This window comes from Bos mutus, chromosome 21, assembly GCF_027580195.1.
Source record: "Bos mutus isolate GX-2022 chromosome 21, NWIPB_WYAK_1.1, whole genome shotgun sequence".
In the NCBI taxonomy this organism is placed as follows: Eukaryota; Metazoa; Chordata; class Mammalia; order Artiodactyla; family Bovidae; genus Bos; species Bos mutus.
In genome coordinates, this window is record NC_091637.1 from 62,692,302 (window position 1) to 62,980,659 (window position 288,358).

The following is a 288,358-nucleotide window of genomic DNA, read 5'->3' on the forward strand; positions in this document are numbered from 1 at the left end:
TCGCTTTCATGCATTGGAGGAGGAAATGGCAACCCACTCTGGTGTTCTTGCCTGGAGAATCCCAGGGACGGGGGAGCCTGGTTGGCTGCCATCTATGGGGTCGCACAGAGTCGGACACAACCGAAGCGACTTGGCAACAGCAGCATGAATGTTTAACACACACAATTTTGAGATTATAAGTACTTTTTCTTAACTTGCTAAGCTAAAAGTCTAGCAATATTTTTATAATCAATGTACATTTGAAGAGCTGATGCTCCTTAGTTGTATTTTGAGGCACCTTCACCAACTGCAATGTGATCTGAAACTGGGGTGTCCATTTTGCAACAAAGCCGCAGCACCACCAAAACTACTAGGTTTTGTTGTCTACATTCAAAAAGGAAGTGCTAAATTTCGGGTAAATGTCGGTAAAAATGAAACTTAACTTTTTTTCTCTTTCAAGTCCAAGACCTCTAAATTCAATAATGCCACCCTTCAGAAACTCTCCCCAACATGTTTCCAAGAAAATATAGTCAAGGATGTGTATTCCAGCACAGTTTGTGACAGTCAAAAATCAAAAATAAGCTGGCCATTAGTTATTGGGGAAAAAAATGTGTTTCTTAAGGATTTATATTCAATAGTGGCACCCTACTCCAGTACTCTTGCCTGGGGAGTCCCATGGACCGAGGAGCCTGGTGGGCTGCAGTCCATGGGGTCGCTGGGAGTCGGTCACGACTGAGTGACTTCACTTTCACTTTTCACTTTCATGCTTTGGAGAAGGAAATGGCAACCCACTCCAGTGTTCTTGCCTGGCGAATCCCAGGGATGGGGGGGCCTGGTGGGCTGATGTCTATGGGGTCACACAGAGTCGGACACGACTGAAGTGACTTAGCAGCAGCAGCATATTAAAGCATGAACTAAAAGATTCACAGAAAATACTGGATGATGGTTCTCTTTGGAGAAGGAGAGGAAAATGGGGTAATGGTGGAAAAAAAGTGAGCTCAACTTGTACTCATATGTATTCCAGACAGAAAGGCAGATAGAGTGAAGGAGGGAGGGAGGAGAGGGAAGGGATACATAGAATTCTAGATGTTTGGTGTATTTTACCATTTTCAAAATATGAAATATATGCAGTATGGGTACATATGTATATGTAAAGATATGCACATACATATATGTGTGTGTGCATATCTTTACATGTATATTAATAGATAGATGTACAGATATTCCTGTTCATCAAGAGGTCCACGGAGATCGTCTTTCTTTATGGCAATAATGTTAAGACTGCATTTAAATGATAACCTTTAAGTTTCAAAGTCATGAAGGAAGAAAAGAAAATGAAAACTAAAAGCGCAGAATTCTTTGTTCACCATCCAGTTTCTCGATAAGACTGACATCATTTTTGGAAGAACATTAAAAGCCAAAATTATCAGCACCAATATTTAGTAAGCTTCATTTTTCTAACTCTACGATTGTTGCACCTTTCATAAAAAATGTTGCTTGATGTCAGAATGTGAATATTTAAGTTGCTGCTGCTGCTGCTAAGTCGATTCAGTCGTGTCCGACTCTGTGCGACCGATCCCATAGACAGCAGCCCACCAGGCTCCTCCGTCCCTGGGATTCTCCAGGCAAGAACACTGGAGTTGGTTGCCATTTCCTTCTCCAATGCATGAGAGTGAAAAGTGAAAGTGAAGTCGATCAGTCATGTCCGACTCTTCTCGACCCCATGGACTGCAGCCTACCAGGCTCCTTCATCCATGGGATTTTCCAGGCAAGAGTACTGGAGTGGGGTGCCATCGCCTTCTCCAATATTCAAGTTAGGAAGAAAATAAAAGACTTCCATATACAGTGATGCCTCAGAAAAGGGCAGGTTCAACTTTTATTAAGAATATACTTGTCACTTTGTAAATGGCATCATCCCTGGGAAATGACGCAGTGAGCCCCCTGGTCCATCTCAGCCGCCGCCGTGCAAGGCAGTGCCTCTCTGTGAACTGTTCTCATTACTTTGTTTCGAAGCAGAATTTGGCGCCTGCTGTTGCAAAGGTTGATCACCAATGTCTCAGAAAGCACACAAGATAACGCAGGTGAGGGAGAAAGCTTCCGAATGAAACAACGTGGGGAGATTATGTAAAAGCTATTTCCAGTCATGAAAATAAAATCAGTCTGAATAGGGAGCCGGCTCTGGATGGAGCGTTTCATGCAGTGCACATGTGCTGGTTTTAATGTTCACTAGGCTCTAAAATCGTTACAGTAACCAGCTGGGCCAGCCTTTTGCAAAGTGCGGGTTCACAAAACCCCCTTGTTGGAGGAGAGCTCAACTGTCATAGGCTCCTCATATGCCTCTAACCCTTGAATTAAGTCAATGATGATGAGAACAGCAACAACTAAAGATTGCAATGGACCAGGCACCATGTAAACGTCTTCCATTTTTCCTGTGAACTTTATCTCTACTTGCATATCTGCACTGACAGGGAGCTCACCACCTACTGAAAGTGAAAGTGAAGTCGCTCAGTCATGTCCAACTCTTTGCAACCCCATGGACTATGGCCTACCAGGCTTCTCTGACCATGGGATTTTCCAGGCAAGAGTACTGGAGTGGGTTGCCATTTCCTTCCGCAGGGGATCTTCCTGATCCAGGGATGGAACCCAGGTCTCCCAAATTGCAGGCAGACACTTTACCCTCCAAGCCACCAGGGAAGCCCTAATTACCTCCTAAAGAAGTCCATTCATTTTTGCAGAGCCTTGATTGGACAGTTTTCTATCAAGCTGACAACAGTACTCCTTGGATTCTACCCACTGGCCCCAATTCTATCCCTAAGAATGGAAGCCCTCCCTTTCTGATCCTTCCTCTTATATTTGAAGGCAGTTCTCATGTCTTTTGTAAGCCTCCCTTCTACACTAACTGTCCCAAGGAACCATCCTATGGTTTGCACCAACTCCCATGTAAGTCCTATTACTATCTCCATGATTCTTCAGTAAATGTCAATGGCCAACACATCATTTAAAATACTCACAGTGGGGAATTCCCTGGTGGTCCAGTGGCTAAGACTGTGCTTCCCATGCAGGGGGCACTGGTTCAGTCTCTAGCTGGGGAACTAAACCCCACATGACTCGTGCCATGACCAAAAAATAAAATAAAATGTCCACAGTGCAATAATATTGATGTGTTCTGGTCAGCAGGACAATCCCTATTTAAGAAAACCTCAGTTTTGTATTCTTGCAAACTCTGGAATTTTCCACAAAGAAGTGGAGGGCATGTGAAAGAAAATGATGGGGAGGGACACTGGAGCACGCTCTTAGAGCCTGAAGGATGCCCGCTGACTTGTCTGAACACTGTCCTAGAGGAACGGGCTCCGTTGACTTCTATAACTCGAGTGTAACAATATTATTGAATCTTGAAAAGGGCGCAAAGGTGGCCTGGAGAAATTCAGAATGGGGAGCAAAGAGACCAGGTGAGCCATTAGTCAATCAAATAGTGCTCTGTTACTCAGTCATGTCTGACGCTGTGACCCCATGACTGCAGCCCGCCAGGCTCCTCTGGCCTTGGGATTTTCTGTGCAAGAACACTAAAGTGGGTTGCCATTTCCTTCTCCAGGGGATCTTCCTGACCCAGAGGGATCCTGCATCTCCTGCATTGCAGGAGGATTTTCTTACCTCCTGAGCCACTGGGGCAGCCTGGACCATTATGAAAATCAGTTTAAAACAAAGTGTGCAGAGACTGGGCTCATGAGAGGAGGACTAGAAACTTCTTACAATCCAGGGTGCATCCAAATGACCTGCGGAGTGTGCTTGCAATATCCATCACCAGACTCTCTAAACGGGGCCAGAGCATCTGTATCTTGAGAACCTAGGATCCTGAGACACAGGGAGGAAAACCTGAGAAGAAGCCATGGTGAAAGAAGCTCATTGGTGAAGGAGGGGCAGCTTGCAAATGAATTCAGTACATCTATCCCTGGAAACTGGACAGGAAATGTTGTTAACACAAGAAATAAGGGGCCACAGGAGGAAAAATAGAATCGGAGGGGAAAGAAAATTATTTTTCTTTTTCCATGCTGAGTTTGCATGGTTTGTGAGATTCCCATGTAGAGATACTCAGCAGATGCTTAGAAAACAAAGCTAGGATTCAGGTACGTGAGATCTACTGGGAGGCAAATTTCTTTCAAATCTATAGAATCCAGCCTCTTATTTATTTATTTTTTGTATTTAAATTCAAAACAGCTTCTTTGAACTATTTAAAACCAAATGCTCAATTGGGATGAAGGTTAAAAAAAAAAAAAAAAGCACCTGTTTAAGCCAGATGCTAAAAGGACAAATATAAACTCACTTTTGATTTTAAACTTTTAAATAACTTTCTAAAAAAAAAAAATTGCCTTCAAGGATTGCAAGTCCTCTCACCCAACAGGCAGTCTGTGAGAGTGGGTATTGAAATATCAATGTGTTTTTTCACAGGTGCTGAAAAATAAATACAAGTCATGAAAAAAGTAATGAATCAACTTGAAAACCCAGTGGGATGGTAACCTCCTGGAGTAATAATAGCACACTCTCTGTCAGGGCGGACGGCAAGTTAGAAAGGTATTTGCTCCCAACTTTGTTTCCGTGAAAAGCCTAGAAGTACTCCATAATAAGGGCTGCTGGCAGGATCCTGACAATCTTTAAAAATATCTACCCTCTGAAAGAGCTTGTCACACCAGAGTTATCTCCTATACAGACAGCGGTTGAGAGCACGGATGGGCGCAGACTGTATGGAGAAAACGCCCAGAGTAATTCAGAGGGAAGTGGTGTCAGGTGGGAGCAGACTCTCAGCACGGCTGAGGCCAACCTCCCCACCAAGGGGCTAATGAGGCCAACCCTGGAATTTCTATGATTTAGAGACAGGAGAGATTTGGGCTTTACACTCTCGTGCATTTTGAGGAAAGACGCCAGGGGATGTCTCTAGATGGGACTAGTGACATCCTTGTTTTGGAAGTTGCGTGAAATTTGTCACTTCCCTTTTCAAGGAGGCACCTTAGTGACCTTGAGTTTCTGTGAGCTTTGCTGGCCCAGAGGCTGCATCCGGTCTATGGGATTATAGGGGGTTGAGATAGCGGGATTGTGCCTTGTTAGCCTTCGTATCTGGAAAAGGCAATGGCACCCCACTCCAGTACTCTTGCCTGGAAAGTCCCATGGATGGAGGAGCCTGGTGGGCTGCAGTCCATGGGGTCGCTAAGAGTAGGACATGACTGAGCGACTTCACTTTCATTTTTCACTTTCATGCATTGGAGGAGGAAATGGCAACCCACTCCAGTATTCTTGCCTGGAAAATCCCAGGGATGGGGTAGCCTGGTGGGCTGCTGTCTATGGGGTCGCACAGAGTCGGACACGACTGAAGCGACTTAGCAGCAGCAGCAGTAGCAACAGCCTTCATATCCATAGCAGTCAGGGCCAAGCCTGGCACACAGGAGCTGCTCAGTAATTGTCTGTGGCGTGAATGAATGAGAAGAATGAATGAATGAATGAGCTGCCTCAGGAAATATGCCTAGTATGTAAAAGGGTTACGATCTCAGAAAGGATTGAGCTTGGATGAGGCACATTCTGAGGCAAATGAAATGAGCTGGACCATCACTGGTTCCAGGGACCAGCTAAGGAAGGAAGTTAGGAAAGAGGACCTGGGAACTGAGACTGCCCGAGACCTTGACGTTGCCCAAGGCTGCTATTTTGCACCCTTGTCTGATTCCCTTTGTTGACAAGCACTAATTTACAATCAACGTGAACATACACTTACAAATAGTTTTAAATCAGCCTGTGTTGGTTCGGCTTTTAAAAGGGCATCAAACTGGCAGCTTTGGGTATAATTTCCTGCAGTTTCTTACTACAGTAATTCTGAACACAGAAAAATAATGGTAAACATGATAAACATGTTAGAGCCTCGAAATTTTTGACCCAGATGGTGTGATAAGGGCTTGACACAGTTTTTTTTTTACTTAGTACTCGCCACCACCCTCTAAAGGCAGGACTGTCAGAGTTACTAGTTTACCTGATGAGAAATCAGAGGCTCAGAAAGATGGAGAACAAAAGCTCACTGAATCATCACTTAAAAGGGGGCTTGATAATCAGCCCTGTGCAAACCTCTGGCAAGAGCAAGCCTGGGTGTGTAACTCAGAGGACAAGACTAAAGACTGACATTCCTGGTCTGCCCTGTTTTACCACTGCTGAGAAATCAAACCCTCCTTCCCGGAAATAAGGGGAAAGACCCTGTGCCCACCTTCAGTGGTCCTCTGACATTGACAGACATGGAAGATGCAGCCAAAGCAAGGAGCTACGAGCTCACTCTCATTTTATTATCAGGACCTCACTGCTGCCTCCCCTCCCCCTCCAACAACCGCATAAGAGGGAGAGGCATCAGGACTGCCATGACTCAGTACTTTTAGCTGTAAAATGGGAATGCTTGCTAACAGCATCTCTTTCCCTGGGATTCTGTGAGTAATCATGGGATTAATACAGATAAAGTACTTCACATGGTACAGAGCAGATTATAGACCCTGGAGAGGCCAGCTAGTCCCAATCTTACCACTCATCTCACTGTTTTCTAGTTTTCAAGAGACTGCAACACTCAGAAAAGAAGTGGATCCAAAGTCGTGGGCACACAGTGGTGGCATGACAGGCTTTGGAAGTTGTGGCCTCTGTATCTGAGGCACATCAAGCAGAATCAGAGATGGAAGGTCCTGAAAGTGGCTCATCTCGGAAATGATAGTTTTGCACATGTCCTGTGTGCTGACTCTGACCCTGAGACTAAGAAAAGGGGCATCCTGGGTGCACAGACCCCCTTTCTATGAACCCACCAGACCCATCCCTTAATATGGGGTGAGCTAAAAACCAGATTTTGCAGTCTTGGCTGGATGGACATCCTCCATTAAGGTGTACACTTTTCCAGTTCCCAGTGTTCTCAGCTGTGAAATTTACTGTGATAGATAACGCAGGGTCACTGGGAGAATAAATGAGCTCAGGTATGTATAGAGCTCATTATATTGACTGTATTAATGTGCTAATCCGTAATCAGAAACAGGTCGTGTCACCAATTCCACTGTGTTTATTCTTACCATTAGTATAGAAGATGTTTGGCACTGAGGAGCTCAAAATGTGTATAATCTGCAAATGAGAGAGGGCACACTTGGGGACATTGTGTACGCGTGTCAGCTTTGGTCAGCATGGGGTCTGGAAAGCTCTCTCCTTGCTTGAGGATAAGTCAACAGTGAACGGGGCTTATTAGAAAGAACAACACCGCAGAACAAAAGGAGGGGAAAGACAACATGAGCTTGAACAGTCCATGAGAAAACAGGACACAGAGAATCATTTAGTGCTGATTGATTTTAAAAGGAAAATGGTCTGCATGCTTGAGTATCGTCAGTGGGGCCCAGCTGAAAGTCATGAAAAGGAACAGTGCCAGAGCAAAGAACTCTGCAAGAAGAAAAAGGAGACAAGTGAGATGAGAAAGGGTTGGACCAGCACTAAGATGCTCCAGGTCTGCAAAGATGAGAAGTGGCACCGGTGAAAAATTTAAATCAGTGACCAAATGTAAAGGGGAATAGATCTTTTAGAATTTAGAACAACAACAACGTTTTTTTTCTTTTTTGTAAAACAAAGAATTTAAAACAACTTAGTAGAGGATGAGAAAAGAAACAAGAATAAGAAAAAATGTTGACTCTCTGAGTTAAAGGAGATTATGAGTAAAAAGTTAGGACAATCAGAACAGAAGTAGCATGAAGATTGAAAGGAGGCCAGGGTATTTTAAGCAGAAAGGCTGATCTTGTTTAGGGAGGGAAAAAAAAATCAAAGAGAAGCAAATGCAAGGAGAAAGAAAAAAAAAATCCTACAATACCCAACATATAATATATATGACTTAAGAAGGAATAAAATGCAGGATAGATTCTACCTTCTTCAAGATTAAATGATAGAAAATTATGAATAAACATCTATAGAGATTTGAGGAGCAGAATTTGCACTCCAGGTGAATTAGACCCAACAAAATAATCTTTCATGAGTGAATACAAAAGAAAGTCATTTACTCTTTGCCAGACAAGAGGTCAGAACATTTATCTGTCCTCAAAAACCTGTCTCCAAAAATTTAGTTGAATATGTATGCAAACCCACTGAAATTGATCAATAGGAACTGAATGATGGTATTTAAGAACTGGCAATGAGCATAAAAGCCTGGAAAACCTGAGGTTGAACCCAAACCACTACTGAATTTTGGTCTCAGATCTAAGACATTGTAAAATGAACATGCTCACCCGCAAAAAATTTTTGTAGATTGAGATAATTTTGCAGAAAAACAATTTGGTAATTGATTTAACAAACCTTAAATAAGTATTTGTGGTCTTGGAGTAAACTCTTGAGAGTCCTTTGGATCACTGACTCAGTGGTCATGAATTTGAGCAAACTCAGGAGATAGTGAAGGACAGGGGAACTTGGCGTGCTGCAGTCCACAGGGTTGCAAAGAGTCGAACACAACTTAGCAGCTAAACAACAACATCAAAATAAGTAAGCACATTGTTTTAATTAATCTAAATCTGAAATTTTAAAGAAATAACCAAAATGGCTCTCAAAAATTTAGATTGCATTATATTTTCCTCTTTGTTAATAATATTCAAAATATGAATGTCACCTAAAAATGCCCAATGAAATAAAAATGGCTTAATGAATTATACAGCCATACAATGAAATGTTAATTTGCTTTTTAAAAAAAATATTAACAGAGAAATATGCTCAGGATATGATGCTGTCAAAAAATATTAAACAAAACTGTATAAATGTTCCGAGTTCATTTTTTAATATGCTGATAGATATATTATTGACTCCTGTGCAACTATTCAGATAAATGCAGGGGGAATATTGAAAGCAATATCAAAATGTTAACTATTTTAATCCCCTACGTAATAGGAATAGGAGTAATTTTTTTCTACACATGTCCATTTAAAAAAATCCTAATGTATTAGGGTGTGTAGAAATTTTCTACATATCACGGAAACCAAAAGAAAAATAAAGAATATAAAGAAAATACATTTTTTAAGGTAAGAGAACATAGAACATAGATCTTACCTTTGAAATCTATAGGAAAAAATAGCTAGGAAGGATCAATTATACCTTTTACCTATACTCATCCAGTCTGCCGTTCTTCCACTCACACATTCACCCACACAGAGCAATGGACTCCTAACTCCCAACAGGTTCTAAGCTGGGCTCGGGGAACACAGAGGAGAAGACTCCAGATAAGACCTTGGTTTTCACAGGGTTTACAAACAGCTCTAAACAGGGTTTAGCCAGCTCTAAAGCAGTTGTGTGGAAAGTAAACACAAATGAGACCGGTGGTACCCTGGGAGGGTGAAGGACTGAGTCCATGGGTTTATGGAAAAAAGATGAAGGCACCATCCTCATGTGGACCTGAAATGGTACCCTGAGGGCACCGAAGAGGAAGTCTCACCAGACCTCAGGCACATGGGCAGCGCGATGAACTTTTTGAAGTCTTTTCAACTCTAATACGGCATCAGCATCTCTTTCTAACATAAAGTGGTAGAGTTCGAAGATAGGGAAAATATTCCCCCTAGATGTTTAACTTTGAGTTTTAACTTTACTCTCTGCGGTGGCTTCCCTGGTGGCTCAGTTGGTAAAGAATCTGCCCAAAATGCAGGAGACCTGGGTTTGATCCCCGGGTCAGGAAGATCCCCTGGAGAAGGAAATGGCAACCCATTCCAGTATTCTTCCTGGAGAATTCCATGGACAGAGGAGCCTGGTGATCTACAGTCCATGGGGTCACAAAGAGTCGGACATGACTAAGTGACTTTTCCCCCCAATATGTTCCATATAAATCTACAGGGCAGATGGAGCTAGAAACCAGGCCTGGAATCTCATGACCCTGACCATGCTCCACCAAAATACCCTGCTCCCACTCCTCTCCTTCAAGACCCAACTCAAATGTCCCTTCCACTCTGAAATCTTCCCCATCGCCCCATACATGTGGTCATTACCCCTCTAGACTCTCTGAGAACTGACTTCTAATTGTACATTCTTGATATCAAACTGTTTTATCTTTCATTTAACAAATAAATGAGGAGGAAACTTTGATGACTGTCTCCCAGCTGCAGTGGACGATCCTTAGGACAGGCATTGGATCTTTTCCTATTTGTTTGTCTTTTGTTGATTCTCATTGCCGCATTTCCAGATCATCATAAAGACCCTGATACACAGGTCTGAGTTCTGGTGAATTCTCTGGAGTTATTGGTGAAAGTAACTGCAGCCATGAAATTAAAAGACACTCCTTGGAAGGAAAGTTATGACCAACCTAGATAGCATATTCAAAAGCAGGGACATTACTTTGCCAACAAAGGCCCATCTAGTCAAGGCTATGGTTTTTCCAGTAGTCATGTATGGATGTGAAAGTTGGACTGTGAAGAAGGCTGAGCACCGAAGAATTGATGCTTTTGAACTGTGGTGTTGGAGAAGACTCTTGAGAGTCCCTTGGACTGCAAGGAGATCCAACCAGTCAATTCTGAAGGAGATCAGCCCTGGGATTTCTTTGGAAGGAATGATGCTAAAGCTGAAACTCCAGTACTTTGGCCACCTCATGCGAAGAGTTGACTCATTGGAAAAGACTCTGATGCTGGGAGGGATTGGGGGCAGGAGGAGAAGGGGACGCCAGAGGATGAGATGGCTAGATGGCATCACTGACTCAATGGACGTGAGTCTGAGTGAACTCCAGGAGTTGGTGATGGACAGGAAGGCCTGGTGTGCTGCAATTCATGGGGTTGCAAATAGTCAGACATGACTGAGTCACTGAACTGAACTGAACTGAACTGAACATCTCTTTGACTCTATGCAGCTTTTACACGAATTATTCACAATTATACACAGTAACATGCAAAATATATTCTAGGTGTCTTATTTGGAAACTAGCAGAAGACTCACATACAAATCACCTCCCCTGAGACAGATGACCAGAGAGACGTGTGGGTGCATGCTAAGTCACTTCAGTCGTGTCTGACTCTTTGAGACTCTATGGACTGTAGCCAGCCAGGCTCCTCTGTCCATGGGCTTCTCCAGGCAAGAATACTGGAGTGCGAGTGGGTTGCCATTTCCTTCTCCAGAATATCTTCCTAACCCAGGGATTGAACCAGCATCTCTTGCAGCTCCTGCATTGCAGGTGGATTCTTTGCCACTAAGCCACCGGGGAAGCCCAACCAGAGAGAGAGCAGATCTCAGACAGCCAAGAGTCTCCATCCTTCTGTATATCACCTGACTCAGGCTCTGCCTGCCTACATTAGTCACCGATCTGCCCTTGGGCGCATAGTCATCTGTCAGCAGCCTCTACTCCTTTTGTGTAACTGGGACACTCCACTGGGGACCACAAGACATGACCTAACAACACACTATGGGGCAGCGGGAGGGCCATCAGTGATTTCCTGTCTTCATATGAAAGAGAGACCCACCCACCATCCTGCCCTTCTGCCATCATGCACTGAGCCCTCGGAGACTGCCCACCCTGCCTCAACGGGGAGTCTCCCACCCATCTGTACGCTTCCCACTCCTGTGCATGGCTTCCTTACTCACTTTTTTTTAAAATTGAAGTATAGTTGATTTACAATGTTGTGTCCATTTCTGATGTACAGCAAAGTAATTCAATTATATACTGGACCGGCCTAAAAGTTCTTTTGGATTTTTCCATAAGATGTAATGGAAAACCCACGGGAGTTCCACGGTGGTCCAATGGCTAAGACTCTGCCCTCCCAGTGCAGGGGGCATGGGAGCAATCCCTGGCCAGGCTACTAGATCCCACATGCCACAGCAAACGACCAGCACATCCAAATAAACAACAAAAAAATAACCAAGTATTAAAATAAAAAAATAAAATTTAAAAATCGGTATAGAAAAACTTGCACGAACTTTTTGGCCAACCCAATATATATATTATACATATATAATACATATATATTCTTTTTCAGATTCTTTTCCATTCTGGTTTATTACAAGATATCAAGTCACTTTTTGGTGCCTCTTCCACACAAATAAGCTGGGCTCAAAGTTATATCCAGTCTCCCTTTCTGAAGGTTCTCTTCCTAATCCTCCTTCCAGAACCTTCTTGGATCCCTAGATTGGAAAATACTTCCCAGGAGATATGCAGATGAGAATGAATGTTTACTAAATGCCTCCCAAATGCTGGGCATTTCCTTACAGCCATGCAATGATGGAAAAAAGAATTGTCCTTTGTTTAAGACCAACAACCACACAAAGGATAAGAGACTTGGAATAACTCACTTTATGTTACACAATAATAAGAACAAGCAAACCTGGGCTGAAAAACCAGAATTGCCTATTTCCAAGCTTATGTTCTTTCTATTACGTGAGGGCTTGATGAAGAAAAGGCAACTCTAGCTCCACAATGCATCCCTTGCTGTGTTGTTGTTCAGTCGCTAAGTCGTGCCTGACTCTTTGTGACCCCATGGACTACAGCACACTGGGCTTCCCTGTCCTTCACCATCTCCCAGAGCTTGCTCAAACTCATATCCATTGAGTCGATGATGCCATCCAACCATCTCATCCTCTGTTGTCCCCTTCTCCTCCCACCTTCAATCTTTCCCAGCATCAGGGTCTTTTCAAATGAGTCAGTTTTTTGCATCAGATGGCCAACGGCTTGGAGCCTCCACTTCAGCATTGGTCCTTCCAGCGAATATTCAGGATCAGTCTCCTTTAGGATGGACTGGTTGGATCTCTTTGCAGTCCAAGGGACTCTCAAGAGTCTTCTTCAGCCCCACAGTTCAAAAGCATCAATTCTTCAGTGCTCAGCCTTCTTTATGGTCCAACTCCTGCTGTGTGTGTTAATACAAAAGGAAGGGGAAAGTGAGAGGAGAGGAAAGAAAGAAGCTCTGTAGCTCACTGACTCCTCCCACCAGAGCAACCCCCACTCCGACCCCACCAGAAACCAGGCAGCCAGGATGGTTGGGCCCTGACCCCTCTCGGACCCAGGGAAGGGCCCAGCTCCTCACCCTCTTAATTTTCTCATTTCTGTCGCATTTCTCCTGCCAGGGCCCTCCCTGATGGTGGGGTGGGTGGGGGTGCTGAGAAAGGCAGGGTGCGGCACCTCACAGTGCCTGAGGGAGTCCTTCCCACCACACACCTGTGAGCCCTTCAGCTTCCTCCCCCTGACAGCCTCTCAGACCTTCGGCTCTCACTGAAGCCTGTTTTTGCTGAACTTGCGTTAAACAAAGACCTGGAAACACGGGTCAGCAAAATCGAAACATTTACCTCCTTCAAGAAGTCATCTGAGAAGCCCCAACCCTTCTGTGAGACGCTATTAGCAAACACTTCAAAGGGAGCCATGTCCCGTTTTGGGTAGCGCCATGCAATGAGCCCCCAACCTCAGATCAAGTCGGAATCCTTACCTTGATTTGCCAGGCTCTGTGACACCTCACCCTTGCAGCTCTCCTGCCTCATTGCCACTCGACTCTGTTAAGCTTTTAGTTAATTTTCTTCCCTTCCTTTCCTCCTTCTCCTTCCTTCCATCCCTCCTTTTTTTCTTTTTTCTCCTTTCTTCTCTCTTTCAAATCTCTTCTTCCTCCTTCCCCCTCTCTCTCTCCTTCCTTCCTTCTGTCCATTCTTCCCACTAAATACTGAGCATCTATTTACTCCTGGGTGCTGAGTCAGGTGCTTCAGACAGTTTTCAGGACAATGGCCTCGGAGTTCTTTCTCCATCTCACATCCGCATGCTTGTGGTTCCCTTCACACAGAATGCCCACACCTACTCTACTGGATGAAACCTGCTGCTGCTGTGCTAAGTCACTTCAGTCGTGTCCGACTCTGTGCGACCCTAGAGACAGTAGCCCACCAGGCTCCGCCGTCCCTGGGATTCTCCAGGCAAGAACACTGGAGTGGGTTGCCATTTCCTTCTCCAATGCATGAAAGTGAAAAGTGAAAGTGAACTCGCTCAGTCGTGTCCGACTCTCAGCGACCCCATGGACTGCAGCCCACCAGGCTCATCCATCCATGGGATTTTCCAGGCAAGAGTACTGGAGTGGGGTGCCATTGCCTTCTCCGGGATGAAACCTACTCACCCTTTAAATTTCAAATGAAATCACAGATGCGTTCTGTTTTCTAACTAACCCTTCCCTATTTTCCCACCGCCCATTGTCCAGGTGGAGCTGGGTGCCCCTTGGAAGCCTTCTTTCTCTACCCTTGCTTGCATGCATCATCGTTGATACCATCCTCTGCTCACCTGCCTGCATCTTCAACTAGACTGAGAGCGCCTTACACTGTTCAGTCTTTCATCTCTTAATCTTCTGGAGCCAGCTCTCACCACACACCTTTGTGCCATCCAAGATTCCAGCAGTAGGTAACTTACTCCTCTCAGAGAAAATGCAAACCGTAAGACAAAAATACCTTCAACTTCCAGCTTCCAAATCTACATTCACCTGTATACACTCCCATTTTTACCTCTGGAGACCCAGATCACTGCCCCCGGCAGTTTACTTAGAGTCTCAGCTGGGATAGACGGAAGTCACTTCCAACTCAGATTATCTAAGACAAACTCATCTTTCTAAGCAGAAGGAAGCCCCTTTTCTGTAGGTTCCCCAAAATACAGGCACTCAAGCTAGCACTCAGAATCAACTCTAAGGCTTTCTTCTTCCTCATCCCCTGATACACAGAGCCACTGAATAATGTGGATTCTAGAACCTAAATAGAATCCATCTACTGCTCTGCTGCTCTGTTCCACATTTCCACCATCTATCCCCAAGATTTCTGAACCCATCTCCTAACGTGTCTTTCTGCAACAGCCTTGCCTCCTGCCAGTCCATTTTCTACAATGAAGCGAGAGTAATCTTCTTAAGATATAACCAGATGATGTCACTCAGTAGCTTAAAACCCATCGGGCCCTTCCCATGGCCTCGAGGACAGCGTCCAAAGTCAGTCACGGAGCTTACGAGGCCATAGCAACCCAACCTCTACCTTCTGATTTTGCTTACCTCCAGTCACCCCACCCAGACCCAACACACATTCTCCAGTGAGACTGAGCCTTCAGTTAATGAAAACCCCATTGCTCTCCAGGGCCTCCAGGCTGTTATGATCATGGCTTTCTCCACCTGGAATATTTCTCCCCTTCTGATTGCTGGGCTGGGTGTGAATGTCACCTCATCATCCCTCACCAGTCAAACTTGCCGGGCAACCCAGGGACAGAGTCACCTCCTCACAGTCCCTGTGGCCCCACGGATGCCTTGAGGGTCATGAGGTGGCCTCCCTGGGCCTGCTATAGCCCGAGTGTTCCCGAGATCCCCAGCGGGAGCTCCTGCTGCACCTCATTAACATCGTCCCTGTAAATAACAGCAACCCCGACACCAGTCTGCAAAACCAACACATGCATATTTGATCTGTATAAACAGTGCATATAATATGACATTTCCTTTCAAAACTCCCTCACCACTCGGAAATTCAAATGAGAGCCTGTATTACCCTTGGACTAGAGACTAATGAGGGCATCATAAATATTTGATGAAAACCAGGCCAAATTCTCGGGGTTTGCCACACAACATTTTTCAGGAGCAACTGCTGAAAGATGTCTCGAATAGCCTAAGTACTTTTGGTGGGCAGCAAAGGGTGGCATCCTTCTGAAGGAATATTCCACCTGCTTCCATTCTTGCACAGGTGCTGGCTGCTATTTCCTTTGAATTTTGTCTTTGCTTTAAAACCACCATCCGCTATCAGACTGCCAGTCAGTGAGTTTGTGTTCATCATGAAGAAACAGTGACAAGAGAAAGGAATATTGGGCTACATTTCAGAAAACCTGATTCTCACCCCGGCCAGGCCAGGGTCTAAGCTTAAGCACAAAAGATAAACTATTAAAATTCTTTAAAACATTGTGGTATAAAATTTTCAAAATTCTAAAGTAAACATATCATAAGTAAAATTTAAGAAAAATAGCATTATAAAATGGTTCTGTCAGTGTGGGGAGAAGTGCTGAATATCCCTTAGCCTCAATCTTTTCCTCTATAGCTGCTAAGAAAATAAATGGTTGCCAAGATGAGTGGGAAAGAACCCGCCCACCAAAGTAGGAGACATAAGAGATGCAGGTTCGAGCCCTGGGTTGGAAGCGTCCCTGGAGGAGGGCAGAACAACCCACTCCAGTTTTCTTGCCTGGAGAACCCCATGGACAGAGGAACCTGGCGGGCTATAGGCCATAGGGTTGTAAAGACCCAGACATAACACTGAAGTGACTTAACACACAGCATGTGAAATAAAGCAAAAAAAAAAAAAAAAACAAAGATGAGAATAGCTTTTGCATACTACAAATTGTTGAAGAAAATATAATAGATTGCTAGTTAATAAGCTAGGTTAAGTTGTTCAGTCATCATTTTCCTTGTTGAGATTCTCCAAACAATATGAAATATGACTTAGATGACAAACTAGGAGAACCCATTTGGAGAGCCATTTGTATCAGGAGATTAATAATATTCACAATTTTGGACCTATTGATCATACTTTTTGTGGGAATAAACCAATGAAAAATGTGACAAAGTACCCTACTTGGAAGAGGTTTTTTTAATTATTATTACCAAAAGGTACCCTAAAATACTCATAGTAAAAGCCTTGAAAGCATTCTAAACAGCCAGTACTTGTTGCTATTGTTAAGTTGCTAAGTTGTGTCCAACTCTTTTCCACCCCATGGACTGTAGCCCACCAGGCTCCTCTGTCCATGGAATTTTCTAGGCAAGAGTACTGGAGTGGGTTGCCATTTCTTTTCCACCCCATGGACTGTAGCCCACCAGGCTCCTCTGTCCATGGGATTTTTCAGGCAAGAATACTAGAGTGAATTGCCATTTCCTCCTCCAGGGTGTTTTCCCAACCCAGGGATTGAACCTGGGTCCCTGCATTGGCAGGCTGATTCTTTACCACTGAGCCACCAGGGAAGCCCCAAAACAGCCAATAATCAGGTCAAATAAGTTATGATACATCCCCCAAACAGGTTATTGTGTAGAAAAATCATTATTACAACATCTTTAAAAATAAGATTATATTTATGATTAATATAATGTTGAGTATGTAGAGTACAAAATCAAACAGATAATGCAAGTCCATATGAAGTAAAGAAGAAATTTTTTAAAAAACCAAACTCTCAAAAATCTAAAAGAAATCATTGAATATTATCTATCCTCCAAATAAGAAAAAGAGTTTAAGATTAAAAACAAAGGATAAATTATTAATTCTTTAACATTTAAAATTTTTTTAATTTTTTTAAATTTTACTATATAAAAATTTCAAAATTCTAAAGTAAATATATCATAAATAAGATTTAAGAAAAATAGCATTATAAAAAATGGCAAGAATACCACTCTGCTTATTAAAAGACTCATACAAATTGATAAGAGTGTAATCATTCTGACAGATAATAAGATGAAGAATATGAACAGATAATTAAAGCACACAAAAGAAAAAAATTATTTTATTTTTAAATAAATAAATTAAATTTACTATGCATTTGGTCAAATGATCAAGAGCTTTTAAAATACTAGTCAATGTAGCAGAGGGAGTTTATGAAGAGAGGGATTTCTGCTGCATTCTGACACATTGTTGGAAGACATGTAGAAAAAAATTTATAAACAACAATTTTAAACATAAATCAAAGGCCCTAACAGTGTTCACATCTTTACCTAATAATTTTATTTCTAAGTGTCAGCCCCTAAAGAAACAACCACATAAGCAGATAAAACCTTATATACCTAAGACTATCAGAGGATTAGTTAAAGCACAAAAATTAAAACCATGTAAATAGTTATAAGACTAATTAACATTGGAAGGAGAATATCAACCGGAAGGAGAATATCAATTTTAAAAGTACATAGTCAGTGTGTAGTAGATGAATCCGTACTCTTCTAGTCACACTATTTCTAAGACAAACACAAAATGAAGAAAATTAAAATTTTCAAAATAAAATTTTTTTCATAAAACCAGGAGATATATTCTGAAGTGAAAATTAAACTCGCATTAAGTGAATATGTTGAAATGGGATACCCAGTATGGCAAAGTCAGAACACCATGGATTCTTTAAAAAACAGGGGTAGCAGAGAGTCTCTGTGGACAACAGAACAACACTCAGACTTTCTCCCTGACATACGTTGCCTCCTAGCCCACCACCCTTTCCTGGCCTTTCTCTTTCACATAGTTCAGCAGCACAAAGCTCATTTGGATGGGACTCCCTGCTTTACAGATGAAGGAAAACTAAAAACTAAGAAATGGCCATCACCAAAATCTTAGTTTGAGAGTAGCAGAAACACTTTAATGCAAAAGGAGATAATAAGCACACCTCAGAAAAAGCTTGGCATTCAGTAAAGCAATAGTATGACCTCCCATGACTCATTAAAACAAATAATAACCTCTGCAAAGCAAAGCATCAAAGTAGAAATATAAGAAGCCAGTTTTTAAAAAGACAACAGAATAAAAACAAAACTGGCGAAGAGCTAGAAAAAATAGAAGAGAAAAACAAAATCATCAAATAAGTAAAGATCATTTTGTCCACAATAAATAGGAAATAGATTCTGCCATAATAATGACCTGGGGCATGGAAGACAGACTTGTAAACTGAATGGGATAAAATAGAAAAAAATAACCAAAAGTTTAAAATTATAGAAGAAAATGCAATAGTTGTGAAAGGTATCAAAGGAGATCCAAAGTATGCAAAATTGGTGACTGAAATTAACAAACAAAACAGAAAGAACACACAAACTGTCCAAAAGAGTAATATTTTTTTTAAGTATTTTTGAAATAAGCACTTGAATCTACTCTTTCAAATGGTCAATGGTTCCCAAATAAGTTGAGGCAGAGAGGCACATTTTATTAGAGTTACTAAACCTCAAAAATAAAGCAGCTATGGGTACCTTATTTTCAACAAAACAGGCGAGAATATACAATAGGGCAGAGACAGCCTCTTCAATAAGTGGTGCTGGGGAAACCAGACAGCTACACGTAGAAGAATGAAATTAGAACACTTCATAACACAATACTCAAAGATAAACTAAAAATGGATTAAAGACCTAAATGTAAGACCAGAAACTATAAAACTCTTAGAGGAGAACATAGGCGGAACACTCGATGACATAAATCAAAGCAAGATCCTCTATGACCCACCTCCTTGAGTAATGGAAATAAAAACAAAAGTAAACAAGTGGGACCTGATTAAACTTAAAAGCTTTTGCACAGCAAAGGAAACTATAAGCAAGGTGAAAAGACAACCCTCAGAATGGGAGAAAATAATAGCAAATGAAACAATTGACAAAGGATTAATTTCCAAAATATACAAGCAGATCATACAACTCAATACCAGAAAAACCAACAACCCAATCAAAAAGTGAGAAAAAGACCTAAACATACATTTCTCTAAAGAAGACATACAGATGGCTAACAAACGCATGAAAAGATGCTCAACATCGCTCATTATTAGAGAAATGCAAATCAAAACTACAATGAGATGTCACCTCACACCGGTCAGAATGGCCATCATCAAAAGTCTACAAACAATAAATTCTGGAGAGGGTGTGGAGAAAAGGGAACTCTCTTGCACTGTTGGTGGGAATGTAAATTGATACAGTCACTATGGAAGACGGTATAGAGATTCCTTAAAAAACTAGGAAGAAAACCACCATATGACCTAGCAATCCCACTTATAGGCATGTACCCTGAAATGAAAGTCACTTAGTAATATCCAGCTCTTTGCAACCCCAAGGACTATAGCCAGCCAGGCTCCCCTGTCTATGGAATTTTCCAGGCAAGAGTACTGGAGTGGATTCCCATGCCCTCCTCCAGGGGATCTTTCCAACCCAGGGATCGAACCCAGGTCTCCCACATTGCAGGCGGATTCTTTACCAACTGAGCCACCAGGGAAACCCAAGAATACTGGAGTGGGTAGCTATCACTTCTCCAGGGATCTTCCTGACCCAGGAATTGAACCGAGGTCTCCTGCATTGCAGACAGATTCTTTACCAACTGAACTATCATGGAAGCCAACCTTTCAAAATCTCAGTTATCTCCAGTTTCACTTGCAATTCTTAGCCCCTTTCAGTGTTTTTCAGATGGCTACCACTGTTTCAGCATCAAATCTAAGCTGAAAATATCCAGGTACAGCATTATCCGATATAACTTTCTGCCATAATGGAAATACTCTGTGTCTGCACTGTCCCATATGGCAGACACTGCTGCTGCTACTGCTAAGTCGCTTCAGTCGTGTCTGACTCTGTGCGACCCCATAGACGGCAGCCCACCAGGCTCCCCCGTCCCTGGGATTCTCCAGGCAAGAACACTGGAGTGGGTTGCCATTTCCTTCTCCAATGCAGGAAAGTGAAAAGTGAAAGTGAAGTCGTTCAGTCATGTCCGACTCTTAACAACCCCATCGACTACAGTCTACCAGGCTCCTCCATCCATGGGATTTTCCAGGCAAGAGTACTGGAGTGGGGTGCCATTGCCTTCTCCGATGGTAGACACTAGCCCTGGGTAAACACTGAGTGTCTGACATGTACCTAGTGTGACTGAGGAGTTGAATTTTTAATTTCACTTAATTTTAATTAATTTAATTTTAAATAGCCACCTGTGCCTGGTGGCTATCATATTAAAGAGTGCATGTCTAGAGGAAGAAGAGAAACCTTGAGTGTCAAGGGTAGGGAAGTTTTTCCTAGAAGTCTCCTAGTGGATTTTCCCAGGTTTCTCTTTGGTCAAAACAGGTCACATGCCTACTCCTAAATCAAATATTGGCAAGGAAAATGATTTCCACAGGTAGCTTAAAATAAAATAGGCATGTACCCTAAGAAATTTAAAGTTGAAAAAGATACATGTATCTCATCGTTCATTGCAGCACTATTTACAATAGCCAGAACATGAAAGCAACCTAGATGTCCATCAATGAATGAATAAAGAACTTGTGGTGTATATACACAATGAAATATGACTCAGCCAGTAAAAGGAACACATCTGAGTCAGTTCTAATGAGGTGGATGAACCTAAAGCCTAATATGCAGAGTGAAGTAAGTCAGAAAAAGAAAGATAAATATCATATAGTAGTGCATATATATGGAATCTAGAAAGAGGACCAACGAATTTATCTGCAGGAAAGCAATGGAGAAATAGACATAGAGAAGAGGCTTATGGATGTGAGGAGAGGGGAGAAGAAGGTGAGATATATGGAGAGAGTAACCTGAAAACTTACATTCAGTTCAGTTCAGTTCATTTCAGTCACTCAGTCGTCTCCGACTCTTTGCGACCCCATGAATTGCAGCACGCCAGGCCTCCCTGTCCATCACCATCTCCCAGAGTTCACTCTACCATATGTAAAATAGATAGCCAATGGTAATTTGCTATATGTCTCAGGAAACACAAACAAGGGCTCTGTATCAACCTAGAGGCAAGGGATGGGGAGGGAGATGGGAAGGAGGTTCAAGAGGGAAGGGATATATGTATACCTATGGCTGATTCGTGTTGAGGTTGGAGAGAAAACAACAAAATTCTGTAAAGCAATTACCCTTCAATTAGAAACTAAATAAATTAAAATAATAATAAATCCTCAAAAATAAATAAATAAAGAAGAAATCCTGTAGCCAGGGAAAGAAAGTCAACTCATCTACAAAAGTAAAAAGTCAACCTACCTTTAGGCTTCTCTCTGAGACAGTCACTGCTACAATAAAGTGGAAGCATATCTTTAGAGTCCTCAGGGAAAGGTCAGAAAATAATTTTATACCCAGCCAAATTTCCATTTAGAGTAAAGAACAAATGATAATTTTTAGACCTTCACAGCTCTATAAAGAGAACTTCCATTATCTCTTCTTAAAGGAACTATTAAAAATTGCTCTGTTGCCAATCCAGGAATAAAGAAGATACTATAAAAAATGGTGATCTCTAGTATATTTAATTTAAGTGAACTAATTTAAACAAATATACCAGAGCTGCAGGAAAATGTTGCTATCAAGTAAAGTGTATATTCTATCAGCTACTACATTGAAACTACAAAAATATCAGAAGTGAAAGAAAGGGAAAATTATGGTATGAATGCCAACCTCCTCTTTTTGTGTAATGAGGGCTGAAAAATCAATACAATAATATTTAAAGCTGATGAATAAAGAAAACATGTAAGCATATTGTTTAAATGTGTGAAGCATTCACTTGAATAAATAAAAATAATAATGTAACAAACCAAAATTAGATGGTATGGAGAATAAGGAGAGAGGGCACATGGGAGGAAATCAAGAACCTTACCATGCATGCATTTCAGTAAATACTGTCTGAAAAAGTAAGAACAATGTATAGTCTATACATTTATAGCAATAAATGCAATTATTAGAAGTGAAAGAAAACCCACAATAGACCTTCTAAAGTATTAGAAGAAAACTGGACCATACAAGCACATACATACAAACATACACACACACCCTTCAAAGTACATTTTGACATTAAAATGTCAGACAAGGATAAATTCAAGGCACAGAGATTTAAAGGAGATCGGACCATTTTTAATGAGTAAACAAGCCACAGTGAAGATGACGTAGTCTTGAGTCTTTATACAACAATGAAAATAACAGCAAAATTAATGAACAAAAATGTAGTAAATGCAAGAAAAAACAGAAAAAGAACCACAAAATAATGTTAGAATATTTAATGTACCTCTCTCAGCCCATGAGAATAAAAATTTAAATGAGATAAAGTAAAATAAAACATGAATCTACATGAATTAAAAGGCTTTAGAAACCTAAGGCAAGTAAAGTCAGGATACAGACAACTCAAATAGTGTAAGAAGAACTAATTTATGGATACTTGATATATATAATTACACAATATATAGAATTGATTTTTATGCTTATGAAACATTCAGGATTTGAAGTTTCAACAACAGCTGTCTCTGGCTGATTAAGCACAAAAACGGAATTCATCAAAGCTAATCAGTGGTTCACAGAATTTGGACCATGTCCGTGGAGCCATGCTAATGGACACACCCTCAGGAAGGGTCCCCAAATGTTGATCATAAAGTGGGCTGGTGGGGACATTTTCTTCACTGCCAGTTCAAAGCCCCTTCTGTCCTAGGACTCAACCCTGCTCCACCTACTGGTCTTAAATCCTTCCACTTGCTAAAATCTGGTTTGACACTTGTATACGTTTCTCAAGATGCTCACTTCCCAACAGAAGTGCCACCATGCTGATCGGTCTTAGTGGGGTTTGAGCCGGGTGCCTGAGTTTAGCCACAAAAGCAGTTGGGGGAGAGGAGTAATTTTATGAGTCCAACCATGGGGAGGCTTTGAGTAAGCCTTGGGTTTAACACACTCCAACCATAGCAAAGGTGTCCTAGAAAGTCTTGGCGGCCTCAACACCTAGCAGACACCTGCCCCAGGTCACTGCAAAAGTGATCGGTGGGAGGAGGCATTATGTGTTCTTTTCAAAGTCCTATGGAGTATTTACCAAAAATGCGTAATCAAGAGGTCACAAAGAAAACCTCGCCAAATGTTCACAAACAGCTATAGCTCAGATATTTTCTAAACACAACGTAATAGAATAAAGATGGCAGAGTGGTGAGGACTGTATGCCACCTGGAAATTAATAAAATAAGACACACATGCTCACAAACTCCATCTTAAAAGGAATTCTCCCTAATGGTAGAACATCTCCCTAACTTAAAGTTACAATTATATGAACACTAATCCCCTAACCAGTTTTGTTAAAACCACATTCAAAACAAAATGTTTAAATTTTTGAAATTTTATTTTACTAGGAAAAATCAATTAAAATATAGGAAGCATTTAACAAAAGAAACAAGGAAAAGATCAGAGCAAGAAATATGAGATAAACAGAAACAATCAAAATGAGTGCAAATGATAAAAAATAGAAAACAAAACAAAAAAAAATTGGTAGAAAAAATAAATGTAGAACTTGTTTAACAACGAGTCATTTTTTATTTTTTTCAAAAATTTATTTTTTTATCCAATTTTATTTTATTTTTAAACTTTACATAATTGTATTAGTTTTAGAAAAAAACAGGTATAAGAACATTGTTTAGCATCCAGCATCATGCATCGAACCTGGACTGGCAACTCGTTTTTTGATATTTTAGAAAGATGGTAAGCTTAGAAAATAGAATTTTTAAAAGCTTAGATAAGCTAGTCAAGAAAATAAATCTTTGAAAGTACGAATAACTAAATAAAAATGTGAGAATTAAAAAATAACAGAGAAATGGAAAATAAAGGAAAGAGGACAATGTGCTTAGGACGGTACAAATAAAACTCTTAATGAAACTGATGAATTTTTTTCTAAAACATCATAAATGAACAAATTGATCACAGATGGATAGATTATTCAATCAAAAATACTGTCATAGAAGAAACTGAAGACTTTTTTTAAAAAACTGTTCTTCCAAAAAGCCCCCAATTGAGATGGTTCTGTGGGTGAACTCCTTCAAATCTCTAAAGAATGGGTTATTTCTATGTCCTTTCATTACTGGGCAGCATAGGGAAAGGAGGGAGGCTTCTAAATCCTTTTTGTGAAGCCACCCTAACATTGATTTTTAAACCTGACAGAAAGCATAAAATAAAACTACAGACCAATCTTGCATATGAATATTGATGAAAAATCCTAAATAAAATATTAGCAAATAGAATCTGGCAGTGCATTAAACCGGTTTGAAGATGGCAATCTAAGCACAAGCTGAGCTCCCCGCTCCCTGTACCCAGTCCATAGAAATGATAGTAAAGCTATTTTTAAAAACAAATAAATTCACACACTCAAAAATAGAATGGAGGCCCTCTCAGAATGCCAGAGCAGTAAGAAACCCCTGAGAGAAAGCAAAAGAGGAAAAATGCTGCTGAAACATGGTGGCTTGAACATGTTCCTTCCTGAAACGCCACTCACTCAGATGACAGTGAAGAAATATTTTTAAAGGCATAAGCTCACAAGAACAAGGGAGACGTGTATTAGTTTTATTGCTGTACAGCTAAGCCTCCAAGTCTCATGAGTCAACCCAAAAGAAGTTTATTTCTCAATAGCAAAAAAAATGCTGCCCGTGACAGTGTGATAGAGAGGGACTCCACTCCCAGAAATTCAGGGATCAAGTCTCAGCCACTTTCCACCTGTGACTCCCCAGGTGGCCCCAGCGGGCAGTGGACGTCCAGCTGACAGCTGAAGGAAGAGAGAAGAGAGGCTCATTGTGGGGAGTTTCGTGAGCCAGTCGTGGAAGTGGCATGTATCTCCTCTGCTCACATTCTACTGACCATTACTCATCTCCAAGGTCTCAGCTACCTGCAGGGAAAGTTGAAAACATATATGCCCATGGGGAAAGTGCAGTGAACACCTGCTGAGTCCCAGAACACATCATCTTTCCAGTTAGCAAACACCTATTTCACTTCTTTGCAAAAAATAAAATATATTCAACCAGACATACTCTTAGGAAAACAGCTCCAAATCCAGTAAACTCAATCCAGCCTCTTCATTCAGCCCAGAGTCCAGGCTGTATGTTTCCCCCATCACCAGGGTCAGATGTGGGGAAACTAGAGAAAGTCAAGCCCCAGAAAGATGGGGAGGTCGTCTTGAAGCAATGACTTAGAGAAGGATAAGAGCAGAAATTAGAAATCCCCGCTCAAGAAGAATTTACAGATGACAATTTCAAGCCACACAGGAAAGCTGACATGATACAAGTTATCTAAATACAACCAAGCGAAAGTGGATTTCCCCCTAAGGAAATGGAAATAATTATGCAATTGGGAAAAGACTCCAAAAACAAGAATAAATTTCTCAAAGTGATATAAGAATGAATAGTAAATATACAGCAAGATAGGAGATACTGTGTTGTTGTATGTGACTATTAAAAAAAATAGGCATGTATCAAGTACTAACATATAGATTTTAAGCTAATAGATTTAAACAAGAAAACATATCATTGTAAAATACGGAATGGTGGCTAAAATTCTCAATATTTAAACCATACATGGGACACACTCAGACTAAACTTATGAAATAGAACATAAGACTGAGAAACTTAACGAGACTGTAGTATAGAGAGATGAAGAGATAGGAAATGCTCATGAGAAATTAAAATACTTGAAAGAAAGCTGGAAGTGTCCAAAGCTGTGACCAACAGGAGGTTGGAGGAAGAGAAGGCAAGATGGGGGAAAATATTTAAAGAGATGATAGCTAAGAATTTTTCAAACATAAAGAAATATGCGAGTCCCAAGGTAGTGTATACTGAGTGCAGAGCAACATAGACAAAAGGCTACATTTGGATATGTTGTAGAGAAATAGCAGAATATCATGAATAAAAAGATCTAAAAGGCAAATGGAGAGTAAAGACAGACAACCTTCAAATAATGAAATTCTCAGGAGGAATGACAGAAGGTAGCAAGTTGAGGTAATTTGTTAATCACAGGTAAGAAGACTGGTTATATCGTGGCATCTAGGTAAATTGAATTCCACTTAGCTATTTAAAGAGTTAAATAAATCTGAGTGTGCCATCAGCATGATATCCAATATTGAAGGGAAAGAAAGAAAAGTAACAGTCTAAAGCATACCCAAATGTGTATAAACAAGCAATCGAAAAAGAGCAACATGTGTATGGAATATACAGGAAACACATTTGCACACTCAGTTGTTCTGTTGCTAAGTCGTGTCCAACTCTTTACCACCCCATGAACTTCAGGCTGTTCAGCTTCCCTGTCTTTCACCATCTCCCTGAGTTTGCTCAGACTCATGTCCATTGAGTCAGTGATGCCATCCAACCATCTCATCCTCAGTCGTCCCCTTCTCCTCTCACCCTCAGTATTTCCCAGCATTAGGGTCTTTTCCAATGAGTCAGCTCTTTGCATCAGGTGGCCAAAGAATTGGAGTTTTAGCTTCAGCATAAGTCCTTCCAATGAATATTCAGTGTTGATTTCCTTTAGGATCGACTGGTATCTCCTTGTAGTCCAAGGGACTCTCAAGAGTCTTCTCCAGCACCACACTTTGAAAGCATCAATTCTCCAGTGCTCAGTTTTCTTTATGGTCCAATTCTCACATTCATTCATACATGACTACTGGAAAAACCATAGCTTTAACTATGCAGACCTTTGTCATAGAGGCTCTTGGAAATTTTTAGAAAAGCTTGTAAAAAAGGTCACATTTGGGCAGCTGAAAAAGCTGGAGCTTAGAGGAAGAGAGATTTCTTTTTCACCATATATGCCATACACTTTGTTTGAAATTTTAAAATGTGTTTATACAATGCTTTCTCAGAAATAATTTCAAAACATTTCCAAATTGCATTGCAGACATCAGTGAAATAGAATGACATCATAATATTGAGGGATTATGGGTGTTATTTCTTTCCCCTTGCACTTTGCATTCTAAATTTTCTGCAAAGATTAGATAATGATGTTATAATCAGGGAAAATAAACTAAAATAGAAACAACTTTAATGTAAGTGGAAGTGCAATTTTCAGTTAAGTGCCCTTTCATGTAAATATAGGAAACTAAGAACTTCAGCCTTGAGAGGCAGAAAATGGTGGTAGATCTACACTCGATCCGGGCCACATGGAGAAATGCTTGTGATATAACATTGAGAGGAAAGGAAGAGAAGTGTGTAAAATGAGGACTATACGCTACTTCTTTAGAATTATTTAGTCTTTGTTTTCTCTCTGGACAACCAGTGGTTGTTTTTTTCTCTTTTATAAATACATAGAGACTTTATTTTCTTGGGCTCCAAAATCATTGCAGATGGTGACTACAGCCATGAAATAAAAGGATGCTTGTTCCTTGGAAGAAAAGCTATGACCAACCTAGACAGCATATTTAAAAGCATTACTTTTAATGAGACATTAAAAGTAGAGATATTACTTTGCTGACAAAGGTCCATCTAGTCAAGCTACAGTTTTTCCAGTAGTTATGTGTGGATGTGAGAGTTGGACCATAAAGAAAGCTGAGCACCAAAGAATTTATGCTTTTGAACCGTGGTGTTAGGGAAGACTTTTGAGAGTCCCTTGGACTGCAAGAAGCTCAAACCAAGTCAATCCTAAAGGAAATCAGTCCTGAATATTCATTGGAAGAACTGATGCTGAAGCTAAAGCTCCAATCCTTTGGCCACCTGATGCAAAGAACTGGCTCATTGGAAAATACTCTGATGTTGGGAAAGATTGAAGTCAGGAGGAGAAGGGGATGACAGAGGATGAGATGGTTGGATGACATCACCGACTTGATGGACATGAGTTTGAGCAAGCTCCAGGAGTTGGTGATGGACAGGGAGGCCTGGTGTGCTGCAGACCATGGGATCACAAGGAGTTACACACGACTGAGTGACTGAACTGAACTGAGAGACCTTTACACAGAGAACATCTCAGAAAACTCCTTGGCCATACACGCTATAGGTGGAAATGTTCAGATGGCTAGACAGCATCTTGCATGCAGTAAATCCTCAGAATCTATTTCTTGCATATTTGTCCTCTCCCAGTTTGTCCCATGAAGCTTTAGAAGGAGCCAGGATACAGCAAAGCAAAGAGGCAAAATAGACCTGTAGAAACTACCCTATCTAGTTTTCCCACATTGGTGAACAGTAGTACCAGGTGTTCCAACCAAAATCCCCCATTTCTCCCTTTTCCTAACTACTCGCATAGTATCCATAAGCAAGTTCAGTTGATTCCATCCCCAAGTGTATCTGGAATAATGCCATTCTCTTCCACCTCCGTGGCTGCCACCCTGATTTGTGCAACCTCTCCACCTGCTCCTGCTTCAACAATCCACATTGTAAGTCAGCATTTCCTGCTTGGAAACCTTCTGAACAATGTTTCATGGAAGCCTCTTCATCACTGCTTCTCAGCATCAATCTTGCCTTGACTGAGTCCTCAGTCTCTATCCCATTCCCCATCTTTAAGGTTTGTTCTGTTACACGTCACTCTTCTTGATTGACTGATGGATCATTGATAGGCTGTCTGCCATCCCTGTTAGAATGTAACACAATAAGAGTGGGGTCCTTGGCTGCCACATTCACCAAAAAATCCCAAAGACAAGAGAGAGCTAACACATGAAAGGTCTATAGTAAATTCTTGATGAATAAATGAACAAGCCGAAACATCCAGCGTGTATTCTCTGCCAGACTGTGAGCATCTGGAGAATAGAACCAGTGTTGCACATGCTTGCATCCCTAACTTCTGGGCACACAGTGTTCTTTAGTCACTCAGTCCTGTCTGACTCTTTGTGACCCCATGAGGGTCAGCCATGACCCTCCGCCCACGAGGTTCCTCTGTCCATGGGATTTCCCAGGCAAGAATACTGGAGTGGGTTGCCATTTCCTTCTCTGGGGATCTTCCTGACCCAAGGATCAAACCCACATCCCCTGCATTGGCAGGTGGATTCTTAACTGCTGAGCCACTGGGGAAGCCCCAGTACACACAGTAGGGCATCAATAAAGCATGTTGGGTTAGTGAAAATTATGGCATACATCCCTTGAGACTTTACTACATACAGAGGTAGAGTTGATAAACAGAGAGGCCACTCTCAAGCCTCCTCCCTCCATAAATAATTACCCTATATATTCATAGAAGGCATTTACAAGGAGTTGACCATGTGTCAGGTGTGTCTCACATGCTTTACCCAAACTAACTCATCTATTTTTTTTTAATTTCTTTGTTTTACCGAGTGAGGTAAGCACATACTTTTGGTCTTCCCTGATAGCTCAGCTGGTAAAGAATCTGCCTGCATGCAAGAGACCCAGTTCAATTCCTGGGTCAGGAACATCTGCTGGAGAAGGGATAGGCTAGTCACTCCAGTACCGTTGGGCTTCACTGGTGGCTCAGCTGGTAAAGAATCTGCTGCAATGCAGGAGACCTGGGTTCGACCACTGGGTTGGGAAGATCCCCTGGAGAAGGGAACGACTACCCACTCCAGGATTCTGGCCTGGAGAATTTCATGGACTGTAAAGTCTGTGGGTCACAAAGAGTCAGACATGACTGAGCAACTTTCACTTTCACTTCACTTTCAAGCATATACTTTACATGGAATGTATCCTTAACAGGTTTTTAATGTAGCCTTCAATACTGTTATCTACAAGCACACAGTTATACAGCAGGTCACTTAATTATTTTAACAACCCCATACATAGATCAGGAGCTAACTTCATGCCCACTTTACAGATAAGAACACTAAGGCACAGACAGGAAGAGTGTTCAAGCCAAGTCCGAATTTAGACTCCTCATCACCAGGACTCTAGGGAGCTCATCTGCTTTGCCCTCCTGTCCCAACCACAATCTTTCTTTCTAAGCTCTGCTTACCTTAGGATGACTATCCAAAGCCACTAGCCCCAAGTGACACTCATGTAAATCAATTACAGTTATATACATATGAAAGTCCAGTTCCTTGGTGGCACTAGCCAAGATGTCTGTCAATAGCCACTTGCAACTTGCTGCTACCTTATCAGAGAGCACAAAGAATCTCTTTTTTGTGGCCAAATGTTCTCAAACACACTGCCTGGAACATGGATCCTTCAAGGGCAAAGATCATATCATACATTTATCATAATTTTTGGTAAGATGAAAGGGTCAGCCCCAATAATTACCATAGTAGAAACCCGTTAATAAATATTCAACATTCATTACTGAGGCATATCTTTACCTCCTGGTGGCAAACTGGGATACCTCGTCACTAATAAGCAAGTGTTCGTATAAGTCGTACTCTCCACTCCTCGTAAGGGGGACGGTTTAAGTCCTTCCATTCCCACTGTTGCTCCCTGCACCCCCATACAAGAGCCGGCTTCCTTTATCTGCTTATTCTCCTCCTAACTGGGGATGTTTATTGTAATCTTTGTTTGTATGCCTTTTTCTCAACAAATATATCTGACTGTTTAGCAGTTCTGAACTTTCAAAACCCAGGCAAGAAAGCTTAAAGTCAGGATCTACAAAAAATGTCTGCAACACTCAAAGCAAAGTCTTCCAAGACTGTGATTCTGTTTTTTTGTTGTTGTTAAATTTTCTTCAGTAGCTGTCTTCAAATCCCATAGCATTCTAATGGATTTCCAGAAATATGTTAATCAAGACCTGCTGCTTCATAGGCAAGAGCCAGAGTTATTTGCAACGTATTGGCAACTGCTCAGGAAAAGTAGCATATGTGAAGGTCCTACTATGTGCCTGCCTTCTGTTAGGTGTTGGGACTTTGGAAAGTTCCTACCATGTCTCTGGTCTGATGCTAGGTACTGGGTATTTGGAGGTGGCCTCTGGACATCCAAAGGCTCCCCAACTTATGGAAAAATGGGACATATAAATTTCCATTCATTCCTTCACTCATTCAATCAGTATTTATCAAGTACCTACTGTATGCTGGGCATTGTGCATAGCAGTGATATATAGGAGTATGCAAAGCAGCATGAATTCCTCCCTTTTCAGAAATTGTAGCGGGGAAGACAGTCCATAAGCAAGTAATATACAAATATGCAATCTACCACATGCTGATAAGCAATGTTAAGAAAATTAGGCCGAGAGCAGAGGCTGTAAGGGAGGTTTTAGGCCCGGGGCAGGAGAGGCTCTCTGATTAGGTGATATGAGTAGAGAGAGGGAGCCACGAGGGCAGATGGTAGAGGGAGTCACAGCCTTGCCCCGGGAGGTGTTCAGCCTTCCGGAGGAGGAAGTAGGGTCAACAGGGGAGGAGGGCATCTCTGCAAAGGGACAGAATGCCTCACAGGCTCTGGAAGGACTTTGGATTTGATTCTGAGCGTTCTGAGCAGGGTTGTGACTTCACAGACTCACATGTCAGAGAAAGCACTGTACAGAGAACAGAGGCAGCGGACGAGGATGGGGACAAGGACTCAGCTGGGCGAGAACGACAATAATAACCCTGGGGAGAGGCCACTGGGTCTCAGGCTGGGCTGGTGGAGCCAGCAGGGTCTGCTGATGGGAGGAAGGGGAGGAAGAGAAAGGATGAGAGGAGGACCACACAGTCAATCAGGATGGTGTGAGAGTTCGCCTTGGGGATGTGCATAGGCCCTGGGGACGCACAGAGGATGACACCCGGCCAGGAGGGCCCGAGGTTCCTCAAGAAGTTTGACTTTCTGATAAACAATCTTTTTCTTAATGTTTTTCTTGTTGTTCAGCTACTAAGTTGTGTCTGACTCTTTGTGACCCCATGGACTGCAGCAAACCAAGCCTCCCTGTCCCTCCCCATCTCCTGGAGTTCTCCCAAGTTCATGTCCATTGAACTGGTGATGCCATCCAACCAACTCTTCCTCTGCTGCCCTCTTCTCCTTTTGCCTGAATCTTTCTAATGAGTCAGCTGTAGGTATGCCCTGTTTGATACTTAGCACATACTCATACTTTCCAGGTGGTACAGTGGTAACGAATCCACCTGCCAGTGCCAGAGTGTTCAATCTCTGGGTTGGGATCCCCTAGAGAAGGAAATGGCAATCCATTCCAGTATTCTTGCCTATAGAATCCCATGGACAGAGGATCCTGGTGTGCTACAGTCCATGGGGTTGCAAAGAATCAGAAACGACTAAGCACACACACACACAGTTTTACACTAACAAGGGCATTTATTGTTCATCTGAAATTCAAACTGAACAGGCTGTTCTGTGTTTTATCTGGCAATTGGACCAAACAAGGGCTAAGTGAGGTATTGAAGACTGGTAGGTCTGGGTCATGTGAGTAAAGAAGAAACGAGTCCCAGGGGGAGGAACTCACTCCCATCCATTCTCTGAATTTCTGTGGGGCTTCCAGAGAGCAGGACTCACACATCTGGTGGGTTGTGTGTACGGAGTAGGGAGTGTGGTTACACATAACCCACTTGCAGTGTCTCCAGAAGTCGGAAATCACATCAAGGATCAGAGTCCTGGGGAAGCTCCCTTTAACTTAGGTTTAAGAAGAGTTTTCCCTTAAAGCCTGGAGGGTACAAGCCTCATGCTCATTGTTCACGGAAGAGAAACCAAGATGCCCATCATTGGTTCCTTCCATTCTAAAGGTCTGCCTTGTGTAAGTTGAGCTGGAGCTGGAATGGACAAGATTTAGAGATGGGCTGATCATCAGAACCACCCATGCACAAAACATTCAGGAGTGTCCACCGTGTCCTAAGGCCTGCATTCAGTGCTCTGTACAAGTCCACACAGGCCTGACTGGCTTCAGGCACTGTTTTCTTTTTCTACACTATTTACCCCCATTCCCACTCCACCCCCAAAAAAGTGGTATCAACAAAGTGAGAAGGGCAGAGCTTGTTGAGCTGGACAGACTGCTTGAGCGTGGAAGGGTAGCTATGTGCGCTGTGATCAGGGCACAATGAAGAAATCAGCCTGATCTGAAAGGGCTCAGGAGAGAACAGAAGCTTTGTGTGAACCTTGAGTGCTGGCCACCCACCTGTCTGTCCACTCTCATGCAAAGTTTGGAAGACCTTGGTGATGGAAAGAAAGAGATGGCACAGCAGAAGGAAAACCAGAGAGACAGGCTGCTTTCCAGAGCCTACTCGCAGAAATAGCCGAGGGTGAGGGTGAGAAAACACCCTGCTTTCATGAGATTTTTATTAAGAAGCAGAATAAGACGTTAAGTAACGGCGTCTTTGAGTGCATATCCTTGGCCAGGAAACAGCCAATGATTTCGGAGAACTGTATTATTACTTTGTGTTTGCTTATCTTTTTCTCTCCTTACCTGATAATCATCTGTAGTTCTATCTGTCTTTTTAAGGACATGTGAGAAAATAGAAAAGGTTACAGAGGACAGTCAAAGAATTGCATATTATTACCTGGCTTTCCAGAGCTGACTGTGCAATTGTTTGTTTTTGATGAGATAACAATGAAGATAGAATTGTTCAAAGCAAAGGCTGTTCAAATTCCGTGCAGCCATGTGACTCACTGCCCCAGTCACATGGATGGCTGCTCCCTCCCAACACTGAGGATCTCCAGCCCCCATAGTCACTGCCAATGGAACAAACGGTAGGAGGTAAAAGACCTTTCTCTTTGACCTCATATACACAATGGGACCAATGATATTCCTGTGGTATTGGGATGGTGCTAATTTCTGGGTACCAGGTTCTTACATAAAGTCCCAAACAAGCTCTTTTTGCTGAACATTTTATACCTTGCATTTGTTAACTCTTCCTGATTACACACCCTCCTGCTTTTCCCGATCCACCTGCATTCCTCAAAAGCGCCGTTTTCCTCTGTAACACATTCCCCCACCACCCCAGCATATTTCCTCACAGTGCCCTTTGTTCCATGGAGGCCACATGTTTCACACTTTAAGGAGGCGTCCTCTCTTCTTTATTCCCAGGTCTACCTTCCCATGGGTCCGTGAGCTCCCCAGGGCGGGGACCATGTCTCTGCATTTCTGGAACACTGTGCCTGGCACAGAGTTACCTCGCCTCGGATTTTTGTCCAGTGCATGAATACATAACAAAATGTGTGAGTTTACTAGGAGTAGAAAGAGAGTATTATTTCAGGAGCCTTCTAGATCTTATTCCTATAATGCTACTGGATGATTTTGCATTTTAAAAAAGAATCATGTTGACTAATTTTTTTTTAATTTTTATTAGAATATAGTTGCTTTACAATGTTGGGTTAGTTTCTACTGTATAGCAATGTGAGTCAGCTTTGTGTACATATTTGTCTCTTTCTTCTTGGATTTCCTTCCCATTTACATCAGCACAGAACACTGAGTATGGTTCCCTCAGCTGTACAGCAGGTTGTCATCAGTTGTCTATTTTATACATGGTATCAATAGTATGTACGTGTCCATCCCAATCTCCCAGTCCACCCCACTCCCCACATTCCCCTGTTGGTCCTCGTATGTTTGTTCTCTGTGTCTCTGTCTCTATTTCTGTTTTACCAATAAAAGAATCACACTGACTCTTCATGAGTCAGATCGCAGATGTGGAGCCCAGACCATTGATATAATGAAGGGAGCAGAGACCAGCCCATCCCATTGGCGCCCATACCATTGATATAATGAAGGCTGCCTGAGATCAGCCCTCTATACTGTCTTTAATCTCACCTAGAAAGTAGCACAGGCTCATGTGAAAGACTCTGGGCTCCGGGGTCCAACCACTCCGAAAGCACACTCAGGCACTGTTGCCTCCATTCTTCACAGCCTTGGGGAAATAACCTTTCACTACTCTCAGCCTTAGTTTCCACAAAAAAAGAGGAAAACAAAAGTATCAACCACATAAGGACGTGGTAAGAATAAGATGAGCTAACACAGGCAGGGCTTAGCACAACTCCTGTACAGCAGTACTAAAATGCTAGGCATTATTGCTGGTGCCATCTTTTGTTTTCATTCACTCATGCAGCTATTTATTCCTTCATCCCTTCAGCAGAGATACCTGTAGGTCTAGCTTCATACTACACTGCTGACACCACATACAGAATAGTTTCCACGAACCAATGAAAAGTTCTTGAGCCCAGTCCAGAGCTTCTTGTCCTTCTCTCTCCTGCACTCCACTGCCCAGACCAAACTTTCTGTCTTCTAGGATCCCGATCTAATCATGCATCTTCCATGGACGGCTCCACCCTTCCCACATCTGATGACTTAGCCATGGAATGGCATTGGCTTTCTGTATGCAAGCTTGGTGTCAACATTGGTTCAGCTGCTACCTCCACCTACTTGAAAGCTGCCACATATCATATCTGCACTGGTCCAGGCCCTGAGATTTCACACCGGGAGAAGAATTTAAATTAGATGTTTGATGCAGTTCCTTTCAGATAATGAGGTAGTGCTGAAATGGAAAATTTCACAGCTTCTCAGTTCTCTGTAAGTAAAATTGAATATAGATAATCTTTTGGAAGGGATCTGCCAGGGTTTATTTATAGCTGGGTTAATGAGAGTGGGAGGAGGTGGAGTGTGGTGTGTACCCGACTCTGGCTAGACACTCACTGTTCTAGTTACTCATGGCTGTGTAACAAACAACTCCAAAACTCAGTGGATTAAAACAACAATGTAATCTTTTTTATTGCTCATGATTCAATGGGTCAAGAATTTGGAGTATATAAAGAATATATTCAACATGATATTATATATAATCTTCCGTGGTGGCGTAGTGGTAAAGAATCCACCTGCAAAGCAGAAGATGCAGGTCCAATCCCTGGGTCAGAAAGATCCCCTGGAGAAGGAAACGGCAACCCACTCCAGTATTCTTGCCTGGAAATGTCCGTGGACAGAGGAGCCTTGCAGGCTATGATCCATGTGGCTGCAAACAGTCCGACACGACTGAGTGACTGAGCATACACACACACATAACACTGTTATAAAACCTCTTTAAGTTTACTAAAGCCCCACCTACAAAAGATATAATTAAATTAGAGAGCAAAAAGTCTTAACTTGGGTTATATTAACTAATATGTAGAAATGGATTCTGTGCAGTGATACACATTACCAGTTAACATGCATTAATATGTTGGTAACCAAATTGGTACATCCGAATATGTAGAGTTCCAGAAACCAACGTTGTATTGTTCAAGAAATCCAGAAAGAATAGGCAATGGAATTATGCTGATTTTTAGATATAATTTTCCAGCAGTTTAAAAGGAATAAGTTTTTCATTTAAAAAGCCAGCAGGATCAGCAGGCAACTAAGTTCTGTTTTAGTTGGAAATCAGTGGGTGGGAATAGAAAGTCACATTTTTTTTTTCCTAAATGGAACTAGAGAAGCAGCAGATCTAACAAGTTGTAATCAGCCAAATTTCTTTTTTTATAAATACATGAGTAGAAACTTGGGGTTTTTCTTTTTTCCATGGTATTTTTTAATCCAGCAGAGCAGTAGCGAATCACCTTTGCAAATCTCCTTGCAAATTTTTGCTGCACAAAAGTCTTTCTTTGGAGGAGGTCAAAGAAGCTCATCTGAAATCTCACAAATCTGTGGGAAATTGGGGGATTTAAGAGGTCAAACTAGCCCAGGGCCATTTGCATGTGAAAGTAAAAGGCGTGTGATTGTCTTTCAGGCCCTCACTTGTCCTTACTCCAAAGGGATGTAAATATAGCAGCCCAGGGGCACCAATTCCCTGGGACAAGATTGGGGAAACCTGTTCAGCCAGGGATGGGTGAGAAGGGTAAGTTATCTTAAATGGCTGAGAGTGCATTGAGCCAGGGGTGAGGTACAACCAGGGATCTGAGAAAGGCTTCTAGGGCTCAGGGCCAGAGGAGGAGGGCCACCAGATGGCTGCAGATGAGGACCGAGATGGGTCGTATTAGCCCGTGCCCCTTACAAGCCACCATCCCCAAGCCAGTTTCTTCATCTACATAGTAGGGTTTATGATGCGTATGAACTAGTTTTAGTGTGTGGTTTTGTTTTTGTTTTTGTTTTTGTTTGGCCAATCAAGTGACAAAAAAATGCACATGAAGGGCTCAGTTCAACTCCTGGCATGTAGGAATACCCAATAAAGGGTCCAAGAGGCAACAGCAGATCTAAAATTGGTCAATGAACCAACAGCTCATGATCCAGCTAGGTACCCAGGGCAGAACAGGAAGTAGGAAGATGTCCGCCAGGGAACATCTTTGGGGGATCCTTAACACACTGTTAGGTAGGGGTGATTGGGCACTGATTTAGGCTGGTTGCTGTCACACCCAACATAACAATGGCATTAAACACTAATGTAACTTCTTTTATTGAGACTGCTTCCTCAGTGGCTTGTGGGCAGATGCGTTTTGTGTGTGTGTGTGTGTGTGAGGGAAACTATTTAACAAATCTTATCCCATGTTCACTAACATTCTGTTTGCAACATAAACCCTGAAGTGAATCCCTTTGTAAAGGAAAGAATCTTCTAGCCAGGCAATTACACAAAGCACACTTTTTCTGTGGCCCATCTCTGATTAGTGTGTTCATTTTTACTGCAAAGCAATATCAAGGGTGTGACACCCATGCTGGAATACCAGGGTGAAAATTCTGTCTCTTCAATGTACTTAGGCAAGTGACTTAATCACCCTCTCTGCCTCCATTTTCTTATTTTTACATGAAGATAATGTCAATTCCCATCTTACCATGTTGTTAGCTGAAGTAGTTGTATATGGATGTGAGCATTGGACCATAAAGAAGGCTGAGTACCAAAGAATGGATGCTTAGGAATTATGGTGCTGGAGAAGACTCTTGGGAGTCCCGTGGACAGCAAGGAGATCCAATCAGTCAATCCTAAAAGAAATCAGCCTTGAATATTCATTGGAAGAACTTTATGCTGAAGCGGAAGCTCAAATACTTTGGCCACCTGATGCAGTGAGCTGACTCATGGGAAAAGACCCTGATGCTGGCAAAGATTGAAGGCAAAGGAGAAGGGGATGACAGAGGATGAGATGGTTAGATAGCATCACCAACTCAGTGGACATGAATCTGAGCAAACTCCAGAAGATAATGGGGGATGGGGGAGCCTGGCCTCTACAGTCCGTGGGTTGCAAAGAGTCCAATATGACTTAGCAACTGAACAACAGCAAGACTGAAGTGCACGATAAACGTGAGCTACTTTATCCTCTTCCATCTCACGTCGTTGCTCCAAGATTTCCATTACCCACTTCCTTGGCCCAGAAGTCTTGTAGGAACTTTGATAGCCTCCTTTCTACCACGCTTCCTAAAATGCATCACCAACACTGTAAGATTCTACAGCCATCATGTGTTGGAGGCACTGTCCCTCCTGTGGTTCAGGTCATCACTAATCAATGCTGTGTTTTCAGTGATAACATCCACAAAATTTCCATACATCGTTGTTCATACTCCAACTCTAGCCTCTCCCAAAGCCACCCACATCCGGTATAAAGCCTTTTGCAGCTCCTCAAGGCCAATCCTGACCTGGACCCATTTTGCCTGTTTCCTCATGTCCGTGTCCCTCCCAGGGCCCCCAGAGCCATCTACACTGGCCTTCTCTACTCACTTCGGAGAGTGCTCACTCTTTCTGGTCACTCACACTTTTCTCTTTGCATTTTAAAAGAAGAGCTATTTACTTCTCTGATACGAACCATACTGTGCTGTCAGGGTCTGACCTCTTTTCTAGTTCTGTATTTCAATGTGCCTAGCTAAGCTTGATCCTTAGTGGGTGCATCATAAATATACATGAAGTGGTAAAGAAGAAAACCCAGGTCACTCGAAAGGACAAACATTTTGGTGTGAATTTCAGAAAATGCCCTAGGTTGAAAAGTTACTCATCCAAGAATCTCTCACGAAGAGATAAGCCAGCTCTACTCGTTGAGTCGTCTATAATTAGACCATGACAAATAGGTTCCGAGCGTGTCATAAAGAGTAATCTTTTCGTGAGCAGAAGCTCTCTTGTCCTTGAGATACTTTCAGTGTCGCTCTAATCTTGTATTCTGAAGTCTTGGTTATATTTCTGTCAGAGGCAACTCCTGATTTCCTTTTCTGTGGGTGGACAGTAGAGATATGAGGAGTTTCAGACAGTAGCTGCTGCTGCTGCTGCTGCTAAGTCGCTTCAGTCATGTCCGACTCTGTGCGACCCCAGAGACGGCAGCCCATCAGGCTCCCCCATCCCTGGGATTCTCTAGGCAAGAACACTGGAGTGGGTTGCCATTTCCTTCTCCAATGCATGAAAGTGAAAAGTGAAAGTGAAGTCGCTCAGTCGTGTCCGACTCCTGGCAACCCCATGGACTGCAGCCCACCAGGCTCCTCCGTCCATGGGATTTTCCAGGCAAGAATACTGGAGTGGGTTGCCATTGCCTTCTCTACTCAGACAGTAGAGAAGTCCACAATTATATATGTTCAGCTATTTGACAGTTCAGTGGCATTCAACATGATCAGTATACCCTTACTGAGTGCCTAAGACAGGCAAAATGTGAAGCTATAAAAAGAGAGGGAAGTTGGGCAAAGACAAATGCAATAATTATTCAGTTTGACCAGAATATAAGGTGCTAATAGGTACATATAGAAAATGCCACTGGAGAGATAAATTAAAAGTCATAGAAAGACATGAAATCCTAACCTAACAATGGTAGATTGCTGCAGAATGTGCATGGGTCCCATCTCTTAGCGGACAGATGTAGACATCATGCCTTTGCAGTGTGACCTCTGCCTTGTTATACCAAGACTCATACCTTAAAATAAATAGGGTTCATGTTTCCACTTCATCTTTGTTGTGAGGTGGAAGGTTCTCAGGTCAGGTTGCTTCTCTAGGTCCATGGTCTGAAGAAAGTGCTGAGGGTTGAGGGAACGGATCCGGAATCCTCAGTTCAGAGGAAGCAGCTCAAGTCTTCCAGGAGGGAGAGACCAGGGTCTTCCTGGGAAGAGATGTGAGACGTATCAGGGAGCTGCTGATACCTGGAGCAGTCAGCGAGACAGGGTGCCCTGGAAAGACACCTTGATCTCCAGCAACAGATGGGTTCAAACTGTGGTTGGTCATTTATTTGTTTTGTGGCTTTGGATGCCATTAACTTTCTGTACCTCTAATCATTTATCTGTCCAAGGGAGAAGACAAACTTGAATGGACATCTTTTTTTTTCTTTTCTAAAATTGTGTCCATTTCCCTAATGGTCAATTGTTCAAAATTTTAAAAAAGAAGCTAAATCTGGACTTGGGATCTACAAATACAGTCTAATGAGATGAGCAACTCCAGGACAAGGCAGCATCCTCAAGGGCACAGTCAGGGCAACATTAGACACAGATTGACTGTGCATCAGGAGGACAACTTTTTGACTTAACCCTTTCCTTTTCACCTTACAGAACAAATGGAGGGTGCTACCTGTGGGCTTACTACTTTATTTTGGGGGGCTCCAAAATCACTTCCCTGGTGGCTCAGATGGTAAAGCGTCTGCCTACAATGCGGGAGACCCAGTTTTGATCCCTGGGTTGGGAAGATCCTCTGGAGAAGAAAATGGCAATTCACTCCAGTACTCTTGCCTTGAAAATCCCATGGACGGAGGAGCGTGGTAGGCTACAGTCCATGGGATCGCAAAGAGTCAGACACAACTGAGCGACTTCACTTCACTTCAAAATCACTGCAGATGGTGACTGCCGCCATGAAATTAAATATGCCTGCTCCCTGGAAGAAAAGCTATGACCAATCTAGACAGCATATTAAAAAGCAGAGACATTACTTTGTCAACAAAGGTCCATCTTAGTCAAAGCTATGATTTTCCCAGTAGTCTTGTGTGGATATGAGAGTTGAACCATAAAGAAGGCTGAGCACTGAAGAATTGATGCTTTTGAACTGTGGTGTTGGAGAAGACTCCTGAGAGTTCCTTGGACTGCAGGGAGATCAAACCAGTCAATCCTAAAGGAAATTAGTCCTGAATATTCATTGGAAGGGCTGATGCTGAAGCTGAAACCTCAATCCTTTGGCCACCTGATGTGAAGAACTGACTCATTAGAAGAGACCCTGATGCTAGGAAAGATTGAAGGCAGGAGGAAAAGGGTTCAACAGAGGATGAGATGGTTGGATGGCATCACCAGCTCGATGCACATGAGTTTGAGTAAACTCCGGGAGTTGGTGATGGACAGGGAAGCCTAGTGTGCTGCAGTCCATGAGGTTGCAAAGAATTGGACACGACTGAGCGACTGAACTGAACTGAACCTGTGGGTAACACCAAAGCGTTCTGTGAGATTTAAAACTGCATCACAGGAGAGACACATGCACAATCATTTTGTAATCTGTAAAGTCCCGTAGTGCTGTTGCTGGTCATGGTGGTGGTGATGGTGAGAATGATAATGATGGTGATCATGCTGATGATAATCATGATGACTATGGCAATGATTCTGAAGGGTTCAGTCCCTGGGGGAGCATACAACCTGGGCCTGTTTTGGGTTTTTTTCCCCAAACCTTCTTACATACATATTTATATGTATACTCTTTTACCTATACCCTATGTTATTGATAGAAAGGATTTAAGGGAGTTTCACAAAAACATAGTAATTGCATGTTCTGAAAATAAAATGAAATTGAAAATAGAAACAAGAAACAGGGTAATGCCATTATTTGGGGGAGTAGGAAAGTCAGTATAATCTCTGGTCCCTCAGCTCCTGGTCACCAAGGCAAAGAAGAGAGCCTGAACCATCCAATGCTTTCACTACCAGAGCAGAACAAACTGGCCAGTTCTTCAGGAGAAGTGACTGATACCCTGATACTAAGCTCCAATAAGAATATTTCTAGGGGGTCTATGGTCAGAAATAAAGTCCAGAGGAGCAGCTGACCCCGGCTAGGTTGGGGTCCAGGGGAAGCAAAGGCTTTGGGTAAAGGAGAGCTCAGGTAAGTCTTGAAGAGGACCAAAATCACATCAGGAAGAATGGGCATTCTAGGCAGGAAAGCAGCGTGTGCAGACACGGTCAAGGCAGCCACTGCATTCCACGGCCACAGGCAGGTGTGCCATAAGTATTTGTCCAGAGGAGAATATGAATAAACCAGTCAGAAAACAAAACTGAAGGACTCGTTAGCTCAGAAATTCAGCCAAGCAAACACTCCAGCCACTTCAATGTGTCTGTATGTTGTCGAATATTATGATAGTCACAAGTTTATGGAGCTAGTGGTAAAGAACCGCCTGCCAGTGTAGGAGACATAAGAGATGCAGATTCAATCCATGGGTCGGGAAGATCCCCTGGAGGAGGAAATGGCTACCCACTCCAGTATTCTTGCCTGGAAAATTCCATGGGCACAGGAGCCTAGTGGGCTACAGTTCATAGGGTGGCAAAGAGTCGGACACGACTAAGGAGACAGCATATACACATATAAACTTAAACTGAAGCCTTCTTTGTCTTTCTCTTGATACAATCTTTGCCTAAGTAGTGCCTAGCAATAAGGCTCTTTCTAGAATATTCTAGCACCATAATGCTTCCCCAGCAGGCATGGATATTGGCAGACTTCCAGAGGCAAGGTAACACAGGCTTCCTCCCCAGTGACAAATCCAGGCTGACGTTTGGAATAAGAAAAACCGAAAAACTCCCAAAGCACCGTGTTGATTAGCTGACCTAGTCATACTGAGTTTGGTCAGTGTATTTTCTGCAACACGATGATGCAGAGGTTGGCCTTGGGGTCGCAGAGCTAAACAAGTAACGATGGCTAACAGTTCAGAACCCAAACTGGGAAACCTGGCTTCCACCGCATGCCAGATCAGGAGGGCACCAGAGATCCAGGCAAGCAATCCATGGCCCCATCCTTCGTTTCTGGGCTCTCAGCCCCCTCTGCTCTTTGATCCCACCTCTTTGCTCTCTCCCTCCCCAAACCTCTCTTCCTTCATCTCTTTCTTTTCCTCTTTCTTTTCCTCTTCCTCTCTCTCGCCTTCCTCTTCCCTTCAACTCTCTCTCTCAAAACATTTAGGAAAGTGCTTTATTCTGTGTCTCCACTATCACACTGACATGTCTAGAAATGGGTCATTTTCCCCTCATTCTGCCCCTTCCTAAGAGAGTTTCTTCTCCAATTACTCATCTAGCCTTTCAGCTCTTAGGGGATAAAAAAATCTCCTATTGTGTCTTTGCTAATTTCTTACCCATCTACTTTCCTTTCCTCTCCATAGATTGTGTGTTGGGTTTGGCAGGCAGAACAATGGTCCCCCAAAGATGCTCATGCTTGGGCTCCGTATCCAAGTCACGTCAGATGCTTTGTGAACCCATGGACCATCGTCCTCCAGGCTCTTCTATCCAAGGGATTTCCCAAGCAAGAATACTGGAGAGGGTTACCATTTCCTCCTCCAGGGGATCTTCCCCACACAGAGATGGAACCCGTGTCTCCTGCATTACAGGCAAAGTCTTTACCACTGAGCCGCCAAAGATGCTCTTGTCTAGTTCTCAGAATCTGTGAACTTCAGTGGCCAGAACAAGAAGGGGGCTCAAGAATACCCACCTTCAGTCCTGCAGACGAGTTCTCTGAAGAAGGAAAAGGCCAAGGGGACAAGGATTTCATGAGCAGCTACTTGCTCCTGTGCAAACCTTTCAGACTGCATTCTCTGCCTGCGCAGCACATGGCGACAGATTGTTGAATCTCTAGGAGCCAGAACTCTGAATTTCATTTAGCATTTAATTAACTGGAATAGACTAAGAACTCTGTGGCAGCCCTCTGATTGCAATCTGTGGATGGATGGGCGTTTTTATCTGAAAATGATGACCAGCTTATCTTCTGTCGAGCAGCTATCACACATGATATGTATCTCTCGTTATCCCAGCCAATCAAACACAGAAAGTTTATTAAGATTCTATCATTCGAAGTTATCACCAATGATAGAATTTTTCATCTGAATGTGCTTGTGTGCAATACCGTATTTTGTCTAAGAGACCCTCAGGAAAAAACGAGACAGGGGAGGTTATCATTAAGGAGCACGCAGTGAATCTACAGTCAGCGACCAAGTCATTGAAGGAGTGTGGCCACCCAGATGACTCTAATAACCTGATCATTTAAAAAGAAGTTTCTAGCTCCTCTTATAAAAAAGAAAAAAGTTGACATGGCTACAGAAGGAGGAATCAGAGTGATCTTACAGTAAGAAAAAAAAAAAAAAAAAGAATTGCTTAGGTAAGTAACTGGAAAGGCAAGTCTTATGATTCTGTATTTTGCTAAAAGTGGTCTCTGAGCATCCTAGAAGCCATAGAAATGAAGAAATGTGATTGACTCTGAGATTTTGGGGTCTTATGAAATGAATCCATGATTTATGAGAAGCCAGCTTTCATTTGGATCATCTATGAACAGGAAATTTGGAGAAGAACCCAATTCCTCAAACACTCAAGTATTAATCCATGCAATCAACACATCTCTCTTGATACATGATTGCCCTACTGGTGCTGGATTTTCAGTGCTACATAATACTTACCTGTGGACAAGGCATTCTGTGTGACAAGCAGGCGGTGAGACAATTGTAGTAGAATGTGAGAATGCTTCCATGGAGGTGTGCAAAGCATCCACTGAGGACCTAGGACCTTGGCTGGTCTCTTGAGCTCTGTGAAACTAGGGATATTTTTAGGGACAAGGCAGAGATGTAAAAGAGAGACTTTCATCTTGGAAAAGAGGAAGGAGACATAAGTGAAACCAGGCATGGAGACGAGGCAATAATCATGCATTGTGATTGATTTCCATGTGAGAGGTTATTGATAAGTGTTAGCCACTAGGAAATTATGACACTTGCTCCTTGGAAGAAAAGTTATAACAAACCTAGACAGCATATTAAAAAGCAGAGCCATCACTTAGCTGACAAAGGGCCAAATAGTCAAAGTTATGGTTTTTCCAGTAGTCATGTACAGATGTGAGAATTGGACCATAAAGAAGGCAGAACACTGAAGATGATTTCAAACTGTGGTACTGGAGAAGACTCTTGAGAGTCCCTTGGACAGCAAGGAGATCAAACCAGTCAATCCTAAAGGAAATCAACCCTGAATATTCATTGGAAGGACTGCTGCTGAAGCTAAAGCTCCAATACTTTGGCTACCTGATGTGAAGAGCCGAGTCACTGGAAAAGACCCTGAAGCTGGGAAAGATTGAGGGTAGGAGGAGAAGGGGCAGCAGGGGATGAGATGGTTGGATGGCAACATCAACTCAATGGACATGAGTTTGAGCAAACTCCGAGAGACAGTGAGTGAATCACAGGGAAGCCTAGTGTGCAGCAGTTCATGGGGTTGCAAACAGTGAGACACGACTTAGCGACTGAACAACAATCTCCTTTCCCAGGCTGAAAGCTCTGCTGGACCACTCTGGCTTCCCTTTCCAGTGTCACATTCCCTGCACAAGGTCGGACAGGTTCCTAAGGAAACAAGAAAGTACTGAGCAGAACTTTGGTAACCCAGAGTTGTGGCAGATGCTCTTGGTAATTCAGCAACCAGAATTATCTGTTTAAGACTTCACCTAAGTAATTTGGTCAGCATTGTTTGTCTAACACTGTTCAGACGTCTGCATAGAGGATTTACCAATTTTCCAAAGACCTCTGGAGTTTACAAGACGGCTTGACATCAGTCTAAGGTGATGCCCACAAACATCCGATAAGGGAAAAATATCAGCCTGGTGGTGTATGAGGCTGGGGGTAAGTCTAAGGGCAACAATTTCTCTCGAATTTTTTCCCATTACATTGTTGGTGGTGTATAAGCATCTGCTTCCCCCACTTACACCACAAACTCTGCATTTCCACGTGTTGCTGTTGTTTCATCACCAAGTCTTGTCTGACTCTTTGCAACCCCAAGGACTATAGCTCACCAGGCTCCTTTGTCCATGGGATTTTCCAGGCAAGAATACTGAAGAGAGTTGCCATTTCCTTCTCCTGACCCACGAATTGAACCCACATCTTCTGCACTGCAGGCAGATTCTTTACCACTGAGCCACCTGGGAAGCACTGCATTTCCACAGCAAATTCCAAAATCTTTGGGTGAAATCAGAGTTGCACCACCTGGGAACCAAGCAAGTCTTAGGCACATAAATAATTAAACCTCTCTGAATTTTAAATCCCTCTTCAGGCAAATGTAGAGCGAACAAAATTCATCCATACACAACTCACAAGAGTTGCTAATCATCTGGTGCCTCCAAGCCCAACACGGTCAACCTCAAAAGTCTTCAACCTCCACGCCATCACTCTCCTCTTTCAAGCCTTCCCTACTAACTCCAGAGCAGGTCTGAAAAACTTTCTTCTCTCCACTTCCTTTCAGTTCTCCCAATTTTTTTTAGAAAAATGAGGCACTGGCAGGCTCACAGTGGGTTCTCCATCTTCAGCCTTTCATGTATCTCTGGGACCTCAGGACTCCCATCTTTCCCCCCCATCCTTCTTGTTTTCCTGTGTTTTTACCTAGTCTGGGGACCTACCCCCCTCACATTCTGACTCTCCTTTCCTAGAGCCGTGGGGGCTACTTGAAATGCCTCTGACTCTGCCTCCTGGCACCATAACTCTTCACGATTACCTCGGAAACTCTGACAACAACCCTTCCTCGGAACTCATTAACTCGGCTTCCCTGTTAATTCATTAGCACTCAGGAGCCCCGGCGAAGATCTTTCTCTTCCTCCCGCAGTCTCTGCCCTTACAAATTTCATTTCTGAGGTTTTCTCTCACATTTCGCTTATTGTGACATCATTTATGAAGTTCCCCCTCGACAGGAAAGGAGTCAAAAATAACTACATATCATTTTAAATTGCTCTGGTTGGTAAGTCTGCGTTTTAAGAATATCAAGGGGGGAAATGTGTCTAATGACAGGGCTACAAGTGGATAAAGAGCTGACAGGGTAATTGCGTTACCAGATGCTTCTCTACACCAGTTAGCTGCTTCCCGGGCCTATTTGAAGCAACGGGTGTCAGGTCAGTAATTAGGCTCTCACAGACAAACTGCAACTACCATCTGATCACTTCTGAACACCCCCATCACTCCCATTTATGCCAAGTTCAATGTGAGACACGCCGTCAACATCCTTTTCCCGCAAGGCTGCCAAAAGTTCCCAGGGACATCTCCCTCCCACCCCTCGCTCCCACATGAGTTAATAAAGTCAGTGCTTCCCCCGCATGTCAGAGAACTTGCTCCCAGGATGGCAGTCCTTTGGTGCCCTTTGGCAACAAAACCACCCCATGGCAACTTAGATACTGCTTTTTTGATTCTTCTGCTCTGGATGTAGGCTGGCTGACATTCACACTCAGGGCTTCTCTGTGTAAATTTCTTCGCTTGATTTCCTAATGTGGTCATGACCTTGGAAGAGTGTGAAGGCCACAGGAGATGAGAGAACTGGCTTTATGTCCCATGTGCCATTAACTTGCTGTGGGGCACTGGATGGGATCTGGCTCTGGGATCCAGCTAGACGTATCCCCATTTATTGACCTAGGGTGTGTTCTACAGGCAAGGAATGGAAATGAGACCAGACTGGATTCTGGGACCGTGGTGTCCTGAGAGGTGTCCTGCCCACTGTTCTGAATGAAGAGTCATAAAGGTATGGCTACAGCAGGCGATGGCCTAAGGGAGACATCTCTGTTAGAATGAGGGTGCTAACCTCTAATCTGAAGGCAGCAAAAGGGAACAACCCATCTCTGAAAGTGGATGAGAGCAGTCATCTTTGAAGCGGCCCATGAGTAGACTTCAGGGAGGGCTGCCAGGCCAAGGGAAGTCAGGAGCAGGTGGTCAAACCAGGATGACCCAGAAGCAGGATGGTTTTCTGCAACACGTGCTCATTTTACCCACCCTAACTAGACTATCTTTTTTGTTTGTTTGTTTTCTTTTGATAACAAACATTTTCGTTTCCTTTAGAGAAATGTCTTCTCTTACTGTCAATCCACATGGTCAAGTGAGGTTGATTATTGTATTCCTAATACAAGGGATGAATGTAATCCCCACTTTCTCATCAGAGAAAGCCCTGGAATTGGCGGGGAAAGGATGCTTTCTTTCTTATGAGGATGGTGAGCTCATGAGATTGAGGGGGGCGCCTTAAGGAAAGAGATGACCTAAAACTAAAGCCAACATGGAGGAGAGAGACCAACCTGAGTGTCGTCAAGCTGCTCCTGCCTGCAGGAAGAGCTATTGGACTTGCCGGTTATGAGATGCAGTAAATCTCCTTTTATTTGGTTTAAGCCAGGTGCAGTTTGGGGTTTCATTTCCTGATGATGGAAAAATCCTAACCAATAGACTTGGATAGAGCTCAGGCCTAGAGGAACTGGGTACTGGTCAGCTCTATAACAAAGGTTCCCTTGACATGGGGAACATTCAGCTCTGAAAGAACTAAAAATGGATGTAGGTACTAGAAAAGAACAGAAACACAGTTATCCAAACTAGAACAAAACTCATGTGGCCCAGGGAGTCAATACTGAGTCCCAGAGTGTCAGGGTCTTTAAATGTCTCCAGCTCAGGCCAAGGCAGGATGGGTCTCCTGGTTGGGGCTAGGAGTTCAGCTGTGAGGAGCAGATGCTGGTCCCCCTATTCATACTAGCCCAGGGACTGTGGACAGGTCATTTCTTTCCCTGGGTCCTTGGTTTCCTCAAGTGTACAAGGAGAAGGTCAGATCATTTTCTTTTCAGATGACTCTCCAGCCCCTGAAACTATATAATCACCTTCTCCCTTCTAATCCTAGTATGCAACAGCATTGAAACCAAAAAATAAAATGCCCAGGGAGGCTGTGAGAGTCTCAGAATGATGGTTCCTTGGACTGAAAGAGGATTTTTGAGAGAAAGGAGTCTGGCTTCTACCCTCATTACAAGAAACCTTCCATTTTCTATCACTTTTCAACCAGTCTTTCACACAGCTGTCTGGAAAGACTCCCAAAACACCAATGAGATCTTATTGTTTCTCTGGCTAAAATTTTTACTGGCTACAGAACACACTGAGTCTCTGTGAAGACTACACGTGGCCAAAAATAACAGTTAGAGGATATGAAGCTGGAAAACCTTTTTCGCTGAAAATTTGAAATTTTATGTAATTCTCATTACAGTGCCTTTTACATTCTTTAAAACAAAGGCATAAGTGGCATCTATAAATGTTACATGGCACGATTTTATATGGTATGAATTTTATTATCCTATTTTTGTTTAATGCTTCTATAAAATCAGTAGAGAAGTTGAAAATATGGAAAGATAGAATGTGTGCTAGGAGTACGTGTCAAGACAGGGGTATAAATATACAAAGACCTGTGAATTTTATAACAGAGTTGTCATTGCCTCAGTTCAGTCCTGTCCTGAATATGCTGTGTTGGCTCAAGTTTTTAACAGTTTGAGAGGTTCCTTGGCTTCCTGATCGTTGAAAAGTCGAGTCAGACTTCAGATGTGACAAAGCAGCATCTTGACATCAGATAACAAATTCCCTCTTCCATCACCCTTTCATGACAAAGCCATTTTTCAAACAATGTTCTATAAAAATTAGCTTTTCATGCTGCCCTGTGGGAAGTGTTCTCTAGACAGTTAAGTTTTTGCCAGTCTCTGAGCTGGATTCTGAACAAGCGAAGAAAAGTTTTTAGAGAAGATGAAACTCAAGGAATACCTTAGGAAAACAGAACCCCAGATGGATCATGTCAACATGTGGCAGATGCAGTGACAGAGATACCCACAGAGTACCAGGGGAGGCCAAGTTGAATGTACAGCTTCGGGATGGGGCACAAGTGTTTCTGGTGGGTGAAGAAGGGAGCCAAGTTTCTGAAAATGGCCTCATGCAATCACTGCACTGAATTTAAGCAGAAGATTTTCTAACTATGGTCTGACTAGTTTTCATGATCAAGGCTGCTAGTCACTGGTGGGGATGGTTCTGGTGATAATGTGGGTCACTTCTGCTCTCATTAAAAAATAATAATAAAAATTTAGAACACTTTTATTTTTAAGCAAATACAAAAAATTAAAGAATGGTAACAGCAACACTCACCACCATGACTGGGAGTGTGACAACTAGCAGTCCTCAACCATTTTGGCACCAGGAACTGATTTCATGGAAAACAGTTTTTTCACAGATGAGGAGGTAGGGGTTGGTTTCGGGATGATTCAAGAGTGATAGATTGATTGTGCATTTTATTTCCAATCAAATGTTGCTGCTGATCTGACAAGAGGTACCTGTCCAGGGCCACAGGTTGGGGACCTCTGGCATAGACCACCTTAAACAGAGAAGGATCCCACTGAAGGATGGAGATTAACATAGAGAGGGAGGCAGTTTGTTTGTTTCTCCTAACCAGGTGATTTCCTAAAGGAAATCAATCCTGATATTCATTGGAAGGGCTGACGCTAAAGCTGAAACTCCAATACTTTGACCACCTTATACGAAGAACTGACTCATCTGAAAAGACCTTGATGCTGGGAAAGATTGAAGGCAGGAGGAGAAGGGGATGACAGAGGATGAGATGGTTGGATGGCATCATCAACTCAGTGGACACGAGTTTGAGCAAACTCCTGGAGATGGTGATGCACAGGAAAGCCTGGTATGCTGCAGTCCATGGGGTCACAAAGAGTCAGACACAACTGAGTGACTGAACTGAACTGAATTGAGCCAGGTGATGATTCATCCCCTCAGTCAAAGCTGGGCACAGCAAGAGGAGAGAGACTGGGAAATGTATAATGGGGGCTTCCCAGGTGGCGCTAGTGGTAAAGAGCCTGCCTGCCAATGCAGGAGACTTTAGAGACACAGGTTCAATCCCTGGGTCGGGAAGATCTCATAGAGTCGCACAGAATAGGACACGACTGAAGTAACTTAACAAGCACAGGGCAGCACATTGTGAGAGAATTGGAGGGCTTCCCAGGGGCTCAGTGGTAAAGAATCCTCCTGTCAATGCAGGAGATGTGTGTTCGATCCCTCAGTCGGGAAGATTCCAGGGAGAAGGAAATGGCAACTCACTCCAATATTCTTGCCAGAGAATTCCATGGACAGAGGAGCCTGGAGGGCTACAGTCCATGGGGTCCCAGAGAGTCAGACACGACTTGGCAACTAAACAAACAAGAGAATTGGAAGATTAAGACAGCATATATTTCCAATGTATTTTTCTCTCATTATTTTATTTGCATTGCCTGAATGAGTTAAAGGATGCCACGGTCAAGTTTACAAACTTTTTATGTTGGTTCTCTTCAGGCTGGTGCAAAACATACCAGTTGGAGATAGACTGAATTCTTGAGTCAGTTAATAGCAGCTGTAGAAGTACCAATAAGAGACCCTTCTTATCCAAGCACCTCTTAATAATTCTCATTAGAAACTAGTTAATGAACAGATGTTGATAATAAGTAAGTCAGGGCAAGAGTAGCCAGGAGAGGGGGCCTGATGTCAAAGCAGCCACAAGAGGTTATTAACATAGCCGCTGAAAATTAAACTCAATGGAAAGAGAGCAGAGGAAAAAAAAAAAAGAATTATTAGGTTCCCTGCAGTTTCAACTATCTTAAAATTTTATTTTAAGATCTAACATGTAACATATAGGGGAAAAAAAAACAAGAGTGGGGCTTGAAGTTGGTGTACTTGATCTTGAATGTAAGATCAGTGGTGTATCATTCAGTCAGATGATCTTTTATTCCTGGGTTCCTCTTTCCTCTCCAGTAGGGTGGGGTAAACAAGCCTCACCTCACAGGGATTGTTGTTTGGATTAGAGGTGAAATCAACAAAGAACCTGGCCGAGTGCCTGGACCCGAGTGAGCATTCAACCTGCTGTAGTCAATATTATCATTGTCATGCTCAAGTTCCATTTAGCAAACGTGGCCACAATGTAAATATTGACCTGCAACCCCTTGGCTTTTTAGCCCAAATTCTCAAACTAGATTGTCTTCTGTTTACGGAGATGTATAGGCCTTGGATTCTCATCTCTTTTATTTTTGTTTTAACTTTTATTTTATTTTTAAACTTTACAATATTGTATTAGTTTTGCCAAATATCGAAATGAATCCGCCACAGGTATACCCGCATTCCTGTGTTCCCCATCCTGAACCCTCCTCCCTCCTCCCTCCCCTACCCTCCCTCTGGGTCGTCCCAGTGCACCAGCCCCAAGCATCCAGTACCGTGCATCGAACCTGGACTGGCGACTCATTTCACACATGATATTATACATGTTTCAATGCTATTCTCCCAAATCTCCCCACCCTCTCCCTCTCCCACAGAGTCCATAAGACTGATCTATACATCGGTGTCTCTTTTGCTGTCTCGTACTCTGAGAGTCACAGCAATTGTTCTCTTGAAGATGGTGGAGAAAATGATATTTTTTTCTCTACTCTCAACTCTTAAACAGTACCAAAAATAGTAGTTTTTAAAAAATGAATGAGACGATCATATCTTCAAATGATGCAAGGGTATTACCACCACTTTAAACCGTAAACTATGGAACATACCTGCCAAATACCACCTGGTCTGAACCTACGTGGTGGAGGATGTCCAGCAATGACACACTCAAGCTTTGAGCTCAGGAATAATGTACTGGCCCTAAGATGCCAAATGTTTGAGCAATGTAACCAGCGGATATTTGATTAAAGATCTAGGGTTGTGTGTTAAATGCAGGAGAGGTAGAAAATGCCTTTTTAGAGATCCTGTCCAAGAACACCGGATTGTCTAAAGAAGAGTGAGCTCCATAATGGTCATGTCCTTACCTCTTAGCTGATGAATATGGGTAGATATCAAGTGGATCTCCAGGAATGAAAGGTGGCAGCAAGTTCATGATTGTAGCACAGAGAATTTGTGGCCATGCTGGTAGCCATAGCAAAATCCTGAATGTTGAAAATTCAGGCAAGACCTCTCCAGGGCATGAGAGAAATAGTAAGCCTTGTGAATAGGATGAAAGATCTGATTGTCCCAGAGTTGTGACTTCAATTTCTTTAGCTCAGTTTACCCCCATCCTTCATGTCATTTGTCTACAGGTAACCTGAAAAAATTTTAGCTATGAAAAGATGTTTGCTTTTGTTGTTCAGTTACTCAGTTGTGCCTGACTCTTTGTGACCCCAGGGACTGCAGTATGTCAGGCTTCCAGGTCCTTCATCATCTTCCAGAGTTTACTCACACTCATGTCCATTGAGTCCGTGATGCCACCCAACCATCTCGTCCTCTGTCGTCCCCTTCTCCTGCCTTCAGTCTTTCCCAGAATAAAGGTCTTTTCCAATGAGTTGGCTCTTTGCATCAAGTGGCCAAAGTAATACCAAAAAAAAATTGTTAGTAATACCAAAAGAAATATTAACAAAAGATATGCATGTATATTGCAGGGGGAGTTTTTCAAGTTGATGGAAAAGGAGCTTAGAAAAACAATTCTGCATAGTTTTGAGGTAATTTTTCCTTTCTATAAATGAATTAAAGGAAGGCATACACTGGTTCAAAGAAAAGATTATCAGATAGTAAAAGAATTGATAATCCAGAAAATAATTTTTAAAACAGTATTAGAGATGGAAATCATTTTAGAAGTAAGAAAAACAGATAAACACAATTGATTTTTTTGTAAAAGTTGGAGAATAGGGATTTCCCCGGCAGTCCAGTGGTTAAGAGTTCACCTCCCAGTGTAGACGGCATGGCTTTGGTCCCCGGTCAGAGAGCTAAGATCACGACCAAAAAGATTAAAAAGAAGAAGCAGCAGTACTGCAACAAATTCAGAGAAGACTTTAAAAATGGTCCACATTAAAAAAAAATCCTAAGAAAACTGGAGTGTAAACTTGAAGAAATAACACAAAATACAATGGAAAAGGAAAGCAACAAAAAGCATTACAGGAAGCTTATAAATTTGAAAAGCTAAATAAGAGTCAGTGTACTTATAATTCATGCTTCTGAAGAAAGGACTCAAGAAACTATTCAATGATAGCTTGAAAGAAAGTTTTCTTAATTGAAGATCAAAGTTTACAGAGCAAGTAATACATTATACTTCAAGAAAAAATAACAATGTAACTAACTTAAATCAAGGGCTAGAGAGAAGTGAGAAAGGAAATACTGACTCTTTCATAGTAAAAATCAATAGATGCTCTTTAACCTTCAGATATTTTTCTAAAAAAAATCTCAAGTTTTTCCAAAACTTTTCTCTCATTTTTAATGAAGAAATATTTATCTAAAGATTGAGTTATTCTTTATAAATAAAATGAAAAATACATTTGATTTTTATTGAATTCATAATTACTCTTTTCTATAAATATTCTTTCTAGCTGTACTGTAATGTTTCCTATTAATATTATATGCATTAAAGTGCCTGAATAATAATTACCAAGTTTTGACAATTGTTACTCCTGAGTGATTTGAAATTAGACTTTTTTAACTTTTTCATTTCTTTTAATTGCTTGCATTTTTTAATAATTACCAGAATTTTTAATAAAAGAACAATTATTTCCCTTTTCATGTAAATAATTTTTAAAGTCTGTATTGAATGTGTTACAATACTGCTTCTGTTGTTTTCATTTGCATTTTTGACCCTGAGGCAAATGGGATATTAGTTCCCTGACCAGGGATCAAAGCTCCACTCCCTGCATTGGAAGTGCAGAGTCTTTTTTCTTTAAACTTTTTATTTTATTTTGGTGTATAACCAGTTAACAATATTGTGATAGTTTCAAGTGGACAGTGAAGGGACCCAGCCATATATATACACGCATCCATTCTCCCCTAAACTCTCCTTTCATCCAGGCTGCCACATAGCATTGAGTAGGGTTCCATATGCTATACAGTAGATCCTTGTTGTTTATCCATTTTAAATACAGCAGTGTGTACATGCTGCTGCTAAGTCACTTCAGTCGTGTCTGACTCTCTGCGACCCCATGGACTGCAGCCCACCAGGCTCCCCTGACCCTGGGATTCTCCAGGCAAGAACACTGGAGTGGGCTGCCATTTCCTTCTCCAATGCATGAAAGGGAAAAGGGAAAGTGAAGTCGCCCAGTCGTATCCAACTCCTAGCCACCCCATGGACTGCAGCCCACCAGGCTCCTCCGCCCGTGGGATTCTCCAGGCAAGAGCACCGGAGTGGGGTGCCATCGCCTTCTCCAAGTGTGTACATATCCATCCCCAAATCCCTAACTATCCTTTCCCCCACCCCCAGCCCAGCAAACATTAAATTTGGTCTCTAAGTCCATTAGTTTCTTTCTTTTTTTGTAATAAGTTCATTTGTATCATTTCTTTTTAGATTCCACATATAAGGGATGTCATAGGACATTTCTCCTTCTCTGTGGAATTGGGAGTCTTAACCACCGGATTGCCAGGGAAGTCTAACAATTATTTACTTTTGTCACCAAGCTTAGCATCAGAGAAGAGCCGGAGGGACAAGTGATTAAGGCCCCTGGGCACACAGTCATCCATCCCCATTTTCTCATGGTTTCGTGGGCCCAGGTTACAGGACAGCTACATATGTGGTTGTCTACTGCTCTCCTAAAGTTTGTGGGTCAGAAACAACCCTCCCCCGGTCACTATTGGATGAGTCATACTGCCAACTAGAATCCCCTGAGCCCCTGGAGCTCAGACCACTGAGAAGAGAGGTTGGTGATGCGCCATCTTGGAACAGAGGCCTCTCGGCTTCAGTCCACCCCTCCTGGATACTGTCCAGTGCCTCCTACTGCTTTTAGAGCAAAACCTAGCGTCTTTATGAGTCCCACAGAAACTGGGCATCTGGCTGCAGTCACCTCCCTGCCCTGACAGCCACACCAGCACAGTGTCTACTTCCAAACGCTCCAAGCTTCTTCCTACTTCACTGCTGTTGTTGCTTAGTCTCTTCAGTCCTGCCCAGCTCTCTGCGATCCCATGGACTATAGCCCACCAAGCTCCTCTGTCCATGGGATTTCCCATGCAAGAGTACTGGAGTGGGCTGCCATTTCCTTCTCCAGGGGATCTTCCTGGACCAGAGCTTGAACTAGCACATCCTGCATTGCAGGCAGATTCTTTACCACTGAGACCTTTGCTTTTCCTTTGCCTAAAAGTGCTTCTCCCCCAAATCTTTACAGAATCTCTCCATCCAGACATCAGCTCATCACCTCAGCAAGGCCTTTGTGATGACCTTTCCACTCCACCCCTGAAACTCTTTGTCTCCTTCTTGACTCTTACCATTATCTGAAACTGACTGGTTCATTCATTCCTTTACTTGTCTATTGTGTCTCTCCCCCTCTAGACTCTAGGAAACAAAGCACCACCTCTGGTTGTTCTCTACCATGCCCCCAGTGCCTGGAACTGCCCCTGGCATATAGTAATCACCCAATTAATATCTGTGGCACCAAGACTGACCTCATGGGCCTGGGACTTGTGCAGATATACATGGCCCCAAGTTCAGATGGGCCCTTCACTTGAATTAAGCTCTGCTTGGGTCACAAAGAGTTGGACACAACTGAAGTGACCGGCACACACATGCACACATGCACACATATGTGCACACACACACATGCACACAGCTATTGTGGGACACTTCCCAGATACCACTAGTGGTAAAGAACCCACCTACCAATGCAGGAGACATAAGAGATGCGGGTTCAGTCCCTGCGTTGAGAAAATCTCCTGGAGGAGGTCATGGCAACCAACTCCAATATTCTTGCCTGGAGAATTCCTATAGACAGAGGAGCCTGGCAGGCTACAGTCCACAGAGTCACAAAGAGTCAGCCACAACGGAAGCAACTTAGCACATTGCTATTGTGAGATTATTAGTTTGGTGGAGAAATGTTTCTCATTTTCAGTGTTCATTGGCCTCTACAAATTAGGCACTTGGCTCTCTGTGGAATAAACGAATGAATAAATGCTACCATTAAACCAATTGCTTCAGCACCCAAACCTCAGTTTCCTGCAAGATAGGATAATCCCTACCCTGTCTGACAAACAGTGCCTCATGGGATCCTAACAGGGAGTGTGCAGAAGGCACAGCCAGTGGGAATTCTTCAAGACATGCCCGCTCCCAACACACAGCTCACCTGCCCAGCTAACCAGGCCCAGGTTACAGGTGGCACTGGTAGATTTCTGTCTGACTTCAAAGACCATCTGCACGTGCTGCTTTCAGTTGTATTGCCCCACCCTGTTGTCTGCGTGGCTAGCTCCTCATCACCGTCAAGACAAAAAGAGGATATTCCTGCTCTAGAAAGCCTTCCCATCCTGAGGACACATGGACCCTACCCCAAATTTCCTCAAAATGTTTTGCTTGTATTTTTCATCACACTGCTCACCCTGTGAGGCAGAAATTATCATTTCTTCATTTCAGAAACCTCTCCTGCCCCTCAGTCCTAAAGGAAATCAAACCTGAATATTCAGTGGAAGGACTGATGCTGAAGCTGAAGCTCCAAAACTTTGGCCACCAGATGTGAAGAGGCGACTCATTAGAAAAGACCCTGATACTGGGAAAGATGGAAGGCAGGAGGGGAAGGGACGACAGAGGATGAGATGGTTGGATGGCATCACCGACATGAGTTTGAGCAAACTCGGGGAGATAGTGAAGGACAGGGAAGCCTGGTGTGCTGCAGTCCATGGGGTTGCAAAGAGTCAGACACAACAGAACAATGAACAACTTCTGCTCCTACACTTTGTACCAGGTTCTGTGATTAACACCTGGGATCCAGAGGTGTCTGAGGCTCCACCTGGCAGGGTAACAGAAAGTCTCCCATCTCTTCTTCCAGCTCTGCTGAGGCCACAGAAGGTGCTCAGGAATCATTTATAGGATGAATTAATAACTCAAAGTTAAGGTTAGGACTTGGGGGACCTCCTGGTTTCTTACCAAGATGGCCGCACATTTGCGGAACCACCTTGGGCAAGTCACTGACCCTTTCAGGTGAAAAGTTTCCCCTTCTGCACAAAAGCAGAGAGGAGAGAGCCAGACTAGATATTCTTTACCTTGTTTCCCTCTTGTCTTGTGCCAAAAGTCTATAAGAAATCAATCAAAATAGCATTGGAAGTTGACATTTATTAAGTATGTCTTAGGTCCTGGACCTTGGAAGAGCTTCTCTTCTGGTCAAAAACGTCACACGGTAGATGATTATTTTATCCCAGTTTTTCAGAGGAGGAATGCATGACCTGGAAATCTCATACATTTTGTCCAAGGGCTTCCCAGGTGGTGCAGTGGTAAAGAATTCACCTGCCAATGCAGGAGATACAGGAGACATGGGTTTGAGCCCTGGGTCAGGAAGATATTCTGGAGGAGGAAATAGCAGCCCACTCCAGTATTCTTTCCTGGAGAATCCCATGGACAGAGGAGCCTGGAGGGCTACAGTTCACGGGTTCGCAAAGAGCTGGACACAACTGAGCACCTGAGCGTGTATACATCTAACCCAAAGTCTCTGCTTCAAACTATTACACAGTGCTGCCTCACACCTCCTGGCGCCAACCCGGACTGAAAACAGAGAGCCAAGCTCAGTTAAGAGTAGGGAGTAGAAGATTCCACATATTCCACGTGTTTTTTCCCACTAGCCACCCTCCACTTAGCCAAGGCTCAAAAGCTGGGCACCCACCTCTCCTGGCTGGCCCAAAGCCCCCCTCAAACCCATGAAAGTTAGTCTCCAAGGGGCTTCTGAAATTCATACCCACAGCCTGTCACTCACATTTATCCGAGTCGCTCAGAAGAGATGGTCTTGCCCCCAAGAAGCTGGATCCTGTGTTCCCCTTCAGTCCACCCAAAGTCAAGATTCAAGTGCTTGATTTGGTGACACAAGAGCCCCCTCCATGTGACTGCCAGGAAGTCGATCTGCTGATGGATCCTCCCGTGTGATAGATCCTCCCGCATAAAAGCACCAGCCCATTCACCAGGCTCACCCTCTGACAATTATTACTGCTGCAATAAATTCTCCAGTAAAACAAACAGGCACGCTGTAAATTTATTAGTCTGGGCACTCAGTGTTACTTAACGTAACGGCTAGTCTTTAACAGGTAACTACTGCAGTAAATAAACCAGTTTATTTAGGCACTGTCAGCCCTAAGTGTTCACAGGGGCCTGGTGAAATGGCATTGGCCTTTCTAAGGCGTGATATATGCCTGCATAAATTACCTTTGCCCACTCAGAGATTTGAAGGCCGCAGACCACCTGGGAAGAGCGTGGCATCTCAGAACATCTCCGTGAACCTCAGGCGGGATATGAATGGGACACACGGAACTCAATAGGTAAGCACATATGTCGGTGGAATGTGTATATGTAGTCTCCTCGCGAAATAAACCAATGCCCTAAATTTTCATAGTATGAAAATGCATGTGAAGTAGATTGGTTTTCTGTTTGTTTGGTTGGTTTGGTTTGTGCTGAGCTGTTTGCAGAGAACTAAATGGAGAAGAGAATATAGTAGAGGAGAGGGGATAATTAGCTTTTGATGAACTGGGTCCTTGGAGGTCAGGGAGCCTGACTCATCATTTTTACATCCTCCAAGGCTTGGTGCCTCTCCAGGCACCAAGTGTAGGCAGATGATAAATGCAGACTTTCTGTGCCAGATTCTGAAGTAGGCTCTTTATACAAATATTTACTGGGGCAGGTATTAGACTCCCAGAGCTGCTGTAACACAGTCACCACAAGCTGGGTGGTTTAAAACACAGAGATTTATTCTCTCATGGTTTTGGAGGCTGGAAGTCTGAAATCAAGGTGTCAACAGGGCCACATTGACCCCTCTGGGGCTCTTAGGAGATCTTGCCTTTCTCCTCCTAACTTGTTGTGTGTGATGGCCATCAGTCCTTAGTATTCCTTGACTTGCAACTATATCACTCCAGTCTCCGCCTCCATCATCACATGCCCTTCATCTCTGAATCTGTGTCTTCTCTTCTTATAAGGACACTAGTCATATTGGATCAAAGGCCCATGCAACTTGAGTGTGATCCCACACTTATTAAAATTCCATTTGCACCAACCATGTTGCCAAATAAGTGCATGTTCTGAGGTCCTAGGATGGACATGACTTTGGCAGACACTATCCAACCAGTATAGACATCTTCCATGTATCAAGGTGCTTCAAAGAGCATCATCTCATTTTGCCTTGGAGTGCTTTTTTGAGTAAGAACTCTTATGCCCATTTTACAGATGAGGTCATTAAGATTAGAAGTCAGATCTTAAACAGTGTTCTAGAACTAGTAATTGATGAACCCAGTGTTCCAACTCAGCTCTGACCCCAAAGTCCTCCTTTAACCCAAAATTCTGAGAGTCAATTATCTGTTCAGTGCTCAAACCACATGAAGATTCCTTAGAGCTTTGTCTTTTTTTTTTTAGGATTTTTGTTAGAGTTTAGTTGGCTTACAAAGTTGTCTTAGTTTCAGGTATACAGTAAAGTGAATCACTTATACACACACACATATATAATGGTTTTTCCAGTAGTCGTGTACAGAAGTGAGGATTGGACCATAAAGAAGTCTGAGCATCAAAGACTGACGCTCTGAAAATGTGATGCTGGGGAAGACTCTTGAGAGTCTCTTAGACAGAAAGGAGATCATTCCAAAGGAAATCTACCCTGAATATTCATCAAAAAGACTGATGTTGAAGTTGAAACTCCAATGCTTTGGCCACCTGATGCAAAGAGCTGACTCATTGGAAAAGACCCTGATGCTGGGAAAGATTGAGGGCAAGAGGAGAATAGGTGACAGAGGATGAGAAGGTTGAATAGTATCATTGACTCAATGGACTTGAATTTGAGCAAATTCTGAAAGATAGTGAAGGAAAAGGAAGACTGGTGTGCTTCAGGTCATGGGGTCACAGAGTTGGGCATGACTTAGTGATTGAACAACAAAATATATGTACTGGAGAAGGAGGGCTTCCCTGGTGGCTCAGCCATAAAGAATCTGCCTGCAATGCAGGAGATGTAGGTTCCATCCCTTGGTCAGGAAGATCCTCTGGAGAAGAAAACGGCAACCCACTCAGCACTCTTGCCTGGGAAATCCCATGGAAAGAGGAACTTGGCAGGTTACAGTCCATGGGGCCACAAAGAATTGGTCATGAGTGAGCAACTGAGCATGTCCATTCTTTTCCAGATTATTTTACCACATCCATTATTACAGAATAATTTGTAGAGTTCCTTAGGCTACACAATAGGTCCTTACTAATTATCTCTTTTATATAAAGTAGTGTGTATATAGCATATTCAAAAGCAAGCAGAGACATTACTTTGCCAACAAAGGTCCGTCTAGTCAAGGCTATGGTTTTTCCTGTGGCCATGTATGGATGTGAGAGTTGGACTGTGAAGAAGGCTGAGCTCCGAAGAATTGATGCTTTTGAACTGTGGTGTTGGAGAAGACTCTTGAGAGTCTCTTGGACTGCAAGGAGATCCAAACAATCCATTCTGAAGGAGATCAGCCCTGGGATTTCTTTGGAAGGAATGATGCTGAAGCTGAAACTCCAGTACTTTGGCCACCTCATGCAAAGAGTTGACTCATTGAAAAAGACTCTGATGCTGGGAGGGATTGGGGGCCGGAGGAGAAGGGGACGACAGAAGATGAGATGGCTGGATGGCATCACTGACTCAATGGACGTGAGTCTGAGTGAACTCTGGGAGTTGGTGATGGACAGGGAGGCCTGGCATGCTGCAATTCATGGGGTTGCAAAGAGTCGAACACGACTGAGTGACTGATCTGATCTGAGTGTGTATATGGACTGACTTAGCATAGTGCAGCATGGTGTGTATATATTAATCCCAATCTCCTAATTTTAGAGCCCTCTTTTTAAAAAGCTGTGTGTGCAAGCGGACATGTGTGTCTATGTGTTTAATGACATTCATCACATTGGAAGACATAGTTTGAATTGTTTAAAGGCCAACTGTCAAAGCTCAAAAAGCCAGGGCCAGGAGAAGACAGTATATAATGGGACCAAAGCTTTCTTCAGACCATATTTGGATTCATGGCCTGTTACCCAGAGCCCTGAAAATAAATGGACCGATAAATAATTATTTCCTGCCCCACATCTTACCAAATATGACTGTGCCTGGCCTGGTGGTCAAGGAGCCAACCCATTGTTCAAATGCCGAGCCTCACCACCTACTTGGCTGTAAAAAACAAATGTGGTTTCACTTTCCTGTGAATCCCAACTCAAAAAATAGAATGGCATACAGTCAGCAGATGCCTTGTGTTGGCTCCCCACTGTCAGGCCCTGGGATCAATTAGACAAACACCAAGCAATGGGCTCCCTCCGAATATGGTCAGGAAAACAGTGTCCTTGGGATCTGGGGATTCCAGCACCACTGCTTGAGAGATGTGCTCAATTCTTAGACAGCATCCCTTCTCCGAAGGTGGGAACACATGGAAATCCATTGCACTTGGTCTCAGGGCAAGTTCGAAGTGAGAATGAAGACAGTGAATATCATGTATTCCCACCCAGGGAGGCAAGTAGCAACTAAAACAAAACCCATGTGGTTTGGACACACAAATAGACCTAGATTTGAAACTACTCCTCTACCACTGGCCAAGCTATTTCATCTCCTTGGTCTCTTTATGGGAAGTGAAAGCTATTTCATCTCCTTGGTCTCTTTATGCCTACTTATGTATAGATCTGTGGAGAAGGCAATGGCACCCCACTCCAGTACTCTTGCCTGGAAAATCCCATGGATGGAGGAGCCTGGTAGGCTGCAGTCCATGGGGTCGCTAAGAGTCAGACATGACTGAGCAACTTCACTTTGACTTTTCACTTTCATGCATCGGATGAGGAAATGGCAACCCACTCCATTGTTCTTGCCTGGAGAATCCCATGGACAGAGGAGCCTGGTGGGCTGCAGTCCATGGGGTCGCACAGAGTCGGACATGACTGAAGCAACTTAGCAGCAGCAGCAGCATGTATAGCTCTGAGAAGGCAATGGCAACCCACTCCAGTACTCTTGCCTGGAAAATTCCATGAACGGAGGAGCCTGGTGGGCTGCAGTCCATTCAGTCACTAAGAGTTGGACACTGAGCAACTTCACTTTCACTTTTCATTTTCATGCATTGGAGAAGGAAATGGCAACCCACTCCAGTGTTCTTGCCTGGAGAATCCCAGGGATGGGGGAGCCTGGTGGGCTACCATCCATGGGGTCGCACAGAGTTGGACATGACTGAAGCCACTTAGCAGCAGCAGCAGCAGCAGCATGTATAGATCTATGGACTTCCCTTATGGCTCAAATGATAAAGAATCTTTGAGCAATGCAGGAGAACCAGGCTCAATCCCTGGGTTGGGAAGATCCACTGGAGAAGGGAATGTCTACCCACTCCAGTATTCTTGCCTGGAGAATTGCTTGCACAGGGGTGCCTGGCAGGCTACAGTCTATGGGGTTGCAAAGAGTCACACAACTTAGCAACTGAACAACAACAATGTATAGACCTAACAGGTCAGCACAGATAAAATTCCAAACCAGACGTGGGCTGAATCCTTAGAATTCCTCAGCCTATTTGCCACAAATGGCAAACCAAGGTGAACGTTGACCATTATAATCTCAACTAGTAGAGTCAAGATTTGGAGGGCACTGTGCTAAGTGAAATGTCAAACAGAGAAAGGCAGACACTGTACGATATCGCTTACATGTGGAATCTAAAGGGTACGACAGAGTTTCTTGTTCAGTCACTTAGTTGTGTCTGACTCTGCGACCCCATGGACTGCAGCTCACCAGCCTTCCCTGTCCCTCAGTACATGCTCAAACTCATGTCCATTGAGTCAGTGATGCCATCCAACCATCTCATCCTGTCGCCCCCTTCTCCTCCTTCCCTCAATCTTTCCCAGAAGTAGGGTCTTTTCCAATTAGTTGGGTTTTCCCACCAGGTGACCAAAGTATTGGAGCTTCTGCTTCAGCATCAGTCTTTCCAATGAGTATTCAGAGTTGATTTCCTTTAGAAATGACTGGTTTGATCTCCTTGTAGTCCTAGAGACTCTCAAGAGTCTTCTCCATCACCACTGTTCGAAAGCATCAGTTCTTCAGTTCTCAGCCTTCTCTTATCCATACATGATGAGTGTGGTCCAGCTCTCACATCCATACGTGACTACTGGAAAAACTATAGCTTTGACCATATTTGTCATATTTGTCTCAGCTTTTTTACACACTGTATAGACTTGTCATAGCTTTTCTTCCAAGAAGCAAGCATTGTTTGACTTTATGGCTGCAGTCACCATCCACAGTGATTTTGGAGCCCAAGAAAAAAAAATCTGTCACTGTTCCCATTTTTCTCCCAACTATTTGCCATGAAATGATGGGACCAAATGCCATAATCTTGGTTTTTTTGATGTTGAGTTTTAAGGCAGCTTTTTCACTCTCGTCTTTCACCCTCATCAAGAGGCTCTTTAGTTCGCTTTCTGCCATTAGGGTGGTGTCATCTGCCTATCTGAGGTTGTTGATATTTCTCCTGGCAATCTTGATTCCAGTTTGTGATTCATCCAGCCTGGCATTTCACATGATATACTCTGCATATAAGTTAAATAAGCAGGGTGACAATATACAACCTTGATGTACTCTTTTCCAAATTTTGAACCAGTCCATTGTTCCATGTCTGGTTCTAACTGTTGCTTCTTGATCAGCATACAGGTTTCTCAGGAGGCAGGGTAAAGTGGTCTGGTATTCCCATCTCTTTAAAAATTTTCCACAAAGTAGTACACACAACAAAAGAAGCAATCTCACTGATACTATGAACTAGTGGCAACTGTTGGGGAGGAGGGGGAGAGGCAAATACAGGGCTGGGAAGTGGGAGGTACAATCTATCGGGTGTAAGATGAGTTGCTGTTGTTCAGTTGCTAAGTCATGTCTGACTCTTTGGGACCCCATAGACTGTAGCATGCCAAGCTGCTCTGTCCTCCACTATCTCCCAGAGTTTGCTCAAATTCATTCCACTGAGTCAGTGATGCTATCTAATTATCTCATCCTCTGCTGTCCCCTTCTCCTCCTGCCTTCCATCTTTCCCAGCATCAGGGTCTTTTCCAATGAGTCAACCCTTTGCATCAAGTGGCCAAAGTATGGAGCTTCAGCATCAGTCCTTCCAGTGAAAATTCATGGTTGCTTTTCTTTGGGGTTGATTGGTTTGATCTTCTTGCAGTCCAAGGGTCTCTCAAGAGAGTTCTTGAGTACCACGATTCAAAAGCATTGAGATGGGCTATAAGATGTATTGTACAACATGGGGAAGATAGCCTATATTTTCTAATAACTGTAGATGGAGTGTAACTCTTAATTGTATTAAAAAATAAAAATTTTAAAGAAAGAAAGCCAAGAAATTATTTACACCCAGATCTTCATCAGAGTCAAGGGTATGCTGTTCAGGGTAAAAGTGGTAGAAGACTCCTTATGAGGTAATGCCTTCAGAGGTGTATTTCTGCCCCAGTGTCTCACCAGTGGGGTCTCCATCTAAAACACAGAAACTGTCTGTTCACATGTGCAAAATGGGCTGTCGTCGATGGAGCACAAAAATGGCCCCGATGACTGCCTTCCCCGTATCCATGACCTTTGCCTTGTGACTTCGCAATTCCTTCCGGTGGGACCCCGGCAGAAGGAAGTGTGTCTTAGCTCCTAGTGAAGGCCTTGAAAGGTCCTGACTGCTTTGGCTTTTACAGGGAATGCTGCCAGGTCAGCATTTTACAGGTGTTTTACAGAACACCTGCCTGGGATAGCTGGCTGGAGAAGAGAGAGGACGCATGGAGGAGAGTTTGCCCCACCCCACACAGTCTCCTCTAATTATATATTAGCATGCAACCAACCATCCCAAGTTTTGCAGCCTAAAACAGCAATTTGTTCCTGCCTCTGTCAGGCCCATGTGTTTCCCATAAGCTTATAAACAGAAGACAGCTGGGCTTGAAATCATCTGAAGGCTCAACTGGGTTGACTGTCCACCATGGCTTCTCTATTTTTGGCTGAGCCTTTTTGACTTTTTAGGCAAATTGAAGAATTGATGCTTTTGAACCATGGGCCTGGAGAAGACTCCTGAGAGTCCCTTGGACAGCAAGGAGAGAAAACCAGTCAATCTTAAAAAAATTAAACCCTGAATACTCACTGGAAGGGCTGGTGATGATGCTGAAGCTCCAATACTTTGGCCATCTGATTCGAAGAGCTGACTCATTGCAAAAGACCCTGATGCTGGGCAAGATTGAGGGCAGAAGGAGAAGAGGGCAACAGAGGATAAGACGACTGGATGGCATCACCGACTCCATGGACATGAACTTGGGCACACTCTGGAAGATGGTGAGGGACAGAGAAGCCTGGTGTGCTGCTGTCCATGGGGTCACAAAGAGTCAGACACGACTTGGGGACTGAACAACCACGAAGTGCTGGGTCTTCATTGCTGCAGAAGGTTTTATCTCATTGTGGCAAGCAGGGGCTGCCCTCTCACTGTGGAGCACAGGCTTGTCTCTGCAGCGGCTTCTCTTGCTGCTGCATGCAGGCTCTAGGTGCACGGGCTGCAGCAGTTGCAGTTCCAGGGCTCTAGAGCACAGGCTCAGTAGTTATGGCACCTGGGCTTAGCTGCTCCACAGCACGTGGGATCTTCCCAGATCAGGGACCAAACTCACATCCCCTGCTTTGGCAGGCAGATTCTTTACCACTGAGCCACCAGGGAAGCCCCCACCATGGCTTCTTGGTTTGTGTGTCTGGAGTGTCACCAGGATGGCTTGAACAGCTAGGGACTGGTTAGACATCTCTGTCTTCTTTCTCCCTCTCCCTCTCTGTTTTCCATCTTCCTCCTCTCCATGTGGCCAGTTCAGGATTCCTCACAGCATGTTTTATCTCCTAGAATAAGGACGGTGGCTCCTTCACCTCTGTCTGCCCCACCCGAGCCCAGCTCAGGCCAGATGCTGCATATTTACCAGGCTATCACGTGGCTCTGACGTTGGGCTTTGCTTCCAGACTAGCCTCAGTGGTGCTCCTTGGATCCTTCCTCTGGCCTCTGGGGTGACTCACAAGAGGGAGAAGATGATTTGGGCTTCATCTGAAGAGCTCCTCAAACTGTCCTTACACAGAGGACCTGCAGTCTCATCACCAGGCTGGCTTCTCACTGCCCTCCTGGAGGTCTAGTGACTTCTCCTAAAATGAGGCACCTGGAGCTGAGTGCACCTCTCAGGAGACGTCAGACTTAACTCGTTACTGCCCTCATTCAAACAATCATGCTTCTGTTCATCAGACTTAACCCATCGCCTTCCTCACTCATAGAATCATACTTCTGTTCATGCAGCAAAACTGCATTGGTGCAAAAGCTGCCTTGTCCTTCTGGACCTCTATACCAGTCAACACTATTCCGCATTCAACACCACCAGGGTCCAAGAAAATGCTGCTTATTGTACTTCTGCCCTTCCCTTATCTTCCCCCGCCCCCCAGAAGTCTTTTATTCCTAGACCTGATGTCGGAAACTTGCCTCCATCCTTGTTAAAGAGACAATAGCAGCATTTCACAGGATAAGCACCAACTCAGAAGGGTGTCAAGACTCCCACCGTCCTCAGTGCCTGTGCTGCAAGGGATGGGAGGGTACCTTCTTATCCCCACTGAGCCTCTATCTTACAATCTAGAAAGTAAGGTCAACTGTGCCCACTCTCGTAGCAGGTCCAGGGAAGCTTTTAGTGCCTTGCGCAGTGTCTGACACACAGGGCTCTGAATGAACTGAAGATGCTATTACCAGTTATGAAAATGATACCAATTCCATCACAGCATAGCTCATGGTCTCAGAATTCAGATGAATGGGGACCCATTAGATGCTCATCACACCAGCCAATGTATTTGTAACCCAGCTTCTCATCCTTCACAGATGTGGTAACACTGTCGATGTTTTTAACTGGCTTATTAAGGGAACCTTGGAATCAGACAGGGAAGATGATGAAGCTGTCAGGCCTCTATTGCTTCTACTAACCAGCATCTGTCATGAATAGTTTTTTAAATCATTTTTTTTTAAATCTCCCTAATGTTACCATCACCGTGCCCATATTTCTCTATCACAGCTGCATAATTAAAAATCAAAGTAAAATATTTTGCTCTTAAATTCTTTTAAGGCTGACATTTTATTTTCTTCTCCCTCTATCCCTGGAGCATCCTTCATCTTCATTTCCAGCTCCCCCACCAGCAACTTCAAAAGCGTGCAATCTTTCCATTACCTCCTCCTCCCCAAATCGCAACTTGACACCCTCTGCTTGGCCTGCCCTCTTTGTTGGAATATGTTCAAGTCCCATGGTCTAGAAGATAGGGTATTTTTTAAAAAGTTGCTTTGTTAATAATAAGCCTCAGTTTAAAAAGTTTGCTCAGCAGCGTGTGTCTCTTAATATGTGTCAACTTCTGTTTGGATCAGTTGACGTGGGATGCTATATTAATTATTCATTTTTACAGAATGGAAATTAATTATTGTGCATGAGATTCTAAACACATATGGCAACAGTGCCAGCTGGACTGGCCCCCCTGCCAGGATTTCGGAGACTCAGATTCAGAGGTAATATGTTGTTTTGTAAAGCCAAGACCTCCTAAGGGTTCCAAGATAGAAGAATTGAAAAGCTGACATGTTTCTGTATGTGGGCCAACTCCTGGTCCTCCTTGAATGCCCCCTTGACTTCTCTGCTATCTCTTCCAGAAACCGTGCTGGTAAGGGGGTCTATCTGAGTCTATCACTTCGGCTGCAACCACCTAAAACCTTGAGCCTTTGTCCTCGTCTCCAAATCTGTCTTTCTGCAGCAGGTGGTACCACTAACCTCCCTCCCCAAATCCTTCAGAAGGAGTCCTCCTGGAGGGAGTGACAGGTCTGGAGTGCTCCCTTGGCACTCCATCTTACCTTTGTCCTCTTGTTTATCACATTACGTGAGATCATTTGTCTGTGCAACCATCACAGCCACAATTTGGTGTGTTTTTATGGGTAAAAACAACGTCTCATTCTTTCCCGTATCCCTTCACTCCCACTGAAGGTGGATGGCTTGTTAAACTGAGTTGACCTGTTAGTTTCTTGGAGAGAAGTAGCTCACAGAAGTGTCTATTCCCTTTGAAGAACATGAAAAAGGAAGTCAATTGTTGGTAGAAGAGAAGGCGTGGTACACATCTTTATTTAGAAAGAAGTTACTGGGCATTCTGAATTCCCAGGAGACATGGGTCCAGACCTTTGGCATTGAAGGGGCGAACTATTTCAAGAAAAGCAATGTAGCCAATGTCTAATATCCCAGCTCTTTTATCTTCATTTCTCACTTTTTTTTCACTTTTTTTATTTTTAATTGAACTATAGATGATTTACAATGTCATATTAGAGAGGTTCATAACAGCAATTCAGTATTTTTCCAGACTATACTCCATTAAAAATTATTACCAGATAATGGCTCTAATTTCCTGTGCTATACAATATATCTTTTTTTATTTTTTAATTGGAGTATAATTGCTTTACAATGTTGTTGGTTTCTGCTGTACAACAACACGGATCAGCTATATGTATACACATATCCCCTCCCTCTTGGAAATCCCTCCCACCCACCCCTCATTCCACCCCTCTGGGTCATCCCAGAGCATGGAGCTGAGCTCCCTGTGCCATACAGCAGCTTCCCACTAGCAATCTGTCTTACACATGGGAGTGTATATGTGTCAGTCCTAATCTCTCAATTTGCTCCACCCTCTCCTTCCCCTGCTGTGTCTAGAAGTCCATCCTCTACATCTGCATCTCTGTTCCTTCCTGTCTCCTCATCCCTCATTAGATGTAGCCGAATGCTCAGCTGAAAATAGCAGCTCAATAAACACTTGCTAAATGAATCAAGACTTGAAAGAATGAACAAAATTAGGATGGTTTTGATTGCAAGTGGCCACAAAACTTTTAAATAAAATAAAATAAAATAAAAACCACCCTAAATAGCCAATGCTGAAAAGAAACACCTTGGTCCCTGTCATTGAAGAGCACAGGTGGATGGCTGATATAAATGCAGGTACTAAGTGACATCACTAGGAACCAGATTCACCCCTCAATCCTGCTTCCCATAAATTAGATCTATTCTCAGGAAGAATCTCACCTCTCAGTAGAAAGTTGGCTCCAGCAGCTCCATAGTTTACTTCTTCTCAAGTTCAGGTTTACACAGGAAAGAAAGAGAACCAACTGCTCTTGTCATGATTAGAACTGAGCTGATTAGACTAGGCACAAAAAAGATGGGGGCAACCTAGAGACAGCAGCAGGTGAAGCACCTTAGTCAGTATTAGTCACTCAGTCCTGTCTGACTCTTTGCGATCACATGGACTGTAGCCTGCCAGGCTTCTCTGTCCATGGAATTCTCCAGGCAAGAATACCTGGAGTGGATAGTCATCCCCTTCTTCAGGTTATCTTCCCAACCCAGGGAACCCAAGTCTCCTGCATTGCAGGCAGATTTTTTACTGTCTGAGCCACCAGGGAAGCCTGGTGGACATCTCATAAATAAATCTGCAACAAGTATAAATCTACTCAGGGCTCAGGGCTCTTCCCTCTCCTACAAAAAATGTCCTACATCTCCCCATGGATCCCAGACATCTTCCTGTGTCCTGTTCCCCGACTTCACCCTTCAGGATCCTGAGATGACCAGTCTAACCTGGTCTTCTAGTCCTTACAGGTATTTTTCTAAACAGGTATTTTCTTAATACCTTAAAGGTATTTCCACAAAAGCCACCTTTCCATCCTTCTCAATGCCCCTTGTCATTTCTTCATTTTCCTAAAATTTCCACAGTAACACAGGGTAAAATGATATCTTTCCATCTGAAGGGATACATGCATCCATGTTGCTGCAAACGGCATTATTTCATTCTTCAAAAGGTGTTTTTAAATGAGTTCTTTTATTTTGGACTACTTTTAAACGTATAGCAATTTTTCAAAGATAGTACAGAGAATCCCCATGTACACGTCACCCAGTTTCTGCCATTATGAACATCTTACCCTGTCTTGGTATATATGTCAAAACTAAGAAACCAACATCAGTATGTTAATAGTTACTAAGCTCCACACTTTACCTGGATTTCACCAGTTTTTCCATTAAATTTCTCCAGGGAATTCAAGGGGCTTGCATTGCATTGACTTTCCCTCTGCCCCAGTCTCCTCTGGGCTGCTACAGTTTCTCCGTTTTTCCCTGTTTTGATGACCCTGACATTCTTGAAGAGTAATAACCAGGCACCCTGTAGGATGTTCCCTAATCTGGCTTTGCCTAGTGTTTTTCTCATGACTGGATTAGGATGTTGGGCTTTTGGAAATAATGCCACAGAACTAGAGTGACTGGCTTTCTTATCATGTCTTATCAGGGGCTCACAATACCCGTATGAAATGATGTTATTACAAAAGCGGAGACAGTTTATCATTCATTTTATGCTTTTAGTTTTTAAATGAATGTCCAATGGCCTATGGAAGTTGATGTATTTTTTAAAATTATAAAAACATGGATTTAAGGATCAATGCCTAGCAGCTTATCATGGTAACATTACTAACAGTAAGGCCTTTTTACTAAAGTTTAAGGGCACTCTTTGTCCAGAAAACTAAATCTCTGGGTTTTAGCTCATTTAGAGTCTGCTTTTTAGGATGTTATGCATGCTTATTTTTGTTGATGATAAGATTGGGTGTATGTAGACTTCTGTTGCAGTACTTGACTGTATCAGCCTACAACCAGGATTGAAGGTGAAATTCCTAAACATACAGGTTGTCCTCTTATTGTTGTATAAAGTAAAAGCTGAAGAATCCCCAAAGTTGTTGATTACATTGTCACTGAAGCTAATGAAACACCTTAGGCCAAGGAAGTTGAGTATCTCTGAAAGCACTGTGACTCGTAGCTTTAGAATTTCATTTATTAATGGTTGCTCTACTGTTCCTAAAGATAGAAGATGAAGTTTTTGTTAGTAAAGGCTAAACTTTTGCAAACTTTGTTAATAAGAAATATATGCCCTGTTACTGGAGAGATAGGTTAGATCTCTCCTTACCAGAAACAAACAAGCAAAAACAAAAATTATCCACTACCATGACAGCCTACCTTTCCAGCTGCAAAAAGGCTTCAATTGCATCTTGAGAATAAGCAAAAAATGACCAATAGTTACTTACTGCCAGATTCTGGGGGAAAAGAAGGTTGGAGGTATTTAAAGTTCTCAGGCTTGATTTCTGTCCCTGTCCCATCTTTACACAATTGTGTTGTTGGCAAGTAACAGAAACATCCTTGAAAATACTCTCAAAATTACCCAGCCAAAAATGATTCACTACCATGATCAATTTAGGTATATCATTGTGGGTAAAACAATGAAGCATTTTTTCTAAACTCCAGAAGATCCTTTTGTGTGACCAGATGACAGCTTTATGAACATCACAATTATCTTCAAGCCGTGTCCATTTTGACCTGTCTTGATGTTTCTTCTCTAAATCAAAGACTTATTTTGGCAATCATTGATAGCCTGTTTGAATCTATGTGGGCTTCCCTGGTAGCTCAGTTGTTAAAGAATTCGCCTGCAATGCAGGAGACCCCATTCGATTCCTGGGCTGGCAAGATCTGCTGGAGAAGGGATAGGCTACCCACTCCAATATTCTTGGGCTTCCCTGATAGTTCAGCTGGTAAAGAATTCATCTGCAATACGGGAGACCTGGATTCAATCCCTGGGTTGAGGAGATTCCCTGGAGAAGGAAAAGGCTACCCACTCCAGTATTCTGGCCTGGAGAATTCCATGGACTGTACAGTTCATGGAGTCACAAAGAGTCGGACACAACTAAGTGACTTTCCCTTTCTCTTTTGAATCTCTCCAAGGCATTTCCTCTTTGAGTAGTGTGAGAAAACAATTTATGCTTTTATTAAATGCAAGTTTCTCTTTAAATAATCAAAATTCACTTTTTGCTTTATTTCTGTTTTATCAGATGTGTCCCAAAATTGAATCTGATCAATCTTTGACAGCCAACTAATAATCCTTCAGACTTTCTCTTATTAATTCTATTAAACCACAACACCCTCATCCAATCTTTTTGTCCCTATTTGGGGGATTTGCTCTGTTCATTTTTAATATATACAGAAATGTATCTCTGGTTAGTTAATTTTCACCTTGTTGAGTCCACCAGAATGCTCTAGTTTATATCTTTCTGGATTTCATCAGCTAGCATTTTAATATTCTCACCAAGCCCAGTACCCTACCCGAATTATGCCCTGTTCTTATTCACATAGGTGAGAAATTACTGTACAAGGCAAAGATGAGGGCTGAGTCCCAGACTCACATCTTTGATCTTTGACTGCAGCACACCAGGCCTCCCTGTCCAGCATCAACTCCTGGAGTTTACTCAAACTCATATCCATTGAGTAGGTGATGTTATCTAACCATCTCATCCTCTGCTGTTCCCATCTCCTCCTGCCCTCAATCTTTCCCAGCGTCAGGGACTTTTCCAATGAGTCAGTTCTTTGCATCAGGTGGCCAAAGTATTAGAGCTTCAGCTTCACCAGCAGTCCTTCCAATGAATTTTCAGTTATGAAGTAAAATATAGAAAAAGGGTTGCATTGAGCCTGGCATTGACTTGTATCCTGAGTGTTACAGTGTCATTGGTCGGAGTGTGGAATGATTCCATTGGGGAATCACTGAGAAAATGTTAAGTTCCTGGAAATAGCTATGTCTTGACAGGTTTAGAGCAATGGGCTTGCAGAGCTTAAAGACCATGGTCAAGGCTATTAGTCAGTTGACTGGACTCAGAGGTTCTCACTGGGGAGAGGTGGAGAGAAAGACAGTGGAGGGAAACACAAGGGATTCTGACAGTATCACCTGGGGGAAATTTTTTCAAATGCTGGCAAACATAACTTTTTGAAAGGAAGATGATGGATACACAGAAGATTAATAATAGCTGTGATTGATATAGAGGGGCTTCAGCCTGCTGACATTGAGCTCACTGTTTCGGAGACATTCTCTCCTCTCTCCATAAAAACATTATACGCTATTTTCCCTCATTTAAAGATGCAAGGACAGAAACTTAGAGAGATTAAATAACTTTCCCAAGGTCACACAGTTAATAAACAGTGTTAAAATTACAATTGGATACAAGCCTATGAAATTTCTGCTGACCATTGTGAGTTAGCCAGCTACCCACCCCCCGCCAAGTGATATGAAAAGTGTCCTGGTTCACAGGAAACATGTGTACACACACACTTTAAACTTCCAAGATGTTTATGATTGAAAATGTAGTAATACCATCAAAATTATTTCTTAAAAATAAGGGTGAGAGCTTACCACCAAGGTACCAAAGAAATTTATAAGTGTGTGCCTGCCCAGTCACGTCCAATTCTTTGCTACCCTATGGACCAGGGTCCTCTGTCCATGGGATTTCCCAGTCAAGAATACTGGAGTGAGTTGCCATGACCTCCTCCAGGGGATCTTTCTGACCCCGGGATTGAACCTGCATCTCCTGTGTGTCCTGCATTTGCAGGCAGATTCTTTACCACTGAGCCACCTGGGAAGCCAGAAGAAATGTACACGTGAGGTACCTAACTGGGAGGGAGAAGAGGCAGCAGCAAGGTCCAAGATGCAAGAAGGCATAGGGAACAAGACTGAGAAACAGAAAGACAACTCTAATGAAACATCGATTGCTTTCAACCCAATAATGAGGCTAATTTATATAACTAAAAATACAGGACTAAATTCCTGGGAAACAGCAGAGTAGAGTAGCCCTTCCTCATGTGACAATGTTACCTTCCCGAATAGCCTCCTGGTAGACTCAAAGTTGAGATTTTGAAGATTTTATAGGAAATCAACAGTCAGCAGGCTCAAAAACCAGCCATGAGCTGTGGAAAACCATATATGTAATTTTATGTGTCCTGAAATAAAATGCATTTTACAAGTGATGAAGACAATACATCCAATAGAGGAAATAGCAATGAATTTTTCATCACTGAAAGTGGTAACAATTAATACTTTCTTTGTCATTTTGATACCATGGTGCCCATGAAGGCAGCAGGGAGTTGGTCTTGTCCACACCTGTGTTCCAGATCCTGTGTCCAAAGTCAGTGCTGAAGACATATTTGTGAATTAATTGGAAGGATTGATAATGAAACTGAAACTTCAATAGTTTAGCCATCTGATGTGAAGAGCAGATTCATTGGAAAAGACTCTGATGCTGGAAAGATTGACAGCAGGAGGAGAAGGGGGTGATAGAGGATGAAATGGTTAAATAGCATCACTGACTCAATGGACATGAATTTGAGCAAACTCTGGAAGACAGCGGAGGATGGGGGATCCTGGCGTGCTGCAGTCCATGGGGTTGCAAAGAGTCAGACATGACTGAGCAATTGAACGACAATAATACATATAGTATGTATTAACTTCAAATTCTCCCAAGGAGACACATGGATGTCCTAGAGCTAGTGAATGTGTGGGCACCGGCATTGACTCACTAACTCAAATAAATTAGTAATTCCATTTAAATTGATTCATCGGGCAAGAAAAGTCATTCAGGTGCCAAGGCAGGAGCTGACTCATATAGTTTCTCCATTGAAGAACAGAAGAATATTTCTGTGTTTTCTGTCTGACACACACTGAAGAGCCATCCATCTTTCTTCTGCTGCTTTTTTCTACATGAATACCTGTTGACGTCTGGGCGATCAGAACAGTGTCCACATGCAAAACAGAAAGGCCTGAGGACCAGCCGGGTGGATGCTTTAATCTGTGAATCTGTCTCAACGCGTTGCCTGATGCTTTCACCAAACATGCCCTGGCCGTCCTGCCCAGGACACTGGGTACCTCCAATGGGGCAGGTCAGGAGCAGCTTCATAGGGCTGTGTGTCACACGTGAGGCTAAACAGAGCCCTGTGCTTAAAAGGGATTAAGGGCCCTCCATGCTTGATTAACCTTCTTACTTTCTGAACAAGAGGTCCCAGATTTTCATATAGGGCTGAGCCTTGCAAATCGTGGATCAGGCCATGTGCCCATCACTGTCCTTAAGGTTCTTTCCGAAAAGATAGAGCAAGCACAGTGTCTTCCCTCCAAGACCACACAGTCCAGTTGACAGCTCAGACGGGTGAAGAATGAGTGCAGAGGCTAGCATAAATCTCTCACCTCCTCTGTTCCCTTCCATCCGTCCTGCAGAAACCCTACTTCTTGGGGTCTGCACTCAGCCCCTCCTGCGGCCACCACCTCAGGTCAGACCCTCCCCATGGCCAGAAGGCCTTGCTTCGCTTTCTAAGCTGGTGATCTCTTATCCTCACAGCCCAGCCCACCCGTTTACAGTTTCTCCCATCATGCCCATAGTCCTGTCTTTCCTGGCCTCACACATGCTGTGCCTTCTGCTCAGATTAACCTTCCACCCCCTATAGTCACACACTCTCACTCTCTCCAACCAGCTGCCCTTTTAGACCTTTAGGAGCTACTTCAAGGGCCACCTCTTCCAGGATATCTTCCCTGACTCCCACAGTCAGGTGAAACCATCCTTTTCTGTTCTCCCAACATCCCTCTGTGTTGCAGCCCCATCACGTCCGGCACTCAAGCTCAGCACACATGCCTGTTTTTCCTAATGGATTCTGAACTCTTTGCTTCCAGCAACTGTGGCTTTTCTCGTTTGAACCGTAGCGTGTGATAGGAGCACTGGCATAAGGCATATGGTGAGAGCATTGGTTGTGGGTTAAGGAGTGAGCCAGACTCTTTGGCAGGACTGACATATGTGCCCCAACAGGAGAAACAACCACCCAGGGATGCACTCTGCTTTGATGCCCAAGTTGAGATCTGGTCCCGAGCTGCCCTCTACTTGCCCCAGAAGGGAAGCCATCTTCGCACCTCCTGCGTCCCCAGCACCGGTGACTTCCTGGCCAGGACCCCATTCTGGATTCCCGTGTCTCACCACCCTTCCCACTTCTGGATACAAGCCCCAACTCCTCACAGCCATCTCGGCCACACACAGGCTCTTTTGCCTTGTTTTTCCCCAAGAGAAAGCTGACTCCCAAAACAGGGATCTCCTCTATCTTCCGTCTAACCCAATGTACACTTTGAAAGCTCTCAGAAATGCCATTAATTATAATAATAGTGACACTTTGTACTTTTATAGCCTCTTTCATCAGAAGATCTCTGAGTACTTAAAAAATATTATCTCATTAATCCTCACAACACCCTCGTGAGACAGCTGGCAGGTAAACCTATCCCAGTTTATCAGGAGAGGGAATAAGGGCAGAGCGATGACGTCTAGAGAGGGCCCTGTGTGCGCGTGCATGCTAAGTCACTTCAGTCGTGTCCAACTCTTTGTGACCCCATGGACTGTAGCTCACCAGGGTCCTCTGTCCATAGGGATTCTCCAGACGAGAATACTGGAGTGGGTTGCCATGCCCTCCTCCAGATGATCTTCCTGACCCGGGGATAAAAGCCTCTTAATGTCTTCTGCATTGGCAGGTGGTCTTTACCACTAGCACCACCTGGAAGCAAACAGAGAGATGGAAGGACTCTGTATCAAGATTCTGAGCCAGCAGGTTGGGAAGACCAATCAGTGGACAAGTCCCAAGCATATATTCTATAAAAACAATTCTGTTTCAGATTTCGTCACCCATGTAGGCTATTAGAGGATATTGAGTAGAATTCCCTGTACTCTACAATAGGTCCTTGTTGGTTTTCTATTTTATGTATAGTAGTGTATATAGCTCCTAATTTATTAATGTGTATAACTGACTCACTTTGCTGTACATCTGAAACTAACACAACACTATAAACCAACTATACACCAGTAAGAAAAATTAAAAACTAAATTAAATAAATTTAGGTGTCTTAATAGGTTAAAACCTGTAGTTCCTAATCTTTTAAACCTCAGTTTTGCAAGCCTTAAATAAGGTTCCCTCCCTCTCCCCAAAAAAACCTATCTGGACCTCATAGGTGAATGAATAATAGATATGCGTGATATTTAATTGGTGTTTAGAAAATGATACCAAATCATTGACCTTTCCGAAGAGTCACCTTCTTATTTTTTGGCAAATACTTTCTGAGCATCTGCTCATGACCTGCTCTCACTGATGACACAGCTGAACTCAGCTTATCAATAAATGCTGGTGAATCCTCCCCACCCGCCAGCCCGAGAGCTAACGAAGCTCCCAACAAAGAGGAAAGAGTATAATCATTTATGAATCCCAAGGCCCTTCCAACATCAGTGACACAGAACAGCACCTGAGAAAAAGTATTAATTATGTCTTTTACCGAGGCATTGGCACTCTCATCTCCCTGAGCCATGGTTGACATTCCTAACATGGAGCCGAGCAGGATTTTGAAAGTGTCTGGTTCCACATCTCATTTTGCCAATGGAGAGAAGTAGCCCCGCAGAGAGACTGGGGTGGGGGGTGGGGTCTCTATAGGGTCGAAGGATGTGCGGAGGCTGGGGGAACGTATATGGGCTTTGCTTGGCTCCGGTTTTTCCAGAGCACTCCTCTTTCTCAACACCGAACACCTGAATCATATGTTTGGGAACATTAGAGAAAGTTCTGGTAAACACCAGCCCTTTCATTTTTACTTCCAAAGAGAGCTGTGGGTGTTGGATGGGGGAGGCGTGGGTGGGGAGCAGGGCAGCAGGGCAGGGGAGGAGGCTTCATGTCAGGACAAGCCCTAGGGCTCAGCGAGGGGTGGCAGCCTTGCACCCAGACGGGCTCCCCCGCTGGAGTGAAACAAGCCCTTGAGCCTCTAATGTGTGCAGGATAGAAAATAGATACCTGTCTGATATAATTAATTGTATTTTTCCTAAATTTAACATTGCCCGAAGGGGAAAATCATTTTGCTTCGTAAAATCCCTCCTGCCACACAGCGTCTACCAGCCGGCCAGATTTAATTGCTGCGATGAAAACCACAAGAAAGACCAGGTTCCCACTCAATCTATAACCACATCTACTGAAGAATAGCTTTAATCACCTTTGAAAGGGTGACCACAGGATAATTAAAGAGGAAGGGCGCTCATTGGGAATTATCCAGAAATATCAAATCTCAGCTTATCATGGAGTCCGACTTAAAATGTCTTGGCACTGGCTCCACTCCGACAGCCCCCGCTCCATTTGAAGCTAAGCCCTCGGATTTCCATTACCTCGAGATAGAGAAAACAGGCCTGTTTCACAAGTCAGCATCCACCCGTGGGTTGAGAGGTTGAAGGGGACAGTTGTAGTTGACACGAGAAAAACATAGGGTCGGATCAGACTCGAATCCTCTCTCCTCTATCACCTGCCTGTGACCTTGGCAGGTGACCTAACCTCTCTGAGTCCTCCTGCCCACAGTGAGGGTTAAGAGAGTCACTATGCAGGATTATTCAGGCCAAAGGCTCCATTCACCTGCCTTTCTTTCCTTCTGCAGAGCACCCACCCCTTTCCAGAAAGCAGACAAAAATGAATCAGGGCTTGAGATTCGTGGAGGGGACTTGGAGTCACCAGGAAGGAGCGGAGATTCAGAGTTGGAGGCCAGGCTGTGACCGCGGGGGGGGGGCTGTCTCGAGCTTGTTTATTTTCTCCCTTTATTGATACTCTTCCACTTTGCCCAGGGCAGGGCGCTGAGGGGCAGCGGGGAACCAGTGGAGCGACATTCTTGGCAGCCTGTTCGCACCCAGAGCAGGCAGGCTTTGTTCCAGACCCACATTCCCAGGCCTCTCGCTGTCTGGCCTCCACTCTCTGGGGAGGTTGCCTAGGATGTGACTGTCTCCCTGCTCCCTCCCCTCCATCCAGAGACCTCTCCCATCAGCTCCAAGCACAGGCTCAGGGTCCTTTTTGAAGATCCAAGGAACAGAAGCATCACCAACCCCTCAAATCCTAGGCTCTCCTCACTGAGAGGTGGAGAGGGGAACAGGGGCCAGCTTGCACATCCTCGCAGCTGGAAAGAAGGATGAGTCTGGAGGGATTCATTCATTTCTCCATCCATCATAATTAGGTGTCCACTGGGCGTCTCCCCCAACACCTTCACTTAAAGTCCTGGTGGTCAAACTTGACCCAGGCTTTCAACAGCCACAGCCCCGGACCTGTGAACTCTTCTTGCTTCTGCGTCTCACTCCCTGCCTCCCTCTGGCTGTGAGCTCTGACATCCAAACACCATACCTCACCTCCGCCCTGACCCTCAGACCCAACAGCCAGAGGAGAAGTCCAGCTGCCCCCTAACCCTCAAATAATCCACTCATGTCTCCTGTGGCAGGCTGAATAATGTCCTTCCCGAAGATAATCCATATCTTAACCCCTAGAACCTGGGTACATCACCTTATGTGCAAAAGAGATTTTTGCAGATATGGTCAAAGGTCATGCAATTCAGAGGTGATCCTGATTTATCTGGTTGGACTCAATGTCATCATAAAGGTCCTTGTCTGTTGTGTGTGGGAGGAATCAGTCTTACTGTAGGAGGTGGGATCACAAGACAGGAGGAGGGGGCAATGTGAGGTGGAGGGGAATGCAGGCAGTTTCTAGAAGGTGGAAAAAACAAGGGAAAGCTTTCTCCCCTGAAGCCTCCAGAAAGGATTTGCCCTGCAGACATCTTGATGTTAGACCTGTTCCCTGAACTGTGAGATAAGAGTTGTGTCTAAGCCACTAAGTCCATGGTAATTTGTTATTATGGCAGTGGGACACTAACTCACATCCAGATCTCGGGAGCTATATGAAGTGCCACATCCTGGTGTACGTGACCTTCTACAAACAGCTCAACAGGATTTTTCCCAAGGGCATGACTCAAAAGTGTTTTCAGTGGCAGGTAATGCAGTATCTGACAGGTGATACCTTGTCTTGCCCAGAGTGTGGCGGTCAGTGCATTGTGGAATTCTTGACTCTTCCTTCAAGGTGCCAGGAAGGCTGCTTTGACTCTACAAATCGTCGTCACATCCACTCCTAGAAGAAGGGATGGATGTGATGCCAGATGAGTTAGTGCTTTTATCATAAAGTGAGCTTTTTTCCCAGAAGCTGCCAAAGCTGTCTTACCTTTTGGTCTCATTGTCCAGAACATGGGGGTCCCATGACCACCTTTCATCTTCCCAGGAGGCTGAAAACCAATGGGACAGGATTGCAGGAGTTCACTTAACCCAAATATGATCCATTGCCTTGACACCCTGCTGTTGCAAACAAAACCAGGCTGCATTAACCAGGAGCAAAAGGGTTGGATGGGCTAGTGCCCCTGTAGAAGCCACTCTGTCCTCAGCAACCATCAGCCTAAGTTCTACCCATCAGAACTCGTACTCCTTTGCCCGAGGAGGGAGAGGAGCTGGAGGAACTTCGGACTACCACCCATCCCCCGCAGTACCCCACCAATGATGGATGAAAGATGGTGGGAAACCCCCCAGCTTCTTCATCACCCAGATGAGAAAACCCTGTGAGTGCTGGACACTGTCTCCCACAGCCGCCTCCGCAGTCAGGCTCCAATTGCAGTGTTAATCTGCTCAGTAGTGAGCTCTGTGTTGGCCATCTCCACAGCCTGCTTCATCTCCCTGCTCCTCCAGCATATTTGCCTGGATCACTTTCCGAATAATTCACTTGCACACAATTCCCTGTCTCAGGGTCTGCTTCCGAGGCACCCCAGATGACAACAGCCAGGGAAAGGAATGTCGTCTCCCGTTGCATTTTCATTCAGGAACAGGAAGCATCAGTGCCCACTCCAAAATGTCCTTTCCAAAGCACTCCTGCTAAGTCGCTTCAGTCATGTCCGACCCTTTGCAACCCCATGGACTGTAACCATCCAGGCTCCTCTGTCCATGGGATTCTCCAGGCAAGGATACTGAAGTGATTGCCATTTCCTCCTTCAAGGGATCTTCCTGACCCAGGAATTGAACCCAGGTCTCCTGCACTGCAGACAGATTCTTTACCATCTGAGCCGCAACTTCTCAGCAAAAGCTGAATGTTGTTCCTCGGACTCTTCCACGAAGTGCTTGAAAGTTGGAGCTTTCTCTGGACCATCACACGTGCATCCATTTATCCAGGAACTGCTGCAGCTGGACTCTGGCTTGTCTGCTGGGTTTCCTAAGGTGAATTAGAATCACCAATCAGCAATCCCTGACTACCAGGAGCAGCCAAAGCAGAAGGAGGAGAGATGAAAAGGCCAGGCAGCCCAAGAAAGGAAGGCATCAATCTTACCAGGAGGGAGGTCTCACATGGGAACTGATCTGAAAAGATGAGAAGAAAGGGTTATTTAAGCCAGGGGTGCAGCACAAGAAGAAGGAACAGAGTTATAGCAGAGAGACCGCATCTGGGGGCTCGTGGGTCCCGTGTAAGTCTGGGTGGTGGGGAGGGATGTTTGGGGAAACAGAAGATGAGCTGGAGAAGTAGGCAGAACTGGAGAAAGAATGCCTGTTTGGAGACATAGCACCCACCTCTTAGGTGTCTTCTCTGCTGAGTTCTCAGTCCTAGTGTTTGTGAAACCGGCCCACCTCTCCCTCCAAGGTGGCTATTACTAAACTCTTTCCTTTACACAACCATTTATGAGGTGTTGTAACATAGATTCACATTAAATCTTCACCACAAATGTTTCCTCCCATTTCTCAATTAGAAGGTCAGTTTCCACGATATAGGGTCTTTTCTAAAGCCACACAGATAACAGGGGGAACATCCAAGATTTGAATTGAAGTCATCCTCTTCCAAAGGGATTCTAACCACCCTCTTTTCAACTAAGAAAATAGACAAGGAGTCCATTTGCCTAATACACCTGGTTTCATTAATGGAAAGGCGCCATCATTATGAAAAATTATCTTCTTGTCAGATGCATCAAATTCTGCTGTCTGATAAAAATATAAGGCAAGCCTTTCACATTTCCTAATATCTAATATTTCTATTTAAATTTTCTAGTATCACACTTTTAAAAGACTCAAAGGAAGCAAGTACAATTAATGTTAATGACATAATTTATCTAACCCAGTACATCCCAAATATTATCCTGTCAACATGTAATCAACGTTTAAAAATCACTCATTATTATGAGACATTTACATTCTTTGGTTTGTACCAAGTCTTCACAATGTGGGTATACTTATGCTTACAGCACATACAGTTTGAATCAGCCACGTTTCAAGTGCTCAAAAGTCTCATACAGTAGTAACATCACACTGTCCAGGACAGCTCTAAATTTACATGGCACAGGGCTTAGAGCCCTGACTTGGAGTAGTCTCGGATTTTTCTCTCCATCTCCATTTCAAGTTGCATTGCCAGCCTTTACCAATTCTGATCAGTAGGGGAAAAAAGGGGACCATTGAGCAAAGCCGAGCCATGTGAACTCATGGACCGACCGGTAGGCAAGAAGCCAGGGGTGTGGCACAAGTGTCGGCAACCGCAAGCCTCTCACAGGCCAAAATCAGCCCCAGTGGGTTTTAATGTAGCAGGTGAACTATGAATGGTCTTTCCATTTGCAAAGTGTGGTGTAAATAAATAAGCAAACAAATAAATAAGAATATGAAACAGCAGTGCTACATGGCTAGAACAGCCTAAAATATTTACTATCTGACCCTTCACAGAAAACATACTGACCTCTGGTCTAGTTAGTTCTATATGTATTTTTTTCTTTACATCAATAGGATTTATAGCATTTAAATTCTATTCTGTCACCATAATTCTGTACTTTTTTTCCTATTAATTCAATATTTCTCTAATTTCAATAGTCAACAATTTTTTTCCGTAGTATTTTCATTCTTAAGTTCTTCATTTGACTCAGTGCTTAATTAGCTGAATTTGCAGTCAATGATTTATTTTGTTTTCAAGAAAATCACTTCTGTGGTCTGTTATCTGGGATGCTACTATTTGACCAATGGTCCAGGTTTTGTTTGGTCGTGTCCTTATACTTAAGGAGGAAAATTCAGCTCAGCCCCTGCCCTTATGGGAGTCGTATTCCTTTCCCTGGACTTTATATGTCACCACTTTGTCTTTGGACATTGGAGGCTGCACAAGTGTTCTCACCATCATCTTCCACTCATCTTTTGATCAGCTCGACCTTGAAACAGAGGGCCATTTTTCATCAAGGTTTCCCAGAACTACACTGCCTAACTTCTTTCATATTTCAGAACACAAGGCTATTGCATTTATACCTGAAATACAACTTTCCTGGGTGTAAGATTCTTGATTCATACCTCGTATCATTTAGAATGCCATAACCATGGCTCCTTCTTGGAGTGAAAAATCTAAAGCTTGATTCTTCTTTGTTCCAGGAGACTTGTATTTTCTGCTCGTATGTCTGCAGAAGTCCATTTACCTTTGATGGTCAGTAAATTAAACAGGATATGTCTTGGTATCAGATATTCTTTATCTACTTATTTTCTAAAACGCAGTGTGGCCTTTTAACTTGGATAAGCTTCCTCTTTCTTTGGCGGGAAATTTTCCTTCAGTTATGTCAATGGTTTGTTGGCTTTGGTGTTTCAGGCCACAGATTAATCTCATCAGATACTATCTATCAGACTGCACACTAATACCTTTCCTCTAATTGATGTAATCTCTTTACTTCCTCCTCTGCATTCATCTCAAGCACTTCCTTAATATCAGTAATTCAGCACTGCAACCATATCATCCTGTTCTTTGTTTTGTGATTTATGTAGTGATTCAGGCATGCCGTTGCTTCAGTTTTCAGGTTGTTTACTTAAGCCCATAACATCGCTTGTCTTCTTATCACATGATTTTCATCTCTAAGTTTCTCTTTTGCTAAACTCATGGCCATATTATATTCTTCTATGAAAGTGAAAGTGCTAGACACTCAGTTATGCCTGATTCTTTGTGACGCCGTGGACTGTAGCCTTCCAGGCTCCTCTGTCCATAGAATTCTCTAGGCAAGAATACTGGAGTGTGTTGCCATTCCCTTCTCCCGGGGTTCTTCCCAATCCAGGGATTGAACCTGTGTCTCCAGCAATCACAGGCAAATTCTTTATCATCTGAGCCACCAGGGAAGCCCATATTCTTCTGTAGCACAAAGCAGTTGCTAGGAATCCTCTTTAGTTCCTTGGGTTATATTTTCTCCAGGACTAGGTTCTTCATTTGTGCTTTATACACAGTGTTCTTTGTTATTTTTTTACACTTAGCCTTTGACATATTTGCATAGTGGCCAAATTATATCTTTTCATCCAACTCATCTTAAACAAGGGCATTTCTGTCCAGACCTTCTATTTTCTCTGATTAAAAAGAAAAAAACCTTTCTGTAAAAATTGGAATCAGATCCCTCCTCCTGGACAAATGTCCTGGACCACTGGTCACTCCCCCTGCAGCAGCTGCTTTCCTTTCCAGGAGCAAGGCCATCAGGCAACCACATGTCTTATAATTCCATAAAGAAATAACTTCTGCTCCAACCCTATCCTATTTCTATCTTGACTGATTAAGGCTGATGCTGTATAAGGATGACTCAGTGAATTTTCCTTGGCTTTTCCCAAGGGTTCCTATTCATCCCCTTGGTCTGCCTTTTTCAAAATTAGGAAAGGGGACAATTGACCAAAAAAATATATTTGAGAATTTGGTCAACTCACTTTCTCATTCCTGTAGTACTTGGGAGTATGGCCTTCCCTGGTGGCTCAGTGGTAAAGAACCTACCTGCCAATGCAGGAGATGCAGGTTCCCTCCATGGGTTGGGAAGACCCCCTGGAGAAGAAAATGACAACCCACTCCAATATTCTTGCCTGGAGAAGTCCGTGTACGGAGAAGCTTGGAGGGCTGTAGTCCATGGGGTCACCAAAGAGTCGGACGTGACTGAGAGTCTATAAACAACAATTACCTGGGAGTATTAAGATGATAGCAATGGCACCCACTCCAGTGCTCTTGCCTGGAAAAATCCATGGACAGAGGAGCCTGGTAGGCTGCAGTCCATGGGGTTGCTAGGAGTCGGACACAACTGAACGACTTCACTTTCACTTTTCTCTTTCATGCATTGGAGAAGGAAATGGCAACCCACTCCAGTGCTCTTGCCTGGAGAATCCCAGGGACAGCGGAGCCTGGTGGGCTGCCGTCTCTGGGGTCGCACAGAGTCGGACATGACTGAAGCGACTTAGCATTAGCATGCAGATGATATGCAAACAGTCATTTCAGAATCTTTTATTTCTCCTTTTAATGCTCCTACAATTGCATGTGAATAGCATGAGATGGTGTTTTATTCATTACTTTACTGAATCTTTTTATTGTTGACTTGTTCTTATCTATTTTTATCCATTTTATTAGGTGTTACAGAAGGAAGATTCTGTGGACCATCTTTATCTCAACACATGTGTTCAGAAGTCCCCTCCCTTTCGTAATCCCAAACTTCAGTAAACTGGCATCTATGCCTTCCTCCTCTCTACACATTTTCCCTTGGAAGTCCTCTTGTCAGCAATCCCCTTCCTCCTTATTTTCAAACACCCAAGTCCTAATCATCCTTTAACACCCAGATCAAATGACACTCCTCCGTGAAGTCTTCCTTATCCACTCCTCAAAACATGACCTCTTCATTCCCTTGACCCTCCCACTCACCTTTCCATTCTCACGCTGTCCACCACTTCCCACTTGGCTCTAAATGTTCTTGTGACTGTGGCGGTCCCTCTGGCTGCGTGGTGGTGTCCATGATGGAAAGGTCTGTATGCCCTTTATGCCTGTGTCCTTTATATGTAGTGAGATAAAGAACCGAGTACAAGCTCAGTTAACATTTCAGTTAACTGTCGAGCCTGTACTCTTAACACCTAGGAGCTACAACTCCTGAAGTTCGTGAGCCCTAGAGCCTGTGTTCCAGAACAAGGGGAACCAGCACAGCGAGAATACCAAGCACAGGAACTAGAGAGTGGCCCTGTTTGCCGAAACTAGAGAAAAAGTCCGCACAGCAGTGACGACTCAGCACAGCCAAAAATAAATAGACAAAATTTTTTTTTAAGCATTATTTACAATCTTTTTAATGCATACATAGAATCATGTCTCTTTTCTTGTCTGGTTCTCAAAGTGCCTTTCCACCCGGCTCAGAGTCATGGCCAAGATTCTTGAACCGTAGCGCGTACCATCGCGAGGGCAGAACCGCTACTGCTGCCCTGACACACCCGCCCCCAGCTCCCTGTGCCTTCTTTGCACCACGGGGCCCGTGCCAGACTCCTCGCTTTGCCTCGGACTCTCCAAATGTCTCAGGTCTCTGCTCTTACCTTTCCACCCGCCTGGAATGCCCTCCCCTGAGATGCTCGGGAGACGAGCTTCCTGGGGCCCAGCTCTTGCATCCCTTCATAGCGGGCCTGAACATTGAATGAGGAAAGATAAGAGTGGCAAGGTGCCTGGCACTTGGCCCTGCCTAGGACTGCTGCTGTCATAAGGATCGTTAAGCCGTGGGACGTGAGGAACGGTGAGGGGCTGGTGGTCCCAACCTCCTCCTTCTTTCCCTCTGGAGCAGTGGAAGACGTAGAGTTTGGGGTGTGATATGCTGGCAAGAGGTCAGGGGAGAACCAAGGCAGCATCTGAACCCCTTTTGTGCTGCTTGGAGCCCACCAGCCCTTCCTCACTTGTAGCCTCATAAAAAGATAGCCTTCTGGGTAGATTTCCTTTATTCTGCATTGGCTGTCCCATCTCCTCCGCTTCTATAGGGTTTTCTTTTCTTCTCTCTATTTGACCATTCCTAACTTCTCAAAAAGATGTTTGTGGCCAGGCCCCCCTGTCCCATCAAGATGTGAACCTCTGTGGCTGAGATCCCATCTTTACCTTCTGAACTGTGGGACCCTGTACAGGACCTGGCACGAAAGAGACAGAGAAAGTAAGTGTTTGCTAATGCATGCCTGAATGACTGCATGAATGAATAAGGCAGTGTTTATTCTTCCAGCAGAGTGGTGCTATGGCTTGAAAGAGCAGATATATTTCCCCAGATTGTCAAACTAAGATCTGAAAGAGTAGAAACATTTCCCCAGATTGTTAAACTGAGGCCAAGGAAGCAGATTCCTTTTCTGTTAAAAATTGAGATTCATCCCAGCCCTGTGGACACCATCCCTCTTATTCCTTTATTGCCCTTTCCCTCTCCAAGACTCCCACTCTTTATTCTTAAACCCTCTCCCAACCCCTCCCTCAATTACCCCTTCCCACGGGTGTCTCAGGAAGCCTAACAGCTTCTCTGCAACTCAGTTTCATAAATTCTTCTTCTCTGTCCCATGTCCCAAGCAATGCAGCTCACTCAGTATCTCCTGCTGACCTGGGTGTCCTAATGGCTGGATCCACATATTCATAGCATTTTTAGAAAAGTCATGCACATCTAATTACGTGGAGACACTAGCACATTCATTTCCTGGTTTTCACTCACACAGATGGTAGGAAAAAATTTGAGAAATTTAACCCTAAAAGACTATACAACACATTGCCCACATCTGGAGCTGGATCAGATATGGGACCAGCGGAAAGGAAAAATGTTTCTTTTTTTTCCTTTAATTTCTCTGGGGCCAAGGAAGACCACACTCCTTCTCCTTGACTTCACAATGATTCTGGACTCCTCATGGAAATTTCTGTTCAAATTCCACCACTAGGAGGGCCAAGGAGTATCAGAAATCCCTCATATTTCTCAGAATTGTGTCTGTTTTGGAATTTGCTTACAGAAACTGGACAAAGTCATTTACAAAATTGAGCTTTGAACTTGGGGACATGTTTTTCTAACAAATGAGTTATAAATGCCTACTGTGCGCTAGGCACAGAGTAGGTATTTGGGAAAGGAGAACTTAGGAAAACATGATGCCTGCCATTAGCTCCCCCACCAGACTTCCTATGAACTAAAAGAGGAAGAGAGAGCTTCTTCTAAGTAGATGTGGCCTTGCACCAGGACACACTGCTTGGTAAGAGGAGCATGGGCTGGATTTCCCTTCTCACTCGGCCTCTTACCTGGGTGCTCTAGTGTAGTCAGCAGCCAATGTACATACCCAATGTACAGAGCAGCCCTGCCTGTCACCAATGAGCCCTGGTAGGTATCGATTACAGAGCATCTCAGATGTCGCAGGACAGGCAGACAGACTTGATCTGCTGTTGGCTCTGCTGTGGCTCAGATGGTCAAGAATCTGCCTGCCAATGCGGAGACCCAGGTTCAAGCCCTGGCTTGGGAAGATCCCCTAGAGAAGGAAATGGCACCCTACTCCAGTATTCTTGCCTGGGAAACCCCATGGACAGAGGAGCCTGGTGGGCTACCATCAGTGGGGTTGCAAAGAGTTGAACACAACTGAGCGACTAACAGACACACTTGGCTGTGCTGCTCACAAACTGTGTGAGCTGGGATTAGGTTCTCAGCATCTCTACTCCTCGTTTTCCTCATCTGTAACTTTGGACGAAGACTGACTTCCCCAGATTGTCCTGAGGATGAGATGGCAGGGGAAGTATGATAACCAAGGAATGATTGTAAATATGGTCATCAATCCATAGTACTGTTATCACCTGTGTTATCATGGAGATCATGTTATGAGCAAATGGCTATCTGGTGCAGCTAGAAGTCTGTCACTTAAAGCACTTCGCTTTGACATCATTCATCACAACAGGATCCATTGTGGATCTTAAATCTTCTATTTGAGCTCTACTTCACATCCCTTTATGCTTGCTCTGTATACACATCTACATAAGGCAAGTTACAGGTGGATTCTTTACCACTGAGCTACCAGTTTTTACACTTAAAAACTGTCTTAAAGGGCTATTTTGACGGCTGTGTTGCTAATAAACTTGGGACAGGGAAGTAAGAATGAGGCAGTAGCAGAGAACAGCTAGAGGTATTGGCAAAGTAGCAGTATCACCATGCAGAGCAGAGTAGGTAACCTTAGAGCAGGACGATGTTATATTAATAACAGCCCCTGCTTAGCACCCTGGGTCTCCATCTTCTGCAGCATGGTCTCATTTTGATTCATGTGTGTTGACTGAATAAATGAATCACTACTCACATATTTCCAGGCCTAACTGGGAGACCAGCAAGGCAACAACTGAGATGCTGTGAGGCAGGTATTACAGTAAAGAGTTACATCCCGTGTCCCAGAGGAAAGGGAAGCTGACTTTTTCTGGGGCAGTAAGTGGGATGTGAGGAAAGTCCTCACAAGAGCAGTGATGTTGAAATGGGCATTAAAGGGTACAGAGGAGTTTTCCAGTCATATGGGGAGAACAGAAACACACAATGGAAAGGTCAACATTAACAAGTGCTCAGAGATAACAAGTATGTAGAATGTTCATAAACCCACGGGAATGTCTGCACCTGGAACATAGTAGGTGTTCAGTAAATCTTCGCTGCATGAATGAATGATTGCTGTAGGAGTGGTTGAATCCAAGTCTGGGGTTCAAGTGGGCTTTTCCAGTGAGGAGGTACTGAAATAGTTACTGGTGTGAATATTCTGTGACCTTTAAATAAATCCCTGGAGGATAAGAATTGTGTGATTATCATCTCTGAATTCAAAATGCAGAGCCAGGGCTTGAGACCAAGTTAGATATATTGACTAATAACTGTACTTTTCTATACCAGCCTCTCTCCCTGAGTCCAGGCTCCTTTATTCTAGTTCACTGACACCCTTGAACACTTAGGATCTAGCGTGTATAAGACAAAACTTGACACCTCCTGTCCCAGCCATGCTTCTCCGCATGCAGCAGTGGACACTGTTAGGATTCACGTCTATCTTGGCCACCTCCCTTTCTTATCACCCAGTTTGTCTCCCCTTTTCAGGCCTATGCAGTGAGGCAGGTCTACACTGAGGGCAGAAGCGTTGTGTGCACTTCTTGCTTGGGACCTCTGAACCCTGCCTTGCTCTGATCAGGAGACCACAAGCTTCACAAGGTACAGCTATAAGTGGCTTTGTGCCCACCTGCACTGGATACCTATCATGAACAAAAATAAACTTTAACATACTGAGATTTGGTATGTGGGTGGTATTTGTTACCAAGCATAACTCATCTCACACTGACTAATACACCCAATCTCTCCAATCTTAATAATACTGCTCATTTACCCAGGACAAAAACACACAACATCTTTCTTTTTCTCACACCCTGATAACATCTAACCCACTTCTAAGTCCTGTCAGATCCATATCTAAAATATTTCTGCAATTGATGGTTTATTACCATTTCCATTCTGTCCACTCTGTTTTAAATTTCCCTGGGAGGTTGTAGCAGCTGTCTAATTGATCTCTCTAGTTCCATTCTTGTCTTCTCCCCACAGAAGTGAGAGGGACAATTTAAAACATTTTCCATTTCTATTATTTCTTTGCTTACATAGACCCGCTGTCTGGAGATTAAGTCCAAATTCCATGTTGTGGTTTACAAAGTCCTGAGGGATTGGCTTCATGTTATTTCTCCAGACTCTTCTGAGACAGTCAATTCCACCCTTCTCCAGTTCTACCCCAGGCACCCTGGATTCCCAAAGGGCCCCCACCCCAGAGCCTTTGCACCAGATGCTCTTGTTATCTGCAGTGATCTTTCCCCCTGCTCTTCCCAAATGTGGCAATTACTCATTATCTTTTCTCAGATAATCCGTCACCTCCTCAAAGAAGCCTTCCCTGATTCCCCTCTTTTAAGCCAACCCTCCTCTCTTCAGTGACCCTATATCACATCGCTTCATTTTGCTACCGTCACAAAACTTAACTCCAAATTAAAGTCTTTTTGTGTGTTTGCTTATTTTTTTAGCTATCTTCTCCCACCAGAATGTTGTGTCCATTGGATTTCTAACATCTAGAAAAAGTCTCAGCATGGAGCAATCCTTCCATATACGGTCATGACTGACTGAATGGATGAATGAGTCACCAGCATCATTGTTACCCTTGATAGAATCAAATGAGATCACAGCCCACAACTTTGAGGATGATGACGTCTTGGGCCCAGCAGTGTGTTACAATTCTTTCTTAATCCAAAATAAAGAAGGAAAAGGAAATTGCAAAAGGAGACAGAACAGGAGAGACTGGAAAAGCATTGTTCACTACCCAGCTCAGGGGGCCTCTCATGCCTGACAAATAATGAATTAGAGAGAGATCAGAACATCCAAGACCAAAATAGTCATTAACCGCCACTCTCCCCAGACCCCCTCCCTCAACACGCCGGCTGCCAGAAGCCAGCCCAGACAGTCCAGTCAGGAAACAAAAAGATGGAACAGAAAGGCCCCTTTGAGCAGCCCGGTTATTAAGAGCTCTAGACGGTGGGGGGAGAGAGTGTGCACAGCTTAACTCAAACATTCGTGCAGAAATGTAAAAAACAATTATGACATTCAATTATTCCATTAAGTGAAATTAACCATTCTTCTCGTTCTTTGAAAAGACCAAAGAAAGCAGAGATCTGAATAATTAGGTCAGTGAAGAATTGTGAAGAAAGGATGTCTAGACTTTTATTTTCATTAAAAGTAGGAGGGGGTTTTGCATTTGCTGTGCTGTGTGTGTGTGTGTGTGTGTGTGTCCGCTTGCTCTAAGAGCGCCTTTGAATTCCCGGGGTGGTCACATCCGAGGCTCTGCCCTGGCAGGTACGGCCAAGTCCGGATCAAGGAGTGGCATTCCCACTTTGATGTTGGCTGTCATGCTCTGTTGCTTGACGATCTCTTTGGCTGCCTGCAAGTCTGTTGTCCTGGGCGACCAGGTAAACCCAGCCAGGAGCACAGACCCTGTCTCCCATCCTCCCTGGCACCACGAGCAGAGGAGAAAGGGAGAGATGTGCAGGTAGAGATGTCCCCCAGCACTCCTTGAGTTCCCAGGAGGGGTTTGGCTCTTGATCATCATCTACTGAAGCTGTTACCTGGTGATGGCTCAGTGGACGACACACGTGCATATACCTGCATGATTACACGTGTGAATAAACACACTCACCCACACGGCTCAACTGTGACATAAGAGAGAGAAGGGGAAGTGGAAAAACAGGGTCACTCCCTGAGCCCTTGGGTGTATTGTTTATTCTCTCACGCCCATGTGTGTCACTACAAATGAGAATAAAGACAAGAAAAGACCCTGATGCTGGGAAAGATTCAAGGCAAAAGGAGAAGGGGGTGGCAGAGGATGAGATGGTTAGTTAGCATCACCAACTCAATGGACGTGAATTGGCTCGAAATCTGGGAGATGATGGAGGACAGGGGAGCCTGGCATGCTGCAGTTCACGATGTCACAAACTCTCAGACATGACTTAGTGACTGGACAACAACAGCTGCCACCACCTGAGCAGGAAGCTGTGGGTAGCAAGCATGCTGCCATGTCTTCGCATCTCAACTCAGTGTCGGACTTCCCTTGTCCAACATGACACAACTTTGCCAACAAACTATTCCTGTATGTGATTCAGTAGTCTGAAAATATGAAGTATCAATACTACCTGGGTTTTTGTTGTTGTTTTGGTTTTTTGTTTTGCTTTATATACATATATTTTAAATTATCTGTCAAGTGGTCCATTTCTCCAAGGATGCTTGGAACATCAAACACGCTTCTTTGTGATAAGGGTCTCTGCTGTTTAAAAGTTTATCCTATGACAAGTCCAAAAGCATATAACATTAAACTACGGCCTGGACATTGCTTTAAAATGGCTTTCTAAATTTTGTAAACTTTTAAACTTGATGAAATACATATAACATAATATTCACGTCTTAACCATTTTTAAGTGTACAGTTTGTTGGCATTAAATGCATTCACCCTGTTTGGCAACCACCACCATCCATGTACACAGGACTGTTTTCATCCTGCAAAACTAAAACTCTGCCCCTGTTAAATACTAACTCCACAGTCCCCCCTCCACTCCACCCCTGGAAGTCATCATGCAACTGTCTGTCTCTATAAATTTGGCTCCTCCAAATACCTCATAAAAGCAGAATCATACAGTAGGTCTTTTGGGGTCTAGTTTATTTCTCTTAGCATAAATATCCTCAAGGTTCATTCATGTTGCATGTGTCAGAATTGCCATCCTTTTTATGTGACAGAGTAATATTCCATTGTATGTATAGACTACATTTTGTTTTCCCATTGATCCTTTAATGGATAACTGGGTTGCTTCCACCTTGGGGCTATTGTAAATTATGCTGCTATGAAAATGGGTGTACAAATGTCCCTCCTAGTTACTGCTTTCAATTCTTTTGGGTTTTGAGGTTAAGTATTAAAGGAGAAAAAAAATAAAATATCATTTTCTATTCCTGGAAAGGGAGATTCTGTTCTATGTATTGAGTTATCATAACATTATAGAAAGTATACAATACATTCTTGGCATTCAAGTAGAATTAAAATTTTGGTTGTAACACTTAAAAGCATCATCAATTTTTAAAAGTAAAAAATTTAAAGAGCATAGTCAATTTAGATAAACTAACTTCTCCAAGATTCACTTTATTGACAAGAAAAAAAAAAAATAGTTCTTTCCAATCTAGAAAGGTGACTGTGAGAATTGAATTGATGAAGATCAGTCCCAGGAAGGCAGGGAAGAAATCAGCCTCACTCACACCACGTCCCAAAGTCTTCTATGACACCTGGCCCAGAGAGCGCTTAGCAAAAAGCAGTCCATGGGTCAAGTGTAAATGACTATGTACGGTTCACCTTACACATTGTGGGGTACATAGGAGGCACCTGGTAACTGGGGAGTGGTGTTACTCTCACGGTCATCTTGGTGATCTCAACATATTCAGTTGGAATCACCACTGTTCAGAGGCTTGGCCCCTCCCTTAACAAGGAAGACTGGTAAGCACAGTATGGAAGGAACTTGGCAAGGTCAAGCAGATTAGAGCAGAATCAGAGTTAAACTCTGCCTCCTAAGTCCCAGTCTAGGGCTCCATCTCATCCATTTCTTGTTCCAACAAAATAGATTAGTCAAAGCTCAACAAAAGCCTGATACACAGTCTCCCATATGTCACCAGGAACATTCCTTTACAAACCTCCATCTCCTGGGTGTGTCACATTCTAGCAGTCATCTCAACTCAGAGCTCTGGACTACTTTCCAAAAGCTGCTGCAACAAATCAGAGGCTGCCTGCAGTCCTTGGCTCATGACCCCATCCATACATCATTCCAGCCTTGTGCTTCAGTCATCACCTCTCCTCCTCCTTCCTCTATGGCCAAATCTCCTTGTCCCCCTCTGTAAGGACACTCCTGATTATATTTGTGGTCCACACAGACAATCCAGGATCATGTCTTCATCTCAAGGGTCTTGACTTAATCACATCATCAGCAAAGTATGATTTGCCATGTAAGGTAACATTCACAGGTTTAGGGAAGTAAGACTTGGATACCTTTGAAGGGTCATTATTTATCCACCACATACCTCCAAGGGGATGCAAGACTGATGATATATTCTCAATCTAGTCTCACTTATGTTCTCAATAAGTGAGTCCAAGAAATACGAAAAGTAATGACAGCTGAAGAGCTGATAGCATCTTGATCAAGGATCTGCTTCCAGCTTGCCTCGTTCTTCTTTCTTCTCCTGCAGCCTGGCACTGACCCCACCTTCACAAGGTATACTCATGGGACCTCTCTTTCTCCTCCTACACCTGCTCCAGGCCAAGCTCTCACACTCCTCTGCAATCAATATTCTTCTTACCTTCCATCTCAGCAGCCAGGAGCTAAAGGCCCACTGGGGTATCCACTCCAACTTGGGATAATCCCAATCACTGTCCAAAGTCCTTTTAGTTGATCAGAACCCTGAGTGCCTGTAGCTTCTACCCATTTGTGATCCGAAGCTCTACATCTTGAGGTCCCAGAGATGAAGTCCATTGTCCCTCCAGTGTAGACAAAGAACCAAAGGAGAGGGACTGGGGAGGTCCTTAGAGGGTAAATGGTCAGAATCCAAAGCTAGCGAAGGAGTGTCTGCAAGGACCTTCTAAGTTTGATGAGGAAATAGAATCTGAGTCCCTGTGTGTTGACTGGGCAGGATTAAAGCAAAGAAGAAATTGGTAGGAAGCAGAAGAAGCACAAGCTGGAATCAAGATTGCCAGGAGAAATATCAATAACCTCAGATATGCAGATGACACCACCCTTATGGCAGAAAGTGAAGAGGAACTAAAAAGCCTCTTGATGAAAGTGAAAGTGGAGAGTGAAAAAGTTGGCTTAAAGCTCAACATTCAGAAAACGAAGATCATGGCATCTGGTCCCATCACTTCATGGGAAATAGATGGGGAAACAGTGTCAGACTTTATTTTTCTGGGCTCCAAAATCACTGCAGATGGTGACTGCAGCCATGAAATTAAAAGACGCTTACTCCTTGGAAGAAAAGTTATGACCAACCTAGATAGTATATTCAAAAGCAGAGACATTACTTTGCCAACAAAGGTCCGTCTAGTCAAGGCTATGGTTTTTCCAATGGTCATGTATGGATGTGAGAGTTGGACTGTGAAGAAAGCTGAGTGCTGAAGAATTGATGCTTTTGAACTGTGGTGTTGGAGAAGACTCTTGAGAGTCCCTTGACTGCAAGGAGATCCAACCAGTCCATTCTGAAGGATATCAGCCCTGGGATTTCTTTGGAAGGAATGATGCTAAAGCTGAAACTCCAGTACTTTGGCCACCTCATGTGAAGAGTTGACTCATTGGAAAAGACTCTGATGCTGGGAGGGATTGGGGGCAGGAGGAGAAGGGGATGACAGAGGATGAGATGGCTGGATGGCATCACTGACTCGATGGATGTGAGTCTGGGTGAGCTCCGGGAGTTGGTGATGGACAGGGAGGCCTGGCATGCTGTGATTCATGGGGTCGCAAAGAGTCAGACACGACTGAGCAACTGAACTGAACTGAACTGATTGTGTTCTCTATTTAATATTTAACTGTGACTCAGCTGAGTGTCCAGACTATTAGAGAAAATGTCCCAAATACTCAACACAGAGAAGATATACACCCAGGTAATCAGAAGAGACATAGGCTATAGGGCTGAAGCAAGGTGCCAGAGATACCCTGGAGGGCTAGCCCCTGACCGTTTGTTACCTAGATGGTAGGTCCCAGGGAGGAAGCTGAGATGGACCAGACAGCACTCAGGAACCTCAGAGAGAGGCTGTTTACCAATTTGTTTTATTGAGAAGTACTTTTGTATTTCAGCATCCAGTAAAGAGGTGGCTTTGCCCAAGCACCAAGTATCAGCTCTATTTTTATGGGATAGGTGTCAGGTGTATCCTTGGGTGACAATGGTGAAAAAGCAGTGAAATCCCCTGAGACCTTCTGCTTCCTCCCTTATGGGGATTGCCTTGACCAGATAATTGGGGGCATCCCCATAATTCAGGGTCAGCAGTAAACCAAGGTAGCCTCAGAGCCTTCACTTGGCCCCCAAACCCAACCAGGCTCTAAGCTAGCCCAGAAGCTTCCAGGAAGCCCCATGTTGAGCTTCTGGAGCCCAGCTGTCCTTGTGGCATCAAATCTTGAAGTTCAAAACTATAGGGAGGTAGCCCAAGCCAGCACAGTCTAGCAAGCTCTGAGATGGAAAGGCAACATCAGTCCACTTCCTGGGCCAGAGTCCATCCAGGGAAAAGTCAGTAGATGTCAGAGGATCCCCAAGGACTGCACAGCCATAAACGATCTCTTAGTATGCAGCATTGTGATGACTAGAGCATAGATGAATCAGACACATACCACCCACACCCCCCCTAGAAGACGCATGAGCACAAGCAGACACACGTGCGCACACACACACACATTCATTCATACACACTCCACACATATCCTCACACTCACACATACTCGCTCACTCACATATAGGTGATTTTCCCCCTATTGCTGTTGTAACAAATTGCCACAAACTTGGTGACTTAAACCAGCACAGATTTATTTTCTGGAAGTTCTGGAGGACAGAAGTCCCCAGGCGTCTCACTAGGCCAGCATCACACCTGGAAACTTTGTGGAAACTCCTCCTTTGTGGAAACTTTGTGGAAACTCCAGAAGACTCTTTTCTTGTCTTTTTCAGCTTCTGGAGGTGCCCACGGTCCTTCTTCCATCTTCACACCTGCAATGGCAGGACAGGGGCTTCCTCATCACAGCACCCTGCCCTCCGCCCCCGCCGCCTGCTCTTACTGGTGAGGACCCTCGGGATGACATCGGGCCACCAGGGGAACCTCTGATGGCAAGGTCAGCTCTTAAAAACCTCTACCCCACCTGCAGTCCTAAATCCTGCTCACCACATAACATTTAACATATTTGTGAGTTCTGGGGATTAGGACATGGACATCTTTGAGGGGCCGTTATTCAGCCTACAACACACACACACACACACACACACACACACACACTTTCTCTTTTTATTTTGCTTTGTCTTTTTTTTAATCAAAACATACATATTTTATTGGAGGACAGTTGCTTCACAATGTTGTGTTAGTTTCTGTTGCACAACAAAGTGAATCAGCTATATGCATACATATATCCCCTCTTTTGGGGATTTCCTTCCCACTTAGGTCACCACAGAGTATTGAGTAGAGTTCCTTGTGCTAAACAGTAGGTTCTCATTAGCTATCTATTTTGTACACAGTAGTGCATATATGGGAGAAGGCAATGGCACCCCACTCCAGTACTCTTGCCTGCAAAATCCCATGGACAGAGGAGCCTGGTAGGCTGCAGTCCGTGGGGTCGCTAGAGTTGGACACGACTGAGTGACTTCACTTTCACTTTTCACTTTCATGTATTGGAGAAGAAAATGGCAGCCCACTCCAGTGTTCTTGCCTGGAGAACCCCAGGGACTGGGGAGCCTGGTGGGCTGCCGTCTATGGTTGCACAGAGTCGGACATGACTGAAGTGACTCAGCAGCAGCAGCAGTGCATATATCGGCTTCCCTGATAGTTCAGTTGGTAAAGAATCCACCTGCAATGCAGGAGAGCCCGGTTTGATTCCTGGCTCAGGAAGATCTGCTGGAGAAGGGATAGGCTACCCATTCGAGTATTCTTGGGCTTCCGCTGTGGCTTAGCTGGTAAAGAATCCACCTGCAATGCAGGAGGCTTGGGTTCGATCCCTGGGTTAGGAAGATCCCCTGGAGAAGGGAAAGGCTACCCACTCCAGTGTTCTGTACAGTCCACGGGATTGCAAAGAGTTGGACAAGACTGAGCAACTTTCACTTTCAGTGCATATGTGTCATGTTGCTGCAAATGGCATTATTTCATTCTTTTTTATGGCTGAGTATTATTCCATTGTTTTAATATCTATATACCACACCTTCATTATCCATTCATCTGTCAATGAATATCTAGGCTGTTTCCATTCTCAGCTATTGTAAATAGTGTTGCAATGAACACTGGGGTGCAGACACTGCCCTTTCTCTTCTTCAACAGAGCCACCGCTCCAGATACTGCCCGGGATTCCGAGTTAGCTAAGCCGCACCCATCCCTCCCATCATGCCTGTTCTCCTCCCCATCAGTTCACTCACCACACCATATTAGAGGCAGACATTTCCTCATCAGGACCATCTACAAAAACAAGAGTTTCTTAAGGTTGGGACTCCATGGCACTTATGCATAGGCTCAGCACCACATGTTCCCTGGAATGCAGGATATTCACTTATGATTTGTGAGCACATAAATGAATGGATGAGAGTGAATGCATGTATTACTCTAGCAATCAGTTCAGCTCAGTCACTCAGTCGTGTCTGACTCTTTGCAACCCCGTGAATCACAGCACGCCAGGCCTCCCTTTCCATCACCAACTCTCGGAGTTCACCCAGACTCACGTCCATCGAGTCGGTGACGCCATCCAGCCATCTCATCCTCTGTCGTCCCCTTCTCCTCCTGCCCCCAATCCCTCCCAGCATCAGAGTCCTTTCCAATGAGTCAACTCTTCACATGAGGTGGCCAGAGTACTGGAGTTTCAGCTTTAGCATCATTCCTTCCAAAGAAATCCCAGGGCTGATCCCCTTCAGAATGGACTGGTTGGATCTCCTTGCAGTCAAGGGACTCTCAAGAGTCTTCTCCAACACCACAGTTCAAAAGCATCAATTCTTCAGCACTCAGCTTTCTTCACAGTCCAACTCTCACATCCATACATGACCACAGGAAAAACCATAGCCTTGACTAGACGAACCTTTGTTGGCAAAGTAATGTCTCTACTTTTGAATATGCTATCTAGGTTGGTCATAACTTTCCTTCCAAAGAGTAAGTGTCTTTTAATTTCATGGCTGCAGTCACCATCTGCAGTGATTTTGGAGCCCAGAAAAATAAAGTCTGACACTGTTTCCACTGTTTCCCCATCTATTTCCCATGAAGTGATGGGACCAGATGCCATGATCTTCGTTTTCTGAATGTTGAGCTTTAAGCCAACTTTTTCACTCTCCTCTTTCACCTTCATCAAGAGGCTTTTTAGTTCCTCTTCACTTTCTGCCATAAGGGTGGTGTCATCTGCATATCTGAGGTTATTGATATTTCTCCCAGCAATCTTGATTCCAGCTTGTGTTTCTTCCGGTCCAGCATTTCTCATCATGTACTCTGCATAGAAGTTCAATAAGCAGGGTGACAATATACAGCCTTGACGAACTCCTTTTCCTATTTGGAACCAGTGCGTTGTTCCATGTCCAGTTCTAACTGTTGCTTCCTGACCTGTATACAGATTTCTCAATAGGCACATCAGGTGTTCTGGTATTCCCATGTCTTTCAGAATTTTCCACAGTTTATTGTGATCCACACAGTCAAAGGCTTTGGCATAGTCAATAAAGCAGAAATAGATGTTTTTCTGGAACTCTCTTGCTTTTTCCATGATCCAGCGGATGTTGGCAATTTGATCTCTGGTTCCTCTGCCTTTTCTAAAACCAGCTTGAACATCTGGAAGTTCACGGTTCACATATTGCTGAAGCCTGGCTTGGAGAATTTTGAGCATTACTTTACTAGCATGTGAGATGAGTGCAATTGTGCAGTAGTTTGAGCATTCTTTGGCATTGCCTTTCTTTGGGATTGGAATGAAAACTGACCTTTTCCAGTCCTGTGGCCACTGCTGAGTTTTCCAAATTTGCTGGCATATTGAGTGCAGCACTTTCACAGCATCATCTTTCAGGATTTGGAACAGCTCAACTGGAATTCTATCACCTCCACTAGCTTTGTTCATAGTGATGCTTTCTAAGGCCCACTTGACTTCACATTCCAGGATGTCTGGCTCTAGGTGAGTGATCACACCATCGTGATTATCTGGGTTGTGAAGATCTTTTTTGTACAGTTCTTCTGTGTATTCTTGCCATCTCTTCTTAATATCTTCTGCTTCTGTTAGGTCCATGCATTTCTGTCCTTTATCGAGCCCATCTTTGCATGAAATATTCCCTTGGTATCTCTAATTTTCTTGACGAGATCTCTAGTCTTTCCCAGTCTGTTGTTTTCCTCTATTTCTTTGCATTGATCGCTGAAGAAGGCTTTCTTATCTCTTCTTGCTATTCTTTGGAACTGTGCATTCAGATGCTTATATCTTTCCTTTGCTCCTTTGCTTTTCGCTTCTCTTCTTTTCACATTTTTTTTGTAAGGCCTCCCCAGACAGCCATTTTGCTTTTTTGCATTTCTTTTCCAGGGGGATGGTCTTGATCCCTGTCTCCTGTACAATGTCTCATTGGAAAGCAGGATGCAGTGCTCTGGGCTTCACATCTATCTGGCCATTTAGCTCTCAGGACAATTCAATGAGAGGAGCTCTGCTGTTATTGTCCATTTACAAAAGAAAATAGAAAAGATGATATATCAAGAAAGTTAATCAGCTCACTCACTCAAAGATGGAGTCACAATTTGAATGGATTAAAGGAATCATGAGTGCCCACTCACTGGTCCTGCTTTATTCTCCAGCTTTGATTCTGAGTTTTAGAGACACCATGTGCCCCAAGCCCTGAGCTCCCCATGTGGGGCTCCCACAAGAAATTACCTTTTTTTTTATTCAATCCAAAATGGTGCTTAAGAATGTGAGATTTGGAGTGACACAGATCTAAACGATCAACCTGGTCCTTCCACTTGCTGGGGAAAATCAGCCTTTTGAGGAGTCAGTCTCCTCCTCTGTCAAATGGTGATGAGTGTGGATTAGAAGCCAATACACACACAAAGCCCTTAGCACATGGACATAGGCAACACGTGGTCAAGTTAACCATCAGCGGACATGGGCTTGGGGCTCTCAGGAGCTTGTGCATTGGCCGGTCATTCCCACGAGTCGAATCAAGAAGACAGGGCCAACAGAGACATGTGGTGGGAAGGAGAGGACCGAGATCAGGCAGGAGGACTGATCCCCAATGGTTTTCGAGCCTGGGATGCAAGACACAAGAATCCACTTCCAAGGTTTGGTGTAGACAGGGCTGGAGAGAAAGTCAGATGGGAGAGCCTGAGCAGAGAAGACACCATGGATTCCAGAGACAAGAGGTCATGCCCAAGGCTGGGCTTTTTCCTTTTCTTTCTTTTGCTATTTCTTTTTCTTTTCTGAGCTCCAACACATGAGTGCATGGGTGGGCTGGTCCCACTTAGAGAGGCCTGTGACAGAAAGGACCATTTTCCCACAGCTGGAGACTCTTGGCATGCTGGAATTCAATCCTGCCTTGAATGGGTGGTCTGCCGGGCCCTCTACCCCCTCCCCACCTCTCTCCCTATTCTGGAATATGTCTTTGCAACTCTGGATCTAGCCAACACACAACATTTTCCTTGCTGCTTAAATTAGCACATGAGAAATAACTCAAGATAGAAATCACAGTTCACTTAACACTAATTATTTCCCTGGAAATGAAGATTAATATTGAACTTGTTACTTGCAGGGAGAAGAGTAAACACACACAGGCACACACCCTCCAAGTAAATGTGCAGATCTAATCCTTCAATTACTTCAGATCCACACACCAAGCAGCCCTGGTGGCCAAGTGTTTCCTACTTGGTTGCTATGATCAAATCCAGGAATTGGGGAAAGTTCATAGCTGGCCCGAGGGGTAGAAACACACCACAGAGCAGATAGGAGTTTCAGGGTAACTGGGCAAGTTCTGGGGTTCTAATGCTCCCCAAAGAGATGACAGGTGTCCAGCCTTGCCTGCCCTGTGTCCCCAGCAACTGCATAAGAGGCTCTGGTTATAGACGTTCAGAACACAGAGCAGTGAGTGGATGGGTGAATGGGTGAGTGACCTCATGGGTAATGAGTGTCAATGAAGCAGCTTACCCAGGATGAAGAGTCAGAGATCCTGATGCCTAATCCAAATCTTGGTCCATCCCTTTGTGAACAGCAGCAACCCAGGCAGGCGTCACAGAGGAAGCAGCCTTGGAAACTAAGCAGCAGGCTTCCCCGGCAGCTCAGCAGTAAAGAACCCGCCTGAAAATGCAGGCGACACCAGTTCGATCCCTTGTCCAAGAAGACCCCACATGCCGTGGAGCAACTAAGCCCGTGTGTCACAGCTACTAAGGCCGGTGCTCCCCAAAGCCCGTGCTCCCCAACAAGAGAAACCATGACGATGAGAAGACCATGCAGCGCAACTAGAGTGGGCCGCCACACTCTGCAACCAGGGAAAAACCCACACAGGAATGAGATCCAGCACAGCCAAAATCAAATAATTAAAAAAAAAAAAAAAAGAAAGCTAAGTAGCATTTAAGGAGTGAATGTTATTCCAGGAGAAGAGTCGGTAGGAACCAAAATCTGAAACCAGGAAAGCTGGAGGCGTAAAGGTGAAACAATGAGAGGTGTGTGTGTGTATGTGCATGTGTGTGTGTGTGTGTGTGTATTTTCTCTCTGGTGTGTGTATGTGTGTATTTTCTCTCTGGCAGGAGCAAAAAGGACTGATAAGTATAATACTAACCACATTTGTGTGGTAAGCTCAGGTTTACAAAGCACTTTATAGTCATCGTGGGGAGTTCTCATGGCGGTTCTATGTGGTGGGTATTTGCCCCATCAAGGAATCTGACAAGCAGGAGGTGATATAAATTGCCCAGAGCCACAGAGATGGAGAGTCACCAAGCAGGAATGTGAACTTCAGCCTCCTGGGTCCAAACCGAGAGCTCTCCCTACGCCCAGGTGCCTTAGAGAGGGGAGAGGCTTTAAGCGCCTGTCCAAGAAGTGAGCAGTCCAGACTGGCGGCCTCTCCATCATCAGCAAGTCCCATCAAGACCCCAGGGATAACAAGGAAAACTCAGCTGCTGGGCACTGCTCAGCTTGCAGAAACATCTCCAGCCATTCAGCGTCCAGGGTAGGAAGACAGGAGACAGAGACCGGATGTTTAATCATCAATTGCACATTTAGCATCTCAACCTCAGAGCAGCCGTGCCATGCTTCCCAAACTTTGTACATCTGTGTGCCCCAAAGTTATTATTCCCAACTGCCAAACTATGGTGTCCCTGGGACACTGATTCAAGTCTAGGTGCAGACTGAAGGTGGTCAGCCACCTTACCTTTCTTCCCCTGCCCAACGAAGCCACCGCAGCCCCAAACGTACTCCTCCTAACTCCTCCCTGCCCCGTGACTTGGGTTGGTCTCCTGACGTTACTGATCCAAGAAAAGTTGAAGAAAAAATAAGGCTACTCCTCATCACCTCCATGTGAGCCCAGTGGGGTGTATGCAGAAAATTTGGAGCAAGGGACTCACTTCTGCTAGTTCAGTCCTGCCAGCCCAGAGATGACAGGACAGAATTCAGAGCTACACAGCGGCGGGTTTAAATCTCAGCTCCACCGGGATGCACTGGGGTGGCTCTGGACCAATTCCTTAACCTGTCAGCCTCAGCCATTTCATCTGTCATAGGGTGGTCATTCCATCAAGCAGAGGTGTCTTGAGGATGGGTAAGTCACTTGTAAAATGTCTGGACGCTGCACATCCCTGGTAAACATAAATTTCCTCTTTGGTGTGTGTGTGTGTGCTCGTGTTAAGCGTTTTCAGTTGTGTCCGACTCTGCAATTCTGTGGACTATAGTCTGCCAGGCTCCTTTGTCCATGGGATTCTCCAGGCAAGAGTACTAGAGTGGGTTGCCATGCCTTCCTCCAGGGGATCTTCCCAACACAGGAATCGAGCCTGAGTCTCCTATATTGCAAGCGGATGCTTTATCATCTGAGCCACCAGGCAAGCCCCTCCTTCTCTGGTGGTGGTGGTTTAATTCCTAAGTTGTCTCTGACTCTTGACAACTCCATGGACTATAGCCAGTCTGGCCTCTCTGTCCAGGGGAGTTTCCAGGCAAGAATACTGGAGTGGGTTGCCATGCCCTTCTCTAGGGGACCTTCCCCACCCAGGGACTGAACCTGGGTCTCCTGCATTGTAGGTAGATTCTTTATCATCTGAGCCACCAGGGAATACTTCCTTATTTGGAGAGACTGTTTACTAGTCTTAGAGACACTGAGTAACTTAGGTAGGGCTTCCACTTGGTAGGAATGCAACTTACATAAGTGCTTCTGGTTTGGAGGACTGGGTTCAACGTGCCCTGTTCTAAAGGATGGCCATCTATAAATTACATTGGGGGACTTTCATTTCTTTCCAGGCTCTGCCTGTGGCATCCTTGGCATATAGGAGAATGAATGTGATTTCCTCCTTGGGGAGGTGGGGCAAGACTGCAAGCGTGCAGCCTCAGTGCGAGTTTCTCGAGGAGGGGATGGTGGCTAAGGCTTCATGAGCCCCGAGGAACGCAGTGGCCAGCAGGGCACAGACCAAGACCTGCCCCAACCCTCCATCTGCTCCTAGAGGTAGCTTGATGTTCCTGTCCAGGAGTCACGTATCCTCCATGTACACACTCGGTTGTTAAGTTCTCCCTGTCCATCAGGGGGTCCAATCCACCCTTGGACAGTGGTTATTAGAAAGCTGGCACTTAGTTAGGAAAAACAGGAGTAAATGCTTGAGACTGAATGGTAAGCAAATAAAAATGGTCCATTAAAAGTAATGTTCATTAGTATACATATAGCATACATACACAGCAAAGTGACTACAATGATATACTAAAATGGTAAGCTTTTAATCAATGGGTGGCAGGATGAGAGGTGATTGTAAGCTTCTCAATCTTTGCCGTATTTTCCATAATGAATATCTATTTACTCTTCTAATCAAGAAAAAATTAGGCATTAATCAAAGGAAGTGATTCCTTACATCAAGCATATATATATATACATACATACATATATATATAAATCCAGGTTTCTTGATTGCCAGCCCCACATCTTATCAATAAAAGGAATAATGCAGATGGAAATATTTGTGAGCTACTTATGTTCTACTAGGATGACTCATAATGTAATTAGCAAGTAAGCTCCAGCACATAATGGAAGGGTGACCCTTTGCAAAATAAAGGGATTCTTTACTTTGGATAAGGAATTGCTAGAGGTACTTTAAGCTGACACTCGCACGCAATTAGTCACAGATCGACTGTAAGAGAGACCTAGGGCTCAGTGGCCCTGGAACAGTGTTAACGTGGGTGGGATTCATGGCCGGTCACTTCATAGATCTTTCAGGGCCTCAGTTACCCTGGATAAAGACAAGTTGGACTAGACTATTTTTAAAGGAACTGCGAGCTCTTCAGGAGTGATCAGAGAAAACAAACCAATTTAATTAGTAACCGGACATTGAAACAGTGAAAGCTGTTGATGATTGGAACCCAAGTCCTAAAAATCTCCATCTCTAGAGATTCAAAAGAAGGCTTCCCTGGTGGTTCAGAGGTAAAGAAGCTGCTTGCCAGAAAAGGAGACGTGGGTTCGATCCCTGGGTCAGGAAAATCCCTGGAGAAGGAAATGGCAACCCACTCCAGTGTTCTTGTCGGGGAAATCCCATGGACAGAGGAGCCTGGCGGGCTGCATACAATCCATGGGGTTGCAAAAGAGTCTGACAGGACTTAGCGACTAAACAACAAGGAGACTCAAAAGATCCTGGCTCCATATAACTGAAACAAACAAAAAAACTAATAGAGGTGAAAATTGAAACTCGTAAACATAATACCAGCATTTAAGAACCATTGCCCCTAGAAGATCAGATAAGAATAAAGACAAAACAGCTCTGAGATGCTAATATGAGCCAGCAGAAAAGCAGACTTTAGCTGTAAAAACCACACACACACACATGCACTCAGATGTGACACAGGAAGCTTCACCTATTGATGCAAACCATCTAATTATTTTTAAATAGAGAATCATAGAAGGGTCTTCAGAGATTATCCAGCCACCACTTTTCTGTGTTTCTTTTAATCCACAAAAACCTTTCTTCAGATGAAATCTTACATGGAACAGGTACAAGCAGAGCCGCTCTGATTGAAGGTGTGCAGAGATACCTGCAGACACAGAGGACACCCACATCCCGCCACAGGATTCTGGGGGCTCACCAGAGCACAGGTGAAAAGCCACTGGTCTCATGGGGGCCCAGAGAGGACACGTGACTTGCTGAATGTCACACAGCAAGCTGGTATCAGATTGAAAGTGAAAGTGTTAGTCACTCAGGCATGTCAGATTGAGGACTGGCCAAGCTTCTCTAATAGCTCAGTTGGTAAAGAATGAGCCAGGAGACCCTGGTTCAATCCCTGGGTCGGGAAGGGAAGTTCAGCTGGAGAAGGGATAGGCTACCCACTCCGGTATTCTTGGGCTTCCCATGGGGCTCAGCTGGTAAAGAATCCACCTGAAATATGGGGGACCTGGGTTTGATCCCTGGGTTGGGAGGAGCCCCTGGAGAAGGGAAAGGCTACCCACTCCAGGATTCTGGCCTATACAGTCCATGGGGTCGCAAAGAGTCGGACATGGCTGAGCAATTTTCACTTTCAATCTGGTATCAAACTGAAGACTGGCCAAGGATCCGGCATCACTGTCTCCAAACCCAGGGGCAGGCAACCAGCTCACCAGCCTGTTCCACATCAAACACCCTGCTTATCTCTCACCCTAGCAGAGATGTCCCTGGACCAGGTACGCTTGGACGTCATCCTGTTCCCTGCTCTCTCCCTATACCTCACGTCTCATTGTTCAACTTGTCCTTCTGATTCTACCTCCTTAATATTATCTCTACAGTGAAGCCAAGATTTAAGCTCAGACCTCAAGACTGCTCAGCTTCTGGTCTGTCTACCCCCAGGGCTGATCCAAGATCACCTCATAAAAAGCATCAGAGACCCTTGGTGGCCTTCAAAAGACCCAGCCATGTGACCGCCCATGAGTTTCGGACAAACACAGATCCTTCTCCAAAATCCTCAGCAGAGTCGGTTCCTCTGTGAAGTACTCACAGTGGCCATAACTTGCTTGAAAATAACGTCATTTCTTTTTTAATACTTTTTTTAAAAAAATTGTCATGATGTTTTGTTTTTTGTTAAAGGATGAACGATAGCTCTTGGTGAAACTGGTAACCCCGGGACTTGTCTCCGTATCTTAGCAATCTGTTCCGAAGTCCATCAAAGAGATGGTGAGGCAGTAATGATGCTTTTATTAGCAACCTTTACACTTCGTCAAAATTAAAATGAAAATGCAACATTCATATGTAAATCCAGTTACCTTCGAGGTTCCCTGTATCCTTTATCCCTTTCATGAAATTACAGATTATTAAGAAATGTTTGAAGAGTGGGGAGACAGGCTTCAGGGGAGTGTGAAAGAGGCAGAGAGAGACAAAGGGGTAGCGAGCACGAGGTGCTTTGACCTTGACCTTCTCTTTCATGCTCACAAGCATTTTGGTCTGTAGTTTCAGAGCTCATCCATTGTCCAAGACAGACTACCCCGCTGCCAAGCCTGACTTACACATCCAGTTTCATAGAGACCCAAAATCTGAGAAAGGAGAATAGGAAGGCTTGGCAGGGTCAGGAACCCCTGTTTACAAATATATCTCCTTGATAATGAACTATTTATGGCAGATAACCACAAACACTGATTGACAAAGGACTTTATTTAAAATTGCGCAGACAAATGTGAGATATGAGAATTGAAAAAAAAGTAATCCAAAGGGGGAAAACTCTCCAAACTGTTTCCAAGTGTCTTCTTCAGATGCGAGCTGAGACTGGACAATTCACAATGCCTTGTGAAACCCGGAAGGTTCACATTGTCATGTGAAACACATTGCCATGGAAACCTGGAAGAGTGGACAGCTAGGCCTTCCCAGGATCATCTGGGAAGGCTTCAGGGAGGAGGTGACTTTTTAGCAGGATTGTAGCAAACAGACTCTTAAAGTGGCCCATACAGTGCCTACCTACTGCTGCCCACACACTGTATATGATCTCCTCCCCTGGGTGTTTCTGGGACCATGGCTGCTTCTGGTCAATAGAATATGGCAAAGCTTATGAGAAGTAAGGATGCTGTGATTTCCTGATTAAGTTATGTAAGACTACAGCAGTCTCTTTGCTGGAGTCTCTCTCCCTCTCCGGCTGACTGTAAGGAAGAAAACAGCCATGCTGGGAAACCCCATGGACAAAGAACTACAGGCAGACTCTGAAAACCAAAGACAGACTTCATCGGATGCTCAGCAAGGAACTGAAGCTCCCAGTCCCCCAGTGGTGAGGAACTAGGTGCTGCATTAACACAGGAATGGAAAAACATCCTCCCCAGTTCAGCCTGCAGATAAGCCCCCAGCCCTGAGTGACATCTTGATAGAAGCCTTCAGGGACCCTCAGCAGATGACCAGCTAAGCCATACCCAGTCCCTTGACTCACAAAACCAGTACAGTGTCTTGTAACCAGCTGCGTATCTCCAGCTGTTTTTTCTTTCAGAGTGATAGAAAACTCATACAGGTAAGCTGAGGAAAGAGTAAGAATTTGCAAACTGTAGGATGTAAAGGAAATTCCAGACCAAGGGAACAGCAGGTACAAAAGCATAGTAACAAGAAAGTGTCTATCTTGCTCCAAGAAAGGTATGAATTTAAACAGCCCTAGGGTAAGAAAGTGGGTAGGAGGTAGAAGATAAAAGATGAACTCAAAAGAGTTAAAAGATTAACCTCAGGGCCAGCGTCTCTTTGACGTGGCCTCACTTCTGATCCTCCTGGAGAACTTTGTGTTCATCCAAGGCCCTGCTGCCACCCACAGAGATTCTTCTCCACAGTGCGTGGACTGGGGCTGAGAAATGACGGGTCTAGTAAATGCCCCCAGGTAATCCTGATGCCGCCGGTCCGGAGAACAGGATCGGGGCCCATGTCTGCACCAAAAGGCATCCAGTGAGAGACATCTCTCAATACTGGAGAGACATAAAATGTTAACTTTCAGGAGGTATAACCCAGAAGTAGTCCGGAGGATGGTCTGGTGGGGAAGACGGGCTGGAGACTATGGTCCAGGGTCCCCTAGGAGGTCACAGCAACAATGGCAATCTGAACCAGGGAATGGCCAGGCATTGGAGAGAACTGGGCACAAGGAGAGGTATGGATGGCCCTCGGCAGGATCTGGTATGTAGTCAGATGTAAGCAGTGGGGGAAATCTGACAGAGAAAGACGGGAGGAGGAGAGGTGGAGGAGGTCTGGGTGGATGATAAGGAGCTCTGTTTTCAAGAGCTGCATCTTGCAGGCTCCATATTCACTGACCCACGGACCTGCTAACTGGGCCTCGGGAGCTTTTGCGTGTTGATTTTGGCTCTGTCTCTACTGGAATTGTCCAGACTCCAAATTTCCAGGCAGTGCAATCCTCTCCACACGGAGGCCATTTACACAGAAAACTGCTAAACCCCGATAATCCCTGCTGGTGGGACAGTGGCTGTTTGGCCATTTCATTCCTGTGATTGCCTCCAAGTTCAACTGCAGAGGTGGTGGAGCCAGGAATGCTTCAAGGAATGCTGCGTGGGGTGGCCCTACTCCCATGAGCCCTGAGTCTAAATGACTAATTCCTGGATCCAGCCTCAGTGGGCTGATGCCACTGCAAAGCTTGGAGTTCAGAAGTGTGTTCATTCGGTCAGCATTTGCTGAGAGTGCCCAACACGGCTCCAGGCTTGGGGGGAACTGTCCTGAACAAGACAGGGGTGCCCGCACTTGATGGCACACCCTACCTTTTTCCTCCTGTGAGAACCCTCAGGGATCACAAGGTTTAGAGTCTCCAGGGGCAGCAGAGGCTCTAGGAGGTGGCACCTTCCTCATCCTCACACATGAATACTCATCCTCACCTCAAGAATCCTCGGTTCTTCCCACACTGACTTTCCTGCCAGGGCTGTGTTTTGCTGGGGGTTCTGTGGAACCCTGTTTCTTGGGGGCAGTATGGATAAACATTAGCCTTCAGGAAGAAGGTTCGGTGACAATAGATAACATATATGTAGCCTTCACTGCCTGCCAAGCATGTTCTAAGCACATTGTGATATTAACTCACAGGATCCCACCAACCAGCAAGATTCTTGTTTTGTTTTGTTTTTCTTCTGGGGAGGCTGAAGCATGGAGGGTTAAGTTGCTGTTAAAGCTCACAGGGCTTTCAGTGATGGAGCTATTACTCACACCCAGGGATCAGGACCAAGAATCTGAGCCTTCACCCTACACAACACCAGTGATGTAATGGTTAAACAAGCCAGGAATACCCTGGTTTTAAAAAATAAAGAGTCACATATATCCCTGATAAACTTTTTTTATGAGCTTTTGGCCATTCAATAATTTTTCATGAAATACTGGTTCAAGTATTTTGGACATTTTATTGAGTTAGTTGTCTTTTTCTTATTGATTTCTGGAGGATCTTTATATAGGGTGGCAACCAGTTCTTTGCAGATATTATATTAATATGTTTTTCAAGTATTTTTTCCCAGTTGGCAGCTTGCCTGTTCATTTTCTTGACAAGCAGAGGTGTTTCATTTTGAGGAAGATTAGTTTGTCAGTGTTTCCTTTTATATTTAACTTTTGGGCTATGTCCTGTTAAAAAATATGTTTCCCTGACCCAAGATCATATCTTTGACATTTAATCCTATCTTGAGTTAATTTCCCAAATGGTGTAAGGTGAGGGTCAAGCAACTTTGTTTTCCATGCGGATATCCAGTTGCTTCCACGCCTTTTTTGAAAGGACTTTTCTCTGTTGAGTTGTTTTGTCATCCATGGCACATCAATTGACCATGTAAGAGTTCATCTACATCTAGGTTCCCTATTCTGTTCCAACAGTGTAGGTGTCTATCTTTACACCAACATTGCTTTGACTACAGTGGCTTTTATTATGCATCAAGGAAATGAAAATGAAAATTATAATGAGATACAAACATGGAAGGGCTAAAGTTAAAGGACTGACAGGAACAAAAGCTAGAAAGGATTTCAAGTAACCAAAACTCGTATTTGTTGCTGGTGGGAATGTAAAATGGCCCAACCACTTTGGAAAACCATTTGGCAGTTTCCTCTGAGATTGAAGCTACAGTCACACCATGGTTCTGAAATGCTGCTCTTAGACGTAGAAATTAAAATGTCAGTTTGCATATAAACACTCACATGTGAATGGTCATAGCTGCTTTACTTGTAATAGTCAAATCTGGAGACAATCCAAGTGTCCCTGAACAGGTGAATGGATAAACAAACTCTGGGATGTCCATACAACAGAAATCCAGCAACAAAAAAGAGTAAACTGGATAAATGCAACAACATGTAAAACGCAAAGACATTACACTCGGTGAAAATAACAGGCTCAAAAGCATACTTACTACATAATTCCAATCAGAAGAAGTTTCAGAATGGGCCAAGGTAATCTACAATAAAGGAAACTTTACCAGCTCTGGTTGTTTCCTAGGAGAAATGACTGGGAGGAGACACAAAGATCTCTATGAGACGATGAAATTTCTCCATCTTTGTGAAATATGGATCATGCAGGTTTTTGCATACCTGTAAAAAAAATTACCACACTCTGCATTTTATCTCAGTAAAAAAATTAGAATTAAATGAAAAATAATTTAAATGTAAGGGAAAATGTATAAAACAGGCTTCTTCTTACATGGCATTTAGGTAAGCTAAAAGAAGCTGGAAATCTCTAAAAGAGGACTAAAGTTTGCAGGGACTTTTTTTTTAATTGATGGATAATTGCTTTACAATGTTGTGTTGGTTTCTGCCGTACAAAAATGCAAATCAACCATAACTATATAAATATATATGTAATATATAGTATATATGTATATATTACATATATATATGTATACACCTACCTACCCTCTTGAGACTCCCACCCCTCTGGGTCATTACAGAGCACCAGGATGGGCTCCCTGTGTTATATAGCAACTTCCCATTAGCTATTTCACACATGGTCGTGTATATATGTCAATGTCCCTGTCTCAGTTCATCCCACCCTCCCGTTCCCCTACTATGGCCACAAGTCCATTCTCTATGTCTGTCTCTAGTCCTGCCCTAGAAACAGGTTCATCAGCACCATTTTTCTAGATTCTGCATATATGCATTCATACACAATATTTGCTTTTCTCTTTCTGACTTACTTCACTCTGTATAAGAGGCTCTAGGTACATTCACCTCACTACAACTGATTCATATTCATTCCTTGTTAGGGCTGTGTAGCATTCCATCGTATGTACGTGCCACAACTTCTCTATCCATTCCTCTGTTCATGGACATCTAGATTGCTTAGTTTTATTTTGTTCATTGAGAAGGGTTGAATTGTGTTATATATTGAAATTGTAACCCCCTAGAACCTCAAAATGTGACCTTGTATGAAAATAAGTGAAAGTGAAGTCGTTCAGTCGTGTCTGACTCTTTGCGACCCCATGGACTGTAGCCTACCAGGATCCTCAGTCCATGGGATTTTCCAGGCAAGAATACTGGAGTGGATTGTCATTTCCTTCTCCAGGGGATCTTCCTGACCCAGGGATTGAAACCGGATGTTCCGCATCTTAGGCAGATGCTTTACCATCTGAGCCACCAGGGAAGCCTGTATGAAAATAAGGTCATTGCAAATGTAATCAGTTAAGATGAGGTTGTCCTAGAGTAGAATGAACCCCTTCTCCAATGTGACTGATGTTCTTATAACAGGGGAAATTTGGACACAGACTCAAGCATGGGAGAAGGCCATGCAAAGAGAGGAGTTATGTCACCACAAGCCAAGAACCTGCCAGAAGCTGGGAGAGGCCTTAAGCAGGTCCTTGCTGAGAACCTTCAGAGGGAACACAGCCCTGCCAACAGTGTGATCTCAGGTTCTGGCCTCCAGATTGTGAGGCAATAAATTTCTGTTGTTTAAGCTACTTCAGTTCAGTTCAATTCAGTTCAGTTGCTCAGTCATGTCCAACTCTCTGCAACTCCATGAACTGCAGCACACCAGGCCTCCCTGTCCATCACCAACTCCCGGAGTTCACTCAAACTCACGTCCATCAAGACGGTGATGCCATCCAGCCATCTCATCCTCTGTCACCCCCTTCTCCTCCTGCCCCCAATCCCTCCCAGCATCAGAGCCTTTTCCAATGAGTCAACTCTGCACATGAGGTGGCCAAAGTACTGGAGTTTTAGCTTTAGTGACATTCGTTTCAAAGAACACCCAGGACTGACCTCCTTTATAATGGACTGGTTGGATCTTCTTGCACTCCAAGGGACTCTCAAGAGTCTTCTCCAACACCACAGTTCAAAAGCATCAATTCTTCAGCACTCAGCCTTCTTCACAGTCCAACTCTCACATCCATACATGACTACTGGAAAAACCATAACCTTGACTAGACGGACCTTTGTTGGCAAAGTAATGTCTCTGCTTTTCAACGTGCTATCTAGGTTGGTCATAACTTTCCTTCCAAGGAGTAAGTGTCTTTTAATTTCATGGCTGCAGTCACCATCTGCAGTGATTTTGGAGCCCAGAAAAATAAAGTCTGACACTGTTTCCACTGTTTCCCCATCTATTTGCCATGAAGTGATGGGACCAGATGCCATGATCTTTGTTTTCTGAATGTTGAGCTTTAAGCCAACTTTTTCACTCTCCTCTTTCACTTTCATCAAGAGGCTTTTGAGTTCCTCTTCACTTTCTGCCATAAGGGTGGTGTCATCTGCATATCTGAGGTTATTGATATTTCTCCCAGCAATTTTGATTCCAGCTTGTGCTTTTTCCAGCCCAGCGTTTCTCATGATGTACTCTGCATAGAAGTTAAATAAGCAGGGTGACAATATACAGCCTTGACCTACTCCTTTTCCTATTTGGAACCAGTCTGTTGTTCCATGTCCAGTTCTAACTGTTGCTTCCTGACCTGCATATAGGTTTCTCAAGAGGCAGATCAGGTGGTCTGGTATTCCCATCTCTTTCAGAATTTTCCACAGTTTATTGTGATCCACACAGTCAAAGGCTTTGGCATAGTCAATAAAGCAGAAATAGATGTTTTTTTTCTGGAATTCTTTTCAGCCCAAGCCAAATATACAGCCATAGATTCCTTTTTTTTTTTTTTTGCCCCTTGGTGTGTCTTTGTTAACAGACTCTAGATAATGTCCCTTGTTCTAAGAAGTAGCTCACTTACTTAAGTTTTCTGTTTTCCCCAAAGAAATAAGAGCATCTATTGTGACCAGGGCTATTGCATCCACATAAATGAAGAATTTTAAAAAAATAATAATGTCCAATGACCCATCTTCATCATTTGCAAACCGTGTTCCAAAGAGCTTTCTCATTTTGTCTCCAAAGTCTAGAAGGAGAAATCATTGCTTCCATTTTGCAGATGAGGTGAATAAGGTTCCCATCAGACAGCAGTTTGTTGTTTGGTGTCTCTCAGTCATGTCCAACTCTTTAAGACTCTATGGACTTAAAGACACCAGGCTTCCCTGTCCTTCACTGTCTCCATTGAGTCAGTAATGCCATCCAACCATCCTCTGTCACCCCCTTCTCTTCCTGCCTTCAGTCTTTCCCAGCATCAAGATCTTTTCCAATGAGTCAGCTTTTCACATCAGGTGGCCAAAGTATTGAAGCTTCTGCTTCAGCACTGGTCCTTCCAATGAGTACTTAAAGTTGATTTCCTTTAGGATTGGCTGGTTTGATCTCCTTGCTCCCCACTCAAGAGTCTTCTCCAGCACCACAGTTCAGAAGCATTTGTGGCGCTAGTGGTAAACAATCTGTCTGCCTGCCAGACAGCAGTTACTCTGAACAAAAGCAGCTTTTGCTCCATACCCAGATGTTAGAGCATCTCCCTCTAGGTTTCCCCAAGGCCACTGCTGGCTGCAAGGTGGGCTTCCTCTAGACGGGAAGGAGCAAGGATGGAGAGCATCCTGAGCACCTGGCTGGCCCCCTTCCCTGTTCCAGGAGCCAGCAGGAGGCAGGCACCACATGGGAATTCTACTCACTATCACTGGCGACCACAGACACATCTCCTCTCCCTGACCCTCCATTTCTTTCCCTGCAAATCAACATATGCTAGTAGCTACTAGCTCCAGTAAAGCCCAGGTAACAAGACCTTCCGTTGTGGCTTGGGACAAACTATAGCAGCTGCTCTTCACTCTTTACAACAGCCTGGGCATAGAAACAACCTATATATCCAATGACAGATGAGTGGATACAGAAGATGTAATACACACATACAATGAAATAGCACACAGCCACCGAAAGGAACAAAATAAGATCATTTATAGAGACGTGGATGGACCTAAAGTCTGTCATCACACAGAATGAAGTAAGTCAGAAAGCAAAAAAGTAAATGTTGTCTATTAACGCATCTATGTGGGATCTAGGAAAGTGGTACGGATGAACCTGTTTCCAGAGCAGGAATCAAGATGCAGATGAAGAGAAGGAACATGCGGACATGGTAGGGGGTGCAGAGGAGGACGGGACCAGCTGGGAGAACAGGACTGATGTATATGCACGACCACATGGCAAATAGATAGCTGGCAGGAAGCTGCTGCAGAGCACCGGGAGTTCAGCTTGGTGCTGCGTAATGACGTGGATGGGTGGGATGGGAGGTGGGTAGGAGGGAGGTCCAAGGGGAAGGGGATATATGTGTACATATAGGGATTCACTTTGTACAGCAGAAGCTGACACAACATTGTAAAGTAATTATACTCCAATTTTTAAAAAGCAAATATGGCTGCTACTGCTTCAGTTCTGGCTCCTGAAGTCTCCCCCCAACACCCTGTCCAGTCTCCCCACAGGTTCACCCAGCTGATCATACTGGAGTGGCCTGGAGCCGGATTTGGAAAATGAAAGTCCATTTCATAATCTTTTCCAAAATGGGTTAAACAGGGGGATCTCTCCTTGCCCACTGATGGAAATGGGAAACACAGAATAATGGGCAATGACTAGTTTCGGCCAATTCTGATGTTTTGTATGGCTCCTTTTTAACCGAAATAATAACAGAGAAGTACGCCTTCGTGAGGTTTAGTAAAGCTGCCCAGATTGATACCATAGCGAGATGACTTTTGAAGCAGAGCTTCTATTCAAGTCGCTGCCAAAAGTCACTTTATCTTCCCTCCGATGCATCTCAGATTTTATCTACCCTTTTATTCTTTTTGTCCTTAATTTTAAATCCTTTTTATTATTATCTTTTCCCATGTAAGCACCAAGGGGGTTGTTTGGTACTCATTCTTTTGGAAGCAATTATCCACAAGAGAGGCGTTCACTTCATTTGGGTTGCATTTTATATCCAAACCAGGATAAAAATGCACAAAATTGACTTTGCCTATGCAGCTCAGACCCCGAAAAGTTCTTCCGTGTGGATTTGAATTCAGCTGCCTGTGGACCGAGCCCTCTTTGGAAGACCAGGTGAGTGGTGATCATTTCTTGTAGCCCCAACATTATCTCCTTGTTGCCTAATCAGGCAAATAAAAAATTTCATTTAATTGACCACTACACTAATTCAGACCCTTTAGACCCCAAGCTTTCTGTGAATTTGGAAAGACAGTATTCTCACTTGATCTAAAAAAGAATGTCTCTCACCTAGATGGTTGCAAAATCCTCTTAATTCAAAGTCTTTGTGGTTTTTCATAAATGAATTCCTTGTATCTAGGAAACAAGTGGGGCAGGGGTGGTTTGGTGCCCAGCCCCACATAATCCATTACAAGCATAAAATTTCTGTGTGAAGTCTCACAGATCTTAAAATGTTGCATGAATATTGCATTCTACTCTGTAACATGTCTGCATTTCATTTTAATATACTAACGATGTTTTAAATTAATTACTATCAGTAACCAAAAAAATAATAAGTTTCCTATCTGTCTTATAGTTATTAAGCAAGAGAGAATTGACTCAATGTTCATCAATTTTACAAAACATGGCTGACCAAAAGGGAATTTACATCAAACAGAGCATCACTATTGGCATGGAGGCCACTTCTCTTTTCTCTGCTTCCATCTCACAACTGTTAAAAGCCACGACCAGGCACAGAGGTGAACAGAACACCATCACCTCTTTTTCTGCTTCATGAACTCTTTCCAGGCACTGGTCAAGGGGCGTGAAAGGAATATGTCCCCAAAGTGGCAGGGCTCATTCTGCAGGTGATGTAGTGATGGTCATGCTAGTTTCATGCTGGCTAGTTAAGGTACCCGTATCCGATCCCCTGATCCACCAAGCAAAATGTTTACTGCCGCACAAAGATGTTTGCTGAGTGCTCAGTCCTTCAGTCAGGTCCGCCTCTTTGGAAACCCACGGACTATAGCTCGCCAGGCTCCTTCCTCCCAGGAAGTCCATGGGATTTCCCAAGCAAGAATACTGAAGCAGGTTACCATTTGCTCCTCCAGGGGATCTTCCCAACCCAGGAAAGGAACCCAGGTCTCCTGCATCTCCTGCATTGGCAGACGTATTCTTTACCATTGCACCACCTGTCCCCAACCGCCCCCCGCCCCCCGCCACTGCCGCCACCGGGAAACCCCAAACACTTCTGACTTATTTTCCCATTCCTGCTATAATTTCATCCCATGTAAATGAGCTCATCTGGGCAACTCAACTGCACCCCTTTCTCTCTCTCCACTGGCCCTGGAATGTCAGCTGTGAGACCCTTTCAATGTGAAAGGAAATGGATCCTCATGATGAGGGCTAAGAATCTTCAGACAGGGTGAAAAGCTAGCTTCTAAACAAATGAACTCCTCTGGCTTTATCTGCCACTGGTGGAAACAACTCCTTGCTCACTTTATTTGAGTTTTACCTTTTGCCCTGTAGGCTTTGCTTTTTTCGTGCTCCAGGAATTAAAAATCATCATGCATCCCCCTGACCACACCTTCTGTACTGGAAGGCAGCCCGAACTGGGGGAGGCAGCAAGTCTGGGGAGGTGTTTTCCATCTTATCCTAAGCAGAAAAATGAATACTCAGGGGGGACTTCCCTGGTGGTTCAGTGTCTCTGCACTTCCACTACAGAGGGCACTGGTCCAATCCCTGGTCAGGGAACTAAAACCCTGAATGGAATAGAGTGTGGCCAAATAAACAAATAAAAAGTTTTTAAAAAGAAAAGAAAAATAGGTACTCAGGTCTTCATGGTTCACTAAAGAGTATTGTGCCTACCTCCATGGCCGCCTCTTCGGGGGGTGACTGTGAAGGGGTCTTGGCCTCTAGAGAGGAATGGGTAGAGACCGATGCCCTGGACTTCATGCCAGGCTGGAATCTGACCCCTCTGCCTTCTAAACTGACATTGCTTGGGGACCTCCACCCTGTTTCTCCCTTCCTCCAGAATACCCTTCAACACCCACCCCTACTGAGCCAAAAGTATCCGCCCACTAGGCCAAAAAAGAGCCAATCAGTCCATCCTAAAGGAGATCAGTCCTGATTATTCATTGGAAGGACTGATGTTGAAGCTGAAACTCCAAAACTATGGCCACCTGATGTGAAGAACTGACTCATTTGAAAAGACCCTGATGCTGGAAAAGATTGAAGGCAGGAGGAGAAGGGGACAACAGAGGATGAGATGGTTGGATGGCGTCAGCGACTCGATGGACATGAGTTTGAGCAAGCTCCGGGAGTTGGTGATGGATGGGATGCCTGGCATGCTGCGGTCCATGGGGTCACAAAGAGTCGGACACGACTGAGCGACTGAACTGAACTGAACTGAGGCCAAAAAATGGGGAGGGGGGTCCTGATCCCCTCCCACCTTAAATCATCTTAAATTACCACCAATAGACAGTGACCCCCATGAGGCCAGGCTTGTGACCTTCTGTTCTGTGCAAGTGGGTGTGTGTACATGCATGCCTGTGGGCTCACCCTCAGCCCAAGTCTGGCTTATGCCCATCAAATGGAGAGGTGGACAGAGGCACAGGTGTTCAACCACCAGTTATTCCACTGCAGTCCTGGACTCATCTCTGGGCACTAGCATTTCCACTTTTACACAGCCTGTACCTTTCTTCTCTGTGAAGAATCATGCTACTTGAACACGTGGCTGGATTTCTAAACCTTTGCTAAATAAGCTCCACCCTTGTCCTAAACCCAGGGCCTCCTCAGTGCATCCCTAGGGCATGTCGGGGGGTTCCCACTATATCCCAGTGTTGGTCAGTTGTTCCTATTTATTTCCTTGCATCACACTACTCCATCTGGGGAGGCAGGGCTAGGATGCTGTCCTGGGTCCCCTGCCTGCTTCTCAGCTAAGGAAAAGGGTGCATGTAATTGTCAGACCCTCTGATAATTCCCTAGTAGCTCAGCTGGTAAATAAACCACCTGCAATGTGGGAGACCTGGGTTTGATCCCTGGGTTGGGAAGAGTCCCGGAGAAGGGAACAGCTACCCACTCCAATATTCTGGCCTGGAGAATTTCATAGACAGTGTACTTGATGGGGTCAACTATACTGTCAGACAGGACTGAGTGACTTTTCACTGATAACACACACAGCAGTGTCTTCCCTCTAGAAGCCAGCAGGCTGGCACCCAAAGAAACTGGAGATTAGTGACAAATTTCCTGGACAAGAGGGTGAGGCAAAGCCTCAGAGTCATGGGCATTTGAGCTGTGTTTACAATTCCGACCTTCCCTCACTGTTGAGAGGAAGTTGCCTTCTCCTCTATCCGTACAACCTTCCCATCAAAAACAAGATCATCTCTCGCTGTGAAATATTGCAGGTGAACAGATGCTGTTTCCTTAAATCAGGACATGTGTCAAAGAGTTTTGACAAGTCCTTGTCAATAAAGACAAAAAACTCAAAGTGTGTGGCCATCCTGTGTTAGGGGGGAAAAAAGTGGCATGTGTTGTTCTTTCCACTCAACATTTCGCCCTTGAAGTGAAATATTTTTTCCTTAATACTCAAAATGTATGTGGTTCCCCAGTGTTTAATCTTCTCTTTCAACCTTGATCTAGAACCAAGCTTCCTTTAAGCAATATACCCAAGTCAGAAAGGATCCAAAGCAAAAGCACAAACCATTAGATTCCTTTTTAAAAAAATATTTGCTTATGTATCTGGTTGTGCTGGGCCTTAGTCAAGGCAAGCAGGATCTTCATTGTCATTGCAGCAAGCGGGATCTTTTGGTGTGACATGTGGGGGTCTATTTCCCTAACCAGGGATCGAACCTGGCCCCCTGCCTTGGGAGCATGGAGTTTTAGCCATTGACCCACCAGGGAAGTCCCAAAACATTGCATTCTTAATGTGGTGGAAAAGCTTTGCTGCCAGATGTCACTGGTTTCCAAACCCAGTTCCATTGTTTACTACTGGATGGACCACGCTGGGCAATCAGTGTAAGCCTCAGTTTCCTTATCTGTAAAGCGGGAGTGAGAAGAGCATTTGTATTACCGGGAGTATTGTGAAGATTCAATGCGGTGATGCTTAACCATCATTATTCATCATCCCTGCCTCCAAGGCACTGAATAAACTGCCATTAATTGAGTGAATGCTGCATATCAGGAACTTTGTATATAATGTGTGAATGCTCAGTGGCTCAGTCATGTCTGACTCTCTATGACCTCATGGACTGTATCCTGCCAGGCTCCTCTGTCCATGGAATTTTCCAGGCAAGAATATTGGAGTGGGTTGCCATTTCCTTCTTCAGGGGATCTTCCTGACCCAGAGATCACCCCACGTCTCTTTCGTCTTCTGCTTTGGCAGGCAGATTATTTAGTGCTGCGCCATCCTGGAAGCCCTTTGTATATATTTCTGTGCTTTATAAGGACTTCAAAAGCATGTGTAATCCCCATTGTATGGATGAGCAAACTGAGGTTCAGAGAAATAATGTCACTTTTCAAAGTTTCTGAAGCTGGCGAGCTTTTCCAGGACCGCTGGCTTCCTGCGCAACTGAAAGTCACATCAGTTACTGTGAGGTTCCCAGGGATGCACCACCTATGTGCCCCAGGAGTCGGAGGTATAGCTTCCCACAGCCAGGTAGGGCCTGGAGGGGTGGATCCCAGGTTGGTCACCGATGTGCCATGAAACGGTTAACACAATCATTTTCTCCATGTGTGAAGACATTTTAACGATTGGAAAGCATGGAGTCTCAGAGCTGAGAAAATCCCAAAAGGTGAAACGGGGCTGAATTATTTAGAGGCTCCAGCTCATTGAGTCATCAACATCCTTCCCCTCTCCTCCCAGCTCATCGGCGGCTTCTTGGAGACAATCCCCCACCCAGCCTCACCTTTTCAAAGAAGCAAAGGTCCAGGCAACCCATGCCTGTTTGCCCGGCGACCTGCTCCCTCGGAGATTAGAGTACTCATAGCTCAACTTGGGAAATGAAAGAGACCAGGCGAAGGGAGAAGGTTATCCGGGTGGGAGAAGGCGAAAAAATTTCAATATCACTGTCTCGTTCCTTATTCGGGAAAAATGAAAAGTCCTCATTATTAAATCACAAAGCAATTAAAAAATTAAAAATTTCATAAGACCCTACATAAAAGAAATACAAGTGTTTAATGATGGATTAGAAAGTGAAAGTAGGGGGAGAGAAAAAGTAAAAGCCCGCTGGTCTCAGGGGTTTCCCTCTCCACCGCGGCAAGAGTGGTTTCTGCCCGCGCCCTCGTGCCAGCCGCAAGAACTAATAAATTCCGGGCTCCCCTGCCTAGAAGCCAAGGCCGATTAATATCTGCCTACCTTGTTACCTAATTCATTATGGAATAGCAGTTAATTTGATTTGATATTATTTTAATAAAATTCTGTAATATATTAGATTGTTTCAGGCTATCAAAATAATTTTCCAATTATTACGGTTACTCAAGCAAGTCTTTTTTTTTTCCCCCTTCACGAGCGGCAGTTGGTCTGACTCAGAATATATTAGCTCCTACAGCTTCATCCTGGCCAGGGGAACAGGGGAGCCATGCATGGTTACCCAGAAGGGCTCCTGCCAAGAACAGGTGCCCGCGATTCACAGCACAATGGCCCCGGCCACAGTCCAATGCGGGGTTCTGGCCACAAGTTCCCAGCCCCATGACTCTCTGACCACAAGGCTGGCCCCTCTACAACCACTGCTAAGTTTTAAGAAATAAAATTTCTATTCAGTAAAGACCCACGGACACACAGTGACTGGAAGCGTGCATGCTAAGTCACTTAAGTTTTGTCTGACTCTTTGTAACCCCATGGACTGCAGCCTGCCAAGCTCCTCTGTCCATGGGATTCTCCAGGCAAGAATACTGGAGTGGGTGGCTCTGCCCTCCTCCAGGAGATCTTCCGGAACCAGGGATCAAACCCACATCTCCTGTGTCTCCTGCATTGGCAGGCAGGCTCTTTATCACTATAGACACCTGGGAAGCCCTGGGTGGAAGATTGATAATTCCTGGTAGAGACAGCATGTGTTTTAAAAGTTCAAGTTCAAGTGCTCTCTCTATTGGCACCTGACCTCCCTGAACCTCCAGCTCTTGGGGGACAGAACAAAGACTCACCTGATTGGAAGCACGGCATGAGATTTCAAAGGTGATCACTTTTGCAAGAGTGGTGAATACTGATGTATAACTGACATCAAGAAATCTATTTCACTTTGGACAGTGATGAATATTAACTAGACTTGTGGTGATCATTTCAAAATATATACAGATAAAGACTCAGTGTGCTGTACACCCAAAACCAATAGAATTCATCTCAATTACATCTCAAAAAAATAAATAAAAATAAATCAATTCCCAAAAATAAATAAAAAGAAATCAATTCCCTCTCTCCCTTGTCAATCCCCTTGGGAGGTGAGGGTGGAAGCAGACCAAAACTTTGGGGGAAGATGTGGGGGAAAGATGCTGGGCTTGGGGCAAGAAACCTGGTTTGGGTTCTTGAAGTGTGTAGCTCCCTGAGTGATGGTAGGTGATACCAGCCTGCAGTGTCTGGACCAGGATTGGAGACTCGGGTCTCCATCAGTGGGCCTCTGATGGGGCCTCCCCAGCATGCTGAGACAGTTGAGGAGCTCAGTCATTCATTTAGTCATTCAGCAAACATTTACTGAGCTCCGAGGTTGTGCCTGGCACTATGGTGAGCAAGGCCAGCAGAGTCCTCGCCCACATGAGCTTGCAGGGCCCCTCTGTGCAGCCTCTGCAGCCAGCATCTTCACCAGCACTGAGTAGGCATCCAATAAACGTGGATGGATATTCAGTTGGTCATGGGGGCACCAGATGCTAACCCAATAATCACGGAAGCAAATTACCAGCAAAAAAAAAAAAAAAAAAAAATTCCAAGGACTTTAATTAGGATCTACAAAGGACAAGCACAGAGGACTGTGAGAGCTGAATACAAGGGGACGTTCATATTTAGGGACCCAGTGGGTAAGTGGAGATTCGCCATGAGAAGGGGAAGGGAAGGGTGCTCCCAGCAGGGCAGACGGCATAAGCAAAGGCCCAGAGGCAGGATTGGCTATGGGTTTCCAGAGACAGAAAGAAGGCCATCCTCAGGGAGTGGAGGGTGGGTGGTGGGTGGAGGCTGTATCGCAGAGACTGGAGGCCCATGGACACGATAAGGCAGATGGTCTTGCCCTGTGGATGGAAAGCAGTGAGCTCATAGGCCAGCGAGCAGCGTGCTCAGGTCTTGTGATTTTCCAAGCTTGCTCCGTGCAGTGTGGAGAATGGCCGTGAAGAGGAAGTGGCAGGTGCCCCAGGAGAGGTGACATCGGCCTGGAACTGGGCTGGTCTCAGAGTCAGACCCTGCAAGCCCCAGGGGTCACTCACATGGTGTGTCAGGCTGCAAGCAATTCTCCAAATGAGACCGCTCAATCTGAAGACCAGCCGCCTAGTGTCATGGCCATGCCCAGCCCTCCTCCACTTCACCCTGGAATGCTGGGCATGTGCAGCCCCTGGCTTCTGACCCTGTGGATAACTCTGCATGCCAGGCTGCCCTCCACCCTGCCCATCACTCAGTTCACAGCTGGCCAGCCCTAGTCTGAGCTGATGCTGCACCATCAAGACCCAGACGCCACCTTGCAGTTACTAACTCTGTTCTACCCAGCCAGGCACAGGAGAAATTCCAACTTCCCTCCCAAGGACCCCACTGTGTATGGGCTCAGGGGCTGTGTCTCCAGCTGCTTCACTGTCTGTCCATCTCCATCTCTCTGCCTTTGAGTATGGCTCCCAATTACGATGAAAGAATTATAACCAAGTCTCAATGGTCCATTATGGGAAATTAGGGTGACTTTTGGAGGTGGAAAGAGGGATACTAAAAGGGGAAGTTGGTGAATAGACCCAGTCACCAAGGATTGGGGATGGGAGTGGGGGTGGGGATGAGGAAGGCCGAAGCCCACATGGAACAGCCTGGCAGGTGGGTGGGCTTCACGACCCTTGGGATCCTGCCTTTCAGTCCAGATCTGGGAGACATGGCCAAGACTGGAATCACCAGGGTACCACTGTTCACTAAGCAGGGCAGGGGGCAGGGAGGGGGAGGTGCAGGGAGCCAGAAATATACAGAGACTCTGAGGGGCTGCAGGCTGCAGTGTCCCTGAGACCCTGTGCAAACGTCCATCCACTTTCCTTCAGCCTTTGTAAATCCATCTGGAAACCGAGGAGCTGTGCTGAAGATCAGATGGGTGTCCTTGGCTACATCTGGGCCTGAGTGTTGGGGGAACCTGAAGAGGAATGGGGATCTGCAGGTTCAGCCCTGTTCCAGGGTCCACAAGGAGGCTCTTGTATTCACCGAGTGAACACTAGCTGGACAACTGCTATGCACCAAGTCCCAGCCACAAGAGGGGCTGGAATGAGCCACATAAGACCTCAGATCACAGGAGGCTCACTCCTGGCTTTCTGGGAGTGGAGCAGTCTGTTATCCAAAAGGGGCTGCCGTGGGGTCTGGCAGGACCCCAAGAAAGCTTCCCAGGAGACGGGTCTGAATGGTAGATACCAAAGGATGGGGACACTGCAGCTCTGAAGGGGCAGCTCCAAGTTCAGCTGGGAGGTGATGGGGTGGGGATGGAGCCACGGGGAACAGAAGTAGGGACACAGCAACAGACAGGACGTGGAAAGATCACAGGCACTCCTAGAGAGACTAGATCACAGGGAATTACAGGACGGGTCAGAGAGGGAGGCTGGAACCATGGGGACTTTCAGGGAAAGCCTGGCCCAGGGCCCTGATATGTGGCTAAGCAGAAGCACATTAGAAGCCAAGCGAGGAGTCTGGTGAGCCAGGCACCGTGAGCAATACAGATGGGCTGGAAGCTCTGGGATTCTGGATGAAGGAAAGGGTACCACCCAACCCCACCTGATGGAGACCAAGGGAGGACCAAGATCGGAAAGCCATGAGGAGGTCTGGAGCATTCATCGAGTGAACACTCGCTGGACAACTGCTATGCACCAAGTCCCAGCCACAAGAGGGGCTGGAATGAGCCCCTGCCCAGTGGGACCCGGGCAGGGGTACCCAAGTCGCTTTAAATATGTGAGCAACTTGTTGGAAAAGACTGATGCTGGAGAAGATTGAAGGCAAAAGGAGAAGGGCACAGCAGAGGGTGAGATGGTGGGATGGCATCACCAACTCAATGGACATGAGTTTGAGCAAACTCCAGGAGACAGTGAAGGACAGGGAAGCCTGACGTGCTGCAGTCCCCAGGGTCACAAAGAGTCTGAGAGACTGAACAACAACAAGAATGTGTCACCTTCAGAAAAGCAGCTGTGCCATTTTGTGTAAGCACTAGGTTTGGAGAGCCTCACGTGTGCCCAACACGGCAACCGTGCCAAACAGGCTGCTCCCTCATGGACCTGCAGGAACAAGAGGGTGACAGGCTCCAGATTTCCAACCCCACCTCTGTCCTGCATCCCAGGATCCTGGGGTCCCCCAACCCCAGGTTGCTAGCCCATGAGCTTCAGCTGCCTGGCTTCTTCAAGAAACCCCAGCAGAGACCAAGATGGCTCAGAACATATGTCTTCAGTCTCAGAGCCACGAGCCAGGCTTGATTTCCACACTGGTGCCTTGCTTTGTTCTTTTCTCCACTCGACTGGGAATCGGGTAAAGGTCTGAGAGCCCCAGAGAGCCAGGCTGCTCCTGTTCCAAGGTGATGAGAAGAAGGAAAGAAAGTGCTTTCAGAGCAACACGATGCTATCAAACTCTGGAGGAGGGGGCAATTTTGTCTGGGCATTAATATAACTTTTGTTAAATTCCCACCCTGGTGGGCGTCCTGCCTAACAGAAAGCTCTGCAGTGAGACAAACAAAAAGCAAGATGAGTGCCTCCTGCCAGCATGTGTCCCCTCGAAGTAACATAACAGGTCGGCTCAGAAGGCCAGCCTGCAGAGGGAAGCCACCTAAGCTCATGACCAAAGAGAGGTCTCCACCTTCACCTTCCACAGGCACCTAGTGTAGTGGTGGAATGCTGGCTCCTCGGGAGATGTATCCACAGGGAACCTGTGAACGTGGTCTAATTTGAACAAAGAGACTTTTGCAATGATGTGAAATTAAGGATCTTGATATCCATCAGACATCCTTGATTATATGGAGTCAATTCACTGACAAGTGTCTTTAAAGGAGGAAGGCAGAGGGCTCCTTGAGATGCTATGAAAATGGAGACAGATCAGAGTTGTGCTGCCACAAGCCAAGGAACACCTGGAGCTCCCCAAAACCGGGAGAAGCCAGGAACTGAGGCTCCCTGAGAGCCTTTGGTGGGACCACAACCCTGTACCTTGACATTGGACTTCTGGCCTCTAAACTGCAAAGGAGTATAGTTCCGTTGATACAAGCTTCTTAGTTTGTTGTCATATGTGTGGCAGCCTAGGAACTAACCCACCTGGGTGGTATGAAATGTCATTTTTAGATCAGAGAGCAGAACAAAATGAGGGTGTTTTTGTTTGTTTGTTTGTTTTTGCTTTTAACACAAAACATATTTTGTATTGGGGTAGAGCCGGTTAACAATGCTGTGATAGGTTCAGGTGGATGGTGAGGGACTCATTCTGGATGGGAGGGGGGTGGGGGAGAATGGATATATGTATATGTATGGCTGAGTCCCTTCAAAATGAGGGTTTTTAATAAAATTATCCAACAAGCTCAACATCAACCTCACCAAGGCTCTGCAGTTCATCAATTTTTAATGCAGTTCACACTAACATTAAAACTATTATTCAAAAACCAGAACTTGTGACTCTTATTGGTAGATGTGATATTCTCACAAAGAACAGATTTAGAGAGAGATTTCTGGGAAATTGGCAATGACCATGTGATTTTTAATAATCTTGAATGTTATCAGATAACACTATTTCCTTACCCTCAAGACAAATAAAACCATGCAAATGCAAAAAAACAAAAGCAAAGAAACCAGTTACTAACCTAAATAGACCCATTCCCAGGAGAAAAGCTTGAGCATTATATACAACTGATATGTGATGACTTTATTGAACAATATTAAATGAAGCTAACATTAACAAAATTCCTCTGTCCATAGAATTCTCCAGGCAAGAGTAATGGAGTAGCCATTCCCTTCTCCAGGGGATCTTCCCAAGCCAGGGACTGAACCCAGGTCTACTAAATTACAGACAGATTCTCTACCATCTGAGCCACCAGGGAAGCTGAATGCTAACAAAAAATCTGAGTCAGCCTATGTAATGGAGTTATGACATCCAGCCACTACTTAGAACAATGTTGTCCACTTTTAACCTGTGGAAGCTGATTCCCAGAAAGTCACATTGACGTTTCTAAACCCCATAGCTCAGGAGCAGCAAATTCACAGTCGAATCCCAAACCTTCAACAGCTTCGGACCATGGTATCAGAGCATCTCCCCATCAGCATGATTTTACAGTGGTTGTAAATAGCTTACATTTCTATTCTGAATTTCTAAAAGATATTGTGTCTGAGAGAAGGAATGTCTATTCTAAGGAATTTGATCTAGTCAACCAATGTAAACGTGCCCCACTCCTGAGAAAATCCAGTTTCCAAGCCCAGTCTTGAAACCCAGAAGCTCTGCGGTCGCCTTTCTGTCTTGTCCATATGAGACCAAAGGTTAGCGCTTCTTTCCAAGATTTCATTCTTGCAGAATCAGCTAAAATGACAGCAGAGCTTCAGAATTGCTCCAAGATGGTTCTGAAGGTTCTGGGTGGACAACTTTTCCATTCCGTGGTGAAACTGGAAGGCTTTATCACTCTTTTATAACTTTCCATATAATTTTTTTGAAACCAAGCAGCCGGCATCAAAGCCTGTGGGCTGAAACCGTGCCTGTGATCGCAACCAAGGGGCAGAATCCAGTCCTGAGGATGGGATGGCTCACATCTGGCTTGTTAATGGCCTCTCCAGATGACCTGGCCAGAGAACACAGCCCAGGCACAGGCAGACGCAGCAGGAGGTTCAGACTTAACGATCACACTCGCTTACCGCACACAGCCATGAAGACGGAGCAACTGAGATGGGCACTCTGCGTTCTTGCTCACTTCACAGCTGTGGACCAGGAGGTATCATGTGAGAGAAACAAAACCTGGAGACAGATCGACACCAAGCATCACCCAGGAGGTCCACCACCTCATTGAGCAGCTACAGGTGCTGAGTCCCTGATGGACTCCCAGTGCTCTGTACATACTACCTCAAGATTGCAGGAAAGAGTGCAATATGAAGATGGATCAGGCAAGGTCCAAACCCACCCTTGGCCTCTTATCAGCTGTGGGACCATGGGTGAGACATTTCCCCTTTTCAGCTTCAGTGACCAACTGCACAAGGGTGAAGTTACCACCACCATACAGGGTTGACTCTAAGGTTAGGAAAGAGGTGTGTCAATTACCAGATACCATAAATGGTGGCTATTATTATTGGGAACATGAAATTAGGGAAATACCTATTTGTTTGATAAGTAAAGAACATGGGTTTTGAGGTCAGAGTCATTGGATTGAGTTCTGGCTCTATCACTGTTAAGTCGAGGACAATTTATTTTGCTTTTCTCAGTCTCAGGCAACTCATCTGCCAAGTGGAGTCTCAGGCAACTCATCTGCCAAGTGGGAGTGTGTATCAGTACTTACCTATAGTGAGATGAACAGCACCTTGTTCCCAGAAGATAGTCTGTGAGTTGAACTTATTGGAAGAAAATATCTTTGCAGATGCTCTCAAGTGAAGGATCTCGAAATGAGATCCTCCTGGCTTATCTGGGGTGGGTCGGGGTGGGACAAGTCCAGTGACAAGCATCCTTGTCAGAGAAAAGGTAGAGGGGGTTACACACCAACACAGAGGGCCATCCCGTGTGCAGATGGGGCAGAACCCGGAGCGGTGAGTCTGCCATCCAAGGAACAAGGGTGGTCCGCAGCCATAAGAAGCTGGAAGGCAGGCATGGACCAGACCCACAGCACTGACCTTTCTGCACCCCTTCTTGTCCCTGGGAGGGTGCAGGCAGCCTCTCCTGTCTCTGTAATGACCCAGCAGGAGAGGCGAGCACCGCATTGCCCCACACAGAGCTCATCATCTATGGGAATGAGAGCTGAGAGTGAGACCCAGGCGGCCTGGGGTGCCCATGGCTGGCTGGGTAAAGTGGGCTTGTCACTATCATCCCAGCCATTGTGGTTAAGATGCCACGCACCTCCAGGGCATCTGGTCCCTTCTGCTGTGCACCGTGGGGAGCTTTGGCCCAGCAACTCTGGGCACCAGGTAGGTTCTGATCCAAGGCCCCCTGTGCCACTCCTCTTTCTCATTTGCTGAATGATGAAGATAAGGACCCTGGGCTGGCCTCCTCTGTCCTTCTTACCCCACCGCCACCTGTCATTCCCATCAGGAATCTGGCGGAGCATCCTGGCCTGCCTGCTGTGTGATTTTTAGCCCAGACCCAACCCCCGGCTGAGTTTCCTGATCCACGGAGCTTTCATTTCTTTCATCCTCTTCCAGAAAGTTCCTTCCTCCTCCACCTTCTCCTCCCAAACACCACCTCCTCCCCTCCCTGGAGGGGATTTGGGACCAGTTATTGCACAATGAATTTCTGCAAAGAAAGGCAGAGCCCAGTCTGCTCTGGGGGCCAGTGCCTGCCGCTGTGGGAGCAGGTACCACCCATAAAGGCCGGAGGGCTGAAGACCAGCAAGTTTTCCAGGAAAACATGGAAGCCCAGGGGCGCCCAAGCAGAGCAATGAGGATGTCAAACCATGGCACATCCGCTTACCACACCTGTTTTGGTGACCGCTGGCCTCCTGTGCCCTGAAGACCCATCTGGGTGCCCGCAGGCCTGGGCAGGCTCAACCCAGCAGTGTGTCAGGTGTGCAGCAACACACACCAATGGGTACCCCCCATCCACCTGCCCCTGGCTCCTCCCGCCTTGCCCAGAGTCTCCATGGGATGTCCCTGCTGCAGCTGGCTGGCTCACACAGGACTCGCAGAGGGAGAATGTCCTTCCTTGGTCTCAAAAGCACTTCGCTCCGGCTGCTTTATAAACTTCTGGTGTCCCAGCCCCTGGCTCTTTCACTTCTGTACTCTCTTAGTCACCTCCGACTGCTTTAACAAAATAGCATCGCCTGAGTGCTTACACTACAGGCATTTAGTTCTCATGGTTCTGGAGACTGGCAGTCCAAGATCCAAGTACCAGCAGCTCGAGTCTAGCAAGCTCTCCTCCTGGTTTGCAGACAGCAGTCTGAGTAGTAAGGAAAAGGGGAAAGCTCTCAGCTCTCTCCTGATTGCAGCACTAATCCCCTCATGAGGACTCCACCCGGTGACCTCATCTAATCCTAGTTACCTCCCAAAGGCCCAGCTCCACACATCCCCACACTGGGGATTAGGGTTCAACCTAGGACCTTTGCAAGGATGCAAGCGTTCACCTCCATAGAACTCACTCACCTTGACTGTGTCCTGCCTCTGCCTGGGTACTTTCACTCTTTGCCCCTTTGGTGGTGGTGGTGGTGGGTTAGTCGCTCAGTCATATCTGACTCTTTGCTACCCCATGGACTACAGCCCACCAGGCTCCTCTGTCTGTGGAATTTTCCAGGCAAAAATATTGGAGTGGGTTGCCCTTTCCTTCTCCAGGGGATCTTCCAGACCCAGGGATCAAACCCAGGTCTCTTCCATTGCAGGTGGACTCTTTACCACTGAGCCTTTGTCCCTTTACTTCAGCCTTTTTTAAAGAACCATCTTGCATATTGTCACCAGGAAAGACATATGTCCTCTAAGAGTCTCTTGTTGGAAGAAATTCCAGACACCATGTTATCCAGGGTTAGAGGGAACCAGTGAAAGCAGACAGAAATCACATCAAGACCTCACTGGGTTTATGTCTCAGCGATTATTTTCTCCTCCTCAAACACTGCCCGAGGGCTGAGCGGGTTCAAGGCCCTGTGTGGGTCCCCAGGACCCAGAGGTGAACAAGGTGAATGAGACCCAGGCCTTGACCACAGGGAGCTCAGATGTGGTGGGACAAACCCAGCAACCAAGCACAATGGCCCAGGGCGAGAGATGGTGGGATGGAAACTTGGCCAGGTATCCCCTAGGCCTGGGCAGCAGGCCCTGCTCCAGGAGTACACCTGATCTAGTCTTTGATGGTGGAGGATGTTTACCCACGAGACACAGCATTTCAATCAGACCCAGACGGCAGATATACTGCATTCTGCCCAGAGTGTAAAAATTTTCAGATGTCATAGAAGGCAAACTTAAGGTTATCAAGCATGGGAGACATAAGGTAGGACTTTGGGATTAACAAATGCTGCTGCTGCTGCTAAGTCACTACAGTTGTGTCCAACTCTGTGCAACCCCATAGACGGCAGCCCACCAGGCTCCTCTGTCCACAGGATTCTCTAGGCAAGAATCCTGGAGTGGGTTGCCATTTCCTTCTCCCCAGCAAATACTACTATAAAAATAGATAAATAACAAGGACCTACTGTATAGCTGTTATTGTTCACTCATTCAGTCGTGTTAGACTCTTTGCAGCCACATGAACTGTAGCCCACCAGGCTCCTCTTTCCATGGGATTTCCCAGGCAAGAATACTGGAGAGGGTTGCCAGTCCCTTCTCCAGGGGATCTTTCTGACCCAGGAATCAAACCCACATCTCCTCTTTGGCAGGCATATTCTTTACTGCTGAGCCAGGAAACAATATTCAGTGTCTTGTAATAACCTATAATGGAAAAGAATCTGAAAAAGAATGCACACACACACACATGTATAACTGAATCACTTTACTGTGCACCTAAAACTATTCCAACATTGTAAATCAACTATACTTGAAAAAAATTCAGATGTCATTTGAGAAAAATCAGATTTCACGTAAGATCTGACAGCATAGGATCTTCCGAACTGCATATCCTCAATCAACTGGAACTAAACACTAGCCACTCCACTTAGACAGGACATGTTCCCTCCAATTTGGCAGGGTCCCCACCCCACCCTATCCAGTTAGCTTATTCCTCTCTCCTGGATCCTGTAGACATTTGAGTTGGCAGCCTCTGGAATCACAGATTTCAGTTACACCACTAACCAACTTCTGTTTGTTTTATTAACCATGTTGCTATGTGAGTGTTCGGCAGGAAATCACCCCAGAAACCCCAGAACCCACTCTCCTGATACAGAAGGAAACACAGAGATTGGGCCTGCTTTCCATGTTCACTTTGCATTTTACTGGACAGCACAGCAATTCATCAAAGCAGAGGCTTGTCTCAGGTCACAACAGTCAAAGGCACAGTTTGGAGGATTCAGAAGACTTGCCCAAGGTCATCAGCCCGTAGAAGTTGGAGCTTGGACAGGACCCAGGAGTTCTGATGCCCATGATCCAAGGATGTCCCGAACTATGGAAGGCCCGATGTCACCCAGCTGTCCCCAGCAGAGCAGTTAGCTAATGTTCAGATGATTTTCATCTGTGCCACAAATATATCCCTGAAAATCCAAAAGTTTAAAGTACAGGATGTAACAGAAACTTCTCTCTTTTGCATAACACACACACACACACATACACACAATTTGCTTGTTAAAATACACTCAAGCATCACCAGCCCCTCCTGCCCAGAAATGGCCCGACAAGCGTCAGCACCAGGCTGCCAAAGGGACTTTTGTTTCATATTAAGCCAATTTGGTCTAGATCAGCGATAAGACTGGGATAATGTCTCCAAATGAAAAAGCACAATCTTTGAATAGAATCTCCTAATCAACAGTCATCAGGGGCCAGGGCCTGGGGGTCTGAGGTCAAGGCATGTACAGGCATCCTGTCACAGCAGGAAGAAGAGATGTCAGAGGGGGAAATGATGACCCTTTGTGATGACTTCACATTTGGAGAACATTTCTCTTTTCCAGGAGACCAGGGTTCAATCCCTGGGTCAGGAAGATCCCCTGGAGAAGGGAATGGTTACCGACTCCAGTATTCTTGCCTGAGAGAATTTCATGGACAGAGGGGCCTGGCGTGCTGCAATCCGTGGGCTCACAAAAAATCGGACATGACTGAGTGACAAACTCTTTCACTTTCACTTTCTCTTCTCCAGAACAATCACAGAATAGGTGATTTTTTTTCAGAGTTCTTAATTTTTTATTGCTTACTATAACTTTTTTAAAATGTATTTTAATTGGAAGCTAATTACTTTACAATATTGTAGTGGTTTTTGCCATACACTGACATGAATCAAATAGGAAAAGGAGTACATCAAGGCTGTATATTGTCACCCTGTTTATTTAACTTATATGCAGAGTAGATCATGAGAAACGCTGGGCTGGAAGAAGCATGACTTGAATCAAGATTACTGGGAAGAATATCAATAACCTCAGATATGCAGATGACACCACCCTTATGGCAGAAAGTGAAGAGGAACTAAAGAGCCTCTTGATGAAAGTGAAAGAGGAGAGTGAAAAAGTTGGCTTAAAGCTCAACATTCAGAAAACTAAGATTATGACATACAGTCCCATCACTTCATGGCAAATAAATGGGGAAACAGTGGAAACAGTGGCTGATTTTATTTTGGGGGGCTCCCAAATCACTGCAGATGGTGATTCCAGCCATGAAATTAAAAGACACTCACTCCTTGGAAGGAAAGTTATGACCAACCTAGGCCGCATATTAAAAAGCAGAGACATTACTTTGTCAACAAAGGTCCATCTAGTCAAGGCTATGGTTTTTACAGTGGTCATGTATGGATGTGAGAGTTAGACTATAAAGAAACTGAGCACCCAAGAATTGATGCTTTTGAACCGTGGTGTTGGAGAAGACTCTTAAGAGTCCCTTGGACTGCAAGGAGATCCAACCAGTCCATCCTAAAGGAGATCAGTCCTGGGTGTTCATTGGAAGGACTGATGTTGAAACTGAAACTCCAATACTTTGGCCACCTCATGCAAAGAGCTGACTCACTTGAAAAGACCCTGACGCTGGGAAAGATTGAGGGCAGGAGGAGAAGGGGACAACAGAGGATGAGATGATTGGATGGCATCACCAACTCGATGGACATGAGTTTGAGTGAACTCCAGGAGTTGGTGATGGACAGGGAGGCCTGGCGTGCTGTGGTTCATGGGGTCCCAAAGAGTCAGACACGACTGAGTGACTGAACTGAACTGAACTGAACTGACATGAATCAGCCATAGGTGTATAAGTGTCCCCCATCCTGAAACCCCCTCCCACCTCCCTTACCATCCCCTCCCTCAGGGTTGTCCCAGTGCACCGGCTTTGAGTGCCCTGTTTCATGCATTGAACTTGGACTGGTGATCTATTCCACATATGGTAATATACATGTTTCTTTTCTATTCTCTCAAATCATCCCACCCTCACCTTCTCCCACAGAGTCCAAAAGTCTGTTCTTTATATCAGTGTTTCTTTTGCTGTCTCACATATAGGGTCATCATTACCATATTTCTAAATTCCATATATATGCATTAATATACTGTACTGGTGTATTTCTTTCTGACTTACTTCACTATAAATGGCCCAATCAAAAAATGGGCCAAAGAACTAAACATTTCTCCAAAGAAGAATAGGCTCCAGTTTCATCCACCTCATTAGAACTGAATCAAATGTATTCTTTATAATGGCTGAGTAATACTCCATTGTGTATATGTACCACAGCTTTCTTATCCATTCATCTGCCAATGGACATCCTGGTTGCTTCCATGTCCTGGCTATTGTAAACAGTGCTGAGATGAGCATTGGGGTACACCTATCTCTTTCAATTCTAGTTTCCTCAGTGTGTATGCCCAGCAGTGGGATTGCTGGGGCGTATGGCAGTTCTGTTTCCAGTTTTTTAAGGAATTTCTACACTGTTCTCCATAGTGGCTGTACTTGTTTTCATTCCCACCAACACTGTAAGAGGATTCCCTTATCTCCATACTCTCTCCAGCATTTATTGTTTGTACACTTTTTGATAGCAGCCATTCTGACCGGCATGAGATGGTACCTCATTGTGGTTTGGATTTGCATTTCTCTGATAATGAGTGATGTTGAGCATCTTTTCATGTGTTTGTTAGCCATCTGTATGTCTTCTTTGGAGAAATGTTTGTTTAGTTCTTTGGCCCATTTTTTGATTGGGTTGTTTATTTTTCTGGTTTTGAGCTGCATGAGCTGCTTGTATATTTTTGAGATTAATTCTTTGTCAGTTGCTTTGTCTGCTATTATTTTCTCCCATTCTGAAGGCTGTCTTTTCACCTTGCTTATAGTTTCCTTTGTTGTGCAAAAGCTTTTAAGTTTAATTAGGTCCCATTTGTTTATTTTTGCTTTTATTTCCATTACTCTGGGAGGTGGGTCATAGAGGATCTTGCTCTGATTTATGTCAGAGAGTGTTTTGCCTATGTTTTCCTCTAGGAGTTTTATAGTTTCTGGTCTTATATTTAGATCTTTAATCCATTTTGAGTTTATTTTTGTGTATGGCGTTAGAAAGTGCTCTAGTTTCATTCTCTTACAAGTGGTTGACCAGTTTTCCCAGCACCACTTGTTAAAGGATTGTCTTTAATCCATTGTATATTCTTGCCTCCTTTGTCAAAGATAAGGTGTCCCTAGGTGCATGGATTTATCTCTGGGCCTTCTATTTTGTTCCATTGATCTATATTTCTGTTTTTGTGCCAGTACCATACTGCCTTGATGACTGTAGCTTTGTAGTATAGTCTAAAGTTAGGCAGGTTGATTCCTCCAGTTCCCTTCTTCTTTCTCAAGATTTCTTTGGCTATTCGAGGTTTTTTGTATTTCCATACAAATTGTGAAATTATTTGTTCTAGTTCTGTGAAAAATGCTGTTGGTAGCTTGATAGGGATTGCATTGAATCTATAGATTGTTTTGAGTAGTATACTCATTTTCACTATATTGATTCTTCTGATCCGTGAATGTGGTCTATTTCTCCATCTATTTGTGTCATCTTTGATTTCTTTGATCAGTGTTTTATAGTTTTCTATATATAGGTCTTTTGTTTCTTTAGGTAGACTTATTCCTAAGTATTTTATTCTTTTCTTCACAATGGTGAATGGAATTGTTTCCTTAATTTCTCTTTCTGTTTTCTCATTGTTAGTGTATAGGAATGCAAGGGATTTCTGTGTTAATTTTATATCCTGCAACTTTACTATATTCATTGATTAGCTCTAGTAATTTTCTGGTGGTGTCTTTAGGGTTGTCTAGGTAGAGGATCATGTCATCTGCAAACTTCTTCTTTTCCAAACTGGATTCTTTTCATTTCTTTTTCTTCTATGATTGCTGTGGCTAAAACTTCCAAAAATATGTTGAATAGTAGTGGTGAGAGTGGCCACCCTTGTCTTATTCCTGACTTTAAGGGGAACATTTTCAATTTTTCTCCATTGAGGATAATGTTTGCTGTGGGTTTATCATATATGGCTTTTATTATGTTGAGGTATGTTCCTTCTATGCCTGCTTTCTGGAGGGTTTTATCACAAATGAATGTTGGATTTTGTCAAAGGCTATCTCTGCATCTATTGAGATAATCATATGGTTTTTATCTTTCAATTTGTTAATGTGGTATATCACATTGATTGATTTGCAAATATTAAAGAATCCTTGTATCCCTGGGATAAAGCCCACTTGGTCATGATGTATGATATTTTTAATATGTTGTTGGATTCTGCTTGCTAGAATTTTGTTGAGGATTTTTATATCTATGTTCATCAGTGATATTGGCCTGTAGTTGTCTTTTTTTGTGGCATCTTTGTCTGGTTTTGGTATTAGGGTGATGGTGGCCTTATAGAATGAGTTTGGCAGTTTACCTTCCTCTGCAATTTCCTGGAAGAGTTTGAGTAGGATATGTGTTATCTCTTTAAATTTTTGGTAGAAATCTCCTGCAAAGCCATCTGGCCCTGGGCTTTCCTTTGTTGGAAGATTTTTTTATTACAGTTTTGATTTCTGTGCCTGTGATGGGTCTGTTAAGATTTTCTATTTCTTCCTGGTTCAATTTAGGAAGGTTATACTTTTCTAAGAATTCATCCATTTCTTCCAAGTTGTCCATTTTATTGGCATATAGTCACAGCTATGGTTTTTCCAGTAGTCATGTGTGGATGTGAGAGTTAGACTATAAAGAAAGCTGAGCACCCAAGAATTGATGCTTTTGAACTGTGGTGTTAGAGAAGACTCTTAAGAGTCCCTTGGACTGCAAGGAGATCCAACCAGCCCATCCTAAAAGAGATCAGTCCTGGGTGTTCATTGGAAGGACTGATGTTGAAACTGAAACTCCAATACTTTGGCCACCTCATGCAAAGAGCTGACTCATTTGAAAGACCTGATGCTGGGAAAGATTGAGGGCAGGAGGAGAAGGGGACAACAGAGGATGAGATGATTGGATGGCATCACCTACTCAATGGACATGAGTTTGGGTGAATTCTGGGAGCTGGTGATGGACAGGGAGGCTTGGCGTGCTGCAGTTCATGGGGTCGCAGAGTCGGACAGGACTGAGAGACTAAACTGAACTGCTGATAGTAGTCTCTTATGATTCTTTGTATTTCTGTGTTGTCTGTTGTGATTTCTCCATTTTCATTTCTAATTCTGTTGACTTGATTCTTTTCCCTTTTTTTCTTGATGAGCCTGGCTAATGGTTTGTCTATTTTATTTATCTTCTCAATGAACCAGCTTTTAGTTTTGTTGATTTTTGCTACAGTCTTCTTTGTTTCTTTTTTATTTACTTCTGCCCTAATTTTTATGAATTGTTTCCTTCTACTAACCCCGGGAGGTTCTTCATTTCTTCTTTTTCTAGTTGTGTTAGGTGTAAAGGTAGATTATTTGATTTTTCTCTTGTTTCTTAAGGTAAGCTTGTATTGCTATGAACCTTTCCCTTGGCACCACTTTTTATTGAATCCCACAGGTTTTGGGTTGTAATATTTTCATTTTCATTTATTTTTATGCATATTTTGATTTTTTATTTCTTCTGTGATTTGTTGGTTATTCAGAAGTATGTTGTTTAGCCTCCATATGCTTATATTTTTAAGTTTCTTTTTTCCTTGTAGCTGACATCTAATCTTACCACACTGTGATCAGAAAAGATGCTTGAAATGATTTCAATTTTTTTGAACTTACCAAGGCTAGATTTATGGCCCAGGATGTGATCTATCCTGGAGAATGTTCTGTGTGCACTTGAGAAAATGGTGAAATTCATTGTTTCAGGGTGAAATGTTCTATAGATATCAATTAGGTCAGAATAGCTGATTCACTTGTTCAGCCCTCAGCCCAGTTCAGAGTGTGCAAGATGACAAAGGCTTAGCCCCTTCCTGCAGGAAGTCCTGGTCTTGTGGGGAGAGAAAGACAGAAATGAGGGATGACTAAAGACTACTCCTCCCAAATGTGTCCCCCCTCTGTACGTTTAAATAGCCACCATTAGGAATGCAAGTTGGTACAGACACTGTAGAAACAGTATGGAGGTTCATGAAAAACTTAGAATAGAACTACCATATGATTCAGCAATCCCACTCCTGGGCACTTATCTGGAGAAAAACATGATTTGAAAAGATGCATGCCCTAATGTTCATTGCAGCATTGTTAATAATAGCCAAGACATGGAAGCAACCTAAATACCCCTTGACAGAGGAATGGACAAAGAAGATGTGGTACATGTATGCAATGGAATATTACCCAGCCATAAAAAACAATGAAATAATGCTATTTGTCACAACATGTATGGACCTAGAGATTATTATACTAAGTGAAGTAAATCACAGAGAAAGACAAGTACCATATGATCTCTCTTATATATGGAATCTTAAAATGATACAAATCAACTTATTTACAAAAGAGAAATAGATTCTCAGACATAGAAAATAAACTTATGGTTATCAAAGGGGAAAGTGAGTAGGGAGGGATAAATTCAGAGTTTGGAATTAGCATACATCCAGTATTCTTACCTGGGAAATCCCATGGACAGAGGAGCTTGGCGGGCTGCAGTTCATGGGGTTGCAAAGAATCAGACATGACTGAGTGACTCACACAACAATAGCAACAACATATAAAATAAATAAACAAGGTCCTACTATATAGCACAGGGAATTATATTCAACATGTTATATTAATAATAACCTATAATAATTAATAATAACTTATAACCTATAATTGGCACCCCACTCCAGTACTCTTGCCTGGAAAATCCCATGGACGGAGGAGCCTGGTGGGCTGTAGTCCATGGGGTCGCTAAGAGTCAGGCACGACTGAGCGACTTCACTTTCACTTTTCACTTTCATGCATTGGAGAAGGAAATGGCAACCCACTCCAGTATTCTTGCCTGGAGAATCCCAGGGACAGAGGAGCCTAGTGGGCTGCCATCTATGGGGTCGCACAGAGTCGGACACAACTGAAGCGACTTAGCAGCAGCAGCAGCATAACCTATAATAGTTATTTTATTATAATAACCTATAAAAGAATCTGAAAAGATTAATGTATATGTGAATAGTTTCTATGAATTACTTTGCCTTACACCAGCAAAGCACAGTTATAAATGTGGATTTACAACTCCACATTGTAAATCAACTAGGCTTCAATCTAAAATGATAAATAAATAAATAAACAGCCAGAATCCACCCAAATGGCACATCCAGCACCTGTATCACATCCGAATCATCTGTCTCCAGCACTGTCCACTTCCAAGCCATAGGGTCATCATCCAGCCAACCCCTGACACCAATTTCTACTCCCGCTGCCTCACACCTTCATCCAGGCCACGGTCTTCTCTCACCTGTGCTTCCTGCTCCCTTCCTCCACACCAGCCTCCAAGAAATCTATCTGAGTCTGAAGTGAGACCCCCTCCAGCCTCTGACACTTCAGTGACTTCCCAGCACTCATGGAATAACATGGAAATCCCTCCTGCACAGGTGATCAGCCCCTGCACCCCTCAATCCAACTCACAGTGCCCCATGCTCACAAGGCTCAGTCATCCACATCCCTCAACTGTGCTGGGTCCTCTCATCCATAGCCAACACAGGTGCTTTTCTCACCCAGCCTGGGGGCTTTTCCTGGGCTCTCCAGCCTGCCTGACTTTTGATCTCTCCAACATTCATCAATGGGTTGCTTCTCGGAGAAGCCTCCCCTGCCCACCCTCCATTAAGAAAATATTTATCCTTACCCTAGCATCTTTTTCATGTCATTGTGATCCTTATCACACTTTGAGGGGGAAGTTCATTTATGTGTTTGTATGTGTGTGCATCTTCCCCACTAGACTAGAAGCTCCTTAAAGATAGGAACAAGGTCTGATTTTATAGTCCAGGGGTGTTTACAAGGGTAATGATGACAGAGTCTTGGAACTGAGAGGGACTCACCTATTCCAGGATCCCATGAGCTACCTGAATCCTCTTGGCATTCCTTAGAGGCAGCTGGACATGACCTTCCTGGTTGCCTCCCATGATGAAGAACTCATGCACTCTCAAGACAGCCAAACTTATCCTTGAATGACTTCAATTAATAAGAAAGTCTTCCCCATCTGGAGCCAAAATTTATCACCCCAAACTTTCTGCTCCTTGGTACTCAGCCTGTCCCTTAGCTTCTCTACCCTCTTCAGCAGCACTCCAGGTGTTTGAAGACAGTGGCCTAGTTCCTCTTGTTTTCTCAAAGGGAATATCTTAAGATATTCCCTCTGACTTCTCCTAATATAGCTTCTTTTGGAATTCTTGAACCACCTTGACCATATTCCCCTGGACCTGCTTATTTTCCCTTAAAATGTTCTAATCGACATCTTCACTGAACAAAGTCAGCAGTCCAGTCATGGTCTGAGTAGCCTAAAGTAGAGTTTTCATGAGAAGATTCTTGAGAGTCCCTTGGATTGCAAGGAGATCAAACCAGTCAATCCTAAAGGAAATCGACCCTGAATATTCAGTGGAAGGACTAATGCTAAAGCTGAAGCTCCAATACTTTGGCCACCTGATGTGAAGAGCCCGTTTATTGGACAAGACTCTGATGTTGGGAAGATTGAAGGTGTTGGGGACTTTTTTTCTGGGACTTGGAAGCGACGAACCTGAAAGAAGGACACTCGGACAGTCTCTTGTAAGGACTGACAAGTTTATTTTTGTAGCAAGTCTTTTTATAGAAGTAGGAACAAAGAGCTTAGAGTATACAGCCAGCAGAGCACGTATGGGGTTAACACCTAATCAGTAAAAATATTTTAAGGACAGCACGCTCTAAGTGACCCATGTGCTTATCCCATAACCTGTTTTTTCAAGCAACATCTTTAATATTTATTATTAAATCTTGGCGCGGGGCATAACCAAAGGCAGGAGATGTTTTTCTGCCCGAGCACACCAAGTTGGGGTATTTCTGGCCCTTCGCCATTTTCTCAAGGACTTCTTCCAACCGGCTATTTTGTACTTGGCTTCCCAACAGAGGGCAAGAGGAGAAGCGGGTGACAGAGGAGGAGATGGCTGGATGGCATCATTGATTCAATGAGCATAAGTTTTAGGGAAAGTAAGGGAGAAGATTAATGCCTGGCATTCTGCACTCCATGTGGTCACAAAGAGTCAGACATTACTGAGTGACTGACAAACAGCAGTGATCCAAAAGTCAGACATCCAGGACAGAAGCCCACACAGCACCAGAACACCAAAAAAAAAAAAAAATCATGAGGAATCATTAAAGGCTTTAAAGGGCCAGCATGATCTGTAAGGTAAAGATGATATTCACCCCAACAGGAAGCATAGCATAGGTACCAGAGACCACAAGATGTGGTGGGAACTTTCTCCCAAGGCAGGATGCTGCTGAGTCACTTCAGTCGTGTTCGACTCTGTGTAACCCCATAGGCGGCAGCCCACCAGGCTCCCCCGTCCCTGGGATTCTCCAGGCAAGAACACTGGAGTGGGTTGCCATTTCCTTCTCCAATGCGTGAAAGTGAAAAGTGAAAGTGAAGTCTCTCAGTCATGTCCAACCCTCAGCGACCCCATGGACTGCAGCTTACCAAGCTCCTCCATCCATGGGATTTTCCAGGAAAGAGTACTGGAGTGGGGTGCCATTACCTTCTGGAAATCCTGTGGAAATTTCAACAGTGATGCCAACTAGCTGCATAGGACATAGGCAGTCTCTTTGCCATCTCTCTGACATGATTTTTCCATCCATAAAGTGAGGATAGTATTAATAGTGCCTACAGGGTTGTCCTGAGGATTGGATGAGACAAAAGCTTTGTGAAAGATGCTGTAAAGACCCTGAAATGCTCTGGGCACACAGCAGGCAGTGATAACTGTAACTAACATTTCCTACTTCTACTTGAGTCATAGGCACTCAAACTCTGATTTTAAATTTTCTTTCCTGAGGCCCAGTTTTTTAGTCCCCTTAATAATTGGTTTAGAATTCATATAAAAGAAAGGAAACAAGTGGATAAATTTAGACCCCCCAAAAAAGATTGTTTAACCCTGGATTACAATCATGAAATTGTCAAACAAATCCTATGTCATACAGTCTGACAGACTCCATGTTAATTTTTAAGGTCAGTGTCGAAAACAACAACTTTCTAATGAGGCTAAAAACATGTAATAATTCTCCAGGCAATTAAATGAATATCATCTTCTTTATCTCACCCTAAATTTGTCATCTTCAACATTTTTTCTAAAGGGTAGAATATCTCTGTTGGATCCAGTGATATTTTCCCCAAGTTGGATGTTATCTTAGAAGTCATAGGACTATAGAATCTCAGTGGGGACAGAAGATGTCATTCCTGTCTGAATCTCTTCTTTCAGGATGGAGCATCTCAGATGCAGAGAGGCAGGGAACCACCAATGGCCACAGTGGCAGAACCAAGGGTAGAGCATACACATAAGGATGTATGTAGATCTTTAAAACTTGAAAAGATGGGGACCTGGGTAAGCACAGGGTTTAAAACTCCTTTGAGGCAATTCAACAGCTCTCTGGGCAAGGTTGTGCCTTCACCTGTGAATCAGAAGGAAGATGATGCCAAAGCAACCATTAAGGGGATGGAAATCAGAATCCTGAAATAAATCCTTTCATTTATGGACAATTGATTCTTTACAGTCAAATTGAGGGGAAAAAATAGTCTTTTTCAACAAATAAGGCTAGAGACGACTGTATATCAAAGTGCTAAAGAGTGAAGTTGGACTCCCGCCTCACACATATACAAAAATCAAACTCCAAATGGATCAAAAGTCTAAACATAAGGACTAAAATTATAAACTCTTTAGAAGGAAATGTTAGAGTAAACCTCTGAGCTCAGGTTAAACGATGTTTTCTTAGATTTGACAATAAAAATACAAGCAACAAAAGAAAAAAATAAACTTCATCCGAATTTGAAGATTTTATGCCTTATAGGATATGATGAAGAAATTGGACAGGCAACCTGCAGAATGAGAAACACTATTTAGAGGTTGTATATTTGATAAGGGATTTGTATCCAGAATAAACCACTCACTCTTACAACTCTATAATAAAAACATGCATAACCTAATTTAAAAATGAACAAAGAATCTAAAGAGACAGTTCGCCAAATAAATATACAAATTGCCAATAAGAACATGAAAAGATACTGAACATAGTCATCAGGGAATACAAATCAGCCCCACAATACATACAACTTCACACCCACTAGGAAGACTGGGATCAAAAGGATGGACAATAGCAACTGTTGATGAGGGTACAGTGATGGAGATGTAACACAGAGCAGCCTCTTCAGAAAAAAGTCTGAAGCTGCCTCAGATTATTAAACATAGACTTACTGTAGGATGCAGTAATTCTACACTAGGTACATACCCAAGGGAAATGAAAATGTACATCCTCACAAAGCTTGTACATGAGTGTTCACAGTAAAACTAATCACTGTCCATACAGTAAGTCCCCTACATATGAATGAGTTCCATTCCGAGAGCACATTCGTAAGTCCAATTTGTTTGTCAGTCCAACAAAGTTAGCCTAGGTACCCAGCTAATACAATCGGCTATACCGTACTATGCTGTCATCAGCTTATAATATGTTTCACACAAGTGATATACAACAAACACAAAAATAAAACATTTTTAATCTCACAGCACAGTGTCTTGAAAAGTACAGTAGTTCAGTACAACAATTGGCATACATGGGCTGGCATTGAGTGAACGGCAAGAAGAGTTACTGTCTGGGGGAGGGAGAGGAAGTGGGAGATGATAGAGCTGAAGGATTGTCAGTAATGGAAGATGGGAGGCAAGTTGCAATTTCACTCACACCTGGCATTGATGGAAGGCACATTAGAACCTTGGAAAGTTCACAACTTGAAGGTTCGTATGTAGAGGACTTACTACATTTCAAAAGTGAAAACAACTCAAAGGTCCATCGCCTGATGAATTGGTGAATAAAATGTGGGATAGCCACAAAATGGAATATTATTTAGCAATAAAATGGAATGAAGCTCTGACACATGCTGCAAGATGGATGAACTTTGAAAATATTATGCTAAGTGAAAGAAACCCATCACATAAGGCCTTTTATTGTATGATTCCACTTTCTGAAATGACCAAAACAGGTTAATCCATGGAGACAAAGTAGGTTAATAGTCACCTTAGGATTAGTGATAAGAGATGAGAGCTGTTAGAGATAGGGTTTCTTTTTGGAGCAGTAAAAATGCTCTAAATTGATAATGCAACGATGGTTGTACAACTTTTCAAATATACTGAAAATCAATCAACTGTACACTTCAAGTAAGTGAATTTTATGCTTGCAAATTATTCAAAATTGCTTCCCTGGTAGCTCAGCTGGTAAAGAATCCACCTGCAATACAGGAGATTCCAGTTCGATTCCTGGTTTGCAAAGACCCCCCGGAGAAGGGATAGGCTACCCGCTCCAGTGTTCTTTGGCTTCCCTGGTGGCTTAGATGGTAAAGAATTTGCCTGCAATGTGGGAGATCTGGGTTCAATCCCTGGTTTGGGAAGATTCCCTGAAGGAGGGCATGGTAACCCACTCCAGTATTCTTGCCTGGAGAATCCCATGGACAGAGGAGCCTGTTTAGCTACAGTCCATGGGGTTGCAAAGAGTTGGACACGACTAAAAGACTAAGCACAACTACTCAAATGCTCTTTTTAAAAGGAAAGGGAAAAATTTAAGCATTCATTTATTCATGATTCCACATTCATTGAATGACTCCTAGGTCCTAGGTCCTAAGGATGCAATAAGGAATCTACCTTATGATAGATCTGTGGGTCAAATCCTGCCCACTGTCTGTTTCTGCAAATAAAGTTTTATTGACACACAGCCATGTTCATCCATGTATTGTCTGTGTGGGTTTTCCCAACACAGTGGCAGGGATGAGTAGTTGGAACAGAAACTATATAGCCCACAAAACTGAAGATTTTTTTCAGGCACACCTCCCTTTGATGCACTTCACAGATACTGCATTTGTTGAAAATTGAAGGCTTATGGCTACCCTGTATCTAGCAAGTCTATTGCTGCCATTTTTCCAACAGCATTTGCTCATTTCATGTCTCTGGGTTGTGTTTCAGTAATTCTTCCCATATGTCAAACTTTTTCATTATTATTACATTTGTTGTGGTGATCTGTGATCAGTGATCTTTGATGTTACTATTGTAACTGCAGATGTGGTAGAAATAGCAAGAGAACTAGAATTAGAAATGGAGCCTGAAGATGTGGCTGAATTCCTGCAATCCCATGATAAAGCTTTAACAGATGAGGAGTTGCTTCTTAGGGATGAGCAATGAAAGTGGTTTCTTGAGACAGAAACTACTCCTGGTGAAGATGTTGTGAAGATTGTTGAAATGACAACAAAGGATTTAGAATCTTATGTAAACTTAGTTGGTAGAGCAAAGAAAGCGTTTGAAAGGATTGACTCCAGTCTTGAAAGAAGTTCTACTGCAGGTAAAATGCTATTAAACAGCCTTGCATGCTACAGAGAAATCCTTCATAAAAGCAAAAGCCAATCAATGCAGCAAACTTTATCCTTGCCTTGCTTTAAGAAATTTCCACAGCCACCCTTGCATTCGAAACCACCATCCTGATCACTCAGCAACCATCAATGTGGAGGCCAGACCCTCCACCAGGAAAAAGATCATAACTCTCTAAAGGCTCAGATGATGCTCAGCATTTCTTTTTTAGCAGAAGGTATTTTAATGAAGGCATATATATTGTTTTTTTAGACATAGTGCTATTGCACACTTGACAGTATAATGTAAACATACCTTTTAAGCGCACTAAGAAACAAACCTATTCGTGTGATTTGCTTTATTGCAATATTTACATTGTTGTGGTCATCTGGAGCCAAACCTTCAGTATCTCTGAGGTCTGCCTGAACTATCTGTCCTGAAAAGTCCAGGACCTGAAGTTCGCCAACTCTAGTAGTTAGAGCATCAGGTGCAGATACATGTTACAAAACAGTATAAATAATCGGAAGTGGCAAGAGCTGCTCTTTTAGGTGGGTAAAGAGAGAGGTCTTTCTGAGAAGGTGGCACTGGAGCCTGTAACGAGGGGATACAGTAAATCATGTGCCCTTTTAATGAAAAATGTTCCAGGAAGAGGGAACAGGGAGTGAAATTGTTGGGGGCCAGCATGGCAAGACAAAGGCTTTAAAATGTTACATTCACTTAGTTGATAAAGCAGAGAAGGGGCTGGAAAGGGTTGACTCCAATTTTGAAAGACGTTCTACAGAAGCCAAATGAGCTAAGGGTGAGTTATAGCCAAAAGCTAGCTTCCCCACATGGTTGAGCCCAGGACCCCACCCAAGCCAGGAGATGGCAAAGGCAGAGATTATCTCAAAAACCCTTAGGAAAGCAGACACCAGAACCCACTTTACTTGGAGATGGGAGAGACTCTGAACCAAAGAATCACCAAAAGTCATTAATGAGAAGGCTGTTGCATACATCTATGCTTTAAAAAAGAAATGCCAATATATCCAAGAAAAAGCCACAATCTGAAAGGATAAATACACCCAATGTTTATTGCATTTCTATTTACATTATCCAAAACAGAGACCTAAATGTTCACTGGCAGAGGAATGGATAAAGATGTGGTGTATATATACAATGTAATATTACTCAGCCATGAAAAAGCAGGGAATAATGCCACCTGCTGCCAAATGGATGGACCTAGAGATCATCATATGAGTAAAGTAAATTAGAAAAATGTAAGTATCACGTGATATCACTCATATGTGGAATCTAAATTAAAAAAAAAAACAAATTAATGTATACAAAACAGAAATAGATTTACAGGTATTGAAAACAAACTTATTGTTACCAAAGGGGAAATGGGGAGTGAGGGAAGGATGAACCAGGAGCTTGGGATGAACATACTCAACAAGGACCTACTGCATAGCACAGGGAACTCTACTCAATATTCTGTGATAACCTATATAAAAAAAGAATCTAAAAAAGAATGAATATATGTATATACATAACTAAATCATTTTTCCATACGCCTGAAACAAACACAACATTGTAAATCACCTGTGCTTCAATAAAAATTTTTAAAGTATTTAAAATATTTTTGTTAAAAAGCAGATAAAAACATCTGTGACTATGGAAAAACAGAAAAGAAATGCCAAGATTGATCAAGATCAATTCCCACTATGTCAGGACCGTGGAAGTTGCTGTAGGCCCTGCAAAGAGTGCTGGGGGTGAGGTTTGTCAGTGGCCGTGGGGGTGCCTAAGGGTTTCCCAGGTGGTACCAGTGGCAAAGAATCTGCCTGCAATGCAGGAAGTACAAGAGAGTCAGATTTGATCCCTGGTGGGCCACAGTCCATGTGGTCACAAAGAGCTGGACATGACTGAGCATGTACACATATGGGGGACTCAAGGCAGAAACTTTATCACTTACTGTCTGTGTGATGGAGGAATGATTTTATTTATATATGTTCTTATAACAAGGACTTACTTTCTATCTCAGGTAAAGCACTTTCCCTTTCTGAGTCCCTACTTCCTCCAATAAGAATGATAATATCCACTTCCCAATATATAAAATTGCCTATCTCAAAACTCAGCACAAGTGGCTCCTCTGTCTGTGCTGTTGAAGCTGAAAAGGACTCATCAGCATCTGGGTAGCTGACAGTTTACACTCTTGAAGGTCAACTCCTCATGAGTCCCACAATTCTCTGAAGTCAATTGACAAACAAACGCCCTAAGTAGACTCATGGACGTGCTCTACTGCCTAATCTAGGATAAGAAAAACACAAATGTCACCACTTCACATCTGCAAGCCTCAAAAAATAAATTAACACTTTGTAGGATGCACTTAAAACCCCAATAGCCTTTGTTTACAAGGTTGTTTTGGAGACAACCTCCAGATTGTTTTGGAAACACATCAGGATCTTTATGTCATTTCAGGGTATGGCTGTGCACTCCTTCCTGTTCATCTGATACAGATTTAGAATGAGGAAGCCACCTTGCAGGCGTTGCACACACCTGGGCAGACCTGCTGGCATTACAGCATGTGAGATCTGCAGGGTGGCACTTGTATTGGTGAGTGAGCAAAGCGTTCACCTCCTGTTGGGCAATTGGTATCTCAGAGAAGCACACCCTGCAGTTATTTTAACAGCAATGGAGTCCATAGCTGCTTGGATGAAGAAGCTAGAGGGAATTGCTATATCCACTTTAACCTTGAAGGACTCTTTGGGGCCAAGGTCCCCAGAGGTTAACCCAACCCCTTTCAGAGAAGTCCAACCTGACTCTGAGGGACTCCTTCCTGCTCTAACAGAGCACAGCTACATTCATCATTGCAAATTCTCCCCCACCTAGAGGATGGTTTCTGCTCCTTCTAACTTGCCTTCCACAAATCTATGATCCACCAGGAATCACGAAAGCCAGGACTGATCCAGCTCATTCTTGTCCCCAAGCCCAAAACATTTTCTAAAATGAGGGAATTCTTTATCCAAAGGAAACCTTGAGCAGAATGTATCTGACCTGGGGATACAAAACAGAGAAAATGGAGATGCTCTGGATAAACTGGTGGGTGTGGGGTTTCAGCCCTGCCCCACAAGTATGTGTTCCTACCACTTCACTCAAGGGTTCTGTTGAGCTCACCTCCCACCCTCAAGGGATCCGGAAAGCACAATTTGAAAATTACAGTCAAATCTAATTCTTTCATTTTACAGATCAAAAACTGAGACCTAGAAAACCAAAATGTCTTGCTCAAAGGCCATGGCAATACCTGGTCCAGGTCTTGGCTCCATATTTTGAGAAGTTGGCAAATTTTTTCTGTAAAGGGACAGGTGGTAAATATTTTCAGCTTTGGGGGCATGCAGTCTCCACCACTGTAGCACCAAAGAAGTCATCAGCAATATATAAACCAATAAGCATTGATGAGTTACAATCAAATACTATTTACAAAGACAATGACATTGTCTATACCCAAATTTATAGTGGCATTATTCACAACAGCCAAACATGGATGAGTCCCTAGGAGAATAGATGGATAAAGAAGGTGTGGTCTGTTCGTAAAAGAGAATATTATTCAGCCTTGAAAGGAAAGAAATTCTGAGATAAGCTACATGATGGATGAACTTTGAGAACATTGCTGTTAAGTCGCTTCAGTCATGGCCGACTCTGTGCGACCCTATAGGCGGCAGCCCACCAGGCTCCCCTGTCCCTGGGATTCTCCAGGCAAGAACACTGGAGTGGGTTGCCATTTCCTTCTCCAATGCATGAAAGTGAAAAGTGAAAGTGAAGTAGCTTCAGTCGTGTCCAACTCTGTGCGACCCCGTAGACGGCAGCCCACCAGGCTCCTCTGTCCATGGGATTTTCCAGGCAAGAGTACTGGAGTGGGGTGCCATTGCCTTCTTCTTGAGAACATTAGGCCAAGAGAAATAAACCAGACACAAAAGGGCAAATACTGTAGGATTCCACTTATAGGAGGCGCCTATAGCAGCAAATTCACAGAAACAAAAAGTAGAATGGTGGATGCCCAGGACTGAGGAGGTGAGGGTTTAGAGTTTAATGCGTACAGAGTTTCAGTCCGGAAAGATGAAAACATCTGGAGGTGGATGGTGGTGATAGTAGTGAAACTGTTAGTCACTCAGCCATGTCCAACTCTTCGCAACCCCAGGGACTGTAGCCCACCAGCCTCCTCTGTCTATGGAATTTTCCAGGCAAGAGAGTACTGGATCGGGTAGCCATTCCCTTCTCCAGGGGATCTTCCTGACCCAGGGATTGAACCCGGGTCTCCTGCATTGCAGGCAGATTCTTTCCCATCTGAGCCACTGGGGACGCTAGCACAATGTAAAGGCAACTAATACCACTGAATCATATACACTTGAATACAGTAAACATGGTAAATCTTAAGTGTATTTTATCTCAATAGAAAAATAGCAATTTTTAAAAAGTGATGAGCCAGATTTCAGTTCAGGCTACTGTCTCAGGACAGAAAGATGATTAGACGGCAGATAACACTGAGTGATCATGGCTGTTCCAGGAGAGTGGGGTGGGTAGCTGGTGATCTCTAAAGTAGCTGCCATCCATTGAAATGAAAAGTCAACTGTGGGTCCAATAAAGTTAGACAGTAACTGGAATCATCCACTTGCCACCTACTCTGGCCACAGTGAGACTAAAGCCAGCAGTTTTCATGGTATGGTGAAGTAACCAGAACTCAGACTTCACATTAGGCGAAGTGAGATTTGCATGTTGCATCCAAGAACCATCATTCAATGGCAGCGTGCATTTGGGCAACGATCTAGCACTCTGAGCCTCAGTCTCCCTCCATAAAATGACTTTCTTACGGTTGTTACTGTTCAGTTACTAAGTCGTGTCTGATTCTTTGTGACCCCATAGACTGTAGAATGTCAAGCTCCCTTGTCCTTCACTATCTCCCAGAGTTTGCTCAAATCCATGTCCACTGAGTCTGTAGTGCTATCTAACTATCTCATTCTATCCTGCCCTTTTCTCATTTTGCCTTCAATCTTTCCCAGCATCAGGGTCTTTTCCAATGAGTCAGCTCTTTGCATCATGTGGCCACAGTATTGGTGCTTCAGCTTCAGAAACAGTCACTCCATGAGTATTCAGAGTTGATTTCCTTTAGAACTAACTGGTTTGATCTTGTTGTCCAGGGACCCTCAAGAGTCTTCTCCAACAGCACAATTCAAAAGCATCAGTTCTTCCTGGCACTCATCTACCTTTATGGTCCCAGCTCTCACATCCATACATGACTACTGAAAAAACATAGCTCATACGATCTCTTAAATTAGATAGTAAATCTACTGTGCCAGGTTATGCTAACATTTATTTTATTAAAAAATACATGCAAAGAAACTACTGTATGACAAAAACTCAATAAGTGTTATCTAATTTCCTTCTGTTTCTGGTCCTTAAATTATCAATAACTAAGGCATAAAGGTGGAGAAGGCAATGGCACCCCACTCCAGTACTCTTGCCTGGAAAATCCCATGGATGGAGGAGCCTGGTAGGCTGCAGTCCATGGGGTTGCTAAGAGTCGGACACAACTGAGCAACTTCATTTTCACTTTTCATTTTCATGCATTGGAGAAGGAAATGGCAACCCACTCCAGTGTTCTTGCCTGGAGAATCCCAGGGATGGGGGAGCCTGGTGGGCCGCCGTCTATGGGGTTGTACAGAGTCGGACACGACTGAAGCGACTTAGCAAGGCATAAAGGACTCCCAGAAGGGAAAAGAAAAAAGGAAGGAGAATCACCAAAGATCTACCATGATTGCTGAAATGGAGCCATTTTTAGGCATATAGCTGAAGATAGTCAACCTTGAGTGTCATGCAAAGACGCTGATTGTTATTATCAGCAAAAGTACATGAAAAGTTCTCCCTGAGAACAAAAACACTTTTTTCAGCTCACAAAAGGTGTTCAGTCAAAGAGGAGAGAAGTTCAAGTACTTGCCTGCTTCCTTTTTATTTTGAACTAAATGTTTATGTTTCCCTAAATTTATACATTGAAGCCTTAATGCTCAGTATGCTGGTACTTGGAGGTGGGGCTTTGGGGAAGTGACTAGGATTAGATGAGGTCATGAAGGTGAGATCTTCATGATAAGATTAATGGCTTTATAGGAAAAGGAGAAAGCAAAGAGAAACTAAAGAGCCTCTTGATGAGTGTGTAGGAGGAGAGGGAAAGAGCCAGCTTAAGACTAAATATTAAAAAAACTAAGATCACGGCATCCAGCCCCACTACTACACGGCAAATAGAAAGGGAAACAGTGGAAACAGTGACAGACTTCCTCCTCTTGGGCTCCAAAATCTCTGCAGACAGTGACTGCAGCCATGAAATCAGAAGACAATTGCTTCTTGGCAGGAAAGCTATGACAAACCTAGACGGTTTGCTGAAAAGCAGAGACGTTACTTTGCCAGCAAAGGTCCATATTGCCAAAGCTATGGTCTTCCCAGTGGTCACCTATGGCTGTGAAAGCTGAATTGTTAAGAAGGCAAAATGCCAAAAACTAGATGCCTTCAAACTGTGGTGCTGGAGAAGACTCCTGAAAGCCCCCTGGACAGCGAGATCAAACCAGTCAATCTTAAGGGAGATCAACCCTAAATATTCACTGGAAGGGCTGATGCTGAAGCCGAAGCTCCAGTATTTTGGTCATGTGATGCAAAGAGCTGACTCATTGGAAAAGTCCCTGACACTGGGAAAGATTGAGGACAGAAGGAGAAGAAGGAGTCAGAGGATGAGGTGGCTGGATGGCATCACCGATGCAATGAACATGAACTTGGGCAAACTCCGGAAGATGGTGAGAGACAGGGAGGCCTGGCCTGCTGCAGTCCATGGGGTCGCAAAGAGTCAGACACGACTGGAAGACTAAAAAAACAACAACAAGGAAAAGGAAGGCTTCCCAGGTGGCACGAGTGGTAAAGAACCTGCCTGCCAATGTAGGAGGCACAAGAGGCGTGGGTTCAATCCCTGGGTCTGGAAGATCCCCTGAAGAAAGGCATGGCAACCCATTCCAGTGCTCTTGCCTAGAAACTTCCTTGGACAAGGAGCCTGGTGGGCTATTGTCCATAGGGTTGCAAAAAGTTGGACATGACTGAGCACACACATACAATAGGAAAAGCAAAAGGGACCTCTCTCCAACCTATAAGGACCCAGTGAGAAACCAGATGTCTGCAAACCAGGAAGAGACACTTCACCAACACCAAACCATGCTGGGGCACCCTAATCTCAGATGCTCTGCCTTCAGAAATGTGAGAAAATAAATTTCTGTTAAGCTACCTGATCTATGGCATTTTAGGTCTGAGCAGACTAAGACACTTTTCCTGCCCAGAGGTTAAAAAAAACTTCAACAGTCAATTCCAGGGCACTGAGTTTATTTCAATTCTTCCTCAGCTATAGAGACTTAGGACAAACCTAGACAGTGTGTTAAAAAGCAGAGACATTACTTTGCCGACAAAGATCAGTATAGTCAAAGCTATTGTTCTCCAAGTCATGTATGGATGTGAGAGTTGGACCATAAAGAAGGCTGAGTGCCAAAGAACTGATGCTTTCAAACCTTGTACTGGAGAAGACTCTTGAGAGTCCCTTGGATTGTAAGGAGATAAAACCAGTCAATCCTAATGGATATCAACCCTGAATATCCATTGGAAGGACTGTGGCTGAAGCTGAAGCTCCAATACTTTGACCACCTATGCCAAAAGCCGCCTTATTGGAAAAGATCCTGATGCTGGGAAAGATTGAAGGCAAAAGGAGAGAGGGCGACAGACGATGAGATGATTAGATAGCATCACCGACTCAATGGACATGAACCTGAGGAAACTTTGGGAGAGAGTGGAGGACAGAGGAGCCTGGCATGCTTCAGGCCATGGGGTGACAAAGAGTCAGATATGACTTCATCACTGAATAATGATAAAATAGAGACTCAGAGGTAACATACAAGCAAATATGGAATTTAGGACCTTTCAGCAGTTATTAAGTCACTTCAACTGTTACTTACAGAACCAAACTATTCATCTGGGACCTGGGAGTCACCTTGGACTTGTGCTCATCTCCCTGCCCAAACCCCATGTCCAACCTGCTCCAGAACTTGCTTATTCAATCTCCTTCCTTTTCCATTCACTGCCCTCCTCCACCCTCATGGGCCTTGCTGCTGCTGCTGCTAAGTCACTTCAGTCGTGTCCGACTCTGTGTGACCCCATAGACGGCAGCCCACCAAGCTCCCCTGTCCCTGGGATTCTCCAGGCAAGAACACTGGAGTGGGTTGCCATTTCCTTCTCCAATGCATGAAAGTGAAAAGTGAAAGTGAAGACGCTCATTCGTGTTTGACTCTAGAGAACCCATGGACTGCAGCCCACCAGGCTCCTCCGTCCATGGGATTTTCCAGGCAGGAGTACTGAATCTGGGTGCCATTGCCTTCTCCGTCATGGGCCTTAATCAGGTCCTAATCTCCCGACTCTCATCTACCCTATCCCAGCACTGTGACAACCAGAGAGAATTTTCAAAACCATACAAGTTATCTGTTGTCCCCTGGCCTCACAGTCTGATGGGGATGCTGGGCGACATCCCATAGCCCTCCCAACTGACCCCAGCCCACCTCTCCAGCTCCTCTCCCACCCCTGGTTCTAGCCCCACTCACCTGCACATAGCCCCATCCCCAACTCTTTCACACCTCCACACTGTTGGATTGCACTGTCCTCTCCATCTGGATTTTCTTGCCTCTTCTTCCCTCCTCTCTCCACCCCTGAGTGGCCAGCTCAAACATTGCCTCCTCCAGGCAGCCCCTCTGGGTTCCTACAATCTCTGTGCCATGTCCAGCATTGCACTTGGGAAATCACGCTGTGATGGGTCTGGAGGATTCCGGGGCTCCCCTGGGTCAGCACAGAAATCCAGCCTTCTGAATCCCAGCCTTTGGTCCAAGGCTTGACCCAGAGCACCGGCCCTATCTTGGTGTCTGCAAAATACTCTGTCCCTATATCCTAACATTTTTCTTCCCCATCCTTGCTGAGGGTGGGGGCAAAACCAGTCTCTTTCTACCAGGACAAAAACTAGAGACACAAGTTCGCTGGCCACCTCTTTGAGTCTCTTGTGGTATTCTGAAAGGAAATGATTCTGTCCCTAGCTAGATGTGAGACTCAGAAACTTTGCTGAGTCCCAGGAACCTCCAGAACTGGCCTGACCAAAGCAGAGCCAGCTCTGAGCACGTCCAGCCAAGGGCCAGTCTTGTGGGCACGGGGGCTGGCTGTGGGGAGGCTCAGGCGGGCCAGCCTGCCACACCTGCACACCACAGAGGCACCCGCAGGCTGCAGGGCCGGCTGTAAACAGGCAGGTGTCAGGGCGACGGCCACAGCGGAAGCCATGGTGCCTGCTCTGGGGCTCTGCTCCCAACCAGCAAGCTACCTGCACATCCCTGTGTAGACTCTCCAGACAGCAGACCCTCTCTCCCCGAGCCCTGGGCTAGGGGGATGGACATACCAGGAACAGGGTCCCATCCCTTTCTGCCCCCCTCCCTCCTTCCCTTCCTTTTCCTTCCTTTCTTCCTTCAAAAGATGTAAATATTAAGTCAGCCCAGCTCTAGCAGGCAGGCCCTGAGACACACAGCAAAATATTATGGTCCCATCAAAAACTTCTTCTCACTGTACTTTGATAACATGAACACAGCCTTACTGGGGATGTACTGCTGAGCAGGACAGACACACTCTGTGTTCTCCTGGAGCTTGGGATGTGAGTGACGAGCAGGGTCAGACAGTAGACAAGTAATCCCACAACTAAACATGGAACTACAGCCCTGGTAATGTGCTTAGAAGGAGGAGGGATTCAGGGACCGAAATACAACAACAGTAATCATAACAAGCGTAAGTGTACAGCCCTTACCCTGTGCTGGGCACGCTCCAAGAGCTTGATCACTATTTCTTCACAACCACGCTAAGAGCTAGGCATGTCTACCAACCCCATGGTAAAAGAGAAGCGCAGAAAGAATAAGAAAATTTCCACCCTGAAGGGGTGGGGCAGGGGTTCATCAGACCCAGAAAGGCTCTCTGAGGATGGACATTTGAGCAGAGCCTGGAAAGATGAGCGGTCCCCTGGTGGAAATCAGGAACATTCTGGACAGAGGAGAACCCAGATGAAGACCCTGGAAAGTGAAAGTCACTTAGTCGTGTCCGACTCTTTGAGACCCCATGGACTATACAGTCCATGGAATTCTCCAGGCCAGAATACTGGAGTGGGTAGCCTTTCCCTTCTCTAGGGGATCCTCCCAACCCAGGGATCAAAACCAGGTCTCCCACATTGCAGGCGGATTCTTCACCAGCTGAGCCACTTGGGAAGCATAAGGCCCTGGATCAGGCACCAATACAGGAGGAAAGTACCATGAAGATCTAAGAACTGACTCAGTTCAGTTCAGTTCAGTCGCTCAGTTGTGTCCGACTCTTTGCCACTCCATGAATTGCAGCATGCCAGGCCTCCCTGTCCATCACCAACTCCCGGAGTCTACCCAAACCCATGTCCATCAACTTGGTGATGCCATCCAGCCATCTCATCCTCTGTCATCCCCTTCTCCTCCTACCCCCAATACTTCCCAGCATTAGGTTTTTTTCCAACGAGTCAACTCTTCACATGAGGTGGCCAAAGTATTGGAGTTTCAGCTTCAGCATCAGTCCTTCCAATGAACACCCAGGACTGATCTTCTTTAGGATGGACTGGTTGGATCTTCTTGCAGTCCAAGGGGACTCTCAAGAGTCTTCTCCAACACCACAGTTCAAAAGCATCAATTCTTCAGCGCTCAGCCTTCTTCACAGTTCAACTCTCACATCCATACATGACTACTGGAAAAACCATAGCCTTGACTAGACGGACCTTTGTAGGCAAAGTAATGTCTCTGCTTTTGAATATGCTATCTAGGTTGGTCATAACTTTCCTTCCAAGGAGTAAGTGTCTTTTAATTTCATGGCTGCAGTCACCATCTGCAGTGATTTTGGAGCCCAAAAAAATAAAGTCTGACACTGTTTCCACTGTTTCCCCATCTATTTCCCATGAAGTGATGGGACCAGATGCCATGATCTTCATTTTCTGAATGTTGAGCTTTAAGCCAACTTTTTCACTCTCCTCTTTCACTTTCATCAAGAGGCTTTTTAGTTCCTCTTCACTTTCTGCCATAAGAGTGGTGTCATCTGCATATCTGAGGTTATTGATATTTCTCCCAGCAATCTTGATTCCAGCTTGTGTTTCTTCCAGCCCAGCGTTTCTCAGGATATACTCTGCATAAAAGTTAAATAAGCAGGGTAACAATATACAGCCTTGACATACTCCTTTTCCTATTTGGAACCAGCCTGTTGTTCCATGTCCAGTTCTAACTGTTGCTTCCTGACCTGCATACAGGTTTCTCAAGAGGCAGGTCAGATGGTCTGATATTCCCATCTCTTGAAGAATTTTCCACAGTTTATTGTGATCCACACAGTCAAGAGCTTTGGCATAGTTAATAAAGCAGAAATAGATGTTTTTCTGGAGCTCTCTTACTTTTTCAATGATCCAGCAGATGTTGGCAATTTGATCTCTGACTAATGACCCAATTAAACTGAGTGGTTGGGCTGCATCTCTTGAATCTACATCACCAGTAACTGTGGGTCACACTGGCTCTCCCGTCATTGCACTGAGATACCTTGGGTTTGTCCGTCTGCCTCTCCCACAATGGCCAGGCTCCTTATGTGTCTGTGGGGGAGGGTGCAGAGAAGACCCTCCTGTTTCACTTTGGATTTCCAGAGCCTAGCACATGCCTGACAGATAGTTAGTGCATGAGAAAGGTTTGTTGGAGTTGTGCATGGTTGCACACACGGCCTCTGACTTCTGGTGGATGGAGCAGGTGCAAAGATGGGGTAGAGAATACAGCTCCATCACTTCCCCCACTTCCCCTTCAAGGAGCTCACGGTAGAGGAGAGACAGAGATTTATGAGACTGAATGCTGTGTGGAGCCTTAGACTAGGTCCTGGAACACAAAAGGGACATTAACAGAAAAATTAAAACATTCAAATGAAGTCTGCCATTTAGTTCATGGGAAGTCAGTTTTCTTAGTTGTGACAAATGCACCATGCGGATGGGCGATGATAACTTTACAGGGAACTGAAACTGCATGAGCAGTTTATAAGATTTCCTATAAATCCAAAGTATTCCAAAATAAAAAGTGTATTTCACAAAACTGGGAGACAATTAGGAGAATTTGCACATTGAGTAGCTGTTGCTATTAAGGAATCCTTGTTTCTTTTTAGGCCTGGAGACTCTGCTAAGGCTTTGCTTCTCATTAAGCTCTTATCTGTTCAAGAGACACATGGAAGAATTTACTGATGCAGTTGTTTTGCCTCAAAACTCCCAAGTGGGTTAAGGTGAGGCAGACCAGGACAGGGGTTCTACAAATGACTTAAGGTTGGCCACGAGCTATTAATTATTGAAGCAGAATAAAAAATATTTGTATGTTAACTTTATTAGATAAATACACACCTGGAAATGGAATTACTGGATCATAGAGTAGTAATTCATGAAATCAGTCTCAAAGAGATACTCACACTCCAATGCTCATGCCAGCATGACTCATTGTAGCCAAGATGTGGAAACAACCTGAATGTCCATCGACAGACATTGATATAGAGAATGTGGTCCATACACTCAATGCAATATTATTCAGTCTCAAAAAGGAAGGAAATCCTGCCATGTGTAACAACAGCAATGAGCCTTGAGGACATGATGTCAGCCACAAAGGGAAAATACTCCAAGATCCCACTTATATGAGATCTCTAAAATAATGACTCTTGTAGAAGCAAAGAATAGAATGGTGGTTGCCAGGGACTGGGGGAAGGGGAAAAGGGAAAGGGAGAGAGGCTAACCAACTGGTATAAAACCATAGTTATGCAAGATGGGTAAGTTCTAGAAATCAGCCATATGACACTGTGTCTGTAGATAATAATACTTCACTGTACACTTACACATCTGTGGAGAGGGTAGATCTCATGTGAAATATTCATAATATAAGTGCTAAACCCAGGTTGCATGGGTTCGAAGTCTGTTGTTCAGTTGCTAAGTCATGTCTGACTCTTTGTGACCCCACGGACTGCAGCACGCCAGGCTCCACCATTCCCAGAGTTTGCTCAAATTCATGTCCATTAAGTCAATGATGCTGTCTAAACATCTCATCCTCTGTCACCCCTTTTTCCTCCTGCCCTCAATCTTTCCCAGCATCAGGGTCTTTTCCAAGGAGTCAGTTCTTTGCATCAGGTGGCCAAAATATTGGAGTTTCAGCTCCAACATCAGTCCTTTGGATGAATATTCAGCACTGATTTCCTTTAGGATGGACTGGTTGGATCTCCTTGCAGTCCAAGGGACTCTTCAAGAGTCTTCTCCAGCACCACAATTTGAAAGCATCAATTCTTCAGCGCTCAGCCTTCTTTATAGTCCAACTTTCACATCCATTCATGACCTGGAAAAACCATAGCTTTGACTAGACGGACCTACCTCACAGTTATGATATTTAACCGTTCTGAGGCCCAGCTTCCCAGTCTGCAGAAAGGCCTCATTAAAACACTACCCCAACAGGGCACCATGCAAATTAAGTCAGGGAACACAAGCCAAGCCCTGGGAACACACACAGCCTGGAGAGTGCCCAGAACTCCACATATATTAGCCATTGTTCCTGAAGTGAGTGCAGGAGTCCGTTTTTCTGTCATTTCAGTGTGCTCATCTGAGCAGCCTATATTCCAAGACAGCAATTGCCCTGGGGAAAGGCTGGCTGAGGGCGGGGGTAGGGGTGGGGAGAAGCTCTCTAAACCCAGGTCAGTGTCAGGTCAGCGAAGACAGACCGCGTGGCGGGAAGTTCTGACTGGCTGGCAGAGAAACAAGTGGCGACTAGACTCTGGGGTCTCCCGGAGCAGAGGAGGGAGTTGAAGAACAGGATGGGGCAGGTCTGGGTAGGGAAGAAGGGGGCAGAGGACAAACGTGGGTGGGCCTTTGTCCCCTGAGGGGCCTGGTGGATGGTGAGAGGACAGAGCTCCATCAGAGAGGAAAGCAGGACTGAAGATGCTGGGAGAGGACCAGTCGGCCAGTGGGACAGAGACAGCCAGACAGAGGAATGCTCCAGAAGGGCAAAGGGGCTAGCAGGAGGGGACAGCAGGCTGGCCTCTGAAAGGGCACTTTCAGGGAGCAATGCAGGCAGGCAGCTGGCCTCCTCACCCAGCATGTGGAGCAGGTGAGGCAGGCATCAGGGGTAAGACGGCAAATGGAGGGCAAGCAGGGTCCACTGCTGTGGGGTCTCAGCGGCCGAGTTCACTGCTGCAAGAGGTTTACTGCCAGGAGAGCCCACAAGCCTATAGGAGAAAGAAAGGAGAAGGCAAGTTTCAGAACTTCCTGCATGTACGGCAACTCCCCAGTATCACCCGCCATCCTTCCTGGGCTAGAGGTGGGGGCCCCTGGGGGCAGGGTCCTCCCCCACCTACCCCCTCCTGACCATCCCAGGCTCCCTCTGACTCCCAGTCCTCACAGTTTTATTTCCCACCTGCAAGCTGATGATTTTCCTATCCCTATTTCCAGCATCTCAGCCCAGAAACCCAGGCTCATCCATTCAGCCGCCTTGCCCACTGGTCCCCAGTCTGCACAGCCGGGCACCTTGGTCCCAGCAACTTTCAGCTGCTTCTTTGCAAGTGGTAGTGAGGGGGCTGGTAGTGGGAGGGTTGGGGGGAGGTGGGCACTGGGCATTTCAAGGTTGCAGGCTCATCGGGCAGGTGATGGCCCCAGGGACAGGATACCAGAGAGGATGAGCTGAGAAGAGGAGAGGTGGGGTCAGAGAGGACACTTGAAGCAAGATTTTGCAAGTGATGGAGCTGTTGCTTAGTTGTGTCCGACTCCTTGAGACCCCATGGACTGTAGCCTGCCAGACACCTCTGTCACTGGGGATTCTCCAGGCAAGAATACTGGAGTGGGTTGCCATGCCCTCCTCCAGGGGATCTTCCCAATCCAGGGATCGAAACCAGGTCTCTCCCACTACAGGCAGATTCTTTACCAGCTAAGCTACCAGAGTAGCTACCAGGGAGGAAGGTGTAGGAGGGTGGTAATCTGCTCTAATGTGGGATGCCCTGAAGTGGGGAAGGCAGAGAAACTTTGGATGCTAAGTCATCAACCCTGTGTCCAAAATATGTCCCAAACCTCAGTGTTATCCTCCTGTCTTCACCACCATAGCGCAAGCTGCCACAACCTCTGACCTCCTACCTGGCCCCCTGCTTTCTCTTCTGCCCTTGCCCATATTGTATTCTTTGTACATTAGGCAGATTTATCTTTTAAACTATAAGCTAGATCCTATCGCCGCCCTGTTAAGAGCCCTCTGGGGCTCCATCACCTATAAAACAAGATCTCAACCTCTTACCCTTGTGACAACACTCTGTATTCTCAAGCCCATTTTGAGAATACTCCTATCACTGAAACGTTGCCTAAAGACCCCAAATTCCTCCACCCTGGGAAGCCCACCCCTACAAGTGTGATTGTGCTGCTCTCCCATGTGGCAGTGGAAACTGAAATCTGGCCAGGTCCCATGACAGTTAAGCTAAACGGGAGTGACAGGGGTCCTGGGGAAGAGCGTGCTAGCAGAGGGGCTGCAGATCTCCCTGACCTAAGGTGGGAACCGGAAGGCCTGTGTAAGTACAGGAAGCAATGGGAGAGGATGTTGGGATGGTGCTTCAGCCAGCTTCGCTGTGTAACAAATTGGCCTCCAGTCTTGTTGCTTAAAACCACAAAGGTCTAACTTTTCCTCCTGCTCCCGTGGGTTGGCTGGGCCATTCCTCTGCTGGTGTCACCTGCTAATGTCCCCATGGTCACCTTCTGCTGAAGAACTGGCTTGGCCAGACTCCAGAGGGGGTCACTCAGGCAGTCAGCACTGTGTCCACCAGGGCCTCATTTCTTTCTGCAAGGCTGAACCTCAGCACCAACAAACCTTGATTCACCTGCCACCTTCCCTTCACCTTCTCCTCGACCTGAAGTTGGTTCCAGGGGAGGCCTGAAGGAAACATATCATTGTTAGGGAATTTCAGGAGTGCGGAGACAGCTGTACAAATGCAATCCCTCTGACCACTTGGTCCCTTTGGCTCACATCTGTGCCCCCCAGAACACAGCTCCACAAGTGTGACACCACAGCTAGGCTGTCACTGAGTCTTGACCCCAGAGGGCAGGAGGAGCTGAGAACTTCCTTTTCTGGAGCAGGATTGCTGACCAAAGGAAGAAGGTTCCGGAGGGCACCATGCATGGCAGCCCTCAGCCATCGTGGCCTTGAGCCTGGTGCTACTCACGGCAGTTTAGATGCCAGGAGACGGGCCCACAGTAAGCTATGGAGTAGCGTGGAAGTCGTGAAGGGGTGTGGGGTAACATGCACAACAGCACAAAAGTTTCCACTTAGCATCCGTCACGGGACCTCTCTGACCCTCAGGCTTCTCTTCTATGAAATGAGAGGATGAAGGAGGTGAGCACATTTGTACAGTGTTAAGCATCCTTCATGCTGGGCCTGGGAAGAGACGATTGTCCACAATACTTTGCTGATTGGGAAATCTTATGTCTATGGATACAGACACCACAGTCAGACCCATGTCACTCTGTGACATGAATACTTAAGTCAGAGCCACACGAGAAAGAAAAGTCACGAGTCTGAGAAACGAGAGTCCATAGCATCCCGTTCTGGACACTCAGGTGCTTGTGTTTTTAAGAAAAGAAACGGGAATCTCTCTTCTGCTCCTCCTTAGAGAAGCCCGCAGGGAAACCTCCCCAAGCCACCAGCTCTGGAATTTCATTGAGGCATTCAGCGGAACACTTGAGTTGCAAACTAACAACTTCCGTTGTTCCGAGTTGCCACGATTCCTCTTTTATGGATGTCATAAAGCAGGTATTTATGAGATGAGGCTATTAAGATCAATAGAATAAATGGAACGCCTAATTCTGTCTTTTTCAGAAGGGCACAAAGCGATCTCCTGGCGCCATCCCAACGAATAAAGGGACCGGGGCGCTGTCACTGAGGCCTAATCCCAAAGCAAAGAGCTCACCCTTATTAATGGTGACTCACTTTTTAACATGCTTCTTCGAGTCAAAAATTCTCTTGGCTGTAAGTAGCCTTTATTGAAGAAGAAGAAGCGGGGGGTGGGGAATGAACAGTACAGATTGGAATCATTGTGTAACTGGATTTACCACATTTATGACCCGATTGGCCACACTGGTTTTCATTTCAATGGGAGCAGAAAAAAAAAAAAGTAACAGAGAAAGGAAAGAGCCTTCTGTTTTTAAAGTCATTTAGAGGCATGGAAATGGTTTACCTAATACCACGTTCAAGGAAAAATGGTCTAACGCAGGAAGAGTTTGATCCTATCTTGAACACTAGGGCTCAGGGAAACCATGCTCTCTGCTGAGACCCTCGGCCACTAAGAAGCTAAGGTTGACACACACCCCAGCTAAGGCCCTCTCCTTTCCCCCAGGGAAGGAAGAACCCAGTGCATTGTTGATATGTTTCTGCACCAGAATGAATGCTTCCGAGGGAAATTATCAAGTGTTTATATACAGATGAGCCCAGCCCATCCTGAGATAATGGCACAGACTCGTATTTACCAAGCATGTTTACCGAGGAAGAAAGCAATCCAGCAACGCATGCTTGGAATATTTGTTCAGATTAAAGCAACCAGGTCAATAGGAAGCAGAGTGACCGTGCTTCCTCTAGAGACTTCTGGAACTCAATCTGGTTCTGACCCACAGAGTGGTGACTCTGGTCAGGTACAGCCTGGAAGAACCAGGAACACAGCCCCAAGCCACCACCAGTGTATGCATTCCACAGCCGTGGTGGGAGCCCCTCTGGGGAGACCTGTCTTTGTCTTAGGAGCTCCCGTGGCCTGCAAGACTATCCATGGTCAGGCTTACCTTTCCAGGCTTTTCTCCTGCTCTTGCTCCCCGAGTTTCTTACCAGAAGGTCAAAGTAATCAGCCCAGGATTTTCTTTTCATACTCGAAGTTTCCACCTTTTGGCCTTAACCATTTCCTTCCCCTTTCCTCCCCTACACACACACACACACACACACACACACACACACACGTGCTGGTATACTGTCCCGGATTCACCGCACCAGTGAAGGGGTCAGCACAGAACATGACGCCAAGCTCTGCATGGGTTCTCCCAGGGCTCTGGGATCATAGCGGGGTGAAGGAATCTCCCCATGAGGCTCATGGACGGCCAAGGCCACTCAGACCCCAAGGTCTCCCTGAACACAAGAGGAGGACAGATGCAGGCAGATGGAGAGGACAGACAGCAGGAAATCACCAGGTGCGTGGGATTTCAGGACAAGAAGAGGACGTGTCCAGCTACCCAACCCTGCTGGGATTTCTACATCTGTGACCTCAGCAGCTTCCTCCACCAGGAAGGGAGGCAGAGGACACCAGTGCTCATCCTGCCTTGGAACTGAGGAAACTGAGGCTCAGTGACTGTCAATAAACCAAGAAAGTAGAAGAGGGTTTTGGGTTCTTGTTTTTCTGATCCTTGGTCCAGTACTCTTTTTACCACACCCTGGGAAGCCTATGGTGCACTTCGCTGGACCAGTTTGGGAATCCATCTTGTTGTTGCTATTGTCTAGTCACTCAGTCAAGTCCACCTCTTTTGTGACCCCATGCACTGTAGCCCACCAGGCTCTTCTATCCATGGGACTTCCCAGGCAAGAATACTGGAGTGGGTTGCCATTTCCTTCTCCAGGGGATCTTCTGGACCCAGGGATCGAAGTTGCATCTCCTGCATTGGCAGAGCAGCCATCAGGAAAGTCCAGGGAATTCATCTACCAGGGTGCAAATCCCGAGTCATGAGACCTGGGGCAAGCATCTCATTCATCTCTCTATGCCTCCGTTTGCTCATCTGGCAAAGATGATAATAATGATCAAAAGGATTGTCTGAAGGCTAATATGAGATAATGCAGGGAAGCACTTAGCATGGGACTTAGACATATGGAACATCCAGTAAATGATAATTTACATTATTAGACTTCATTTTTCAAGTAAAAATTTTTTATCAATGAGAAAATGTGGCCCAGTGGGGTTTGGTGACTCAGCCAAGATCACACAGCAAGAGACAGTCAGGGTGGTGATCACAGACACTGATATGGGCAAAGACCTTTGAGAGTGACTGCTCCTGTCCTAATGTGATAAAGAAACTGATATCCAGGGCCCTGTACAGGAAGTTCATGAATGGTGGTCTGGGGTGAGCCTCTGGTCTGTCAATTGCTAGCACTTTGCTCTTTCTTCCCTCATCCATCAGTCCTAACTCCAAGGAGGGCAGGGCTCTCCTGAGTCATCAGGTGCCGTGGACCAGGCAGGGGAGCCCACATGGTGAAGTGTGGGCATCAGCCTCCCTGACAGCCCCTCTGGTTGGCCCAGGAATGGTGCCTGCTCATTTCCATCAAAAGGGCTCCCTGGCAGCACAACTGGGCCTTTAAAATCTTCCTTTCTAGGGAAGTATTAATTTTCAATGGGAGAGACCCCCTGCATCCTGACAGTAGGAGATTCGTCCTGTGCACAAGGCAGAAATGCCACTAGATCCCGTGTCCTAGAAGTGAGGCCCCCTTGGGAGTCAGAAACACAGGCTTTATACAGACATCAGGGATGTGAGCCCAGCAAGGGCATTTTAGGAGTAAAGGGCCCAACTGCCTGGAATGACGAGTTAGTTCCCATGGTGGGTGCTCTGAGTTCCTCTAGAAGCCAAGGATCAGAGGGCAAAGTTGTCCACAGCTGGGAGAAGCATGGGCAGCCACACCTTTGTACCTGCTTATTTTGCAAGTGGAAACACAGAGCCCAGAAGCGAAGCAACTCACTTCAACCTCAGGGCTAACTACCGCAGAGTTTGATTGTTCACCCAACTTTTATGGAGCACGTCCTTGCTGGATCCCCTTCCTAGACACTGAGGATTCACAGGTAAATAATAAGACTCAAGCCCAACCCCAAAGAACTCCCCATCCAGTGGATAAAAAATGGCCCCCAGGGGATGGGAATAATTGACCATCAAATACTGAAAGAGGTGGAAGAAGTGAGAGAAGCAGGCCTTTTGTATACCCTCTTGACATTGTATCAGTCAGGATAAGATAGGTTGTGCTGTGTAACAAACAGCCCAATGGCCGTATACTCTCACTACGTGCCTTCCTTATTTGCTCAGCTTTGGAGGGTGGCTCAGGCAGCCTCTGATGCCCCCACCTTGCAGCTGCACATTTTCAATCACTGTAGGTGGGGAAATGTGCTGGATCAGGGTGGGTCCAATGGATCCTATATAGAGCATACTTCACCTGCACTCACCGCCCTCACCAATTCATTAGCATCCCACCCACCAGCTCCTACTAAGAGTTTGGCCACACCTAACATAGCGGTTAGGCCACTGTAATCCTCCAGTGAGTCCAGAAGGAAAGGCAGAGAGTACAGATGAGCCCTAGAGCCCCCCACACACGGATCTACTTCACCCAGAAAATGCTCGGAGATATGTTTCCCTTCCCTCAAAAAAATGGGGTGGGGAGATTGTTCCTCTGTCTTTTTTAAAACACTGCTTTGTTAGCCTCTTATTTTCCCACTTTGGATAGAGACTTAAGCACAAGAAATCTTTATCCCCCTTAACTCTTCCATAAGTGGCAACCAGAATTCAGCCTCAGTGTGGCACTACAATAGGGATGAGTGGAGACTGGGGTCTAAAGGACACAGCTGCTTCCTCTCAGCCATATCAAAGCCAGGATGGACTGAATACAGCCCCAGTGGTGACAAGCCTTTGTATTTGGTTTCAGAGTAGACCCTCAAATCTGTTTTTGGTTTGTTTGTTTGTTTGTTTGTTTTTCCAGTAAAACCATCAATGTTTAAACAGCAATAATTCAACTTTCCTTTATAAACAGTGCTGACTACACAGGCCTACCTTGGAGATATGGCAGTTCAGTTATTTGTGGTTCAAAGCACCATAATAAAGGAAATCTTGCAATAAAGTGAGTCACACAAATTTTTCGGTTCCCTGCTGCATATCAAAGCTATGTTTACATTGTACTCTGGTCTACTGAGGGTGCAATAGCATTAAGTCTTTAAAATTGTACATTCTTTAAAAGTACTTTATTGCTAAAAAATGCTTACCATCATCTGTGCCTTCAGCAAATCATAATCTTATGGCTGGTAGGTTTGAAATATTGGGAGAATTACCCAAATGTACACAGAGATACGAAGTGAACAGACACTGTTGGGGAAATGGCGCCGATGACTCGCTCCATGAAGGATTGTCACAAATCTACCTTTCATAAAAACACAATCTCTGTGAAGCACTTTGGTGGTGATGGTGGTTTGGTCTTTAAGTCATGCCTGGCTCTTGCAACCCCATGGACTGTAGCCCACCAGCCTCTTCTGTCCATGGGATTTCCCAGGCAAGAATACTGGAGTGGGTTGCCATTTCCTTCTCCAGGGGATCTCCCTGACTTAGAGATCAGACCTGCGTCTCCTGTGTCCCCCTGCATTGCTGGCAGATTCTTTACCACTGAGCCACCAAGGAAGCCGACACACAGCACAGTAAAGCCTGATAAAAGGAATCTGCCAGTACTGTGGACACAAGAAAAGAAGCTAGACCACTAGTTCAAGACCTCTGATCCCATCAACACTTCCCCTTCCCCTTCTTCTCAGAATGAAGAGCCAAGCTCCAAGAGAAGCAGGAACATGCCTGAGGTTGGCAGCACCAGGGGGACAGGGATGCACGCCATGAACGGGTCTTGCCTCCATCCAAGTCCCTGTGCGTGGCCTTCTTTGAGACCCTCCCATAAAAACCAGCCAAGACAGTTCAGCATGTTCCAGGCCTCTTTCTGGATCCAGTCTCTGCTCAGATTTGGGGATTTGGGGCTCAGCCAAATGACAATGCTAAGTGTCCAGCCCCACAAGCTGATCACATCTCCTCCAACAGTGCAGGCTGGCCCAGCATTCTGCAGAGGGCTGGCCAGCATCAGCTTCCCAAGGACCCTCACCCACCTCATCTGCAACAGACCGGTGGCAGAGCTGGGTCCTCCTAACCCTTAGCTAATGAATGGCCCTAGCTCTGGGAACCCTTATTAAGCGTGCGATGAACTTCCACCCACACTTGAACCCTCCATTCGAGTAACCTGTTCCCTTTCATGGAAGCATCTCCTGCAGCCTTGGGATTGAGAATAGTAACCTCTTAGCAACACAGTTCCAATACTTTGGGCACCCAATGTGAGGAGCTAACTCATTGGAAAAGACCCTGATGCTGGAAAAGATTGATGGCAAAAGGAGAAGAGGGTGGCAGGGGATGAGATGGTTAGATAGCATTGCTAAGTCAATTAACATGAATTTGAACAAACTCTGTGAACCGTGAACTTCCAGATGTTAAAGCTGGTTTTAGAAAAGGCAGAGGAACCAGAGATCAACTTGCTAACATCCGCTGGATCATTGAAAAAGCAAGAGAGTTCCAGAAAAACATCTATTTCTGCTTTATTGACTATGCCAAAGCCTTTGACTATGTGGATCACAGTAAACTGTGGAAAATTCTGAAAGAGATGGGAATACCAGACCATCTGATCTGCCTCTTGAGAAACCTATATGCAGGTCAGGAAGCAACAGTTAGAACTGGACATGGAACAACAGACTGGTTCCAAATAGGAAAAGGAGTACGTCAAGGCTGTATATTGTCACCCTGCTTATTTAACTTCTATGCAGAGTACATCATGAGAAATGCTGGACTGGAATAAGCACAAGCTGGAATCAAAATTGCCGGGAGAAATATCAATAACCTCAGATATGCAGATGACACCACCCTTATGGCAGAAAGTGAAGAGGAACTAAAAAGCCTCTTGATGAAAGTGAAAGAGAAGAGTGAAAAAGTTGGCTTAAAGCCCAACATTCAGAAAACGAAGATCATGGCATCTGGTCCCATCACTTCATGGGAAATAGACGGGGGAAACAATGGAAACAGTGGCTGACTTTATTTTTATGGGCTCCCAAATCACTGCAGATGGTGATTGCAGCCATGAAATTAAAAGACGCTTACTCCTTGGAAGGAAAGTTATGACCAACCTAGATAGCACATTGAAAAACAGAGACATTACTTTGCCAACAAAGGTCTCTCTAGTCAAGGCTATGGTTTTTCCAGTGGTCATGCATGGATGTGAGAGTTGGACAGTGAAGAAAGCTGAGTGCCAAAGAATTGATGCTTTTGAACTGTGGTGTTGGAGAAGACTCTTGAGGGTACCTTGGACTGCAAGGAGATCCAACCAGTCCATTCTAAAGGAGATCAGTCCTTGGTGTTCTTTGGAAGGAATGATGCTAAAACTGAAACTCCAGTACTTTGGCCACCTCATGCGAAGAGTTGACTCATTGGAAAAGACTCTGATGCTGGGAGGGATTGGGGGCAGAAGGAGAAGGGGACGACAGAGGATGAGATTGCTAGATGGCATCACTGACTTGATGGACGTGAGTTTGAGTGAACTCCGGGAGTTGGTGATGGACAGGGAGGCCTGAAGTGCTGCAGTTCATGGGGTCGCAGAGAGTCGGACATGACTGAGTGACTGAACTGAACTGAGCAAACTCTGGGAGATAGTGAAGGACAAGGGAGCCTGGCGTGCTGCAGTCCATAGTGTCGCAAAGAGACACAACTTAACAAGTGAAAAGCAGCACAGGCGCTTCAGAGCTGGTCTCCACTGGACCTTGCAAAGTCCCAATATGTGAGGTCATCACCCAAGAGCCCTTGTTTGCCAGAAAGATCCAGATGGAAAAGACAGCATGACTGGTAAGCAGCAGAGCTTGCTGGGCATCCACTCTCTGACCTTGAATTCCAATATTCATCTGTTGTCCAAACTTCCAAAACAAAGTCATGAACAGAAAACGAGGATTCGTGTCAGCTGGAAAAGAAGAAGTGTGTAGTATCGTGACCCCTACCTTCATCTGTGCCCCTGAGAAAGAAAACTCCTGTGCTTAACACATGCCAGGCACTCTATATGTTTTACATGTAAAAAAAAAAAAAGCAAAGATTCTGAAGTGTTACAATTCCCAGTTTACAGAAGAGGAAGCAGAGGCTACAGGTGACTGTGTGTGGAAGCTGAGATCCACCCAGATGTCACACAGCACTTGATCCAGGCCCAGATCAACACTTGAAGTTTACCGACACCTCAAGTCCACAGGCAGGAAAAAGGAGTTGACAGCCGCTCTGCGGTCAGGTACACCAGGTACAATGCCAAGCGCTGATTCTTCTAAACAACTCCATTTAAATACCATAGAGTCCACACATGTAACATGTGCGATCCAACAATATTCAGTAAATTTTCATCGTGGCACAGCTGTCACCACCATCCAACTTTAGAACATGTGCATTACCCTGAAAAAATCCCTCAGGCCCATTTGTAATCACTGCTCCCTCCCCTTAGTGCCTGGTAACCATTAATCTACTTTCTCTCTAGATTTGCTGTTTCTGGATGTTTCATGAAAAGGGAATCCTACCATACGTGGTCTTCTGTGGTTGGCTTCTTTCAGTTAGCCTCATGTTTTTGAAGTCTGCTTTTCATGGCACATTTCAGTAATTCATTCTGTTTCGTTGCTAAATAATATTCCACTGGTGGGCACAACGTGTCTTGTTCATCAGTTTAACCAGTGGCTTAATCAGCTGGTGGACAGGTTGTTCTCACTTTGGAGATACTATATATCACATTGCTATGAACATTTGTGCTTGCATCTTTGTGTAGATGTATGCTGTTTTATTTTTTTCTCCTGAATAGACATCAAGCAGTGAAATTGCTGGCTTATATGATACATTTATGTTTAAAAAAACACCAAGGTATTTTCCAAAATGCCTACATCATTTTATATTTCTACCAGTAATGGATGATGATTCAAGTTTCTCAGCACCTTTATGGATACTTAATGTTGCCCGTCATTTTTAATATAGCCACATGATTTGCTTTTATAAGTTAACTTGTGGAGTCTTGACAGATACCCCAGAGACAGGGGCTGGCATTATTCTTCCTTGACATTTGGGAAGAAAAAGTTGCTCAGGAAAAGTGAAGCAACTTGCCCAAGGTCACAAGGGTTGGGGAGCAGGGTTAGGGCTCGACTAAGATCTGCTTCTCACCAGGTCTGATCTGCCCCAGCCACTCCCCTGTCCTGCCTCCGAAGGTGCTGCACTGGCTTTTCCACACCATCCGTCCACTAACCCACACCTACAACGCTCAGCACAGACAGGGCATCTACAAGCTCACACCACTTCCACAACATCATGCTTTCACTCGCTTAAGCTCCAAGACTCTTTTTTTTTTTTTTTTTTTTACTGAGAGAGCTGAGGTTCAGGAGAAGTGATCATATATTTGTCCAAAGGTCGGCAAATTGTTTCTGGAAAGGGTCAGATAGGAAATAGTTTAGGCTTTACAGGCCAGAGAGTCGCTGGCTCAAATGCTCAACTCTGCCATCATAGTGCATGCGGGCATGCTCAGTTGTGTCTGACTCTGACCCCATGGACTGCAGCCCACCAGGCTCCTCTGCCCATGGGATTTTCCAGCCAAAAATACTGGAGTGGGTTGCCATTTCCTTCTCCAGGGGATCTTCCCGGATCCAGAGATTGAACTCATGTCTCTTACACTACGGGCCGATTCTTCAGTGCAGAAACACCAAAGACGTGCAGAAGCCTGCCATCATAGTGCAGAAACACCAGAGATGATAGTTTCTGCACTCTCATGATAATGATAGTCACCTGGAATGGTCCAGATGATGATCCCACCTGTCAGGGCTTTGCAAGGGTCCAGTGGGGGGCTAACTCAAACCCCTGTGTGCTGGACAGACTCTGCACAAAAACAGCAGCTGGCCAGGGGTGGCCCACAGGCTGTAGATGGCCCTTCCCCAGTCTCGTCCATCGCGACGCAGCTAGTGGGCGACCGAGGACAAGCCAGAGGCCCGTCAGCCTGACATTCTGGAGGGAGTGCTCCCTCCCGCCTCCCACGCTCCTCACCGCCTGGTGCACATCTACCTCCCGTGTTGACTTCAGGACATACTTTCCATCAGGGCGTGTGACTCCCTGACTCCTTCTGCTCCGTCACTGCTCCTGATTCACCGAGGCCGTTCGGTCTTGTGTTTAGTATGCTCAACCACCAGCCAATTCTTCACGCCTCAGGCTCATACGTTACAAGCCCTGGGACCAAATATCGGCCTCCAGTTCCAGCTCTACCCTGACTGGCAGTGGACCTTCTCGCCTCGCTGTTCTCATCTGTAAAGTGGGGTGGTAGTCGTCCTGCATCCTAGGTGGGTATCGAGAACAGAGTTGATACAGGAATATCACTTTCAAATAGGGCCTAGTACAAAGCAGGCTCTCAGTTAATGACAGCTATTGCTAGGCAGCCCCCACTCACAAGGAAACGGAATCAGTTTCATTCCTATCTTCTGCACATGATTTAATATCTCACTGGAAAGAGTGTAGAATGCACAGCAGTTAAAAGTTCCTATATAATTATTGCTGGCTGCACAGGGTGGTGCCACATAGTTCTGCAGAAAGCAGAACAGCCCGGAGGACAAAACTGTAATGTGGTCATAGTAATAATAGTGATATAATAATAATAATAGTTCTCGTTTATTGGGCATTTAGGAAAGTAACACGCTAAGTGTCATCATAACAGTAGCATCTGGACAGTGCTCTTGAGCTGACGATGCATTTTCCCGAGTTGTATCTCACCTGTGCCTGCCATCGACCTGTGAGGGTGGCCCTCACATCCTCTCTAGTTTACGGATGTGGAAACCAAGGTGTCTTACCCACGTTGCCCTCTAGAAAGTGGCCAGGCTGGACTCTCACCCAGGACATCAAGTTCCAGCACTGGGTCCCTTCTTCCAACCACCGCCTGGCGCTCTGCCTGGCCCAGGACCGGGCTCCCTCCCAGTGTTTCCGTTAAGCCTCTGCCCTTGGCTGCACAGGCAGCACCTACTAGCATTGCTGCTATTAACCCTCGAGGCACTTATCTCTCCCAGAAATAGGTCTGCTTTAAAAGACCATAGGGAGAGTCTTCCCTGGAAGTCCAGTGGTTGACTAGATGCTCTCACTGCAGGGGACACGGGTTCAATCCCTGGAGGGGAACTAAGATCATTCATGCTTCATGGCGTAGCCAAAAAGAAAAAAAAGACCACCAGGATCATCAATGCTTAACCTGCAAGGATGCCCCCAGGATGTAGGTGCTCCTGTGTCTGGACCACAGTCAGGGAGCCCCTCTGGATGCTAGAGGACCCTCCCCGAGGCTCCAGTGTTCAGCCAGCCTGTGGCCATCAGCTCTGTAGATCTCCGCATGGGGCAAGTGGAATCCAAGTGAGGAACTTTCAAGGGGGAGAAGCTGAGGAATCCCTCCAGGCAACCGCCCCACAGTGCTAGAATGTTCTCATCATGTTGCTGTCTGGGGAAACCCCATTAAGGACAGAAGACAATTTCTGACTCTCTGAGTAGCTCCTCCCTGGGTTGCAGACATCTGTCCTTGTATCGTCCCCTCAACTTGCCAAACCAGCCTGCTTTTCTCTGCCCCAGGAAGAGTAGTGGCCATCTCCACTGTCTCCCTCTCTGGGCATCTCTGCAGCCCCGAGTCCCCCAGCTGTCCCTGGTGTGTTTCCCGTGTCCTTCCCAAACTGTCTCAGTCTTCCCCACATATTGGTCTCTGGTTTTGAAGGATGAAGAGCATCTTCGGCCACGTGCAGTCTCTGAGGGATGACTCTCTCACTTATAAAATGGGATTAATGATACACTGTGGCTGTATCACTTAGAGGCAGTACATGCAAGTGGTGTCTAGACTGTGATGTGTCACTTGTCTAAGAGTGGAAGTTAAGGTTGGTTCAGTAGCAAAGCAGGGACCCATTAGACCAAGCACCATGGCCAGCGGCTGCGTTTTCCTCATCCTGCATCGGAGAGGCAAGCCTTGTCCATCGAATGACGCGGGTTTTGATTCAGTGAAATCACCGTGTTGGATTTAGAAGTGCAGCAAGCAATCTTCACAAGAAATACCATGACCTTCAGAATTGTGTTCAGTCTCCAGTTCCATCCTGGTCTCAGCTGTCAGGACTGGGCGGAAGTGGGTGTGTTCCCACAGGACAGAGGGCACGGGAGATGAACAAGGAGAACAGTACCCGAGGCCCACAGAGCCTCCTGTGACCTCCACCCAGGCCAATCATCCCCGACGAAACCCTCCTTTGGCCCCTGCCGCTCCCCCAGTCTGGAGGACTCTCTCCCATCTTTGTGTCCCAGAGCAGCAATTACGGCTTTTCTCTGCTGCTCTCCCTGGCTCTCCCAAGATCCCTCTGCACAGTGTTCCTACCCCTCCCGTGGTGCTTGCTGAACTGTGTCAGTCCGCATGCTTTCCCCTCCACTGGATTGTTATAATGCACACCAGACACTGTGCTGGATAATTTCTACACATCCTCTCTTGTCCTCACTAAATCTTTGCAACCCGGCCTCTTGGTTTGATCTGCAAAGAAGGGAACAGTTTGGTGAGTAGGCACAGATCAGTCCAGTTGCTCAGGCGTGTCTGACTCTTTGCGACCCCATGGGCTGCAGCACGCCAGGTTTCCCTGTCCATCACAAACTCCCAGAGCTTGCTCAAACTCACATCCATAGAGTCAATGATGCCATCCAACCATCTCATCCTCTGTCGTCCCCTTTCTCTTCCTGCCTTCAATCTTTCCCAGAATCAGGGTCTTTTCAGTGAGTCAGTTCTTCACAGCAGGTGGCCAAAGTAGAGAAAAGCTGGGTCCCCAGGGACAGAGGGACTCCAGGAAGGCTTCTCAGAGGTGGTGTCCCTCCTCTTTGTCTTAATGGTCTGTAACTTTCTCAAAGTTACGCATAAGTTAGGGCACAGCTGGGCTTAACTCTGAGGCCCTCAGCTGCATCCATAGTCGGTCTCCCCTCCATCCCCAGCCCCTAGTGTGTCACCTGATACCCAGCCCAAGCCCAGCCTACCTTTGTGAATGAACAAGGGAGGGAGGAAGTGAATAAATGAATGAATGAAACTCTCCAAACCTGAGTTTATCCTATCTTGGTAGAGCATGGGCATGTGCTTCTAACCCAGAGAACCACAGCTATCTCAGGAGGATTGAGATTATCAGCTGTTGTTTCTTAATAATAGGGGCATCCCAGATACTCACTTATTAGCAGGTCAGATGGCAGCTGCAGCCAGCCACTCCTGGTTCACAGCACCAGAGACAGCGCCCTGCACCACCCCAGGGAAATGGTCTTACCTCCAATTGCATCATCTCACAGTCCATCAGGGGTGTCCTGGATCTCATGACCTCAGCAAAGAGAGAGACTTGGACCAACCCCAGCCTTTGGGCCTCCTCTCCCTCCTCCCTCCACCCATCCCTTGCTCCCATCTTTCCTTCCTTTGTTTCTTTCTTCCCCTTCCCTTTTTGCCTCCTCTCTCCCATCCTGGGACCCTTTCCTCCTCCTTCACTCATTAGCTCTCACCCACCCACCAGGCAGCAGCTGCTCTGCTGTGGGCTTGGTCCAGGAGTCCATGGCCAGAATTGGAAATCCACCTCTACTCTCAGAGTACAAAAGAGCCAGGTGGGCAGGTGACAGCTACCATGTCACATGGGCTGAGAAAGGCTGCAGATGTGTGCACAGGGCTAGAGTAGGCACAAAGGGGAGAAGAACTGGGTCCCCTTGGGGACAGAGGGACTCCAGGAATGCTTCTCAGAGGAGGTGTCCCTGCTTTTGGTCCTAAGGGCCTGCATTCAGAAGGGCTAACCAGACAAAAAAGACAGAAGCTTGTTCTCACAGCTCCTTGCCCAGAGGTCCTCACACCCCTCCCCACACCCGAATCTGTGTTGCTGCCACCAGGGTTCAGCCTGGCCGTCTTGACTCGGAAGGCCAAGGTCAGCATGGACCCAGCCCCCTTCTGTGCCCCCAGTGACCTGTCAGGCATCTTCTCCATTGCGTCTTGCTTGCTTAGGTCTGTCCCTTGGGCCTCGGCTCCTCTTCTTAGGGCCAGAACCCTGTGATGCCCTGCCCAGCACCATCAAGGTGCCCGCCTCTGGCTTCCCATGCCCTCCTCATCAAGCCCACCCTCCAGGACACACAGTGGTGGTGTGTCTCCCCAGCGCTCCTGGGCTCTGGGCATCCCTAGACCCAGCCGAGGCAGACTCCCTCCCTTGGCCGAGCGGAGCTGCAACCCCAGACCCGGATGTGATCACACACCCAGATCATGTACACAGGCCTCCATCCCTGTCTCCCCCACATAGAGCATCCTCCAAACGGTCCTGGGTGGCTGCACCTCTGCACCTTTCCTGACACCGCGCTTCCTCCCTGAAGGGCATGGCAGCCACAGTGGTAACAACAGCAGCAGAGAAGCAGCCAGGCACCTTGCATGGGTCCCTCCATCCGACCCCTAAAATCACCCATCTGGAAAGCCATCATTTGACCTTTGCTACAGGGAGGGAAACTGAGGCCCAGAGTCACTCACTGGTAAAAGGGAGGTTCACGGCACGAGTTCAGGGCTTTGTCTCCAAAGCCCAAGCTGAACCACCCACATACCCATTCTCAGCCCCGTGGCCATCTGCCTGACTGTTTTCAATCCTTGAAGAATTAGTCACCTCCTCCTGGAAGCCTTCCCTGACTCCTAGGCTGGAATGTATGCTCTGCCTTGCACAGACAGAGGAACTAGCATTCCCAAGAGTCAGCCCTCACCACGTCAGCCCCTCCACACCCTCCAAGACTACGCATCCCTGCACTCACCACCACCAGTATGTTGCAGTTGCAGGAAATCCCACGGACCAAAGAAAGGGATAGAAGTGCCGACGGGCCGAGCAGAAGGTGAAGTCTGATGCAAGAGACTCACGAGAGTTTTGTGGAAGCCCCCTTTGAGCAGGGCTTCCTAAGTTTAGAAAGATTCAAAGAGGACTTAAACAAGGACACCCAGCAGACAGACCTGCCTGATCAGTGGGGGTGCCTGCAGCGTGTCCCCTTTCAGCCTGGCTTAGTTCCCTCAATCCTAAACCCAGAGGTCAGAGACCAAAACCTCAGTTTTATTTGACTAGCACAGCACTTTCAGAAAAATTTTAATCCATTGCCAACATTTAGTCACTGTGAATTCTTTCGCAAAAAACTAAAATATTTGGCCACACTGGACTCCCTGCCTGGTCACAGTCAGCTGATGCTCTGGACTGTTCAGCTGCTGTCCCTGTGGGCGTGATTTCTCCACTTCGCACAGTCCATGGCCTCTTTAATGGTCACTCTCGCCAAGGGGACCCTCCTTCACCATGATGATTGCATTGGCAATGCCATCGTTGAATTGCCCAGCACCATCAGTGACACCTGTCAGGCTCTGAAAGCATTTGGATTCACCCAGCCCCAAACTCTACCTCTGATGGGAATCCTCTATTGGCCACAGTTGGACTTCCTGCTGCCATGGAGGGTTTAACCTCAAATATGTTATATCTTTGTACACTCTTACCTCCTTTCTCCCCAGACACAGCCGCACTCACCTTCTCTTGGAGGCAGACAGATCCACATTTGAACCCTAACATGTACAGGATGAGATGGCTAGATAGCATCACCAACTCAATGGACGTGAGTCTCAGCAAACTCCAGAAGATAGTGAAGGGCAGAGAAACCTGGCATGCTGCAGTCCATGGGGTTGCAAAAGAGCTGGACAAGACTTAGCGACTGAACAACAACAAAAAAGCTGTCTCACAGTTAACAGCCCACCTCTGACATGAGTTTGCTGCAGGCAGAGCTTATGACTCTCTTATCAGATCCACCTAGCAGGGCCACAGTCCTCAGGGGTGTTTTGCCTTTCAGTTCTCAGTCTCTTCTTTCTTCCCCAACCCCACCCATACCCACCCGGCTTTACTTCTCCCTCTCCCCCTCTCTCTCACTCACTCTCATATGACTCCCAAACTCAGAAATATTTGATGGCATTGAAACTTGGCACCAGAGTCCTAAGCCTTAAGGCAAACATTTGTCCTAGAATTTGCTGGAAATCAACTGGCTTCTTCTCTTAGCTGGACAATGGCAAAAAACCGAACGGCAGCTTTCTTCCCTGCACCCTGCCACCACCCCACGCCCACTGTGCAGTTTGGCTCATTGGAGGCTCTTGGAATTTCCCTGGGCTACACACCGGAGCCTCTCCAGTCACGAAACTCAGCAAACTCCTGGAAAGCTCCAGGGTCGGTGAGTCATTGGCCAAGGCTGTGGCCAGGCCGGCCTGTGGACAAGGGTGCCCGCTCTTGTTATTCATCGCTTGGCTGGGCCACTGCTTGTCTGCAAAGCTTCCTTGAGTTTCTGGTGGATTTTGCCTGCCGTCGTTACAAAGTTTTTCCATGATCAGTGCACATTGACCAAGCCTGCTTCCAGAGGACCCTGACATGTGGCTGAGAAACTAATTAAAGAGACAAATCTTCTATTCACTGGTGCACTCATCGATCCATTCATTTAGTTCTTCTATTTCAGCTTCAATTATTTTACTTGTTTTCTCCACCCGCTCATTCACTTCGACTTATTCTGCAAGCGTTAGTCACTCAGTCATGTCCGACTCTTTGTGAACCTGTGGACTCTAGCCCACCAGGCTCTTCCGTCCATGGAATTCTCCAGGCAAGAGCACTGTTTCCTTCTCCAGGGGCTCTTCCCGACCCAGGGATTGGACTTGGGTCTCCCACATTGCAGGCAGACTCTACTGATTTAGCCACTAAGGAAGACCTTATATTATACTAATTTACCTAGAAGTCTAGATACAGATGAGGATCTAGACTCCCTTGTTTTCTTATTTATTAATTCATCCACCATCCCCTCATCTGCTCATCTATTTTTCCACTCATTTATCATTTAATTTCCCCATTTGGTTATACGCGGGCTCATGTTATTAGTGCATTTACTAATTCTTTCATCCACTCATCTATCTATTCACTTAATCACTTCATTTATTCATTAACTCACACATACATTCACTCATGAACAGCTCCCTTCTTATTGTACAAGGCTTCGTAGGGTAGGCTAAAACTAAGCATCTTAATAAAAGAAAACCATAAAAATAGTAGTCTCAGTAAGACATGGGACCCACCTTCTCACAATCCTGTCTCACGGGGGAAAAGATCCATGAACTCCAGGAAACAAAGTAGGAGGGAGCAAGGGAGCCCAGCACAAGGGAGAAAGGTGAGGTGAGCTTCTCTAGGGCACTGAGCCAGAGGTCAGTCTGTGCTGGGTACCCGGTGCCCTCTCCCTGAGTGGCTGTGTCTTGCAGGAGGGGGCAACCTCACAAGGCAGGGACAGGGTGGGGAGACAGTCACTCAACGTGCAGGTGGGCACCTGGGCCAGGGAGCAGAGTCCCCACCTCGGGGGGAAGTTGCCCAATTCACAAATAAAGGTGGAGGAGGCTGGGAGTCCTGACTAAGGTCAGGGGATCTGGAGCTACAAGACCCCAGACTCAGCTCTAGACCTGCCTCTCAGGAGTGCTGGGAGCTTGACTTACCTGAATAGATGAACCTCTCATACACATAGGGACAGGACCCCCTGAAGAGCCATTCAGGGGACTCCCCTGGGGCTTTGCAGAGTTGGTGTGTGGAGCTTTGTATGCATCCCAGCCCCACAGGTCAGGAAGTCCGCTCGAGGGACAGGACACAGAACTGGGCTGACCTGGTTCCCTGCCGTCCATCTGGAGCCCAGAACAGGGCTAGTGCCTCATGAACACTCATAAGCATTGGCTGAATGATTGAATGAACAAGCTTAAAAGGGCCCTTGGAAATTATCCGGTCCAGCCACTTTCAAACTTTGCTACTTTGAACATGGTACCAGGGCCACCAAAGATGTAGGGTGATATCCCACTTGGCCCTCTGTTTTTAACTGTTTACACATTGGGCTTGTCTTTCAAAGTTTCATTTGACAAGTGGGTTCCCCACCCTCCTCCAAAAAAACTTCTTGAAAAACGATGATTAAATTCTTTTAAAGATTAAAAAATAAATAAATAAAACTAAAACCCAGGGAGAGGAAATAAGGGCCCAAGATCACCCACCAAGTTGATGATGGGGCCAGAGGAGATTCCAGACCTCCAGACGCCCGTCCAGAAGGCCCACACACCATCACAGCACAGGGTTCCCCCTGAACACCCTCCAGGCCCTCCAGGGCCACCTGCCACCGTGTCCCCTCCTCCAGGACTCTGAGATTCCAAATGGAAGTGGCAAGAGCAGTGAAAAGAAAGGAACTGAGCCAAATCCAGGGTGGGGAGGGCTCCCCAGGTATGTAGCGTGTCCTCAGGTGGAGAATCCAGCTGGAAATTCCAAGAGAGAAGAGCTAACACCGTATGGCCAGGGTGCTGGGTTTTGAAACCTATCCATTTTTTTAAATCTATAATTATGTGGCACACACCTAATTAAAATGGACTATAATTGTTGAAATATTTTATTGAAGTCTTTTTTTATTTTTTTCCAAACGACAGGTTTAACAGATGATAAAACTTGTCTTGTGGTTAACTTGGGCTGCCAAGAACCCCGGGCAGAGTACGGGGTGGGGCTGGCGGACCGCGGACAGTCAACCCCTTCTGAATGCCAGCATTCTTTGCTAAAGGCTCCTCTTGGGCTCCTCGCCAAGTGCTCAGGACGGAGACAAATAGCCTGGGTGGGTGTTTTGTGCACAAAGATGACTGAGGTTTGCTTTAGCTCAGTGGAGAAATCCTTTGAAATCGGGCTCCCCGGGAGTGAGAGCAGCTAAGAGCAGCGGGAACTGCTGATTCCAGGGCAGTAGGAGAGGAGATTGATCCTTAAGCAACTCACAAGCAGCACCCTCCTCCAAAATCCCAAATGACCACAGAGAAACAGACCCGGGCAGTGCAGGAGCCCCCAGGCAGTGCAGGGGGGCTGGGTCCTCATTTTCTCATGGAATACAGTAGATGTATTTCTAATTATGCCTCCAACCACAGCTGCAAGTTAAGGTCTCTCAGGCACTCGGTGTTTTCTATGCTCTATTTCTAACCTTTCCTGACCACTTTAGAGCTGAGGAAACTGAGTCATAAACTAAGTAAGTGGTTCAGGTTTCCCAGCGTGTAAACTGGCCAGGATCTTCACCCCAGTTCTCACTCGGAAAGCAGTGCTTCTCCACTCCTGTTCTGACTCAGACCCTGACTCAAAGCGAGCATCTTCATTATTAAAAAACTGAATCAGTCTGCAGGAGGGAAGGGCAAGAAAACACGCTGCAGGATCTGAGAGTTCCTTCCCTCTTGGTGGTTCGGTGTGTCTGTCTGCCCAGCCACCCCCAGGAAGATCTCCTCCACCCACATGGAGGCCAGGTGTGATCCGAGATGGAGCAGAACAAGGGTTGGGCTGGGTGACAGGGAGAAATTCATTTTGCTTCCTGGACAACAAGCGGGGTGGCCATCAGACCCCAGTTTGGATCTCAGAACGAGTGAGCAGAGCCAAGTGGGCCCCAGTGGTGAGCCTGATGTTGCTATTCTCTGGAGATGATCTGCTTTAGCTGGTGTTATTGTCCCAGTCTAGCCAGGAGATGGCTATTGTAACCCCCAGGTTACAGGTGAAGGTGACAAAGAGGTGGATCTCAGGAGGTTAATCAGGTCTGATATGACGTGGTTCAAAGTTGCAAAGTCATGGGAGAAAAGTATGCTCTCAGAGTTTCTTCATTTTTTGTGTTTTTTTTTTAACGTTTTCCTTCTTATTCCTCTTACGACTTTTGTCTGGTTCCCCGCAATTTCATGCCTCATCTTTTTGCATCTCATTTTCATTGAGCACCTCCTATGTAGGAGCCCCTAAGCCAGGAGGGGGCCTTTCATCCAGAACAGAAGCCATGGAAGGACCAGGAATGGAGACTTCAAGGTCAGCTCAGTCCCAGGCAGCCATGGGATTTGAGACATCTCTGCTCCCTGGGTTCAGTTTCTGCCTCTGCCTAAGGGGTTAAAAGCACCCATCTCAGGAGTGCAGCCTGCAAGCGGGGACCAGGTCTGTGTGGGGCCTGGCCCCGGGCCTGGAAGCCGGCCCCCACCAGTCACCCTTCCGCCAGTCCCTCTCTGGGCGGTTCCTGCAGGACTCAGGCTGACAGCGGTCCGGGAAGGGGGGTTATTTGTACAAAGCAGCCTGACTGTGTCTAAATCCCTCCCTGGGGCACTGGTTCCAAATGAAAATGTGGCAAGCTTGATCCCTGCCACCCCTCACCCACCCTGGCCATCAGGACTCTCCCTCCCCTCCCCTCCACCCTCCTCCCCCCATGCTGTCCTGCCCACCGGGAGCACCTCCACCTCACCCTCCTCCATCTGCAGCTCCCGCCCTTCCTCCTCCTCTTCTTCCTCCCCACCCTCCTCGATCCCACTCCACCTGTTGGATCCGTCCTTTGGGTGTGGGGAGGAGAGGGCGGGTGCCCTGAGGCCCTCAAGCCCAGGAGGGCAGCAAGGGGACAATCACATAGGGAGCCATACCAGTCTGGTGTCTCGTCTCATCACCCCTGAGAGGTTGATGTCTCAGGATGCTCATTGAAGAGATGAGGAAATGGCAGGTCGGGTCCAGGAGGTCACAGCTCCAGGTGACACAAGGCTCAGCTAGGGCTGGGATGGAATTCACTCTCGGAGCCTCTCGTCTTATTCTCACTGAGAAGAGCTGCCATTTGCAATGTGTTTCCTGGCCTGTGAACACTGTATTGAAGTGTCAAAATCAGAGTGCGTGGTAGCCACCACTGGCCCACCTTATACATGGGAGCCTGATGTTAGGAGGTGGGGAAATGGGCTGGAGCCCCTGGCAAGGCACTGGGCTGTGAGACGAAGCTGGTGGTTTTGCGACCCCTCACCCCCCGTCCCCCCCCAGCCTTTGGAGAGCAGGTGAGGAGGAAAACTAGGCGGCCTTTGCTTTGTCAGGATGGGCTGCCCCATGCACTCTGGGGTGTTTAGCAGCATCCCCAGCCGATACTCACTAAGTGAAGGAGCTGAACCCTCTACCTCCTGACCAAAACTGTCTGTGTATGTGTCCTGCTGGGGGCAAGATCACCACCCCCAGGTGAGGACCACTGACTTTCAGTTTTCTGTGTTCCTCAAACAAAGGCTGTGCTGTTTGTCTGCAGGGCATTTAGACATTCAAAATAGATAATGTCCCCAAAGTAAGCAGCAGAGAGGAGGTACAACAAACGCAGGCCAGCTGTGATGGCATTATCGTCATTATCGCTGCTGCTGCTGCTGCTGTTGCCAGTGCCTTGCCTGTCATAGGTGAGAATAAGCCACTGCGAGCTGGTGATGGAGCCCTAGATGGCGGGCACTGAGACCTCACAGCTGAGTCCTGTGGTGGACTCACAGGACACTTTGAACACGTCTGACTGCCCTTCAGGAACTCAGTGTTCCCATCTCTATAATGGGAAGTCTGAAGGGTGTGACCTTCAAGGTTCGTTTTAAATCTAGTGTTTCCGGATTTTCCAGATTCTGCCTCTGGTTCTGGAACCAGTGTTGTCACAGATTCTGCCTCTTGGAACCAGTATTGTCACATGGTACTGACGTGCATGAGCTCTGGGCTCTAATCATCTGGATTCAGGCCATAGTCTGAGCACTTAGCAGCTGGGTGACCTTAAGCAGGACCCTGAATCTTGCCCTGTGTCTGTCTCTTCATCTGTAGAATTCCGGGGCCACATCTGCTCCTTATGATTGTCACAGCATGAAATGAGGTGATCCAAATAGTAGAACAGTGAAGGCACTGATAACAGTCCCATAAGAACTAATTATTATCATAGGAAACACTCTGGCTGTATTCAAAAACATACGATTCTCATTTCTGATCTCAGGCCCACTGAGTCAGATCTTCTGAGGTGAAACTATGTAAGTGTATCTTTTTAAATCTCTCCCAAATGATGCAGAAGTAGTGGGTCCTTGACCTGGCATAAGTTGTGTGAAATTCTCTGACATTAGAAATATTTCTGTAATGTTGAAAGTGTTGCTGTGTGAGATGCCCTGTGTGGCTTGATGTTGCAAAAGATACTCTGGCCTCAAGGAGCCACCATCTCACTGGACAAAGCCAACTCATAAGCCAACTACATAGTTCCAAGTGGGCCTCTGTGGCCAGGACCACAGAAAGTTTGGAACATGTGCTCAGACATGACAGAGGAAAGAAGGTGATCTTCAGGGTTGCCAAGTAAGGTTGTGCAGGTTGTTGACTGAACTAAAGAGTCCAAGAAAGGTGATTTTTTTTCTAATTCACATAAAAGCCTTGTAGGACAAGTGAAGGCCTGGAAGTTGAAATTCATCCAACGGTGAGAGCTCTGCTGCTCTCTTCTCTGGGAAGCTTTCTCCAAGACCCCACAAAAGGAATTAACCATTGTACCATGTTCTGTTAGAGTTTTGCCTTTCCCAGGTTTGGATTGCATGTTTGGCTCCACGCCTCCTCCAAGAGTCTATGAACCCTTTGAGGACATGAACTACGTCTTTTTGTTGTTCAGTCACTCAGCCATGTCCAACTCTTTGCCACCCCATGGACTGCAGCACGTCAGGCTTTCCTATCCTTCACCATCTCCTGGAGATTCTTAAACTCATGTCCATTGAGTCAGTACTGCTATCCAACCATCTCATCCTCTGTCACCCCCTTCTCCTCCTACCTTCAGTCTTTCCCAGCATCAGGGTCTTTGCTAAAAAATTGGCTCTTCACATCAGGTAACCAAAGTATTGGAACTTCAGCTTCAGCATCAGTCCTCTAATGAAGGATTGATTTCCTTTAGGATTGATTGGTTTGACCTTGCAGTCCAAGGTACTCTCCACCACCATAGCTCAAAAACATCAAAATTAGGTCTTTATCATATTTTTTTTCTTTAATTGGATATTTCTAGCATCAGCATCAAATACAAGATCTGGTACAGAGTAGATGCTGAGCAGGCACTCGTTGGATGAATGAATAATTATATTTAAAAAAAAAAAAAGAATTCCAACTAACTAAAAGGGTGTTGGACTGTGAAGAAAGCTGAGTGCCGAAGAATTGATGCTTTTGAACTGTGGTGCTGGAGAAGACTCTTGCGAGTCCCTTGGACTGCAAGGAGATTAAACCGTCCATCCTAAAGACCAGTCCTGGGCGTTCATTGGAAGGACTGATGCTGAGGCTGAAACTCCAATACTTTGGCCACCTCATGCGAAGAGTTGACTCACTGGAAAAGATCCTGATGCTGGGAGGAGAAGGGGATGACAGAGGATGAGATGGCTGGATGGCATTACCAGCTCAATGGACATGAGTTTGAGTGAACTCTGGGAGTTGGTGATGGACAGGGAGGCCTGGTGTGCTGCGATTCATGGGGTCACAAAGAGTCGGACACAGCTGAGCAACTGAACTGAACTGAACTGAAAAGGGTGTTAGTGACCATCATTGGAAAGAAACCATTTCCCCCATCAAGAGAGTTGGGTGCCAGCTGTAATGACTTCTTGGGGGAAGATAAAATGAGTTTTGGATGTTGGACGTGATTTTGTTGGGTGGAGATGCAGTGCAGAGGAAGCAAAGGGAGCATTCTCCAGCAATCTCACGCACAGAAAATGGGATTAAAAAGTGGAAGACACAAGGCCTCACTAATGAGGGCTTCAAGGAAAGCGTGGTTTGATGGTTCCCGTGGCAGGGTGCTCTTCGTTTGGTACGGAATCACAAAGTAAATATTTTCATAGAATAGACAGGAAAATAAGAAGTCACATATGACTGCATCTGGGAAAGTCTTTGCACTCTGGGGGGCCCCCATCATTGTGCCCACAGCTCCTCCTCAGAGTTGAGACATACCAGAGAGACAAGTGCCTGAGAGACAGGGGAGCCTGGGTGCCAAAGGAGCCCCAAAATGTACTGTCGAGTGTGTGACACCGATGGTGTCCCTCCCCACACTGACAGACTAGACTCAGCCCACTCCTGGCTGTGCAGCCCTGGAAACGCTGGGTTTGCCTCTGGGCCTCAGCTTCCTCATCCATATAATGGGAATACACAGGCCTACCTCTCAGGGCCAACAGTCAAACTAAACGCAATACAACACCGATCTTGTGGGCAGTTAACCTGTGCTGGTTCTCTTTTCTCAAGAGGTTTGGCTCGGCTGAATTGGAATCAGTCCCCAGACCTCAGAGATGTATCTTTAAAACTGATGGAATTTCCTTTGAACTAGTAAGTCCGTCAAGGGACACTGACTTTTGATGATCCCAAAGGCGAAGATTTATGCCACACAATTCCCAGTGCAGTGCTGTTTATTAGGAAAATATAAACTGTGTCAGCCGTGGTGGGGTGCCGAAGAACACAGAGAAGCCTCCCTCATGTAGACCATTCTGCAGGACGGAAACCTCTGAGAGGAGGCAAAAGGGTTTTACTAAATAGGGAAGTGATACTGTAGATGTAACTGGGAAGCTTCAAACACAGTTCATAATCAGTTTTGTCTTTGGGGTTATTTTCTTTACTATGAAGATATTTGTTTTGTTCTGTCTTAAGAGCATCAAAATAGAACACCTTGGGACAAATTGCTCCATCAACCCCAGAGCAGACCCAGCTTCCAAGTGCCCTGTGAACACACTGCCAAGATAGAAGTCCTGGCAGGAGCCCCCATATGCTGCCCCTGACTGAAGCAGGCTACAGGGCACAGCATCCAGCGCCGGGTCCATGGACCTGGCAACCCTAAACAATTTCACACCCAAACTCGTGCAAGGAGCGACAGGGAAGCGGAGCCCACAGCTCTGCAGGAACTCCCACTGCAGTGAGAAAACAGGCCATCACATGTGGAAGCCACCCGTTCTCACATGGAGCACGTCTCTGCGTCTTGTACCTCCCCTGCCTGTTTCTTAGTGTCATCCTGTATTCTCAGGCTAAAGGCAGCTCAAAGGTTAAAAGCACGGATGCTGTAGCCAGGCCACCTAAGAGTGAAGCCTCACTCTGCCAGGGCCTGCTGTGCGAGCCTGGGCAAGTGACACAACCTCTCTTTGCCTCGGTTTCCCCATGGAGAAAGGTCATAGGGTGACACTTCATAGGCAGTGTGGTGTGCCTGGGTGGGTAAAGCTCTTAGATCTGGGCATGACCCTTGGCAGTGCTCTATGAGGACTTTCTAGTAACACGAGTTCAGACAAAGCTGAGATAAATACTATAGGACTGCAAATTACACCGTCTTTCCACTCAACCCCCCTTCCAGATGTCCACAAATAACCTGGAAATGAGACCCTCGGAAGGGGTGAAATAGAGAGTTGATCAGGACACAGAGATGCCCAGTCCCTGGTTGGGGCAGTGGGGAGATGAGGGAGAGGCAGGGGTGCTAGAATTTGACATCTGTGGATTCAAATTCCACCTCCACCACCCACTGACAATCTACCCCCCTGTTCGATTCCTCTGCAGCTCTGCACCTCAGTCTCTCTGCCTGAAAGATGGGGCTAGCACCCATCCATTCCAGGAGAAGTTTCTATCAGCAGCAAGCATGCAGCCGATGAAGCTCACGAACTGTGTTCTTACCCCAGCACCGAGCAGCCAGGAAGGGTGGTGGGGAAGGTCATGTAAGAAAATATCCATATGGCTCCTGCCTTGCCCGGTGGGCACAGGCTGAGTCTCTTGCCTGTGAAGGACTCCAGGAGGAACAGGTTAAGACAGCTCCCAGGGGGGTGGGGGGTGGCAGGGGGTTTAGAGGGCATTGGGAGAGGACAGGGCTTCAGACAGGCAGGGGAGGGGGCCATGGGGCCCTTCCAAGCAGAAGGAGCAGCTTGGGCAATGACCCAGCATCTCAGAGCATCATCAAATGGACAAGGACGACCAGAACACCTCAGACAGGTCTGGGGTGTAGCAGGTGGTAGGAGAAAAAAAAATAAAAGAGGGGGAGGGGGGAAGGAAAAGGGAAAGGAAGGAGTGATGGAGAAAAGGAAGGAGGGAGCAAGCCAGGGAGGATGAGTATGTCAACACTTGAGCCCAGCTCTTGCCCCAAAGCCCCATCTGTGGCCAGCCATGGAGAGGCCAACACCACCCGCCTCCCTCACCCTTCAGCGCTTGACCCCACACAGAAGACCCTTGTTCCGCAGCCGGCCGGCACGGTCTCTGGGGATCATGATTACAAACCTCGACACTCCCATTCCGCCCTCTCAAAGGGCACTCTACCCACTCAGGCATCTGCCTCCCTCGCCCCCCCAACCCTCCAGAGACATAATGGGCCCTGCTTGCCCCTGGGAGATTTAGTGTCCCCCCACCACCCTCGAAAAGAAAAATGTAGCTTGAGATTTTGATTCCTATTCATGTTATTTTACAATAGCTTCATTCATTCCTACTGGCAGTATGACTCTTTTTTTTTCTTTTCTAATTTATGGAGTACACGTGTGATGTATGAATTAGAGAAAGGAAATGTTATTAGAAAGGTCCCAGGGAGCGAGCTGTTTCTTGTCAGAGGGCTAAAAAGTAAGGGAAAAGGAAAGAAGGGTGAAGCGCGGGGTGGACAGAGCTGCCTTCTGGCCAGAACTGGCTTCTGCAGTGCTGTGTGACTGTGGACGAGGAACTCAATGTCTCTGAGCCATGTCATCTCTTTCTCAGGGGTGGCATCCCACTCTCATCAAATAGTGTCTCCATTAGCTGTTACAGCAGCCCCATCAGCTAGGAGTGGTCATTGTCATGATTAGTATGGAGAAGCCCCCTTTAGGGGCCCCAAGCCCAGGCCCCAGTTCATCTCATGGGCTCAAGCTGGGAACAGAATAAATCTGAGCCCCACCCCCACCCCACCCCCACCAGCGTGTGGTCCAGTGTCAGCTGCCAGGGTCTCTCACAGCCAGAAGCAGAAGCAAAGAAATCCTGTAAGCCTGGGGAGGCCAACGTGCTGGCCTCCTAAAGCCCTTTTCCTAAACAGCTGGTCACAGCTGCCCAGAGTGAAGTCTTGCGGTAAACTGGCCCAGAGCCCTGAAAACTGAGGGGCTGGGGCATGGGGTTGCCGGGGTGTGCGTGGGAAGGAACAAGAAATGCAAGAGATGCTCCTGGGAGGCTGAAAAGAGCCGGCTCATCCCACCGCCCACTGGCTGTGGGCACAAAACTCCCTCCCCATCACCATAGAGTGATGGCACTGTGCTTGTCAACCAAGGTCAAGGTCTTGTGCAGAGTGGGTCCCCTCCATAGGCCCTCCCCGAATGCCCTTCCCAGCCTCTGCTGTGACCCCGCACCCCACCTCCCCCATGCCAGGCCCCTGGAACGTGCACACCTTTCCCGTCCTCCCGGGACCAGGGATCAAATACCAAATGCCGGTGCCTCTGCAGGGGCTGTGTCTGACCAAAAGCCAGGCTACTGCCAGCTCAGTCAATGTCCCCTGAGACAGCCACTCAGGGAGGGTGGGCAGGGCCGCTTTTCCTGATCCGCTGCAGGTGGGTTTTATTTTTATGTCATTTACCAAAACAGCCCCAAGAGGCTGCAGCAGCAGAAAAAGAACGAGGTGGCCTGTTTCCACATGCTCGAGGGTCAAGTCCTGGTGCAGAGGGGACTGGTAGCCCTTGAGCAGCCTTCCTGCCGACCACAGAAAACTGCCCCTTCCTGATGACTCGGGGTCATCTCATCTAAACCGGCTCCTCTGGATAAGTCCCCAGTCTGATCAGAGATTTCCCCCTTTCCTTCTCTCCAGGAAAGGTGTGAGGAGTTACGAGGTAGAAGAGCAGATCTTTCAGGCTCCAGGGAAGAAATGACCCCATCTACAACCATCCTGGGCACCCTCTGGCCTCCGTTAGATTCCATCTCTGCTCTTGCCGCCGAGTTTCTGAGGGTGATGGCTGCCTTGGTCCCGGGCTCTCTTTCACAAGGTCCTCCTGTCCTAAGTCCAGGCTCCCATGGGTCCCAAGGCCCTCGGTCAGCAGCCCCCCCACCTGTCAGGATCTCTAGTCCTGCCAGAAGCTTCCTGGACAGATGTCACTGTGCAGGCGTGAGGGGCAGTGAGATGGGGAGACCCCTGGCTCAGCTGCCCTTGCTGCCATCAGCATGACCTTGTGCTCACCCTTCCCGTTGTCCCAGGATTGCTCTAGATGCTCCCACATTAAGCAGATCGGGGAAGCCCGGGGGGATCCTCTGGGTAGGCATCTACCCAGCTAAAAAGCAGTTTGATAACACTAAGGAAGAAGGAAGAAAAGTGTGTCTGTCTTGGTGGCGTCAGAAGGGAGATGGTTTCTCCTGACTCCATTTCTCTAGAAGACAATCAAGACCCTGCCTGGGGAGACAGCTAATCCAGGCACATATCATCAAGAAGTGGGGGAGTCAGTGAAAGTGAAAGTTGTTCAGTAGCATCCGACTCTTTGCGATCCCATCAACATTAGCCCACCAGGCTCCTCTGTCCATGGGATTCTCCAGGCAAGAATACTGGAGTGGGTTGCCATGCCCTTCTCCAGGGGATCTTCCCAACCCAGGGATCAAACCGTCATTTCTTATGTCTCCTGCATTGGCAGGCAGGTTCTTTACCATCTGAGCCACTAGGGAAGCCAGGCATCCCCTCAAATTCTGTACTTCCTGCAATGGCACATGTCATTGCACCCCCATCCTTATGTCCCCAACACACCCCAAACCATCCCTGTGTATTGGGTGGTGCCCCTGCACTACCAGGGCTTCCCAGGTGGTCCAAAGATAAAGAATCCACTTGTCAGTGCAGGAGATGCAGAATGGATCCCTGGGTTGGGAAGATCCCCTGGAAGAGGAAATGGCAACCCTCTCCAGTATTCTGGCCTGGAGAATTCCACGGACCAAGGAGCCTGGCAGGCTACAGTCCGCAAAGAGTCAGACACAGCTGAGCACCACACAGACTGACAGACCTCCTCTGCCAACGCAGGCCCCTGAGAACCCCCTATCACATCAGGGTTGGGGAAAAGTGACCCCCACATGGAACCGCAAACACCCTATGGGCAGAAAATGAGATGCAAAATCCTCTTGGTCCTTCCGACAGTTAAAGTAAAATTTTATGTGAGCAATATACTCTTGCTCTGATTACCATGCAGTATAATTTTATTCTGGTTTTTCTGGGCCCACTGAACCCCCAGCTCTTTTAAGTGTTCAAATGCTCTGCTTGCCAAGATAAATGATTATAATTGACAGGGCATTGTCAATCTATCGCAAAGCTGATTTCATTAAGCATGCCAAGGGCCAGCTCTGGGGGCAGGTAGCCGAGCGGAGAGGGGTTTTGATCTCACTGTCTCCCTCTGGTACAGTCCACACTGGCACCCGAGGCTGGAGGGCAAGAGAACAAAGAGAGCGTTACGTCTCTGAATTCAAATCTTTCCCTTTGAAATAGGCATCCGGAATGGCCAATAAAACTGTGGAAATGGATTTCTGGCTGCATTTGATGTTAAGCCTTTAGTGTCAAGCGCCAGTCTATCGGTTCTGTGTTCATGCCCCCATCCTTTCTTTCTTCCCTCTGCTCCCCTTGTTTCTAGCCCCCCTTCTCTGCATGGTCTTGTGGGGAATTTGTCCTTTCATTAATAATTTCTGAAAGTTGCCGGATAGGCCGTTGCATCCCCTTGCTGCTTTGACGTGAGAAGAGCAAATTAAGTCTTAACAGCATGGCGACTTGCTCTGTGTCAGTAACAGAATTGGTCTCCTGTAGATTGATGAAGACCCGAATTCTCCTGCCTCAGTCTGAAATCCTCCGTGTATTAAGGCGTCTCTGTGTACAGAGTTGCCATCCTTTTGCACTGAGTCATCATAATCCCCAGGACCATCCCTTTTCACCTAGAGAAGACACTTGCAGAGAAAGCCCGAGGTCTAAAGCCTCCTTCTAGTCATCTGTAACTGGATATCTGTGACGAGGAGCCAAGCTTTCGTCTCCAGCAGTGAGCCGTGAGCCCAGGCCTTGATTGAGAGGGAAGGATGTAGCCCATCCGTGGCACCATGCCTGCTGTCATCCTGAGCTGTTCTCAGGCCGGGGGAGGTGATGCAAAACAGACCTTTGAGTATTCAAACTAGGGTCCGTTTCTGGAATCCCAGAGCGTGACCCCACCCATCCCACTTACATCCTTCAGTGGGACCAAACTAATCGATCCCGTTGACATAGCGGTTTGTAGTTTCTGGTGAGGAAGGACCTGCTAAGAGTGAAAAGAAAAGCAAATGGAATTCAAAAAACCAGTTTCCAACTCTAATGCTGCACCTAACTGGGTGATCTTGGGTTACTTACTTCTCCTCCTGTGGCTCAGACATCTGGCTGTAAAAATGAGGGCAATAATTCTCCCCCTATTCTGAGTTCTAAGTGACACTGGATGTAAAGGAGTTGTTTAAACTCCAAACCATCATACAAGTGCATCTGTGCTCAGTCCTGTCTGACTCTTTGCGATCCCACGGACTGTAGCCCACCTCTACACCACTGCACCACTGTCCGTGGGATTCTCCAGGCAAGAACTGGAATGGGTTGCCATTCCCTTCTCCAGGGGATCTTCCTGACCCAGAGCTGGCATTGTTGCCAGAATATCATCTCTGTTAGCATCTTTCAACTTCATGATAGGTTAGAATGGACAGAACGGCTTGTAGCAGTCAGAGAGCCAGCCAGTGGTAGAGTTCCATGCCAGTAATAGAGCCAGCCAGGTAGGCTGGAAACAATGAAGAACTCTAGGTCAAATGTACACAACATCTTAAATGTCTTAAACATCCAGTGAGATAATAAGAAATTAGGTCAAACTGTAAGTAGGACTTAGAGAAAGAAGACCTGTTGCCTTGAGGACATCTGGTAAACCTGGCAAAACAACTGGATCTTGGTCTTTCAGAGCCTTGGAAGAGATACAGAGAGCATGGGATAAAAGAAATCCAGAGCCTACTCAGGATATGGAGTCCAAGAGAAGACTTTCCTTATGAAAAAAAAGCCAGAGTCTCAGGGGGTACAAGCGTGAACTAGATGGAGACAGACACATGCACAGCATAGCTTCTTCCCCGCCACCACCAGCACACACACTCAATGTAGTCCTGGTGCTGAGCAGAGAAGCCTTTGGACTGTCAATGGGAGACTTTTAACACAGCCCCAACCTCTTTCTCAAGCCTCAGCTTCCCTTACTTTCTGCTTAACCATCGTCCCCAAGCTGCTATGATACACTTCCTCATCTCTGCTGGCCATTTCCTACACTTCCCCTGCTATACCTTCCATAGGCTTAATGTTCTCTGCCTAAAACTTATGCTGGACACCCCTCTCTGAGATTGCTAAAATGAAGGTAAAGTTCTTTTTAAAAATACCATAAACCCACAAGACCTGGGGGTAAAGCATCAGCAGAGAGAGAAGCCAACAAACTTCTATAAGATGGAAGGAGAAAGAGAACTGACAAAGACTCAGAAGAGAAGAAATCACACTCCAGAACACTCGTGGAAGGGCCTTTGGCAAAGGAGAGAGAAGATGAACTTAGGAGCTTCAAGATGGGCTCAGGATCAGAAACATCATGTAAGAAAAAGCAGGAGTGAGAAGCAGAGTTGAAAACAGAAGATGAATTAAACTCTGCATTTGCCCATCTGCACACACAGAGAAACAAGTGGTTGACAACCACTCTCATTTTTTTTTTTTAAACCAGATACATTTCTCTTTAAAGAAATTAAGTGGGAAGAACTAGGACTGGTAAGCACCAATGCTAAAGAGCAAAGACCTCTAGACTGGAGAATGGGAACCCCCTCCATTAATATTCAGCACTCTGACCTCTCACCCCAGATGAAAGCCTATCAGCCAGTTTTGTCCAAATACACTGAGTCCCCAGTTGGTTTTCCAGTATTTCTTTTTCTAAACTTATGTGATTAATCAAAGATCATGAGACATTTTAGGGAAATCAAACAAAAAAGAGAGACTGAAATTTTTTAAAAAAGGAAAAGCTGATTTTGGAGGAAACAAAGATAATTTAGAAAAAATAAACTTGTCTTCTCTGAGATATGCAAGAACATATTCCATCCACAAGAAAAGAACAAGATGCTATGTAAGAGGAACAATCATAGAGCAAGAAAGAGTTCTGAGAAATTAAATATGTGATATAAAAAAAAAAAGAAAATTCAACAAAAATGTTGGGAGGTAGCATTAAGGAAATCTAGAATGCAGAACAGAAAAAGCAATGAAATGGAAATATGAAAGCAAAGTGGAGGAGAGTCATGTGTGTTATGTGCTAAGTCACTTCAATTGTTGAAATTCCTCAAAAGAGTTAGTTGCTAGTCACGTCTAACTCTTTCTGACTGCTTAGATGGTAGTCCATGGCCTGTTCATGGGATTTTCCAAGTAAGTATATTGTAGTGGGTTATCATTTGCCTTTTCCAGGGGAATCTTCCTGACTCAGGGAATCGAACCTGGGTCTCCAGCCTTGCAGGCAAATTCTCTATATGCAAGAAAACAAAGGACCCCATTAGAAACTTAAAAAAAAAAAGAAAAGAAGCAGTAATCACAGTCATAACCCTAGTTCTCTCAGCTGTGAGGTCCCAGTAAAGTAAACGTGACTTGCTTCACGGATGTTCCACTTCTGGAATCAACCTAGAGACGAAGTTTGGTAGACTGTAAAACAAAACAAAAAATAAATGTTATCCATCTGAACACTTAAAAGTGAAAGTACGGTTGCTAAAAATGAGAAGCAGAAGAGGGGAAGTGGGAGAGGAGGTGATAAGAAGGGTTGGAGTGTCATACACTCATCTCATAAGACTTGAGTCAAAGGTTACTGTTCACCACTGATGGAATACAAAATGTGTACATGTATGATTTAAACTAATAAAGAGACAAAAAGGTTGTGTGTGTGTGTGTGTGTGTGTAAAATGAACTGGGGGCAGAGATGTGGGTATGGTCCAAATGAACCAATTCATTTGTTACGGGAAGGCCCTGATATTCAAATATCTAAACTTGATCAAAAATAACATTATTAACATGTTTAGCACATATGTATATATTATATAGACACAGGAAACAAGCAGAAACAGTTAACAGAATTAAAAGTGATTTACTCAGGAGAAAAGCATTACAGTAACAGAAGAAAGACTAGAACTTTTCATTAGAAATACATCTCTAGAAATTACAGTGACAGAAGAAAGACTAGAACTTTTCATTAGAAATACATCTCTAGAAACTTCCCTGCTGGTCCAGTGGTTAAGATTCCATGATGTCAGTGCTGAGGGCATGGGTTCCATCCCTAATCGGGGAGTTAAGATCCCACATGCTGCACGATACGGCCAGAAGATAAAAGAATAAAATAAAGGTCTGTGAGGTTTTCTTTTAAAAATGTTAGAAAGGAAATATATCTCTACTGTATTATTTTAAGTAGCAATTTGATAAATATCTTCAGGTTTTTTCTCTAATTTTGACTTTAATGTGAGACAGGGATGTACCAATCACATGCACAGTTCTTGAGATGCTGTAAGCTTGTTGTTGCTGCTAATGGCTCTATCATTTCCACCTAGAAATTACTTTAAAATCCACACTGTCTTACTTATTCACAGATCAAACCTAGAAAGCAAGTTTTACATGAACGAAGATGCTAAGGATTCATTCATCCATCATTTATTGGTTTATTGTGTGCCTGTGAGAACAATGCTATTTTCAACTCTGCAAAGGCTGCCAAACTCCATTTATATCCTTAAGGTAACATATGGAATATTTTTCCCCAAAAGAAGGCCACAAAGGAAAGTTGCAGAGTCCAGGTGGCTTTCCACACACCTCACCCACACCACACAGCCTCACCCAAACCATAAATAGTGGTTTTAACCTGCTCTTTCAAAGGAACGGACTAAAGTCAGGATGTTGAGAATTTTAGACCCAGATGTTTCATCTTCCCTACTTGTATCACTGAAGCAAGTCACCTCTCCAAGTGGGACCTCTTTCAAATATGAAATAACAAGGTTTGGAATGATTGGACTCTGAAACATCAGACCCTGTTGCCCTGAGCTAACTGGTCAACTCCAACAGCAGGGGACTAGGGAGGGGGAGGGCTGTCCGACTCTGGCATCATTAAAAAGGACTGTTTAGGCACCAAAGCACAGCCCGCAGGACGCACCTGAAGAGTCAGGTGGCAGCCTGTGAAGCAATCCCATTTGGTGGAAAGATGGAAGGCCTGGGGGTCTAGAGACCCAGGCGTTCGTTCCAGCTCTGCCAAAACGTTGCTATATGATCCTGAACAAGTCACTACAGCTCTGTGGCCCTGAATGTCCTCACCTGGAAGATTAAAGGGTTCAAGGAGACAATCTCCAAAGTCCCTTCCAGCTCTGACATGCTCGTTCCATGATTGCGTGACCATCAAATTAAATTAAAACCAGACCTTTTGCATCACCCCGTGTGTTGGCGAAGACAGGTAACACGCCCATGTGTACATGAAAAAGCCTCCGACAGTGGGTCGCTCAGCTTCTTGTTGTTGTTGGGATTTTTTTTTTTTAATCCTTTCCTGAGCTTATCAGCCCATGATCAAGGGCTCCTTCTCCAATGCAGGTGCTTATCTGCCCGCTGAGGCCAAGGGCACATCTTAGTAACTTGCAGCTTGTGAAGCAACGCGGGCGTTTCTGCCACTGTTAAGCCACCACCTCTGGCTACAATAAGGCGTTGCCTGATAAACAGACTTGCTCCATACTCGTCTGCCTGGGAAGGAGAGAACTCGCCTGCCAATCCACTCCTGCCAAGGTCTGCACCCAGCCGTGTGCACGTAGAGTCTGATATTGGGGTCATCTAACATGCTATTCAGCTTGGGGGAAAGATGGATGAAAGATATGGCTCTGCTGTGGTAGGCTTCCTAGGCACCTAGACCCAGGGCCTGAAGGGTCCTTGGAGGAATGCCGGAGGTCAGAATAGAGACCTGCAAGCTGGGAGGGGCAGGGGGTCTCCTGGAAAACCAAGACTGGGCTTGGTATCGATGTGTCAGAGAGAAATGGCCTCCAGATCTGGCTATTTCTAAAGCCAGGGATGACTCATTCTTTCAAGGAAAATTTCCTAAGATCTGATATCTACTGGGCAAGGAAGAAACACAGAGATGAATGAACACATAGGTCCTTCCCATCAAAGAGTTCCCAGTCTGGTTATGAGAGGAAATAGGCAAATAATTGCAGTGTCTTTAACACCTAACACCATTCTCAGTACCAGAGAAATTTAAGTGAAATATGTCTGATCCCACAAAGCTTAAATCACAAATTTCCTTCTGAAAATCTTCCTGGGGTAAAGACCATAGTCTGCAGAGTGCTTCCTAAGGACCTGGCTTCCTTGGTGGCTCAGACAGTAAAGAATCTGCCTACAATGCAGGAGACCCAGGTTCAATCCCTGGATCAGGAAGATTCCCTAGAGAAAGGAATGGCTACCCACTCCGGTATAATCACCTAGAGAATTCCACGAACAGAGGAGCCTGGTGGGCTACAGTCTGTGTGGTTGCAAAGAGTCAGACAAGACTGAATGACTAACACTTTCAACTTGCCTATGGACTAGGCTCCATCCTGGGTGCTCTGCATGTTTTAGCTGGAGTCATTCTAATGGGTCAGTGAGGTGGTGATCACAACTCCTATTTCACATATGAGGAAACCAATGTCAGAAAGCCTGGGAGATTTTGCCTGCAACCTCTCAGATGGCAGGTGCCTGGGACAACACTGAACCCACATCTGTGAGTCCCCAGAGCCCGACTTCCTTTTACCATAACGTTCTGCCATACCTCAGTCCTTCCCAAATCCAGAAATGTCATCTTCCCCACCCTTCCTCTCAGCCTGCTCCTTTACTCAAGGAAGGGCGTCACCTTTTCAGTTAGTATAGGATAGGTTGTGCTGCAGTAACAACTCTAAATATCCATGATGTCAAGCAAGGATTCACACCTCACTTATGCTCCATGGCAACATAAGTAGGCAGGTAGCTCTGCCTGTTATCGTCACTCAGGTATCCAAATTAATGGAGTTTGCACTCAAGGTGTTTCCCAGGTCACCAGTGCAGAAGTGTCGAGCTGGAGAGTGTCCCGCTATTTAAATACTCCAGCCCAGGAGTGACATATGTCAGATTCGCTCACAACTCATTGGCCAGAACTAGTCACATGGCCACAATTAACCACAGGAAAGAAGACTGGATATTGATAAGCAATGGGGATATCTGCCAATATCATTGTTCATCCAGGTCCCCTGGTATGAAACCCCAGTCTTCAGGACTGCTGAATTGTTTCCTCCCTTAACCACGAAGTAGAGGAAACAGATCTTACTCTGGAATCCCTCGGACTTTCAGAACTTCTGGGAACTTGGCACTTACTTGTGTAGTCTCTGTTGTCTTAACTGTAAAACAGGGGCAATAAGACCTTATCACAGGGCTATGATGAAAACTTACAAGATAGTGCATGTAAAACATGCTCAGTAGCCTTTAGGTTTCCCTTCCTACCCAACCTTTCCATCGTGTTCCCATTTAAATGTTCCATCCTCTATTCTCAGGCCCACATGACTGGCATCTTTCACCAGCACCATTGCAACATTCACTGGCCCCTCTGTCTTGAATTGCATTCCATCCTCCCCCTGTGACCTTCCTGAGGGGGGGAAAAAAAAACCTTACTTTGTACTTTGCCTGCTCCTGATTCTGTTATGCTTCCCTGCAGCACTCAGGACATAGTCACGCCCAAGCCATCTTTCTAGTCTCCCCATGTCCTTCCCATCTTTCATACACACGGGACCACTTTCCACCCCTTGGTGGTCACTGCATGTACTCAGTCGTGTCCAGCTCTTTGTGATCCCAGGGACTGTAGCCCGTCAGGCTCCTCTGTCCATGGAATTTTCCAGGCAATTTCATGGAATGGGAGAGGGCTGCCGTTTCCTTCTCCAGTGAATCTTCTTGACCCAGGAATCAAACCCACGTCTGCTGTGGATTCCTTACCACTCTGCCACCTGGGAAGCTCTCCCATGCCCTGAACCTTCCCCAGCTGACCACAGACTCCTGCCTGGAATGGCTTTTACCCTATCTCATCTGGCAAACTCCTATTCATACTTCAAAACTAAACTCACATGTTACCACCCACATGAACGTTTTCACAGATACTCCCACAGAGTTCATTTTCTTTCACCTGCTGTTAGCCTGAAATTGCACCATCAGCATTCCGCCGAGTCAAGCCTCAAGCCAAAGTTTCTTCACTCAGCTCTCTTTCATAATGGCACAGACAGCAGACCAAGCCCTGACTTTGACTTCAGGGTTTTTCTCAAGCTTTCTTTGTAATCTTAGAAAAGTCAGCTCTCACTTGCAGCTTTCCCCTTGTGGAGGGATTCACGATTTGGTGAGCTGCTATAGAAATATCTCAACCTCTTTATGGCCACTATCTACCTTGGGCCCTTTCCATCTGAAGATCCACCTGTTCCCAAGAAAACAGAGGGAATGACCTCATCCTTCAGGGGGGACCCCCCAGCCCACTCCTTGGGTAACTTTCCCATTATAGATCCACTGTGTCCTGAGACATGTCCTATACAGTCCATGGAATTCTGCAGGCCAGAATACTGGAGTGGGAAGCTGTTCCCTTCTCCAGGAGATCTTCCCAACCCAGGTCTCCTGCATTGCAGGTGGATTCTTTTACCAACTGAGCTACCAGGGAAGCCCCTCCTGAGATGTTACAGAAAGCATTCCTGTGACAACAACTTACACACACAAAGAGCAGTACAAGAAGAGATGGAGGGAAGCTATTCCATCCCAAGCAAGCTTCATGATGGACACAAGAGCTTTCATCCTTATACCCTTGGGTGTGTGGACAGCCAAGGCTATGGTAGGATTTCACATTTATCCACACAATTCTTTGGCAAGTTGTCTACAACAGATAAAGTATGTGAGGTATATAGAATCGTAACTTGACTCACACAGGGTCCTCCTGTATTTTCAAGACATGGGCAGAAACAAGCCACAGGAATCCTTCTGGTTTTCAGTTCATTGCTCAGAAATTCATGGAAAAGCAAGCCATGGAGCTTGGTCACAAACCATGAGTGTGTGGACAACTGAGAAGTGACAGGAGAGTGTGAAGCAGTCTGCTCATCCAGGAGGAAAATGAACCTGATCAACGTCAATCAAGATGAACAGATTCCCAAAACACATCAGGAGGGGAAATGAAAATGGGTTCCTGATGGTCTTGTACAATACGATACATGATGAAAAGTGAAAGTGAAGTCGTGTCTGACTCTTTGCAACTCCATGGACTGTAGCCTGCCAGGCTCCTCTGTCCATGTGATTCTCCAGGTGAGAATACTGGAGTGAGTTGCCATTTCCTTCTCCAGTGGATCTCCTGACCCAGGGATCAACCTTCTTGCATTGCAGGCAGATTCTTTACCATCTGAGCTACCAGGAAAGCCCATGTATCATGATACTATTATGTAAATATGTAAAAGCTTGATCACAAAAACAATTTGAAATATTGTGTGTGTGTGTATGTGTGTGTATAATCTTTGTGGCTTGACAGGAAGGACATCAAACTTATAATAATAGCTACTTCTGTGGAAAAGGAAATGGACCTGAATAGGAATGATGGTCATGGGAGACAACTAGAGATTTATCTAATCAGTTCTAAAAGTTTTAAAGTGCACTAGTGCACTCATATATTACTGGTAGACTCATTCAACTGTACACATAGAAAAATAAATAAATATGAAAAAAAGCAAACAGTTAATTTGGGGTGTAGGAATATAAAGGACTTCCCCGGCGGCTCAGTGGTAAAGAATCCACGTGCAATGCAGGAGCAACAGGAGACACAGTTTCAATCCATGCATCCAGAAGATCCCCTGGAGGAGGGCATGGCATCCCACTCCAGTATCCTTGCCTGGAGAATCCCATGGACAGAGGAGCCTGGCGGCCTATGGTCCATAGGGTTCCAAAGAGTTGGACATGGCTCAAATGACTTAGAACACAGGTATATAAAGTGGAATTTAAAAAATATATACTCTGAAAGAACTCTGAGTTCAGATCCCATGTCTACTGCCAACAAGCTATGAGACTGTCAGTGGTCTCCTTACCCTCTGTGTGCCTCAGTTTCCTCACTGATGCCCACAGGGGATGGGACCAGTCACAAAGGTGTCTCCCCGGCCTCGGCCCTCTGAGCTCTGCACACATATGGGCCATGTTCCTTTCCAGTCAGATTGAAGCTAAACCAAGTTTTATTTCAGTTTTTGGTGATTTTTCACATAGGAAAGATATAAATTGTGCACAGACTAAAAGGCGAGAAAGAAAGAAAGGAAAGAGATGGGGAAGAAAGACCAGTTCCATGGGGTCCTGCCAACACAAGACCGGACTCCACTTCTCTTCTGCTTGTGTGACCATTTGCACACACACACACCCCACATGGCAGGGCTACAGAAGTGACCGCCAGCGAGTTCTGTGTGTCTCCACCCAGAGGCCAGTTCAGCTCACCCACCTCCCCCTAGAGCCCATACAGCCCCAGGACCTCCAGCTCCTCTCTTCCAGGGTCAAGTGCAGAAAGGGTCACATCGCCTTCCACTGAAGTCTCCACAGTGCAGCCACTCCAGACTACCTATTCCCATGCCACCTCTCCGCATGGTTGGACTAAATGCCCTCACTTGCATGAAACACTCTGAAACAGCTGTGGTCTGCTTGGATCCCAGTGGCCACCAGCCAAGGAGGAAGACCAAGGCTGGACTCCTACTCCTGGTTCTAATGAAAAGCAGAACTCTGCCCTGCATGGCTGGCGTGGGGCTGAGCACACCACGTGTCTTTGCTCACTAGTCTCCCATCAGCCCAACATCACAGGCAGAAAAACCACAGCTCAGAGTGGTCTGCCCAGTGCACACCCTGCCAGGCCAGCAACCCGGCTCAAGTTCAAAGCCCTTTGCCCTGGACAATGTCCTCACACATCTGCAGTACAGCAAGTTTGGAAGCCACATGAAGCCGGGCTCCAAGTCCTTTTGGTTGCATTCACACCATTTCCATTCACAATGGTCTCAGCTCCCTGAGGCAATGGGCAGCGACCATTCACCCATCAAGATGTTTGTAGGAGGAAGAAAGGCCACCTTGGAGTCATCAGCAGAGCTTTGCAACTCTTGTCTTCTTTTTCAGTTGGCACAAGGATGCCTACCTGGGGGTGTTCCAGGGATGCTCAAGCAAGAGGACAAGTAGGAGGATGCTCAGTAAATTCCCCCCGCTTTGAGCCAGCCTGGTAACAGTCACAGCGGCCCTGACCTGTCCTCTCCTGGTGGCTAAGACAGACCGTGTGTTCCAGTGAGAAGCAACTTGACGACGTGCCCCCAGCTGCCTCGGGTCTAGCTGTGCCTGCAAAGCTGCAGGATGTGGTCAGCTCGACAGCGAGGCACACAGAAAAGAGTTTCCCAGAGGCCTTTGCAGCAAAGCCGCAAGTTGGAGAAATAATTTGTTGCCTTTGCTGTCTTTTCATAAGGCGGCCTCTTAAAGCTACCAAAAAGAAAAAAAAAAAGTCATTTTCTTCCAAAATGGAATTCCTTCTCATGAAAGGGTAAGCATGGAAATTATTAAGCCTCAGAGACAATCTCCTTTGCCAACTACAAAATCTCACCAGGACATTGGACAGTCTGCACAGAGAGAAGAATCTGAACTCCTTTATGAGAGCACCAGGCAGTCCTTTCATTATTAATGAAACATACCTCATCTGGTCAAGGAGCAAAACCAAGACAGTTTAGAAGGGCTGCTTGGACATCAAATCCATCTAACAAAATGGTGCTTTGATGAGTTCCATGTAAATGAATCTAAAACATGTGATTTAAAGGTCCTCAAAACAGGAGGCTTGGAAAAAGGGCAGCAGCAGACAGTCCTTTAGAAAACCCTGCTAGGGGCTGAACCAAAGCCAAATGCTTCACAGATTTTTAACTGTGGTCTGGCGGCCCAGCCATTAATTCTGCAGCTCAGAGTGGACTCTGGGTGCCTATAGAAGACAATGAAACCCATGGACGAAGCCCTCCTGGCATGACTCACCCATCAACCCAGGTGTCTGGAAAGGGAAGTGACACCAACACCAACTCTCACACCTTTCTTCTGCTTTCTTGTCATTCCCAAAGCAGTGTGGCTTTGGTGCAAAGGATTCCTAAGTGACAGGAAGGGCAGTCTCCATGATGTCTTCACCAAGCCTCTTCCTTGCATCACCAAGGTCATGTCTCCTCTTGTCTCCTGTCCTTCCTGAAAGTTGTTGTTGCTCAGTCACTCAATCCTGTCCAACTCTTTGCAGCCCCATGGACTGCAGCACACCAGGCCTCCCTGTCCTTCACTATCTCCTGGAGCTTGCTGAAACTCATGTCCATTGAGTTGGTGATGCCATCCAACCATCTCATCCTCTGTCATCCCCTTTTCCTCCCACCTTCAGTCTTTCCCAGCATCAGGATCTTTTCCAATGAGTCAGTTCTTTGCATCAGGTGGCCAAACTGATTGGAGTTTCAGCTTCAGCATCAGTCCTTCCAATGAATATTCAGGGTTGATTTCCTTTAGGATTGACCGGTTTGATTTCCTTGCTGTCTAAGGGACTCTCAAGAGTACTTCTCCAGCACCACAGTTAAACAGCATCAATTCTTACAAGACCAGGACTCATTCTGCAGCTGCTCAGGAAGGAGAGGCTGGAGCCTTGGTATTTTGAAAAGTAGCCAAGATAGGTGGTGGGAATGGGCCCAGAAAGAGAGGGGACAGGAGACAAGCACAGAGTCACAGTGTCATTATCAAGGAGTCAGGACGGCGAGCAGTGCCCTTTTGGGGAGTAGAGACCTTGTATCTGGAGACTACGCAGAGAGAAAAGGAGGGAACACAAGCCCAGATCTTGATGTACACATGGTCTGGTTCCCTGGAGAACAGACATTGAGACTCTGAGAGTCGTATCCGGGGGTGCTCTTGGGAACACCAGGTCGGGAGGGGTAGAAAAGAAGTTCAGGAAAGCAAGACTGGACAGAGGGAAAATTGAACCAGAAGGCAGTTATAAGGAAAGCAGCTGCTGACACCATAGGAAGCTCTGGGGCTAAGATGGACCTTCAGAGATGGTCTAAATGCAGGCGAAGGGGCTGGACTTTTATGGCTTGACATTATCCAGACACCTACCAGGTTGAGGGTGTTTAAGCTTGGCCAAGGAAGCTTCCTGAGGCTGAGGGTAATGTCCAGAATGGAATGGCATAGCCAACACGCCAGGCATCTGGGAAGTTGAGAGCCCCTGTCCTGAAGCAGGATCTCGGCAGCTCGCCACAGCATCCATGACAGTCCGCCTGCTGGAGCCCTGGACGCGCTAGTTTCATGCACTAAGTTCACACCATCTGGGAACAGCTGGTTGGTCTCCTTCTCCTGAGAAAAAATGACAAGGGGAAGGAAGGTTAATGGGACAAACGACAGCTGCTGCTACTGCCCTGGTGTCGTGGCTGTGTCTCACCTTCCTCACGCCATTCGCTGCTACGGGTCCTGTATGCTGTTCTTACTGACGGTTGTCTCTCTGGGTCCAGGTGACTGACCTAAGATGAACCACTTCACTTCACCAGCAGTAAAAACTAATCTAAGGAAGCAAGGGAGGTGGGGCTGGACAGAGGGAGATGCTGAACTCTGAGGAGTCCTGTGTGTGCGTACCCTTTGCCAGTTACCACCAGGCTGTAGCCTGGTGAACTGTAGCCCACCAGGCTCCTCGGTCCATGGGACTCTCCAGGCAAGAATACTGGAGTAGGTTGTCATTTCTTCCTCCAAGGGATCTTCCCAACCCAGGGATCGAACCCAAGTCTCCAGCATCTCTTGCATTGGCAGGCAGATGCTTTGCCACACTGCACCACCTGGGTTGCCCTGAGGAGTCCCATCCATCCTAATTAGGGATCTGACCCTGGCATAGTGGATGTGAAGGTTTTGAGGATTCAACTTCTTCTGGAACACTCTGCTGCTCTTATAATGAAGACCTAGGCCTGATCCTCAACTTGTCTACCCTCCAGGAGGATAAGTCTCTTTACAGGTTGCCCTCTGGCGTTCACACCTAGCCTTTAATTGATGCTTAGTCACCCTTAGCCATGCATCGTCTTTCTGTAACTTATTGCCTGCTCCCAGGGACAAGCATCCCATTCCACAATACTTTTAACCACTACCCTTCCCTTCTCACCTGCCAGTGCTTCCTTTTCTCCAATACTCCATCCCATTTCAGCAGCAGCAAAAGGTTTGATCCTCAGAGCCTGGGAATCTATTCCCTTGAATGGCAAAAGTGACTTTGCTGATGTGATTAAGGACACTGAGATGGGGAGGTGATCCTGCGTGACTTGGGTCCGGTGTCATCACAGAGGTCCTCATGAGACAGGCAGGAAGGTCAGAATCGGAGATTCAAAGCTGCTGGCTTTGAAGATGGGGAGATTCCATACCCCAAGAACCAGCAGCTCCCAGAAAGTGAAAAAGTGAAGGAGATGTTTTCTCCCCTAGAGCCTCCAAAAGGAGTGAAGCCCTGTGACACCCTGTTTTGGCTCAGTGGGACCCGTTTCAGGCCTGTGACTGCTGAGAGAGATGAGGGGTTGCTGGGGAAAGAAAGGGAGCAGGAGATGTGAGAGGCAGCCATGGACTTGGGGCCACCAGTGACCGTGGCGGGTAAGAGTGGGCACTAGCATCACCCGTCAACTAGCACTAGCTGGTCGACGCTCATGCAGAGAGGTGAGGAAAGAAGGAAGAAACAGGAACTGGAGGAGAGGGTGATGTCTGAGGTCAGTGACACTTCCTTTGAGGTCGATGATCCTTAGATCACCTCTGGGATGCTCTGGAGGTCGAATGAGGGAGGGAGGGGAAAAGGAAGGCCACATGCTATGATTCAGCCTCCTGAAGGTACCAGCATTGGAAAGGCTGGGAGGCAAGGAGACCCGTTTAAGCCTGTGACACCAGCCCTCTGCCCAGTGTCCCCTTGGACGGGGGTCTCCTGTCTGAGCATCTGCAGAATCAGGGAACCAAGTCCCTCAAACAAGGGTGGGTGAGTTGGCTCAGCTGCTCTCAAAGCTCCTCTTTAAGAGGGTAGCATGAATGGAGAGAGTAACATGGAAACTTACATTACCATACGTAAAGTAGATCGCCAATGGGAATTTGCTGTATGACTCAGGGAACTCAAACAGGGGTTCTATATCAACCTAGAGAGGTGGGATGAGAAGGGAGATGGGAGGGAGATTTCAAGAGGGAGGGGACATATATATATATATACACACCTATCGATTCATGTTGATACATGGCAGAAAACAACAAAATTCTGTAAAGCAGTTATCTTTTAATTAAAAAATAAAATCAGATTCAAAATCTGACCTTAGTCTCCGCCAAAGTCAGCTTCCTACTGGTGTGTGTCCTGTTTTGCTCTCCCAAGCTCCCCCCCACCCCACCATGGCCTCTTTTCTCAGGCAGCGCCCCCTCTCCCTCCTCGGAAAAGTGTGGTCAGGATCCTGCACTGCTCCCAGTGAAACGCACACCCCCCTTCATTCAATCCTTCCATCCTTCCCCTCTTGTACAGGTGACACGATGTCAGCTTCCCCCTCTGAGACTTCCCACTGATGGCTTTACTATAACTATCCTCCAATTTGCCTTTTTTTTTTTTTTAACTACACCCACTCCCCGCTCGGAAGTGATCTAACACCCGAGGCGCAAGGGAACAAAGCAGAAAAGCCTAGAGCTCCCATCTCCCTCACTCAAAACTCTGAAGCCTTGTAACGCAGTCTCAGATTCCATTAGCTTTTTATGAACTGTCATGTCATCCCGCAGACCTGTATTGAATAAGGTCCCCAAGGCACTTCCCTCACGTGTTTCTACAAAGCCGAGTCGCCCCATCCTGACCTTGCGCTTTGGTTGTTTGAGCTGATGCATGAGAGATCGCATTTATCGAGGTTCCGAGGCACAGAGGGTTTTGTGATCATGGTTCTGTCTTCCCCACTGGGTGCAGGTTCCTGCAAAACCTTGGCCCTGTCCTGTGCACTTGGGAAACGCTAGGACCTGCCATAAAAAGTCAAGGACAATGGGAAGGGGGCTGGGGGAGCGACGGAAGGAATGATGGGAAGGGCAGCAAAAGCAAAAAAGGCAGGAAGGTTATGGGAAGAGCAGAGAGGGGATGGAGGGAACGTGCTGCACCTGAGGGGAGTCAGGTAGGCCTGAGGCATGATGGGAAGTGACCGAGGTGACCAGTGTGGCTGAGAGCGGTAGGCAGGCTCAGGAACTCGGGAGCCCAGCGTGGGTCAGGGAGGCCATCACTTGGAGGTTCTGGATGGCAGAACCTAGGCATGGGAGGGGACAGAGACCAGATGACGTGGAGGCAGGCAGCATGTGGTCCAAGGCCGTGCCAGCTGGTCTGTTCAGCCTCCTGGGAAGAAGATACCCTGCCTGCTCTCTGATGCAGTGGACATCAGGTCTCTAGACTACAAAAATCTAACACCAGCCCATCAGAAAGTGAGGTCAAGGTGAGGACTGTCATGAGGCCTGGAGTGAGGCTGGGCTGGATCCTCCCATGGGAGTCATACAAGAGGCTGTAGGGAGCCCAGGAGCTGGGAAACCTGAGAGAGCATGTGGAAGAGAAGACAAGGGATGGGAATTAAATGAAATGATCTAGGAAAAGCCCTCCACACTGTGCTCAGCACTTAGTAAATATTCATTTCATGGTGACAGTGATGGTGGTAGGGGTTGAAATGAGGGAAATCAGGAAGAAAAAGAGCAAATTAAAGAAAGAGGAGCAGAAAGGAAATAACCTGATATTTACCAAGGGTCTATTATATGCTCTTGGCACCTGCTAGCTGCCTTTGTCTTTTCTAGTTCCATTAATCCTGCTAAGCAGTTTGATGAGATGGGTGAACTTACTCCATTTTACTAATGGGGAAACCAAAGCTCTAAGGCTGCAGGCAACTGCCCAGCTGGAAATTACCAAGGCAGGATTCAAGGTCTGTGCAATTGGAAAGCTCCTGCCTTCTAGTGAGGAGGAGATACAGAAGGTGCTGATGACCAGCTCCAGAGAACCAGCTGGCTAGACACAGAAAATTCAATATGGGTTCTGACCCTGGAGATCTCCAAGAGGTCAGGGAAGAGGCTCTACACAATGGAGGTGGTCTGAACAATGATCCCATCAAATGCAGACCGTGCAGCAATAGAGGATACACAGCATCCTTGGAGCACAGAGGAGGCAGAGATGGAAGACTTCCTGGAGGAGGTGACATTTGAACTGAGCCGCATCATGACCATTTTTCCGGAAGATGGAGGCACATTTGGTTTCAGTTTAGTTCAGTCGCTCAGTCACGTCCAACTCTTTGCGACCCCATTAATTACAGCACGCCAGGCCTCCCTGTCCATCACCAACTCCCAGAGTTCACTCAGACTCACGTCTGTCAAGTCGGTGATGCCATCCAGACATCTCATCCTCTGTCGTCTCCTTCTCCTCCTGCCCCCAATCCCTCCCATCATCAGAGTCTTTTCCAATGAGTCAACTCTTCGCATGAGGTGGCCAAAGTACTGGAGTTTCAGCTTTAGCATCAGTCCTTCCAAAGAACACCCAGGGCTGATCTCCTTTAGCATGGACTGGTTGGATCTCCTTGCAGTCCAAGGGACTCTCAAGAGTCTTCTCCAACACCACAGTTCAAAAGCATCAATTCTTCGGCGCTTAGCTTTCTTCACAGTCCAACTCCCACATCCATACATGACTACTGGAAAAACCATAGCCTTGACTAGACAGATCTTTGTTGGCAAAGTAATGTCTCTGCTTTTGAATATACTATCTAGGTTGGTCATAACTTTTCTTTGATTGTTTTAATTTCATGGCTTCAATCACCATCTGCAGTGATTTTGGAGCCCAAAAAAATACAGTCTGACACTGTTTCCACTGTTTCCCCATCTATTTGCCATGAAGTTATGGAAACAGATGCCATGATCTTCGTTTTCTGAATGTTGAGCTTTAAGCCAACTTTTTCACTCTCCTTTCACCTTCATCAAGAGGCTTTTTAGTTCCTCTTCACTTTCTGCCATAAGGCTGGTGTCATCTGCATATCTGAGGTTATTGATATTTCTCCCGGCAATCTTGATTCCAGCTTGTGCTTCTTCCAGCCCGGCATTTCTCATGATGTACTCTGCATATAAGTTAAATAAGCAGGGTGACAATATACAGCCTTGACGTACTTCTTTTCCTATTTGGAACCAATCTGTTGTTCCATGTCCAGTTCTAACTGTTGCTTCCTGACCTGCATATAGGTTTCTCAAGAGGCAGGTCAGGTGGTCTGGTATGCCTATCTCTTTTAAGGCAGTGCTTAGAAATGGGCAGCTCTCTAATAATCTGTCCTGCCTTCTGCCCCATCCCTAGTTCACCCACCTTCCACAACAGTCCAGATCAATGATGTGTGTGTGTTTGTGCTCAGTCGCTTAGTCATGTCCAACTCTTTGCAGCCCCATGGACTGTAGCCCGCGAGGCTCCTCTGTCCATGGGATTTCCCAGGCAAGAATACTGGAGTGGGTTAGGGTTAGGGTTCAATCCCTTCTCCAGGGGATCTTCCCAACCCAGGGATTGAACCCACGTCACTTTCATCTCCTGCCTCGTCAGGCAGATTCTTTACAACCTTAGAAGCCCAAATCAATGATGACTGCTCCAAACGTCACTACTAACATCTTCCTGGTCTTTGTTCCTCTTTCTCTCCAAGAAACTTTCAGATTCCATCATTCCTCTCATAGTACACCCAGCCTCTGGCTAGAAAAAGAGCTTTTTTTGGCCGAGCCAGCTACTGCAATGGGTCTCCATCAGAGGAGAAAGAAGATTCCTAGGTTTGGGGCAAGGGTATAAATCAATTCACAGAGTACAAGAGGAATAAAATAAATAGTATCTCACCCAAATCAGTTATGTAATATTTAAAAGGCAGCTCTCAATTGGAAGAACATTTATCTATTATGAACATTTTCCATTTTTAGTGGTAATTGAAGTTTTTCATCCACAGCTCATGCTAAAAGCACCAACTTATTGTGATGGTCGCCGCCCATCGAATGTAATTAGAGAATTTAATCAAACGCCACTGCAAGTGCAGTGGCAGCCAGGCTATTTTTGAATTTTTCAATCTAGCATCATTTGGGGACTTTTTAATTGTTAGTTGGGTTTATTTATTGAACTCAGGCTTAAAAGAAAAATAAACAGCAAGGAGGCAAGAAGTGGCTGGAAAGGCAAGAAGAATCCAATCCATGGGGTTTAATAAAGTCTGCACTTGTTAGTGCCAGCCGTGCAGAAATTCCAATGAATTCAAATTTCAACTGGGTCTCTAAACATCACATTATTTACATCTTTCATCTATTATGATATTTCAAATAAGATTGTTATAAAATTGCCCCAACTTTGGGCAACCGTAGATCATAAAATAGGACCATTATTGCATTAAAAGAGAGGAACTGTATCTCATTTAAAACCCATAAGCACATAATTTCATAGATGTATATCTGTAGCTGGATATCTATCTACGAACAATGAAATTGCCCCAAAATTAAAAGCCTTCTGGCTATATATTTGTAAACACAATCAGATCACAATCCAATAAAGGGGCCCTTTTGAATTAATGCGCATCACATGACCTTCCTATCATTACATTTATAACTTTCCTTTTGAACAGCTCACTGCCTCCTCTTTGTCTCTGTAAAAATGCAGGGGTTTTTGTGTGTGTTTTCTTGTTTCCTTTGGCTAATGGTATACAGAACCACGCTTGTTTTTAAGGCAAGAGAATTGGATCATAGGTGTGGAAAATACCAAAAGAAAGAGAGTCACTGTTTTATACCTGCATATATGGAGAGTCTCCATCTAATTTCTCATCCCTTCTGACATAAAACACTTTGCATTTTAAAAAGAACCTGTCACCTCACTCATTTTTATGGTTCTGATAATGAGAATGGGACTTACATTGTTAACCAGGAAAGCGCAGTGATTTTATATGCACATTAAAAGGGAAAGACCGTTCCTTTAATTTAGATCATTTAAAACAAAACTTTTCAAGTGCAACCTTTTTGTTGTAATTCATTCATCTCTTGCTGTTCAGTGCTCATGGGAAAGACTTTCCTGAGATACAAGATTCAAATAAGTGAATAAGGCATCTTCTTCCACAAAGTCACATCCTGAGGAGGCTGAAATATTATGTGAGTTTACTGCAGGGAATCCCAAAGAGTCCGGGGGAAGGAGTCCTCACTGGCAGTTAACAGAGCTAGTTACTACCTGTGCTCTGCCTCACATGAGGTTTCCAAATACACAAGAGCCACTTAGCCCCAAGTGACCGAAAACCAATTCAGTAAAGCAAAACTGAACTCATTGTCCTATGTATCTCCAAAGTATATGGTGGATAGAGTCAGGAACAGCTGGATCCAGGAGCTTCCACAATGCACTGGGAATCTAGTCTAGCCCCACCTCTTGGCTCTGTTTTCCTTCGTGTTGGCTTTATTCTTGGGATCTACGTGGTTGCCCTTAGTAGGTAGAGGCTTGCATTATCCTTGCTGCTATTTTGCTCTCAGAAAGTAGGATTCCTACTCACTGGTCACACCAGTAAAAATCCTAGTGTTCACTCCCGTGGACCACCTGGAGTCATTGCCCACCTCTGAACTTAGCTTGGTGCCAGGGCAATGCCACACACTGTGAGCCCTTGTCCAGTGGTATCACATAGCCTTAGTGTATTGGAGTTTCATAAGGTGATGAACTACTGGCTTAGGAAATAAATTCTAAAGTCCAATCACTAATGTGCTGCATCCCACGCATTCATCTACAATCAAGATCTTGGTTCTTACTTGGAAGTTAGACTCCTGTGGGAGTTATTCAAACCTCTGTTTTCTAGTCTACAAATTGGTTATGACACTGCCTCTCCCATAGATTGTAAGTGAGATTACATATGTGAAAGTATTTAGCAGAGTGCAAATAAGGAGCATTATATAATACTAGACCTTAACAGCACATTATTGTTACGAGATCTTATGCAAAGTAAATCAACAGATGACAACTATCAGTATCCAAATGAGTCACAACAGGTAACCTTAGTCATACCTGCCCCTGTGTCTGACAATTCTCAAGGCAAGAAGCATTGGGGTCTGTAATACCATCTCATCATAGTGAAATAAAATGTTCTTTATAATCAGCTTCAATGTGTACAACCTTGTCCTTGACCCAATGTTTGGCTCCACTTCTTTCAGACTTAACCCGAGTTATAAGGCATTTCAGCTATTCTTGGGAAAGATGTTAGAAACAGGAAAGGTCAGCTTATAGTCATTACTAGAATTCAAGTCCGGAGAATGGCAGCTCTCATCTTAAAATGGGGACGAAGAAAGAAATTAGCTTTGCCTCTTTTATCCATTGTGATTGCTTCTTTATTTTAGAATTTTGACTTAATTTATTTAGTAAGTATAATACATGATCATTGTGAAAATTTTCCAGCAACACAAAAGAAGTACAAAAGGGCTAGTTAAAAAATTCTGTAAAATTCCACCTTTCAGAAACAATGGTCATCAATATTTAGTAAACATTACTCCAGCCTTTATTCTGTTTAAAGGTAGATAAAAGGACAGAGACATGATAAAGTGAAAGAACGATATGGGGACAAAAACAGGAATATATCATGTACATTATTTTTAATATTTAAAAGTACTAAATTCTCTTTAAGTTTTAGTTGAATGGAGGAAAAAAGAAGCCAAAGTAAAATTGAAAAACTTATTTTAAATCCATTTTCTTCACTACAAGGAATATGATTTCTTTCCTAAAAGCTTCCTCTAAACTAAGAAAAGAGATTTTAATACACATTGAAGTCATCTTTAAATTATATTTTAGTTTTACACTATATTTCTCACTCCCTACCTTTCAACATACATCAGTTATGTTACTAGTATTCAGCTTTACAATATTTATGGCTTGTTCCTTGAAGAAAATTTCACTGGATCAGTCTCAGCCTTATATTTAATGACTATGATGTTCACTGTCTAACCATGATGTCACAATCCCTGGATTTTTTACTTTAGTTCATCTTTTAGTTGTCTAGATTTAAACTACAAAATAAATTAGGATGTTTAATTGGAGAAATACACTGTGCTTATTTTCCCTGAAAGATTCCTAGGTTGATACAATTGGCAAGTCTGTGCATGTTTGTCAATACTTCTAAAACTTTTATATCTGAATTTTAAAACAGTGCAATTTGGCTTAAAATTTGTTTTGTTCTGGGACTTCCCTGATGGTCCAGTGGTTAAGGCTCTGCCCTTCCATTACAGAGGGAATGGGTTCAATCCCTGGTCAGGGACCCAAGATCCTGTATGATGCAAGATGCAAGCCAAAAAATTAAATTAAATTTTAAAATTCTGCCTTCTTCTGATTGAAATAAAGAGATTTTTGTTTCAGGTTGGTTCATTTCAGGTCAGTCGCTCAGTCATGTCCAATTCTTTGTGACCCCATGGACTGCAGCAAGCCAGGCCTCCCTGCCCATCACCAACTCCGGGAGCTTGCTCAAACTCACGTCCATCAGGTCAGTGATGCCATCCAACCATCTCATCCTTTGTTATCCCCTTCTCCTGCTGCCTTAAATCTTTCCCAGCATCATGGTCTTTTCCAAAGAGTCCATTCTTCTCATCAGGTGGCCAAAGTATTGGAGCTTCAGCATCAGTCCTTCCAATGAGTATTCAGGACTGATTTCCTTGAGGATTGACCGTTTTGAACTCTTTGCAGTCCAAGGGACTCTCAAGAGTCTTCTCCAACACCACAGTTCAAAAGCATCACTTCTTCAGTACTCAGCTTTCTTATGGTCCAACTCACACATCCATACATGACTGCTAGAAAAACCATAGCTTTTACTAGATGGATCTTTGCTGGCAAGGTAATGTCTCTGCTTTTTAATATGTTGTCTAGGTTGGTCATAGCTTTTTTCCCAAGAAGCAAGTGCATTTTAATTTCATGGCTTCAATCACTATCTGCAGTGATTTTTCAAGCCCAAGAAAATAAAGTCTGACACTCTTTCCATTGTTTCCCCATCTATTTGCCATGAAGTGATGGAACTGGAAGCCATGATCTTCGTTTTTTCAATGTTGAGTTTTAAGCCAGCTTTTTCACTCTCCTCTTTCACTTTCATCAAGAGGCTCTTTAGTTCCTCTTCTCTTTCTGCCATAAGGGTGGTGTCATCTGTATATCTAAGGTTATTGATATTTCTCCTGGCAATCTTGATTGTAGCTTGTGCTTCATCCAGCGTGGCATTTCACATGATGTACTCTGCAGATAAGTTAAATAAGCAGGGTGACAATATACAGCCTTGATGTACTCCTTTCCTAATTTAGACCCAGTCCATTGTCGCATGTCCAGTTCTAACTGCTGCCTCTTGACTCACATACAGGTTTCTCAGGAGGCAGGTCAGGTGGTCTGGTATTCCCATCTGTTTCAGAAATTTCCACAGTTTGTTGTGATCCACATAGTCAAAGGCTTTGGCGTAGTCAATAAAGCAGAAGTAGATGTTAAAACTGGCTTAAAATTCTTGAAGCCCACCTTTTATTCCTATCTTTACCATTTGGTAGACATTAGACTTCTGGCTTGGATTATAGTTGTGGAAAATTCTAGGATAACCCTCTTTTTCTCCTTTACATCTTAAAACTTGCACTTTTCTCATAGAAGCCAATAGAATTCTAGCCTTCTTGAAGTTCAGTTTTTTTGCAGTGGTGTACATTATTGTCACTCACTCATTCTATATCATGCTTTCCTGGGACACTATGTACTTTCTAATCAGCCTTTTATTTATCTAAGTAAAGTTTTCTTCCATTATATCATTTAATATGTTTCTGTATAATTTGTTCTGGTCTCTTCCCAAAGATACACAAATTTGTACATTTGTCATATTTCTCTTATCTACCTATTATAAACGTACATCATCTTTTATATCATTTTCATATCCTTATACTTTGAAAGTGGGAAGGTATTTTTGGTTGACACAGTAACTAGGGCAGGGATGGACATAACTGGCATTTGGGGGATGAGGGTTCAGAATCCTAAACGTCCTTAAACAATATGAATCTAGCCCTATGATGCTAGATGTTCAAAATGCCAATGGGACCTGCAGAGCTAGCCAGGCCATCACATCTTTGATGACGCTTTCTGTCACATTAACTCTAATTTTTAAAAACTCTAACAGGGCTTTAATTTATGTAACATTTGTCTTTTACACATTGGTTGTTTTTTTTTCTTGAGTTCTGCCAGTTCACTTTGTGTTGTTTTATAATTTCTTCTTGTGCTCTATCTTCAAAGGATTATACTTTCAATAATGTTTTCAATATTATAGAGAAGCATTTGTCTACACTTTTTCACTATTTTCTTGGGCAATTTATGTTATATATTCCTTTGATGTGCCTCTTGCTGGACAGCTTTTTCCCTCCATGTTAGTTATTTCATTTTTACTGTATAGTAGGTAGGTCCCCGGAGAAGGTAATGGCACTCCACTCCAGTACTCTTGCCTGGAAAATCCCATGCACGGAGGAGCCTGGTAGGCTGCAGTCCATGGGGTTGCAAAGAGTCAGACACGACTGAGCGACTTCACTTTCACTTTTCACTTTCATGCATTGGAGAAGGAAATGGCAACCCACTCCAGTGTTCTTGCCTGGAGAATCCCAGGGACGGGGGAGCCTGGTAGGCTGCAGTCCATGGGGTCGAGAAGAGTCGGACACGACTGAAGTGACTTGGCAGCAGCAGCAGCAGCAGGTAGGTCCCAGCCAAGTTCCTCTGAGTAACCACCCATGTGTTGACTTGGAGCAGAGGGTAAAGATAATTAACTGTAGACATCACCTGTGGTCTGGAGTCTCTCGGTTGCTACATGTGATTTTTTTTTTCTTTCTTTTTTTTTTTTGCCCTGAGTGATGTCTCTATCCTGCTTGACTTTCAAGAGGGAACTTCCCTTCACCACTGGAGGTCTCTGCATTTGGTCCGGCATTTCTCACTTTCCTGTCCTCCTCCAAGTTGCTTTATACCCAGCACTTCCCTCAAACCAGGAACCTTAGATCAGGGTATCAGAAGCGGCATGTTGGCTTAGAGTACCCTGTCCCTTCACCATTCCATCACCGAGTGATGTCAAGTGGAGTCTACCTGTATCCTAGATGACGTTGTCATGATCAGTGGGTCATTGGCTGTGCTTTTTAACCCTGGGTCACTTATTCTTGGGGAAATGAGTGTCCTACTCAGGGTTCAAGGAGATGGGTTCCAGCTCTGGGCACTCTCCAACAATTAACATTTCACAGGTTTTGGAAGGCATGCTTTACATACTATGGTTTGGGACTCTGCCTTATTCTGATTTTTAGGAAAGTAAAAAGTTATTTTCATTTCTTTGTTGGCTAGGAAACATTTTGAAAAATAGTAATACAGAAAAATATCCTAATCAGAAGCTTGACTTGAGTCTTATATAGAAAAAAAGAATTTTCAATTTCAAAGGGTCTTCATGCAACTCAGATCAAGCTGCATAACCTCAATCCTCAGTTTTTTAACTCTGTCTCAACTTCCTCATCTACTTCCTCATCTAAGTGAGCATAATAATCAGCCCCAATCTCCATAGATTTGTCTTGAGAATCAAACAGATGCATGAAAAAACCTCAACACAGCCCACGGCACCAAAGAAGTACTCAGTAAATACCTCCTATTATTATTATTATTATTCTCATAACAATTCCATGAAGAAGATATCACCATCCTCATGTTACAGAGGCTAAATGGCTTTCCCAAGCTTTCATAGTAAATCAGTACAAAACAAGCTTTCACAACCCAAACCGATGTTCTACCGTGTACCCAATGCTGGAAACATATTCTGCAAAGAGCTTCTCATCAAACAGTTTCAGATTCAGTAGAATTTTGAATCAAAATGTACCCATTTTACAGACGAAAGACACCAAAAGCTGAGTCCTGTAAGGCCAAAGAGCTAATAAGTCACAGAGTCAGGACTGGAACATAGACCTCTAGCAATCCAGTATATCTGGAAAGATGCGAACAGGCCAGTGAATTTATGTCCCAATGGTATCTGTACCTGAAGATAGGTATGGAGAAAGAGAAGGCAGGGAGGTGACAGGAAGGCAGGTGGCTCCTACGTTTACCCTAAGAACTGTAGACTAGTCATTCCATGTCCCCAAGCCTCCCATGGAAAGTCGGCATCAGAAGCGCATCGTCAATGTCAAGTGAACAAAAAACCCTGCAAAACAGAATCTGCTCTCTTCCCTCAGTTCTGTTTTTAAAACTGTCTATCCATCCGTGTGTGTGCCTCTGTAAGGTCGTCTCTCTTTCTCAGATCTAACTGCTTATCTGTCTAAACATCGGGAGAGCGTAAACAAAACGTACTTGTGTGTCTTTTTCTGGGTGGCAAGGACACAGGTGATTTTAATTTTCTTGGTACATTTCTCCACTTTCAAACTTTCCTGTAAAGAAAAGAACATGTGTTATTTATATTACCAAAGGAAAACACGGGTCTTACAAAAATATTGACCTTGTGGTGCTGTTGCAGCGTACCTGAGACAGCAAGGGGGCTGCAGACGCTTGAGTTCACTTCCCTGGGCCCTGGCCTCTGATCCCCGGTGCGTTTCCTGCCATCGCTGGACCCCCACCTCCTCCTAAGTTGAGGGGGGGACGACACTGACTCCTGGGTCGGGAGGACGGCTTACGGGGATTACCTATTTAAATGTCTCCCAAGGAGGCAGGGCACACAGTAGTCACTCTCCCAGGTCAGTTCCTTTGCCTTTGCTGAAAATTCCAGCTGGATCGTCTGCAAGCCTTTGAGACATACCGGCCAGAACTGCAGCCAAGGAGAACTCCTGAACAACACTGTTTATTTATACAGCGGGAAGATTGAAATCATTACGCTTTGACTGGCAGGAGCTATTTATAGGCCTCGTTCCCAGCGAGCTGTTGGGAGCAGGGCTCTCCCCAGCGAATTTACCACCTCCCTCCCGAGCTTGGCCGTAAACCCCGTGGATGTCTGTGTGGGCCTCTGCTTCCCAACCACATGAAAGCGGAATCCCTTCCCCGTTCTATTAAGAGAAAATCCTTGACTGCACTCAACAAGACAGGAGAGGGAAGGGGCCAGAGAAAACCCTCCCAAAACAATGAAGCGGAGCTTAGCGGCCAGCGCCAACGTCAGCAGCCCTTTGCACAGCTCAGCGTGCTGAGTCTGAAAAGGGCCGGTTATGGGTTTCATCACAGGTCCTGGCTCTGCCGCAGCCCCATCTCACTGGGAGTCCTTGGACATCCCTCCAAGTGTTGATGGAGCACAGATTCTGGGCTGTGTATTGTCGGCGTGAATGGACAAGATTCGGATAAAGCCTGGGACAGGAGCATGCCAGGTAGAGGAAACAGCGCGGGCAAAGGCGGAGAGGCGGGGACACTGAGCGGCTCCACTGCACGCAGCATGGGATAAGAAAGAACCGGCACAAGGAGTTCAGATAAAACCCACCAAGAATGCTGGCACCTGGGAGATGCCCCGTGCTTGCTCACTGGCCGGATATTCATATACCTCAGGCAAAATCAGGATGGATGGGAGGATGCCGAAGCTCTAGTTTTTCCCCAAATCTTCAGCCTTTCCCTAAGCTCAGAGCTGCAGAAAACCAACCTGGGTTCAGTGCTCGTGGGACTTGGGGGGCCCACAAAAGTCCCTTCTGCCTCCTGGCCAACTGGAGACATTTCCAGAGAGCCCACGTACTCTGCAAATACTTCAAGCCAAGTTTTCAAAGTCAGGGCATTGAGTAAAACCCAGACTGTTTCTCTGCATTTCTTTTCCTAAACTTTCCTTTAAGTTCAACATGCATTTGAATTCAGGGGAAACACGGAGCACATGTTTCTAATCCATCGACACTTAAATCATCAAAATGCTGGAGGCTGATTCTTTGGAAGCCAACAGGAACACCAGAGCCTTTTAAAGACTTTCTCCTCCTTCTCCAGCAATCAGGAAGTAGCCTTTTTCCAAGAGGAAACCGAATTTTGACTCCAAAGGGGCTGCTGCATTCAGTGCCAAACTTGGCACGCTCCGAGGCCGAGGTGGATCCAGACCTACTGCAGTGGCAGGGGAGAACGGGTTTGCAGGCTGAGAGGCCCCCTCTTCTCGCCCATCCCATGCCACCAAAGATGGAGAAAGGGGGTGGGGTGGGGAAAGGAGAGAGAGAGAGCAGGAATGGGCTTGAAGGGACAGGCCCAGTGAGTGGTGGAACCCAAGCCAACAGAGAGGCAAATGTGGATCCTGGCTCCACACACATGTCCTGCATGGACCACAGGCTGCTTCATCTCTGCTTCTACTTGGGAGAACAGAAATCAACCCTCCCTGCTTGGGGCTGTTCCAGAAGAGGACAAGAAAGTGAAATAAGATGAAATGATGTGCTAAGTAACTTTAGTCATGTCCGATTCTTTGCGACCTTGTGGACTATAGCCCACCAGGCTCCTCTGTCCATGGGATTCTCCAGGTAAGAATACTGGAGTGGGTTGCCATGCTCTCCTCCAGGGGATCTTCCCGACCCAGAGATCAAACCCAGGTCTCCTGTGGCTCCTGCATTACAGGTGGATTCTTTACCGCTGAGCCACCTGATGAAATGGAGTATATGCAGGTAAATAACAGGAAACCAGCCTGGCCAGACAGAACTCCATTCGCTTTGTCTACACTCGGGAACAAACCCTGCCTCTGATCATCATGACATCTCCCATCCCATGAGCTGTCCCATCCTGTCCCTGGCTAACTGGCTGGAACAATGTGTTAGCAAGGATCACCAAAGGGTGAATCGATAAAGGTCGGAAGCACCCCCTGACCTCCCATGGAGCCAGGACCACACAGAGTATACTGCGTAGTGACCAGAAGGACCTTCTGGTATCAACCACGTGAGAACCTCACTGAGAAATGGTCCAGCAGCAGCAGCAGCTATAACTGATAACTGTCTGTCCCTGTCCACCTAAGATTTATTCTGTGGCCCTCTTCCTGTGTGCCCCAGGCTGTCACTTCCCTAGGACAAGGGTCTGCTTGTATGTGTTGGTGACACAGCCTCCCACGACCATCCCTGGCCTGAGGGAGAGCACTGCAGCTCAGGCTCTCATGCATGGAAGCATGCTCAAGAGAGCGGTGTTCATAGCAGTGTTAGAGCTGCAGTCTGGATGTGCAGCCCTCCCCAGGCCCCGCTCCCAGTCAATATCTCTGTCCCCAGTACCTACCACAGTCTGGGGGAACCTCTCCCTATTAAGTAATTTGCAATCTGAAGAAATGGATAGTAGCATGGACCCTGGAGTCAGACTATTAAATTTTGATTTCTGGCTCCATCACCTCTGAGCTGTGTGACCCTAATCAAGTTATTAAACATCTCGGTGCTCCAAAGCCCTCTCCTGTAAAATCGGATAGTAAGAGGTTCCACTTCAGAATATTCCTATGAAAATTAAATTAGTAAGTACATGCAAGTTCAGTTCAGTCACTCAGTCGTGTCCAACTCTTTGTGACCCCACGGACTATAGCATGCCAGGCTTACCTCTCCATCACCAACTCCCGGAGTTTACTCAAACTCATGTCCACTGAGTCAGTGATGCCATCCAACCATTTCATCCTCTGTCATCCCCTTTTCCTCCTGCCTTCAATCTTTCCCAGCATCAGGGTCTTTTCCAATGAGTCAGTTCTTCACATGAGGTAGCCAAAGTATTGGAGTTTCAGCTTCAGCATCAGTCCTTCCAATGAATATTCAGGACTGATCTCCTTTAGGATGGACTGGTTTGATCTCCTTGCAGTCCAAGGGATTCTCAAGAGTCTTCTCCAACACCACAGTTCAAAAGCATCAATTCTTCGGCGCTCAGCTTTCCTTATCGTCAAACTCTCACATCCGTACATGACCACTGGGAAAACCATAGCTTTGACCAGACGGACCTCTGTTGGCCCATGCAAAGCACTGGGAATAATTTCCAGCACATAGCACCCCTGTATGCGCTTGCTGCCCACATCATTGTTATTATTGGCCCAGAGTGACAAAATCTGTGGGCAGGAATAAAGCGCATAGCACTGAGGACGGTCTCAGCAAACATCAGGGGTCTTTCTTCCTCTCTGCTGTGTTGCTCCGATCCACCAAGAGCAAACCCTGATGACCTGGGAAGACCGAGGTCATGGGATCTGGAGGCTGGAGAGTGAGGTCAGATCATCTTGTCTACATACTGCCTTTGGGATATTTTGTCTCTCTTTTTTTTTTTTTCCCCCTTTTAATTTACCATGGCAGTTGAGTCTCTGATGTTTTGAACTCTCCTGGGAAGACGTTCCCACATATGTCAGCAGCCCATCTCCCTAGAGCTGGAGATGCAGAGAGCAAATGCTCTCAACCGTCTAGACCACCCACAACAGAGCCCTTGACCAAGCGGCCCCACCCATCTGCTAATTGAGGCTTGGAGAGCAGGCCAGGGGAAGGTGGGCGGGGTAGGTGAGGAAGAAAGGGAAGGAGATGAGCAGATAAAAGGGGAGTTGGTCCAGGAGGAACTGCAAATCTTAATCTTTTCGTTCTGCCGTCCCATCCAGAAATGAATCATAGCTATTTGGTTAAAAGTTGTTTTTAGAACCTCAGAGAAAGGTTATGTTAAAAAACAACAGGTCTGGCAGCCAGACAGAGGATGAGCAGGCCCCTGTCTTGGGGAGGAGAATTAAACATCAGAGTCAACCAAAGACATCTCAGAGAAACTGAGCATTTCCTGGCATTCAAAATCTTAAAAAAAAAAAATTTTGAAAAGTGTTGCAATGGCCATTGTGTCAGGGAGCAATATGTCACTCTGACAGTCGGGAACAGCTCTGACCCATGAACAAGATGTGAAGCCAATTACAGAGGATCCCGTCTTTCCTGTTGCTACGGCAGAGGGTAGGGATGGATACAAGTGTGGACTGGCCGGCTCACTCGTATGGAGATGAACCGTCACCCTGGGCCTCCTCCTCTCACCCCCGCCTCCTGCAACCACGGCGGGCAGGTCTCAACCTCAGGCCGAAGAGCTGACGCTGAGGGAGGGGTAGCCAGATGCCAGCGGTCAGCCAGAAGAGGTAGATGCAACACCAGCCGAACTCGGGTCCAACCTGCCGCGTCTAAAGTGACTGGGGTGATGGAAGGGAGGAGTGGGGTGAGGGGCGGAACCGCAGGCGCAGGCGCACACCGCCAGCCTTGGGAGCACGGGCGCTGCCGTCGACCCGGAGCTTTGGGAGCCCCCAAGTGCTCCTGGAGCAGACGAGGAGCCCCGGTGCTGGTGGTCGGCAGCAATGGTGAGGCTTCCCCGCACCAGGTGCCGGAACAAGCATCCGTTCAGACGCAATCTGAGCAGCGTCCTCCTCAGCATTGCAAGGCCCTGTTTCCCCAAGAGTCGATGGTCTCTGGTGATTTGCAAGAGAGAACGGGACAGACGGACCCAGACATCCAGAGGGAGATGTAGAGAGGAGAGAGCAAAAGGAAAAGGAAAGACGGGAAAGGGAAGAGAAGAGAAAGCAAAACAGAAAGACAAGAGGAGACTTTCCACGGTCAGAAACTTGGGGAACTGGAGAGAGAAACTTAACTCCGAAAAAGATGGAGCATCTTTTCCAGGTCCTTAAAGTGCCGATGTGCCTTGTAAATCCCCGAGGAGGTAGCATCTGCCTCGACCCTGCTTCCTTGACCCTCTCCCCCACACGCCGTCCTTCAGGGGACACACACAGTAGGTGAGACACGCCATGGGCTGGGGGAAAGCTGAGAGGAACCTGCTCCTGGAGGAGTTGTGGTCAAGCGGATCACATTGAGCTGGACCATGCTGAACATCTGGGCTTCATGATTGCAAACCAGATGCCTAACTTCTCTCTGTGCCTCAGTTTACCGATCTGAAAAGATGGAATAAGAAAACCAAGCCCCTCGGTTCACTAGGTTCGATCCCTGGGTTGGGAAGATCCCCTGGAGAAGGGAATGGCAACCCACTCCAGTATTCTTGCCGGGAGAATCCCATGGACAGAGGAGCCTGGCAGGCAACAGTCCATGGGGTCGCAAAGAGTCGGACATGACTGAGCAACTAACACACACAGATGTGAAGAGCTAAGTGTGGACTCACCACCCGAAGGGTAGCTCACTCTTGTCACACTCAGGCCATCATGCGCTCTGGCCTCCCACAGAAGGGCACTGGAGGTGATTAACAGGAAGCCATTCACTAGGACCCTTACCTCATTTTTTCCAGAAAGACCAAAGCAGGTCTGGATCAACCAGAACCTGGTCTCTCATCATGGTATGAAAAAGCCACTTTGCTACTTTAAATCTGGGTTTCCTCATCTGTTGAATGGGTCTACGAGTCCCACCTCCAGGACTGGAGCTGATAAAGGACAAGGAATGAGGCACGGTTTGTCAGCCTCAGAGAACCAAGTGGCCCAAAGGGAAATGGATGCTTTCTGGCGGCGGGGGGCGGGGGGGGGGTGCGGGGCGGTGCTGCGTGGGGTCTGGGGAGCCTTGCAGGCATCTCACATCACACCCGCGTGCAAGGCGCCCAGAAACCTTCTGAGCGGTCATTCTGAGGTCAGGCCTGTGAGGCGACTCAAGAACAGAGTCGGTCACAGGCGAGAAGATAAATGAGAAGGGAAGCTGTTTGTCTCACAGACAGGAGCGCATGATCAGTCAGTCCATCCAGAAGCAAGGCCAGGATTTATGACCAAGTCCTTTCTCCCCACCCAGAAAGTCCTTCATATTTTATAACCTGGCACGTCCTTGAAGGCCTTCAGACGGAACCAGAAACAAGTTCAGTCCTGAGCAGAATGGCCATGGTGTAAATGAAATAAGATCCACCTTCCTAAGACCATTTCACTCCTGGGACAGCACCCTCACCCCACCCCCGAGCTCAGTAGATGACGTGAGTGAGGCCCCCAAAGGGCAATAGAAAAGAAGAGTAAGTTCAAAGTCAGAAAGAGCTGGCTTTAGCTCCAAGCCCCACTGCTTAGAACGGAATGTCCTTCGCTCACCTTTCCAAAGGGATCTTCGAGTTGACGTGTGGTCAATGTGGGAGCACAGAGCCGGGGTCACTTCCACAGTCTCCACCCCCAGCGGGGAAGCCAGAGGCTCAAATCTGGGTGCTGAGCCTCCCAGGAGCTCCACGGGCCTGGTTGAAGGGCTTGGCAAACAACTTAGGCGTTTCCAGGAAAAAACAGAGCCCAGCTTGGGGCCATGGAAAGCGCGGTCCCCAAAGTTGAGTCAGCCTTGAGTCATGAGCTAAAAGCATGCTTTTGCCAATTACAGCTCTCAGCAGCTGTAATTAATGCAGGGCTGATGAAAACTGCATTTTTCACTCAACAGAGGAGGGTATTTCAGGTAATTAGACATAACCTCATGTACTGGTAACTCGCCTTTACACATGAGCTCTAGCCGCCTTGTCCAGGCCCTACCTCCAAAAATAACTTACACCAACATTAACCAACAAGTTGGGTCTGATTTCAAAAGATTACCCTTTCTCCATAAGTATTTTGAATGCAAAACGCTAAACACACAAAGGCCCTTAATGGGTTTGTTCTAATCCACCGACCTGAGCCTCTGAGAGATCGCCTCTGCATCTGGGCCAGGTGGCCACCCTGTCTTTAAAGACGACCCTCCTCTGAGCTGACCCCCGTGCCAAGCATTCTGTGGGCTGGAAAGAAGCAGGGGAGGTGTGCTTTGATCCATAGGCCCTTAATCATTAATTCATTGGCTCATATCAGTGCTACTGGGGCACACCGTGCTCCATTCTCTGGGCGGAATAAGGAACCAAGAGCCCAATGTGGTGGTACTGGTTGAGTCACCAAGTCATGCCCGACTCTTGCAACCCTATGGACTGTAGCCTGGCAGGCTCCTCTGTCCATGGAATTCTCCAGGCAAGAATACTGGAGTGTTGCCATTTCCTTCTCCAAAGAGCCCAATATAGAGGAATTTAAGCTTGATGTGGGTATTAGAGGACGAGGTGCATCGCCTCCTTTATAGACAGGAACCCTGAGGTCCAGACTTGCCCAGGATCATCCAGCAAGTGGATGGTGGAGAGAGGAGGAAGAGCTGGGTGTCCACCTCCTGGCAAGCCCAGAGGCCTCAGGAGTCCCACCTGCAGCAGCCCCCCTCCTGCCAAGCCCGGGCGGCCCTTCCAGCCTCTCCTGGGCACACAGAGATTGCCAGGTGTGTCCCCAGGCAGGCCAGGAACTCTCCTGCCAGGTGGTTACTTGCAGAGCAAGGTCCTTCCTGCCAGGCCTCTGACTAAGCCCCGATCTCACCGTCCAGACCCGGCCCGCCTGCAGGACGCTCCCGGAGAGCTTCCCGTGTTCCCATGACTCAGGTGGCCCTCCCAGGACCGCATTCTCCTTCACTCCGGGCTGAGGTCACCACACCCGGCCAGATGAGGCAACAGGGACTCTTGGTGTCAGCCAGCACTTCCAGAAAAGCCCAGGGAAAACTACAGAAACCTGGAATCCCTCAGGGCTGACCCCCAGCTCCCCTGGACCCCACCCGACTGTCTTCAGCATCCAAACCCCCTTTCCTGTTCTGTTAACTCTCACAGCCTCTACAGAGAGACAGAAATAAAAACAGCAGTTCAGGCTGGCTGAGCGGGACATGTTTTGGCTCCAAGGATCAGAGACGTAAGGGATTTCCAAAGTCACCCAAGGAGTGCCAACAGATCCGAGTCTGGAAACAAAGGTCTGTCCAATCATGATGATAATAATACCAGCTAATGATGGGAGCTGTCTGCTCAGCCCTTGGTGGGTGTTACTCCTTTAACCTTCATGGGCCCCAGGGGAGTCACACCCAGGCCCTGCATGTCTCCAGCATACTCGCCTGCCTGCTGGGCAGCTCCTCCTGCAGGTCCTGAGTCCCTTGTGCCTATGGTCTGGTCACTTGCCCTCTCTGGTCTTCAAGTTTCCTTCTGTGAAATGGGACCACGATGCCTCCCTCACTATAAAGGAGACAAGGGGACTCAGGAAGCACTCGGTTCTCTTCTCTTTTTATCCCCACCTACCATCCCATATCTTGCCCAAAGCCCATGTGGTTTCAAAGCCTGGATGTCCTGGAGACCCCCTGAAGAGCAGCTATTTTGTGAAAGTACAGTCTGAAAGCAGCTGGGACGAGCCCAGGTTTGGCACTGACTGCTAGGCGCCCTCAGCATGTCCCTTCCCCAGGCTGGACCCACTGTTCTTATCTGTGACATGAGGGCCCTGAAGCAAAAGAATAATTCATGTCCCTTCCAACCTTACCATGTGATGGCTCTAGAATTCAGAAGTTATTTTCAAGTTCAGTTCAGTTCAGTTCACTCGCTCAGTCGTGTCCAGCTCTTTGCGACCCCATGAATCGCAGCACGCCAGGCCTACCTGTCCATCACCAACTCCCGGAATTCACTCAAACTCATGTCCATTGAGTCAGTGATGCCATCCAGCCATCTCATCCTCTGTTGTCCCCTTCTCCTCCTGTCCCCAATCCCTCCCAGCATCAGAATCTTTTCCAATGAGTCAACTCTTTGCATGAGGTGGCCAAAGTACTGGAGTTTCAGCCTCAGCATCAGTCCTTCCAATGAACACCCAGGACTGGTCTCCTTTAGGATGGACTGGTTGGATCTCCTTGCAGTCCAAGGGACTCTCAAGAGTCTTCTCCAACATCACAGTTCAAAAGCATCAATTCTTCAGCACTCAGCTTTCTTCACAGTCCAACTCTCACATCTATACATGACCACAGGAAAAACCATAGCATTGACTAGACGGACCTTTATTGGCCAAGTAATGTCTCTGCTTTTCAATATGCTATCTAGGTTGGTCATAATTTTCAAGTTACTTAGGTCCTAATTCAATTGACCAGGGGTCTAACTGTGTTCATTTCCTTCTCTCAACAGAAGGCAGCCGAAAATCTTTTCCCGAGCACCTCTGATACCCTGAAGAATGCTCAATAATTCTTGAGTGAGTAAATGCACTTAGCTGATTTGTGCATTCCCTCACAAATAAGTGAATGGATGGATGGATGGATGGATGGGTGAAAGGATGAATGGATGGATAAAAGGATGAGGATGGATGGATGAATGGATGGATGGATGGATACCCTTTCTAAGCCCAGAGCTTGTTCTCTAGCAGATGTGGGCACTGAGTCAGCCGCATGGATGCTCTATGGTGACCCACAGTTAAGGAGGCACCACCGCCAACTCGATCACACTTGAGCAAATCTATGGGAAGCTATGAACCTTCATCTTCTTTTTTGTAAAATGGAGCTGGAGCTGTTGGTGTCTATTTTAACTAGGTAGCTGTATGGATTCAATGAGATGCCTTGGTTGTTGGTAAAAGTGCCTGATGCCTGAATGCATCTGCCACGCAATAACGACTGCCTTTATTCTTTATTTTACCATAAATCACTAGAATTTAAGGCAGAGAAGTGAGCACTTGTTAGAGAGGTCAACATCCCCTTTCTTTCAGCGACACATGGCATTGACCAGAGCTGCCTTCGGGAGGGACTTAGGTGTGGCACAGGAGAGGGTATTCTGGGTGGGGGTTGGCAGGGGGCGCAGAGTGAGGAACCATGGGTCAAGACAGCAGCTGTGTCACTCACTCATGCCATCGTGGGCGTGGTGGTCCGGGGGATCGTGGAAGGCCCAGGCCACCTTCTGCAACTAGGGGTAAGTTGAATTGAAGAGGGAGAGGTTCACACTTCCAGAAGGAGGTTGACAGCTCAGTCGTAGAGAACCATGACTCCCACAATAAGGAATTGAAGTTCTCTTGTTAGCAAAGGGAGCCATGAAGGATTTTTGGCCAGAAAACTGTACTAATAAAAACCAGCTTTAGAAAGATACACTTCACAGTGGTTTGAGCAAAAGATTTGACCTAGGAGAGACCTGGAGAGACGAGAGGGGGAGAGTCACCCGGGATTCCAGGTAAGAGATGAAAACAGCACAGAAGTCATGGATGGAAAAGTGACTGTGGACATGAATCCAACTGGACAGAGTGCGGGGCCAGGGGGAAGGTACCAAGGAGGCCAGGCCAGGGCACAAGAGCCAACAGGGTCTACAGAGGAGTCACCAGCTGGGGAGCCCAGGTCAGGGCATTGGGAGCCATGTCTGGGCCACCCCAGAGCAGGGTTCTCACCAGCAGTGGAAGTTCAGGACAATGGTCCCCAGTGGAGATCAAGGCTGGAGGCAGTAGGGTGCTACCTATGACCCAGAGTGGGGAGGTGACATCATCAGCTCCCCCAGGGGAAGAGTCAGGACAGCTCAGGGTTGACGGGGAGAGAGCCTGCAGGGAGCCACCAGGCCACACTTAATCCCAAGTTCCTTCAGCCTCTGAAAAAAAGATCTTTGTTGTTGTTGTAAGTCTGTAAATCCTATCTAACTCTTTGCAACTCTGTGGACTGCAGCATGCCAGGCTTCTCTGGCCTCCACTATCTCCTTGAGTTTGCTCAAATTCATGTCCATTGAGTCAGTGGACTTGACCATCTCATCCTTTATCTTACTCAAATATGGCTTGTGTGTGTATATGTGTGTGTGTTTTATTTCTGAGACCCACTATAGCTCCAATACTTCAGCCACCTGATGCAAAGAGCTGACTCATTGGAAAAGACCCTGATGTTGGGAAAGATGGAAGGCAGGAGGAGAAGGGTTGGAGGATGAAGTGGTTGGATGGCATCATCAACTCAATGGACGTGAGTTTGAGTGAACTCTGGGAGATGGTGAAGAACAGGGAAGACTGACCTACTGCAGTCTGTGGGGTCGCAAAGAGTTAGACATAACTTAGTGACTGAACAACTAGAGACCTTGTGGTCTGATTAGAAACAGAAAGGGAAATCTTTGGTTTCCCTCTTCTCAGAGCTTCTCAACCTCGGCAGTATTGATGGTTTGAACCAGATCTTTGTTTGGGGGTTGGGAGTACACTTAGACAATGTTAAGCAGCCTCCTTGCTTCTACCTACTAGGTGCCAGGATGGCCCACTCCCCACGATGGTGACAACAAAAATGCCTCCAGACAGTGCCAAATGTCCCCTGGGGACATTTGGGGAGCAACTCCACCCCCAGCTGAAAACCACTGTCCTCTGTAAAGGGAAGCTATCAAATTCAAGCCCTCACCTTTCTCATCTAATACTCATAAGAATTTTAAGAAGTAATAGTAACAACAAGGAGGGCTTTGCAGTCAGACCCCAGGGCAAAGCTGTCCCCCGCCCCCGCCAGCTCTCCGCCCATGAGGCCATAGGTAAGTGGCTACAGCTGTGGCCAGCCTCGGGGTGTTGGTGTCCGTAGAATGGAAGGGGGAGTGAGCAGAAGACCCCCTGAGACAGGGCTCCCACACACAGCTAGCCAGGAAGCTACAAGGCCTTCCCCAGGTGAGTCAGGGCCACTGCACCACTATCATTTTCTGGCCGGAGTCCCTGTGACTCAGCTGGAAGGGTTGCTGCTGTTTACAAAGGAGGGTGGACCCAGTGAAGGGAGAGCTCGGACCTGCCCAAGATGCTGAGAGCAGCCCTGAGCCCTGCCTGGCTGATGGAGCTCTCACTTTCTAGAAATCTCTGCCTCCCCAGCCATGACTGCATCGGGAGGCTTCAGAGGACTCAGGGCCCTTGGTATTTCCTGGTTGTGCTTGACTAGAGGCTGAGGGCATGGAGTGAGCTTCCTGGCCACTGCATGGAGCTCAGATGGCTCATGAGACCTCAGGAGGGTGGCCGCTCCAGTCCTTCCTGGGAAACTGCTTGCCCGAGTCCCTCTCGTCCACCATGGGCAGATACTTATCAGCTGGGCGGGAGTGGGTGTGGGCAGGACGGATCCAGCCCGTCATAGGATTACAACACTGGGAGGCGCCTGAGAAATCACCGTCCACTATGCCCAGGCCCCAGCCCAGCCGAGATCAGGAGCCACGTGGACAGCTCTTGCCTGCCGGCTGACAGAGACCAAGAGCAAGCAGAGCCTGGAGAGGCAGCATCAGTCCCCTGAGAGCGCCGCCAGTAAGGGGTTGCACTGAGCTCCTCCCAACTTCAAAGCAGAAGCCAGCACACCCTTCCAGCTGACTTTACCAGGGGCTTGGTTGGGAGCCATCCCCCTGAGCTCGCTCAGAACCCTTGGTGAAAGCCTTTTTAACTAAGAGCCCAACCATGTAATCCCACCTGGCATCCAAACCTACGTCACTGGGCAACGCACGTGGGAAACAGGCCATCATGTAGCCCAGCCAATGGGTCCTTCAAGACAGGAGAATGCATTACAGTCATTAAAAATCATTAGGGCTCTGAGGTCAGATCAGCAGGATAAACACACTCGGAGGAGCTGATTCTGCCTTTTCTTGCAGCTGCTCTCACTCATCCAACTGCAGCACCCAGACAATCAGACTCCCCCAAGAACCTGCCGCAGGGATCCCGGTGGCTGCCTGCCCTGCCACGGCGCTTTCTTGAAAAGCACGTCAAGGATTCAGTTAGTTTTCAGAGATCTTTTACAAATGGGCAAGGTGAAAAGACTCCCTCCAAGGAAAATAAAATAAAGTGTTATTTTCTTGGGCTCCAAAATCACTGCAGATGGTAATTACAGCCACGAAATGAAAAGACGTTAGCTCCTTGGAAGAAAAGTTATGACAAACCTAGACAGCGTATTCAAAAGCAGAGACATCACTTTGCCAACAAAGGTGCTTAGAGTCAAAGCTATAGATTTTCCAGTAGTCGTGTAAGGGATGTGAGAGTTGGACCATAAAGAAGGCTCAGCACCAAAGAAATGGTGCTTTCAAACTGTGGTGCAAGAAAAAATTCTTGAGAATCCCTTGGACAGCAAGGAGATCAAACCAGTCAATCCTAAAGGAAATCAACCCTAAATATTCATTGGAAGGACTGATGCTGAAGCTGAAGCTCCCATACTTTGGCTACATGATGTGAAGAGCCAACTCATTGGAAAAGACCCTGGTGCTGGGAGAGACTGAAGGCAGGAGAAGGGGATGACAGAAGATGGGGATAGACAACATCACTGACTCAATGAACATGAATTTCAGCAAACTCCAGGAGATAGTGAAAGACAGGGAAGCCTGGCGTGCTGCAGTCCATGGGGTCACAAAGAGTCAGACACAACTCAGAAAGTAAACAACAACCCCCAAAGAAATGTCCTTAGATCAGTTTCCTCCATCCCACCCATCCGTTCTGGCTCAGCTGGTAAAGAATCTGCCTGCAGTGCGGGAGACCAGGGTTCGATCCCTGGGTTAGGAAGATCCCCTGGAGAAGGGAAAGGCTACCCACTCCTGTATTCTGGCCTGGAGAATTCCATGGACTGTATAGTCCATGGGGTCGCAAAGAGTCAGACACAACTGAGTGCCCTTCACTTCACCTCACCCATTATACCCAGAGGCAGAAAGAGAGATGCATTTTTACACAGGATAAATCATTCTGGACTGTATCTTCTAATCCACTGTCCCCACAAGAGACCAGCAGTCTCTGTAGGGCAGGGACCACATCTCAGTACTAAATGAAAGTCGCTCAGTCGTGTCTGCCAGTGGTTCCATGCACCAAGTATTCTACACGCATTATCTGTGATCCTCACAAATAACCCCGGAAGGGGAACATTATTACCCTGATTATCCAGATGAGGACCCCGAGGTCACAGAGTTGAAATGTCTCACCTGAGGTCACGGTTAGTAGATTGCAAGGACGGATCATATTGGAGTTCGCCCTTTCCCACAGCCCCACCCCCTCCCCACTCTTTTCAGCGTCCCTGGGGAGCAGCAGCGACCTCACCCATAGTAGGTACTGGCCACTTGTTTGCAGAAGAAGTGAATGAGTGAGTCAACAAAATAAATTTGAAAACTTCAGTTACTTAATTTGCATTTTCCAAGCTGAGTACATCAGTGTGGCTGCGAGGAAGAAAACAGACTGTTGATTAAATAGTCTCCTGGATTTTTGAACTCAGTGAAAACAGTCTCTAAATAATTTTGTGACTTGTGGCCTCTTCTTAGCACAACAAAAACATTTTAATTGAAGTTTATTCCTAAGCCAACTTTTCTTTCTTAAGATATGGGGAACTAAGGTTCACTGAGCATCTACTATGGATACACACACCACGGTCAGCACACACTCTTCCCAACAACCCTGCAAATAGACATCAGTACCAGGTTCCAGAGGAAGAAACTGAGGTTCAGAGTGGTTACGTGACTTGCCTGGGGACACACAGCTGGGTGAAGACAGGAAGGTGAACGGCCAAACTATATGAGTCCACACGCTGCCTCCAAACACCTTTTGGCCCCAATCAACCCTCCTCTCTTCACATGGCAATCTGCAAGCTGGCCTTTTTTTCCAGAATCATCATTTATCCATTAGGCCTTCTAAATATGTGCTCCTCAAATGGCAACCCACTCCAGTGTTCTTGTATGGAGAATCCCATGGACAGAGGAGCCTGGCAGACTATAGTCCATGGGGTTGCAAGAGTCCGACACGACTTAGCAAGTAAACCACCACCACCAGGAATCAGAGAAGTAGAGACACGCAAACGAAATAAATAAAGAGAAAGAATCCAGACACTTCCCTAGCAGTCCAGTGACTGAGACTTGGCCTTTCAACAGTGAGTGCAGGTTCGATCCCTAAGCTAAGATGCCACGTGCCTGATGGCCAAAAGTTCAAAACATGAAACAGAAGCAATATTGTAACAAATTCAGTAAAGACTTGTAAAATGGTCCACATCAAAAAGAAAAAAAAAAAAAACCTTTAAAAGAGAAAAAGAACCCAAAAGTCAAAAAAGAAGCTGCTTATTTCCAGCATTCGTTAACGCTTAGTGTTTTCAAAAAAAGAACGATTGCCTTTTGTGGTTTGAGTATTGACTCTTGAATGGCAGGTGAGGGGTGGAGAGGAGACCTCAACTTTTTCAGTTTGAGGGCCACAATATCCAGCCTAGTCTCTCCCAGCAAATGAGTCTTCACCCAGGAAATGTTTCCAGTGGAGGGAGGGGCACCGACCAATCAGTTCTGGAAGAAGGGTCTGTGCACAGAAGCTCGACCCTCCGCCACGCCCCGCCCCACACACCCCCCCCCGCCCCCCGCCCCAACCAGGTGAGCCCTACCACACCCCACACTCATTCCTGCCCCAGGACCTGCAAAGACAGGCAGGGGAGTCTGGGCACCACAGAGCCCCACGGCCGGCCCGGGGCCTGTCGGGACGCCCTTGGCACGCGGCCATCCCAACAGCGCCTGGAACCTGGCTCCTCTCCTCGTGGGCACGAAATTGATGGCGGAGCCCCCGCCCTGGAACCAGGCAGACAATCCCCTGTGTCTTGCCACCTTCCCACCCTGGCTGCCAAGAGCCGGCCCTGTCTTGGAGATGCTGAATAGGCCATTTGTTGTGAGATCAAAGGGCCACCTGCGGGAAGCACCCCACCGCCTGGAACAGGCCCAGGCCACGTCCTGCCCCAGGACGAGCTTTCCCCAAACGGCCCACCTTGGCCGGGCAGCTCTCCGCTCCCAGCTCCCACTCACAGTTCCCTTCCTAAGGACACCTCCCCACCCTCCCCAACTCTCACAGGTCTCCATGCCTTCCCGAGTGCCGTTTTCTGCAGCCAGAGGGGCTCAAGTCAGGCAGAATTCCTTCCCCTGCTCCTCGGGGGGCTCAGGGCTCCCAGAGGGTGAGGGAGCTCCCTTATCACTGCCAAAGCTCCCCACCAGGCTGCCCGGGACAGTGGGGATCCCCGGGGGCCTGCCCTGGTCGCAGGGGTGCTCAAAGACCCAGAGCCCCGGGCACAGCCCTCTTGCCATTTCATCAACCTCTAGTGGACTGAACGAGGAGGAGGCAGAAGACACCTCTACCTGGTCATCAGAGAGAGACCCAGTAAAGAATGGATGAATGGCCAATACAGTATATTAACACACACATATGGAATTTAGAAAGAGGGCGATGACGACCCCATACTTGAGACAGCAAAAAAGACACAGATATAAAGAAGAGACTTTTGGACTCTGTGGGAGAAGGCGAGGGTGGGATGATTTGAGAGAATAGCACTGAAACATGTACATTACCATATGTGAAATAGATGACCAGTCCAAGTTCGATTCATGTAACAAGGCACTCAAAGTCGGTGCTCTGGGACAACTCAGAGGGATGGGCTGGGGAGGGAGGTGGGAGGGGGGTTCAGGATGGGGGACACATGTACACTCGTGGCTGATTCATGTCAGTGTATGGCAAAAAACCACCACAGTATTGTAAAGTAATTAGCCTTCAATTAAAGTAAATAAATTACTTTTTAAAAATAAAGAATGGATGAATGGGCACTGCTCCGAAACAGGTCTGGAAACGAGCTAAGATGAAGCACTTCCCACTGAGCCCCATGAGGACCAGCTCTGTTGCAGCCCTGTCTTAATCCCAGCATCTCTCACTAGGACCATAGCCCACGGGCCGCTTCTGCTCCCACGCCTCCAGTCAGTCCACACCAAAACCACGTCATCTTTCCAGGTGCCGATCGGCCATGTCCCACATCCCCACCGAAAACACGCTTGAGGCCCTCACCGGTACCTTGGAGGCACAGACGGAACCTTCACCTCGGCTCACAAGCCTTGAAGCCAGGCTTTGAGGCTCTTATCTTTTGGGCATGGAGGTATTCGGCTTTTCCTCCCTTTTTATTATTTTTTTCTTTCTCACTTTTCCCCCGAGTCCCCCAAGATGTCATTGAGTCTCTGCTAAAGCCAGAAGGTCATTTTCACCAGCTTCCCCAGCTCTTACTGCTGATGCTCTGATAAATGCCTGACTCCCTCACTGGAATGTAAGCTCCAGGACTTTGTCGTGTCCACAATGCCAGGTGCATACACCTGTTCAGTTAGTACGTGTGCATGAACGGCCACTCCAACTAGTAGATTGTCTGTGCAGAGTCAACTCTGGGAGATTTGACAAGGCTTCAGTGCCCTTGATCAGCCCCTCATCTCTTGGGGCTTTGGTTCACCTCTGATCCATCCATCCCCTGGGGCAGAGAGAACAATTTGTTCACCTGCCCCACCCTCAGCCCAGAGCAGGGAGCTCCGCCCATCGGAGGCTTGATTTTTGAACAAATGAAGGAGCAGTGGCTACTGCGTCAGAGGAGCGCAATCCCTGATGTTGCATTCCCGTGTGCTGCCTGGGAGCCCTGATGAGTGGGCCAGCCTGAGCCCTGGGGAGCTGCCCGGTCTGCCCCTTTTCATTTTCCATTGGCCCTGCCTCAGCCGTCCTGTGCCATCTTTTCTGAAATCTCGACTGAGTCGAAAGTGAATTGTGGCCAGCTGGGCGGCGGAGGAATGCAGACTTACTCTCCTACTTGGAAAAAGGTTTGTTTGCCTGTTAGCAGAGAGGATATTCTGATTGGTCATGGTTTGCCCTACCCCACCTCTGGTGGCACCTCCAGCCTCAGCCTCCATCCTGCGAGATGGAGAAGAATGGATTTAGGAGTGAGACACCACCTTTCAAATCCCATCTCCAAGGCCACCTGCTCCCGGAGTCCATCCGGGACCTTCTGGGTCCCCTGGGGAAAAGCAGGCGGGCCTCTGGGCTCCGCCAGCACATCACTCGCTCCTACCCCTGTGGTGTGTGACTCTGTGCTTTTGCAGTCTGATAGCCCTGCATCCGTGCCTGTTCCTTCAGTTGGGACTGTGATTGCTGTCCTTCTATGTCCATCTATTCACTTAACCAATACTTTGGCCACTTGGTGTGAAGAACTGACTCGTGAAAAGACCCTGATGCTGGGAAAGATTGAAGGCAGGAGAAGGGGACGACAGAGGGTGAGAGGGCTGGATGGCATCACCAACTCCATGGACATGAGTTTGAGTAAGCTCTGGGAGTTGGTGATGGACAGGGAAGCCTGGCGTGCTGCAGTCCACGGGGTCGCAAAGAGTCGGACACGACTGAGGGACTGAACTGAACTGATACACTTAACCCACCTGGCCTTTATTCCCCACCCAGTCCTGGCACTGTGGATGCAGAATTGAGTTAAATGTGCGTCCTCCATTGGCTGAAGCTCTAGTGGGAGGTCAGACAATCAGCCCTCACCGTGTAGCATGATCAGAGCTCTCAGGGCGCCGGCGCCGGCCTGTCACAGCAGGGTAACCACTGACCAGCCCAGGAGGACGTGCAAGTCCAGAAGGAATTCTCAGAGGAAGGAACATCTGAGAGGGGTTTGCAAGGATGTGTGGGAGTCTGTGGAGCCATCAAGGAGGGAAAGTGCAGACCAGGATCAGGAAAAGTTACCCAAGGACTCAGTAGTCTGGCTGACCACAAGCAGCCCAGGGCAGCCGTCATGTGAGGAGGCCCATAAAGCATGCTGGGAAATTTCTTCTTTCTCTCGTTTACCTTTCTGAGGCAAGAAAGAAGGGTCAGGCCAATGTGCGAGACGCAGAGGGTGTTGAGGAAGCGGATGTGTGGTGTCCATTCAGTTGGTTTTCTCCCTGCTGCCCCTGATCCTCCAGGAGATCTGAAGCTTCTGGTTGCTTGCCAAGGCCCAGATACTGCTGTAGTGCGGATCCCCACAGCAATGGACACACTCGTGACACTTAATAGACCAAGACACGGGTTCAATCCCTGAGTGGGGAAGATCCCCTGGAGAAGGAAGTGGCAACCCACTCCAGTATTCTTGCCTGGGAAATCCCATGGACAGAGGAGCCTGGTGGGCTACAGTTCTCAGGGTCAAAAAAGATCTGCTTTAACCAACACGTGCACGATGCACTGGGCTTGGCTAAGTACCCGTGACCCGGGGTAGCTTCCACTTGCCCCAGGTCTGGTGATGTGCTAGGCATGCTTGCATGTGCTACTTACCTGATGCCATTTGTCACTGGTAACAGCACTATGAGGTTGAGAGGCCACCTCTATTTTTCAGGTGAAGAAACCAACTGTCAGAGGCAACTTGCAGGCTTGTCTGACTGTGTGATCCCAAACTTTCACATCGGTTCCCATTTCACAGGTTAGACAAACTGAGCTCACCTCCCTTGCCCTGGTAGAGAATAGTGAATTCAGGGGGAGAAAAAAAAAAAAAAAATACATGAAGCATGGCTTTTTTGGCTTGGCAGAGTTCCCAGCTCAAGAAAGATGAGTACCCACGCATTTCATCACTCGTGGGCCTTTCACATCGAATCCTGCAGGGACCCAGTGGCCAAGCAACTCCTCCTCCAACCCCACATGCCCAGCCCAGCTCCAGCCACTCGGGCTTGCTGAAGCCAAGCAGCCTCTGCCAGCCTCTGTCTGTGAGGTCCTGGACACCAGGGAGGGCTGGTGCCCACTCGCCCACCCACTGTGTGGCCCTGCCTCAGGAAAGACGACCTCCTACCAAGCTGCCTGAAGCCCATGAGGTGAGAATAAAGGCATCCAAGTCGGCCCCCACCCCACCCTTCCATCCCTGCCGTGGATTTAAGAGGCCTCGGGGCTGAGGCTTAGCCCTGACACAGGCCTGTCACCTGGCCTCGGTATCCACTCTAGAGAAAGGGAAAAACCACACGGACCTTCCTGCACGTCGAGAGGATGAAGAGAAATGACCGCAGCATGGACCAGCCCAGCTGCAGCAGAGACTCCTGCTGTTGTTCAGACACTAACTCGTGTCCAACTCTTTGGGACTGCGAGGACTGCAGCATACCAGGCTTCCCTGTCCTTCACTATCTCCCGGAGTTTGCTCAAACTCATGTCCATTGAGTCAGTGATGCTATCTAACATCTCATCCTTTGCTGCCCTCTTCTCTTGCCCTCAATCTTTCCCACGATCAGGGTCTCTTCCAGTGAGTCACCTCTCTGCAGTCAGGTGGCCAAAGTATTGGAGCTTCAACGTCAGCATCAGTCCTTCCAATGAATATTCAGGGTCAATTTCCTTTAGGATTGACTGGTTTGATCTCTTTGCTGTCCAAGACTCTTAAGACTCTTAAGAATCTTCTCCAGCACCACAGTTCGAAAGCATCAATTCTTCAACACTCTGCCTTCTTTATGGTCCTTACATTCGTTCGTGACTACTGGATAAACTATAGCTTTGACTATACAGACCTTGGTCAGCAAAGTGATGTTTGCTTTCTTTAAAGATCTCAGAGACTCCTGGGGGAACCTTAAAATGCATACTCCCTGGCCAACGCTGCTCACCTGAGCCTGGGGCCCAGGGACCTGTATTTCCAACAGATTTTGCAGATGATTCTGGTGGGGAAACCAGGCAGGGGATGCAATGAGATCATGGGCACAGGAGATCCATCCCAACACCCCAAATGTTAGTCCCGGGAAATGTTGTTAATCCCCCAAACTCCGGCCAGCCCTCCGCCTGTCTCTGATGGTGTTGCCAGGCCAGGGCCCAGAGCAGCCCCACTCCTCTCCCTCCCCATTATACCACCAGTTTTCTCTCTAGCAGGAACCTCAAACCTCCTCCCTCCGTCCCCCTCCCCTCCATCCCTGCAGTGACCACTGGGCCCAGATCCCACTCACTCTTTGCTTGACCAGCACTGCAACCCTTGCAGGCTCCGCAGCTTCCAGCCTCTCCCCAGTGCGTCCATCTGTCCTGCTGTATTCCTCCTCCCTAAACATGGTCCTGCTCCCATCACCCACTTCAGGAGACACTAACATCCTGTAGAATCAGACTCTTTTGCAAACAAGGAATCGAGCCAGACCTCTCCAACTCACCTGTGCCTTCTGGGTGCTCATCAAATCCACGTGCCTGCTCCTTTTCCCTCGCCCCCTACTTCCAACCTGCACACTTTCTCCTCTCCAGCCCCTTCCTCATCCTGGGCCTTCCCCATCGCCATCAGCTCCTCCAGTCCCAATTCTTCACTCGCATCAAGGCCATCTCAAAGGTCACACTCTCTACAGGATTGGCCCCTGGGTCTCTGAGGAGCACTCAGGTGCCAGAGCCGCCCCAGTCTCCTCTTAGAGCCATGGTCCATTCCCGAGCACCTCCTCCTCTCTCCCTCTGCCCTCCAGCCTCCTCCTCTGGGTCCAGTACGCCGGTCTAAGAACCAACAGCCCTCGCTCCCCCGCTTCCTCAAGCTGCTGCCCCCAGGGCCTCCCTCCTTCCTCTCCACCTCTGCACAGGGCATGGGGCACCACAGTGTCTCTTAGATTCTCCCTGATCCCTGCTCAGCCTTTGCAGATGGCATGTCTATTCAGTTCACCCCAAGTGACCCAATTTGAGGGTGCCATTTCCTGCCAGGGCCTTACCAATGAGCATCCTGTACCCAAACAGCCAGGCTCAAGTGGCTGCATCAAACGGGCCCTCCCAAACCACCTGCTTCCTCAGGCAGATCACACCATTTCTCCATCCAGGCCCAGGGGCACCTCTGTCCCCTTAGAGAAATAACTTTCTAGACCCCCAGGATGTCCAGTGGTGAGTTCAACTTCTGTGGAGGCACGAAGCCCTGTTGTCTGGAAATAGGAGGGCAGGGATGGCCCAGGGGCTGTTGGTGACATTGGAACCCATGCCCTAGAGAGGACAGGAATATGTCAATTCCCCAACTAATGCTCACTTCTTGGGGACACTTCTTCAGACCCTTGAGTGGGAGGAAGTTTGAGTATGTGGAAGCGCAGAGGGAGGAGATAAAATGTCCCTGATATTTCCCCAGACTCCCCCAGAAAACCCCACTGGGCCCACCCTACCCACCCACTCAGCATCTCAGGGAGAGAGTGGGTCAAAAAAGTGACTTGAAAATCCTACCAACTCAGTGCATACAGGTCTGTGGTCTAATAAACAGATTCTAGAAGGGTTCGAAGTTTGATTTCACTCTGATCCTTGGAATGGCCCAGAAGGAATTTGACAGGAGCATGTCATAACCACCCCAAACCTCCTCCTTGGTTTCCCAGCCACCATGCACTCTGAAGACGCATACCCCAAACTCAGAGCCCACAAAGATCAAAAGATCCCTGAATGCAGGTTCCAAAGAGACACAGACGTTATTGTGACATCCTGACCCATCTCGGGCATAAATTCCATTAACGTTCACAAAACAATAAGCACATGTTTGAATTAATACCAATATTTATTGGTGTTTAACAAGAATCCACACCGGTACATATCTCTGAGGTTTACCTACATGTCCCTTACAGAGTTATTAAAACACCAAAATATAATTTTAACCATCAGCAGGATTTTAATTAACACACAATAATGATTCCCGTTCAATCGGACTCTTCAGATTCAGAAAGTAATTACTCACTCACAACACTAAATTTAAAGTGTTACCACAGATCTGTATCTCCTGAAGCCACATGAAGTTAGATCATAGTATTTCTTGTTAGAACTCATAGAGCATGCTCACTTCAGAGGGAAGATGGAGACCAGGCCCAAGGGAGGCGGGAAGAGATGGGAAGAACTTGGAGCCAGCTGGGTGGTCCCCGAGGGAGAACACATCCCTGCGCTCGGCAGCTCATGGGCTTTCTGACAGTCCTGGCACGGTCCTCTGCCCCACTCCTGGGGGTCCCCAAGGTTGAGTCCTTCTGGCAATAGAGAGCTCATTACCACAGAAGGAAAGTGCCCTGTGTAACCTTGAAAAGTCACTTCTCCTCACCTCACCCCCGCAATAAGAGACTGCTCTTGTTGTTCGGTCACTAAATCTGATCAAAGTGCTCAGCTCTTTGAGAACCCATCAACCTCAGTATGCCAGGCTTCCCTGTCCTTCACTGTCTCCCAGAGTTTGCTCAAACTCATGTCCATTGAGTCAAGGATGCCATTCAACCATCTTATCCTCTGTCGTCCACTTCTCCTCCTGCCCTCAATCTTTCCCAGCATCAGGGTCTTTCCCAATGAGTCAGCCCTTTGCATCAGGTGGCCAAAAGCTTGGAGCTTCAGCATCAGTCCTTCCAATGAATATTCAGGGTTGATTTCCTTTAGGATTGACTGGTTTGATCTTCTTGCTATTCAAGGAACTCTTAAGAGTCTTCTCCAGCACCACAGTTCAAAAGCGTCAATTCTGCAGTGCTGAGCTTTCTTTATGGCCCAGCTCTCACATCTGTACATGACTACTGGAAAAACCATAGCTTTGACTATACAGACTAGCTTCTTAATTTAAATACACCATCTCCATTGACAGGAAGGTGACTATTTTAAATAGATATTATTCCACCAAATCACTATCCCCATTCTACAGATGAGGAAACTGAGGCCTCTAATGGTTAAATAACTTGTCTGTAGTCACATGAAAAGATGCAGAGCTGAGCTGATCCATGAGCCGTCTGCCTCCCAGGATCTTTGTAAGACACCATATCTCATCCTATGGCAGGATGCTGAATGTTTTCTGGAGTTTAATCTGAATGTTTCAAAGCCTAAAAATAGTAAATTGCCTCTGCTCTAGAAATCTGCTGCTAGATATTTATCTTAAGGAAATCATCAGAAATGTACACAAGGACTCCACTTTAGGAAGTTCCAGGGCTTCCCTGGTGGCTCAGTGAGAAAGAATCCACCTGCCAATGCAGGAGACACAAGGTCAGTCCCTGGTCTGGGAAGACCCCACATGCCAAGGAGCAACTAAGCCCAGGTACCACGACCATTATGTCTGTGCTCTAGTGCCTGGGAGCCACAGCTACCGAACCCAAGCACACTAGAGTCTGTGCCCCACAGCAAGAGACGCCACCGCAATGATAAGCTCGTGCACTGCAACTCGAGAGTAGCCCCCACTCACTGCGACCAGAGAAAAAGCCCACACAACAGCAAAGTCCTAGCACGGCTATAAATGAATAAATAATTATTCTTAAAAAAAGGAAGTTCAAGCGAGAATTGTTCAAAATGTCCAAAAACCAAAGATGATTAGATAAATCATGGCAGTTCTAAAAAGGAAAACTTGGTAGGCGCCGAAAACGACATAATGCAAGAATATTCAATTATGTAGAAAGATGATGACAGAATAATGTTAAGTGAAAATTTACAAATAAATCAATTTATTCTTCATAATGCCTTTTTATTTAAAAAATTAAAAAAATTGCAGAACATGAGTACAGAGAAGAAGGACTGGAAGGATGTGTAACCAAAGACTGAAAATTGTGGTCATCTGTAAGGAGTGTCAATTTTCTGTAACTAACTTGCTAATTTTTATAATATAAAAATCATTATGAAAAATAAAATTTCTTTTTTTTTTTACAAAAATTACATGATCTGATTAAGAAAATATAGGACTAAATTGGCAATATGCTGGACACAGACAAGCTATCCAATGTGGACTCATACAAGGGAGAGAATTAATAAAGTCCAGGTGGCAGATTTATTAATAATGTTAGAGCTAGAAGGGAAACTTCTGAAGCTCCATTTATATCTGGAGTTTGAGCCCCAGAAAAGAGGAGGGTGGGCCTTGACCCTGAGGCAGCCTGACTCTAAAGACTTCCAATATAACTGGTTGTGATTTTTGTGGCTTCTTCCCCTAAGTTCTATCTTTGAGAAATTGGCTGGGCTCAAGCATGAGTACCAGAGATTCACCATAAGGAGAAAAAAATGATCAGAAAGCATGAGGGTCATTTGTCTAGTTTCCTTGTGCTGCCCAAATTACATATGTAAGCATAGATTTTGGAACTCCAACTGAGCCAAGGAGATGATGTTGTCATCTTCCCCTGAAGGACAAGGACAAGGTTGCCTGTGAGGGAAGCAGACATGAGCACCACAGCCAAGAGGACATCACAGAAATCTCCAACACGGTTTCTGCAAATCCAGTTGCTTCTACACAACGTGGAAGATAGACTTGTCTTCAGTGCAACATGGAATCCCAAAACTTTGTCATTGAAGCCTAAGAGCTTAACTTTGGTAGCAAAAGGCATTTATTCATCATCACAGTTTCAACAAAGGGCTGCTTTCTCAGGTTAAAAAATACACATCCTCTCCTCCTCAGTCATGTGATTCCTGCTAGTGATAAATTATCATCCTTCATGTACTGTCCTTTAATTCCTCACCACCAACCCTGCTTCTGGGATGGAGAATCAGCTCCTTGGCTCCTGCCTCAGTGAACGGCTGGCCATAGGACAGATTCCTCCATGTTCTTGTAAAATATTCCACACAAAAGAAATCATTTTAAATTCTGCCACCCCCACCACACATCCCCTTGAGAGCCTTAGGGAGCAGTGGAAAGGAAATTGTTGGCAGATCTGTGAAGATTTTTGAGACTGTCCTTCAGTGAGTGGAGACACAGTAATGTCTTTTCAGACCCACAAAAGCCGAAGGATTACCTCACCAGTAGACCTGCGCTGGAAGAACCGTTGGAAGTTCTTTGCGGAGAAGGAAAATGATACTCAGTGAAAACTTGGATTCACATGAAGGAATGAAGAGCAACAGAAATGGTAATGCCATGGGTAAATATAAACACATCCTTCTTATTATTCAAAATTCTCCGACAGATAATCAACTGCTTAAGAAATAAGTAAAACCAATGTATTGTGGAGTTTATGGCATAAACACGTGACAATAGCTTGAGGTCAAGAGAGAGGAAACAGAAGTGGACTGTCGTCAGGTTCTTATCCTAGACGTTAAATTAAAGACACATATTAAAAACCCTAAAGCCACCACTAAAATTATTCAGCAAAAAAAGTAAGGCTAACAAGCCAATCAAGGAGACAAAATACAATCATCATAAAAGTATTCCATCCAAAGGAAGTCAGAAAAGGGCGGGAAGTTCACCGAACAGAAGAGACAAACAGGAAACCAAGAGCAAGATGGTAGATTTAAATCACAGCAGTGATGGTACTAAAATCAACTATCTAAACACCACAATTAAAAGGCGGAGTTTGTCAGACTGGATAAAAAACAACGAAATAAGTCCCAGTGCTATCCTGCCACAAAAAGAAAACTCACTTTAAATATAAAAAGCCTAATACCAAACAAAAGAAAGTGGATGTGGCTACATGAATATCAGACAAAGTGGATTTCAGAGTGAAGAATCACAGAAAGATAACAAAGGGCATTTCATGATGAAAAGGGTTTGATCCATAAAAAAGACATTCTACTCTTAACTGTGTATGCACTTAGTAACAAAACTCCAAATTACATGAAGTAAAGCAGAACTGGATGGAGAAATAGACAAATCCACAAGTTTGGAGATTTCAGTATCCCCTTGTCAATAACTGACAGAACAAGTAAATAGAAAATCTAACAATATCCCAATACTATCAATCAACTTGACTTTATTGATATTTGGAGAGTACTTCTCCAAACAACAGTGGGCTATACATTCTTTATAAATGCTTATTAAATAGTCCCCAATATAGAACATATTCTGGATCACAAAACAAGTCTCAATAATTTGAGTCATACAAAGTATGTTCACTGACCACAACGGAATTAAATTGAACATCAGTAACACAAAGATATCTAGATAATTTATAAGAATTTGGGAACTAAGTAGCATACCTCTAATAACACATGAGTCAAAGAAGAAATCAAAAGGAAAATTAGAAAGTAGCCAAGAAATGAAAATAATCAAAATTTATAGGATATTACTAATGTATCACAGTAAAAAGTATAGCATTAAATGCCTATATTAGAAAAGATGAAATAAAAGATCTCAAATCAATGATCTTTGCACCTTAAAAACACATAATCCCAAAATTAAGCAGGCAAAAAGAAAATAAAAGAGAAATCAAAGAAAGAGAAAATCAATAAAAATCAATAGAAAAAAATTTTTAAAAACCAAAAACTGATTCTTTGGCAAGATCAATAACTGTTGACAGTCTAGCTAGACTAATTAGAGAAAATGCTGCTGCTGCTAAGTCACTTCAGTCATGTCCGACTCTGTGCGACCCCGGAGATGACAGCCCACCAGGCTCCCCTGTCCCTGGGATTCTCCAGGCAAGAACACTGGAGTGGGTTGCCATTTCCTTCTCCAATGCATGAAAGTGAAAAGTGAAAGTGAAGTCGCTCAATCATGTCCGACTCTTAGCGACCCCATGGACTGCAGCCTACCAGGCTCCTTCGTCCATGGGATTTTCCAGGCAAGAGTACTGGAGTGGGGTGCCATTGCCTTCTCCATTAGAGAAAATAGAGAGAACCAAACTACCAACATCAGAGATAAGAGAGTTGATATCACCATAAATTCTACAGATATTAAAAGAATAATCATGGAACATTATTAAAAATTTTATGACAAAAAGTCAACAATTTATGTTAAATGGACAAACTACCAATACTTAGAGGAATCTTTCATCCCCAGGTGGCTCAATGGTAAAGAACCCACCTGCCGATGCAGGAAGCACTGGTTTGATCCCTGGGTTTGGAAAATCTCCTGGAGTAGGAAATGGCAACTCACTCCATTATTCTTGCCTGGACAATTCCACAGACCGGGGAGCCTGGTGAGCTGCAGTCCTTGGGGTCACATAAGAGTCAGATACAGCTAAGTACATGTGCAACAACACTTAAGCAAGAAATAAACAACCCAAATAGTACTCTAATTGTTAAAGACATTTAAATTTTAGTTAAAAACTTTCTCAAAAATAAAGACCAGGCCAGATGGTTTCCTTGGTAAATCCTACTCAAACATTTCAGGAGATGATATCAAATTCTTCCAGAAAATAAAAGAAGGAACATTTCTCACTGCATTCTATAAAGCCAGCACAAACCTGATACAAAAACAAAATTAAGATATTAAAGAAGATGATAGTACAGTGACCCACATGAAAATAAATGAAAAATTCTTTTTAAAAAAATTTTATGCATGTAAAAAGAACATCACAATCTGGGAATATGAGATTGGTTTAATGTTTGAAAATCAACAATATATTAATAATTCATTATATTAACAGGCCACAAAATGAAAAACCATACGATCGTTTAAATGATTATAAAAAAGCATCGGCTAAATTAAGCATCCAGTTTTCAGCAAACTGGGAATAGAAAGGAACTGCCTCAATCTAATATGGAGAAATATTCCAAAAATACATGCTAACATCATATTTAATGGTGAAAGACGAACTTCTTTCATCCTTAAGATCAGGAGGAAATCACAGAAGTTCACTCTCACCAGTTCTGTTCACCACTATACTGGAAGTTCTAAACACTGCAATAAGACAAGAAAAAGAAATCAAAGGAATCCAGATGGAAAAAAAATGTAAAATTGTTTTTTTATTCACAGGCATGATAGTCTACATAGGAAATTCTATGTAATATACAAAAAAGTGACTAGAACAAATAAGTGAGTATAACACAGTTGTTAGGCATCATTGATATTAAAGAATCAATTCTATTTCTCTATACTAAAAACAATCAGATTGAAATGGAAAAGAAAAGTTACAATAGCATTAAAAAATAAGAAACACTGGGAGATGTAGAAAGATATATAAGGCTCAAGCACAGAAAACTACAAAATATTACTGAGAAAAATTAAGGTCTAAGTGAATGAAGATTTTTATTATAATCATGAACCAGACTCACTCTTTTTAAGCTATAAGCTCTCCCCTAATTGATCTATAGCTTCAACACAATCTCAAGTAAAATCCCAGCAAGCTTTCTTATAGAAATTGACAAACGCACTCTAAAATTCTTTTGGATGTGAAAAGGGCCTAGAATGAAAAAAGAAAAAAAAAAAAAACCTTTTAAAAAGAAGATTATAACTGGAAGATTAACACTCTTGACTTTAGGATTTATGAAGCTACTATTATAAAGACAGTGTAGTACTGCTGTCAAAACAGGCAAACAAGTCAGAGTCTAGAAATAAGCTCACATAATTGAAATTGATTTTCAACAAAGATGCAAACATAATTCAGTGGAGGAAAGTTGGTCTTTTCAACAAGAAGTGCTAGAATAATGAAAGAATCATAGGAAACAAAAAATGAGCTTTAATCCATTTACCATATTTGAAATTTAACTCATAACAAATGATAAACACAAATATAAAACATTTAGAAGAAAACTTAGAATAAAACCTTTGTAACCTTCAATTCGGAGAAGGCAATGGCAACCCACTCCAGTACTCTTGCCTGGAAAATCCCATGGACGGAGGAGCCTGGTGGGCTGCAGTCCGTGGGTTCTCTAGAGTCAGACACGAATGAGCATCTTCACGTTCACTTTTCACTTTCATGCATTGGAGAAGGAAATGGCAACCCAGTCCAGTGTTCTTGCCTGGAGAATCCCAGGGACGGGGGAGCCTGGTGGGCTGCTGTCTATGGGGTCACACAGCAGCAGCAACAGTCTTAGTATGTTCTCCTTGCCTTCAGGGACAAGTGCATCAATGCACTCCTGCCCTTCAAAAAACCACCACATAGAACATTCCATGCAACGGAACAGAGCTTCCAGCTGGGGTCCAGAGAACTGGAGCCTGCTGCAACCCTGTGACACTCGGCCTCTTCCAATTCTTCCATCCATCAAGCAGATCAGGAAGCTGAAATGCAGAGATGAAATCAGACTTGCCCAAGGTCCCACTGAGAAGAAAGTGAAAGCAAAAGTCGCTCAGTCGTGTCCAACTCTTTGTGACCCCATGGACTATACAGTCCATGCAATTCTCCAGGCCAGAACACTGGAGTGGGTAGCCTTTCCCTTCTCCAGGGGATCTTCCCAAACCAGGGATCAAACCCACCAGGTCTTCCACATTGCAGGCGGATTCTTTACCAGCTGTGCCACAAGGGAAGCCCAAAAATACTGGAGTGGATAGCCTATCCCTTCTCCAGGGGATCTTCCTGACCCACGAATCAACCTGGGGTCTCCTGCATTGCAGGTAGATTCTTTACCACCAGAGCTATCAGGGAAGCCCACAGAGAAGAGCTAGGGGGCAAAATCTGTACTTGGACCCAGATCTGACACCAGAGCTGTGCTTGTTCAGGGGGCCACATGTTCATCCCAGGAGGGCCCCCAAGACATGTAAGCAGGCAGCATTCAGTGAAAACAGAAGCTGACCTCCAAGGTTCCAAGGTAGAACCACCAGCTCCTAGAATGTCGTGGCAAAACTTTAGTGTTTAAACAACAAGGTCCTACTGAATTGCCCAGGGGACTGCATTCAATATCTTGTGATAAACCGTAATGAAAAAGAATATGAATAAATACATATGTGTGTGTGTGTGTGTGTGTGTGTGTGTGTGTAACTGAGTCACATTGCCGTACGGCAGTAATTGACACAACATTAAAATTCAACTGTGCTTTAATTTTTAAAAAAAATTAGTGTCAGACTTCCCTGGTGACTCAGTGAATGGGAATCTGCCTGGCAATGCAGGGGATACCGGTTTAATCCCTGGTCCAGGAGGAGTCCACATGCCCTGGAACAACTAAGCTTGGGCACCACAGCTACTTAGCCCATGCTCTGCTGCTGCTGCTGCCAAGTCGCTTCAGTTGTGTCCGCCTCTGTGCGACCACATAGACGGCAGCCCACCAGGCTCCTCTGTCCCTGGGAGTCTCCAGGCAAGAACACTGGAGTGGGCTGCCATTTCCTTCTGCAATGCATGCGTGCATGCTAAGTCACTTCAGCCATGTCCAACTCTGTTCGACCCTATGGACAGCAGCCCACCAGGCTCCTCTGTCCCTGGGAGTCTCCAGGCAAGAATACTGGAGTGGGTTGCCATTTCCTTCTCCAAGCGCATGCTCCAGAGCCTGCCAGCCACCACTACTGACACCCGTGGGCCCAGAGCCTATGCTCCGCAGCAAGAGAAGCCACCACAATGAGCAGCTCGCACACGGCAACGAAGAGTAGCCTAGGCTCACCACAACTAGAGAAAACCCACACAAAGCAACAAAGAGAAATAAATAGTTTTTTTTTTTTTTTAATTAGCATCGACAGCTTAGTTGGGAGGACAGACATCACTCCAAGTGAATAAGCACTTAAAGTGTGTGGTGTTTGCTATGGCAGGGAAATATGTGTAATGTGTGAGGATAGGTAGGAGGAACAATTGAACTGAGAAGCCAAGGAGGTAGCGGAGCCTTCTTCGCCTGCCTTGTGGATTTCACAAGGTGATGTCTCGGATGTTGGGGGCGAGAGGATGGTTCGCAGCACCCCTCGCCCCCTGGCATTCTCTAACAGGATTAAAATTTTCGACTTACTGCAAATCGAGACGCCAGCTTCACACAGCAGTCTGTAAAGGGGCTAACAGCCAATTTATGTTACTAGGAAGTCTGCTGTGAACTTACCCAATTTGTTGCCACTGTCTGCATGTTTAATGTTTCCTGTTAGGAATCATCTGTGTTACTGTTCTGTCCCCGTCATTTCAAGCCCCCATCCTCTCTTCCTTCTTTGTATGAACATGGCACACCAATTAATATTCCGGCGGTTTGTGTGATCGCTCTCAATCCATGTGAATAACCACCCGCTATTTCATCACTTGTTAATGTCTGAAGTTTTTAACCTAGATTGGAATATTCTTTCCAGCGGGGCCTGGGGCTAGGCCTGGAGCTGCTACATAGTAAATGAATCAAACGCATTCTCTCTCTCCCCCTTAGAGAAAGCCCATTCCCCGAGCTCTGGGCCCTCCCTCAAAGGATGGAGAGAGAGAGGGATACAGAGAGAGGAGACAGACACAGAGAGAGACAGAAAGAGACAACAGGAAATGAAAACAGAGCCAGAGAAACAGGAGCAGAGGAAAGTTCCCCTTGCCATCTGAGGCATTCGGAGCCCTCTAGACAGCAAACTGTTTCCTAGTGCACTCGGAGGGGGTGTGATGTCAGAGTTCATATAAGAAAGGAAGACAGTGTTACTCACATCCAACTCTTTGAAAGCCCAAGGACTGTACCCCACCAGGCTCCTCTGTTCATAGAATTCTCCAGGCAAGAATACTGGAATGAGTTCCCATTTCCTTCTCCAGGGGATCTTCCCCACCCAAGGACAGAACCCTGGTCTCCTGCATTTCAGGCGATTCTTTACTGTCTGGGCCACCAGGGAAGCCCGAGTTCAAGTAAGGTCCCCAGCAATGCTTACAACCTGCTAACAGGGACATAAAGGGCTATTTTTTTTTTTTTTTTGACACTTTATTTTTTAATTGAAGGATAACTGCTTTACAGAATTTTGTGGTTTTCTGTCAAACATCAACAAGAATCAGCCATAGGTACACCCATGTCCCCTCCCTCCCGAACCTCCCTCCTAAGTGTTACTTTTGAATCAGCTTTGAAAGGAAGGAAAGAAGGAAGGGAAGGAGAAAGGAAGGAAGGAAGGGGAAAGGGAGGACTAGTAAAAAGCCTAGAGGGTCCAGGTTACGGCTGTATCCCTAGAGCCTGGTATATCACTATGGAGCTTAAGAAAGATCTGGAATGGACACCCAGGGGACACAATCAGGCTAGGACAGCAGTTGATAAAAAGAGTATCCACCCGGACTTGCAGACACAGCGGGGGAAGGAGAGGATGGGACGAATTGAGAGCGTGGCACTGACATACGTACACTGCCATATGTAACATAGATAGCTAGCGGAAACCTGCTGTGTAGCCCAGAGAACTCAGCTCCGCGCTGTGATGACCTGGAAGGGCATGGGGGAGTCGGAGGGAAGCTCAATGGGGAGGGGAGATACGTACACGTACATAGCTGATTCACGTTGTAGAGCAGAAACCAACACAACCTTGTAAAGCAATTATACTCCAATTAAAAATAAATTTTTAAAAAACCCAAAAAACAGAGTACCCACCTTTTGTTAAATATCTATTCTATACCAAGTACCCATGTATGTACATCAGGATCATTAACTGCTGACTCCTAGCAAGGGTGCGTTGAAATAAGAATTGATAACTCCATTTTACATGTGGGAAAGGAAGCCCAAACAGGTGGAATGACCTTCCCACAGCCTGGGGCTAACTAATAACAGAGCCGAGGCTGAAACCCAGTTTCCTCCCCGAGTGTCTCAAAGGGTTCCTGCGTGGACCAGGTGACCGGAGATGCAGCCTCCTTGCAGGAGGGAGCCAGAAGCGCAGCCTCAGCACCTTGGTGACCAAATCAGCAGGTTCCGCAGGGCCGGCCCAGCCCACAGCCACAGATCTGCCAGCCAGTCAGCCCCCAGCAGGAAGCTCCTTCTGCAACTCTTCTGCCCTTATCTCCAGCAGGGCTAATCTGCAAGGCCACTATCACAGCTCCTTATCAGAACATCTTCACCTCCTGGGGACACAGCCCAGCCAACAGAACAGCAATTTCCTCTAGGTCTTCCCCCGAAGAAGCCCCCACCGCAGGCATGGCAAATTAAAAGAAGAAACTCTAAAAACTGAAATTTGAGGCGGGTCCTCCCCAGCAGGGCCTGGCTTAGAGCAAAAGCCACAAGCAAATATATGTAGCAAGAAACTTTTCCTCTTTCTCCATCTGGTGAGCTCCTAACTACCCCATGAAACCCCAGCTCAAATGCCCTTCCCCCTGGAAGATTTCCCAAGTCCTCCCTGACCTCCAGGTGTAGTAGTGGTGAGCAGTCTGACATCTTGTCCACTTTTCTCCCTGGATTGCAATTATTTGATTTTGTGTCCATCTCCCCCACCAGACTATAACCTGGTGTGTATCAATACAGGTTGTAAGATCAAACCATTTAAGATGAATATGAGATTTAATCACAGCTGATCCAGTTACTAGCTCTGTGACCTTGGGCAGGATTGCCTTTCTAAACCAGCTGGCCCATCTGCAAAAAGGAGATAAAACAGGTCTCTCTATCACTGCAGAAACTAATTCCTTCAAGTGCTAGAAATACAGCAGCCACTAAAATCCATTAGTGAAACCCCCTCCCACTCCCTCCCTCTCATGCCAGCATACCTACCACCCTGAGATTCTCATCAGTGTTTGTTTAACGGGATCACTGATGGGTGGAATTAAATGAAATGTTGAGATTTTACTCAGTACATGATCTTTAGGAGAGCAAGGAGAGATCTGACTCAAGGAAAGGCTCCCAGTTTTCTAGCCAAAGAAATGGATCTATGAAGCCAGATCCTACCACCCATTTCCTCTTCTTGGATTCACAGAAAGACTACATTTCCCAGCATCCCTTACAGTTATGTTAGGATCATGAGACTAGGTTCTGGCCAGTGCAATGGGGGTTGACATAACAGGGACTTTCAGAAAATGGAAAGTGATCCTCCATTCTCTCATCTCTCTTTCTCTCTGATGGAGGTGAAGGTCTCTGAAATAGTGGAGCTGCAGGATAGAAGGAGCCCACTTTTCTGAGTCAACTCTTAAAGGAGAGCTACTAATCCTCAGTGGATGCTAACGTGGGTAAAAAAATAAACTTTTATTATAAGTCACTGAAGCACCAGCTTTTTTGTTATAGCAGCTAATGTTACTTATCCTGACGGATACGGAAATAGGGGACAGAAGGTCACTGAAGATCTAAAGTGAGTGATGTCAGCTTATCAATCAAGATGTGGGAAGTGAAGAAATAGATATACTAGAATGGATGGATGGATGGGCATCTAGGTTATGCAGGGGTAAGCACTTTCTAAAACCATTGCCTATGATAATCCAGAGGGCAGAACCTGTACCTCCTGAATTTATGGCTCTAGAGAAAAAAAATTGAAAGCACAGCATTAATAATTTGTGTAAATCAGATACAGCTGGACACTGCTGTATAAATATAAGTGTGGTATATCAGATACAGCTTTACAATAGTTTCTGAGAAAATATTATAAAGAAAGATAAGCTCGAAAAAAATTAGTAATTGACAAATTGACAAGCAGAACAGAAAGGGAATAGAAAGTCCAGAAATCTGGGGCCTCCCAGGGTTGGAAAAGCCACTGTTTGTAGTCCCAAATAGAAATGGAAAGTTGGAGGTGCAAAAGCTAAGGAAATCCTCAAAATTGGATAAAGTGACTTAAAGCAAAGATCAGATTAAGGGTGTGTCCTTTCTGTTCAGGCTAAGGGGGTACTTTAGGTACAGTTTCTGGTAGAGAGAGTTCAGTTCAGTTCAGTTGCTCAGCTGTGTCCGAATCTTTGCGACCCCATGAATCGCAGCACACCAGGCCTCCCTGTCTGTCACCAACTCCCAGAGTTCACTCAAACTCACGTCCATCGAGTCAGTGATGCCATCCAGCCATCTCATCCTCTGTCATCCCCTTCTCCTCCTGCCCCCAATCCCTCCCAGCATCAGAATCTTTTCCAATGAGTCAACTCTTCGCATGAGGTGGCCAAAGTACTGGAGTTTCACCTTCAGCATCAGTCCTTCCAATGAACACCCAGGACTGCTCTCCTTTAGAATGGACTGGTTGGATCTCCTTGCAGTCCAAGGGACTCTCAAGAGTCTTCTCCAACACCACAGTTCAAAAGGATCAATCCTTTGGTGCTCAGCTTTCTTCACAGTCCAACTCTCACATCCATACATGACCACATGAAAAACCATAGCCTTGACTAGACAGACCTTTCTTGGCAAAGTAATGTCTCTGCTTTTCAACATGCTGTCTAGGTTGGTCATAACTTTCCTTCCAAGGAGTAAGCATCTTTTAATTTCATGGCTTCAATCACCATCTGCAGTGATTTTGGAGCCCAAAAAAATAAAGTCGACACTGTTTCCACTGTTTCCCCATCTATTTGCCATGAAGGGACAGGACCAGATGCCATGATCTTCTTTTCTGAATGTTGAGCTTTAAGCCAACTTTTTCACTCTCCACTTTCCCTTTCATCAAGAGGCTTTTTAGTTCTTCTTCACTTTCTGCCATAAGGGTGGTGTCATCTGCATATCTGAGGTTATTGATATTTCTCCCAGCAATCTTGATTCCAGCTTGTGCTTCCTCCAGCCCAGCGTTTCTCATGATGTACTCTGCAGATAAGTTGAATAAGCAGGGTGACAATATACAGCCTTGATGTACTCCTTTTCCTACTTGGAACCAGTCTGTTGTTCCATGTCCAGCTCTAACTGTTGCTTCCTGACCTGCATACAGATTTCTCAAGAGGCAGGTCAGGTGGTCTGGTATTCCCAACTCTTTCAGAATTTTCCACAGTTTATTGTGATCCACACAGTCAAAGGCTTTGGCATAGTCAATAAAGCAGAAATAGATGTTTTTCTGAAACTCTCTTGCTTTTTCAATGATCCAGCAGATGTTGGCAATTTGATCTCTGGTTCCTCTGCCTTTTCTAAAACCAGCTTGAACGTCTGGAATTTCACAGTTCACATATTGCTGAAGAATTTTAAGCATCACTTTACTAGCGTGTGAGATGAATGCAATTGTGTGGTAGTTTGAGCATTCTTTGGCATTGCCTTTCTTTGGGATTGAAATGAAACTTTTCCAGGCCTGTGGCCACTGCTGAGTTTTCCAAATTTGCTGGCACATTGAGTGTAGCACTTTCACAGCATCATCTTTCAGGATTTGAAAGAGCTCAACTGGAATTCCATCACCTCCACTAGCTTTGTTCGTAGTGATGCTTTCTAAGGCCCACTTGACTTCACATTCCAGGACGTCTGGCTCTAGGTCAGTGATCACACCATCGTGATTATCTGGGTCGTGAAGATCTTTTTTGCACAGTTCTTCTGTGTGTTCTTGCCACCTCTTCTTAATATCTTCTGCTTCTGTTAGGTCCATACCATTTCTGTCCTTTATCGAGCCCATCTTTGTATGAAATGTTCCCTTGGTATCTCTAATTTTCTTGAAGAGATCTCTAGTCTTTCCCATTCTGTTGTTTTCCTCTATTTCTTTGCATTGATCACTGAGGAAGGCTTTCTTATCTCTCTTTGCTATTCTTTGGAACTCTGCATTCAGATGCTTATATCTTTCCTTTTCTCCTTTGCTTTTCCCTTCTCTTCTTTTCACAGCTATTTGTAAGGCCTCCTCAGACAGCCATTTTGCTTTTCTGCATTTCTTTTCCATGGGGATGGTCTTGATCCCTGTCTCCTGTACAATGTCACAGACCTCCGTCCATAGTTCATCAGGCACTCTGTCTATCAGATCTAGTCCCTTAAGTCTATTTCTCACTTCCACTGTATAATCATAAGGGATTTGATTTAGGTCATACCTGAATGGTTTAGTGGTTTTCCCTACTTTCTTCAATTTAAGTCTGAATTTGGTAATAAGGTGTTCATGATCTGAGCCACAGTCAGCTCCTGGTCTTGTTTTTGTTGACTGTATAGAGCTTCTCCATCTTTGGCTGCAAGGAATATAATCAATCTGATTTCGGTGTTGACCATCTGGTGATGTCCATGTGTAGAGTCTTCTCTTGTGTTGTTGGAAGAGGGTGTACGCTATGACCAGTGCATCCTCTTGGCAAAACTCTATTAGCCTTTATCCTGCTTCATTCCGTATTCCAAGGCCAAATTTGCCTGTTACTCCAGGTGTTTCTTGACTTCCTACTTTTGCATTCCAGTCCCCTATAATGAAAAGGACATCTTTTTTGGGTGTTAGTTCTAAAAGATCTTGTAGGTCTTCATAGAACTGTTCAACTTCAGCTTCTTCAGCGTTACTGGTTGGGGCATAGACTTGGATTACTCTGATATTGAATGGTTTGCCTTGGAAATGAACAGAGATCATTCTGTCGTTTTTGAGATTGCATCCAAGTACTGCATTTTGGACTCTTTTGTTGACCATGATGACTACTCCATTTCTTCTGAGGGATTCCTACCCACAGTAGTAGATATAATGGTCATCTGAGTTAAATTCACCCATTCCAGTCCATTTCAGTTCGCTGATTCCTAGAACGTGGATGTTCAGTCTTGCCATCTCCTGTTTGACCGCTTCCAATTTGCCTTGATTCATGGACCTAACATGCCAGGTTTCTATGCAATATTGCTCTTTACAGCATCGGACCTTGCTTCTATCACCAGTCACATCCACAGCTGGGTATTGTTTTTGCTTTGGCTTCATCCCTTCATTCTTTCTGGAGTTATTTCTCCACTGATCTCCAGTAGCATATTGGGCACCTACTGACCTGGGGAGCTTCTCTTTCAGTATCCTATCATTCTGCCTTTTCATACTGTTCATGGGGTTCTCAAGGCAAGAATACTGAAGTGGTTTGCCATTCCCTTCTCCAGTGGCCACATTCTGTCAGACCTCTCCACCATGACCCGCCCGTCCTGGGTGGCCCCACATGGCATGGCTTAATTTCATTGAGTTAGACAAGGCTGTGGTCCGTGTGATGAGATTGGCTAGTTTCCTGTGATTATGGTTTCAGTGTGTCTGCCCTCTGATGCCCTCTCACAACACCTACCATCTTACTTGTGTTTCTCTTACCTTGGATGAGGGGTATCTCCTCACAGCTGCCCATCCTGACCTTGAACGTGGAGTAGCTCCTCCTGGCCCTCCTGCGCCCATGCAGCCACGGCTCCTTGAACGTGGGGTTGCTCCTCTCGGCCGCCGCCCCTGACCTCAGATGTGGGGTAGCTCCTCTAGGCTGCTCCTGTGCTATCGCAGCCTGGCACTCTCGGTCACCACCCTGACCTTGGGCGAGGGGTAGCTCCTCTCGGCCAGGCTTCTGTGCTGTCTGACGCAGCTGGTACCAATAGAGAGTAGGGCAAAGCAAATTGATCTGGAGCACTGCAAAAGAAATCAAAAGTATTAGTAAATGTGAAAAGCCTTTCACAATTCAAGACTAAACATTTTGTTCTAGAAGAAAACAGGAGAATAATCTCTGTGACCTTAAGTTAGGTAAAGATTTCTTGGGTACAGTACTAAAAGTACCATCTTAAAACAAAAATCTGATAAATCAGACTTAATCAAAAGAAAGATTTATGCTCTTCAAAAGATACTGTTAATAACTCAAAAGATAAGCCAAGGACTGGGAAAAAATATTTGTAAATCACATATCTGATAAAGAACTTGTATTCATAACATATAAATAACTCTCACAACTCAAAATAAGAAAGCAACTCAATAACAAAACAGACAAAAGATCTGAAGACACACAGATGGCAAATAAGCACATGAAAAGGTGCTCAGTATCGTAAGTTACTAGGTAAATACAAACCACACACCTCTTGGAATGGCTAAAATGGAAAAGACAAAATACCAGGTGTTGACAGGAAGGAAAGCCACTGTGTTCCTTCACATTGCTGGTGGGGATACAAAATAGCACCTTCCCTCTGAAAAACAGTTCAGTCGTTTCTTATAAAATTAAATGTATGGTTGCCATATGACTCAATAATTCCCTCCTTAGGTTCTTCCATATGACTCAGTAATTCCCTCCTAAGGTTCTGTTGAGAAACTAAGGTTCCTCAACAGAACCTTAGTTTCATATAAAAACATATATGTGAATATTGACAGCAGTCCCAAACTAGAAACAACCTAAAATCTTTCAATGGGACATCCAATCAATGGAATACTTATTTGACAATAATACAAAAAAAAAAAAAGAATTTTTGATGCAGGAAACAATATGGATATGTCTCAAATGCATTGTGCTGAGTGAGACAGAAAGTGTGAAGTGTGAGTCGCTCAGTCGTGTCCGACTCTTTGCCACCCCATGGACTGCAGCCTGCCAGGCTCCTCCGTCCATAGAATTCTCTGGGCAAGAATACTGGAAGGGGTAGCCATTCCCCTCTCCAGGGGGTCTTCCCCACCCAGAGCTCAAACCCCTTACATTGCAGGCAGATTCTTTACCATCTGAGCTACCAGGGAAGCCCATGAGTGAAGTCTGACTCAAAAGCTACACTCTATTTGATTCCAAAACAGATCGGGTGGGGTGGATACTAGCATGAATGTGGGGCAGTATAGAGAAGAGTGTGGTCAGATGGAGCTCCTGCATCAGACTCCACTTTGCTCCAGCCGGGACAGTGTGAACTGACCTCTGGATGCCAGACTGCCCCATGCCACTGGCAGAGGATCAGGGATGTGGCAGCCCAGGGATGAGCTCCAGAGACAGATGGGGGACGCTTCAATACTCTGTCACTCATTCATTGAGCAGAGCCAGGATCTGGTTTCTGGGAGAGTTTTCTACCACCACAGGCGTGAGGGGATTGGAACGACCTCAGTCGCCAAAAATCAGCTGCAGTAGAGAAACCTGCTTCCCCAAACTGGGACTCAGTTAGAAAACCAGGACCTGGGAGGAGGCCAAAACTCAAAGGCTACAAAAGGTCCACCAGGGCAGGAGGAGGTTAACCCCACGGAAAGGCAATACTGAGCTAAGAGTGGAGAGTTCCTTTGCCCCTGGCTCCACCAGCCAGGTGACTCTGGTCCTAGAGGCCAGCACCAGGGTTATGCCTGCTGGTAGGAGTCAAGTGGTCCCAAGGAGGGATCCTCAGAAGACGCAGGAGCCAGGCAGCACCCTTGATGTAAATTTCCGTATAAGAACATGAGATGGTTAGATGGCATCACTGACCTGCTGGACATGAGTTTGAGCAAACTCTGGGAGATAGTGAAGGACAGGAAAGCCTGGCATGCTGCAGTCCATGGGGTCGCAAAGGGTCGAACATGACTGAGTTGAACAACAACAACAAATAAGAACTTTATCTCGCATATCAAGTTCCCTAATGAGTAACGAGGTGTGTGTGCATTGGTAGGAGTTCTTTGGTAAATGGGAAGTCTAAGGGATAAAACAAGCCAAAGGAAGTATTGCTTTAAAGAACACGTAGATCGCAGACCAAACTCTCAGTGGTCGCCTCTAACAGGACAGGAACTAGACCGTAAGCGCCGCAAACATGAGACCCATATCTCTCTCTGCGATTGTTTGTTTTGTACTGTGTTTGGTTCCCGAAGTGTATAGACAGGTAAGTGGGTACATGTTCACTAAAGGCAGAAGTTACAGAAAACACATTTTGAATAATTAAATGGCCCTTCATGTTCCTAGCGAGTGGTAAAGTTTACACAATGCATTTGTATTGTCTGATACAATTTTTCCCAAACCCTTAAAGGCAGCTGTCCATTCTCTACAGTGGGTAGATACAGAAAGAGAGGCGCAGAGTGTGGAACAAGAAGGAAGCTGGCATCTACAGGGCAAGGCTCTAACCATTGGCACCACTGACATTCAGGGCCAGAGGATTCTGTCATGAGGGCTGTTCTGTGCTTTGAAGATATTTAGCATAATCCCTGAAAAATAAGAAAGTGAAAGTGTTCCCTGCTCAGCCATGTCCAACTCTTTGCAAACCCATGGACGGTAGCCCATCAAGCTCCTCCATCCATGGGATACTCCAGGCAAGAATTCTGGAGTGGTTTGCCATTTCCTTCTCCAAGGGATCTTCCCGACCCAGGGGTTGAACCCATGCTTCCTGCAGGTAGATTCTTTACCATATGCGCTACCAAGGAAGCTCTTCCTAGCAGATACCAATAATAACACCCGCACACAAGTTCTCTCTCTATACATGGCTAATATCTCCTGAGGGTTATCCCCCATCCTGGTGAGAATCACTGCTGTAGATGGAACAAATCACATCCCCAAGGCAAGGCTCTGGCCCAGGGTCCTTTATCTCAAACCCCTGGGGCCTGATGTGGTTTAGAATCCAGAATACTCTGGGTTTTAGAAAGACAAATATACAATATCCTAGTGGAGTCTGGGGCCTTCCTCCTCTATCCCAAATGTTACCATTTCTATAGCAAAATGCATGAATCTGAATTAAGCAAGATGAGTAAAGATTACAAAGTCTCACATCAGTTCAGGTCAGGTTCTGCTGCCAAATGAGGCTGCTGCTACTGCTGCTGCTAAGTCACTTCAGTCGTGTCCGACTCTGTGCGACCCCATAGACAGCAGCCCACTAAACTCCTCTGTCCCCGGGATTTTCCAGGCAAGAGTACTGGAGTGGGGTGCCAATGAGGCTGCTCTAAACCTTCGAAAGAACTGACTTTGGAAAGATTTTGGATTTCAGAATTAGAGAATGGTTCATGACCAAGGGGCACCACAGGGAGATTAGGTGATGTGCCCAAGGTCACATGACCATTACTATGGACTGGGATTGGTTAAGTGACAGGTCTGAGGTCACATGACTGTGACTAAGGACAGGGATTTTGCCAAGAGCCAGTACTCTACCCTCAATCCACATCCACCCTCCACCACTGCCTTTCCATCTTCCAGGGCCCCACGACGGTGAACAGAGGACCCAGATGCAGGTCTTGGGCCTGGTCATGCCCCACCTGCCCCCAGCATACACTATCCAGCTTCCCTGGGGACCCCAGCTTGATTTCATTAACCATGGTCTTAATTATTTTTTTAAGGTTATCTCAGTTTCTGATCGGGCTTTCCACATGGTCAACCCACAGGATGAAAATCAGTAAGGTTAAAGACCCAAGGATTTAGGAAACAGAGAGAAAAAAAGAGACAGTGAAAGAGGCAAAGAGGAGACCCCTCTTCCCCCAGAGTGTTGGCTGAAAGGCCAGCTCCACGAGCATCCCATGCAGGCATGAAGGCTCATCCGACAAGGGGAGCTTGGCCTCCGTGTGTCAGTCCATCACATACCACCTCCATCCTGCTGGTGACACCCCACTCTAAAGCAAACCTCACAGGGTCAGGTCTGTTTATTCCAGTATTTGTCCCCAAAACCGAACTGCAAAACTCATCAACCTCACCCAAGGCTAGGAACACAGATTTGTCTCCATCTCAAGAAGCGACTCTTCTGCTTTTGCTGTGGGGACCAATCAGAGGGTGAGATACTCCACAGGGAACGGGAGTCCATGGTATCCGGCCATCTGAGGGCCCCCGCTTTTCTCAGCCGATTGTGGAAGCCGGAGAGATTTTTTTTCCAGAGCTTGGTAGAGCTCCATATGGTCGAGATCAAAGGTGTTGCTGGGTGCATGGTTCTGCTTTATTTCCAAGCACTGCTGTTAATTAGAAAACAAGATCAGAGGCAGTATTAAAATCCAATTAAATTGATATGAACAGATTGCCAAGTGATGTTCACTAATGTATAATTGAGCACCATGCAAATTTCGGTGGCTGGCTTTTGTTTTTCTCCCCCACACTCTGGAATGAATGATGAGGCTATGAAGTCTCCCTTCATTGTAAAAAACAAACAAGTTAATGCATTGATCTAGGGGGTATTGCCCTGGTGATTGATGAAAATGAGAGAGGAATAGTAAATTGTGACTTTTTGAAGGGAGGGAGCAAGAATCCTTTGATTCGTTCTGTTTTTTCCTCTCTTTGGTTCCAGAGTCATTTCTTATGCCGGGTGTCAAGCCTAGCTTTCTGTTGACATTCCATCGTTAACGATCCAGAGAAAGTTCCTCTGGGTTTCAAGGATGGATTGGAAATACATTTTGGAATTTGAAAACAAGCATCACAGATTTTTAAAAAAGAGAGAGAGAGACCTATGTGCAGGTAGGTTTTGTTTAAGTGCTAATTGCTTGTTTGGGCCTTTGTGTATTAAAAAGATTTTGTCCTGGTTTGGGCTCCTGAGCAAAACACCCCAGGATATGGAATCTGGAAGAGGATCCCAGGAAATGAGGAAAAGCCAGTTTTACCAACAGAGGTCAGAGATCCCCCCAAAAAGAAGCCATTCGCATAAACAAACGTCAGGAGTTGACCGTCACTGTTGCAAGAGAGAACTGTTTGCTCACTGTGGATGCAGCAAATTTGCTAGCATGCTGTCAGCATAACGTTTAGAGGGAAAAAATACCACCAAGGACTCGAAAAAAGACAACGGCGGATGGCAGTGTCTACATATTCATGACATGCTGGTAGCATTTGGGGGTTTGCTTTAACTCCCTAAAAAGAAAGGAAAACCTAATCAACTCAAATTGCAATGGATGAGCTGGGCAGTAAGGAAGAGTCGAAGACACCCCAGACCTTGGCCTTGACCTGCAGGCACCCAGGGAGGAGGCAGGAAGTGTAATAAACACGTATCGTGAGACACGGAGAGAGGTGAGCAGTGTCTAAGCATCCGATGCCCCGCTAGTCCCTTTCCTTAAGAAGCCCTGGTTTGATTCCGGAGACCACCTGCCTACTGGGGACCCCTACTGCTCATGACTAGTCTATGCCAGAGGGGCACTTCCACTGGATGGGACCCAGTGCTGGCCAGAGAGAAGTCATGTAAGTGGCCTCCACCCAGCGGGCTGCTAGGAAAAATCTCCCAACTGACAGAGAAGCACGGGTTGCTGCTGCCACCATCCTGCCACCTACCCAAGCGTGACACCCACACATCCAGCAAACCTGGAGGTCCCAAAGAGTGAGCCTTCCCCCCGATATTCAGCACCGGAAGGCTACACACCTCTGGCCTTGTTCTTAAGTATGACAGCAAAGCACCCCATCATGTAAGCCTATCTGAGCTGAATTTTCTGAAAAATGTTGCCAAAATCACCCAGTTGATCTTGGATGGGTCCCAGAGAGGAGGATAAACTTCTTGCCCCTGGTCAGATGCAGGGAAGCTTCCTGAAGGAAATGGCCCTACACCTCCTTGTGGGTGTCCACTATTGGAGATGGAGGGTGAGTTTGGCTGTTTGGTTGCTTTGCTGATTCATTTCAGAAAAAGGATCTCTGATTCAGCAGAAGGTCTGAGGACAGGATAAGGTCATTAGCAACCACTGCTCTTTCCCACAGAAAGGGAAGGAGAATGGCATGTAGTAAGCAGCCCAACAACATACTTCCCAAATAACCACTCTCGAAAAAGAAAGGGATAAGTGTACACAGAGTCTCTCTTTTAACCTTCCCAATAAATCTCTGAGATGGATATTCAGTTCAGTTCATTTCAGTTCAGTCACTCAGTCATGTCCAACTCTTTGTCATCCTGTGGACTGCAGTACACCAGGCTTCCCTATCCATCACCAACTCCCAGAACTTGCTCAAACTCATGTCCATTGAATTTGTGATGACATCCAACCATCTCATGCTCTGCCGTCCCCTTCTCCTCCTGCCCTCAATCTTTCCCAGCAACAGGATCTTTTCTAATGAGTCAGCTCTTCACATCAGGTGGCCAAAGTATTGCAGCTTCAGCATCAGTCCTTCCGATGAATATTCAGGACTGATTTCCTTTAAGATTAACTGGTTTCCTTTAGGACTAACTGGTTCGATCTCCTTGCAGTCCAAGGGACTCTCAAGAGTTTTCTCCAACACCAAAGTTCAAATGTATCAATTCTTCGACGCTCAACTTTACTGTCCAAATCTCACATCTGTACATGACTACTGGAAAAACCATAGCTTCGACTAGGCAGACTTTTGTTGACAAGGTAATGTGTCTGCTTCATAGCATGCTGTCTAGATTTGTCATAGCTTTTATTCCAAGGAGCAAATGTCTTTTAATTTCATGGCTGCAGTCACCATCTGCGGTGATTTTGAAGCCCAAGAAAATTAAGTCTGTCACTGTTTCCATTGTTTCCCCATCTATTTGCCCTGAAGTGATGGGACTGGATGCCATGATCTTTGTTTTTTGAATGTTGAGTTTTAAGCCAGCTTTTTCATTCTCTTCTTTCACTTTCATCAAGAGGCTCTTTAGTTCCTTATCACTTTCTGCCGTAAGGGTGGTGTCAACAGCATATCTGAGATTATTGATATTTCTCCCAGCAATCTTGATTCCAGCTTGTGCTTCATCCAGCCTGGCATTTCACATTATGTACTCTGCAGATAAATTAAATAAGCAGGGTGACAATATACAGCCTTGACATACTCCTTTCCCAATTTGGAACCAGTCCTTTGTTCCATGTCCGGTTCTAACTGTTGCTTCTTGACCTGCATACAGATTTCTCAGGAGGCAGGTCAGGCAGTCTGGTATTCCCATCTGTTTCAGAATTTTCCACAGTTTGCTGTGATCCATACAGTCAAAAGCTTTGGCATAGTCAGTGAAGCAGAGTACATATTTTTCTGGATTTCTCCTGCTTTTTCTATGGTCCAATGGATGTTGGCAATTTGATCTCTGGTTCCTCTGCCTTTTCTCAGTCTAGCTCGAACATCTAGAAGTTCTCTGTTCATGTACTGTTGAAGCCTAGCTTGGAGAATTTTGAGCGTTACTTTGCTAGCATGTGAGATGAGTGCAATTGTGCAGTAGTTTGAACATTCTTTGGCATTGCCCTTCTTTGGGATTGGAATGAAAGCTGACCTTTTCCAGTCCTATGGCCATTGTTGAGTTTTTCAAATTTGCTGGCATATTGAAATGGGTATTACTCCCCCCATTTTGCAGATGGGAAAACTGAGGCTTAAACAAGTGAAGTACTTGCTCTGTTACAGTCTCTCCTAGTTCCCTCACATTTCTTTCATAATATTTACCCTATATATAGACAGCAAATGTTTTATAGCTGTTTTGTTAAGATCTGTCTCCCTGGACTCTGAACTCCAAAAGGAAAGGGGACATATGAATGTGGTCACCATTGCACACCCAATCTCACGCCTGGCAGGTGTCCTACAAACGCTCTGTAAACACAGTCAACATCACTTGGCTAATAAGCGAGACGTTGAACCCAATTCTGTCTGTCTCCAGAGACCAAGGCTGTGACCACTAGCCCGCAGTCCTTGCAAATACTCCTGTCACCCCAGCAGCAGGCATGCACCCCAACACAGGAAGGGACTCACTGCATGTTTGTTGAATGAATGTCCCCTTACACAACCAAAGTGGATAGTACCCAGCTAGAGTGTGGAGCAGGGAAAGTTGGATGAGGACTCTGGCCACCAGTATGTAGGATCCCTGGGTTCAGGGCAGGGCTCTGTAACTGAGGAGCTGTGTGACCTTGGGCAGGTCACTTCACTTCTGTGGGCCTCAGTCCCTTATGAGAAGAAGCACCCCAGAGATACATGACTCAAAAGAAAAGACAGCTTCCAAAGGAAGATGTCCTCTCCCCTCTCAGAGCAGCCTGATTGCACTTCATTGATCTTTGCAGTCCTTATCCCAAGAGGATGTAATTGAATATCCCCAGGTCTCAGTTCCAATATACTTGTGGGGTCCAGTGCAAAATGTAAATGCAGAGACATTTATTTAAAAACGTTAAACATACCCTGAGAGGGACTGAAATACAAGCTCTTTTTTGACAGTCTTCTCTCTCCACTTGTCATGGTGTTTTAGCTTACTATTTCATGTCTTGCTAAAATAAATTAACAATTAATATTATTAGCATGAATTTTACCATTCATCTTTATATTATGCAATTCCAGGTTCAAATGCAAATATAAGAGCATTTTATTCATGTGTGAAATAACCAAAATTATACAATTCATACATTACAGCTTGTACATGTATGTATATTTATTCTTACCAGAGCAGTGGAAACACTGCAGAAACTAACCTGTTTTATTTCTCTTCTCCTAATGCACCCATTCTACCAAAGCGCCGTGGAAGCCAGAAGCTTGCATTCCATGAGTGCCTTTGTACTTGCTTAGACCGCTTCATGAGTCCACTGACATTCTGTGCTCATGGGGCATCGTGAATGATATATGTGAAAAGAGCAGGGAATGTAGACAGGCATAATGTAGGTATTCCCTTTGCCAACACACAAGCTCCACTGGCTCACTGGGTGTCACTTGCAGAATACAAGTTCAAAGATAAAACTATTTTGAATTAGCCGGAGCAGAGCATTAAAGCAAGCCAAGGCCCTTTTGAGTGTCGGGCTGTGCGACTGCTGAAGTAATCCACTCGTGAAGCCGGCCCTGGGCTTGGTACTGCTGTCTCTGCCATGTTTAATGACTCAGCCATCCAACCTAAGAGCACCCATAGGTGTTCAGTTGCCCATTGTCAAGGAAGCCTCGTGGATCATGACACTCTTTTCAGTTCAGTTCAGTCGCTCAGTCGTGTCCGACTCTCTGCGACTCCATGAATCGCAGCACGCCAGGCCTCCCTGTCCATTACCAAATCCCGGAGTTCACCCAGACTCAAGTCCATCGAGTCAGTGATGCCATCCAGCCATCTCATCCTCTGTCATCCCCTTCTCCTCCTGCCCCCAATCCCTCCCAGCATCAGAGTCCTTTCCAATGAGTCAACTCTTCACATGTGGTGGAACCAGTCTGTTGTTCCATGTCCAGTTCTAACTGTTGCTTCCTGATCTGCATACAGGTTTCTCAAGAGGCAGGTCAGGTGGTCTGGTATTCCCAACTCTTTCAGAATTTTCCACAGTTTATTGTGATCCACACAGTCAAAGGCTTTGGCAGAGTCAATAAAGCAGAAATAGATGTTTTTCTGGAACTCTCTTGCTTTTTGCATGATCCAGTGGATGCTGGCAATTTGATCTCTGGTCCCGTTGCCTTTTCTAAAACCAGCTTGAACATTAGGAAGTTCACGGTTCACGAATTGCTGAAGCCTGGCTTGGAGAATTTTGAGCATTACTTTACTAGCGTGTGAGATGAGTGCAATTGTGCGGTAGTTTGAGCATTCTTTGGCATTGCCTTTCTTTGGGATTGCAATGAAAACTGACCTTTTCCAATCCTGTGGCCACTGCTGAGTTTTCCAAATTTGCTGGCATATTGAGTGTAGCACTTTCACAGCATCATCTTTCAGGATTTGGAATAGCTCAACTGGAATTCCATCACCTCCACTAGCTTTGTTCGTAGTGATGCTTTCTAAGGCCCACTTGACTTCACATTCCAGGATACCTGGCTCTAGGTCAGTGATCACACCATCGTGATTATCTTGGTCGTGAAGATCTTTTTTATACAGTTCTTCTGTGTATTCTTGCCATCTTTTCCCACTGGAGAAGGGAATGGCAAACCACTTCAGTATTCTTGCCTTGATAACCCCATGACACTCTTTTACTCCATGCCAAACAACTGGAGTTTTAAAATCCATATATCTTCCAGATGTTTTCATTTCAAACACTAGGGCTAAACTGTTTTATACTCAACCTTATTCCAAACTTGTTCTAAATCAATTCATCAAAATACATTTAGTAGGATAAAAATGAAGATATCACTCAGGCAAAAGGACTTTCAGTTCAATTCAGTCACTCAGTCATGTCCGACTCTTTGTGACCCCATGAACTGCAGCACGCCAGGCCTCCCTGTCCATCACCAACTCCCAGAGTCCACCCAAACCCATGTCCATTAAGTCAGTGATGCTATCCAACCATCTCATCCTCTGTTGTTCCCTTCTCCTTCTGCCCTCAATCTTTCCCAGCATCAGAGTCTTTTCAAATGAGTCAGCTCTTCACATCAGGTGGCCAAAGTATTGGAGTTTCAGCTTCAACATCAGTCCTTCCAGTGAACACCCAGGGCTGATCTCCTTTAGAATGGACTGGTTGGATCTCCTTGCAGTCCAAGGGACTCTCAAGAGTCTTCTCCAACACCACATAGTAAGAGGACTTTACTATTATTAATATCAGTACATCTTTGTCCCCTACCAGACGGTAAGATGATATCTTCAACAATTTTATGTCAACAGAATACATGACACTGTATTGAACACTTCGGTGACTAATAATCGCAGAATGACTAAATGAAATGTGCGGTCACCAGTTTTTTAAACTAAACTACACACCTTCCACGGAGAAGACAATGGCACCCCACTCCAGTACTCTTGCCTGGAAAATCCCATGGATGGAGGAGCCTGGTGGGCTGCAGTCCACGGGGTCGCTAAGAGTCGGACACAACTGAGTGACTTCACTTTCGCTTTTCTCTTTCATCCATTGGAGAAGGAAATGGCAACCCACTCCAGTATTCTTGCCTGGAGAATCCCAGGGACAGGGGAGCCTGGTGGGCTGCTGTCTATGGGGTCGCATAGAGTCGGACACGACTGAAGCGACTTAGCAGCAGCAGCAGCACACACTTTCCAATGGGCAGTTCCAATGGGCGAATTAACTGAGCTCGCTAGTTAAGCAGCCCACTGGTACTTGAGAAAATTTTTGGGGCTTCCCTGGTGGCTCAGACAGTCAAGAATTGGCCTACAGTGCTGAGACCCTGGGTCAGGAAGATCCCTTGGAGAAGGGAATGGCTACCCATTCCAGTATCCTTGCCTGGAGAATCCAATGGACAGAGGAGCCTGGCGGGCTACAGTCCATGCGGTAGCAAAGAGTCGAACATGACCGAGCAACTAGCGTGCGCGCGCGCGCACACACACACACACACACACACACATTTATTTTTTAATCTACAAAGTCTTTTTATGTGCTTATCTTATCCGATGTTCCAAACAAGTCTCCAATGGAAGCTATTTTAGTCCCACTTGGCATCAGCAGACCTGGGAAGGGAAATGACTTACCCATCACAACATGTAAGGGCTTCAAACCCAGTTCTTTCTGATGCCAGGATTTTCTATGACTTAAGCATTTGAGGTTACGAAACAATCATTTGGACCAGAGGAATTTAAAAAAGGAAGAAAATGATCTGGAAAGAAAAAAAAGTGAGGTTCCTTATAAAATGCAAATCACCAATCCCCCTGGCCAGAGCCCCATGAGGACCTAATGGATGACTCAGAACCCTGGAAGGGTGTGATGGGTCAGCTATGAGTGTTGCTCCCCAGGATGATGCATTTGCCATACACAGAGAAGAAAACACAATTGCAACCAACCCCGGAAGACAGCTCATGAAGCTTCCAGACAAAGCATCTGATACAGGCAGGCTTCCCATCTTCATCCATGAGGCCAATTAAGGAGTGGAGAGTGAGCATGACCTGGGTTGCTTTTCTGGGATCAGCACAGCTGATCAGACACCAGTTTGCAGTCCTTCCCAGCCCATCATCCTACATGCAGAGTGAAAGCCTGGGCAGCAAGGAGAGGCACAGCCAGGCTCCCCCATACGCACCCTTGCAGATCACTGGGGCTCAGACCCCATGAGGAGGCCAGGGATCTCCTGTTGATGAGGCCGGCAGGTCAATTCTTGAGCCCAGTGGCTTTCTCCTGCAGGACTTCTCAGGGCCTTTACCGTGTGAATGTTCATTGTGACTCTCCAAGGCAGGGGGAGGGGCATAGAACATACAGGGTTTCCCAGCTTACCTCTCCCCAGGGACTGTTGTCCCACTTCAGGTGATGTCATGGGTGAAGGGGGTGGTGGCTTGAGACCGCCTAGTGGGTTGGCATGGTCCCTGCATGGGGATTCCACTCGAGAAAGGCAGCAGTCACCTTTGTCTGTGACATCTCCTCCCTGGGGTTCTCAAGCCCACCTTAATGGTTGGTGGGAGAAAAAAGGGATGGGAGACCCCATCGTGGGTCTGGGACAGGTACCACCATCCACCCTCAGACTCTCCCACCCTCTCTCCCAGCGGTGGCCACACAGACAGAGCACACCCTGACCCACTCACACCCCCAGCCCCTGACGGAGCCCTCCGCCCACCTCACACCACGTGTACACCCCACGGGGTCTTTGCTTCTCTCCTTCAGTGCCTGCCCTGGAGCCATAAAAGACAGCTTTGCCTGGAGCAGGTGGAGCCCAGAGCACAGGGTGTGACACCCACCCCCGGGGTCAGGAGTCCAAACTGGCGTAGATTGGGGAATAATTCCAAGGCAGGTCCACTGTCTCCTCACAGAGCTCCTGCGGGAGGAACCCAGCTGCCCACGTGGTGGCCAGCTTGGCAGTGACCCTTTATGGGCCTTTCCTCTCTCCTCACCTCACTCGCCAGAATCCATTGCTTCCTGGGCTCACCTTCCAAAGAAATCCTCTGCATCCGACTTCTTTGGCTCCATCTCTACTTTTAGGAAAACACAAAAAGTTGGAAGGTGTGTGTGTGTATTTGTTCAGTTGTGTTCTACTCTTTTCTGGCCCACAGACTGTAGCCCATCAGGCTCCTCTGTCCGTGGAATTTTCCAGGCAAAAATGCTGGAGCGGGTTGCTATTTCCTACTCCAGGGGATCTTCCCAACCCAGGGACCAAACCCATGTCTCCTGCACTGGGAGGTGGATTCTTTATCACTGAGCCACCTGGGAAGCCCTAAACAGTCAGGGAGTGTGTTTCATGTCACAGCCTCAAAGTTCCCAGTGAACAGACTGGCCTGAAATGCAACAGCCGGCCCTGAGAGGTAGGGAGCTCTTGTCCGCTAGAAACACAGACATAAATGTGACTTTGAACCCATCAATAGCCTGGTGTTAACAGGAGCCCAGCCATGGGTCAGGAAGCTAGAACAAGGGATGTCAAAATGTCAGTCCCCACCTGAGAGTCGTGGCTGCAGTGTGTTCGGGGTCAGTGTCCAGGAACTTGAGCCTGACCAATGGGCTGGAGCTGGACCATCAGGACGGGCACAGAGCAAGGTGGGATTCCCACAGCCAAACTGGACATGGAGGTGAGGGAGGAACCCCCAGAAAGAAAAGATACTCAAATTCCAAGATTATTGAAAGCTAGACAGCTTCTCATCGACCAAAAAAAAAAAAGTGAAACAACAATGTTCTCCTTTTTCTTATCAACTGAGCAAAGCTATTTTTTAAAAATGATTATAGCAGTAGCCAGTGAGCAGTGAAATGTATTGTTGTTCAGTCTCTCAGTTGTGTCTGACTCTTTGTGACCCCATGAACTGCAGCACGTCAGGCTTCCCCGTCCTCCACTATCTCCTGGGGTCTGCTCAAACTCATGTCCACTGAGTCCGTGATGCCATCCAACCACCTCATCCTCTGTCGCCCACTTCTCCTGCCCTCAATCTTTCCCAGCATCAGGGTATTTTCCAATGAATATTCATGGTTAATTTCCTTTAGGATTGACAGCTTTGATCTCCCTATAGTCCAAGGGACTTTCGAGAGTCTTCTCCAGCATCACAATTCAAAAGCATCAGTTCCTCAAAAAATTGTTAATGAAAGTATAATTTGGTCCTCGCCTTTCAGAGGTGAATTTAGCAATACATATCAACAAACTGAATAGTTAGGTTACCCTCTCAAGAAATGTATCCTAAGGAACTGGTAAAATAAAAAATTTACCTACAAGGATGTTTAATGGGGTGTTATTAATTACAGCAAAACAGTGAAATCCCCCAAAGGTCAAGCAATTGTAAATCAGATATAAATAATACATAGTATATTCATGCACAAGAATAGTTTGTAAAAAGATATAGAAGACTCAGGATTTGGAAATATATTTACGATGTATATTCTTTGGAGGGGACAGGAAATAAACCGCTGTGATAGAAGGATCCATTTAAAAACAAAGGTAAAACATAGTGTCACCTAAAAAGCTGTGGTCCAGGGCTTCCCTGGTGGTTCAGTAGTAAAGGATCAGCCTGCCAATGCAGGAGACACAGGTTCAATCCCTGGTCTGGGACAATCCTACATGCCTCGGGGCAATAAGCCCTTACGCCACAACTACTGAACCTGTGCTCTAGAGCCCTCGATCTGCAACTACTGAGCCCGTGAGCCACAACCACTGAAGCTATGCACATATATATGCACACGTGTGCAGACATACACACACACTCCTGTAGGCTATCACTCTGCTGTATCCCTGAAACTAACACGATATTGTAAATCAAGTGTACTCCAATCAACAATGGCCCTGGCACACAGCATTCTGAAAGCACATTCTTGTCATTGCGACTACTGTTCTAGCTCCATGGACTAACAGGGCATCAGAGGGTGAGGAAACCTTGGAAACCCCTAGCCCCCGGTGACCTTAACCGTGGACCCTTCTGACCAGTTACTGACGCCTGGCACCCTCTCTCAGAATACAGTTCTACCTACATAAAATAAAATAGGGTGATGACAAAGGAAACCCATTATTTTGAAAATTATCAAATATTAAAAGCAGATTTGTGATCTAGAGTGCACATGCTTCCTTATTAACACATTAAATAATAAGCCCGACCAGAGGGTCTAATAACCACCAGAATTTCAGGGTAGCAAGGAGTGTTGATGGCATTTTGAAATTTCTGCAACAAAAGCAGCGGAAAAGGAAAATATCTGGGACTCCTATTGGCAACAAAGTCACAGGCGCTGCAAACCCTCTACTGAAATCACACCGTCCCCATCCAGACGAGGGGCTCCACTCAGTCAGACGTTAGTGAGAATAAATGCGTAGTTTTATTATTTTCTTATCCAGATCTGTAGGCCTGTCCCCAGGCCCTCGCTTTCCCAGTGAGATGCCTGCCCTGGTCCAACCCCCTCTATCTGCGCCGGAGAAGACAGAACCAGAGAAAGACACTCTGAACCCAGAACCCGGGGTCCTGCCTCTCCAGTCACCCTCCATCCTTTAGAGATAAAATGGAAAGTCAACTCAGAGCTTGGCCTGGGGGTGTCTCATCATTAAAGTATGACTGATTCATTGGTGCTGGGGCACACCAGAGCCGGCATGCCAATATGGTGTACCCACACACTGGCTCACCTCGCACACTGGTCCTGCCTGACTCCATGGTGCAGGGCTCAGCTCAGGGAGCTCCGCTGGACCCCACAGCCCCCGCATGGCCCTGGCCCAGGAGCTGGACAACCCCCGCTGCAGCAGCGGCCAGCAGGCCCCCGTCCACCCCAGGCTGGCAGGCTGGCAGTCAGCGGCTGCCCACCGAGCGCAGGGCCTCTGCCCACATTAACTTCCAGCTGGGATAATTCTTCTCCAGGTTTTTTTTAATCCGGCCACCAAGTGGGCCTGCCACCACACTGCTGTTTTTCATCTTGTTAATTGAGTCATTTATTTTGTTAAAAGGTGAAACTTTACCAGGGTTTATGTGCCAAGTGTGAGAAGGTATATTTAATGATACATCAAATGGCCACAGCTTCAGATGCTGCTGCTTCTGGAGACGGTGCAGCTGGAGGAGGAGGGCGGGCAGCTCGAGGGGGAGGGCAGGAGGGAGCCCATCCCTCGCAATTAAATTATGCTGGTTTTACAAACAGCCACTAGTTAAATCCCGCCCTTGTAACCTTGGCCTCAGGGTGAGCCCAGAAATGCACACGATGACTGGGGACTTGAGCAGAGGATCCAGGCCCTGTTCATTCTGTCCCGAGGTTATCGCGGTAACACCACCCGGCTCGGCTCTCCCGGGTGATCAGGCCTGAACCCTGGGCGGCTCCCTTCGCTCCTGGTCCCCCCGCCCCCCAGGCTCCAGTGTCCAGCATCCCTCAGGTGAGGGATGAATCGGCCCCGCCCACTCCTGCTCGGCCCCGCCCCTGACGTCTTCCCCGCCCACCCCCGGGACTCTCTCCCCAGTCCTGACTGCCAGCATCCCTACTGCGCCCTGAATCTCCCAGAGGACTTTCCAAACTCCAGAGCTCAGCTGGCCCTCCTCCGCCTAGAACGTCAGCGCCCTCCTTCTCCTGAAACCTCTGCGTAAAGTCCGAACTCCCTGGACCGCGTCCTAAGTCTTGCCACTCTGGCCCCGCCTCGGTCCAGCCCCAGCCTCCACCAGCCCCACCCTCCCCGCCTGCAGGACAACCAGGCTCTGTGCTGTTTGAGAACTCCTTGCCTTGAAATAAAATCCTCCGCACCCCCATCCTCTGCATCGCTCCTGACTCTAAGGTAGTGTTTCTCTTCTCAACCCACTAGAACTGCTCGGTGAACTTTGTAAAATACTGATGCTTTAGTCCCACCCAAGACCAGCTGAATCAGAATCTCAGAGCTCTAAGCGCAGGTACCCTGGTGACTCCATGTGCAGCAGAGTTGACAACCCCCATTTCAACATTCTCCTCGCCCCTCAAGCCCAAACCCGCTTATCACCTCCTGCAGGAAGCCCATCTGGCCTCTGCCCTCAAGTCCCTCACCAGCTGAGGGTGAGTGAGGCCCCTCCTCTGGGTCCCAGGTCTCCCCTTTGCAAACATCACACAACTGTTCTGGTTATCACAGAGCTCCCTGTGCAGAGCGCTCCTGAGGGCAAGCAGTGATTGGAATCAACAATTTGCAGCCTAGAGCCTGACCCACACAGGGTGCTCAGTGGAGACTCAGGGAGAGTCTGTGAGGCGTGAGTATATCCCACAACCCCACAGCGACGTATGACCAAGGAGAGCTCCCAGCAAAGATGCCGGATCAGGGAGGTCGAGGCGCCTCAGCACGTCTCCCGAACAGGACGGGGGGCACAGCATGAGCAATGGTGTGGAGGCTGAAAACACCCGTCATCAGGGCCTCAGGGAACCTTTTCGTAGATTGACAGGAGGGAGCAAGGTGCTCTTGAAAGAGCCAGGTCCCCAGAGTTTCATCCAACCCTGCCAACTCCCAGCTGTGTGACCTGGGGTAACTCACAACCTCTCTGAGCCTGTTTCCTCATCCATAACACAGGTAGTCCTCCAACTCGGGGGGATTTGGGGAAGATTTTGCAGCAGGACACGTGTGAAGGGTCGAGCACAAAGCTTCAGAGATGGCGGCATCCCCTGGTGACACCCTTGCTCCCCTCAGTTCTGGTTCCCTCTCCCCTGTGGACGCCCCTACGGCCCCCAGGCCCACCAGTCAGCGGCAGGTTGCCAGGCGGGCACCACGCCATGGATACCAGCCTTCCCCTTTGCACACCATGTGTCCAGAAGATGGCCAGGGGAGCGCAGTCCTCCCTTTCCTTCTGCCCGACCAGTGCCTCCAGAAAACACAACCGAACTACAGGGCCATGGGCATTTCTGTCAGTCTGACTCCCGCCTCCATCTGTCAGCAGGTTTCTCCCTGATTCCATCCTGACACACGTTTATGAAGCACCAGCTGTGTGCCAGGGACCGGGCTAAGAGGTAGGGGGCCGTGGGACTGTGTGCCTTTTCGTGGTCTAGCGCCTGCAATACCAGCATGGGTGGGCCTCACCTGATCCACTGAGGGTCTGAGTAGAACAGACAGGTAGAGGAAGACAGGGGTCTGAGCTTCCCCTGCCATCTTCTCCTGCCCTCAGACACTGATATTCCTGATTCCAACTTTGGATTCCGACTGAGTTACGCCCCCGGCTCTCCTGGTTCCCCAGCTTGCAGATGGCAGATTAAGGGACTTCTCAGCGTCCACAGCTAGTGAGCCAATTCCTGTAATAAATCTCCATATATATAGACTTATATGGAGAGACAGACAGACATCCTGTTGACTCTGTTTTTCTGGAGAACCCTGACTAGCACACTGACCGTTTGACCCAGGGCAGTTCAGTCCATCTCTCTCTGTGTCCGTTTCATCTGAACGTGGGGTTTTCACCCCATTGGGTTATTCTGGGACTTCAACAGTGATAAGCAGCAGCAATAGATGGCCAGCCCTTGAAGTGGGGCCTGGGACACAGTGCAGGGTTACTGCGTCAGGGTGAGTTTAATTCTGCCCCCTCCCATCTGCATGGCCCATCCCCAGCCTCTGACTCTCTGCAGTTCACAGAACACAGAACAGAGTGGGCCTCAGGTTGGTCGCATCTGTTGCTCCATCTGCTTAAGAAATCACCCCGTTTTTCTCCCACCAGGACCCATGAGCAATCTCTCCGTGGGGGTACCCTCCTCCAGGAAGCCTTCCCGGGTTGCCATGTGGCTGTTCCTGTGGTGTCTGCTGGCTCGTCTGTCCCCTAACCCAACTCGTGGGTTACTTGAGAGCAGAAAACAGCTCCTTTCTCTTTCCCTGTCTCCTCTAAGCCTGGACCAGGACTTGGGAAGCAGACTCTCAATACGTATTTGCTGAAGAAAGAGGAGGAGAGGGGAGGAGGGAGGGAGGAAGAGAAGAAAGAACCCCTCGGCCTTTCAACCCGCAACCTCAGTGCTTCTTACACATCACACAGCTCCACGGACGCAGGTCCATCCAAGCCTCCCTTGCAGTTGACATGCATCCTTGGACACAGGACTGTTTCTCTGTTCTCTCCATCATGGAGGATCCAGAGTCCCCCTCACCCTTGAGCAGCCCAGGAATTCTAGGGGTCCTGGGAATTCCTAGGACTCCTCTAGCTGGTTGGTTTTTGCTTGGAAACTGCAGGGATCAAAAGATAGACTGTGGCTTTTTTTTTTTTTTTTGAAAAGCTTAATGTTGTCTTTCAATAAGAGAAACCTTGGTAATAAAACCACCAGACCCCAAAGACCAGGAGTGACTTGAGGAAAGACTCAAGTGGGAAATACCAGCTCAGCTCTTCATGAGGGCCATTGGATTCACCAGATTGTTTGGTATTTTGTGTTCAGTGTTTGGGTCAACAAGCAGCTGGTTGTGCCCTTCCCAAGAGTAGCCTATTTAATGCTTGTGTGCTTAGTCACTCAGTCATGTCTGACTCTTTATAATCTCACAGACTGTAGCCTGCCAGGTTGTCTGTCCATGGGATTTTCTAGGCAAGAATACTGGAGTGGGTAGCCATTCCCTTCTCCATGGGATCTCCCCAACTCAGGGATCAAACTCAGGGACCTTCCACATTGCAGGCAGATTCTTTACCAGCTGAGCCACCAGGGAAGCCCAGGGTGGGAATGAGGAGAGATGTTCCCCTGAGACAAGACACCTCCATTCAGGTGTTGTGATGCCGTGGGGGCGGATCCAGCCTTCAGAGCCCTCCGTAACCCATGCCCCACAAACCTTGGCATTGGAAGCCCACTTTTTCCACCAGGACCCATGATGTGGTGGCCAAGGCGGCCTGCAGTTCCTGCACAGCCAAGCCTTACAGAAGTATCACGTCTTGGTATTCCTTCCAATGCTGACCTTGTCTGTTGACCTCACCCAGACAGCTCAGCCACCTGCAGCCATTGTCTTTCAGCACTCAGAGGAGGTAGGAGACTTTCTCCTCTTCAGAGACCCAACCTTCCATAATTCCTGGGGAAACATGGAGATGCGGGTTGGGAGAAGTGGGGCTTCAGCATCTTCAGGGAATTAAAACTCTGTTTGCCTTGTTTTCTTTAAAAATTTTTATAATTGAAGTATAGTTGATTTGCAACATTGAGGTTTCTTATGCTTTGAAGCCCAGAGAAGCCATTTATCTTGCAGGCTCCAGATGAGGACATTTTTGCTAATTAGAACCGTGGAGATTGTATAGAGGGAGGTGATACAAATCTCAGACCAGGGCATTTATCCCAGGGCATGACCCCAGAGCATGGCCAGGAAGATGCTTAGAACTCAGCTGGTAAAGAATCTGCCTGCAATGCAGGAGACCCCAGTTCAATTCCTGGGTTGGGAAGATCCCCTGGAGAAGGGATAGGCTACCCACCCCAGTATTTATATTTACCCCCACTTCACAGAGGAGGAAACTAAGGTTTAGAAAGAGAATTTGGTGGGTTTTCAGTCACCGGGTGTTAAGTGCTTCCCGTGTAGCACAGGAGCAGAGACACACACCAGATACACAATGCCTTCTCTAATCCTCACACCAACTCTGTCAGCAAGGATTACTAATCCTATCCCATCCTGATTGCAGAATTCAGACTTAAGTTGAAGAAAGTAGGGAGGACCAATAGACCATTCAGGTATAACCTAAATCAAATCCCTTATGTATATACAATGGAAGTGACAAATAGATTCAAGGGATGAGATCTCATAGACAGAGTGCCTGAAGAACTATAGACGGAGGTTCATGACTTTGTACAGGAGGTGGCAATCAAGACCATCGCCAAGAAAAACAAATGTAAAAAGGCAAAACAGTTGTCTGAGGAGGGCTTACAAATATCTGAGAAAAGAAGAGAAGATAAGGCAGAGGAGAAAAGGAAAGATATGCCCACCTGAATGCGGAGAATAGCAAGGAGAGATAAGAAAGCCATCAATGATCAATGCAAAGAAATAGAGGAAAACAATAGGATGGGGAAAATTTGAGATCTCTTCAAGAAAATTAGAGATCCCATGAAAGGGAACATTTCATGCAAAGACGGGCACGATAAAGGACAGAAATGGTACGGACCAAACAGAAGCAGAAGATATCAGGAAGAGGTGGCAAGAATATACAGACAAACTATATAAAAAAGATCTTCACGACCCAGATAATCATGATCACTCACTTAGAGCCAGACATCCTGGAGTGTGAAGTCAAGTGGGCCTTAGAAAGCATCATTATGAACAAAGCTAGTGGTGGTGATGGAATTTGAGTTGAGCTATTTCAAATCCTAAAAGATGATGCTGTGAAAGTGCTGCACTTAATATGCCAGCAAATTTGAAAAACCCATCAATGGCCACAGAACTGGAAAAGGTCAGCTTTCATTCCAGTTCCAAAGAAGGGCAATGCAAAAGAATGTTCAAACTATCTCACAGTTCTACTCATCTCACATGCTAGCAAATGCTCAAAATTCTCCAAGCTAGGCTTCAACAGTTTTGCTGGAGCAGCCATGAAGAGATACCCCATGCTCAAGGTAAGAGAAACCCAAGTAAGACGGTAGGTGTTGCAAGAGGGCATCAGAGGGCAAACACACTGAAACCTTACTCACAGAAATCTAGTCAATCTAATCACACTAGGACCACAGCCTTAGCTAACTCAATGAAACTAAGGCATGCCTGTAGGGCAACCCAAGACCGGCAGGAAATGGTGGAGAGATTTGACAGAATGTGGTCCACTGGAGAAAGGAATGGCAAACCACTTCAGTATTCTTGCCTTGAGAACCCCATGAACAGTATGAAAAGGCAAAATAATAGGATACTGAAAGAGAAGCTCCCCAGGTCAGTAGGTGCCCAATATGCTACTGGAGATCAGTGGAGAAATAACTCCAGAAAGAATGAAGGGATGGAGCCAAAGCAAAAAGATTACCCAGCTGTGGATGTGACTGGTGATAGAAGCAAGGTCCGATGCTGTAAAGAGCAATATTGCATAGGAACCTGGAATGTCAGGTCCATGAATCAAGGCAAATTGGAAGTGGTCAAACAGGAGATGGCAAGAGTGAATGTCGACATTCTAGGAATCAGCGAACTGAAATGGACTGGAATGGGTGAATTTAACTCAGATGACCATTATATCTACTACTGTGGGTAGGAATCCCTCAGAAGAAATGGAGTGGCCATCATGGTCAACAAGAGTCCTAAATGCAGTACTTGGATGCAATCTCAAAAATGACAGAATGATCTCTGTTCGTTTCCAAGGCAAACCATTCCATATCACAGTAATCCAAGTCTATGCCCCAACCAGTAACGCTAAGGAGCTGAAGTTGAACGGTTCTATGAAGACCTACAAGACCTTTTAGAACTAACACCCAAAAAAGATGTCCTTTTCATTATAGGGGACTGGAATGCAAAAGTAGGAAGTCAAGAAACACCTGGAGTAACAGGCAAATTTGGCCTTGGAATATGGAATGAAGCAGGGCAAAGACTAATAGAGTTTTGCCAAGAAAATGCACTGGTCATAACAAACACCCTCTTCCAACAACACAAGAGAAGACTCTACACATGGACATCACCAGATGGTCAACACCAAAATCAGATTGATTATATTCTTTGCAGCCAAAGATGGAGAAGCTCTATACAGTCAGCAAAAACAAGACTGGGAGCTGACTGTGTCTCAGACCATGAACTCCTTATTGCCAAATTCAGACTTAAATTGAAGAAAGTAGGGAAAACCACTAGACCATTCAGGTATGCCCTAAATCAAATCCCTTATGATTATACAGTGGAAGTGAGAAATAGATTTAAGGGCCTAGATCTGATAGATAGAGTGCCTGATGAACTATGGAATGAGGTTCGTGACATTGTACAGGAGACAAGGATCAAGACAATTCCCATGGAAAAGAAATGCAAAAAAGCAAAATGGCTGTCTTGGAAGGCCTTACAAATAGCTGTGAAAAGAAGAAAAGTGAAAAGCAAAGGAGAAAATGAAAGATATAAGCATCTGAATGCAGAGTTCCAAAGAATAGCAAGAAAAGATAAGAAAGCCTTCTTCAGTGATCAATGCAAAGAAATAGAGGAAAACAACAGAATGGGAAAGACTAGGGATCTCTTCAAGAAAATCAGAGATACCAAAGGAACATTTCATGCAAAGATAAGCTTGATAAAGGACAGAAATGGTATGGACCTAACAGAAGCATAAGATATTAAGAAGAGATGGCAAGAATACACTGAAGAACTGTACAAAAAAGATCTTCACGACCCAGATAATCACGATGGTGTGATCACTGACCTAGAGCCAGACATCCTGGAATGTGAAGTCAAGTGGGCCTTAGAAAGCATCACTACAAACAAAGCTAGTGGAGGTGATGAAATTCCAGTTGAGCTATTCCAAATCCTGAAAGATGATGCTGTGAAAGTGCTGCACTCAATATGCCAGCAAATTTGGAAAACTCAGCAGTGGCCACAGGACTGGAAAAGGTCAGTTTTCATTCCAATCCCAAAGAAAGGCAATGCCAAAGAATGCTCAAACTACCACACAATTGCACTCATCTCACATGCTAGTAAAGTAGTGCTCAAAATTCTCCAAGCCAGGCTTCAGCAGTATGTGAACCGTGAACTTCCAGATGTTCAAGCTGGTTTTAGAAAGGCAGAGGAACCAGAGATCAAATTGCCAACATCCGCTGGATCATGGAAAAAGCAAGAGAGTTCCAGGAAAACATCTATTTCTGCTTTATTGACTCTGCCAAAGCCTTTGACTGTGTGGATCACAATAAACTGTGGAAAATTCTGAAAGAGATGGGAATACCAGACCACCTGATCTGCCTCTTGAGAAATTTGTATGCAGGTCCGGAAGCAACAGTTAGAACTGGACATGGAACAACAGACTGGTTCCAAATAGGAAAAGGAGTACATCAAGGCTGTATATTGTCACCCTGCTTATTCAACTTATCTGCAGAGTACATAATGAGAAACGCTGGACTGGAAGAAACACAAGCTGGAATCAAGATTGCCGGGAGAAATATCAATAACCTCAGATATGCAGATGATACCACCCTTATGGCAGAAAGTGAAGAGGAACTAAAAAGCCTCTTGATGAAGGTGAAAGAGGAGAGTGAAAAAGTTGGCTTAAAACTCAACATTGAGAAAACAAAGATCATGGCATCTGGTCCCATCACTTCATGGGAAATAGATGGGGAAACAGTGGAAACAGTGTCAGACTTTATTTTTCTGGGCTCCCAAATCACTGCAGATGATGACTGCAGCCATGAAATTAAAAGACGCTTACTCCTTGGAAGGAAAGTTATGACCAACCTAGATAGCATATTCAAAAGCAGAGACATTACTTGGCCAACAAAGGTTCGTCTAGTTAAGGCTATGGTTTTTCCTGTGGTCATGTATGGATGTGAGAGTTGGACTGTGAAGAAGGCTGAGTGCCGAAGAATTGATGCTTTTGAACTGTGGTGTTGAAGAAGACTCTTGAGAGCCCCTTGGACTGCAAGGAGATCCAACCAGTCCATTCTGAAGGACATCAGCCCTGGGATTTCTTTGGAAGGAATGATGCTAAAGCTGAAACTCCAGTACTTTGGCCACCTCATGCAAAGAGTTGACTCATTGGAAAGGACTCTGATGCTGGGAGGGATTGGGGGCAGGAGGAGAAGGGGACGACAGAGGATGAGATGGCTGGATGGCATCACTGACTCGATGGACATGAGTCTCAGTGAAATCCGGGAATTGGTGATGGACAGGGAGGTCTGGCGTGCTGTGATTCATGGGGTCACAAAGAGTCGGACACGACTGAGCGACTGATCTGATCTGAGTCTTCAACAGTACATGAAGAGAGAAATTCCAGATATTCAAGCTGGACTGAGAAAAGGCAGGGGAACCAGACATCAGATTGACAACATCCATTGGATTATAGAAATTTCAAGAGAGTTCCAGAAAAACATGTTTTATTGACTATGCCAAAGCCTTTGACTGTGTGGATCACAACAAACTGTGGAAAAATTCTAAAAGAGATGGGAATACCAGACCACCCTACCTGCCTCTTGAGAAATCTGTATGCAAGTCAAGAAGCAACAGTTAGAATTGGACATGGAACAATGGACTGGTTCCAAATTGGGAAAGGAGTACGTCAAGGCATATGTTGCCACCTTGCTTATTTAACTTATATGCAGAGTACATCATGTGAAATGCCAGGCTGGATGAAGCACAAGCTGGAATCAAGATTGCCAGGAGAAGTATCAATAACCTCAGATATGCAGATAACACCACCCTTATGGCAGAAAGTGAAGAGGAACTAAAGACCCTCTTGATGAACGTGAAAGAGGAGAGTGAGAAAGCTGACTTAAAACTCAACATTGAAAAAACGAAGATCATGGTCTCCAGTCACTTCAGGGCAAATAGATGGGGAAACAATGGAAATAGTGACAGATTTTATTTTCTTTGGCTCCAAAATCACTGCAGATGGTGACTGCAGCCATGAAATTAAAAGATGCTTGCTCCTTGGAAGAAAAGCTATGACAAACCTAGACATGTTCTAAAAAAGCAGACACATTACTTTGCCAACAAAGGTCCATCTAGTCAAGGCTATGGTTTTTCCAGTAGTCATGTATGGATGTGAGAGTTGGACCATAAAGAAAACTGAGTGCTGAAGAATTGATCCTTTTGAACTGTGGTGTTGGAGAAGACTCTTGAGAGTCCCTTGGACTGCAAGGAGTTTGAACCAGTCAATCCTAAAGGAAATCAGTCCTGAATATTCATTGGAAGGGATATATATCAGCATAGTGATACTGAGATTGAAGCTCCAATACTTTGGCCATCTGACGCAAAGAACTGACTCATTGGAAAAGACATTGATACTGGGAAAGATTGAAGGCAGGAGGAGAAGGGGGCAACAGAGGATAAGATGGTTGGATGGCGTCACTGACATGATGGACATGAGTTTGAGAAAGCTCTGGGAGTTGGTGATGGACAGAGAAGCCTGGCATGCTTCAGTCCATGGGACTGCAAAGATTCAGACAAGACTGAGCAAGTGAACCAAACTGAACTGAAGATGAAAAGGACATCTCTTTTAGTGTTAGTTCTAGAAGATCTTATACGTCTTCATGCTGCTGCTGCTGCTGCTAAGTCGCTTCAGTCGTGTCCGACTCTGTGCGACCCCATAGATGGCAGCCCATCAGGCGTCACCGTCCCTGGGATTCTCCAGGCAAGAACACTGGAGTGGGTTGCCATTGCCTTCTCCAATGCATGAAAGTGAAAAGTGAAAGTGAAAGTGAAGTCGTGTCCGACTCTTCGAGACCCCATGGACTGCAGCCTACCAGGCTCCTCTGTCCATGGGATTTTCCAGGTAAGAGTACTGGAGTGGGATGCCATTGCCTTCTCCGGTAGGTCTTCATAGAACCCTTCAACTTCAGCTTCTTCAGCATTAATGGTTGGGGCATCAGATCAGATCAGATCAGTCGCTCAGTCGTGTCCGACTCTTTGCGACCCCATGAATCGCAGCACGCCAGACCTCCCTGTCCATCACCAACTCCCGGAGTTCACTCAGACTCATGTCCATTGAGTCAGTGATGCCATCCAGCCATCTCATCCTCTGTCGTCCCCTTCTCCTCTTGCCCCCATTCCCTCCCAGCATCAGAGTCCTTTCCAATGAGTCAACTCTTTGCATGAGGTGGCCAAAGTACTGGAGTTTCAGCTTTAGCATCATTCCTTCCAAAGAAATCCCAGGGCTGATCTCCTACAGAATGGACTGGTTGGATCTCCTTGCAGTCCAAGGGGCTCTCAAGAGTCTTCTCCAACACCACAGTTCAAAAGCATCAATTCTTCGGCACTCAGCCTTTTTCACAGTCCAACTCTCACATCCATACATGACCGCAGGAAAAACCATAGCCTTAACTAGACGAACCTTTGTTGGCCAAGTAATGTCTCTGCTTTTGAATATGCTATCTAGGTTGGTAAGCGTCTTTTAATTTCATGGCTGCAGTCATCATCTGCAGTGATTTGGGAGCCCAGAAAAATAGTCTGACACTGTTTCCACTGTTTCCCCATCTATTTCCCCTGAAGTGATGGGACCGAATGCCATGATCTTCGTTTTCTGAATGTTGAGTTTTAAGCCAACTTTTTCACTCTCCACTTTCACCTTCATCAAGAGGCTTTTTAGTTCCTCTTCACTTTCTGCCATGAGGGTGGTGTCATCTGCATATCTGAGGTTGTTGATATTTCTCCCAGTATTAAGAAGAGATGGTAAGAATACACAGAAGAACTGTACAAAAAAGATCTTCACGACCAAGATAATCACGATTGTGTGATCACTGACCTAGAGCCAGACATCCTGGAATGTGAAGTCAAGTGGGCCTTAGAAAGCATCACTACAAACAAAGCTAGTGGAGGTGATGGAATTCCAGTTGAGCTATTCCAAATCCTGAAAGATGATGCTATGACAATGCTGCACTCAATATGCCAGCAAATTTGGAAAACTCAGCAGTGGCCACAGGACTGGAAAAGGTCAGTTTTCATTCCAATCCCAAAGAAAGGCAATGCCAAAGAAGGCTCAAACTACCACACAATTGCACTCATCTCAGACACTAGTAATGTAATGCTTAAAATTCTCCAAGCCAGGCTTCAGCAATACGTGAACCGTGAAGTTCCTGATGTTCAAGCTGGTTTTAGAAAAGGCAGAGGAACCAGAGATCAAATTGCCAACATCCGCTGGATCATGGAAAAAGCAAGAGAGTTCCAGGAAAACATCTATTTCTGCTTTATTGACTATGCCAAAGCCTTTGACTGTGTGGATCACAATAAACTGTGGAAAATTCTTCAAGAGATGGGAATACCAGACCACCTGATCTGCCTCTTGAGAAATTTGTATGCAGGTCAGGAAGCAACAGTTAGAACTGGACATGGAACAACAGACTGGTTCCAAATAGGTTGGGGCATAGACTATCATATTTAGTGGTTTGCCTTGCAAAGGAACAGAGATCATTCTGTTGTTTTTGAGACTGCACCCAAATACTGCATTTCAGGCCCTTTTGTTGACTATGAGGGCTACTCCATTTCTTCTAAGGGATTCTTGCCCACAGTAGTAGATGTAATAGTCATCTGAATTAAATTCACCCATTCTGGTCCATTTTAGTTGTCTGATTCCTAAAATGTTGATGTTCACTCTTGCCCTCTCCTGTTTGACCACTTCCAATTTACCTTGATTCATGGACCTAACATTCAAGGTTCTTATGCAGTATTGTTCCTTATAGCACTGGACTTTACTTCCATCACCAGTCACATCCACAACTGGGCACTGTTTTTGCTTTGGCTCAGCCTCTTTATTTCTGCAGCTATTACTCTATGCTTCTCCAGTAGCATTTTGGGCACCTACCAACCTGGGGAGTTCATCTTTCAGTGTCATATCTTGTTGCCTTTTCATACTGTTCATGAGGTTCTCAAGACACGAATACTGAAGTGGTTTGCCATCCCATTCTCCAGTGGACCACATTTTGTTAGAACTCTCCACCAAGACCCGTTTATCTTGGATGGCCCTACTCAGCCTGGCTCAGAGTTTCATTGAGTTAGACAAGGCTGTGGTCCATGTGATCAGTTTGGTTCATTTTCTGTGACTGTGGTTTTCATTCTGTCTGTCCTCTGATGAATAAGGATAAGAGGACCTCACTATACCTTCCTACCTTCACCTCTCAAATGAGCAAACCCCACCTTCTCCACTTAGGGGAATTATATGATCTACTGAATGCCACCTGGTGGGTGCTCAGCAAACAGTGGATGCCCCTCCTGCCTCCCTACATTTGTAAGTACCTAAAAGATCAGCATGACATGTGAGTCTTAGAGAGGGCCACACAGCTGACCAAGGTCTATGGGGCCTGGGATTTTATACGCAGCTGTGGAAGCCCATCTTCCAAGGACTGTGTTGACTGTCGCTAACTGGCAGGAAGACAAAACCTTACAGCAGCATGTGAACTCAAGCACACGGTAGAAGTCTATGCACTGGGGAGAAAACCAAGCTGACATGACTTGCCCAACATCACAGCAATTCCTAACGTCCGGGCTTCAGGAAACATCTGCCTCAGTGTTTCCCAAGCCACCTGGGATCTATATGGAAGAGCTCCTGGGCACTTGACAACAATACAGAAGGTCTACCTGCCCACAGCATCCCATCTGCCTAGACCTAGCGGGACTTAAGAATGCCCTTGCTCACCTGACACTCCTATTTTTCCACAGGGTCAGCTTGAAGTTTCCCTCCACTAGCCCCACTAAGCCCTATTGCTCCTATTGAGTGTCTCCACTTGTTGTGCTCATCTTTCCCAGAACATTGTGGGCTCCCTGTGGCTGTGGACCCATCCCTGTATCCCTGTTATCTGACCCAGGGAGTGACACCCAGTATGACCTAGTTAGACCATAAGACCACACCAACAACCCAGACTCAAGTTTCTTTGTCATTTGCAACATGATTGATGCTCACAAAGGAAGGAAAAATAAAAGGGGACATTTGTGGTCAAATTGGTGGGAACCACAGAGCTAGTTAAAACTCTTCCTTTTCCACAGAAGCAACCAGAGGCCCTTATGGGAAGTATCTTGCCCAAAATCTTCAAAGAAGGTGGTGACAGAGTGAGAAATCTGACCCAGAAATATGACTCAGAGTCCCCACTCCACTTCCTCATTGAGAATTGAGGGAAGGTGGGTACCAAGAAGAGGAAATGCCTCATTCTGGGAACGTTGCTTCTTTAATTAACTAGGGGCCCTGGGGTCAAAATTCTTCTGGGCTTCAAGCCCATCTTTAAACCTTCAACCAGTGTTAATTAAAAGAGCTTTTTCAGCACTCACCGGACCAGCCTCTGCTGAGAACTGAGTGGCCTCCATGTACACAAACAGCATCTTTCACATACCAGGTTGACTGCTTTCAGCAGAGTGGGCTGCAACCTCCTAAGGGATAAGGAGAATCCAAGAACCATTGAAGAAGTACATGGTCTGTGAAAGGGAGGTACTTGCCAGCCCAAGAGGACTGAAATTTTGAAGCTGAGCAGGACCTTGTGGGATCCTTCTGGGTAAAAAAGCCCTCTGTGTCCCCTGTTTCTTGTTTGTTAGGAAAAAATTTTCAGGCTCACAGACCTTCCCTGAGTCCAAACGGCAGATACAAACAGTTTCTAATTAGGGAAGTGAGGGAATGCAGAAATAAAGGAGGACCAATCAAGAAACATGATGCAGGGTCCTGATTCCTCCTCAGTTAAGTTCAGTTCAGTCACTCAGCCATGTCTGACTCTTTGCAATCCCATAGACTGCAGCATGTCAGGCTTCCCTGTCCATCACCAACTCACAGAGTTTGCTCAAACTCATGTCCATTGAGTCGGTGATGCCATCCAATCATCTTATCCTCTGTCATCCCCTTCTCCTCCTTTCTTCAGTCTTTCCCAGCATCAGGGTCTTTTCTAATGAGTCAATTCTTCTCATCATGTGGCCAAAGTATTGGAGCTTCAACTTCAGTATCAGTCCTTCCAATGAATATTCAGGACAGATTTCCTTTAGAGTTGACTGGTTTGATCACCTTGCAGTCCAAGGGACTCTCAAGAGTCTTCTCCAACACCACAGTTCAAAAGCATCAATTCTTTGGCACTCAGCTTTCTTTATGATCCAACTCTCACATCCATACATGACTACTGGAAAAACCATAGCTTTGATTAGACAGACCTTTGTTGGTAAAATAATGTCTCTGCTTTTTAATATGCTGTCTAATTTGGCCATAGTTTTTCTTCCAAGGAGCAAGTGTCTTTTAATTTCATGGCTGCAGGCACCATCTGCAGTGACTTTGGAGCCCAAAAATATAAAGTCTGTCACTGTTTCCATTGTTTCCCCATCTACTTGCCATGAAGTGATGGGACCAGATGCCGTGATCTTCATTTTTTGAATGTTGAGTTTTAAGCCGGCTTTTTCACTCTCCTCTTTCACTTTCATCAAGAAGCTCTTTAGTTTTTCTTTGCTTTCTGCCATAAGGGTGGTGTCATCTACATATCTGAGGTTATTGATACTTCTCCTGGCAATCTTGATTCCAGCTTGTGCTTCATCCAGCCTGGCATTTCACTTGATGTACTCTGCATATAGGTTAAATAAGCAGGGTGACAACATATGCCTTGACGTACTCTTTTCCCAATTTGGAACTAGTCCATTGTTTCATGTCCAATTCTAACTGTCTCTTCTTGACCTGCATACAGATTTCTCAGGAGGCAGGTAAGGTGGTCTGGTATTCCCATCTCTTTCAGAATTTTCCACAGTTTGTTGTGATCTACACAGTCAAAGGCTTTGGCATAGTCAATGAAGCAGAAGTAAATGTTTTTCTTAAATTCTCTTGGTTTTTTTGTGATCCAGCAGATGTTGTCAATTTGATGTCTAGTTCCTCTGCCTTTCCTAATGCAGTTTGGACATCTGGAAGTTCTCAGTTCACATACTGTTGAAATCTAGCTTAGAGAATTTTGAGCATTACTTTGCTGGTGTGTGAGATAAGTGCAACTGTGAGGTAGTTTGAATACTCTTTAGTATTGCCCTTCTTTGGGAGTGGAATGAAAACTGACCTTTTTCCAGTTCTGTGGCCATTGCTAAGTTTTCCAAATTTGCTGGCACATTGAGTGCAGCACTTTCACAGCATCATCTTTTAGGATTTGAAATAGCTCAACTGAAATTCCATCACCTCCACTAGCTTTGTTTGCAGTGATGTTTCCTAAGGCCCACTTGACTTTACACTCCAGGATGTCTGGCTCTAGGTAAGTGATCACAACATTGTGGTTATCTGGGTCATGAAGATCTTTTTTGTATAGTTCTTCTGTGTATTCTTGCCACTTCTTCT